The sequence below is a fragment of the Meles meles genome, chromosome 6 (assembly GCF_922984935.1).
Source record: "Meles meles chromosome 6, mMelMel3.1 paternal haplotype, whole genome shotgun sequence".
NCBI classification, from domain to species: Eukaryota; Metazoa; Chordata; class Mammalia; order Carnivora; family Mustelidae; genus Meles; species Meles meles.
The window spans coordinates 146,008,074-146,251,866 of NC_060071.1; the positions used below are offsets into that span (position 1 = coordinate 146,008,074).

Sequence of the window (243,793 nt, forward strand, 5' to 3'; positions counted from 1 at the left end):
TGTCAGAAGGAGCTGGTGAGTCCTGACCTTAGGCGGACCCCACATGTTGCCACTCTGTTCATTTCGTGTTTAGAGGAACCAATGGCAGAGCGAAGAGGGTCCCAGGCAGACAGAGGGCTCTCTCCTGCCTGGACCACACAGGATATAAAGTGAATCTTTGAGGAACAGGTCAGCAGGTCAGTGACTCCCCCATCTGCCACGACGTTCGACGCCATCTTGGCGCTGCCAATTTTGTCCCCAAATGACAAATTATTACCAAGTTCCCGCATGAGAATACCTTATAAGTTCTTCAGATCCTCCGCCACAGAAATAAGTCATTCAAGCCCTAAAGAACCTTCAAACTGAGAGCATGCTTGCAAGCTAGCAGGGATCCACACCCCGGAATCAACCTAATGGCTCCAGAAAACAAGACATCAATTTCGAAGGGACTCTCTGTCCAGTTTTTAGACGGGGACAGTTAGACGATGGAAAGATTCTCTGCTGAGACCACATAGACATGGCGCTGGTTGGGCAAGATCTGGAACCGATGCTGCCGGGGGAGCCCAACGAGCCCCTCCCTCAAGCCCCAGCATGCCACCGGACTCTCCCAGGTCTATGAGCCTGACAAAGGGATGGCCCGAAAGAGACAGACAAGATGAATTCCAGGAATTTGATCTTTCAACACCCAAGTTGCTGGAGCCTGGAGCAAGAAATTCCTTCCTGCCTCTTTAAATGGCTTCGGTGCGTCTAGGACTTGGCGTCCGCATGCCCTCTTCTGATCTGTGGTCATTCATTCACCTGTCCACAGAGGCAGTGAGTGCCTACTGTATCTCCTGCTGGCGGGGCACAGTCATGCCCCCCCCACTCCCGGGTTCGGGACCCTGTGCCCTCTCTTTCAGGGCACACATCACCCCATCGTCAACCGACCTTTGGTGTGTCTGATTTTCCCAGCAGACCACAATGCTCACAGACAGAGCTGAAACAGAATAGGGCTAAGATGAGGTCATGAGGGGAGACCCTAATCGAATATGACCTTGTCTTTATTAAAGAGGAAATTTGGACACAGGCACCCGCAGAGACAGTGCCTTGTGAATGTGAAGGCAGAAATTAGCAGGATGTGTCTGCCAGCCAAGAACACCGAAGACCACCGGCAACCAGCCAGCCACCTGGGGCCAGCCCAGGAACAGATTCTGCCTCCCAGACTCAGAAGGGACCAGCTCAGCGGACACCTTGACCCTGGACTTCCAGCCTCCAGAACTGTGGGAATATAACCATCTGTTGGGTGAGCCCCCCAGTGTGTGGTGCTTTGTTATGACATGCCTAGCAAATGGAAGCAGATTTTGGTGAGAATTTGGTGGGAATCAGAAGACAATGACGTGTGTGCCAGCATCCTGCCTCAGAGGGAGGAGGAGGGCTCCGGAGTCAGATACTGACCCTAAGAACAGCGGGACTTGCTGAGCACTGTTGTGCAGCAGACAATTCTCGAACACTCTCCGTGTTTCCTCACCTCCCCCGCCCCCCGCCCACTACAGCCTGCGAGGTGGGCGCTGGGCTCACAGAGATAAGGAAGCAGGGGTCAGCGGCTGGCTTGCTGGGGAAGTGGTGGGATTCAGACGCGGGCAGCTCAACCCAGAGCCCACAGTCTTCACAATACACTCTACACTCCCTGTCCTGTCAGGCAGGTGGGGGGTCCCCGCTCTGCCTCTCCCAGCTGTGCTGTTTGAGCACGTCGCACCCCCCCGAGTCTCAGGCTCCCCATCTGCAAAAGGGAACCACCCCGGCCTTCCGTAAGAGGTGGCGAGGAGAGCCCAGGACCCAGCCTGCGGAAGGGCTTCCCTGGGAAGGGCTACATTCAGGAGGCTTCCGTGCTTAGACCCCTGCCCTCTGACCTCAGCATGCTGGATGCTCCCCTTCCCCGGGACCCCCAGAGAGGACCCACAAGCCCACAGCCTCTCCCCCATTTCATGCAGGACTTGCCAGGGAGGGGTTAACCGTCTCTCTAGCCCCCCAGGCATGTCTGAAGAGAGCTTGGGCAGGAGAAGGGGGGTGTAGCGGAGGGGGGGCCCTCTGCATCCTCTCACAGCTGGCGTGAGGGGCCTTAAGCCCCTCCAGAAGGAGCCCACTGCCCCCGCAGCTGTACCCCTCCCTGCCTTCAGTAATCCACACCCCCATTGCTAGTGTGGATCTGGGGGACCCCCTCAAGGGAGAGCCAGTGTCCCCAACAGCACTCACAGCCCGAATGCCTGGCCTCCTGCTGGTGGGGACCCTCAGATCCCCGTGGGCCACCTGGCTTCCCCAGCACCTGGTACTGCCCCCACTGCCGTAACAACTGCGTTTCTTCTGCCCGGATCACCCCCCTGCCCTTTTCACCTGCTGAAGCTCTGCTTTCCCTCCATCCCCCCCTCAACAGGCCTGACCCCTGTAGAGCCTCCCAGAGAGCCAGGGGACCTCCCAGCTTCGGTCCCACCTAAAACTACTCAGCACCGAGGAGAGGTCAGGTGAAGTTCCCTGAAACATGCCAAAGAGCGCATGCCTCTCCCGCTCAAAAACCACCCATGGTTCCCACTGCTCATGGGACAGCCCCAGGTCCTTGCCTGGTCTGCCGCCTTCCCTGGGCCTGCTGCCGGCCACCCCCCACCGCTCCCGCTTACAGCCTCTGCTTGTTCCATGTCCCCTTTGGGGTGGGACACAGCTGGGTTTACTCATCTGCTCTGTATAACCTCAGACATGCCGCTGAATGTCTGTGCCCAGGTCTGAGTGGGAAAGATTCAAGACGTGAGACTCTGAAGTCCCTCACAACTCTGTGCCTCCAAAGCCAGAAGGACAACAGGCTGAGAAGTCCCTTCCCAGGGCCACCGTGCACCCCAGAAAAGTCTCCCTGGCCACCAGCAGCCAGCCGGAACATCTGCGAAGGGCTCCCATGTGTGACCCTGAGGTCTGCTCTGCAGAAACCACTAACCTTTGGAGTCTCACAGAAGACTAAAATAGGAAGCCGTCTCTGCCTCCCACACGGGGTAGACAGTTTTCACAGTTCACACGGCACTTTGGCTCAGAGAACCACGGCTGCCATTCCAGCATTTTCAGACGTGACAATCAATACTTGAGATCGGGGAAAAGCGGAAAGGTGAGTGGTGGTGCCGGCAGGCTGCCTGCTTCCCAAAGCCTCCACCTGCCTTCCAGAACACCCCCCCTGGCTTCCGAAGAGGTCCAAGGTGGGACCTGCACACACGTGCACACACACGTGCACACACACACGATGAGCACGCGTGCGAGTGTACTCACAGAGAAACACGTGTAACACACACGCACACACACACACGCAGACACACACACCCCGTCACCTGGGCACAGGCACGGCTGGTGGCCAGGCACGTGGCAGGTAGATCGTCCGCTTGTATGCATACCACTCTCCTGGGCGGCGTCCCGCCTGGCCCTCTGTCCGTTGCCCCAGCGCTCCCCTCTTGATTCTGGCCCCCCCTGACCAGATCTACAAGGTGACATGCAAAGACACAAACCAACACACGCCCACGCACCCTCTTCGCTCCCTGAGATGTACACACATGCGTAAGCACACGCCCGCGGGCCGGTGGCCGCACGCATACAAGCACCAGCTCTGAGGTGGCCGTTCTGTGCTGTGGACAAGCTCAAGCTTCCAGGAGCCCCAGAGGGAGCAGAGGGTGGGTGGGCACAGGGAAGCCATGAGTCGAGGCTGGGAAGTCGGGTCCTGGACAGGCAATTGTGCAACAACACCGAGACCGGTCTGCCTTTGGGCCCCGAGCTGGTGTCCCATCCTTCTACAAATGGAGAAACTGAGTCCCAGAGATGGGCTGCCAGGGGCAGTGTGGGAAGGGCTTCTGGGCTTGGCCTTCAGTCCACTCCAAAGGCGGGGCTCCGGGAAGTGTCCTCTGCTCCCTGGACACAAAGACTGGCTGAACCTCTCCTGTGTGCGGGTCCCCGGGTATGCGAAACAAGGGGAGGGGGGCAGGCGTGCAGAGAGAGCAGGGGCGGGGGCGGGCGGGGCATTCAGGAAGGGGATGCAGGAGGTGACTGGGACGGGAGCGCTTGCAGGAGCCACAAGTGGTTTGACGGCTAGAGCCTGCGGCGGGCGGAGCGGCCTGCTGGCACTTGCCGGCAGTTTGCCTGGGAGTCAGGGTGGGCTTACTGGCATCCAAACCGCTTCTTCTGGAGCTGCTGGCGCCAAGAACCCAGAGGAGGAACTTCCCTCGGTTCCCAGCTGACAGTTTGCTTTTTGGGCAACCTTTACCATCTCTGAGTTGCACGCTCGGCAAAGACTGCGGGGTGTCGCGCTGACATTTCAACTCCCCCAAGCTGCTTGTCACCTCTGTGTTTTATCTCTATGCAGCGAATACGAGGGTGGTGTCTGGCCAGCCCCGGAGCCCAATGAACAGGTCTGGCCTTTTCTTGGGGAACATTTGAGAAGCTTTTGGCAGGACCCCGAATACACATGGGAGGGGGCTGCCGGGCCCACTGGAAAGACTCCAGCGGGGGAGAGAAGAGACTTCCAGAAAGTGAGGGAACTTTCTGAGCCTGCAGTCTCAGGAAAGCACCTGCTGGCAGGCTCCCCCCCTCACGGGTTCGCCACGGGCAGGGCCGTAAACCCGAGAAAGTGACCCCGGTCCGTTGCCATGTGACATGGGACCCGTCCTCTTTGTAGCTGCAGGGGGGCTGGTCTGCTCGGCGACGGCTCAGAGCTTCGGGCTCGTTATTTACAAAACTGGGAGAATGATCAATCGCTCAGAGGGGTCTTGCGCTTTGTACAACATCCGTGCTTTGTAAAGTGGAAAACACCATCTGCACATAAGTGATTATTGTTTTCGTTAGTGACAGGATGATGGAGGAACCGAATGCCTGAGTCACTGCCAGGAGCGGAGCCGCCCACCAAACGAGACACCCCTGCGGGAACGCCGGACTCCCCTCCTGTCTTCATGGCGTCCCTGGATTGGGGGCTCTTTCATGAGCACGGCTTGCCCCTGGTCACGCGTGTGCCTCTGTACTCACCATCCCAGGCTGTGCGCCTTCCCCGAGAGCCGCGTGTCACGTGGGCCGGGCAGCGTGCTGGTCACCCAGGAAATCGGTTCAGGGGCTGAAAGGAGCAGAAACCAGCCGGGGGTGGGCCCAGGGTTGGAGCATCAGAAAAGAGGATGAACAGACAAAGATTTCAGGAAGTCTTCAATGGGGAGAGTCACAGGGGGTCAAGGAAAGATTTTTAAGATTTTATTTATTTATTTGAGAGAAGACAGTCAGAGAGCACAGGCAGGGCAAGGGGCAGAGGGAGAAGCAGGCGCCCTACTGAGCAGGGAGCCCGATGTGGGTCTCCATCCCATGACCTTGGGATCATGACCTGAGCCGAAGGCAGACACTTAACTGACTGAGCCACCCAGGTGCCTCCAGATAAAAAAATTTTAAAGATCTTTAGTTTGTTGAAAGAGCTAGATTGGGGGGGGGGGGGGCACAGAAAAGGTGCAAGTATAGGAAAGAGGGAGTTAACGGATTGCACGAGGTCCCCGAGATGGGAAGGAGTTAGGGTCTAATGAGAAGGTGGAGGGTCAGGCTGTGGGTAGAGCAGGCCCATGTCAAGGTCACTACGGATAGTTAATACGATGACCCCATTAGCACTTAGCTGGGTGGTCAGCAACCAGGAAAAACTATTCTTCTGTTAAATGGTGCTGCTCAAGAACGGGGATAAATGATCATTTTGGCCAAATGCTGTTTGGGCCTCGATTGAGATCATCACATGTTTGTTTATTTGTTTTCTCATATGACCTATCGGTGCGGTTTCTTCTCCGGCGGATTACCCGCACCATGAAACCATTCCCACACTCCTGGGACCAAGTCTGCCAGACTTCAATGAAAAATTAGCGTGCTACTGAATTTGACATGTGAGTGTTTTGTTAAGTATTTTCATAGCTGTGTTCGTGAGTGAGACAAGTCACTTGTTTAGAGGTTAGCTTTGATAGATTCTGGTGATGATGAGATTATTTCAGGTGTGCAGGATTATTTGGGGAGCGTTTGGTCTATTCTGTGCTTTGGAAAAGTTACACGTCGGATCCTAAATATTCTCAATAACTTTTATACGTAAAACTACCAGGCCTAGGCAAAATTAGCAAGACAGGAAGCAACGTGTGTTGGAGAGGTTGTGGGGAAAGGGGAACCCTCTTACGCTGTTGGTGGGAATGCAAGTTGGTGCAGCCACTCTGGAGAACAGTGTGGAGATTCCTCAAGAAATTAAAAATAGAGCTTCCCTAGGACTCTGCAATTGCACGACTGGGTATTTACCCCAAAGATACAGATGTAGTGAAAAGTAGAGCCATCTGTACCCCAATGTTTATAGCAGCAATGGCCACGGTCGCCAAACTGTGGAAAGAACCAAGATGCCCTTCAACAGACGAATGGATAAGGAAGATGGGGTCCATATACACGATGGAGTATTATGCCTCCATCAGAAAGGATGAGTACCCAACTTTTGTAGCAACATGGACGGGACTGGAAGAGATTATGCTGAGCGAAATAAGTCAAGCAGAGAGAGTCAAGGATCATATGGTCTCACTTATTTGTGGAGCATAACAAAGAACACGGTGGACATGGGGAGATGGAGAGGAGAAGGGAGTTGAGGGAAACTGGAAGGGGAGATGAACCATGGGAGACTATGGACTCTGAAAAACAACCTGAGGGTTTTGAAGGAGCGGAGGGTGGGAGGTTGGGGAACCAGGTGGTGGGTAATAGGGAGGGCACGTATTGCATGGAGCACTGGGTGTGGTGCAAAAACAATGAATACTGTTACGCTGAAAATAAATAAAATTAATTAAAAAAAAACAAACAAACTACCAGGCCTAGGAAAGTACCTTCTTTTGAAAGTATTTTTATTAAAATTTCAATGGGTGCTGTAATCATGGAAGATTTTGATATTCTCTCAAGATTTTTGGTAATTTATAGCATTCCAGATAATTGCTTATTTTCATCAAGATTTCCAAAGCGTTAGCATAGTTCTGTATATTATTCTCTTCGTAAGTTCCCTCTCTGCAATCGCATCTTAGCCATTTCGTATGTGTGTTGTGTCTTTTTATTTAATTAGAGTCACTGGATTATTAAAGTTTACTTTTATTTTTCAAATCCACTCACATTTCCCTGTCAACTGTGTTTTTTTTCCTGCATTAAGTTGGGCTTTACCTTTTTTATTTTATTGTGGTTGCAGTTCCTGCTTCTCTAGATTATTGAATTGAATGCTTCAATCATACCTCTTTTAACTTTCTTTTTTGATAAATAATGCATTTAATACTGTGAACCTGCAAAATTTATGGTTTTGGGGGGTGGTTTTTTGTTTTGTTTCATTTTGTTTTGTTTTTTTGGTTTTTGGTGGGGTTTTTTTTGGAATGCAAAAAAATTTTTTGGATTTTTAAGGTCTAACGTATCCCGGGCTCTGGTCATTGTCCCACGGACGCCTAAAAATAAGGTGAATTCTTTATTTCTGTGCGCAAAAGGAGACACTTCATTGTGACTATTATTCTGTGAGTCTTTAACTTTCATTAGAAGCTTTGCTCACTTTTATCTGTTCTGTGGGAGGGGAGGGGCCATGGAGGGAACGTTTGGGGCAACAGCTTCGAGCACCAGCGCCGATGGCTGCTCTGGTGTGCGGGCCAGAGTGTGCGAAACTGTGGGCTGAAGCATCGAGCTGTTGTTTGTACATTCTAGTATATGTCAGTAAAGATGGTTTTATTTTCGAATTAATTAATTAATTAATTAAAGTAACATGGGGCTCAAACTCACGACCCCAAGACCAGGCGTCCCATGCTCCACGATCAGAGCCAGCCAGGCTCCCAGGGAAGCTGATTCAAAATGCCTGCTACCTTGTTCTTAAAGATTCGCCAAGTCCCTGGAGATGAGCCCCTGGGACCCCAGCCCCCCTCGCCCCTGCCCGTGGCAGTCCCCCTTCCTGCAGACAGCGCCAGCGTGGGGCCCTTCCCTTCTCAGGCAGACGTGAGACGTCTGCTCGCGGCATTCATCTAGCGTACCTTGTCATGATTCGGGTTCTAGCAGCTATCTCTCCTTTAAGAGACGCGAGTGCACACCCCGGCTTCTATTTCTAGATGTGCCCACGTCGAGAACAGTGTGGCAGAGCCTGGCTGCGTGCTCTGTGCCTCCAGTCCTGCTCCAACGCCTCCCCTCCTTGCTGGCCCCCAAGTCTTGGTGGCTCCGGTGTGGGGTTTCAGATCTAGCCTCTTCTTCAGATAGTTTTTAATTTTATAAATCTATTTTTTTTCACGAATTCTGGGGGGCTTTTTCCATTCTATCATGCTGCTGTGCCTAGAACAGTGCTCATACCCCTGCCTGTGTTGGCCTCAGCGCTGGGGGCCGGCCCCGGACACCACCGTCTTCATTTTGACTCATCTCTCCCTTGGCTACACGTCTTTGGTTCCCGGGAAGGTGACAAGAGTCATCGTTCCCCAGTCTCTGCCTATCTAAGGATATGTCCCCGTGTCGTTCGTTCGCGAGAGACACGTGGTGGGCACATAGCTCCTGGCCCCAAACATTTCCCCCTCAAAGGTCTGAAGAGAGCTTGTATTTGCTTCTATCCAGCAGTAATCAGAGGAGAAATCTGGAGCAACCTGTGTTCTCACCCTGCTTTAGGGAGCCTGATTTTTAATCCCCCTCCACTCAGTGAAAGAAACTTAAGAAACACAAAGAAAAATAACTGATCACCTATAATCACCCCACCCATGGATAAGACTTAAATACTTCAACGCCTTTTCAATCTTTTTTTTTCCATAGGTAAGACACTGCTTCGCATTCAAAGCTGACCGGAGAAGAAGAACTACAAACAACAAAAGTGTAGGAAATGTTTGCTTAAAATTGTTGGAAGAGAATTAGCAAGTGAATCTGTTTCTGAATACAGTTTTTATTAATAGAAAATCACCTTCTCTTTGAGCTCACAAACTTAACTTGAAGCAAATATTTAAAGAAGATGCATGGGCCTAGAGAGCAGCATTAATGACGAATTTGTGTGTGCTGACCACAGGCCTCACTGTGGAGAAAAAAGGCCATCTGTCATTTTGTGCGGCGATACCAGGCCAACCATTTCCTGTTGGCCTCCTCAAGGCCTCTTCAACCTCTTGTCCTCCTGTCCTCTCTTTCTGCCCGCTCTGTGGCATCACCCCATCTCTCACTGGGACCGTCACCTGGTCTCATCCACTCTGCTCTCCTCTTGCCCTTTCCAGATTCCTCATAAGCATCACGGATGTTTCACCAGAAAGGTCTTTGCATATCATGTACTCTTCCTTCTTCCAGAATGTTCTTACCTTCCATGACCATCTCCTTGTCATTACCTCCTCTCTGGAGTTCCAGCCACCCCCCAAGACCTTTCTTCCATCCCAGTTCAGCATTATTTCTATACCTTGATCCGAGCCCACCTCCTCCAGGAAGTCTTCTCTGACTTCTTCTAAACTCCCCAGCATGTTCTGCTTCTCAGAAATGCATGCTACTTTCAAGGATGGTTTTAAAAGGTTAAGTTTTCCCAATGACCGGTATATTCGCCAAACCAGACCTCAGTGTGTGTGTTCTTTCCAGAACAAATATGCTTTGAGGGGTGGGAGAGAACACAGCATTTAATGAACTTGAATTTTTTCTGGGAAGTCTAGGATATGTGGTTCCTAGATTGTTCTGCCTCCGCTAAGAGAAAGTACAACAAAAAGGAGCCAGGCAGACCAGCTTCACCACTTACTACCCCACAGCCTCAAGTTTGTCCCTGTAAAATGGGCCCAGTATTGATGTCACCAGGAACACTTACTGAGAGAAGGAGAAGCAAGAGTTAATGTGTTTATAAAGAATGAAAATGGGCTTTGAAATTACAAACTCTGTGAGTGCAGATAAAAAGTCCCCTGTGATGGGTGCCATGAACATCTCTTCTTTGTGTCCTCTCCTTTTCCAGTGTCCCTGTTAGGGGACACTCAGAACATCCCCTCCACCCGGCCTTAGAATTTCTCTCATCACCATGTAACTAACCATTTCCCCCTCTTATGGAAAACAGATGGGATTAACAGATTGTAACTATTGTCTCTTGTTCTTAAGCAAGGTACACAAGGATCTGTGTGTCCCCTTGCAGAAGGCAGCCTCCAGAGCCACCCCAGGGAAGGGAACATGTGAGGTCCGCAAATACCCTCAGGGTTCCCCTTTGTTTAGAAATCAAGTTTGCTTGGCATATCTGTTGGACCTGCGTTCAACCACATGTGACTGAAAACCCCCAAAAACAGTAATTCAAATGCTAGAGAAATTTATTTCTCTTTCACATTAAAGAGATCCAGTAGTAGGAAACACAAAACTGGTAAGGGACACAGGGCCATCAAGAATCTGGGCTCTTTTAGCATACTGGTCCACCATCACTATGGTGTGACCCTTACGATCTGAAATGGCTGCCGGGTTCCAGCCATCATATCTACATTCCAAACAGCCAGACAGAGGAAGGATGAAAGAAGGGCACGCTTCTAACTTGTTAAGAGAAATTCCTGGTAGTCCCACGGGATATTTATGCTTATCCTTCACTGCCCATAAATTATTCACTTAGCTGCAAGGGAAACTGGGAAACAGTCTTTTGGATGAGTAGCCATATACAAACTAAAATTCAAGGTACTGAAATGGCTCAATCATGGGCCCACTGACAGAAAATTCCAGGGACTCCTGAAGGGGAAAGCATGGTGAGGGACAAGAGATCTTGTGAGGTGACCCTTGGTTTCTTGAGGGGGCAAGGGTTGTTGCTGGAACATGGTCTGGTTCAGCCACCCTGGCACAAAAAGGAACCTACTGGGGCCATCCCTCTCTAGTGGCTGTGATGAAGACCTCCGGCCTCAAGGGGGAGTGTCTGAGTCGGATTTCAATGTGGACTCAGGGACCAAGGTCTTCGCAGAGTCCACACGGGCAGTTCCTGGATGGTGATGGGAGACTTTAGGAAGGGAAGCAGCACAGGGCACTCCAGAAACCGCCGGGAGGGGCTCGGAGTCTGATTAATTTAAATACTACACGACTGTGTGTTCGTTTTTGTAGCCCAGTCTGCTGAAAGAGAAATGAGCAATTCCAGGTGGAAATGCAGGGTTGAGTCTAAATGTTGGTGGGAGCTGAGCCCCTTTTGGTGGGGCCTCCTCAGGTTGCAGGCAGGAGGGTGTGTTGGGGCCAACTGGGACACACTTGCATGTGCGAATACCATCAGCATCACACCTTCATCCCAGAAATACAGACAGCCAGGGCCAGGAAGCCTGGAGCTGAGAAGGGCCCTTGTGGACCACACGCGTGCACGCACAGGCACACGCATGCACACTCACACACGCAGCCTTCCTTTACAGGCAAGCAGCGTGGCCAGAGAGGGGAGGACCTGGATGGGGTGGCACAGGCCAGCACCTACTCTCAGGAGGTAAGTACGGAGAGAGTGCCTGGGAGCTACCAGTGTGGGGAAATGAGCTCCCACCTCCATTTGATCGGGAAGATGGTGGGAGAGGATTCTTCCTGAAGACAGATCAGCCAGTCCCCAAGGAAGTAGGGGGAGGGGGCATCCAGGGCCTTCCTGATGACGGTCACATGTCACACCTTCCTGATGACGGTCACCCATAGAGCCCAGCTTGGAATTCAGCAAATGAAATCTGTCGAGATGCAAACGTGGCTGGCCAGCTTCCAAGTAGAGGAGTGACCAAGTGTGACCACGTGTGGACTACAGGGCACATCGATGTGTCCTGAAAATGTGCCAAACCCAGTGTCCCACATTCCTCTGTGTCTGTCCCGCGGGGCATGCAGGTTGATGGAAAGACGGTTGCACCAGGACCCAAGGACCTGACCCCGGCCCCCAAGGAGTCTCAGGCAGGTCACATGGTGTTCCGGAGACTCTGTGCCCTCATCCGCCATGCGAGGCATCTGGACCGACTGTCCCCAAATGCCATCACATCTCTGAGAGTTCTGCTGTCTGCAGGGAGTTCAGTAGGAACGGCATAAGCCTAATGGGGGAAGCAAGGATGGGTCAGGGCATGGGGAGGATAGAAAAGGGAGAGAGGGAGGATGTATCCAGGATGTCTGTGCGTTGGGATCGAAATTTCAATCTCCAAGGAGCCGTTTCTTTGCCAATGTACCTGTTTCCTCATCAGCAAAATGAGATGAAAGTCTCCGCCCCGACTATCTCCCAGCATCCTTGTCAGGACGAAAGCAGAATGCTTTGCCACCTGCCAGCCACTAAGCACGGTGCACAGGTGGGCAGTTCTCAGATTTTATTTTTAGCAAATTTGATGGAGAATGGAGAAATGCAGGCTCCAGTCTGGTGACCTTGGGTGAGCCCTTCTCTCTGATTTCTGATTCTCATTGCTCCAGGGGGACTGAGCACTGGACTGACCCCAAGGCTCCTTGCGCTCATGTCTTCTGCAAACCAGGTTCCGGCTCACCAGAGCCTCAGAATCCTGGGAAGCAGCCGGAGGAGGCCGTGCAGAGACAGGGTCCCAGAGCCTGCCCGGAGCACGGCGTCTTGTTGATGTCACCGACCGTCCTTCTCCACCCTGCAGGGTGGGTGGGGAGGCAGGAAAGGGCTTGCAGCCCGATGCAGGGCTCGATCCCAGGACCCCGGGATCATGACCTAAGCCGAAGGCAGAGGCTTAACCCACTGAGCCACCCAGGTGCCCCCCCATCACCCCGTTTAAGCAATGCATTCTTTGTAAGCCTCTGAGGACTATCCTGCAGAGGTCTAAAGCAAAACCAGACTATAGAATGCTCTAGCACTCTGCCAGGGCTTCTTGACATGTGGTATTGTCACCTGCACTGGATGGGGTTCTATGCGGTGTCCTGGGTCCCATTCCTGGGGTGCTCAGAAACCCTGCCAGTGTTCTGGGGGAGCTGGTAGGCGATCTCCCACCACTCCCCAAGATAAGAGAGAGAATCCGCTTGGTCTCAGATGGGACCTGGGAGGAAACAGAAGCCCTGGTTTGGGCATGTAGTAGACTCCAAGGGCTCGAGATACCAGGGGTCAGGGGTCGGGGTCGGTCAAGCCAAGGCCAGTTATAGTATATCCTTTATTCTTAGTCTTTCAACTCCAACCCCCGCCATGACTCATGGACCGTCCCTCCCTTCCTCCCGCCCCCTCTCCCATCCGGGAGCTTGGCTCTGTGCACAGAGGCTTCGAGTCACCAAGACCAAGAGGCTGAGTGCAAGTCCAATTCTCACCTGTGTTCCAGCCTCTCGAGCCCACTAAAATAATAATGACCTTGCTTTTAGCGGACATTCCTCAATCTGGTTACAGCAGCGCCCGCAGACAGTTTTGTATATCTTTGTTTAAAATCCCAAGAACAAATGAAATATTAAATGGTCTTCTGTATGCGGAGCAGCCTTCTATTTCCAACACATGGGACACCTGGTGGGGGGACGAGGGTTGGACTAAGCCAAGAGAGAACCACTGTCCTCTGTCCATGGTGTAACCCCCACTGGACCCCAGGGTCAGGAGAACAGGGGCCCAGCTTCATCATGCTCCCAACACCCCCCTCCAACCTGCCCAGCTCGAGACTGTGCTCAAAGCCTGGTAAGACGTCCCGATATGTTCGCTTAGTGAACACAGGTGGGCCCACATCTCACTGTTTGCTGCTCCTACCAACTGACATGGGCCCCTAGCACTGCGCAGTCAGCCCACTCCACACACATACACACACACACACACACACACACACACACACACACACACACTCGAGTCTCTGGGGGACCCCTCCTGGAGGGGTCCTACAGAGGCTCATGCGCAAGAACACAGCGTCATACCCCATGTCCATGCGCCGGGACTCTGAGCGGCCAGGAGCGTGAAGCATCCTCCTGGCCTCTCAGACAGTTCTGGAAGGAGGTGAGAGACGCCTTCTCCCCAGGTTATGCTACCTTTCCCCACCTGGAGGGAGGCTGGCAGACCCAGGCCCCATCTGAACGGCCCCATATCTGAGTCGTAAAGCATGAAGGAAGGAAATGTCGGTTTTTCCTGGGTGACTCAGCCGTGGAGTGTCAGTGGAGACCCACGGCCGTCGAGCAGTATCCGTTCACCCATGGAACCGTTCTCTTTCGACCTACACTGGGCTAGGTGCTCTCCGGACATGACATAGACAGACTCACTGATTACGTTTTAGAGCTTCATCCAGTAGAAGAATCCAACACCGATTTGATTTGAATCAAATAATCAAATAATACAAAAGAGTACATTCGTTGAAAGCAGGAGTCAGTAAACTTTTTCCATAAACTGCCAGAGAGTTTCCAGCCTTGTGGGTCACGTGATCTCTGTCACAGCTACTTGACTCTGCCGTCACAGCTGGACAGCGCCCCGGACCACGTGTAAGTGAATGGGCATGTGTTCCAATAAATCTTTATTTATAAAAGTAAGTGGTGGGCAGATTCGGACCTTGGGCTGTGGTTTGCTTATCCTTGATGTAGGGTAATGTTAGCTGCTGCCATAAACCAACTCAAAAGCATCCTCATGGAAGTTTTTCTTTCTCCGATGAAAAGCCCAAAATAGGCATTTCTGGTCAGTGGGCAGCTCTCCTCTAAGCTCTGATTCAGATTCCCAGACTCATGCCCCTATGGAGTTCCAGCATCTTCCAGCAGGACTCTGAGCTCTGTGCACACTGGCCCGGGAAAGGGCAGAAGAGAGGTGAGAGACCTACAAGCTAGGAGCCAAGTCTGGAAGGGCACAGACCCCTTCCCCTCGGGTCCCTTGGCAAGAGCTAGTCCTGAGGCTCCACTGAGGTGCAGAGGGGCCTGGGAAAGTCCCCACCCCAGTGACTCCCCCGAGTCAACTCCTGGCCTCTCTGCTCTAAGCCGGTGGGAGGAAAATTACCAGAAGTATCGGTCTGTAAGACACAGAAGGAATACGGATTAAAACCAGAAAGGACTCAGATTTTGAAAGAGTCACTGGCATCTCAAGAGGGTGGAAAGGGTGTTCTTAACTGAGAGAAGCCCACCTAAAGACCAGGAGCGAGTGGGAGATGCCGGGAGCAGAAGGACAGTCCCGAGCAAGGTGCACGCAATGCTCATGACCCCAGGCTTCACCTTGGGGGGTGGGGTGGCAAATGTTTGAGATGTGTGTCTTGGGTTATTTGTGTAGTTGTTGGGAAGACAGCTTAGGAAGGAATGAGATCAGAGACAGGGAAATCACAGAGTTCCTCAACAGGATTTACAAACAGGAGAAAAGAGGGAGCGGCCTAGAACGTTTAGGATGGAACCCCATAAAATTTGTCAGTGACCTTGTAGGCATGCAGGTTTCTTGGTTGGTGACTGGGTGGGTGGTAGGGATCCATGCAGAAATCCCAAAGCCAAGAGGAGCAGACCTGGAGAGAGGGAGTGAGGTTTTGGACCTGCTGGATTGTCAGCATCAGGGAACATTGGATGAAGAGGGACTGCCACCAATACTGGGCCCAGCGAGCTTCCAACTGAGACCCCAGAAGTCATGTCGCCAGCTGGGCCAGCAGGGAGGGGACCCGCCAGCCAACGCTTTAGTGCGGAGCTGTCTGGAGTGAGACCGGACTGTGGCACAGTGCAGAGGCATACTGACCAGAGAATATTGATTTCAAACAGGTGGGAGACATGAGCCAGCAAGGGAGACGGGAAAAAGACTTCATCACTCATTCATCAAGGGCTGTGGGTCAACAAGACCAGATGTCGCTGCACCAAAAAAATGCAAAGAATTTCATAATTCATCCCACAGACCCAAAGAGCCCATTAAGGCCAGAGCAGGCAGCCTGGAGTTCCAGGCCAGGCAGGATGCCCGGGGGGGGGGGGGGGTGGCAAAGGTGACTGACCGTTACCAACCAATGCCAGGCGGTGTCAGACTTGCTCCTCCTGCGACACCAGCATTGAGAGCAAAGACACTGCCACAGAGAAGCAGCAACATCTGGATACAAACATCCCGAAGTTGGGCTCCTGGGGGGAGCCTTATGACCCGGACATTCTGAACACTTTTCCCGGGGACACCTGTGACCCGAAAACCCAGTGTTGCTACTGTCTTCCTCCAGGGGGCCAGGCCCCCTCCTGGGCAGGCCCATCCTACATTGTTGGGTCCCCCCACAACTCAGGCCATAGGGACTGCTCCTTCCGTTTGCCTCAAGAGGAGTCCAAGGGACGGAGAAAGAAGGAATTTTTTTGTTCCCACTGCTGGGACCCAGCAAAGCCATTTCCACATGCGCTTTGGAGGTCAAATAAGTTATTATTTCTAAAGTGCTTAAGGAACAAATGCCTGGTCAATTAAAACCCAGCTGGGACTCCCAGATCCAGGGTCACTCTATGAAGCTGGACTGGTGTCCATGGCACTTGTGATGGTGTGTAAGAGGCACCTGGCTGTTTTACACACGTGATATTATTTCCCTGTGCATGTGACAGAAACCAGAGTTTTGACATTTATCATGCATCATGGCAAAGCCTTGTGTCCTTTAAAATCTAAAGGATTTTAGATTCTTTAATCTAAATCTAAAAATCTAAAAAATCTAAATCTAAAAAAAAATCTAAAATGGAGAGAGATCTCCATTCATGGGGCCCAGATTCCAACTGGGTCTGTGACCCCCGGGGGAGGGACCAGGGGTACAAGCTGCAAATCTCCAGTGGCCCAAATTCTCAAGAGCACATTACAAGGATCATACACCATGACCAAGTGGGACTTATCCCAGGGAGGCAAGGATGGTTCAACCTCTGCAAATCAATCAGTGTAACCCAAATAGAATGAAAGGTAAAGATCATATGATCATCTCAAGAGATGCAGATTTGACAAAATACAACATCCTTTCACGATTAAAGCCCTCACCAAACTGGGACATACCTCAACATAGTAAAGGCCATATACGACAAGCCCTCAGCTAACATCATACGGAGCATTGAAAGGTTGGAAGCGTTTCTTCTACAATCAGGAAAGACAAGGATGCCTACTCTTTCTGCTCCTATCCAACCTGGTCCTAGAAGTCCGAGCTGGAGCAATTAAGCAAGACAAAGAAATAAAAGGTATTTAACCAGAAAGGAAAAGTAAAATTGTCTCTATTTGGAGATGATAAGCTCTTATTCATAGAAAATCCTAAAGTCCCCACCACAAAACCACTGGAACTAGCCAAAAAATTCAGTAAAGTTCCAGGATATAAAAATCAATGTAGGGAAATTGGTTGGGATTCTATACACAAGCGATGAAACATCAAAAAAAGAAGCAAAGAAAACTATCCCATTCAAATTCAAAATAATAGAATACTTGGGAATAAATTTAACCAAGGAAGTGAAAGATCCTTTCCATTCCATTGGAAATAATGATAACTATAAGACTTTGATGAAAGAAATTCAAGAAGACGCAAACGGAAAGATAGCCCATGTTCATGAAACAGAATTAATATTGTTAAAATGTCCATACTACCCATCCAAAGATTAAACGCAACTCCTACAAAAATTCTAGATGTTCCAAATTTGTCCTTGAAAGAGACCTTGTTAAAAGTCATCGGCCCATCACAGACCCTCTCCCACTCTCCAAATGGCCCTGCAGCCATGGCTACCGCTCTGCTCAGCCCACCAAGAGTTCTGTGGGACGGCATCCAACACATACTGCCCAGCGGGGAGACATCCGCAGCAGTGGGGTGTGCACACAAGTGCCCCAGAGCAACAGTGGTGGGAACCGGCGGGCCAGGGAGAAGGACATGCAAATGACTGTCTTGGGGTCAGAATGTCCGCGCAGGGAAGGGACTGTGCTTCTCTGAGCCCACCCCTGGGCCAGGCAGGTGGCAGGTGCCCAGTAGGGGCTAGAGGAAACGGTGGGTGGAGGAATGCAGGGGGGTGGAGGGATGGGGAGCAGGAGGCAGGGAATTTGGTAGAAAGGAGCAGATTCCAGGCAAGAAGACCTAGACTCCGGGGGGATCAGAGGGTCCAGGAGTGGCTGCCTCCATGGTCCTTACGGTAGAGAACCCCCTGTCCAAGTTCTGCATGGGTCCTGGTCCCAGTCCCCGCAGACTGGGTCAGGGATCTCTGCTGGCTCCCATGGTTGTTCTCCCTACAACCCTGGCATCAGGGCACCATGTTCTTGTCCCAATTTCCGTCTCCCCCACCTGCCTGGGGCTCCACGGGTGCAGGGGCACAGGGTGGGCACATGGGGGGGACACAGTACCATCTGTGAGAAGAAAGCAAGGGGGGGTGAGGGCTTGGAATGGGGCTGGGCAAAGAGGCGGGAGGAGTGGGCTTCTTTCTCTGCCCCCACAGGCCCCCTCAGTCCCAAGTGGCTGGGCCCCAGCGAGGAAGCCGGCAGACAGCGGCGTCTTGACTGCCGGGGGCGGTGACTCAGCCGCCATCTGTTATTGAATGAGAAGATGACAAGCCAATTGGCGTGTTTCCCCCCCCTTCTCTTTAATATGGCAAATCGAAAAATGTGACTCTCTTGATCTATATTTTAATGATTCTGACTTGCTCGCTCTTACTTCTCTTAATTCCGCAGTAAATAAAGCTGTGACCTGCCCAGGAATCCCTACGGGGACTTCTGATTCTGCCTAGGGGCTTGGGATCTTTATATGGGGGTGGGGGGGTTGCCAGGTCGCCCGTTTCGTGACTGCCCCTGGAAGATACGAGCTCAATACCAAAGTTGGGTCTTTGAATCACAAAGAAACGGGGCCTGGCAAAGCCCCCCAGGCCCAGCCCCCTCCAGAGAAGACAGGCTGCCAGGGCCTCGTGACGGGGTGACGGGCTGGCCTCACGGTGAGAACGGAGCGTGCTGCAGCTGACCCCACCCAGCCCTGGGCAGGTCCTTCTCAGGATCCCGAGTGGATCCCTGAGCTCTCGGGCTGTGAGGTCCTGAGATCAGCCCTGCAGTTGGGCTTCTTGTTCTTCCACTTTCTAGCGGTTTGGATGAGCACCACGTTCCAGTATTTAAGAGCAAACCCTGCGTCCATCACTCACTCCTCACATGCCCTGGGCAGGTTCCCCACGCGTGGACAGGCCTTTGTTGGGGTCTGTGACCGGGGAAGGACAGCGCCCACCTTCCTCACAAAGTCCCGAGGCGCCCTGCCCAGCCCCCAGTCGAGGGAAGCCCCCAGGGGGAGCAAGCTGTACCCCATTTTTGTCACATGCTTCCTGTCGGTGACCCAGACACCTCCTCCCGCCCTGTGCCCATCTCTGACCCCCGAACCCCAAGCAAAGTGGGCAGCAGTCCAGGCTCGGGAAGCTGCCAGGAACGCAACAAACCAGGGTTTGAATCTGTTTCTCGGCTGTGTGTCCTTGCGGGGAGACAGCCCTCCGAGACTCAGTTTCCCCACCTGTTCAGCAGGGCTGACCTGCCCGTTCACCACGGGCAGGAGTTGGTGAGAAAATGCAGGGTTCAAAAAACGAAAAGTCGGGGGGTGGGGGCTGCTGTGCCTGGAGAGGAGACTGCTGGGTTTTCCTCGTTGGCAACAAATTTGACCCGACTGTCCAGGTGCCGCCTCCCCCTGCTCCAGCCGAGCCCCTAGACCCCCACCTGGACAGAGGGCCGTGGGGGCGGGGGGGGGGGTTTGCTGCGATCTGGCCACGTGCTCTGCCTCAGTCCAAAAGCCACGCTCACGTGACCATCCGCAGTGGATTGATGAAATTAAGCACAGATGGCTACTTTGTTGTTGTTCTTTGAACTGACAGCTGCTGGTATAAAAATAAATTAAATTAAATTTCACATAAGTCAGACTTTTTTGTGTGTGTTTTTTTTCAAATGATCTAAGTTTTTTTGTGTTGTTGTCGTTAAATTGTTTTCTTTCTTTTTAACATACGGAAGCAGAGAAAACTTCAGGGCAGCAGAAACAGGAATCGCAAGGAGAGCGCTCCAGGCTGACCCCCCAGATTTGGAGAAAGGTCCCACCTTACCTTCCCAAAGCCCCACACCCTTCAAAGCTTTGAAAGCCACAGAGCTGTGAGGTTAAAAAAAAAATAAAAAAAAAAGTCTTGGCTCCTTTGTCTGAAGAGCCACGGGCCAGGGAGTCAAACAGTGCCGGGTTTGCATCCGGATTCAGCCACCTGCTAACCACACGCCCTGGGGCAAGTCATTCAGCCTCCCTGCACCCATTCTTCCCATCTGACAAGGAGGGGTAGGAGGGGTAGCGAAAATGCTTCCCGAGGAGACACCCAAGTGCTAACAGTTCATGGCTTATTATCAGACGCAGGCCCTTTAGTAAGCCGAGAGTCTACTCCGGGGAAGTAGCAGCGTGCGGATTAAATGCAGGAATATATGGAAAGAAGCCCCCTGGCCACCTGTGTCCGGCTGGAGCTCCGAGCCCACTCGCCTAAGCGCTCACTCTCATTTCCCACATCCTGTGCTCCGGGCGCAGGCGGCACAGCCGCGCGCCCACCCAGCATGTGGGGCCCAGGGCTGGAGCGGGCAGCCCTCCATCCCCTGCTCCGGGGTCTCCGTCCCCCACCCCGTGGCTTCGCTCCTCAGCTGATGGGTCCAGCGGTGAGCATCTGGCCCAGGCAGGCCAATCAGAGCTCTTCCCTGGGGTTTTTCTTCCATAGGGAGGGTGGGGAGAATTGTCTTGTGTCTCCTGCTAAGCTGTGAGTCTTTGGAGAAGGTTTGGAAGAGACAGAGGATACAGCCAGAACACGAAAGGGGCAGAGATGAGAGATGGGGCGCCAATGCCCTCGGAGGCCTTTCAGACCCCCGGCTGCTCTTTCCTGCATCCCTCCTGCGTCCTCACCCTTCCCACAACGCAGCCAGTGAACTGGGCCGGGCCTCGTTCTGCCCGAGCTGGCTCCAGGTGGGACCCGCATGCCCTGCTCACCTCGCCCTGCCGCGTGGAGGAGGGGAACTGCCATCGATGAGAACGGCAGGCAGAGCCCACGGAGGCCAGAGGAGGGCCGAGCTGCCCGTGAAGGAAGGAAGAGGCCCGTTGTGACAGAGACTATGAGAGCTTCCTGGAGGAGGCAGTGTTGGGACTGAGGCGGGAGAGCCAGGCCGGCTTCGGACGTGGGACACAGGGAGGGGGCTTCCGTGCAGGGGGAGAAGTGCGAGCACCAGCCTGGAGAGGGAAAGATAGGCCTGGTGTTGTGTGCATGGTGGGGTGAGAGGAACAGTGGGAGAGAGGGCTAGGGGGGCGGGCAGGGTCAGATCATAAAAGGCCTAAGTGCTACATGAGGGATAAATGTCTAAAATAAGGGATGGCAAGCACCTGCGCGCGTGCACACACACACACACACACACACACACACACACACACACTGCTCTTCCCTCCCAGGCCCTGGCAGGCACTTCTAATTGAGCCCCGTGCTCCTCCCCACCGAGGTGGGACTCGGTTTCGGATGTCTTCTTACTACGGCTACTGCTCCAGGCTGACTAGAGGTAGCAAACGAGGTCAAGTCCATTCGCCATCCTTGTCGCCCATGATGGGGGAGATACTGAGCTGCACGCCCCGCCCCCTGCCTCAGGGGTGTGACTTGGTCCGGTCCGGATGTGAGCACGACACCCCGGCTGCTGGGAGCAAGCCAGGGAAGAGACGGAAAACCAGGCAAGGCTGTAGCAATAAATCAAACGGCGGATGGTGGGACCAAGGAGGCAGAGACAGAGGAAAGGGGAGGCCCGACAGGTGCTCAAGGACTCGGCCCCCAGCGGCAGGCGAGCGAGAAGGGAAGGGGAAGCAGCAGAGGCGTCTAAGATCATGCTTGGGGCCTGGGGGCAGGACAGGGTTGGGGCAGATAACGGGTTTTCAGGGAACCCATGACCCCTCCAGATGCTTCATTCCCAAGCCATCTCCTGCCCCAAGACTAAGGCTCCGGCCCCATCCCTCCTGGGCAGGGTCCTCACAGACCCTCTGTCTAGAAGGGCCCCAGGGCAGCCCGCAGTGTTGGTGAAAGTAAAGATTATTTATTCATTTACTTGGCAGAGAGAGAGAGAGCAAGCATGAGCGGCAGGCACAGCAGAGGCAGAAGGAGGAGCAGCCTCCCCACTGAGCAGGGACGCGGGGCTCGATCCCAGGATCCCAGGATCACGACCGAGCCGAAGGCAGATGCAATGCCTGAGCCACCCGAGGGGTCCTAAGGTTGATGAAAATAAGCACGGGGGGGCCCAAGGTTGGGAAGGAAGGTGAGGTCACCCGCTCTTGAGAAATACCTTCCCGAGAATCTAAAAGGATGGCCCGGGCGCTGAAGCTGGCTCCTCCGTCGGTCTCCGTCGGTCTCCGCGGGCTTCGGGTAGGACCCTGCCCTTCCCCGGCCTCCGATGCCGCCTGTAAAACAAGGGAGATGAACAAGACCAGTGGCTTCTCAGTTTGTTATTTTATTTTATTTTTTACTTATTTTTTTAAGAGAGAGGACGCACACACACGCACTCGAGTGATGCCGGGGGGTTGGGGGAGATGGAGACGGAGAGACAAGGCAGGCTCCAGGCCCAGCACGGAACCCAACACCCGGCTCGACCCCTCAACCCCGAGATCACAGCCTGAGCCGAAGTCAGCAGTCAGATGCTTACGACTGAGCCGCCCAGGCACCCCCGGAGTTTGTCCTTTGAAGCAACACTTTACTCAAACTCCACAAACCCCTCCCCAGGTATGTAGAAAGGGGTCCCGCTCTTCTCTGCTCTAGGGACAGGTGTCAAAGACTCACCTTGGTTGTCACAGCTCCCTGTCCTGAGGACAGAGCTGGGTCCCCTGAGGGTGGACAGAAAGAAACCAATCAGGACCCCTGAGTCCCAAGGGTATGGAAGGGGAAAAGGAAGAAAGAAAAGAAAATGGTCCCACGAAGGCCAGGCCCAGACCAATTCTGATGGGTCCCCTGGACTGTGGCCACCCAAGGGGCTCACGTGCAGAGCCCCAAATCCTGCGGCCCAGCTTGGCCCGGGGAAGGGGGCACAGGGCTCCCCCCATGGGCAGCGGCAGGCCCACATCCTCCAGCAGCTGGATAGGAGGACTCTGGGCAACGCAGGACACACCACGAGGGAACACAACGCTCAGAGCCAGAGTCTGTCCAGTTGGGTGGAGAAGGAGGACAAACGGGTGTCCTTTGGGGAGGCCTGTGCGCCGGGCTTGCTCGGCTCTGGAGGAAGACGAGCAGCATCCAAAGCGGAGGCTCGGACCTCCTGTCGTTCGGGGAACATGTGCCGTCTCCTAGAAAATGATGGAGAAGCATGAGAGATTTCTCCTGAATCTCGTGCCTGCCCGCCTGCCCCAGCAAGGTGGCCCTCTGGATCCCAAGTGCCTGATGGGAAACCACAGGCCCAGAACATTTCTGGGCTCCCGCCCAGGAGCCACAGGTGCCGACCCCGCGTCGGAAGTGCGGCTAGAACAGCAGAGGGCGTGAGCATTTTCAGTTGTGTTGGATTCCAATAGCAATAGCCCCGCGGGGCTACCAGACTAGCCTCCCGTGCTGAGGAACACACAGCCACCTCCGATTCATTTCTTGCATCCTGACGAGTCCCGGCGAAGTACCAGGCGCTGGGCTGGACCCGGGGCCGCAGGGTCTGTAGGCCCCGTGCCCTCATGCTCGCTGTGAGTGTGAGAGATGCAAGGACAGTCCGGTCGGTCGGTGGCAATGACGTGAGTCTGTGTTCCTTGAAGAGCAGCTGCCTCCGACCTGTTCAGGGGGTCCCCGTTAGACATCTCGGGTGGGACCCTCCCTCGCCCCGTGACATTACCCTACCCCAAAGCTCCCCAATGCGGACCTCTGCTGACCGGGCACAGGGCTCCCCCAGCTGTGATGATAGCATCGTTCAGCAGGCGTTGTCCCCAATGGTCGTTTCCCTCAGACATCACACGATCCTGCCAGCTGTTTGCAAAGCCAGAGGGGAGGGGAGGCAGGAAAGTGAATCGGGTCCTGCTAAGTGTCTGTGGAGCCCAGGCGGAGCTGGCATTCCCCTTGGAATTGGGTTTCCCAATTTTAAATTGACTTGGTTTCCCAATTTTAAAATGACAGAGGCTGGACCAAGTGACCTTTTGGTATATGACAGCTGTGATTTTCTCCAATCATTGAAAAAAAAAAAAAAGTCTATCTAACAACAACGACGACGACGATGATGGTGGTTACTGCTGTTTTAGGAATATTTCCATGCTGCCGGACGCTGGGCTCCCTCCCTTCCATGCAGGGAGGAAAGGATTATTACCTTCCTCTTGTGGGCAACGAAGCCAAGGCTCAGAGAGGGGAGATGGTGGGCCCGAACTCACGGAGCCCCCTTCCCCGGGGCCAGAGCCCGCATGACAACTGCGGGCCACTCCCCACACCGCTCACGGTCTGATTCTACTTGGTGCACCATGTCCCTCCCTGCCTCGCAAGGGTCGGGAGATCCCGGAGACCACCATGCCCCGGGTCCCAAATACCAGACCTAGAGGCATCACGTGATCACATGCCCTCGGTCAGAAGGTGGGAACCATGACCTTGAGGTCGGAAGTAACTTACTTAGGTCCCATGGCCAGGGTGCCGTGGCCCATCCGACAGAAGGTCAGAGAAAGTTTTCTGTCACTTGTGATGGGCTCCTTGCTGATGAGTGGAAGAAGCCCCTGGAAGGGACAGACAGACTGACCTAGACATAGCCAAGGCTCCTGCGTTCTTGGAGTCTGTCTCCCATCTGAACACAGGGTAGCCACGGATCCCTCCCGCTACGGGGACGGTGGGTGCTCTGTTGGCACAAGGAAGCAGCTCCAGGCCCCTCTCTGGGTGCACCGTAGGTGTTCGGAGAGTCCTACCATCCGAGGACTCACAACCGCCATCCTCTCTGTCGAGCACAGGGCTCACGGAGACTCAGAAGTCCTGGCCAGGTGAGGGCTACCTGGCCGCCAAAAAGCCGGGTCCTTGGGAGAGGCATGGAGTGGGGAACCCAGCCTCGGCCCCTCCCTCCCCCAGGCTGGTCCTCAGGGCTGAGTCCCCAGTCGCATGGCCACCAGAGCCTGGCAGCTGCCCGTCCCAGTAGCGCTGAGAGAAGAGGATTTCAAGTAAATTAAAAACAAGCATGTGTGTTTCCCCTTTGCCCATCTGTGGCAGTTTCTCGAAGCACCAGCTCTTGGAGGGGGGAAGGAACAAGGCGGAAGTAGAATGGCTCTTGGAGAAGCTGGAAAAATTAGCAATTAGGAGGGAAAATTGTAATGAGAAAATGAGCCTTAATAAGGCAAACACAATACTGCGGCAGCTTTTTTCTTGCTCTCTCGCCGAAAACAAGCGGTGACTTCATGTCTGGGTTTCTCTGCTTTCCTGCGGCAGAGCCAACTGGGAAAGAGCTGAAGAAAAATGTCTCCATTGTCCCTAGACAGGGACCCCGACATCCAGGATGGAGAAGCCCCCTTCACTGTGACGGGCAGGACGGTCAGTCCAGCTGCCTTTTGGGGAACACCGACTCTGCCCTTGGCTCCGTGGGCTGGGTGCGTCCACTCCATGAAGCCCAACTGCAGGGCTACGTGCGGGTGCAGGAGGCACCCAAAGCCTCATGGCTTAATGCAACAAAACTGACTTATTCACTGGATATCAACACAGGCTGCCCACGAGCTCACCCAGCATCATCCTTCAGGACGGGGGTTAGCAGGAGGGGTCACCCAGGTGTTCTCCTGGTTGCCCTGGGGCAGGGGAGAAGGGAGGGGGATGGAGAGGGGAATGAATGTCTCACTGGTGCTTCTTACCGTTTTCACCCAGAAAGGACACTTACACTCGCTTACACACGTACACTCACATTTCATTCACCAACACCCGTCACTGGGCCACGCCTAACTTCAAGGAGACAGGGAACTACATTCCTAATCAACTCAAAGAAGGATCTAGAAAATCTGTGACCAATGACTTCCACACACGTGTTCTCTGACCCTCCCTGCAGGAGGCAGACAGTCGTTACGAAGGCTACTCTCCTGCCTTCTCGGGGAAGACAGCCTCAGAGTCGGGATGTGTTCGTCCGGTCACTCGCTCGTGAATGCAGCCAGCCTCGATCACGCACCCAGTCGTTCAACGACGGATGATCTTGACTTGTTAATTTCCTATCACCCATGCAACGCTCAGCCAGAGGTTCTCAAGGACTAGCCCAGTGCTGGGCACGGGGTCGGGGGTCCACAAAACACACAGACCCTCATGTCGGGGACCTCACGTTTTGCAGGAGACATGTGGATAAAGAAGAAAAGGACAGACAACGAAGCGTAAGAAGGGCATTGTAAGAACTGTGAGATAGCGTGCCGGAGGAACGAGTGGGAACGAGTGTGTGAGCGAGTGAATGCTCTCCAGCCTTCCCCGTCCAGACCCGACTCGGGGGGCTGACGGGCCACGAGAGCCGGGCTTCGGAATCAGAAATTAAGTTGCAGGTTCCTGCTCTGCCGTTTCCCAGAAATAGGGTCTTAGGTACCTAATCTTTGGGGGCCTCAGTTTCCCCGTCTTTATAAAGAGGGTGAGGAAGCTCGCCAAGGAGGGCTTCACGTATTTTGAGAGTTTACATAAATTGTCCGGCACAATCCAGGTACCAGGGCACACTCAGTAAGTGGGGCACTGCTCACTGCCGCCCACAGAATAGAGGTCAGGTGCGAGGAGAGGGCGCTGGGGTCGCTCAGACCCAAAGGAGACCATGAGCGGAGAGGACTGGGTGTGCGGGGGCCGGGCTCAGCTCTGGCCGGTGAAGGGGGAGTTCAGGTTTCCTGGCTCTCGGCGCTGACATCCCTGGGCCCGTGAGTGACTATCTTTAAGGGCCAGCAGACAGGCCCCCGCCTTGCGGAAACAGCTGTCTCTTTTATAAATATTGATGCGGGTCAATACCGCTGCGTCCTGCCGTATCTAACCTCCGGGCTGTCTGCGGACGCCCGAGTTGACTAGTGGCGACATCAGGCGAAGCCGTGCCTGGCTGGCTGCCCTGTTCTGAGCCTCCGATCACCTCCAGAGGGCCGGTCCGGGGACGCCCGGAGTTCTCAGCCCGGAGTGTCAGCACCATGGGGGACCTCGGCCCCAGAGCACTGGCAGGGCATCTGAGCCACTGGGAAGACAGGGCTCGGCCCCCACTCACGGTGGGGATTCCTACACAGTGGCCTTCCTGGAGGAGGTGAGCCGCAGCCCATGTGGGCATCCCGGAGTTTCTACAGCGTTCCAGAACAGGGCCAGCCCCTATGGGACAGAGCTCATGCCCACCAACACCCACCGGGGCTGGTCTCTGGCTCCGCCCCCTCCCCCACCGACCCTAGCAAGACCGGGCCCAGCTCTGCAGGCAGGGAATAGTCTTCGGGACAGCAGGAGATGCCCACTCCCAGCCCCTTATACAGACGGGGGACGGGCAGCACCTGCGCCTTGTCTGGCCTCTCCGTGCCCGCTTCCTCTCCCATCTGGCTTTGCACGCCTCAGCCCAGCTCGCGGGGCCCCAGCGCCGTACCTGCTGTGGATGGAAGGCTCCTCTCTGCCAACGATTGACAACAGGAGCGCGGGAAGGCCCCAGAGTGGCTGTGCGTTTCCGGCCCTCCCGCAGCCAAGCCCGTCCTTCCAGCCCAGAAAGGCCAGAGCGAGGGAAACAGCTGGGCTGCCTGTGCAGTGTGCGTTAATGGGAGTTATAACTCCTCCAGCTCTCCATCCAGAAATGGGAGAGATGTGCATAATTTATGGGGGTCTGGGTCTGCGCAGCCAGGCTGGGCGCCCGCGTGCTCACAAAGGAACGGATGTGGGAGAATGGAAAAGCACCCCAAGGGGGTCTACCAGGAGCGGCCGCTCTGACTGGCCTCCTCCACCCTGTTCTTTAGGAAACCAAGCATCAGGGGCTGAAGGAGAGGCCAAGCGCTAACGTGGCCCAGGGCCCCCTGGCTGGGGACAGCAGGGTGAAAAGGGGCCCTCGGGTTATATTATTGGTGGTGGCTTTTATAGCTCTGCGTCCTAGCCCAGCTGAAGGGGGAGCACTTGAGCAGTCATGGGGTCCTTCCTTCCATCCTGATGCTGAGCCGGGCGTTTCTCCCCGGCTCCCCCCGCTAGAATATCAGCGACAGGAGGGCAAGGGTCCCTGTCCGGTTTGTTGGCTGCTGTTGCTGCAGCATCTGGAACAGGGCTCGGCCCGCAGTACGTACCCCATAAAGATTTGTTGGAATCTTTATCCTACGCCAAGCTCAGGGTCGGAGCCGAAAAGAGGAGGGTGGTGTCTTGAGTTCCAAGAGACAGACGGGAGTCTGAATCCTGATTCCACCACTGACTTGCTGTGTGACTTTGAAAATTTAAACCCCTTTTAAAACTCTCCGGTCCTCTGTTTCCTTCTCTGCAGAGTGGGGCTACCAGGATTATTCTCCTGGGATGCTCGCGGGGCATCTTCAAGTCGGGAACAGGGGCTGGTGAGGCAGCAGGACGGTTGCCGGGGCAACCACGAGACCCACCTGGGGAATCCATCCCCTAGACCAGTGGAGCCAACCCAAGGAGGTTTTGGCCTCCCAGGGGACGTTTGGCAATGTCTGGAGACGTTATTGGTTGTCACCCTGGAGGACAGCCCCTGCCTTCTAAAGGACCGAGGCCAGGGTTGTGGCCAAAGACTCTAGAATGACAGCAGAAAGTTGGCTGGTCCAAAACGTCTGCAGCGCTGAGCTTGAGAAGACCTGGACTAGCCCAGGGCAGCTCAGACTCCCCCCCTGTGAACCGGGAAGAGGACAAGGGGATCACAACACGGTGGGATTCCCACCAAGTAGGGGCCTTCCAAGTCCCCCAAACCTGCCATTACCCAGAGGAGGGGGGAGGGAGAGGGACCCATGAACAACAGGTGCCCCCGGGGGGAGGTGTGCTCCCCCCAGCTGCGGAGGAAGCAGGCGAGTGAGCTGTGGCTCTCGGGTCTCCTGCCCCCTCCATAGGTCAGCACAGAAAGGCAGAGACACCCACAGCCCTGACTGACTGCAAGTAACTATGTCACAGTTGAAGAACTTTCCAGTATTTCTTCCTTAATCGTATCTTTAATGGCAAACCACGGGCCTTCCCTCCAGCCAGGGGCCCCATAAACCTGGCTTCCTTAGATGGGCTCTGCCCCAGGAGGCTCAGGAGGGAGCAGGTGAGCTCCGCACAGTGTGACTGGGAGCTCGGTTTTCCAGCCTGGGCGGCTCCCCCGGGTTCTAGAGCCGTCCACTCTGAGGTTCAGAAAATTGCCCCAGGGTCCTAGAACTGCCCATCAGGATTCTAGAGCCCATGGCTCTGGAATTCCAGAACTATACACGCCATGACGTTTGGGCTCTGCAGAGCCATACCCAAGGTCATTCTGGAAGCCATTCACACGAAGCTCAACTGTCACAGAGAACCAGGGTTTGCAGCCTGACGGTTCGAGCATGCCCACAGCCCGTGGCTGACACAGCGCTACAAGCAGGGTGTCTGCCCCGAGTGCCTGGTTTTCTTGCTAGGGGTGACTCCGTGCAGGAACCGAGCCAGGAGTCTCTGCCACCCTGGTCCCCACTGCTCTGGCACAGCGACCAGCTCCCCTGGGGGTGGGTTCTTTGAGGCTCCCACCAGGGGGACACAGCTGAGCCATTTGGTCCAAGAGTCTGGCTGGAAAGAGCCTTGTGCTCAATAATACATTCTCCCCAAATGAGAACATCCGTCAGGTGGCAGAGGCAGCGTGCGCCCCTGCCTGGGTCGGGCCAGGATGACGTCTCTGCCCCAGAGCCTTGCAGCTTCCCCAGCCCCCGGGGGCCTCTGGGAGGGAACAGCGCCACCAGCCCTGACAGATTTAGCCTCTGTCCAACAGCCTGAATATTCCATGGGCTTGAATAATGCAGGCCTCCCGCATCCCAGCAAACCAACCGGGGCTGGCGGGAAACTGCAGATAGGAAGCCGGCGGTGGGGGGCAGGGGGGACTCGTGATTGGTTTCCTTGACCATTCTGAAGTAGAGGAGGTTCCCATGATGCTGGGGACGAGGCCCACTCCGTGGGGCAGGTTGGGGGCCACGGGGGGAAGGGGCACCACTCCCCCCCCCAGACGCTGTGCTGTGGGAAGCAGCTGAGCTGCAGGGCAAAGATGGTTGAAGCCAGGCCGACTCGGGTTCTGATCCGGACTCCCCGGCGTACCGATGGTGGCCCCTACGCAAGTCACCTGACCTCGTGGGGCTTCGGTTTCCAAATCTGTCCAAAGCTATTGCCTTGGAGCACTGCACGAGGGTGGATGGAGAAGGGAGCAACCGGAAACCTCAGCCTGAGTCCATCCCCTTTTCTCCATCGCCGTCACCAGCGTCTTCGCCATCATCTTCACCATCGTCCTCATCCTCACCCCCACAGTGACGGTCCTCAGTCCCAGGCACCAAGAGCCATGCTCCTGCCTTGCTTTCACCATATCCCGTGTTTCACAGAACTTTCCTGACTGCTTCAGAGAATATGGCCAACCAACTTGGACGCTGGGAAGGAGGAACTTCACAGAGGACAGTTAAAGCGTCTAACCCTGGGGCGCCTGGGTGGCTCAGTCATTAAGCGATCGGCTCAGGTCATGATCCCAGGGTCCTGGGATCAAGCCCCGTGTGGGGCTCCCTTCTGGGCGGGAAGCCTGCTTCTCCCTTTCCCATTTCCCCTGCTTATATTCCCTCTCTCGCTGTCTCTCTGTCAAATTGATAAATTAAATCTTTGAAAAAAGAAAACGTCTGCCTTCGGCTCAGGTCATGATCCCAGGGTCCTGGGCTCCCTACTCGGAGGGGAGCCTGCTGCTTCCTCCATCCCGCCCCCCTGCTCATGCTCGCTCTCGCTCTCTCTCTCTCTCTCTCTCTCTCACGCTCTCTCTCTCAAGTAAATAAGTAAAATCTTAAAAAAATAAATAAATAAAATGTCTAATGCTGGAAAGTAAAAGAAAACATGGAGAGTCTTCAAACTTTGCAAGCAAACCTCTCTTTTTAAAAATCTTTATTTTACAAATGCAAAAAAGAAAGGGGGAGGGACAGGCTCATTACAACAATTCAGACACTAAATGTATATTTAACAACCTCGCTAACATCCTCTTTTCTCCGCAGTCCAATCCCATAAGATAGCCCATGTTAACAAAGTGAATTAATATAAATTAATTTCTGTTTCTGCTGTTACTCCGCATGGATCTGCGAGGGCTGCAGTACCCGAGTACCACAGACTGAATGGCTCAAACAGACACGTGTTTTCTCGGGGTCACCCAGCCTCCCTGGAAGTCGGGGGTCCGGTACGCGCAGGGCCCTGCTCCCTCTGAGAGGGTGGAGAAGGCTGTGCTCCAGACCCCTCCCCAACTCCTGGTGTCTCCTTGGCTCGTGACAGCCTAACTCTGATCCCCGCCTGCTGTGTCCCCCAGTGCGTGTCTGTGTCCGCACTCCCCCTTCTTATGAGGACTCCAATCACGTTGGATTAGGGCCCACACTACATCCGCACTCATTGCATCTACAACAACCTTATGTCCAAGTCAGTTTCATTCTGAGGGGTTAAGACTTAAATGTATAAATTGGGGCGGGGCGGGAGGGTGCGGAATACAATTCAACCTGTAACGGTTTGCAACGTTCTTTCTTCACTTAAGGGTTGATCATAAAAATCTCTCCAGGTCAGTAAAATTGCCACAACTCATCCTTTAAACACACAAAAAACCCCAAAAACCAAAAAAGCCACACACACATGCATAGACACGAACAGCTTTATTGAGATATAATGCACACACCGTACAACGGCCCATGTAAAGCATGTGATTCAGTAGTTTCTAGTGCGCCCACAGGCATGTGCAACCATCATCACAAAGCATTTCATTTTTTTTAAGAATTTATTTATTTATTTGACAGACAGAGATCACAAGGAGAAAGAGAGGCAGGCAGAGAAAGAGGAGGAAGCAGGTTCCCTGCTGAGCAGAGACCCCTATGCGTAACTCGATCCCAGGACCTTGAGATCATGATCTGAGCCGAAGGCAGAGGCTTAATCCACTGAGCCACCCAGGCGCCCATCACAAAGCATTCTAGAACATCTTCACCGTACTGTTCACCCCCCTGCTGTTTACCCTTGATCCCCCGTCCTCCCCAGCCCCACCAACCACTAACCTACCTTCTGTCTCTGTCAATTTTCCTGTTCTGGGCATTTCGTATAAAGGGAACCATGTAACTGTGGTCTTCAGGAGCTGGATGCTTTCACTGGGCAGCAGGTGTTCAAGGTGCCTCCGTGTGGCAGCAGGTGTCTGTCCTTCCTTCCTCTCTATGGAATACATTTCACCATACGGTGAGACCACATTTGGTTACCCAATCATTAGTTAATGGACTCTTGGTTTGTTTCCACTGGGCAATAAAAGTCCATGTGAATAAACATCTGTAGGAAGGCTTTGTGTGGACAAATCCTTTCATTCTTCTTGGCAACCATATATGTGTGAAATTGCTGGGTCGTACGGTAACTTTATGTGTAATCATTCAAGAAAACTGCCAGGCTCTTTTTTTTAAGATTTTCTTTTTAGGGGCACCTGGGTGGCTCAGTCAGTTAAGCATCTGACTTCGGCTCAGGTCATGATCCCGGGGTCCTGGGATCGAGTCCTGCATCGGGCTCCCTGCTCGATGGGGAGTCTGCTCCTTCTCCCGCTGCCCCTTCCCCTGCTCAGGCTCTCCCACTCTCCCAAGTAAATAAACTCTTTTAAAGAAAAGATTTTATTTTTAAGTCATCTCCACACCCAACATAGGGCTTGAACTCACAACCCCAAAATCAAGAGTCACCTGAGCCACTGATGGCGCCAGCCAGGCGCCCCCGCCAGGACTTTTGAGTACCACTGCCCCATTTCATATTCCCGACAGCCATATGCGATGGCCCTGATTTTCCCTGTCCTCATCACCACTTGTTACTGGCTGACATTTTAGTGTGTTCTTTATGGGTTGTGGATCAAAGTTCCCTTCTCAGATAGATAATTTGCTAATATTTTCTCCCATTTGAGGTGGGTTGCCTTTTCATTTGATTGATAATGTCCTTGAAAGCACAAAAATTTCTAATTTTGATGAAGACCAAATGATTTAGTCTTTCTTTTGTTGCTCATGCTTCTACTGTCATACCTAAGAATCCGTCGCCAAAACTGAGGTCCCGAAGGGTGACCCTTGTGTTTTCTTCTAGGAGTTTTACGGCTTTGGTTTGGTTTGGGTTAACTCACGGAGCCATTTTCAGTTAATTTTTGTATGCGGTGTGAGGTAAGGATCCAACTTCACTCTTTTGCATGTGACCATCCAGTTGTCCCAGTACCATTGGTTAAAAAGACCGTCCACTCCCCAATCGAATGGTCTTGGCACCTTTGTGAAAAAACAGTTCACCATAGACACATGGGTTTATTTCTAGGCTCTCAATTCTGTTCCACGTATCTACTTCTCTGTCCTCTTACCCATACCACACTGTCTTCATTACTGCTGCTCTCTAGTGACTTTAGAAAGCAGGAATGTGAGTCCTCAGCTTTGATTCTCTTTTCAAAAATTATTTTAGGCATTCTGGTGCCTTGTAATTCCACGTGAATTTTAGAATCATCTTGGCAATTTCTATTAAGAAGTCAGCTGGGATTCTGCTACGGATTATACTGAACCTATAGATAATTTGGGGAGAATTATCATCTTAACAATAATAAATCTTACTGTCTACAAATATGGGATGTTTTTCCATTTGTTTAGGCCTTTAATTTTTTCAACAATGTTTTGTAGTTTTCTGAGTGTAATTGTGTGCTTTTTAAAAAAAAGTTTATTCCTACACATTTTATTCTTTTTGATGTTATCATACAGGGACTACTTCAGATGGTTTTTTCAAACATTTTGGAAAAGTGGGTTTGTTCCCATTGTGAATGTGGTTTTTCTGTTTCCATTTCTGTCTATTGCTAATATAAAAAGAAAAGTTATTTTTTGTTGTTTATTTATCTAGTAACCACCCACCTTAGCTTTTTCTGTTCAATTGCTTGAATTTCTTAGACATATTATTATATAAACTGCAAATAAAGACAATATTATCACTTGTTTTCACATATCTAGATTGCTTTTGTTCATTTTCCTTCCCAATTGCCTTCGTTAGAACAGTGTTGAATAACTGTGGTGGTAACCGTCACCTTCTCTTGGTCCTAATTTGAATGTCAGTGGCTTTAGAATTTCTGTTTACTGTTCAGTTTTGAGTGAAAGGGCTTTACGTATGAAAGTACTTTTCTTATATTCCATTTTACTTCGAGAGTATAGTAGTTAGAAGTGAACATTCTGAAGTCAGATGGTGTAAGTCTGAGTCACAAGTACGTTCGCTACTAGATTTGTGACCTTACTCTGTCTTTCTGTTTCCTTATCTGTAGAGCAGGGCTAATAGCAGTACTGGCCTGTATTACAAGGTCGGTATGATGACCGCGTTCTTCTGTCTTCTGACTTCCAGGGTGTCAAAGGAGAAGTCTGATTTTCGTCTAAATTTCCTTACTAAGTTAACTTTATTCATCTCTCTGGAATTTTGAAGGCTTTATTTTTTTTTTTAAGATTTTATTTATTTATTTGACAGAGAGAGATCACAAGTAGGCAGAGAGGCAGGCAGAGAGAAAGGGAGAAGCAGGCTTTCTGCTGAGCAGAGAGCCTGATGCAGGGCCTGATCCCAGGACCCTGAGACCATGACCTGACCCGAAGGCAGAGGCTTTAACCCACTGAGCCACCCAGGTGCCCCATGGAATTTTGAAGGCTTTAAAAAAGTTTTCTCTGGAATTTAAGGATTTCACCAGGCTAATCCTCCCTGAAGCTTGGTATGTCCTTTAGATCTGAAAAATGGGAACTTCATACTGGCAGGAGTCTACATTGCCAAAGACACTTTCTTTTTTTTTAACATTACATAATAACGTTGAAGACCTGCATACACCATGACCCCTCCCACCCAAGGATGTGTACCTTCGAACGCTTTGGCCCATGAGCACCAGGAGACTGGTTCTGTGCCAGCAGCACTGTTCTGATGAAACAAGGCTTGTGATTGCTGGCAGTGCCGGGATGGGGAGGGTCCACAGACGGCCTCAACGTTGATGCATCTCCCCATGTCTTCAGCTAGGTGGTAGGTCATGAGGGTTCCTCTACTGTTACTCTTCTTACCGTATGTATTTTCAGAAATACCCTTTCGTTGGTCTCACTATTTGACAAAGCAGACATTCTATAAAGAATGTGATTTATGAGGGCACCGGGGTTTGCTGTGGAAGGGAGTTAGAAAAACGGGCAGGTGCTGGGGGGCCACACGGGACCAGCGTGGAAGCGGTCGGAGGGATCCCCCCAGCTGTGCTGTCTGTAGGGACTCCAAACCTAATTAAATAGACTGAAAGCCAGTCCCATGCTTAGTACGACCACGCGTCTGCAGTTCTATATGACGTCAGTGATAAGGAGCCCTCCCTGGGGGGAAAAACCTCAGTCGGCCCTAGTCCTAAACAGTTGCTGGAGTAACTTTGTAACCGGCATCCATGCAAGGTCAGGTCAGCACGTGCTATCCCTTACCCCTGCTTAACGTGGAAGTCTACGTGGAAATAAAATTCCATCAGCCGCAGAAGCACATAGACTCAGCAACTCCCCACGCAGAGCTGTGGGTCTCCTGTGTGTCCCCCGCCACAGGGACACAGCCCAGGCCTCTTGCATCCGAGGTCCTGGCATCCCACCTCACGTCCCGAGCATCCCCTCCATGGCACACAAGACTCCTGGACTGACCTTGGCATGACCCAGCTGCCCCTCCCCTGATGCAGGCCACCCCACTCCTCGCACTTCCCAACCACTTGGCTACGTCGTGCCCGAAGCATCCAACCTCTCGCTGCACAGCCCCATTCACAGTGCTGCCTGGGAAACTCAGCCGGCCTGTAAAGCTCGTCTTCGGGCTGTCCCTTACAGGAAGCAGTCAGTGGCTCTTTCCTCACGGGTCCCGCACCGTCCTCCACAAAGCAAGATTTTGTGGCCTGGCCCCTGCCTGGGTCATCTTTGCACCCGGCACCTGGACACCCTCCGGCAGACACTTAGCATGTGCTGAGAGCAAATGAGCGGTACTGGAATCGATCATTCCAGGGCAGGACTTCATAACCCGATGAGACCCCACGAGAGTTCTGGAGGCTCTGCATGACTCGGGCCACTCACTAGGTTCATTCCTGGACCCCAGGGCCCGAGCTAGGCTCAGAGGCCCAGTGAGTTCAGGCCGTCGACCTTCAACGGAGAGCCTGCTCCTGACTGCAGCCTTTTCCCGGACCCTATCATAATGCTAAGCATTAATATTTTTTCTCCATTTTAATCCCCCCAATAAATCTATAAATTCAACACAATTCTAATCAAAACCTGATCAAGATTTTAATAAGATTTGACAAGCTGATTCTAATATTCAGATGGAAGATAAATGTTCCAGAATCGCCAAGACAGCTTGAGAAAAGAAAAAACAAAGAGGGGAATTTTGCCCGACAAGATGTCAAAGCATATTATAAAGTAATTTTAATAAATATAATGTGATATTAGCACATGAATAGATAAATAGATCCTTGGAACAAAAATAGAAGATTAAAAAAAATAGACCACGTATATACCGGAATTTAGTATGTGAACAAAGGTAGCATTTCAAATCACTGGGGGAAAAATGTGGATTGTTCAATAAATATTGGAACAATTTACTACCTGGAAAAAAATAAAATAAAATTCTGTCTTCATGCCATTAACAAAAACTAATGGAATAAAGACATAAGTGTTTTTTTAAGAACCCTGCAGGAGTCATAGAAGAAAGCTTAAGAGGATATATTTATGAACTTGAGGAATCTTAAGCAAGATTTAAAGAAAAGCAAAGTTCATAAATTTAACTACAGATTTTAAACATCCGTATGAAGAAAGATAATGTAAAGTTAAAAGAGAAGTAGCAGATAAGGTGAAAATATCCGTACCCTATGTAACGGATTAGTATCCAAAATACATAAAGAATTCCTAATTTTAAAAATACACATATAGATATATAAAGAATTCCTTTAATAAGGAAATAGAAAAGGACCTGAATACACAAGGTGCGGAACAGAAATTATGAAGGGTTAAGACACGTATTAACAGGTGCTCAAATTATTAGTTAAAAAAGGGAAATGTAAATTAATTAGACATATCCCCCTGCCCCGATTGGCAAAAATTTAAATGCGTCACCACCGAGTTTTAGAGAGCATATAGGGAAAGAGTTCGCTCATGCACTGCTGGTGAGGTTGCAAATGGATAAAGTCACTTTGGAGACCGATTTGGCAACAGCTACTCCAATTTAATATGCAGCTTGCCTGCTGGGGGTTTTCCTTGCATGTTCAGACCAGAAGCCCTTCGAAGAGGCTGCACGGGGTAGATGTGCCCTCATCCCGGAAGGAGGAAGGGAGCGGGCGGCCCAGCATGGGTGTGGGAGACCAGATGGGCCCTTGCTGGGTGCGATTTTCCTTGCTGAAAGCCAATGACACGGGGTATCAAACGGCCCTAGTGGGCTGAGGGGGTGTCCGGACGACAGAGCAGGTGTTTATCTCTTGATTCCTTGAGGAATAAGTCAGCTTTGTGATCTGGGGCAAAATCCTATAAGTCGGCTTCAACTTTCTCGTTGGGAAAATGGAAACCACACCAGAATTGGACTGGATGGTCTTCGGCAGCTACGTGGAGAGAAGCGAAAGTCACAGTCTCCGTTGGGGGAGGGGGAGCTGTTCCCCACCTGGACCCCTGGACCACAGGGGCTCCTTCCTACTCCTCAGAGACCCAGTCCGTGCTGGCTCCTCTCTCCCCCAGGAAAGGCCCCAGGACGCAGGTGGACCAGGAGAAATCAGACAAGTCCCAGCTTCAGTCTGGTCAAGGCAGCAGACACAGAAGCAACCACAACACAGGTGGCACGTGACTTGGGGGCCCCCGGCAGAGGTGGGGGCAGGTGGGGGAAAGAGAAGACCACAGCTGCCCAGGGTCAGAGGAGCAGGACCACCAGACTCAGCTGGGAGGCAGGGCGTCCTGTCCAGCTCAGCAGGGGTGCACAAAGTGACCAATGGCTCTGGCAGCCGTCTGTGCGCTCCCAGTTCTGGGCTAAGCCGTCCCCATAACGCGTCCCGTGTCGTCCATCAAGCAGCCTCATGACACCGGGGCTGTGGAAGCCGAGGCCCGGAGAGGCTGACTCACCTGCCCAGGCAGCTCCGAGGCGACCACAGGCGATCCTGCTTCGTCCCACACATCGCTTCCCTGCAGCCCGCACGCGAGCCGGGCCGTCCTGGCGGGGCCGGCACCTGTCCGCCCCCGGGGAGGGTCTGATCAACACCTCCATTCGTCCAGGAAGATTCACACTTTTTTATTAGAAATGTCACGGGAAGTCCACTCGAACCCTTGAAGCCACTGCCAAGCATGGGCGCGTTTGATATTAATTAAAGCAAAAGATGACAGACTCCAGGAAAGGAATAATTTTCTTCTCTCGGAGAAGTGACCTTTCGGGAGAGCCTGTTCTTCGGCTCTGGCTGGTCATTACCAGAAATTACTGAGCGTTTCCCACGAGGCTGGGGTTGCCAGCTCTGTGTGCAGAGCTGGGCCCCTGGTCTGGGGAGGGGCCACGTGCCGGGGGACCCCTGGCCCAGGGTGGGCTTCTCCCGGCCCAGCCAGATGATGTCCTTGGCGAACAAAGAATGAAGTCGGCTAGGAAGGCTGCTCTCTGTCCCTGGAGGGTCCCCACAGCCATCTCAGGGACAAGTCCTCACCCGCCAGCTCGGCCTCCCTTCCAGCTCCTCTAAGACCCCCTGACCTGCCTCACTGTGCCCCCAAAAAGCAGCTCCAGCAAGCCCCTCCCACCCTCCAGCACCCGCCCCCCCCCCCCCCCCCCGCAGTCTGGAGCTTCGCACCCCACGCCACTCGCTCCCCATCCCCATGAGGCCAAGACGGCCTTTCTGTGCTTGAGCAACCCACCACCAGGTGCCCTCCCTCCCCAAGGGGCCTGTTCGCTCCGGCCACCCGCCAACCTGCTTCCCGTTCCTTTAGGAGCTCGTCGTCGTCTGGAAGCATCTTACCTGGTACTGCTTTGTTGCAGGATTCTCCCTCCAGATGGGAACCTCATGAGGACCTGGGACTGCTGCCCCCTGCCCTCCCTGGTGCAGGACCCACGTGGTCCAGGAGCTCCCCAGGCAGGGTGAGGCATTGGCCCTGCCCGGCCGGGTGGGTGCTGGGCTCCCGCAGTCCAGAACCCGCCCGCCTCTCTGGGCCTTGTCTCCTCATCCCCAGGCTGGCCGGCCCCTCCTGCCCCCCACTTGTCTCTGGGCAATGCTGACGTCTGATGGGACTGTGAGTCTCCGCGGGGTGTGCTTGTGAAGCTTCCGCGATGAACCAGCCTCATGCTGGCCTCTCTGGGCTGAGCTGCCCCCTGCAAGCCAAGAAAGGCCCCATGGGTCCCCCGTCTGTGCTCGGTAGGAGCGCTCCCACGCAGAACCCTCCCTCCGTCCTGTGGTCTGAGCCTGCTTCCCCGGCCCCCCGGCGATCTGGGCAGACCATCAACTTCAGTCTCGCGGACTCACTTAGATAATAAACACTGAACCTCTTTTCTCTAATGGAGAGTAAGCATCTCCAGGACTATGATTTCTTTTTCCAGGAGGAATGGCTAACGGAAAGCAACACCGCGTAAAAGAACACAGCCAAGGAGGGGAGCGTTTTAACAGAGCTGGATGCAGCACGTGGTGACTGAGAGTTTCGTTTGTTTCTGAAGAAGGGGATAGAGAGGTGAGAACTTCATCCTGCCGGTGGCACCTGGGAAGCCGAGGCCGGGCGCTCACAGCCCCAGGGGGAGCTCCGGAGGCCGGTCACGATGTGTTGGAAGGAGACTGGGAGCAGTGTCCCAGGGCCGTGGGGCAAGTCACGGCTTCATCTTCCCATCAAATGCGAGGAACGAATTTGACCTCCGAGGCCTCAGTTTCCACCTCCAGAAAATGGGGTAATAAAATCTACCTTCCTCTTGGCGTAGTGATTTAGCATCGTCCTTTCAGGGCGTGGGGGCAGAAGAGGGCTTGTAATGTAAAAGAGGCAGGAGAAGAGGCTTCCTCGCGAGGCGAGGCGAGGACTCGGGAGACGGCTAGAGCCACGCCGTGGTCGGCATCCGTGGGTGCGGAAACGAACGGCCTTCGGGGTGGGACCCCGGGGTGGGCAGGACGCGGGGTGCAGAAACGCGGCCGTGTGAACGCCGCATCGGTCGCGTCTCTGACCTTGAGGTGTCGCGGTTTGGCGGCAGGGGAGGATGGGAGCACAAACCATCAAAGGCCGGCTGAGAAGGCCCACAGACGGGGCAGCGGGAGGGACCTGCTGATTTTGAGGAAGTGCCATCTGGGCGACAGGGTCTCCGTTGCCAACGCAAGGTGCTCCTTGGTCATTTCATCGCAGTCGCAGGAGCCGCTAATCCCCCAGGGATGGCTTGGACCCAGGGCATGCCCCCTGGAGGGACACCCCGCTGGGCCTCTCCCTGTCTCTGCCCCTCGTGGGGTTTAGTTTTGTCTGGAGAAAGCAGGTGATCCCGGTTTGCCGTGCCTTGTGGGGCTCTGCTGCTAGCCCCTGGGTCCCAGGCGCACTCGGACGCACGCGTGCACGCACACACCCGCACTGACCTCGCCAGGCCCCAGCTTCCGTGGCTGTTGAACAAGACTGGAGCCTCTCAGGGGCGTGCCTGGCCCGCGTAAGTGCCTGCTACATGGGGGGCCGCTTGGTCCGAGAATTAATTCTTCTTCCGTCTCTGCTGCTCACGGAGGGAACCCAGGAGGCCGCAGAGGGAGACCCGAAACCAGCCCCCATGCACTGCCCAGGTCCTGGGGCGGGAGGGCTGGGGTACCAGACTGGCAAGCTATCGGCTGAATTTTTTGTTTGTTTGTTTTAATTTTGCCCTAAAGATTCTGTCCTTTTTCCTTTGTGTGGTCTACCAGCCTCCCCGCATTTCGTTTGAAAAACAAAAAAAGCACCACTTGGACCCTGATGACAGCCACGGGCCCAGGGTCCTGCTCTGAGAGCTTTCTGCCCTCTCACTGAGACCAGTCCCCAGGGCAGGACGGGGACCCTGAGGCACGGTGCTGAGTGGCAGGAAAGGATTCAGATCCTGCTGTCTCAGCCAGGACACAGGGTTTTGTCTTGGTCTCGAGAACTACCTTGAGGCTTACGGAAAAGCCCTAAAAAAGGTGCAGTTTCCATACATTCCTCACCTAGCAACCCCTCAAGCCCTCGGCTTCCACGTGTCCAGAGCGTGGTCGGCAAACACAGGTTTTCCACTCGTGTCCTTATCCACCCCAGGACACCACGGGGCCCCCACATTGCTTTTCCTGGGTCTCCCCCCACCACACACGAGGCTGTAACACTTTCTGGGTGGTTCTTTGTTGGCAACAACCCCACAGGGGCGATGTTGTGTCTCTCTCACTCCTGCTGTCAGGGTTCGTGGTGTCCATGTCCGGTCACCGTGATGATGACCTTGGTCGCGGGCCATGGTGGCGTCTGCCGGGCTTCCCCACCTTCAAGCTTCCATCTTTCCTTGGTGACTACGAATGTCTGGAGCGAGATACTGCGAGACTTCCCAAACTTTGGTCCGCGGATTTTAGCTCCTGTTGGCAGATTTTGTCCAAAACAGTTACCGCTTCTATACTGTCTGTGAAATGGTGACTGTTTTTAATTCTCTCCTTGTAGCTGTAGGAACTTGACCCTAAGGAAGAACTGTCCCTTCTCCCCATTTATGTACCAACCTGATGCCATCAGTGTGGACTCGTGGGTGTTTATCGTATTCTGTCTGTTCTAATCCAGTCCTGTTATTATTTCTTTTTTTTTTTTTTTAATTTATTTGACAGAGAGAAATCACAACTAGGCAGAGAGTCAGGCAGAGAGAGAGGAGAAAGCAGGATCCCTGCGGAGCAGAGAGCCCGATGCGGGGCTCGATCCCAGGACTCTGGGATCATGACCTGAGCTGAAGACAGCGGCTTAACCCACTGAGCCACCTAGGCGCCCTATTATTTCTTTTCTTGCACAAATTGTCCCCGTTTGGGCTTTGGGACCCACTTCCTTTTGCCTCCTGTGTTCTCTCCACAAGCCCCACCACCTTCCTGACACCGCAGTTTCCCTCAAGCTCATCTGGTATCTTTGTTGCCCCAGGACTGAGACCACCCCTCCAACGAGCTTTCACTGGGGTGCTCCTTCAAAACCGGGATGGGGTCCCGGGGGTGCCCGTTGTCCCTGCGGCTCACGGCTTCCAGGCCGCTAGGCCGACGGAGCCGAGCACACAGGTGCTTGCCCTGTGCTGAGCCCCAAGCACACGCTTCCATGGTTCCGTGTCCGCCCATCACAGCGCACCGTGCAAGCCATGAGTTCACAGGGACGCCCCAGCTTCCCGCACCACGTGGCCCGCTTTAGCCTGGCGCCCTTTTCCGCAGCCGTAGCTTGTTTCCCCAACAGACAGAAACCCCCCTCTTCTGAGCCAACATGGTGACTCATTGTCGTCTAGTGCCTGTGACTCTCGAGGGCGGTTTCAGAGCGGCCCACCTGCCCCACAGCCAGAAAGAGGCCAATGTCCCGGCAGCGGCTGCAGACCCTACGGTCCCCACCAACACATCACCGTCTAGAGGTGCCTCCCCATGCCTTCCGGGGTGGCCACCTAATTCACCTGGGTGGCTCATGGCTGGGGCTTTTACTCCATTCAGGGCGCCCCCCATCCTGGCATATTTGTGTTATTTGGGGGCTGTGCGAAGGGCTGGGAAACAGTGCCCAGCTGGCGAGTCAGCCCCGGACTGAAGGGCACTCAGAGCCCTGCCAGCCCTCCTGCTGCTGGACGCGTCTTTAGTGTGGATTTTATCCTTCCCGTATAGATCGTATGCAAATGAGCAGGTGTGTGTGGACTGTCCTAGATCTCCCTCTTTCTTACAAGGATCAGGTGCCACAGAACTCTCTCGTTCTCTGTTGTTTGCACTTAACGGTATGTCCTGGAAGTCAGGCCACATCAGTTCACAGAGCTCTGGCCCTGCCTCCTTACGGTTGGGTAATGCTCCGCAGTGTGTGGTACCAGACTTACTCAGCCCCTCTCCTGTCTGTGAACTTCTGGGTGCTTTCCCTTATTTTGCACGTACAATGTCGTCACGAGTCACCTTGTGTAACTGTATTTTTGCAGGTGTGTCTGCAGGACCGAGCCCCAGGAGTAGGACCACAGTATCGAGAGGTAAGTGGCCGCGCGCGCGCGCGCGTGTGTGTGTGTGTGTGTGTTTGTGGTTCTGTTTGGTGTCGCCAAGTTTGCCTTCAAAATCTCTGTGCACATTTGCATGAGAGCCACATGCGGCTTGCCTGGGCGGCCCCACAGCCTCGCCAAGAGTGTGTGGTCACGTTTTGATGCTTGTTAGTCCCATAGGACAGAAACGGTGCACAGGGCTGCTTTGATTGCGTTTCTGAACGATGAGTGGGTTGGGAGGCTTTTTCCAGGTTTGATGACTTTAGGTGTGTAAACTGTGTATTCATCTTTTCCCCACTTTCTTTCAAGTTTTCGGTCCTTGGTCTCTCAATTTGTAGGAGTTCTTTTTTTTTTTTTTTGTCATTTTATTTTTTTTTTCCAGTCTTCCAAGATTCATTGTTTATGCGCCACACCCAGTGCTCCATGCAAGTAAGAGTTCTTTATATAATAGAGATACTAGTCCTTCGCCCACAGCAAATGTTGTAAATGTTTTCTCCCAGTTTATTGACTTTTGACTTTATTGTTTTAAAGATTTATTTATTTACGTTTGGGGGTGGGGAGGGGGAGAGAGAGCATGAAGCGGGTGGGGAGGGGCCGAGGGAAAGAGAAAATCTCAAGCAGACTCCAAGCCCAGCTCAGAACCCTGAGATCAGAACCCGAGCCGAAACCAAGAGTCGGACACTTAACCGACTGAGCCACCCAGGCACCCCTTGACTTTTCTCATTATGGTGGAGTTTTCCTCCATGTGATTAAAGGGGAAAAGTCCCATTTATTCATCCTGAATCGTCCCTGGGCTTTGAGGGACCGTCCCAGCCCCTCCTCTCGTGCGCGCAGGCCTTCACCTCGGACCCAGCACTAGCAGGGCCAACAAGAGGAAGGTGGAGGCTTTGCTGGAAAAGGAAGACGGGGCAGCTTCACTGTGACCTTGAAAAGATGATGAAGGGGCTCACGGCAGTGGCTCCCCACACACTTTAGATTTGGGTAAATTTGCCAAAACTGAGCGAAACGCCCATTCCTCATGAAGAATGCAGTGTGTTTCCTGGTGAGACATGCCTGTGCCAGTCCCCACGTCCCTCCCAAGCATACATCTGGGGGTTTAGGTTCTTGCTGGTGCTTTCCACCCTCCTCACCTCGCTCCTAATCTACAGACCAAGAAACCCGAGTTCAGTTAAAGACCCTGCCTTGATCAAAGAGGCAGCAGCAGGAGAGGGGGTCTGAGGCAACCCCCAGGGCTGCCTTCCCTTCTCCGCCTGCCCATGTCCACCGCTCCAGATACCCAGACACCCCCTAGTACCAGCCTGGTCCCCCCAGTGCACCAGAGGGCCCCATGGGGACCTTGGAGAAGTTCAGAGAGCCCCTCCCTGGAGAAAAGCCAAGCTTGCCTGGCATGGACAGTCCCGTGACGGGCCTTAGGGTCCCTTTGGAGGGCCTTTCTTCTACTTCACTCAGCCCCTGGGTCAGCCCCAGCCCCAGAATGGCCAGGCATCACCTACCTCCCTGCCCCCTGGGAAAAATGCCTGGCTCTCTGCTGGGGTCAGGCACCCTCCATGTGGTCACTTGTCCTTCTGAAGTGCCCAGACCAGCCCTGGTCCCATCTTGGGGGTGGGGGGGGTGGCGGGGAGTCTGGGTCCCAGTAAACACTGAGCAAATTGTAGGTCAAATAGAATCCACGAGGATTTGTAGAAACTGGAGCCGCCGTCGGGGTAGCGAAGAGGGAGGATGGGCGGCGTGGAGCGGAAGGGCTGAGGAGGTTGCCAAGGGGCCCCGCAGGAGAGGCCGCAGGAGGGCAGAGGGCAGGTCCCGCATGGGTGCTGCAGGTCCGGAGGAAGAAACCTGCGAGACCAAAGTCACCTTGCCTGCAGTTTCCTGGCGAGGACACAACAGCTTATTTTAACACCCAGCCCCACAAAGGCCTCAGACATCAGGTGCGCTCAGATGGAACCCACGTTTGCAGCCCGCGGGGATATTTCGGGGATCGGCAGATGCTGCTCTGCTCCCTGGCTTTTCGTCCCTGCGCCGTCCGTGCTGGTGGCACTTGCTGTAAATGCCACCGGTTCCCGAGGACTTGCCGCTTCCGCCCCGGCGCACCGTCCGCCGGCCCGGGCTGGTGGGATCGCAGAGCAGGAAGGCAAAGTCACCCCTAACAACCTCTAGCGGGACTGGTTTGGGTTTTAGTCACACTCTCACGTCCTCTGGCTGGGCTCACTGACTTGGACTTCCTCTCGCTTCGCCCTTCTGCGGCACCTGCCACATGCAAGGAAAGCAGACAGAGCTGCTAGGAGGACCTCGGAGAGCCACTGCAAGGGGTCAGCGTGCAACGCACGGGGCAGCCCAGGCCTCCGCTCTAGACTTGAAGTACAGAGAAGCAGGTGGGGACGCGGGGGAGGGCCGGAGGGTGGGGGCAGAGGACGCAGGGCGCTGGCTCCGGGCACATCGTTGGTGGAGCGGGGTACACGGGCGCAAGGCGCGCGCGGTTTTGACGTGCTGGTTCTTTAGTGTTGAGCCCGTCGGCACCAAGAAGGCTTTATTTCGGCAGCACAACGGACGGCAGCAACAACAAAGCCTGCCTTCGGGTCAGGCTCTTGGCTACGTCCGGAAAGGGACCTGCTCCCCAGGGTACGGGATGCAGGCACTGGGCTCCCTTTCTCTGGGCAGCTTCGGGGGGACGGCTGGTCCCGGGGACGCTGCCACCAGGGGGCGCTGTCGGAGCAGGGGACAGGACGGGGGATGGGGTTGGGGGGCAGGTAGGAATCCGCAGGAAGGCTCGCGGGGAGTTGAGCCTCAGCGCTGGGAGGTTTTCATGACAGCGGGAAGGGAGGTTTGCTTTATCTTGTTTAGGTGGCAAAGGAGGGCTTTGCGGGCTCTCTCTGCTTTTGGGGGTGCCCACGGGGCGATGTGGAGGAGGGGCCGCAGGGCTCCCACGGCGCCGCCCTCTGGTCAGGGCTACTCAGCTGCCTTGTCTGCCGTTGGCCCATCTGTGGGTTCATCTGAAGGACGCAGCCTGCAGGTGACACTTGGTTCTTAACTCACATTGTACTTTGTGGAGTTTGCAGAATTCGCTTATTTTAAAATGTGCAGGTTCAACCGTTAAAGCCTGAAGTCTGCGTCGCTGAATGGCTAGGACCCGGAGATGATTTAACAAGCACACGCACTCATATTATCCTACTAACTGCACACAGTCTTGGGGCTTAATTTTCCTATTTCCTCGGCTTGTAATCTACCCCCCGGCCATCAGATACACAGCAGCTCCCTGCTTCCAGGCTCGGCCGTTTCACGACCGTCACCCTGACAGCGGGACTACAGCCTGCACTCATTTAATAACTACTTATCATCCTCCATCTGCCCATTTTCAAAAAGGAATAAGTTAAATGCTCCAGAAATTGGAAAAAAAATTGAAATTTGACCTTTATTAACTGGGTTAATTGTCAAAATCTCTGCTTGTAAAAAAATTAATGACCAAAAAGTGTAACTTTAAGAGTTTCAAAGATTAGGTTAATGTCCAAGGAAGTATAAACTTTGACCTTCTTGACACATGTCATAAGTAACATCTATCCTAATAAATTGCTACCTGTGGGCAATTATAAAAATTTCCCTGTATCCAATCACGCAGTTTAATTGCTGCTGGAAGTCCCGGCTTCCTTCGAGTTAGCCTGCAGAGTTATCTGATGCCTTCGCAAGTCGTCTTGTATTTGTTTCAGGGAAGCCTACTTGTTCACTTGGTTTCTAGACACTGCAAGACACTGTTCATGGACAGAGAGCCTGGCCACTTCGACCAAAGGTGGCTCAAGCCATAAACGACAGGACGAGCCCCAGGAATGAAGCGGAAACTGAGGACAGCTTCTACGCCTGACTCGGTCTATCACTGACCCTGGATCCTCTCCTTTCCTTGTTAGTTGTCCGTGGAGGATAGGGAGGCCCTATGATTTGTCCTGTTAACTGGCAGACAGTCAGGTCAACACCACACGGGATCAACAGATCGTTTCTCAAATGCTGTCATCCGGGGACGGGTGTCCACCGACAGGTCTGGGGAAAAGGGGACAAAATCCCCGCGGTGTACGCTCTCCCAGGCCAGCCTCAGAATACGTTTGTTTCCGCAAAGCACACAGGGACTTCACTGTCCCTTACGGAGTCCCTCTAAAGCAGTGACGTCAGGTCCCCTCTTGGAATTCCGCCGCTCACGCCGAACATCCCAGAATGTCAGAAAACCTGAAGACGACCCCCGTTCCCCAGAGGCACGTTCTCAGAGCACTTAAGTGGAGATGGGGAAAGAAATCAGACTCACATTCTCTGTTGTTTGGTGGCGGAAATGAAGGGGGAGGAAGGGGTCAAAGTTAGATGGCGAAGGAGCAAGCAGGTGGCCTGCGACGTTGTAGACGGTGGAAAGAAAGCCCTGCTGGGCTCCTTCTTGCTGCGAGTAGAAAAAGGGAAGCCGTGGCATCCTCGGGCTGGGCTGGTGGGGTCCTCCGTGAGCCCCCACCCCGGTCGTCTGCGAGCACCTGCGCCGTGCGCCGTGCCCTCCGGAGCGTGGTGTGGCGCCCAGCACACATCGGTATGGGGTCACCGTGGGTCACTGCCCCAGAGCGCTCAAGGAAGCAACCGGGGGGTGATTCCCTACGGCCCGAGACCCTGGGGTGACACAGCTGTGAGCTCCACACCACGACCGGACCCACACTCCGTCGTCTGACCGGCGGGGGCCGCACTCCGTCGTCTGACTGGCCAGGCCCGCACTCTGTTGTCTGTCCAACTGGGCCTTGGCCGTCTGCCCCTGCCACCTGGGTGGGGGTCCCTGGGCACCACCTGGGCAGCAGGTCAAGTCGGTCTGGGTCCTGGTGGGGAGGCCCCTGTCCCTCGAGGCTGTTCAGTTAAACCCCCACTGTCCCGAGCCCCTGCGAAGACGGCCTGGCCCACTGGACGTCCTTCTTCACTCCCTGCCCCTCCCCGGCCACGTCCGACCGAATGGCCCAGTGCGCCCCCGAAGGAGACAGCCTCTCGGTCACCGCAAAGTAAGAGCCGAAAGCCAAGTGTTCCCGGGCTCCGGCACACCTCGTGTTCACCCAGTTACTCAGCAAACAGGCCAGACCCACCGTGTCTGCAACCCGGTGCTGAGCTGGTGGCTTTTTGTCGACGTCCCTGCTGCAGGGGTCCCGGCTTCCACAGCTCCCCGCCTGCACGTGCAGCCAAAAGTCCGCGGCAGGCTGCCACGCACCCCACACCCCCCCCAGCACCCCAGTGTCGGGACAACAGCCCTAAGTCAGGGCTCTTCCGTCAAACGCCACCTCCGTCGGAGCGGCCGGTTCGGTGAGAGCAGCACCCGCTGCCGGGGAGGAGGCGGCTGGCGACAGGGGACAGAGGCAACGAACGTGCCCTTGATTGACTGGCCTGGTGCCTGGCACCGAGGGCAGAGCAGGGAAGGAAGTCCCAGCCCCCCTCTCCCCCGCTCCAACTTTCCCAAACACCCGTCCTGGTCCTTGGAAAACCCAAGGAGTGTTCCACCTGCGCTTCCAGACTGTCGTGACCTGTTGTCTCCGTGGCATGACACTTAATTCATTAGAGGACGTAACCACGAAGCTGCCCATTGTCACAACTGCCGGGGACCAAATAGACCCAAACTCGTCCTGTGCGTCTCTTGTGAAAGAGCGGGAAGTGTTTCTGCAGGCGCAGGTCGGGACTAACCGACACCAGGACGGGCGCCGGCTAGAGCACGGGGGTCTGCGGGGGCGGCCCTCACGTGTCACCGGCGCCTGCGCTCCGGGGAGGGTTTGCTCTGAGATGCCTGCGAGGTTTACTTGAGAACCGAAAGCCAAGAAAGTTAGACGTGCCTGTTCTAGGACGGGTCTCCCTGCCGTCGACAGGCACGCGGGAGAGAAGTAACTGTTGTCAGTTTGGGAGAGATCTGCCGCGTCGGGATGTCGCCAGGTGGCTGCGACCGTGGCACGCGGTACGGGTCCGCCTCCTGTGACCGCAGGCCTGACGGGAAGACGTGGTGTCCACTCCCTCAGGATGTGGAGCCTGGGGTCCCGCTGCCGGTGGGGCTCCCAGGTTCACGGCCACGACAGGTCCGTGACACCGGGACCGCTTTCCTGAGCACCTATTCTGTTCCTGGCACCGCGCCAGAATCGCCCGGAAATTCACGGCTCCTCGTCCCGGCAATCACTGCCGTCAGCCCATGCTGCAGAGAAGAAAATCAAGGCCTTGAACTCAAGAGGCCTGCCGTGGCGCCCGGACCGCGGAGGAGAAAGGAGCGCGCAGGGCTCCTCATTAGGTCTGCCCGGTGTCAGCGCCCGTCGGGTTTTCTGGACGAACGGCTTCTTTGGGTCTGAAATGTGGGTTGCAGGTTCCGATGCAAAGATTCTTGGACGGAGCCTCACCAGGCGTTCACACTGGAGCGGACGTTCACGTGAGGGTTTCCTTCCCGGACAGCACATGTCCCGTGCGTGAAAGGCAGACGGCGTGTGAGGACGGATGGGAGCTCTGGCAGGGATGGGGGAAGGGGGGTGCCTGGCACCCGCTGCAGAAGGGGAGGAAACAGGGCACCAGGCCCCGAGAGCAACCACCCGGTCGCGCACCCCGACTTCAGCAGCCCTGGTGAGCCTAGAAGTAGCTTCTCCAGAGCCACGCGCTGTTCAGACAGGAAAGACTGCTTTGAGGTTCAAGCCACAGCACGGTCCTCTTCGACTGGAACACTCTGGAAGGGTCGGGGTGCAGAAGGAAACAAGGGGTGAGACTCCACGCCAATCTGGTTGCGGGAGGAGGAGGCGTCCCCTTCATGGGGGAGCCGTGCAGGGCGCGCCCAAGGGGCCGGATCCTAAGCTAGACACCGGGGGCACGAGGCCGAGCCAGCACGGCCGCCGCGGAGCACCACCTGCACGGCCTGAGTGCGCGTGCCCGGGAGCTAGGGTGCGGCGGGCCCAGGCCGTGCCCAGGGGCTCTCTGTTGCCTGGACGTGAAGACGTGCGCCTTGACAGAGTGCTGTACACACGCATGTGCGCACACACGCAGCCATGTGCCCGTGTGCATACGTTCGTGTCTGTGTGCGTGTTTGCGTCAAAAATATGCACACACACGAGTACGTGTGAGTCGAAGCCGATATGAGTGTGACAATCTGCGTGAGCGCTCCCGACTCCGGAAAACATGCTCTGAGTCCACAGACACAGGCTTCTCTGCCTTCCTGCTTCTGAAGGAGACAGCAGCGGCGGCACGGGTGTTTCACGGGGCTGGCGATCGCCCCTCCTTCCACCTAAAGAAGCCTCTTCATTCCAAGTCGGTAAAACCCCTGCTGGTAGCTGGGCACAGTCTTCGGGATTCAGTCCCTGCAGGATCCCTCCTCCCTGGGAGGCGTGGACTTCCTGGCTCTCCCTGTCCCCGCCGCAGGGTGCACAGACCCCGAACAGCCCGTGGGAGGTCCTTCCTCTGGCATTTCTCCCCCACCACCCCCTGAATACCAGAGCACAGTCTACCCTCTGAGGACACGTGGCAGGGTCGGCCCCGATCCTTTGTTCAAGCGGCCGCCCCACCTCGAGAGCAGCCAAGGGTTTCCTGGGAATCTTGATTACTCACAGGAGCCACCATTGCATCGGGATCACAACTCCCGCTGAGTCCGGGTCGGAAGCTCCTCAAACCCGTGGACAGAGACAAGCTGCATGTCGGCAGAGCGGGGATCATTTTTGCTACCCGCTGTCCCCTGAACATTTCCTGCGTCCTGATGACGGCTCAGACTTAGAGCAGGGCAGTAACACACATTTCCTGAATGCTCAGCACATGCACACCAGGTCACCAGCCTGTGTATGAGCTCATTTGGTCGGCCCGGAGCTGGGAGGGACTGGAAGCACGGATAGCCTACAGAAGGGCACGAACACGTCCAAGGACTGTGCATAGTCCCGTGGCGAGAAGAACCCAGGTCTGTGTTTGGAATCCACACCCTGAGCCACCGCAGACGGCCTCCCCGCGCCTCTGCAAAGCCATTGGTAAAACCAGAGCACTGGGACGTTGAGAACACCGTCTTCATCAGAGTCACCCTGGGGGGTGTCCTGAGAAAGTGCTCCCTCCCTCCGGGGCCCTCTTCCTCCCCACCCAATGGCTCCCGCTGTGCCTCTGTGGAGACTGTGACTGGGCCCACCGCCCCCTGCTCCGGGGACATCACGACTTCCTCCCCCTCTGCCCAGCGCACCCAGGACCAGCACTGAAGCGCCCATCATGCGAATAACCCGTCCGCCAGTGCGTTGAAATACAATCCCAGTTACTCAGTTTCAGTTTACACCCAGGATTTTAGGGCCACATTACATAAGGGGCTGCAGATGAAAACAGTAGGCTGACCCCGATGGGGCGACTGGATTCTGCTCTGTGTTGCCTGAAACTGACATGCAAAGCTGACTGAGCCCAAATCCTGGCTTGGGGCATCCGCGATACCCGACTGAACGGGCCGGTTTGCCAGATCAATAATATGAACATGGCACAGTGTATCACATAGGAAGCTTCTTCCTATAGCCATGGTTACAGCACTTTAAGAGCTGGGCTTGTTGAAACTCACCCCCCAAACCAGACGCCACGATGAGTTCTCATTTTCTTTACGGACGGTCCTGTTTTAGTGCTAAGCTCAAGTCACGGGTACTTTCTTCGGTTTTGGGTTCTGGGGTTTTGTTTTGTTTTTTTCTCTCAATTCTTTCACTCCAACATGTACATATTAACCACCAAAGAAATACGGTAAGTCACGATTTACAGAAAAATCACTACGTTTAGTGGAGGCTTAATTTAGCATAAATTAAATTTAGCATCATACTGGGAACCTGAGAATATTTTTAATGTTTTACCCTATCTCTCTCTCTCTCAAAATACATACATACATACATACGTCGTTGTGAGCCTGCTCTAGGAACTATTGGGGGCAGTCACCTATCAATTGCCAGTTTGCGTGGAGAAACTGGGTGGTTTTTCCAGGCTGGTGAAATCTAATTGCTAAGTGTTTACACAAATAACACACAAAGCTGAGGAACGGAAGCAGAGGCTGGCATCCGTCCAGAGACTAGCCTGAACAGCCTCATATCCAAAAGCATTAAGAAAAAAGTAAACTTTGTTAAAATGATTTGAGAGAAAGGTCTATTTTCATGACAGATGGCAATGAGGGTTCTTCAACGCCAATTTAATCACTTTTCCTCGATTTTCCAATGCCTGAGCTGTGGTTCCAAGTGTCTGGCCACCAGCATTGGCTCTGCTGCTCCCAAACGGGGCAGGAGGGTGACTAACGTGTGCCGTGGACTCCCTGTTGGCCGAGGGCAAGTCCGGCCAACTCAGGGAAGTGAGGTTGCTCGACAGATACTCCGTCCTCCCACTGCGAATGTTCTGCCTTGGGGCACCTGGGTGGCTCAGCTGGTCATGACCTGGGGTGCTGGGATGGGGCTCCATGTCGGGCTTCCTGCTCAGCGGGGCGTCTGCTTCTCCCCTTCCTTCTGTGTGCTCATACTCTCTGTCTCAAATAAATAAATCTTAAAAAAAAAAAAAGAGTTCTGTTCTCATGAGCACCATTTCTAGGTCACAAAAGCAAAGACCGTCCTTGAATCAGAGCCTAATATATATAATCACTTTTTGGTCCAATTACCTGGACAAACAGACCTGCCACTGGGGGTTAGTGGACAGAGCAGTCTTCACATTCTTAAGCAGGGACTTCTGACAATCACCGTGCACGTAAGAGAAGAAACAGAGTCCCGGGGCAGTGGCGAGCCCCATCAGCGGGGTGGTGCGGGCCAGGACCTGAAGCCCGACTCCCACCCACGGCTCTGCCGGCTCCGTCTGGACTCGTGTCTTTTCCGGGGAATATTCTGACAACCACCCGATCTCGTGGCACTGTTTTACATCTCAGTTGTACATAATTTTTCCAACGATGTATTTAATCCAAGACTTAACTTGGAAACCAACAAGAAAATATATCTACAGACATATCGGTGATTAAAGTCCTGGTCTACGGGGGGCTTCCACGCCGGAGCAGAAGGCGCCTCAAACGCGCAGCGCTGCCGTTTGGAAGCTGACCTGTGGGTTTTCCAGGCTCTGCGCATCTTGGGGAAGCGCTCCGATGCGAGCTGACGGGCGAGTCCGCCGTCCGGGTCGGAGCTGCAGGCCCATGGACGACGAGTTACGGGTGTCAGCCCACACGGGAAGACGCTGCCAGCGGCGTGGAAGAGTGACACCTGCCCCTCGTGTCTAACCGCCCCCTGAGCTCTGGGAGGCAACGCGTCCTCATCTGCAGACCCCCATCTTCTCCGAGGAGAAACAGGGAGAACGTTCTTAAGACGACCGCTGTGCAGCACTGGTCAGCGAAACAGCGGGGCTAATAATTCACACGGGAGTGATGCCCTTCACGGTTAGGACCTCAGAGACCATGTGCGAACTCGCGGCTGAGAACACTGGCCGTCCGCGGCCTGAGAACTGGGGGCTTTCGGGGCTCACCATCCCGGGCCTTGGCCTCCCCGAAAACGTGAGAGAGCTCCTGCTGGTGTGTGGCTGCTGCCGCCAGGCCCGCTCCAGGCAGCCCCCTGAGGGCCGGGAGCTGCGACCTCAGGGCCATCCCGCACCTCTGCCTCCCCAGGGCAGGCACAGCTCCGAGAGCAAGCAGGACGGCTGCGCCAAGGCTCAGTTCAAAGGCCCTGTCCCCACTTAAAGAAGAAGAATAGACAGAAAATATTAATCATGTTTTCCTTTTAATAAGGCTTTTTACTCAAAAGTGTAGCTTTGAAAATCTCTAGCTTGTTGTGAAAACCAGAAAAGCCAGGGAGCCGCCTCACTTCGAACACGGCCACGGCGAGCTGGGGGTGGCCGCCGTCCGCAGCCGCTCCAGGATGACGCGGGAAATCAAACGCAACACCTTAAAATCTGAGTCAACACTGAAAATGAGAATGATGCATGTCCTACTGTGATTCAAGGAGGAAGAACGAGTTCTGAACACAGTAAAACAAAACACAAAAGGTAGCTGAATCTTTAGAAATCACTACATGTGTGTGTGTCTTTATATAATTAGGATTATCCTCGACATTTAAAACTATTAAAAATAAGCTTGCCACCTTCACTTTTCTTTCGGCACCAGGGTGTCATTTTTTAGGGGAGGGGGAGGTTTTGCCCCGACCCTCAAGTTGCCAAACCCCAAGGCCGTTCTGTGCTGTGCAACCCGCCCCCGCCGAGCCCCCCCAAGCGCCGCCACCCAGCCCTGCTGGCAGGAGGCAGAGCGGCTCCGCCCGGCTGTCAGGAAGACAAGCCCACAAAAGCACAGCGGACAGCAGAACCGCAGTCTTCCCCAGGAAGAAAACACGCTGGCCCACAATGGGTCTACAGAACCTTCCAAAGCACCTCGTGGGGGCTGGAGAACGTGTTTTGCCCAGAAGCAAGATGGCAGTCTTAATCAAAGAGGGAAGCTAGATTTTTTTAAAATAACTTAAAAAGAATCATTTTTATATAAAGCAGCAAAAACATCTTTTCCTCTCTGCAGAAAGAAGAAAGTGAACAAGAAAACACAGCGAGGGAAAGGGACGGTTCATGAACTTCCGCTCAACCGCACTCCCCGCCGAGGGCGCCCTCTCCGGGCTACTGCGCGCTCCCGCCCTCCGTGCTGTCCGAAGAACATTCTTTGGTGCCTTCCGTCGCTCTTTTACTTTCCTCCTGACTGAAACTTTCCTTTCCTGGCCTGGTCCCATTGGGGATAGAGTTTTCGCCATTCACGAGCCCGTTCTCCACGGCCTTGGCCCTGCCGACGGCCTCCGTGAGGGGCAGGGCCTCCTGCACGCCGGCCTCCTCCTCCAGGTTCCGCAAGGCCAGGGGCAGCCTGGCGCCCGCCGTGCCACTCTCCTCGCACCGGGGCAGCGCGGCCCCCGCCTGCATCTGCTTGCGGTAGTGCTCCCGGTTCGCAGCCGCGCTCTTCACCGCCTTTTCCAAAATCTCCTTTTCGCCTAAGCGCAGCTTGATGGCCATTGTTGCGCGAACAGAAAGGTCGTGGTCTTTCAGGAAGGATTTGTCTTCCTGGGAAATGAAAACGAACAAAATTAATTATAAGAAGCCTAAATCAGCAAAAGCACAGCGACAGAAGGGAGATCAGTTGTTGCCAGGGATGGGGGCACGAGGGAAATGCAAGAGGTGACAGAAGGTTCTAGAACTTGACTGTGGCGGTGGCTGCGGGACTATGCGCTTATATCAAATTGTACACTTTAGCAACACACGCCGTGTTGTACTTAAATTACACCCCAAGAAAGTGATCATAAAACCAAAACAGTGAGTCTAAATCAAATGGGGTCCCACCACATCTGACAAGGAACTTGGCTTATTTAAAAATGGTTCCATTGTCTGTCTCGTGCACTGCCAGCCCCCAGGCTCGGCGACGGGCTGAATGAGGGAAGGAAGGAAGGAAGGAGGGAAGGAGGGACATGTGAGGTCAGTGTGCAGTGGTAAACCTGGAAAGCACAAAAGAAAACTCAAAATTCCAGAGGAGTGTTGAATCATTTTTAAGATTCTCCTTCTAGCCAACAACGCCTCGATAGAATTCTTTTGGTCAATATAAATGTGTAAAGTAGGAAAATATTAATAAGTTGAATGAAAAATGTCAGACACACAACGATTTTGCTGACAAAAGCCAGTTACATTTAGGACGGAATCTCTTCTTAAAAATCCCCGAAAACATGCCAAAGCTCAAATCCTCATTGAAGCCATCGAATTACCTCAATAGTTGTTCTGTACGTTTTTAAAAGAAGCGAGGCTCGATCTTCAAGAAATGTCCAAAGTCTGACCTCATTGTCCCAGCTAACAGGATATTCAGAATTACCCAAAGTGAAGATTCTGTCAAGAGCATTATCTCCCAGCAAATGTTCCTTCAATTCTTCTGCAGAAATACAAACAGCCATCTGTGAGGGAGGGAGCAGCACAGCTTCTCATTTTAACGAGCAGCCCACCTTGGAAAAGACCTTCCCCAGCGACGTCACCCTCCTGTGGCGAGAAGCTCCCCCGGATCGACGGGCCTGGCCATCGCGGGCTCTCCAGAGAGAGTCAGGCCTAGTTCTGCCTGAGTCGGGGTCCCGACCAAGCCTTGGCGCGGCCATCCATCTCTCGTCGCCTTTACGAGGGACACTGAGAGCTTTTAGACGGTGTCACAAAATACGTTTTAAGGTCGATCTACAGGGACACATCCCCTATTCGGACCACAGCGCACGCTCAGTCACCCGGCGGGTCAGACACACGTCCCGGGGCACACCGTAAATGGCAGGAACAGGAGACAGCACCGCGATCCAGCGACCCCTCTAAATTTAAATCAGACGGGTGCTCACCGCAGCAGGGGACCCGACAACGCTCTTTATCTCCTCTGACAACACATAAACCACAAACTGAAAGAAATAAGAAAATGGACTAGAAAAACCTTAGTTAGTGAAAAATGCGCCTCTATCCCTCACTTATCAGGAATTTAGACGGAAATTAGAAATAAACACCAGTACACATCTCAATTACCTTGAAACACATTTAAGAGGAAAGGACGGAGCACGCGCTCGGAGCACCTCCGCTCCCGGCACATTATCTTCGAGACCCCACGTGCCGATCCTGTTCGCGCTCAGGAAATCCGCCCCGACTCCTTATGTGATTGCGCGACACTATCCCTTTCCCAGCACAGTGGCCCACAGCTGCCACCATTCACAATTCAAACTGACGCACGTGCTGCCAGCAAACCACGTTTATTAGTAGTAGAGGAATTCAAAGAACACATCAATTGTCTGGACATGACGAATTGTCTTTCTATGACTAAAGAGACACCAAAGACAATGAGCAGACCTACAAGGGTTCCAGCCGTTTGTTTTTTAAGGAAAAATAAGTTAATCTAATGTTCAAAAGGGAGATTTATTAACTGGCATTTGTTAGCAGAAGATCATGATAAAATTCAGCGGTTTTATATTTTGGAGCCTAGTTTATATAAAGCCCTAAAATGTTAAACATGCTTCCTCAGTGGTAGAGAGTTCTTTCAGAAGCCCCTCACCAAGGTCACCGGTTTTGTTTTCTTCCTAAGCCCACCCAGGTTCTGCCCTCCGTGCTGGAAAACTAAGGGGCAGGAGCAGAGCCTTCTCTCTCTGCTACTTTTAACAGTGAAACTGGGCTCATTCACTCTACTGGGGACATGAAACCCCCATGGGGGGACGTGAGGCCGCGTCACCATGTGAACAGAGGCTTCGTGAGCAGCCCCTTCCCCTGCTTGCCTGCAGCTAACAAAGCCCTGACAGATCCTCTCTGTCCCCACAGGGGCTCTGCACCTTCACGCAGCACCACACGAGTGCTCTTGGGGTCACCCAGAGAGTGCGCGGGGCCCTCGCTCCTCAGCCTGGCTCCGTGTCCAACGCTGGTTCGTGTAGACCCCCGGAGCACCAGGATCTCTTCCACGGATCCTGTTCTTTGCAAACCAGCAGGAGCCACATGGATGCCTGGGACGCAGGCTCTGGGTGAGCAGCGCCGGATCCCGGCGCGGGGCCTGCACCTGCTAGCTGAGGCCCACGTCACTCCTGCTCTGCGAACCGGAGTTCCCGCGTCAGCCACGGTGGGAATCCCTGCGCCCCCCGGCCCGATGGGAACGCACATGAAGTCTGCGCCACTCTGAGCCCCGTCACTAACGACAGGGACTAGTATCACCATCACCTCTCTTAGCTACAAACGCCTTCAGAATATGAACTGGGACCTTCGATTTTATACCTTGACTCGTATGCAAGAAGAGTCCACAGGAAACCCTTGACTCGGGTTCACTACACTGAATCGATGGGCCCCAAAGTACACACCCGCCGGAAGCTCTAACTTGAGGGGCAGTGAGTCTACAGCCACGTGGCCGCTCAGAAAGGTCAGGTGCCATCTCGCCGCTCTGTGGGCTCCACAGTCGGCGTCTACGCTGTCTGTGTCTGGGGACGGTCTCAACCACCCCCACCCTGATGTCGAAGCCCGGACTGGCCGGCATTTCCCCGGCATCCAGACGTGAGGACATGGTGGCCGAGGACAGCAGAGCCCAGTAGACTCCCCGCCATGGGCCACAGTATGCGTCTGCAGACCAATCCGTCCTTTCCCGGCTGCTAGGGCAGTTTCCTTCGGAGGAGTGATCGTCTGTTCGGTTAGACGGTAACTCGCTTTCTCACTTCTTCCTACCCAATCCGGTTTGCACAGGATTTAAGTCAGTTTACAAGAGCAAGCACACACGCGCACACACACACACAAAAATCACAAGTGAAACCTCAGGAAGGTAATAATAAAGATCAGAGCAGAAATAGATGATATAGAAACAAAACAAAAGCAGAAAACAAGAGAACAGATCAATGAAACCAGGAGCTGGTTGTTTGGAAAAAATTAATAAAACTGCTAAACCTCTAGCCAGACTTACCGAACAGAAAAAGGGCCCAAGTAAGTAAAAACACAAACAAGAGAGGAGATGTAACAACCACTACCACAGAAATATAAACATTCTTAAGAGAATATAGTGAAAAATCACAGGCCAACAAATTGGACAGTTTGAAAGAAATGGATAAGTTCCTAGACATATATAAACTACCAAAACTGAAACAGGAAGAAATAGAAAATTGAACAGACCAATTACCAGCAAAGAAATTGAATCAGTCATCAAAAGTCTCCCAAAAAACAGAAGTCCAGAACCAGATGGCCTCACAGACGAGTTCTACCAAATATATAAAGAAGAGTTAATACCTACTCTCAGACTATTAAAAAAATATAAAAGGAAGGAAAGCTTCCAAATTCATTCTATGAGGCCAGCATCACCCTAATAAAGACACCACAGAAAAAGAGAATGACAGGCCAGTATCCCTGATGAACATGGATGCAAAAATTCTCAATAAAATACCAGCGGATCGAATCCAACAGTACATTAAAAGAATCCTTCACCGCAATCAACTGGGATTTATTCCTGGGCTGCAAGGGTGGTTCAATATTCACAAATCAATCAACGTGATACACCACATGAATAAAAGAAAGGGTACGAACCATCTGATCCTCTCAACAGATGCGGAAGAAGCAAGTAACAAAGCACAGCATCCTTCCACGGTAACAATCCCTCAACAAGGTAGGTTTAGAGGGAGCAAACCTCGACGTCCCGAAGGCTGCACATGGAAGGCCCACACCTAACATCACCGTCAATGGGGAGACACTGAGGGTCTCCTGTGTGGTCAGAAGCAAGACAGAGATGTCCACTCTTCCCACTGTCACTTAACACAGTCCTGACGTCCTGCCACAGCAATCACACAACAGAAAGAAATAAAAGGCATCCAAACCAGCAAAGAAGATGTAAAACTTTTACTAGTAGCAGAAGACATGATACTATACACAGAAAACCCAAACACTCCACCAAAACATTGCTAGAACTGGTAAGCGATTTCAGTGAAGTTGCAGGATACAAAATCAACATACAAAAATCTGCTGCATTTCCACGCACCAATAATGAAGCAACAGAAAGAGAAATTAAGCAATCGATCCCATTTACAACTGCGCCGAAGACAGTAAGATACTTAGGAAGAAACCTGACCGAAGAGGCAGATGATCGGCACTCAGAAAACAGTGAACACGTACGAAAGAAACTGAGGAAGACACCAAGAAACGCGAAGACAATCCACGTTCGTGGACTGGGAAGACAAATATCGTTCGAGTGTGTACACTACCCAAAGCAATCCACACATTTAGTGCAATCCCTCTCAAAATGCCAGCAGTATCTTTCACAAGAGCTAGAACACACAATCCTGCAATGTGTATGGAACTACAAAAGACCCCGAATAGCCAAAGCAATCACGGAAAAGACAAACAAAGCTGGAGACATCACAACTGCGGACTCCAAGTTATACTACAAAGCAGTCGTGATCAAAACAGCATGGCACCAGCATAAAAGCAGACACAGAGATCAATGGAACGGAAAGAAAACCCAGAAATGAACTCAGAACTACATGGTCAATTAATCTTTGACCAAGCAAGAAAGAATATCCAATGTTAAGAGACAGTTTCTTCAACAAATGTTGCTGGGAAAACAGGACAGCAACATGCCGAAGAATGAAAGTGGACCACCTTCTTAACAGCATACACAAAAGTAAACTCAAAATGGATTAAAGACCCAAAGGTGAGACAGGAAACCATTAAAATCCTAGAGAAGAACACAGGCAGCAACCTCTTTGACATCAGCCAGAGCAACTTCTTCCTAGGTACGTCTCATGAGGCAAGGGACACAAAAGCAGAAATGAACTAGTGGGATAAAAATAGCTTCTGGAGAGCAAGGCAAACAGTCCACAAAAGTAAAAGGCAACCTAACGAATGGAGAAAGATATTTCCAAGGGACATATCTGGTAAAGGGTTACTATCCAAAATATATAAAGAACTTAACTCAACACCCAAAAAATAAATATTCCAGTTTAAAAATGGGTAGAAGACATGAATAGACATTTTTCCAAAGAAGACATGCAAATGGTCGACAAACACATGAAAAGATGTTCAACATCACTCAGCATCAGGGAAATGCAAATCAAAACCACAAGGAGATACCACCACACACCTGTCAGAATGGCTAAAATCAACAACACAAGAAACAACGTGTGTCGGTGAGGATGTGGAGAGAGGGGAACTCTTGTGCACTGTTGGTGAGAACACAAGTTGGTGCAGCCACTGTGGAAAACAGTATGGAGGTCCCTCAAAAAAGTTAAAACTAGAGCTACCCTATGACCCAGCAACTGCACTACTAGGTATCTACCCAAAGAATACAGAAATACTAATTCAAAGGGATTCAGGCACCCCAATGTATACAGCAGCACTATCTACAATAGCCAAAATATGGAAAGAGCCCAAATGTCCACGGACTGATGAAAGGATAAAGAAACTGTGGTAGATACACACAGGGGAATATTACTCAGCCGTCAAAAAGAGTGAAATCTTGCCATTTGCAACGATGTGGACGGAGCTAAAAAGTACAATGCTGAGTGAGATAAGTCAGTCAGAGAAAGACAAATATGATAGGATCTCACTCGCAGGTGGAACTTAAGAACAAGACAAACAGGCAAAAGGGAAACAAGAGAAACAGACAAACCAAGAAACAGACTCTTAACTCTACAGAACACACTGACGGTTACCAGAGGGGAAGTGGGGGGTGCGGGGGAGACGGGGGAAATAGGTGATGGGGATTAAGGAGCGCACCTGTGATCAGCACACGGTATATACATGGGAACCACTATGCTGTACGTTGTACACTGTATGTTAACTAAATGGAATTTAAATACAAACTTAAAGGAAGTAGAAGTGAAACCTCAGGACCATGGGATTTGTGGGAGGGGGAGCAAATTTTCAGACAAAAAAGAAAAACACAACCACGAGAGGTCAAATCTCAGTATAAGAAACCCCAAATGGCTTGTCTTAAACCAACATAAAAAAGTAGAGGCTCAATACATAGATTTAACACTTTCTGTACCCGAAATCAGAGGCTGCAGACAAGAACATTTTGTGATGTAAATAGACTCTGTTTGCAGCGTTAACGACTCTAACAGGATGCCTGACGGTAAAAAGCCCACCGGCAGTTTCAGGTGTGGAAAGCAGAGCCGGTTGCCCAGGGCAGTCCTGTGGCCCCGTACACCACGCCGAGCCCCACGACGTCCGGGCACTCACAGACGGCAGCGCACCGTGAGAGAGACTCCCGTCCACAGACACAGTTTTTCATGCAGTCAGGCGATCCCGGACGTTTTAAGTTTTCTTCCAACGCAACAGAGAATCCGTTGTTTATTACAAATGAATATTGCCAACACATCAAGGATCTAATAAAACGTTCCAGAGTCCAACAGATCCGCTCCGGCAAGGTGCCATCCTCCCCTCTCCCCCAAAAGTGCTCTAGTTTAACACCTGTCCTCCCCTCTCCCCCAAAAGTGCTCTAGTTTAACACCTGTATCTTTAATCTGAATCTGATTTACACTCCATGAATTTTTTTAAAAAGTCAGCATCTTTCTCCCTGCTGCCCGCCGGACATCATTTACCTTCGGTCATGCAGAACACGCGGAGGAAAGCCAGGAGCTGGGCAGAGACCGGCGGCTCGGTGGAGTGCAGCGCAAACACACTGGACCTGACGAAAGCAGGAGCCGCGTTAGTCCCCCGGCCTGGCCACCTGCTCCCGGCAAGCGAGAGCCCTTCACGCCACACTCACACCGTATGATCTCTCTCACACGTGGAACTTAAGAAACAAGACAAACGAACAAAAGGGAAACGAGAGAGACAGACAAACCAAGAAACAGGTGGGTCGCCCTCAAGGGGCACTATCCCGTGTGACTCAGCCTGGCCCCGCGCCGGAACCACACACAGTACCGACCGCCCTGGCTGCCGGGAAGCACACAGGGCGGGCTCCTGCGGGGGACGGCGCGGCCGCCTCCGCCAGCCTTCATCTCCGGTGCACACGACACATTCACAGACCTAAGTGTGCCTGTGGTTCTTAAAAAATGTTAGCAATAAGTTGAGTTCACATTTTAATCATTACTCAAATATTGACAAGTTCAATAAAAATAGGTCTGGATAATCCATTTTCATTAAGAATGGTTCCTCCAATCCCTGGAGAACTAATAAATCATAATTCTTGTCTTATCATTTTGCACCTCGAATGCAAGAAAATCCTCAAGAATTTAGCCAGAAATTCTTGAAATCACTGGGGATCATGACTTCATTACAGAAACTAATGGTGGCAAAGAATTAAATGAAACAAATTGATCTAGATCATTAACCTTTTCAAGGTGAAAGACACTAATGATCCACGGTATTTATTTAACCGAACAAGGAGTTCAGGCCGCGTCCCCTGGAACGGGCCGTGAGTGCTCCCAGCGACACCATGAGCTTTCCCTGAAAACGCTAAGTCTCCCGGCACCTCGGGCTAAAGGTGCTGTGTAGCAGGGACGAAGACATGGAGACAAACCACTCTGGAGAAGTCGTGTTAGCACACCAACGAAACACTGCGCAACCGGAAACACTTCAAGGAACACAGGGAAGAGGTGAGCATTTCCATACGTACGTGGGGATGCCGGCGCGGGCCAGGACCTCAGCCTTCATGGCATACAGCCGGTCGCTCTTACTCACTCCCAGCTTTATTTTCACTCTGTCGTGTGAATTATTGTCAAAGAAAAAACCACTGTGGATCACAAACTCTGCATTTGACCGAGTGCCATAAAAAATGTAAATCTGAGATGCGGTAAAGAAAAAATAAAGGGATGTAAGAGAAACTTGACATCATTCTCGATACAGAGCAGGGCAATGGATCAGTTCCCCTGCTTCAACTGGCCTTCCCACTAGGGACACACGACAGCCCTGCAGTGACTGCGCCTCTCCTGCGGTCCCGCAACCCGCCGCCCGGCCTGAGACGGACGACGGAGGGCGTCTACTCCCGCCACGGCGAGCGCCAGACTGCCTCCCAGAGGAGCCCGGGCCGCAGCGCTCCCTGCCTGCCGCCCTCCCTGGGACAGCGAGACTGGTTCCTGACGGCTGCACCTGACAATTCGCGACCGCTCCCCCCTCCTTCTAATACAGGGGTCTCTTCCGGAACGAGGTCTCAGATAACGTCCATCGGACGCTCGTGTCCAGGTCCTGTAGCACCTAGCAGGAGGGCCCCTAACTCCTCTGCAGGAAGAGCCCTTTAGCACTTTGTCAGAGGATAATCGTTCGTTTTGTCTCGGTTGGAACGTCAGTGGTCAACGTCAGTTCCGCTTTTTGGGATTAACTGCTTGGTCATAAGCGGAACAGGCAGAAAGCAGGCATTCAAAGATGCGCGTTTTCAACCGTACGGAAAGGCTTGGCCCTGCCCCCACCCAGGTTAGGGGAGAAAAATCCACAGATTAAAGTGGAGTACCCGACCCACGGCTCCGTCCCCTTGTTTTTGCCGTCGACATAAACAGCCTCTTCATAAATAAACAAGGTTCTAATCAACAGAGAGAACAATGCAGCTTATGTAATCGAAAACCGTGTTCTGCTGTCTAACACGAAGTCTGTTTTCAGCTGACAAGATCACAAACGTTAGGTCAACTGTGCAAATACGTGTGCTCCCATTTTTCCTTTGTGGACCCAAAGCACAGTACATTCTTACAACTGTAGGTCACAAGATGTATTCCCTAAGCAGTCCTAAATACAAACCCCCCATTTTCTGTCTGACTTAACACCCTCTCAAGCCGATCAGCACAGTATTAACCCTGTGCCCACTGGCCAGCCCGCCTTCCGCCGCCTACCTGCTCTCCCGCCCGGAAGTCCCGCAGGGCGACACACTCACAGCGGTCATCTTCCAGGTTGTAGCCGGTGGTGATCTAGGCAAGGGAGAGGGGGACAGCTGTGAGCGCCGTGGTCTGCAGTCCCCTCACTCACGAGGGTCTTTGTCAGCAGTTAGAAGATAAAAGATAACCAAACGTACTGCACCCCGCATGCCTTACTGAACTGCCAGGAAACTGCTTGGTTGTTTTCATTAATCCTGTTCATACCAGAGATTCTTACACAAGATTCCACTCCTTGAGTAAGGGCCTCACTCTAAGGAGAATGCGGTGTGCAGGTTATCCCTCAGTGGCCTCCAGCGAGCACAGTCACTTGTCACAAAGCGAGCCCCGCAGACAGAAGCGAGGTCTCCTGGAGAACGCTAGCAGACTCGCAAACGTTTCTCCCATGTGTGGCCACCAAGAAACGACAGTGTATCCTCCATTGAATAAAGAATCAGGGCAAAAGAAAAGCCTACTTCTAGATTACGTACGTATTTTACCCTGAAATTAGAGAAATTGAAACATTGAGATAAGCACTCCCAGCTGTGTGCTCTGTTCTTAGCATCTCTAAGCCTGCCGCCCCAAACCTGCTCCCTACACCAGAACCTGCCTCTCTCCCCCATCTCTCCTGTCCTGAGCAGCCGGGCGAGTCCACATCTTGACACACAACGCACATAGATATTCCTGGTGCCACTACTGGTCAGCACCTGAACTCCCCAATTATCCTTTGGGTTCTTTCCTTCCTTATCATTGCCCTGCATGGCCGAGGTCCTTACCATCTGCAAAAACCTCCCGACTGCCTTCAGTAAGGAGAAACTCCTTACCGTTGCTCCTGCACCTCTAGTGACACAACAGTGTTGACCTCCTATTAAAGCCTTTCGGGGGCCTCCACTCTACCCACAGGAAAAATCCAAACTCTTGAGCATGGCCAAGGAGGAGGCGGCCCACGTCTCCCTTCGGCCTCATGACCTACTATCACCCGCCACGCCCGCCTCTGCTCCAGCTCCCTCATGCGCGGAACTGCTTTTCGCACCTGTTTTGCCCAAGTCTTGGCTTCTTTAGGGGTCCCTGCCCTCACCCTACCCAACCACCCCGCACTCCCAGAGCCCCTGTGCCGTCACCCCTCTCACCCAACACCTGCCCCACCAGCCAGACCTGGAGCTCCCTGCCGCCTCTGTCCCCGGGGCTGAGGACTCCGTACCCCACACCTGAAACTCTCTGATAATATTTACTTGATGCGTAACCACCAGGGTTAGGAACAGGATCCCCAATTTACGTTAAAAGCTCCTTCTTAGATGTTCGCCCTTCCGAGCAGCCCCCCAAATCTCTTGGATTGTCTGAAACCGTTGTTCATGAATTACTTTGACCTCCTCATTCTGTCCTGGAGAATCAACATTCCAGACCATTACAAGTGCTACTTGCTAATAAAAGCATCAATAGCTTGGATCCAAAAAATTACTTCTGAGTCCAGGGCATGGCATTTTTAGGAAGGAGGGCCATGTGACGATCATCCTTAAAGCCAGTATCCCCAGAACCAATGGTCCATGAACCGCATCCCTAGAAATCCCTCACGCTTCTGCTCTGCAAACCAACAGAGACACAAAAGCCACGACAAATGAACGCAGCCAGGTATCCGGCACATCTTCACTCACAGCAGTTTTGACACTTGATAACATCGCTCTGTGAAGTTCCTGCCCAATGTCAAAATCACTTTCCTAACCCCAAAACATGATTCTGGTAATAAGGAAGGAATAGCAACCGCCCAGGAACCCCCAGCTCTGCAGGTCTGCAGCTGCGGTGTGTTTACACAGGACCTGGCAGGAGCAGCAGACGGCAGGAGCGCAGTCAGGGAAGCAGGAGGGACAGGTAAGGGCCAACAAGAAACAAAAAAACAACAACAACAACAAAAAAAAAAAATAGGAAGAAACACAGGAGACAGACAACAGGTCGGGAAGAGAGGCTCACGGAAGGGGAGGCATGGTGATGTTATACAGGGCACCCAGCGCAGCCTGTCTGGAGGAATTCTGTGAATGGTCTTGTGGATATCAGAGGAGCAAGTGTTTCAGGCAGCAGAAACAACTTGTGCAAAGGCCCTGAGGTGGGCATGTGCTGGCGTCTGAGGAAGCACAGGGTCTCAGACCTGTGTGTGTTGGGAGTATAACGGGGACAGGCTGAGAAGGGAGCCTTGTCTGCTACTTACAAAAACCTGGGCTTTCACTTTGAGACTGCAAGTCTTGTATAAATCTAAATGTTTTAGATGTTTTAATACTCAGCTAGAAAGACCTTGAAAAAGAGCCTCTCTCAATTCTGCCTGAATTTCCCAAGGCCCTTCCATCCCGACCAGGAGAGTTACACACTCAGTACAAGGGCTGGTTCCTCCAACACGCTTTAACTACTGGAATGGACACAGAGGCCTATAAACCACTTGGCCGTGTCCCTCTCCGCACAAACTGAACCAGCTCAAGAAAGGAAACCTGCAGCTTACCTTAATTCTAAACCAGCCACGCAGAACTGAAAGATACATCACATCTTACAATTTAATATGATGCCCATGAACTTGTCTGAATCTAATCTGTCTCTCCGAGTGGCTAGAAATGGGTTCACCTGTGCCGCCACCTCTGGCCCGGGTGCCAACCCTGCCCTTTTTGTTCTTCCCCGGTTCCCCGCCACTCCTGGTGTGGAATGAGTGCCACACACTCGGCTCTCCCATCTCCACTCCCAGAACCAGGTTTTTGTCAGAAGCACAGCGTTGCTGGGTTACAAATTTCTACCTACTCCCTCGGTGATAGAACAGACAGACAGCAACTGTCAAGATAGACACACACAAAACAGACAGTCGACTGTCTGAAAAGCCAAGCCTTAATTTCAAGGACCTTATTTTTAAAAAGAGATGAACTGTTAATAAATGTGATATACAACTTCACAGTGTTAAAATAGATTCTCAAATTCTATCAGACGCAATCTCCCTTGAAGTCTTAGAACTGCAACGGAAATCGGTTCAAGCGAGGTGTACAGAGTCCAGCATTCAGGGAAAACGACGCTGTAAGAAAAGGCACTACCATCCTGCAGACCCTGCTGAAGGCCAGCAGTGCTCCGCCGGCTCTGCGGCGGGACGCAGACTTCAGGATCAGCGCTGGAGAAGAACAGCATTCGTGCTTGTCAGTGATGCATTATTTTTATATTGAGATGAACTAACTTTTTGTTTTTCACTCTTAGAGGGAAAGAGTGAATACTTTAATCCCATTTACATGAAAGCAACACCAGCACCAGCGTGGGTGTGAGGGTGTGAGGGCGTGAGGGCGCAAATGCACACAAAGGGGAGAAAGGCTTGCACAAAACCGCTGACCATGTACCTGGAGGGTGCTGAGCAGAGGGACCCGGGCCACAAGGAGGCCGGGTGCTGGCGGGGAAGGGAGCCTCCGCATTCTATTCCCACAGGGGCATCTGTTAAACTCCTTTTGTTTGTTTACAACAGAGTACGGAGCTTTTTAAATTTTAGAAATAAAAAAATAAACTCTAATGATCAATCAAGTTGGAGAACCAATGATCTAATCCAGTGAAGCAAAATACTACACTCAACTATTAAAAGCTTTTTGAAAAATTTTAAAAGTTCGATCTTGTAACTAGTGTATGGTAGCCCTGAAGGGGTGGGGGGGTGGAGAATGGAAGCAAATAAACATGCTGCTCCTTACTATGGCTAACTAAATGAAGCACAGCTAAACTAAGGCATAAATACAAGTATGGGGGAGCGGGGTCTCTTCATTCTCTACAGGAGTACGCTTGCTGCTACACCTTTCCAAATCAGCACCAGCGGATTCTAGCTTCAGGTGTCTGGCACAGGTTAACATGTGTTCTGGCCGTTCTGTGGGTTTAGATGTGAAACACTCATTTACAGCATTTTTTAAGCCTGTTCCTAGGACTAATAATAATGAAGGGAGCTGACATTGAGAAAAAAATGAACAAAAAGGTAACCTAGCTCGTATTCCAGTATAATGCTAAAAAATTCAAAATATTCTGAAGTTGATCATATTTCTGTACACGGGTATCAGGAAATCTTGCTCAGACAACCACCTCAGCAGAGAGAGCGTGTCAACCTTTGCCGCTGCCAGGAATCCAAAGACTGCAGAGGAGCAGGGAGCCGGCTTCCTCCCCTCCTGCGTCGTAATTAACAATCATCCCCAAATTTCCTTATTTTCTTAGTGTCTCCTACCCGGTGCTTCCCACGCCTGAGATGCCAACGCTGCAGGCAAGGCCAGGAGCCAAACGCCCCGGTGCGCCTCCTCCTGCCCCAGCACCAGGGAAACCAGCAGCGGCTCCTGAACAAAAGCAGGTTACTAAGCGGGGCCGAGGATGTGGCAGCGTGTCAGGCGGAGGGAGAGGGAACAGGAAGCATCAGAGAATGCACACAGCCGGGAATGTAGTCAGCAAAGAAAGAAAACAAGGAACAGAAAAGGAAAAACAAGAAAGAAGAAAGTTGGGTGGTTTTTTTTTTTTCTTCAATCAATCAGTATTTTAAGGAGAGTAAGAAAAAAGAAACTTTGGTTTAGCCTGTGGTTCAATAACATAAGAAAATGAATGTTTGGGCTGGAATTATGGCTTAGCAAATAAATGCAGTTCACTGTGGTTTTTGAAAGTGGAATAAGATTCAAGTTCCTGGTTTTTAGGATTAAGCAAATGCAGAAAGAGAAAAACACCAGCTTCTCTTTGTGGGAGGCTGGAGGGGTGTCTCGCTTGGTTCTGCTTGTTCCCTATGGAGAGAGGCAGTACGGGGGCCTGATCTGCCGGTGGAATGTCCACTCTACAGCTTATTCACCCCCGCTCCCCAGATCAAACACAACGCAGAGGGGTCATTACCAGGCCGTTGGTGTGATTGCACATGTCCCATAACGGAATCAGCGCCAGGGTCACCCGGGAACCGTCCTCCGTGGGAATTTGGTTTTGTCGAGTCATAACAGAAGAGACTGCCCACCTGTAACGACCAGAAGAGAGGCGAACTACGGTCAGCACGTCACAGCCCAGTGCAGTAAGACCTCAGCCAGAAACCGCGGCTTGTCTGACATCTCACCAATGTTTAAAACCTTCTCCTACATGCCCCAGGGGATGGTTGCCTGCCTTCACCAGCATTTAAAATTACATCTAGGGCTGAGGGAAGGGATGGGCACCTGGAAGGGAAAAGGAGACAGAGAAAACAGGGGTGAGGATTAAGGGGGGATGTTCCAGGGAGACAGAGGGTCTGGAAGGAGGGCCGGGGACAGAGATCTCCAGGCCTCCAGTCTTCACCACGGACAGGAACCCCGCCCCGAGCCCACACCACCTTCTCCTACCCAAATGCCGACTCTGCACCTGTACAAAGCCTCAGTGAAAGGCAAACAACATAACTCCTTTTGACCAGAAACCCCCTAAGAAGTCAATCAGATGTGGCATGTATTTTTTTATTATGGTGCACAGTTAATTGTCTTTTTGTTTAAAAAAATTACCATATGATTTCACTCATATGTGGAATTAAAGAAACACAACAGAGGATCATAGGGGAAGGGAGGGAAAAATAAAATAAGATAAAATCAGAGAGGGAGACAGACCATAAGAGACACTTAACTCTAGGGAACAAACACGGCTGCCGGAGGGGAGGTGAGTGGGGGGACAGGGTAACTGAGGTGACGGGCATTAAGGGAGGGGACGTGGTGAAGTAGGCATTGGATGTTATACGCAACTGAAGAATCACTGAATTCTACCCCTGACACTAATAACATACTACATGTTAATTAACTGAATTTAAATTTTTATAAAATTCACTTTACACTGAAATAGTCTATTTATAAAGGGGGAAAAGTCCTCACGACCACCCCATATGAAAGTTCATCTCCACTATCACTTGCCCACCTCAGCTGACCCCACCACTACAGGGGGAGGGCAATCTGTGTGGTTATGAAAATGCCGATCCTTACCCCAGCTTCCATTAGAACTTCGGCAAGACTACCTGTCGGGGGGCTCTAACTGGTCACAGCAGGTCACCTCTTACTGAAGTACTTCCCACTTCCAAGATCCCCAGATCACTCAGAAACCACCCCCCAACACACACAATACACAACACACACCAAAGATGCAAACAACCACACCCCGCATCCATCCCTTGCCACACCCCAACACACACGCACGCATAAACACACACACACACACACACATCCTCCCCACACCAACCTGTAGTCCTCATAAGTGAAAGCATCTTTCAAGGGCAGTTTGTTGGCATGAGGATGGGTCTGGGAATTAGAAGTTTCAGAAAGGAGACGTGGAAAGAGAAAAGGGGAAAACAGAAATCAGTCAGCAGAATTTCATTATTTAGCTGCCTAACAGATCCTAACAAGAGCCAAATGAAGCAGGAGGCGTCCAGCCGCGCTACTGAGGGATCACCATGCTCTCCGGCTCTCATACATCACTGTCAACTTAATTTGTTGTGCCCAGCAGCCGCCATAAATCTGCTTCCTCATATTTCGATACCAGAACCCACAGACACCACAGAAAGAGGATTTAAGGTGGACTGACTTTACAAACGGTGGGCAACCCACATTCTGAGAATCTGATCCAAACAGAAACCGGGAGCCTCCAAAGTTGGGGCTGTCCTGGCCTTCCTCGAATCTTCTCCCCATAACAAGCCACACATCCCTCCAGAATACATTGCAAATCTCGTCTTATATTGATAAAAGGAACAATTAAAGGCACTCTAATAAATTGAAGGTTCTCTCATTTATCTCCAACTTAAATTGTTTGGATGGAAATCAACTTGTGTGCAAATGAATCATAGACGTAAGTGTGGCTCAAGTACAGAGAATCAAGAAAACTAGTTTTGTGAAATCATAAATTTTACAAACAAGACAAAGATAAAACAGAGATTGGCCCATTTAAATCGGGACTACATTTCTTTCCCTCTGGACAAAACAACATTTGGTAAAAATGTTCCAAACCTCACACTTACGAGAATGTTTTATCCATTCCTTTTCTCTCATCACAACAACCCTCCCACCTTGGACCTTTAGAGCGTGCAAAAACTTTGTCTCAGTTAAGAAATTAAAAGTTGTTCGGGCGCCTGGGTGGCTCAGTGGGTTAAAGCCTCTGCCTTCGGCTTGGGTCATGATCTCAGGGTCCTGGGATCGAGCCCCGCATCGGGCTCTCTGCTTGGCAGGGAGCCTGCTTCCCGATCTCTCTCTGCTGCTCCCCCGGTCCTGATCTCTATCAAATAAGTAAATAAAATCTTTAAAAGAAAAAAGCTGTAACAGCATAATTTTAATCTCTGGTTCCAGTTCCGGTCTGACAGACGGCAGCAAGTGACCAAGTGAGCACACGGCCATCTCTGCGCTGCAACAAGACCCCGCCGTCCCGTCTCTGCACCGCTGCTCGTGCTCGGAGCTCAGTGTGCACGCAGTCTGGACTCCTGACACATTAGCGTCACAAGTGCACGGCCATTTATCATCGCTCCCTGTAATGTACTCGCTGGCACCACGCGCAGGACAGTAGGGGATGAGGTAAAAGTGGCTCAAACCGTAAATCAATTAGAAAACAAAAGCTTGTGCTCAGTGCGCAATTTTAGGCAAATTATATATTACAAAAGGCTGCCAATTGGGTGTTAGCTCCCAGGTGCCTGCTCTCCCGTCTAATTCTTCACCCAGTTTTAACCCTTTGGAAGAGAAGTCAAAATATAAAATTTTATGTGTGTAATTTGGAAATGCTGCAGGAACATAGATGAAATTAAAGAAGGTATGTTTCAAGTCAATACGTAAAATGACATATTGCCCAGAGTAAATTTCTAGCCGCTGGTGGTAGATCGGGATTTTCTACCTCTATTTTAAAAAAAAAGAGAGAGGAAAAAAAAAACAAAAACCTGATGCTTTGGTCAACCCCAGCGAAGATGCAAGAAACCCGAAGCCTAAAGCTTCTTTCCCTTTTCTCTGTAATGAATGAAAATGCAAAGGCCATGTTCTAAGAGCCCTAAAGATGCTTTCCATTTACCTTTATAAAATTTAACCGTAACAGTATTCAGGTCTTTCCTTATAAAGTACAAATTCAGCAGGTAAGAACTGTCCCTCCACAAACCCAGAGCCACTGTGCGGGTAAGAAGCACCACAGCAAGGGCCTCGGCTGCCAAAACCCCCTCACTTACAACACGGTGACACCTCACAGCTGTGCCACCGCGGACGGGGGCAGGATGGCATGCACACACCATAGCTCTTCAAACTCTAGGAAGTGGAAAGCATTATTGTTTCTGCCATTTTAAAATGCTTTAATTCATTTAAACTATGGAATGCACTATGATATTTTGAGAGTTGGTAAATTCCCACACTAAATCCCATAGGTATTAAGAAATTGACCCACCCTCCCCCAAAAAGTCTGACTTACTGAATGAGAGAAAGGATGACAATTTTCAAAACTGGAATGCTCAAGTCAAAACGACTTGAGCAAGGGTCTCCCACCACTCAGGACTCTGAAACCTCTTTCGATCTGCAACCTTACTCAAATAAGGCGACCTCCTCAAGGGCCAAAAAGATGGAAAACTAACTCTCCAAAATGTTTCCCTTCCTCCTGCTTATATACCTTTCTTACCAAAAACAGAAGTTCATACTCATAGTCCTGACGAAGTCATAAAGACAATTTGGGGGGGGGGGAAATAAACAAATGCTTTCTTCAGATTAATTTTGACAATTATTTTGGTTGTAGGGTTACCGAATATTTGCAGAATCTATTAGAAATAGTTGTTCTTATGTGCTTAAAAATTAAGGTGTGCCTCTTGTACGTAATTCTGATATAAAAAGCCATTCTGCCACAGAACACAGGCACTTAACAGTTATGCTGAAGCCCAATTTAATTTGACACTATGGAGAAAGGCAAACGCCTTCCATTTCAACAGGGCTCTCACCACTGTGGCACTATCGCCACCTACTGGCCTCAGGTTAGAACAGGCAGAATTCCTCAATTCCTGAATTCCTTCCTGGGGTAAAGCCTACATAACAACTTACCGTATACCTAAACTAGGGTTTATCTAGAAGAGCTACTGTTCCAGCTTTACTCGAGCAAAATTTGTTTTCTAAAAAAAACAAAATAAAACAAAACAAACAAAAAACCTACCCTACCTCTTAAAAGTATTGTACAATAGTTTTACAAGGATCTTGAACCACTGAAATATTGAAAATGATTTGCGTGTGAAAAACATTTAACTCTGAAAACAACTATTTTCACATATTCTGAAAAAATGAACAAGAATAAGAAAAACACCTCTTTCAAACACTCTTGAAAGCTCTGGACAGAATGATTTTTTTTTTTTTTTTAAACACCAAGTCTTTTAGGTTAAGGTTTAAAACCACATCTTGCAAAAATGTTAATACTAACGCAAAGTTATTTGAAAGTTCCTAAAATGTTCTTAGATGACAAGTCTTTAAGGTCATTCTTTAAAGGCAAGACAACAAATGTTCCTCACTTTATAAAGCAAAATCGGATCAAGATTTTGTTTTTCATGACATATCTTCTCCAAGAGAACATATTCCTAACTTGTAGTTTAGAGATAAAAAAGTTTATTAAAACAGAAAGCTTACACTTTGTGCCCAATTAGCTTCCGCTGTGACTCGTTTCCGAGACACAGATCTACGTGGGGTGGTAGGAGGGCCACCACACAGTGTCAGGGGCAAGTCTGGGATCTGCCAAAGCGTTCATTCCCACCCCCATAAAGACAGGGTTAGAAACTAGCCACAGAGTTTTCTGCAGATTTTCAAATGACTGATATTTTTGCTTTCTTGAGCATTATAAATATTTGAAGTTGGAGAAATAAAGAGCTGGTGAAACTCATAACCAGTTCTGAAGCCCTAAAGAGCTTACTCTTAAAAGAGGACTCCTGTTTTCTTACGCCAACAGGCAACCCAGTGAAGTTCTCTTCCGCTCCCTTTTCTGCCAAAAGGAGGTATTCCTGATGAGACACAGTAATATTGTATCTAGTACAAAATAATCACTGTGTTTGGGAAAGATTAATATCTAAAATCGCTTGTTTGGCTTCAATGAAAAGAAGTAATATTGCTAAATATGTAAGTATGACATTTTGAAGAATTTACCATATTGCATGGGTCTGGTAGCTATGCTTAAGGAAATTAAAAACCACTACAGTCAGCATATTTGATCCTTATTAAAGTTCTGTCTTGAACTATCACTCACATAAAACAAAAATAAACCGAGAGGAAATTTAAATAAAACCTATGGATTACAAGAGTTTGAAGATGAAAAAATGAACAATATTCTGGCTTTAAAAAATTGATTTAGCATGCAGCTTCTCTTTATAGTCCCTTGATAAAAATGAAATCTCCCTAACAAACACTTAATAAAACCTGTCAATATCTCTGGAAAGAAAAATGACACAAATGCATTAAGTATTAAATACCCTTGGAAAAAGTCACATATTCCATGAATTTTTGATGCACTATCTTGACATTAATGTAAAACCTTGATATTTATAATTGACAGAGATTTAATAAAGTAGAAAAGAAGATGGCTGCTGCACGGCATGCCGATTGTTGGGCTGATCCGAAATGAGAGACACAGACGCGTGCTTAAACTAAACCAACAGTTAATATGTGTTACACAGATCAGCTGCAGCCTTATTTTAAGCTCATACAACAAACCTTTGTGGAGAACCAAAATAAGCAGACTTCGTTATTATGTGAATTCCTGATTCAGAAACGTCTAGTATGGGAAACAGCTTTGCAACAGCTCTGCACACGAACAAAATGCGTTTGACTTAAAGTTTGTTTTCTTTTTAACATCTAACAGAAAGCATTTTTAAAATAAATCAAACCGAAGTTAAATGCTCCCACATACAGAGAGAGCGGCATTTCCTAAAATAATTCTCCGAAGGAACGTATTCAACCTGAGGAAAGATGCAAAACCCTCTAAGAAAAAAAAAAAAAAAAAAAGGATTAAAACACGCAAACAGCCTCTGAGACACAAACACCAAACACTTTTCAAAATCAGATCTTCACTTTTCTAAAGAACACTCCCCCCGCCATGTAGACTTTTATGAGGAAATCAAGTTGAACACATTCAATAATCACCTCACAGAGGCATTTAAATATACTAAAAGGAGAGTGGCTCAGTTCATAAAAATGACTCCTAAATACTGTATTTTAAACAATTTATAGCCTGCTAGAATATGTAATTGTTAATTTCAAAAATATATGTGGTAGTTCAGTGACTTAGTAACGGCTCCACAGTATCGGGGAGGCCAAAACACGTAATTCAGAAGTTGTACCTGGTTTAGGCTGATTTAAAAAAAAAAAAAAAAAAGTAATAGCATGCAATTAAAATTTTCCAACTAAAATATGACGAAGATTATATTCAGCTTCACTTCTTAAGTGTGTATTAAAAGGGACAGCACAGTTAACTAGCTGTGGGCAGTCACACCTAATTCTAGTGATGGGTCCTTTTCTCTTATTCCTACAAGGATAAAACCCGTCCCGGCACCTCAGATCTGAGCTGTGGGTGGACACAATGACACGTCTGGGGGCCGTGACTCCTCCTCAAAGAAGCGAGAGCTCTTTGGTGCTTTCCACGCCCCGAGAGACTCCTCCGCAGAGCAGCCCCGTGCCATCCTCCCTAAGCCCAGCGTGGCTCAGGCTCGCAGAAATGTTAGGTCCGGGCAGACTAGGAGACAAGAGAGGCGAAAGGCAGCTTTACCCCCCAGTCCGGACGCGGGGGCAGACCCTGCTCTCCAACGCGATTCCACATCACAGAGGGAAAGAGGCCAGAGGGTGATCAGAAGGCAAGAAGGGTTTCCCCCGCAGGACGAAGAAGGAAGGAGACAGGGCGGGAGGGAAACAAAACGAAGAAAAGGGGAACGCGTGGACAGGGCAGGGGAGGACAGCAGGAGAGAAAGGGGAAAACGCAGAGTCGGGTGGGCGGTGCTGCAGAAGCGAGGTTGACACGGCGCACGGAGGCGTCTGGCCCAGGGAAGGCCGCACCGGCAGCACTTTCAAGCTCCACCCGCCCTGCGTTTCCTCAGCAGACACAACACAGCTGAGCGAACGACAACCTGCAGAGGAGCCGCGGGATGTAGAAGCCGGCTCGGATGGCCACGCGTCAGAATCAGAGCAGGGCTCGCGTATTGGCTCTTGAGGGGAAAAAATCAATTTTTAAGACTTTTATTTTTAAAAGGCAGATTACATTCAATTCTTCAGGGAATTTTCCACCATAAAGTTCTCTGAATTCAATCTCATCAAATAAATACGTCAATACACATACAATTAAAATTATTTGCTTTTCACTTGGATACACTTATTTAATTTTTCTATAAAAATGTGTATTACCTTGAAATAAAAATGTTTAGATTAAGAAAATAAGATTAGTGGAAAAAATATCAACATTCAATAAACTTTCAAAATTACTCTAAGATGGAAGAATTGGTGTTTTATTAGAAGACACTGAAACCTGTAACCTGTATTCAGTTTAAATTAAATTGAAATTTGCTGAAACACTGCAAAAGAGATGCCTCCTCAAAAACTTTACTAGTCACCAACTGTAAACCCTGAAGATAGACACCCAGGAACCAAATACAGTCATGATCGATCAGCATTTTCTGACTGCCAACCATTGATCCACTCACCGAACGTTTACTGACTCGGGGGGAAAAAGGTGAAGACAGGTTAGGACTAGAACTTCATTCATTCAGCGGATATTTACTGACCATGTGAAACGGAAGACGCTCTGGCAGGTGCCGTGTGACAGGGGGACGAAAAGACATGGCAATGCCTCAGGGGGGTTCGGCCCAGCGGCAGTCAGGTGAGTCCCTTAACACAAGCCGGAAGACCCCTCTCCGGGGCCACCCTCGCCAACCACCCTGGGCTCCCTGCTCTGCCTCCTCCGGGCCAACCCCAGCCTGCTGCCCCGTGAGTGTGCGTGTGCAAGCGCACGTGTGCACACGTATGTGCATGCGTGAGAGCATCTGAGGCGGGTTTCTAGTGAGGCGGGGGGCACGCCTGTTCTGACCACCAGAGACTCTCCAGGGACTCGCATGGTGCTTCATTCAAAGAACTCGGCCGCCTTCAAGTGCGAAGGAGACGCTCCACCCTTTGCTGGGCGGCGGAGACGGCGCGGACCCTGTGGAATCAGATTTCCTCTCTGGCTCCGTAACAGCCCAGACCAGAGGCAAGACACAGGACGTGACAACTTCCCAAAGCACCATGACTCCACAGCAGGCGAGCGGCAGGGCCGAGGGACCAGGTGAGCCGGCTGCAGTGCAGAGGTGTTCGCACAGGCTGCAGAAACACAGCTCTCCTTCTCCGTTCCTTCCGCCTCCCATCCCGATCGGGACAGTCTCCCAACATCCAGGGGTCAGAGAATACGCTTTCTGCCTCTCTCTCTTTTCCCCCAAATCTACCTTTAAACACGTTTGTCTGAGAGAGCTCTGCTCTAAGCATCCAAGAGGGAGCAAAGGGGCCCACGCATGGCAGTCCTCTGTGCCGGGCGGCCACAAATGTCCCTCCTCCACACTCCCCCTCACTCAGCAGCGTGCACCTGTAGGGTCGGCCCGTCCCCTGCCGTGTCATCTCTCACCGGCCAGCCCCCTGCACCTCCACTGCCCTGCTTGGAAAGGGGGCTGGACAAGTAACTGCTATCTTCTTTTAAGTTCTAAAATGCTTTGTTTCTTTGTCTTTTGACACTCCCCCACCTATCTCAATCTACTGATTAAGCTAAGGACTCTACTCCCTAATCAAGAGGACAATTCCAGCAGGTAATCTGTGCTTCTCGATAAGGTACTTCACACTTGCCGCTCCTCCAACTTATCGATAATGAAAGTGGAGATACACAGAACAGTAAAAAGCAGTTGTTTCCGAAGGACACATCTGCTTAAGAAAGCAGGCTCGAATTCCTCGTCATCAGCTTCTTAGTACCTTACGTTTCATTTCAGTTATTTCAGATTTCAGTGATTCGGGATAAAGACTCTGGACTCTGGTCAAACTAATCAATGCAGCACGATCAGAGTCCCCAGTCACTTGTAAGATGAGAACATTATGACCACCACTGTGAAACCAATCTCCTTGACGGGATGGCTGACACTCAGAGCATGCATATAAACTCTTGTCCTAGAAAACGAAGTACCATGCTTGGTGCATAGCACGGCTCTCTGCATCTCCAGGAGAGAGACAGAGAGGAGGCAGGGAGGGAGGGAGGTTGATATCAGCGATGGCTAAGTGCTCTGTGCAAGGAACTGTTTCGAGAACTTTACATGTATTTATATACAGTTGACCCTTGAACAACACGGTTTGAATTGTGCAGGTCTACTTCTCTACGAATTTTTTTACAGTCCAGTCCTGTAAATGTATTTTTCTCTTCCTTGGTATTCTCTTAACATTTTCTTTCTTCTAGCTTACTTTATCATAAGAATACACTACATAATACATATACAAACTATGTGCTAACCAACGGTCTACATTATCCATAACATTATCCATAACACTTCTGTCAAGTGTTATTGGTTACTGGTAGTTAAGTTTTTGGGGAGTAAAAAGGTGTAAGTGGATTTTCACTGGGGGTGGAAGGGGTCAGTGTTCCTAACCCCCGCATTGTCCCAGGGCCACCTATAATTTAATCATTGTGATGCCTAGGAAACAGGCACTGTTATTACCCATGCTACTGATGCCATAACTGATGGGCACAGAACAGTATGTCCAAGGTTGCCCAGTAATAACTGGTGGGACGGGGGAAAGACTCAGGCCTGGATGTTACTTTAAGGCAAAGGACAACCAGCTGTCCTACTTTCATAAATACAGCGAAAGTTCTGATTTGGTAAATACATTTTTTTCTTGATGGAATTCTAGAAAAATGTTTGGTAAATATTGCTATCACTTAAAATTCAGCATAAATTCCCGGGTGGTTCAGTCGGTTAAGTGTCTGCCTTTGGCTCGGTCGTGATCCCAGGGTCCTGTTCAGCCCGGGGTCTGCTTTTCCCACTCCCTCTGCCCCTCCCCGCCAACTTGTGCTCATTCTCAATAAATAAAATCTTTAAAAAAAAAAACAACTTTTTTTTTTAATTAAAAAAAATAAAGTAAAATTCAGCATATTGGGCCACCTGGCTGACTTAATCAGAAGAGCACATAGGACTCTTGATCTCAGGGTTGTGAGTTCAAGCCCCACACTGGGTATAGAGATTAGTTAAACAAACTGAAAATTCAGCATAAGCCCAAACCTGCCACCCCAGCAGGCCAAAACCGGAGGCCTTCCCAAGCATGCCTGCTCTGGGAAACTCCCTCCATGCACTAGAATGCCTACGACAGTCAGAGCCAGAACCGTGCTGGCAGCTGTGCCAGAGACCTGCCCTACACAGAGTGGGTGTGCGCCAACTGCAGCCCAGCCACAACAGAAGGGTGCAGGCAACCCACACAGGGCTCATCCCCAGAGCACCTGGCTTGGGCGACCAGGGCGGTTGCTCTAGTGGGTCCCATAGGACACCTTCTGCATAAAGAAACTCCTTCAAGGCCAGGAGACATAACTGATCAACCTGATACATAGAAATAAACAGAGTCAGGCAAAATGAGGGGACAGAGGAATATGTTCCAAATAAAATAAGACAAAACCTTCGAAAAAGAATAAATGAAAGAGTTAAGTGATCTACCAGAGAAAGAGTTCAGAGTAATGATCATGAAGACGCTCTCTGAATTCAAGAGAAGAATGGACGAACACAGTGAGAACCTCAACAAAGGTGAAAATAGAAAAAAGACTCAGAGCTGAAGAATACAGTAACTAAGATGGAAAACACCCTTCAGGGAATCAACAGCAGATCAGAAGATGCAGAACAGAGCAGCAGTCTGGAAGATGGGGTAGTGGAAATCACCCAACCGAAACAGCAAAAAGAAAGAAGAAATTTTAAAATGAGGATAGTTTAAGGGGCCTCTGAGACAACATAAAGTGCACTACCATTCACACTATAGGGCTCCCCGAGGGAGAAGCAAGAGAGAAAGGGATAGAAAACCTATTTGAAGAAATAATGGCTGAAAATCTCTCTAACCTGCTGAGGAAATAGACATCAGATCCAGGAGGCACAGAGAGTTCCAAATAAGATGAACCAAAGAAACCCATACCAAGACACATTATAATTAAAGTTTCAACAGTTAAAGAGAGAATCTTAAAAGCAGCAGGGGATAAACAACTAGTTTTGTACAAGGGAGCCCCCGCCTAAGACTCGGAGTTTTCAGCAGAAACTTTACAGGCCAGATGGGAGTAACACAATATACTCAAGGTCCTGAAGGGCCAAACTGACAATCGAGAAGACTCTACCCAGTAAAGCTGTGTTATCTCTAAGGAGCTTCCCAGACAAGAAAAGCTAAAGGAGTCCATCATTACCAAACCAGCTTCGCAGGAAATGTTAAAGGGATTTCTTTAAACAGAAAAGGCCATAACTAGAAATTAACACACACACACACACACACACAACTCACTGGTAAAGGTAAATGTAGAGTTCACAGCTGATATGAAGGTTAAAAAACAAAGTAGTAAAATCATCTAGACCTACAATAATTCATCAAAGGATATACAAAATAAGATATGCACAATATGAGGTCAAAACAAAACTCCACCAAAAATCTATCAGTAGTAATAAATGAACTCAGTATAGTTGTGGGATACAAATAATACACAAAAACTAATTGTACATAAATCTGTGGCATTTCTAAATTCTAATAATAAATTATCAGACAAAGAAATTAAGGAAACAATCCCATTTACAACTGCATCAAAAAGAATAATATAGGGGCGCCTAGGTGGCTCAGTGGGTTAAGCCTCTGCCTTTGGCTCAGGTCATGATCTCAGGGTCCTGGGATCGAGCTCCACATCGGGCTCTCTGCTCAGCAGAAGTCTGTTTCCCCCTCTCTCTCTGCCTGCCTCTCTGCCTATTTGTGATCTCTCTCTGTCAAATAAATAAATAAAACCTTAAAAAAAAAAAAAAGAAGGGGCGCCTGGGTGGCTCAGTGGGTTAAAGCTCTGCCTTTGGCTCAGTTCATGATCCCAGGGTCCTGGGATCGAGCCCCGCATCAGGCTCTCTGCTCAGCGGGAGCCTGCTTCCCCCTCTCTCTCTCTGCCTGCCTCTCTGCCTATTTGTGATCTCTCTCTGTCAAATAAATTTTAAAAAAAAGAAGAAGAATATGCCTAAGAATAAATTTAACTAAGGAGGTGAAAGACCTATACTCTGAAAACTATAAACACTGATGAAAAATATTAAAGATGATATTAGAAAAATATTAAAGATGATATTACTAAATGGGAAAGATATACTGTGTTCATGGATTGGAACAATTAATATTGTTAAAATGTCCATACTACCTACAGCAATCCACAATTTAATGGAATCCCTATCAAATACCAACAGCTTTTTCACAGAACTAGAACAAATAATTCTAAAATTTGTATGGAGCCACAGAAGACCCCAAATGGCCAATGCAATTTTAAGAAACAAGAACAGGGCATACCCATCCCAGGTTTTGAACTATACTACAAAGCAACAGTAATCAAAACAGTATGGTACTGGCAAAAAACAGATACACAAACCAACAGAATAGAATATAGAGTTCAGAAATAAATCCACAACTCTACGGTCAATCTTTAACAGAGACAGGAATACACAACGGAGAGAAAGACAGTCTCTTCAATAAACGGTGCTGGAAAAACTAGACTATTACATGCAAGAGAATGAATCTGGACCACTTTCCTACACCACATACAAAAATAAACTCAACCAGATTAAAGACTTATATGTAAGAGTAGAATCCATAAAACTGCTAGGAAAAAAATACACAGGAAGTAAGCTCTTGAACAAGTGGTCTGAGCAATATTTTTTGGGTATGTCTTCTCAAGCAAGGGCAACAAAAGTACAAATAAACAAAATGGGACTACATCAAACTAAAAGGCAATTTGTTACAGTGAAAGAAACCATCAACAAAATAAAAAAGCAACTTTCTGAATGGGAGAAGATACTTTCAAATCACAAAATCAATAAGGAGTTAATATCTAAAATACATAAAGCACTCACACACCTCAATATCAAAAAAAGCCAAACAAACCAATTAGAAAATGGGCAGAGGACCTAAATACACATTTCCTGAAATCATACAGATGGCCAACAGACACATGAAAAGATCCTCGACATCACTCATCATCAGGGAAATACAAATCAAAACCACAATGAGATACACTGTCAGAATGGCCCAGATCAACAGCACAGGAAACAACAGGTGTTGGCGAGGATGCAGAGAAGGGGAACCCTCTTGCATTATTGGCAGGAATGCAAACTGGTACAACCAGTCTGGAAAACAGTATGGTGATTCCTCAAAAAATTAAAAATAGAACTATCCTATGATCTAGCAATTCTACTTCTTGGTATTTATCTGAAGAAAATGAAAACACTAATCCAAAAAGATATATGTTCACTGCAGCATAATTTACAAGGGCCAAGATACGGAAGCAATCTAAGTGTCCATCGATAGATGAGTGGATAAAGATGTGGTGTGGAGGGGTGCCTGGATGGCTCAGTTCGCTAAGCATCTGCCTTCGGCTCAGGTCATGATCCCAGGGTCCTGGGATTGAGTCCCACATCAGGCTCTTTGCTCAGTGGAGAGCCTGCTTCTTCCTCTCCTCCCTGCTCATACTCTCTCTCACTCTGTCACTCTCTCTCTCTCAAATAAATAAAAATCTAAAAAAAAAAAAAAGATGTGGTATGTATGTATGTGTACAATATACATTATAACATATTAAGTATAATGATATGATCACATATTATTTATTATACCCTTCACCATAATACATAATATTTTATATATATACACATATACATAGAAAGAGAGAGAACACATGCGAGAGAGAGAATGGAATATTATGCAGCCACAAAAAAGAATGAAATCTTGCCATCTGAAACAGCATGGATGGACCCAGACAATACTATGCTAAGTGAAATGAGTCAAAGAGAGAAAGACACGTGCGGGGTCTAGATATGTGGAATCCAAAAATGAAACAAAACAGAAACAGACTCATACACACAGAGAACAATCTGGTGATTGCCAGAGGGGAGAGGGGTAGGGATGGATGAAATTGGGGAAGGGGATTAAAAGGTATAAACTTCCAGTTATAAAATAAATAAGACCCGGGGATGCAACGTACAGTTTAGGGAACATAGTTAATGATACTATAATAACTTTGTATGGTACTGGATGGTAGCTAGATTTATCATTGTGATCATCTTGTAATATACATAAATGAATCACTATGTTGTACACCTGAAACTAATGTAATATTGTATGTCAATTACGCATCAACAAAATAAAATAAAAATAAAATGCAACATAGAGATATTCTGAAGGACAATATAAAGCTTAGAGGTAAGTGATATTAGTGAGACTAGGACAGTGAATCCATGATTTTGCAACCATCAGGAAGGATACCATATTTACTTAAAAGTAACTTCCACTATCATAAAATCCCAGACGTAGACGGTAACTCAGAAATCACCTGGCCCAATTCCCTTCATGTCGGACAGAAGAATGCTGGCCCCAGAAATCACGTGTGTATCAAATACATGTAGACACGTATGCTCCCCTTCCCTGCATTATATTTGGAATTCGTATTGGTATTCAATACCAAATAATTGGTATTATTTGGATATTATTTGGTATTATTTGGATATTGGTATTATTTGGAATATCTTTCCAGTATTTTCTTCACTAGAATTACGCCACACTAGTGTTCCAACAACTTCCAATATTCCATTATCTGGAATTCCCATCATTCTTGTGATAAGTCTGAACAGCCTCTAAAACACCCACAGGTGTATCAATCATTAAACCTGTACTATCTCCAAGTTCTTACACGACAATAACTTTTTGGCTACTTTCAACTCTCCTAGTTATCATGTTGTTAGGGAAATGAACCTTGGCCCCTTAAATGTTCTGCCTTTAGGCCCAAAGGAAACTGAAGGAGTCTGTTAAGTAGCTAGTAAGGCTGAACTCCAAGAGTGCAGCCTGGAAGCTGAGAAGCCGCAGCTCTCAGACTTGGGGCTCTGATAAAGATGGGTCAACCAGGGGCGCCTGGGTGGCTCAGTGGGTTAAAGCCTCTGCCTTCAGCTCAGGTCATGATCCCAGGGTCCTGGGATCGAGCCCCACATCAGACTCTCTGCTCTGGGGGAGCCTGCTTCCTCCTCTCTCTCTCTGTCTGCCTCTCTGCCTAGTTGTGATTTCTCTCTGTCAAATAAATAAAATATTAAAAAAAAAAAAAAAAAAAAAAAAGATGGGTCAACCGCTGACGGGATCAATCGATCCTAACGTCATAAAAGGACCCCCACAGTGGGAGCCTGTGAAACGCCCACGTGCTCAGGCATACCACTGAAGTCCCCACACATGCTGTCACCAGCTGCCACAAGTTTACTTCGGTCAGTCCCAACACAACAAAATCTAGGGCAAAGGTGCCTGCTGGTCACGAGAGGTGGGTGGGGATGTGTGTCCGAGAACCCAGTTCCACGGTGAAGCTGGTGTCGCCACGGCCCCTGCAGCCGCTTCTATCCACAGAGAGTCCGTGGACGTGTCAGTTGTGAACGCACTGTCCCAGCGCAATTTCCCTGGGTCACTGGTCGGACAGCAAAGTACAAAAGTTCCAAGGGAAGAGAGGGGTAGAGGCCTCTGAACTTCTGTCAAACTAAGTTGCCGATAAAAAGTCTAGCTCAGAAAAGTCTTAATAACCTTTGTATCTCCTGAAAAGAGGACTTTCAAAAGTATGGCAGTGAGATATGACAAATATTCAACATTACTGGTAAAAAATGTCTCCGTTAAAACCGCAATGAACTGAATTATAAGGTTATATTTATTCGAATCAAAACAAAACACTCTCACACTCAGTCAAGACACTCATTGACTAACCAAACGTAATTTCAAATGTCCATGACTTTGGATGGAGTAGTTGAGAAGCAAAGAGATCTGATATTCATCTTTGGTTGATAAAATTTCCTCTCTCATCTCATTAGAATCCAAAATAGGTACCAAAACTCTTGAAACACGGTTGTACCAAGAAAAACAAAAACAAACAACGGGCACCAAGATGCCATCAGCACTTACTGGCTATTTCCCCATCAGTATTAACACTTCCTCGGGGAAAATAAAGATATCATAAAGAAAAATTCTTCCGTGAGAAATATAAGAGTTAGATTTACCCTGCAACTGTGTAGGGCATGAAGTGATGAAGAACCAGGCCAGGCCATGCAGGGACTGCCCTGAGCTTTACCTGCTCCCGTCTCAGGAGGACAAGCCTACTGAGAGCCGAGCAGAGCCGAGCAGTACCAGGCAGAAAAGTCCCATCTGCCTGATTCCTTCTCCAAAAAATTACAAGTTGCCTTATATTTTCTTAATTAAATGTCTTACTGATCAATAGTTATGTAATGGATTTCACTCGTTTTGGTTTTTTGGTTTTCAGAAGAAACGCAATCTCACATCCTAAGAATAATGCTATTTTGATGGAGCAGTTTCTGGACACAAATTTCCAATGGAACAGTTTAAAAATTGATTTGTTTGTGAGAAAGAGAGAGAGTGAGAGAGAGCATGAGCAAGGTGAGGGGCAGAAGGGGAAGCAGACTCTCCGCCAAGCACGGAGCCTGATACAGGGCTTGATCCCAGGACCCTGAGATCATGACCTGAGCCAAAGGCAGATGCTTAACCGACTGAGCCACCAAGGCACCCCTTCAATGGAACAGTTTAATCAGTGCCTCTTCACTTGGAACAGAGAGCTAAAAATCCAATATGCTGACTTAAGTCATCTTTTGATACAAGATGATTTTTTATTATAGCCACAGTGAGAAGAGATTTTAGAACTGGGTTTTGAAATGCAGATCTGACTCCTGACCCAGAGTCCTACAACTTGGAGAACTCGAGGACACTGGGCAGCGAGAACAGACACGGGAACGGCTGACTGCCAGTCCCAGCATCCATCAGAGGGCACGGCAGGGCAGTGGAAAGGACCTGGGCCGCAGGGGCTTGACGAACTCTCGAGTGTGGAATGTTCTTGATAAATGGGATTAAAGGCAGAAGGAAGACAGGACATTATGTCAAAGGACAGGGACTTTAGAACAAAGCTAGGATAGCACTACCAGAGAGCTCCCGGCATGGGCCCCAGCTCGCCTTGGCACTGGTTGGCGGGGTCGAGGGAGGCTGTTCTTTCTCAGCGGGACGAAAGCAGGTGCAAACACAGCTCCGACATGGAGACAAGAGTTGCCGGGAGAGGTCTCAGTTTTCTCTGAGACGCAGGACGGAGGGGAGCCTGCAGGGGGTCTGAAACAAACCCCAGGGATGTGAGACCCAGGTCGGCAGGCCGTGACACCACGTCTCTCTGCCGGGCTGAGAAGCTTCGACTCAGCTCACGACCCTCAGAGGCGGAAGCTGAGAAAGTCGGCTGTGAGCATGAGCGATATGCGGGGAAGTCAGGGCAGGAGAAACTGGGGACTGCTGTGGGCTGACCACCATGGAGGCTACGGTAAGTCACCCATGGGGAGGTGTGACTGGCCGTGTCCATGGCAAAGCCAGGTGTCCTCCAACTATGCCCCACGTCTTTGAAACCAACCCACGGCAAGGGGCACCTGGACGGCTCAGCCAGTGAAGCGTCTGCCTTCAGCGCAGGTCGTGATCCCAAGGTCCGGGGATCGAGTCCCACATCGGACACCTTGCTCAGTAGAGAGCCTGCTTCTCCCTCTGCCTGATGCTCCCCCTGCTTTGTGCTCTCTCTCTGTCTCTCTGTGTCTGACAAATAAAAAATAAAATCTTAAAACAAAAAACAAAAAAGCAAACAAAAAAAAACCCCGCAGCAGACAAAAAGCAACCAGGCTAGATGTGACTTTGGTGTGGATGGCAAACTCACACCAGCACCCAGAGTAGCGATCCAGCCGCCAGGTCGGCCTGCCAGGAGGCAAGCAGACGGCCTCTCTGAGGTGCGCAGTGGCCGGCAGGACTGAGTGAGGAGCACTCATGGCCCGGCTCACAGCACCCGCGCACAGCCCCAGCCCTGGCCCCCAGGCATGCGTTCAAAGCCAGGGCCAGACGCGCGGACGACCAGGGGCAAGCGCCGGGGCTTCTGTGCAAGCAGTAAGTGTCACTGGCTACTCGTTCTTCATTCCCCCGGCGTCGGCGCTACCCATGCCGGTGGCGGGGGGCCTCGGGCTCCCAGGCAGCGCCGGCAGATGCCCTGCCGCAGGCATGCAGACGGGCCCGGGCCTGTAAGTAAAGAGCAGCAGCCGCCTCTTCCCTGAGAGACAGGAGGCAAGCGGAGCTCAGATTTAGTCTCAAACTACGCAGGCTGGGGAAGGTGTGGAAGAGAGCCTCTTCCCAAACACTTAATGAATCTACTGCAAAAAGAAAAAAATCTGTTTTCCCATCTGCACTTCCAGACACATATAATAAATGACATTTTCCAACATAGGTTTTTCTAGATCATTAGCTTTGTCAGTTAAGACTCCACGCTTGGCAAAATGACCACTGCGGGTTTTTTTCCGATTCATCCTTCAATTTCTAAAAAAAAGTTGCAAAATCTGGAAGTAACCTTATTTATCCTTGATAAAATCTGATGTGGGAAATAACCACAGTTGCCCCTTGAACAACACAGGATTAGGGCACCAACCCACCCACACTGTCAAAAATTCACATCCAACTTTTGATTCCCCCAAACTTCACTAAGAGCCCCCTGCTGACCAGGAGCCTTACTGACGACACAGTCAATGAGCACATATTTTGTATGTTTTTATATATTCTGTTCTCACCCCAGGCAAAGCTAGGGAAAAGAGCAGGTTAATAAGAGAATCCTAAGAGAGAGAAAATACACTTACACCAGTGGGCCACATTGACTGACAAATATCCACATATAAGCGGACCCACACAGTTCAAACATGTCGCTCAAGGGTCAACTATTTTCACAACTAGTATTTGATATTACTTTACCAGTTAGGATAATTTACCCCTTGCACTGATTCACTAACCCTCGGACGGCTTAATATGACCTTCATATGAGCTCCTGACCTCTGAAATTCTAACACACGCACCTGGCAAAACACCACCTGGTACCCGCTTCCGCCCATCACTGCACTGCCCTTGTGCTGCTCCGGGCGTCGCTCCGCAGGACTCACGGAGCGCCCGTCTGTGGGGGAGATCCTGTGCCAGGAACGGAACACAGCGAGCAAGACAGCTCTGGCTTCTGCCCCCAGACAGGTAGAGGTGGTCTAATGGGCAGGGGTTAGGCGGCCGGAGGGGGCCAGCAGGAGGAGGACTGGGCTCTCCCACTGAACCTGGCAGACACAGGGAGCTGAATCATATGGGCTGCCATGCTCCAGCGGGCGGCACCCGCGTCCTCCCTGTGCGGCAGGTGGGCGCAGTCAGCGGGAGCCGGTGACACTCTGGCTGGGTCTGAAGTGTGGGCAATCCCAGGAGCTTAGTGCGTAGACGGGAGCATCCTGGGCACTGACCTGCCTCCCTCCAGTTGTTACTATGATTCCTACTACCGCCGCTACTGCTACTATATCAACTACTCCAAGTGTGGTCATTTTGCAGATTAATCTTTTACTTTGAAAAATAAAGCTAAGTACTTCAATTTACACCCCGTAACCTAACGGGCACATGGTGCTGACAAGGAAAATGTCCTCTGAAGAGAAGAGGACAACTTCACATGTGATTTAAAAACGCCCACTGACTCTGAGTGGACGTAAGGCACGCATTTTAAGAATAGCCAAATTAATCACATCTTTTAGTCTCCTCACTGTGCTTAAAATTTATGTCCATAAAAAAAACAGGACGTAATGCAATAAATGTAGTGTTGACCATGTGTCCTACAGGATGAAACAGATCTGCAAAAATATAGGAAGAGGAACAACTGTTATGGAACTTAAATTTTTAAAAAAAGCATTTTGATCAGTCTCAGGGAAGCTGTCAAAACGAAGCAGCTATTATTTCATATAAAATAATGATAAAAGAGTAAAGTCATAAAAGGGGCACACTTTCACCCCAGATCTGCGAAAGCATATTTCTGCACCTTCCATGCATTCTAGCAAAGCTTCGTCCGTCAATTCATCGAACATCACTGTCTGCTAAATGTAAGGCACTGTGGGGGGAACAATGAGTAAGATGGGCTCCCTACTCCCAAGAAGCTAATAGTGTCGTCGCAGACAGCCCAGATGGAAAAAATACGACGCATCGCACCAGAATAAACGACATGTGTCGGCATTACAGAGAAGGGGTTACAGACATTGCTGGAGAGAGAGACCTGGCCATGACCTGTCGGGGAGAGGTATGTGAGGTGGGTCTCTGAACAGGTGGGAAGCAGAAAAAGGGGAGGGGGGGGACGGGGTGAAGTTCGAGAATCTGATCAAGACTATGGGTCTGACAAGGCAGTGAACTCAAGGCAGCCTCCGGCCAACTGCCAGCAAGGAACTGAGGTCCGAAGAAGGGAAACCTGCCACCAGTCATGTGAGTGGGCTTGGAAGCAGATCTTCCAAAGCTGAGCCTTCAGATGGGACCACAGCCCGTGAGAAACCCTGAAACAGAGGGCCCAGCTAGACCATGCTGGATTCCCGTTCACAGAAAGTGAGCTAATTAATAATGAGTTCTTTTAAGCCTCTGACAAACAAACAAACGAACAAACAAACGTGGGCCAGGCCTAACTTCTGCAAATAATTCACAGGAGCATATACATATGGCATCAGTCAGGACAGGCTGGGATTTGCTGTGGTAACAAATGTCTCTGAAATGCCAGTGGCTTCAGACAACCAAGTTTTATTTCTCGCTCGGTGCAGGCCGACCATGGCTGGGCTGTGCCTCCGCGCTGCGGCATCTTCGCTCCAGGCCCGAGGCACTCAGCACACGCTAGTGCCCTTCTGCCTCTTAGGAAAAAGGAAATGAACATATCTGCAGGAGAAACAGAGGCCGATGCAGGGTGGGAAGGAAGCAACAGAACAAAGACATGGGGGCAGGATAACCACCGTGGGCACAGGGGGCAGGACGGAAGAGGGAACACAAGCAGGGTGAGTGCAGGTAAGGGAGAAACTGAAAGGGGCAGACAGAAGTCAAAGAAGCTAAAGTAAGAAAACACCTCAATTCTCTTCCAATCAGAGGCAGGACACTTTGCTCAGAATGAGCGGCATTTGGTCTGTTTTATGACCATCATTGTGACCCCTTTGGCCCCCACTTATGCTCAGCACTCAGTCACCAGAGAACTAAGACTATTTCCATCCCAAAGGCATCGCTTCCGGAGCTCTCCGCGTTCTCTGACTCCTGTGCTGACCGCTCTGAATAACAACACAGGAGCTAAACTGGGAGAGCCGGTCGCTTCGGCAGCCTCAGATCCAGAGAGGCCCTCGGAGTGTCTTTAATTTCCAAAGTTCTTAGGAAAACCAGCCAACCTGAAGGCCTCCATAAGGCCTGCCTTCTACACCTATGAATTTATTTTGGTCTCTTTAGTTCCATACACCTGTTTTTTCCTTTGAAACAGATGAACATCATGAAGCATAGAGGAAGCTGTAAGCTACTCCAGACAGGCTCCGACAGCAAGAGCCCTGCTACCCTTAGGTCGTACAGCCCAGGACACTGATCTCCGGTGCGCTGCAGCTGTGCCTGCGGTCTAGACCTACGGACCCCGAGAGTGGAGTCCTGCAGGCACTGTTTGTGACAAGTGTCTCAGTAACACATGCTCACTCAAGCTGGAGCCAGGACCTGGGTCTATTGCCAGCTGCCACCAAGGAAGAGAACAGGAACCATCTTTGGCATCTGATGAAACCTCTCCTGCTCTTCCCAAGTGCATTGGACACACATACGAAGGACGGCAAAACGCTGTCTGGGAGAAGCTGCATTTCCCACAAGGGCTTCTGGCCCCTTCTTTGTCCAGATCGGCCCACTCGAGGCTCTGAGTCACTGAAACCCTGCCAAACAGAGTAAGACTTACATTTTCCTCCTGAAGCTATTACACAATATTTTCTAAGATTTTTCTGTTATACCTATGTGCAGTTTAGAATATTTTAAAAGTTTCACATTAAAAAAAACTCAAAAAGGTCTCTGACGCCATATGACCGACGATTCTCGCCACACTGCTTTTCCTCAGGATCGCGAATACAGTTTTGGACCTGACCTGCAAAGAAAGAAAATGATCCAACAGACACTGACTCTGTGCCAAACATCAGGCTAGGAGGTGTGGGAACAGAACGGAAGCGAGTTGTTCTCAGCCCTCTCGGGGCTTGGAAGAGCCCTGTAAACTGGTGAGACCAAGCAGGTGGCATCAAGGACCCATCCAACTCCTGAGCCAGCTCCCCAGCAAGGAGGCAGGCCAAGTTGTGCGTCTGGCTCTCGTCTCTTTCTCTCCCACAGCAGATGCCCCATGACCCACGGCCCCTACTCAACTTCACAGTGCTGACGACCACAGCTTTGTATTTCGAGAGCTAATCCCACCTGTTTTCAGTGGACTAGTCTACTGAGGAAAGTGCTGATTGAGGCAGGACCTGAATTCCACTTTTCCAAATCAACTCGAATAGCAACAATAAAAATAAGAATTAATATTTATTGAGCACCTAGTATGCGCCAGGCACATAAACCGTCCTAGCCATTTTACAGAGATAACCTCTCAACCTCACAGTAACCCTGTGAAGACAGGCACGAAAAGCACCCTCACGCTACAGATAAATGATGTGCCAGGTCACCCAGCTGGGAAGTGGACAAGCCTCGGAACCCATTCCCCAAACCCCTCCATGTGCGATCTCTCCACAAATATAACACATTTTGGAGGGAGAAATGTTTTAAGAGTTGGGTGGGCCCACGAGGTGGGTACCTTCCGTTTATGTGAAGGTTTACACTTCAGGAAGGGATCTCCACTTCTCATTTACTCTTCCCAGCACCAACATGAGGCAGCAGCTGGTGCCACCATACCAGAGGAGGTAACGGGCTGAGTGACCTGCCAACCCTTAGATCACTCAGAGGCACAGCTGTGACTCACACCCAGGGGCTGATCTCAAACCTAGCACTTTCTAGTGCACGCCATTCACAACTGTCGTAAAAAGGGAACTAGCGATGCCCCCAAAACAGCAACATGTGTTGTTAGTGACTTTAAAGTAAGACCAAAGGCTGTAAGCCTCGATCAACGGACCCCCTTGTCCGCTGCAACAGAAGAGCAATTAGCAGCCGACAACACATCCGGACAAGGTGGTTTCCCGTCTGGCAACGGTACAGCATTAGACGTTACTGTGAGAATGCTGTGAGCAGAGTCCGCATGATCATTAAACAGAGGCCAAAGTTCTCCAGCAGCTCCTCCCTCCTTGCCATCCTCGTGAGGCACAGCTGTCCCCGTGTCCGAGGACACAACTCCTACACGCACTTCCTCCCGCTCCCAACGATCCTAAAACATCTGCGTATTTCGGCGCACACTGCACAGAAGATCTGACGAGCAGACACACACCGAACTACAGTAGGAAAAAAGTAACAAATTCCCACCCGTCTGGGAAATGTCTAGTTAATCACGACAGTTACACGCAAAGAACCAGGTAAGAGTCTGGTAAAAACGGCACACTGTCAGGTCACTGTGTGTCACGAATTGCACTTTTTGGTGGAGTCTGCCCCACGGGTGCAACCTGACAATTACGAAGCAACAACAACAAAGCTCTAAATCAAGTCCTTACTAATCACGCTGGAAGGGAAAACCTTCCACCTTCTGCACATGCCAGGCCACTCACTGACATGTATGCTCCCAACACTGCTCTTAGACCACCAACTACCAAAATTTCCACTCTGCACATTACTACATTCCATATAAAGCTCCTGACTGTGTACTGAATTTTGATTTAAATAACAGGTTAGGGACACAGATGTGCAAGAATCCAGATTTCTCTCAGGTTCTCCTCACATGCACAGGGGCTAAGGAGAGGTGGGTCCTGGACTACCTGTGCAAGGCGAAGCCGCGAAGCTTCCAGAAGCACACATTCACAGTCCCGTGCTGGACAAGTTTCGCAACTGCAGCACCACTGCCCTGCCGGGCGGCATCATGCTCTGCCGCGGGCTGTCCTGTGCGCCGCAGGTAAACGGCGTCCCCGGCCCGGCTGTGACAGCCAGACTGCCCCTGCCCCTGAGCGGCAAACCACTCTCAGCCGAGAAGTTATTTAAAGAGACACACAAAATGCCGTATTTGAAAAATAAAACCAATACACTGGGCTTTGTTAAAATGAAGAAACTCTGATCGTCTAAAGCTTTCATTAAGGGACTCGGCACGCCAGCAGGACGACACAGGCATAAATCATAAAGGACGCAGATCCAGAAGAAAATACCACTTAGAAATGAGAGACTCAGAAGGGGGCAGGGGGATGGGGAGTTCTTGCCCAGTGTTTCCAGAGCTTCTGTTTGGGGTGACGGAAAGTCTGGGGAGCAGACAGTGTGACAGACACACGGCATCAGGGCTGGAAGCAACACCACGGACTTGTGCTCGTAGAAACAGTCAGAATGGCAGACTTCATGTTACATATATTTTACCACAATTAAAAAACTTAATGTAACATACTCCCTGCAAAAAAAAAAAAAATGCACTGTCAAGATTTCTTATAAAAAACGTAGGATGTGTCAGTAAGTATTTTCTATATAGTGCGTCTGAAGAATGCTCTTCCATACACACTGAGTTAGGTCAAATACATTATTATAATCGTGTCTTAAAGGAGTGAGAGATTTGGTTGGGCCCCCCCAAAGGAGGATATCCAAGTGGCTAATAAGCAAACACAGACGCGCTGGACCCCACCAGTCACCACGGAAGCGAAGTCAGTGGGGGGAGTGCAACCAGAATGTTCCTGCGCTGCTGGTGGCGCGAGCCCTGGTTCGGCCAGTGTGGAAACCAGTTTACCAGTGTCTACTGAAGCTGCACATGCGACTGCCCGATTTCCCTCCCCAGAGAGGGCCCAGAGGAAAGGGACGCGTGTCTGCAAGCAGACGACACACGATCTCTGACAGCGGCTTCCCATATGGTAACCCCAGTCCAGAAACCATCCAAACACCAAGGCACAGCGTGGACACAGGACGGTGGAGTGCACCTGATGGAGAACCGAGCAGCGGGGATGGGAGCAGGAGTCCCGCGGACAGCCCAGGGAACGGAAGCAGCCAGAGGCGAGCAAGTGCACTCCGTGGGGTCTCCCTGGAGCACTCAGACTTGCAAACTCAGCTGTGCCGACAGCCACAGCCCGACAGCCGGAAGCATGTTCCCTCTCGAAAAGGGAGGGTGGGTACCAGCTGGGACAGGACGCCAGGGCTTCCTACGGGGCCAGACACGTGCCACGGCTTGATCTCCATTTTGGTTACTTAGGATAAAAACTAATCGACACTGAATCCACGTACTTGACATGTGGAAGTTAAACCTCAATTAAAGAAAATCAAAAATCAACAGAAAATGACCCAAACTATTCATCTTTACTACAGAGGGTTACTAAATGTCCCCATTTCCTAAATATTTTTTTCCAAATATATTTATTCTGTTACTAAATATATATTTCTAAATATACTTATTCTGTTACTATGGGCCATTTTCAAGAATAACTGATTTAGTCCAAAGCCTCCTCGTATCACAAGATATCATTCATCCGTAGGCACACATAACTCAACTTTTTCTGTTTCTTGCCATGTACAATGTCTGGAGAGACGGTACGTTAATCTTATCTTTAAAAGTTTATAATGTTCAATATGTGAAGCTGTTATTGACCTTTACTGCCTTTAAAGTGTAGTAATGTTTTTTATGTGGTAAACTCTTAAATCACTAGAATCTTCCTGGCATCTGAAGTTCTCTTAGCAACTTTCCCCTAGAATTTTGGTAACTGATCCTATACGAATGGGTGAACGCCTCCTACTGCCATCAACTGTCAGCCTGATGTACTGTCTGCTTCCCTTACCATAGTTCCCCCACTAGCTTGTGAGCTAGGGACTGCGAAGAGACAGGCCTAAGCGCGTGCCTTCTATGCACACAGGTGCCTTGAAGGGACAGTCCCCCGCAGTTCACTGCACTGAAGAACCACCAGGGACCAGCAGCGCCTTCCATACCTCACCCAAGACGCATGTGGGGACCCTGAAGGGCAGTGACAGGGAGCTTCTCTTTAAAAATAAATACGCATTTGTAGAATGCTCTCCATCTAAAACCCCTGCCCCTCTACTTCTCACCTGGCCTCTCATTTCTGTAGTGGGAACTGGGCACAAAGCTGAGTTCGTGACTTGCCTGTGGTCACAAGTGAGCCAGCAATGGAGAACAGGGTCCAGAGCTCTGATGTCCTGTCCCCAGTCTTCCCCACCATACCTCTTGCCTCCAAATGACTCCGGCTCAATCCCATCCTTCTTGTGGATCAGAGTTTTCTGAACCAAGACAGACCTGATCCACTTACAAAGCCTCCTTGGTTTTCTACCATCCAGAAACACGAGCGGCGTGCCTCCTAGGTCTTCACCTCTATCCCACCAAGTGTTAAACACGACAAGGCCAGGAAGTTGGCTTCAGGGGCCTTGTTGTGGCCTGACGCCCGCCATCAGCCCTCCCTAACTGCATCCACACAGCACTCGACTACAGAATCTGGATGAGCCCTGTCTGCTGGGATTAAGCACCTCTTTAAGTTAAAATGTCAATAAGGTCGGCTTAGAAAGCCTTTTTCTTTTTTTTTTTTTTTTTTTTTTTTAATATTTTATTTATTTGACAGAGAGAAATCACAACTAGACAGAGAGGCAGGCAGAGAGAGAGAAGGAGGCAGGTTCCCCGCGGAGCAGAGAGCCCGATGCGGGGCTCGATCCCAGGACCCTGAGACCATGACCTGAGCCGAAGGCAGAGGCTTTAACCCACTGAGCCACCCAGGCGCCCCAGAAAGCCTTTTTCTTGATGCACATTTGATGTGGTCCGTGGTCCTGTTTTTAGGGTACTTTAGCACGTAGAGCAGCCTCTCTGAGAAGGCAGTGCCTGCCCACACACTGGAGAGAAAAATGCAGAATTGTGTCGCCAAGTGCGGAGAATGCGACCTCAGTCACCACCTCCTCTTGGCCCCAGCCAGGAGCTGATGGCTGACTCCTCCGCTGTGACGGCACTCACTGTCCAGTGCCCGAACAACGCAGGCCGACCCCTGTCCCTGTGAGCTTCCATTTCAGCAGGACTCCAGAGAACAGCAGCCAGCGCCTGGAACATCGCAGCAGCCCCTGCTGAAATACCCATCAGGTTCACTGCGCCGCTGCTCAGTCAGCGTTCACAGGATAAGTGCGCGGCTCCCACGGTTATGAGAAGTCAGCACGGCACAGGGGAGGAGACACCGCGGAGTCGGACGCGAATCTCCGCTCTGGCATGCCGACAGTGAGGTCTGCATGTACAAGCAGACCTGCAAACGGGCCTCCATTTCGTCACCCCCAAAACGGGAGTAAGAGCCGGTGGACGCCTGTGAGGCTACTGGGAGGGTCGTGCACAGCTGGGCCTGACGCAGACGGCCCTGAGAGCCACGTGCCAGTCCTGCCCCTGCCCTCTGTCCCTCCACTTTCTCTTCCTCTCCCCGGGCGCACTGGGTGGCCAGGCTGCGCCCTCTGCCTGGCGAACTCCTGGACCTTCTTCGGGGTCAGGGACCATCCCCCTCCGCGAAGCCCCTCCTGACACCCACTCTTCCGGCTGTTGCCCCTGCCTCTGGGCTAGCCCAGCCCCCTCAGAACTGCCATTCCGCCCCTGTCCGGACTGGGCTTTCCACCAGGCTGGGGGCTCCGAGAAAGCAGAACCCACGTGGTGAGCTCTCTACGGCCTAGCAGCACCCCAAGTGCGCTCGTGTCTCAGCAGAGCTGCCGGAGGAAAGCCCCGAGGCAGTGAGACCTCTCGTGCGGGAGAAGTGCGAGGAGACTGGCTTCCCGACAAACCCTCCTCGGCTCTGGAACGCTGTCGACGAGCCCCCAGCGCACCCTGCTCGGCACCTCACTAACCCAGGGGAACTCCAGGCCACACGCAGTCCCTGGAATCTTTCCCTGTCACTGCACGGCCCACATTCAGGTGACAGCGTCGGTATTTACACACAGGAGCGGGATCTAGGTGGTCTGGCGGGTCCTGAGATCCTGGGTATGTTGAAATTGAAAGCTGCTCTTCTGACAGCTTTGGTCACAAGCGAGCCAGACGTGCCACTGTGTGCACGCCACTGCGGTTAAGGTGGGGCGAGCACTTCCATTAAAACCTTCACTTTCACCAGCTTTTACTTTCACAATAAACATTTGCTCCAGGCTCGACTTTTGCATACAAAACATTTCTGCACAAAATATGTATTCCAAAATACAAAATAAAGCTGTCTGGACGAAAAACTCAGATACAAGTTATCTCTGGTGGGTCTCGGGTTTAAACAAGCTAGAATAAGCTAGAGATTTAGGATCAAAAATGTCCTTTCTAAAGCAAAGAAGTTATAAACAGAGGCTGGTAGAGTCAGTCTGGGAGCGAGGGGAAGAAGGCGCACCTAAGCCAGCGCACCCTAGAAATCTCTCGGTCATCCTAGCTCCTCGGATCCACTGTGTCACAGATGCTTCCAGTTCTACCTCTGAGCACCTCTCACGTTGCTCAGACTAGCCGGTCTTCCAGTCTCCCCGCTTCTGAGGTCATCGACCAGCAAGCATGCAAACCCAGGCCACTGTGGCCCTACGGCTGCCATGGCTCCGCATCATGTGAGGACACAAACCCCTAGGCCTGCTAACAGCCCTCCAGCCAGGCTCCTACCGCATTTTCGGCCTCGTTCACTCTGTCCTTCTGTCTACCCCTCTGTGCCCTCTAACCGAACTCTTGTGAGCAGGCCATTCTGTTGCATCTTCCTGTTTTTTACATCCAGTGCAGGAAATTCCCTTCACGACATTGCTAAAGGGCACTCAAACCCAGCAGCTCGTTAATGACACCAAGAGCAAGGTTGGCATTTTATTTATTTTAATTTTTTAATTTATTTGAGAGAGAGAGAGAGAGGGAGAGCGCACAAGCAGGGGGAACAGCAGAGGCAGAGGGAGAAGCATTCCCGCGGAGCAGGGAGCCGGACGCGGGGCTCATCAGGACCTGAGCCAAAGGCAGACACTTAACCGACTGAGCTGCCCCAAGGCTGGCACTGTAAAAACACATTTATACCCACTGATATCAGCTGCACTTGCGAAGACAGCCTGAGACAGGCTAGACTGTAATTGTGGAAACTGAGGCTCGGGGAGCTTGGGCGATGTGAGCAGGTGTCACACACGGACCAGCTAAGCCACGGCCCTCTCGTCCCACGCACACTGGCCTGAGCCACAGAAGCTACAGACACCCTGCGGGGGTTCAGGCGTCAGACTTCTGCAAGCTGGTCCCCACAAATCTGCAGTGACTTCCCTCCACTCTAGGGGCTGGGGCCTCTACTGGGCTTGGGCTGTCCTCCCAGGCTCCTCTGGCTAATGCCCTGCTAGCCTCCACATGCAGATCTTCAGTATTTCCCTCAGTCAGACAGTCCTGCCTTTCAAGCCACAACCACCTGACTGCCCCAGGCATCCCGGAGCTCAGACAGCGGTCACTGCCTCCGTTTACCAATTTTGTTCTTCTTTGTTTCCTGCCAACTGAGTGTCTCCCATCTCTACCATAAACTTTGAAAAGGCAAGGATCTCATACTACTTTTCGATCTCTTTATAGCACCTTCCACTGAACTGGAGACCCAGGAATTCCGTAAAAGTCCATTACTATCAGCAAATATTTCAAATAGTTATTGGACTTACTTAAAAAAAAGAAAAACTCTTACAATTTTTTTCCTGATGAGATTCAGTGTAAATAAGGATAATGTGCACAGTTTCCATGCTGTTTCAGACTACTACTACTTAACTCACTTCTTTTAAGCTGAAAAAATACAGTTGACTTGTGGAAGGAAAAACTACCCAAATCAAATTATGTGACGAAGCCTGAGGATTGCAGAACAGAGGGGACCAAATGCAACAGCTCTCCACGTGCTGATGGTCGCAGGACACTCTGTGGCAGTCACACGTGAGGTGGACGCCCAGCAACCTCCAGGAGGAAACCCTCAGCAAGAAGGTCAGGAGGAACTTCCCCACCTCGGCTCTCTCCAGGTCACCAAGCAGAGCGGAGGAGGGGCAGTTCACTGGCGCGACACAGAGAGCACCCGTGAAGCTCAGCACACTCACAGAGCCCTGCTGGGGAGACTCACCACGGGACCCAGCGGCAGGAGGGTGTGCATCATCTAAAAGAAGATCCACGAAGAAGGGGAAGAAAAACGGCCCAGTGTCAACCCTCAGAGAACGGCTGGAATGCAAGCATAGAGGCCAGACAGTGAACGTGGTGTGAGGACGAGAAGAAAACAGGAGAGGGGCACCTGGGGGGCTCAATTGGTTGGGCAGCTGCCTTCGCCTCAGGTCCTGATCCTGGAGTCCTGGATCCAGCCCCATGTCTGGCTCCCAGTTTAGCTTCTCCAGGGCCTCTGCCCCTCCCCCTGCTCATGCTCTCTCTTGCTTGCTCTCTCTCAAAAATAAAATCTTCTAAAAAAAAAATTAAGTAAAAGCAGAGGATCTGATAAATTTTTCCTTCACTGCAAACTTCTCTGGGGAGACATAGGAAGAAAGGAAGGACAGGGATGTCCACGGCCACCGAAGACTCAAGCAGAGGGAGGAATGTTCTGTTAGACACGGGACGGTCCTCACATTGGCTCCTCTGCCGTCCCATCAGGTTTAGCATGTGTCCCAGCAGGGACAAGAGTGTCTGCCAGGGACCTCTGTACAAACCAGAAAAAACTGCCCATCTGCAAAGATGCAGCTCTGCAGGGACCAACTTGGGGAGTGAGGACAGCCCAGACTCCGGCCCTCACTGCCCCCAGAGGCCCTGGCCACACATGGATTCCGTGTGCAGATCTGGAAGGCATCTGGTCCCCCTGCTCAACAAGCTACGGCCAAACCTCCTGTGTGGTGGGCACTGTGCAGAGCGGTGGCACACAGTGCCCAGGACAGAAGGGCCCTGTCCATGGAGCTTGCGCTCCAGAGGAAGAAATGGATAAATCCGCGGGCAGGTGCCACGGGAGAAGTAAACAGCACGCTCGCTATGATGATTCACTTTACGGGGCAACTTGGCGGGACCACGGTGCCCAGATACTTGGTTGTTCCGGATATTGTTGTGAGGCTCTCCTGGGTGCAGCTAACATGTAAACTGGTGGACTAGGAGGAAAGCCAAATGCCCTACCTAATGCAGGGGAGGAGGGGGACGCATGCTTCATCCAATCAGCAACGGCCTCCGCAGAGCCAGCTGCAAGCCAGAGGGAACCCCCTGGGAGAGCGCCTCTGGACTCCAACCGCAGCACCCGCTCCCTCCAGGGTCTCCCCCTGCTGGCCGTCCTGTAGCCCTGTAAATCTAGAGCTACCAGCCTCCAGAACTACTTGAGTGAACTCCTGAAAATACATCTCCTTCTCTATGTACGTATATATTGTCGCCTTCCTTGAGACCAGATGATGGCTACAAGGCGGCTGCAGCCTAAACCATTCATGCCAGCAGACATCACACACAGCACAGTTCTGCAGGGAAGAAATGGAGCTTGGGCGGCAACATCGGCCAACAAGAGCGCTCACAAACGCATTTACTCACAAGGGTGCTTATCCCAGGTCTCAGAAACGCAAGCAAATCTCATCCTCCAGCATATAGAAAAAAAACAACCAAAATCCTGTCCCATAGATGAGGGAATTTACAAATCCAGACCTTAGGGGAGACTGATGGGAAAAAGCAGGTTTCAAGAAAGATTTTTCTTTGATGCTTGTTTTTGAACTTGCAGGGATTTCACAAAGTTCTATTGCTCCGAGTAGTGGGGAGAGCCAGGTCTGGTAAAGCAGGGCTGGCAGAGGGAAGGAACTATAAGAAGGACGGGTCTGCAGAGATGGGAAGTGGGACACACAGCCCCCAGGGTGGGTGCGTGGGGCATTCCGGGGCATCAGTCCTGACTCACCATCAGCAGCTCCGGCCAGCTTTCCTACCCTCAGCCTGTCTCGTCCCCAAAGCAGGGTGATGCCCAGCGATGAGATAACAAGAAGGACTAGAAGAGCCTCACCAAGCACCTTGGCCCACCGTGGCACACAAAGGCCTAGGCTCAGTAAACAGTGTCTTAGGAACGAGGCCCCGTCTCTGACCTCTGAGGCTTGAACTACTCCAGACACAAATTTAACCACCAGGGACCTGGTCCTGGCATTGGGGGTTTCTTTGAAATCTAGTTTGGCTTATTCTGTCTCAGATTCATATGGGAAGACACCAGTTCCCAACTCCTCCTCACCACGAGAATAACAGGAGAGAAAGTCCCCGTCACAGTGCCTGACACACGGCAGGCATAACCACAAATGCGGATTCCCCTTCCTTCCGGAGTCCTGCCACCAGGGACGCGTATGCATAATCTTGCCCCGTGGCTCTGTCCGCCGTACCTGTGGAGGCGTCTCTGTGAACACGCTTATGCCTGGTGACACATAAAGTAGGAGACGGGGACAATTTACGGGCCTGCTTGGTTGGACTTCTGTTCCTAACCCTGATTAGGCACAATGGAAGATTTCCGAAGGATCCCAGGATCCCAAGTCAGGTAAGCAGAGAAAGGGGAGGGAGGCTGTGGTTCGGGAGGAGGGCTGCAGGGACAGGCAGGGCTGGGAGACAGGACAGCACTAGCAAGCAGGGCAGACGGAAGATGCCGAATCTGTATGCGAGAACTTCTACAGGAGGACACGGAACATGGGGCTGCCCAGCCTCCCCCTGTACACACACCACTAAGTGCCCTCCGGCGACATCCTCCCTCAGTCGGCAACATAGGAATACCAACCACTGCCAGGATATCAGGCCCACTCTCCGCAATTAGAACCATGAACACAGAGAAAGAGCACTTCGTTTTTTGAGCTCCCCAAAGGCTGCTGAAACTTAAGATGGAAAAAAAAACAGAGGAAACAAGGACCACTCACTGGATTCCAGAAGGTGAAGTCCATACCCATCGGCCCTGCTCTAATGGTATGCAAAACAAGTGAACAGAGTTAAAGACACAAGTTAGATTTTTTTTTTTTAAAGATTTTATTTATTTATTTGACAGAGAGAGATCACAAGTAGGCAGAGAGGCAAGCAGAGAGAGTGAGAGGGAAGAAGGCTCCCCGCCGAGCAGAGAGCCCGATGCGGGACTCGATCCCAGGACCCTGAGATCATGACCCGAGCCGAAGGCAGTGGCCCAAACCACTGAGCCACCCAGGCGCCCCACAAGTTAGATTTTTTAATGACATACCACAGCCTTGATGAAAATGATGAAACTAACATACACATTTAGAGTGGATAATTCATGAAATCAGGAAGCTTAGGTAAGGGCACGATAAGGACAACACTCTTGCACATTTAACACAAATTAATAAGTCAAGGTCAGCTATCGGGAACAAGCAAGGACGCAGGTCAGGACGTTTCAGCCAGACAGCCAGAGGCTCTAACAAAGACTGGAAGGGCACTGGAAACTCTCCAGTTTTCCTAAGGTTGCAAGCTGCACTGATTTCCTAAAGCTCTAGTGTTTTCACGTTTTCCACGTCATTACAAGTGGAACCAGTGAAGATAACAGTAAAGAGAGGACTGCCGGCTTCCTCACAGCTCGCAGGGAAAGCCAGCGGCAGTGGCGTGGGTTCCTCTGAGAAGGAGCCTCTCCGACCTCTGCACAGCATGAGACAGGCTAGCCAGGAGGGGCATCTCTACGGCTGGAAAAAGCGGCCAAAAAGGTGAGCGCCATGCGGGCTCCTGCTCTGACCCCGACCAGCAGCGGCGTCATTCAGCAGGCCACCCCCAGCTTCTGTAAGAGAGCCCAAGAGAGATTTTAAATAAGAGTGCTCTGCCCTGGGGTGCCTGGGCAGCTCAGTGGGGTAAGCCTCTGCCTTCAGCTCAGGTCATGATTCCAGGGTCCTGGGATCGAGCCCCGCATCGGGCTCTCTGCACAGAAGGAAGCCTGCTTCCCCCTCTCTCTCTCTGCCTGCCTCTCTGCCTACTTGGGATCTCTCTGTCAAATAAATAAATAAAATCTTAAAAAAAAAAAAAAGGTGTTCTGCCCTTAAAACCAGAACACTTCTTTGTCCCAAAATTAAGACCAGAAACAACCTTAGAGATTCAAGGACACCGGCATGCGGCTAGCTGACCCCAGTCCAGGGTGTGGGCAACCTCGGGCTCTGGCCAGCTGCCCCACATCCTCACAGCTGTGAGTCCTCAGCTGCAAAGGGTGAACGACCAGCCCCTCAAAGGTAACTGGAAGGATTGCAGCCCTACAGAGAGAGTGAGATGGGCTGGGCTCTGGGTTTCCTGCCCTGTGTTCAGGAGCCCACCCACCTCAGCCCGGCCCAGCCTCCTCTAGCCAGTCCCAGGAGGCACACAGCACAGAAAGTCCTTACCTGATGGGCAGAGGCCCCAGTCAACTCAGACGAGCAACCTGCGAACAGAAATCTTCCTCTCTCTCTGCATCCCACAGCCTCTACCCAGCCCGTTACCATGGCAGCCAAGGAATAAATAGGGGCTCATGCTCTTGCTCCGACACCTCCAAACCTATCCATCAGCCTCCTCTGTCCTCCCCGTCACCGTCACCTGCGACTCTGCTCCCTCTCTCTTCACTTTCTCGCTATTCACAGATGTGGCGTTGCCATGAAGCTGGCTGAGAACAAAAATGTCCCATTTGGAACACGTTTGCCTCTGAGGAAAAACATGTAAGCGGGAACAAGGTCAGGAGGATAGAATCCTCATGGGTCCACGGTCTCATGGGTCCACTTTCAACTTTGTGCTATGTGCGCAGCTTTTGTCAGCCTCAAAGTCCATTCCAGAACAAAATACTGAAAAAGAAAATCTCTGGGAGCGCCCGGATGGCTCAGTCGTCTGAGTGTCCGACCCTTGATTTCAGCTCAGGTCCTGGGAGCGAGCCCCACATCAGGCTCCACGCTCAGCAAGGAGTCTGCTTATTCCTGTCCCTCTGCTCCTCCCCACCTTGTGCTATCTAAAATAAACAAAGGCTTTAAAAAGAGAGAGAAAAGAAAATCTCTGTGTCCCCAGAGATCCGGGTGTGCTGCCCGTCCGGCCACACACACTCAAGTACAGTTGGAAAATGCAATAACCCAGAGGGCACACGAGTTAAAAACAAAAGACAGGGCAGTAAATCCAAGGTCGGGAGGAGGCGGTGGGTTGGTGTACCCGCAAAGGAAGACTCTTAGGGCAGTTTCCAGGCAGAGGGGAAGGACCACCAGAAAAGGAGAAGCTGACCATGAGGACCGCACGCAGCCTGCCCACGGGCTATCTGCCGCCAGAGGAGACAGTGACAGGAGTACACACGCATGTTCTCCCTCGCGGTGCTGCTCTGGCACGTTACCTACACGCAGCTCTACAAGGAGGTGTTTCCCGAGAGGCTCTGGGTGCCGGGGTCTTCAGAGGAAGCTAGGGCCCAGAGCCTTCTGCTCTAATTGGACACTCGGCCCTGAAGGTGCTGTGCAGGAGCGATTCTATGTGCGGACTTGAGCTTCAGGAAAACAGGCTAAATCCATCTGGCAACGCCCATCTCGTGCTACTCTCGTGCGCCTCCATCAGAGACCAGTTAGAACGGCGAGAAACAGGACGAACAACTGTTGGTACCGAGCCACAGCCGTCACGGGGCGCCAAGAACCAAGCGTGACATCTTCCTCTGCCTCTTGGCGGGCTCTGTTTGCGGCCAAGTTGTGACTACGACCGCTCAAACCTTCTGCCACTACAGCCCGGGCTAGGTGGGAGCAGTGGCCTGTTCAAGGAGGAGAGCCGACTCAAGGCCGCCTAGCTCCATCCCAAAGCACATGGCAGGCAGAGTGGAAGCTCGCTCAACCGAAACTCACGGCAGTTAACACACAAGTGGGTTTCTCCATCTCCAGCCCTTCCGCCCAACCTCTCAAGTTGTCTGATCGACACAAAGGACAAAACCCAAGTAAGGTGGGACAAATCATGCAAATTAGGAGATCAATGGAAAAACAGTCATTCCACAGATATGTCTCTATTCTATTAAACCTCACACAGTTGCATTTCCTTCCACAAGCATCCCGTTCAGGCTCAGCAACACAGGAAAATGTGCATGTCCACAGAGAGCTCTTAACCTCAGGACGGGCGGGCACCCCACAGCGTGGGGCTAGAAATCAAACAGACTTTCCACTCATAGGACCTGTTCATTTGTTTTTCACTGGCATGGGTGAGCGATACATAGACTATGGTTCATCTGTGTTAAGTCAGGTCAAATCTGATAGAATTTCTTCACCTTCATACAATACACTGCGTCAGAGCTGGGTTTAAGCCAAATCCTGCTTTTCCACTGATGTCTGTCCCAAAACTGGTCCCTTGTTTCCAGGTAGGAGTTTCACCTTGGAGCTGAACTTTCGAACGTCCTGGTCTGCTAAGTGACTCTTTCGGGTTCAAAGCTCTGCCCTGGTGTTAAAGGCCAAGTTCTGCCTTCTGCCATTAATCCTCTCTCCTGCGCTGGTCCCCATTTCACAGACTGACAGAAATTTTACCACCACTTAGAGTTCTCAATCCACACGAGCCTTTTCCAGGATCTGGCTGAGCCACGGCTCCTAATTTAGCTTCCCGAGTCTGAGGGAGGACACTTCTCAACCGTTAGGCTGCAGTACAAGACTTCACCAGCAGACGCTCTGTCTGCGTACGCAGTCCGCTCCCCCGACTCCCTGAGTCCAAGGCTCCCGGTTACACGCTATGATCTGCTGAACACATAAAGGAAACCCTATATACTGAACATCTCAAGAACACCATGTCAGTACAGGATAAAAAACTGCAAAGACCCTAAAGCCCAAGCCCCTTCTCTACCCATGAGAACCAGCAGAGGCTCGCAAACACTTCTGAACACAAAGTACTCTGAACTAACACCCAGCCACTCTAAAACTCCCTCGACTATGAAAATAACTGGCAGAAAAGAGTGCAGGGAATTATTCTTCTAGTGTTTAGTCAACAACAACCAAAGAGAAAAGACAGACAAACATGAAAATAACAAAATGCAACGAAGAGAAGGTGACGTAAAGGAACTTACAATGACGAGAAGGAAGCACTACGGCTACTTTTCTTTCAGAACAAACATTCTAGCACCTGAAGCGAGACATAAGGCTGAAGCAACTACCACCCTTTTCTGCACCCTTTTCTGCACCCTTTTCCCAGGGTAACCGGTGCAGACACCCAGAACCAAGTCGTGCCTGCACTCACATGCTGGTGTGAGCAGAGATAGTGGCTAAGAGCTGTGGCGGGCAGACCTTCGAGCCAGCATTCAGCTCAGAAGAACAATAATGGGTTTCAGTTGCAATGCCCAGGCCCAGTTGCAATGCCATTAAATGGGACACCGCAAAGGAACTGGGACCCCCCTCAAATGGTACATAAACATTCATGCTAGAGGGCATGCGTCCATTTCTCTGGGAAGAGGGACGCCAGACCCTTAAAAGGTTAAGAGCCACGGTGCCCCACAAAACAACAGCAAGGGCAGGTCACTGCAAGGAAGACGTTAGTATGAACTGAGGCAACACGGCTCACTCTCTCTTCCCAAGTGGTGACGCACTGACGGCGCAACCCTCTACAACGGAGCAAAAGCCTGACAGCTGGTCCTAGGACAGCATGAGAAAGAGGCAGAGTCTGGTGTCAAGGCGAGAAAACCTGACCCACAAAACAATGCTAACATTTGTGTTTACACTGGCTCGTTATCGAAGATCCCACGAGCAATGAGAACATTCTACAATCAGAAGAGCAGTTGGTCTCAAGCTCTAATTTTTAAAAAGATAACTTTTGCTTGAGTCTGTTTTACTTGGTGAGGTACACTCATGGGAGGGGAACCCTCCCCCTCCCCAGCCTGGATCCTTCTTGAGCCACGGCTATTTGCCCCATCAGGCTGCCTGTGCTCCTACTTCGACTGGCACTTAAATCAAACCGCTGACTAGGAAATGTCCCACAAAATCTTGTTAGGATGTATTTCAGTTTGCAATGATTCCCTTCTACTAATGTGGAGGGGGTGTCCCATGCTCTTCTGAAAAAGGACCACACTTGGACGGACCACGATGTCAGGGTAAAAGTGTTTACTACAGGCAAAGCCAGAATGGGAGGCCCCAGGCACACACAGGGGCAGGTACAGTCCCGGGAGAAACCGGGCCATTCTCCTACAATCCCAACCTGACTTGATGGTATGTCACTGAAAAAGGTTTTTAAACCAGAGCAAACATAAACATTTGCATGAACTGTTGATATTTTAAAACGTGAAACTGAAGCCAACAACAATAATGACAAGAGCACAGGACTCTGAAGCAATTCTGAGTCTGTAATGGGCTGCTTGAGGAGGGGACCCTCGTCTTGCAGGAATATCCTTCATTGTTCTTGGTGGCGAGGGTGTTCGGTTGGGAAGGTTAACACACACTAATGTAAGTCCCTGCAGACACGGGGGAGAAGCCACAAAAAGACAGTAAAGAACTTGAACTGAGTGACACGGTCTGAAGGAACAAGACACAGAACAGTAACCCAAACTGAGAATGTCTACAGCAAACACTGCTGTCATCAAGGGCCGTACATACGTCAACTCATCTGGTCTGCTCTGCAACCCTGCAGTGTGGTGCTGTGTTATCCCATTTTACAGATAAGGAAACAGGAGCACAGAGACACAGGCGAATGGCGCAGCTCTCAAGGTGCTGTGGGGTTTGGACCCTGGCAGGCCAGCTCTGGAGCCCACCACCTCAGTGAACACATCACCCCCATGGAGGTGGCTTCAACTGAGATATCCTTCATGGTTCCCAGAGGAAACCGCACTCCTAATGGCCACAGGCGCCAAGGCCCGGCACCCTGCTAGGCACTATGATGAACAGCCCTAGTTGGGCTGATGATAGTTCCACTGAAAAATGGGGCATATATTTTAATCCTACAGATGAGGAAACCAATCAGAGGGGTAAAGCACAAGAGCTGACCCCCAAATTAATGCAAGGGATGCGGCGCTGACCCCCACCCAGTCAAAAATCTACGTACTGGGGCACCCAGGTGGCTCTGCCTTGGGCTCAGGTCATGATCCCAGGGTCCTGGGATCGAGCCCCACGTCGGGCTCCCAGCTCAGCAGGGAGTCTGCTTCTCCCTCTGCCTCTGCCTGCTTGCGCTCTCTCTCTCAGATTTCTGTCAAATAAATAAATAAAATCTTTTTTTTTAAATATACATATAACTTCTGACTCCCCAAAAACTTAACTACCAATAGCTTACTGTTGACCAGAAGTCCTCCCAATAACCTAAACAGTTGGTTTCTGTATGTTATACATACTATATTCTGTATTCTCATAGTAAAGAGAGAGAAAAGAAATGTTATCAAGAGAATCGTAACAGTAAATACATTGACAACATTGCACCATACTTATCGAAAATGACCGTGTATGAGTGGGCCTATACCGCCTAAACCCGTGTCGTTCAAAGGTCACTGTAATTCCAAATTCTATTTCAACAACAAGTGAGATATGGAATCTGGGTTTCAACTCGGGCTCATCTCACTACGAAGTCTGAGTTCTGTCTGTTCAGTCAGGTCCTAGGCATCCCATCAGTCAGAACTGATGGCGATCTTTGGCATCATGCTGGTACCGGAGACACTCTGTACTATATAGAACCACATAGCAAGATCACTCGACTTTAGCACTACTAACGTTTTGGGTTGGAAAATTCCCCATTTGGGGGCTGCCCTGTACACCCAAGGAAGTTTAGTGTCATCCCCACTGGCACGTATCAGACACAGCAGCCCCGGGGCTAGTTCTTGAGCAACTGAGAAAGGGGAGAGTCGGGGCAGAGACACTCCCCAGTCTCGGCTCTGGAGGGGACCGTGACACTGTCTCTGACTCGTCTCATGGCAGCGCAGCAGGAAGGGAACGGTAACACCCGCTGAACTGCCAAGACACAGAAAGGAGCAACCAGGTAAAATTCAAATGTGCACAACCATACGGAAGTTTTTATAGGACACTTTCACTTAGAACTAATTAAAATTAATATAATACACAGCACACTCAAAGGACAAAAGCACTCAGCATTCTAAGTTAGCAAATTAACTGTCACTATAATTTAGTAAAATACACGTCAACATTTACATGAAAAACCCGGAAAGGGCCTTTCATTTTCCTGGAAAATTTATACACGGAGCACCTTTTTGTTTTAGGCACATTTCATAGCTTCTCAAGTTCTGTTGTAACCTTTCCTTTTGAGAAAAGCTCAGAGACTTTCCTAACTTAGGAACGAGGGTTGCTTATATTAACATCGGAAATCAGATATGCTCAAACCACACTTCAGGGATATTTCTGTACAAAAACAGACAGTGGACTAGAATCAGAATGCCTTTTACCTTAAAGAAGCACGAAGTTTAAGCATGTGTAATAAAATGTGAGGCGGAACATTTAGGCCATCAAGTTCTCTTTCTTCTTCTCTCTGTTAAATGTACATATGAACAGTAAGCAGCCACTCACCTGAATGACCTTATAGAAGTAGGCGTACTGCCGAGCCGTGTTCTTATATTGGCTGAAGACGTCATGGATAGCTTGTGTGGACTGGAGGTCTCGGACTTCATCTTCCTCAAAGTAGAGAGGAGTGTCATACTCGCTGGGGAGGGTCTGAATGTAGGGCTGCCAGAAAGAGTTAGGGTCGGCTCGCTCACACAGCAGGTGAAAGGCCAGTGTGATATTTCCCATAGCTTGAAGAATCCGGTCTTGAGAATATAAGGGCCCTGAATTAACCCAGAAGTTAACAGCGTTAAGTTCCCAAAAGTGCCTTAAAAAGTATTCATTCAAAATATATATAAAAGTTACAGAAATAACTGGAAAGTTTTGTAATATTTAAAATAACATGCAACTTTCCCCTGACATTCTTCTACTATGTCAGATTACAAGCATGCAAAACAATGTGAACTTGGGGGAACATTTCACTAGTTTGAGAAAACACACAAATATGGGCCTTAGCACCACAAAATAAAATCTCATATTTTTAATCATTTGCACTTTGCCTTGAACAGTCAGAAATTATTCTCACCCAACACTGAATTTTTAGCAGATTCAACAGTCATTAGTAATTTTCGTGGAACCCATAAAAACAATTCTTCTGCCTAGGAGAAAAAAAAATAAGAAAATCATATACTCATCAAAACATGTCACCGTCTTCAGCCCCCTTCACCCGCAGTCAGAAAGCCAATCACACAACCACATGAAATACTGTTTAAGGTTGCACATTAGCACTTTGTTTCTAACTATCAAATGTACTTTTTTTTTTTTTTTCTTAAGATTTTATTTGAGACAGCAAGACAGAGAGAGAGCATGAGCACGGAGGAGGGGCACAGGGAGAGGAAGAAGCAGGCTCTCCACTGAGCAAGGAGCCTGATGTGGGGCTTGATCCCGGATCCTGGGATCTTGACCTGAGCTGAAGGCAGATGCTTAACTGACTGAGCCACCCAGGTGCCCCAAAATGTATTTTTAAATGTAAGTATCTGTGGTTTACTTAGATAAGTAGAAGCAGGGTTTTAAATCCTACTTCCAAGAGAAAAACTAACCATAGGGGCACCTGGGTGGCTCAGCTGGTTAAGCGTCTGCTTTAGGCTCAGGTCATGATCCCAGGTCCTGGGATCCAGCCCCACATCAGACTCCTTAGTCAGTAGGGTGCCTGCATCTCCCTCTCCCTCTGCCTGCTGCTCCCCCTGCTTGTGCTCTCTTTCTGTCAAATAAATAAGTAAAATTTTTTTTAAAAAAGAAAGAAAGAAAAACTAACCATATATATTGAGAAAACAGATGAAAAAAATGGGACGTTCAACTTTAATCTGAAGTAAACATAGCCATTTGGAGTGAAGCACAAAACTATTATTTGCCACATACGTTTTTTGAAGTTCAAAAAGCAAAACAAAACAAAACCTCTCTCTCCAACAAAAACCTGAACCTGTCGATGTAAACTGCTCCTGCTATTGATTTTTGAAGCCAGAGGAACATTCCTTCCCCAATATGCTTGTCTTTAAGGCACACCGGTCGCCAGCAAAAGTACAAGTCTCTAGGACACACTCCGGCTTACTGAGCTTTTTCTCCAAGATATGATTTTTTGCCAACATGAGAGGCTTCTTTTTGGTATGTGCTGTATATGTACCCACACAGCTTACACCACGCAAAGAGCAGTGCCTGGACTGTGGTGACGATGTCCCGAGCATGTGCGCACGCCCAACCCATCACATGTCAACACTGAACATGCAGTCTTTCCCCTTATACCTCAATAAAGCTTTAAAAATGCACATGGTGAAGACAGACCACCGCTCAGATAACTGGGGCGGCATCCACAGAAATGATGCTTCTCGGATATACGAGAAGAATGTGCGACATCCTGGTTACTCTCGCCTTCTGCCAAGGTCTACCATTTGGATTCTGTTTATGCGTGTCTCTTCTCCTACTACAGATTATAAACATCATGAAGGAAGAGACCTCGGTTTTTTTGGAAGGCTGGTAAAATAATGAGCAAGGTACTATTCACATACTAGACATTTAACAGGTATCTAGTAAACCGGTATATGCTTTATCAACGTTATCAATGAAAGGTTAACTACGACTTGACCAAAAGCATTGCCAAGGTTTGAGGGGGCCTGAATAAATAACACTCATTTCCTCCATCCAAGTTCTGAACCCACTGAGAGAGACACAAGACGACAACAGATGGTCACCCAAAATATCACCTACTGAATCCCAGAATTAGACCGACTCCCCCACCTAGTTACAGGCAGAACTGGAGCCCCACGGGCCTCCCCACGTGTGGCCTGCCCTGTAAAGCACACAGAGCGGGGAGAGCACAATGGATGCATGTGGGCAACCAGCTCCCACCAAGAAACAGGCCCAGACCAGTTCCTTCTTCCCAAATCATCAGACAGATTAGGTCACGCCTCCTCACTAAGAGAGGCCGGGCGGAGGGGCAGAGAGAGGCTGGAAAGGTCAGGGTGCTGCTGCTCCCTTCGTCCGTGAGGAGGGACCCAGAGCAGAGGAAAAGCATTTGTCCCTTAGCAGATGTACACCGCTCTTCTTTCCCCTCCGCTCTGGTGGGGCGGGGTCAGGAGGTGGCACGGCCAACCACTCAGCTGCCCCCTCCAGAAAACCAGTAAGACCCCGGACCCTGCCCGTCCTCCACCCCAATGCCCCCACCTCCACAGCCACTGTCACAGGTCCTGGGCACTCCTCCTCCCAACTGCCTGAGCCCACATCCTTCTCTTGAAGCCTCAGAATCCTTCGAGGCATGTTCTGTGGTCTCCCGACAGAGGCTCTGAAACATGAGCTGACCTGCCCCAGCTCACTGGTTAACAGCACAGCTCCCAGGGAGGCCCGACCGGAGGGGGCTGTCCAGAACACTGGCAAGGCTCTTCCAGGCCCCTAGTTAGCCCAGAGACCCCCGCAGCAGGAAGCAGAGTGTGAACGGCACGCTGCCTGTCGCCTATGAGGTCAGAATCAGCCCAGACACCTGTCTCCACATCCTGTGTCCGCCCGCAGCACAATCCAAGCATGCTGAGGGTCCCCGAACCAAACGATCAAAACTCACCTTGATATCTCTCGTCGCTCTCAAACCAAAGCCCTCTTCTTTGAAGTTCACCATTTCAAAACCCTCAACGGAGGCTCCATTTTCAGAGGCCCACTTCATTAGGTCAGGAAAGTAATCTTCTCTTTTTCCATCAAAAGTAACAGACAGACCTGTTTCAATCCATGTGTCAGAAAACAAGAGCTACGTTTAGGACCCATATCATTCTTTCTGCTCTCAGAAACTAAAAATCACACACTGAAAATAGTGCTAACGCTATGATCTTGAAATCAAAACTCATCATCAGGTAGACTTATGGGGGTGACCATTCTGTAATGCATGCAATATTGACTCCTTGTGATGTACACCTGAAACTAATACAATATTGTATGACAATTAAGCTTTAATTACAAAAAAAATCCTTAAAAGAAAAGCTTAAAAAATAAATTGTTTAAAAATTGCTTAAATAAATTGAAAAGGACTGAAGTCATACAACGTTCTCTGATTACACCATAATCAAATTAGAAATCAACAAAAAAAATCTCGAAAATTCCCAAATATTTGGAAATTCAACAGAACACTTCTAAACAGCCCCGAGGCAAAAGGAGAATCACACGGAATGAAAAAACAAAACAATAAAACAGTAAGTCACCAAGCACAGTACACATCCTAACTAGTGGCAGGAAAGGTGAATTACAATCCTAAACTCCCGTCTGCTGCGGAAAAGCATCTGCTGAGGCCAGGACACAGGACTACTGACTGCTGGGCTCGGCGAGGCGACAGTGGAAAGGGGAGGGCTTTACCACCTCTCACATGACAGCAGCCCCCAACCCATGAAGGCCGGCATGCCCAGCCTAATAGGCAGCTCTGCTTCAACAAACTTCCCAGGAAAACAGAAATAGTAGCTGACGTGCACAGGAGGCGTGTGTAAGGATGAGCATTATAGGCCTGATTCTGAGAGCACAAAACTGGTCAGCTCTGCAACCGAATATGGTTGAACAGTTTAAATGAGTTGGATCATACGTATCTACAAAGATAACAAAAATATAACATTGTGTTTTTATAAAAATTCAAGTGCTCCGGGGCTCCTGGGTGGCTCGGTCAGTTAAGTGCCTGACTCTTGGTTTCAGCTCAGGTCGTGATCTCGGGGTCGTGAGATGCAGTCCCGCTTCAAGCTCTGCAGTCAGCAGGGAATCTGCTGGAGAGTCTCTCCCTCTCCCTCTCCCCCTCTCCCACTTGCGAGCAAGCACTCTCCCCCTCTAAAATAATAAACAAATCTTCAAAAATTCAAGTGCTCTGGTACCATTTATGCAAATTTTTAAAATACCACTTGATACCCTATATTTTTGTGGGGTTATAGCCTCCGTTTAGACAAACTCCCAAGAGGAGCACAAAGGGACTGGGACAGAAGCACGGGGCTTGGGCTACATCTGCAACATTTATTTCCTAAAAACGAATAATGAGGGGCGCCTGGGTGGCTCGGTGGGTTAAAGCCTCTGCCTTCGGCTCAGGTCACAATCTCAGGGTCCTGGGATCGAGCCCTGCATCGGGCTCTCTGCTCAGCGGGGAGCCTGCTTCCCTCTCTCTCTCTGCCTGCCTCTCTGCCTAGTTGTGATCTCGGTCTGTCAAATAAATAAATAAAATCTTTTAGAAAAAACAAATAATGAAAACAGAACAAAGGGAGGAGGGAGGGATAGGGATCAGATCAGCAGGTAGGAAGGAGGGAGAACTTGACTGGTGGGACTAATACAGTTTGGGTAGAAGATTCTTAGGTGTTGTGTTATTTTTTGGACTTTTCAGCATGTTTGTGATATTCAAGGAGATGAAAAGCCATGCAGAAGAAAAACCAGATTTATCTGACAAATAAAAGGAGAGGAACAGGAACTACACAAGCGTGAGGGGCAGGGTGTGGAGCCCAGCCCAGGCGCCTGTGGCCAGGCCAACACAACACCATCGGTGGTCACCTGGGTCTGTGCAGCAGGACGGCCCGGCACAGGCGGCGCCACACGGCATATGCAGAAAAGCTGATTTTGTTCGGGACATTCTGGGACCGAAGTCACTCTTTGCTGAGAACTCAGGAACGCTCTAACCTCAGGGTGAGTTGTAGTTAGCAGTCTCTGCTAACAACAGACACTCAGGACACTCAAAAACTGCCCCACTATAGATCTGGAGAGCCAAGACTGGCAGTCTACAGTTTAGAGCAAAGAAACACATTTTAAAGGAACCTGTCACCATTTGTGGTTCAAGACCATCTAAGCTAAAGACTGCATGTTTACAGAAATACACAGGAGAGCAACGAAACCTCAGAGAGCAAATAAAAAAACAAACCCTCTTCTCACTCACTTTCGTGGCAGTAAATAAAAATTTAAAAACCCTAACCCTAAGAAGGTTCTTCTCACCCTTTTTAAACGCAGCCTTCTTATTATGTTTTCTCCTTCCACCTTCCATGTGGTCCTGCATACCAATCTTTATTTTTTGTGCTTTACAGAACAAAAACAATAGGTATATTGAATAGGCTTTTTCAAGCTGACACTTGGCCCCATTGCCGGCCTGGCTGAGAATCATTAAGACGCCTACTGAATACACCCTGTAAAAACACAGCTTCAGAAATAGAACTATATCTCTTATTTAACCAAGACAGGTTTGAGTTCTTCATAAATCCTGCTAAGACATTAATCTGTCAGTGTGTATCTGTGTGTCGACCACTCATGGCATTGTGTACTGACCTCAAACCCTCAAGGAAACACAATGTGGGAAAAACGGATCTAAATATATATTTCATAAAAAATAAATAAAAGTTGTGTCATTTTATTTATTTAAAGATTTTTTATTTATTTGAGAGAGAGACAGAATGAGCGATGGGAGAGGACCCAGGGAGAGAGACAAGCAGGCTCCCAATGTGCAGCTCGATCCCAGGACCCCGAGATCATGATCTGAGCCGAAGGCAGGCACTTAAACAACTAAGCCACCCAGGTGCCCCAAAAGTTGTCACTTTAGCCCCTAGATACAAACACTTTCCCCCTATGGCTCAACATTTTTACCCTTTCCAATGCAGAAAACAGCACCTCAGAAATGAGAGAGATCCTGGGACAGCTTCCTAGTACATCTCTCCCAAACTCCGAGCCCCTTCCGCTGTGACCTTCTACTGTGATCTTCCACAGGCAAGAATGACAGTGAGGCCTTCGCTAACCTCAAAACATTTCTGACTTGTGCCAAGTCTTTACATGATTCTATTAAAATAATTTTTCTAGAAAACATACCTTTTTGTTTTTTTCGTATTTTCTCGACCAGAGACCGGATCTGCACATACTCTTCCCATTCCTTCCCTGGGCCAGGTGCGGGACTACTGCATTCTGCAACACAAAAGCCACACGGCACTCAAACACCGCCTGCTTTCAACTTCACCAGCTCGTCTGCAGCACAAAGAGGGCTGGGGTTTTGTTACTGCTGCTGATTTCCTTTTAAAGGACAAAGATGTCACAGCCATGATGATAAACGTGGGAAGTATAAACCAGGTACACTTTTCAAAGCATATAAACCCTCCAAAGCCAGCCACGTGCCACTTACTGAGCTGGGACTCCCATACCTAAGTGTGAGCACTGAGCCCGCAGCTATCTTCCTCTTGCCACTCTGAAAAATTTTCCTCATAATATACTTGAACATGGGAAAATCTAAAAAGCGAGGCTAAAAATGCAAAACATTTCCCTAAAAACTCTTCTAGATGGATTAAAAAAAAAAAAAAGGTAAATTTTAAAAGGCAACATTTCTTTCTAGTTAAAGCCGAGAACAATGGCTCTCTGAAGCAGCCAGTTAAATTGGACAGAAGGACAGCGACTCAACAAACATTTCACATCCACGTGTAAGGTCTATATTAGGCACTCCGGGGGAGTCGCACAGAGAGACAGCACAGGCACTGTTTAAAAGGCAGCGGAGACTCTGCTGGAGGCCAGAAGCAAAGACCAGCCCTCGAGAATGGTGCCGGTGGTTCTGCAAGGCTGTGTCCTGCACATCTGGCCTATCAGCATGATCTTCCCTTTTTCAACGACTGTATGAGCTTACGGAGAGAGCCTTCTTCCCACGGCCATCTCTGTTCTCTGAGGAAAAGAGTAGATGTGGTATATAATTACCACTACCGAGTCATGAGGCTGGGCTGACTCCTAACTATGAAGGTTGACCAGTCATTCTCCCACCAACAAACACCGGCTGGCCCTGCACTACGAGAAGCCAGAGCCTGTCCGCAAGCGGCCTGCAGTCCAGTGCGGGACAGAGGCAGTTAGTACGTCAGTGCTCTACAGGGGCCCACACTGCTCTGAGGGCCACAGGGGTCCACAGGAGCATCTGGGGAAGGACCTAACCCCGACTCGGTTGCTGCCTGCTTCTGGCAGGGAGAGAAAGCTAAATTTTCATCTGGGGTTTGACCCGTCTCATAGTGTGAACAGAAGAGGCAAGGGAAACAAGACAGTGTGGTTAGCAGAGTGACCACAGCTAAGTCTGGAACCTATAAAGCACCAATTTAAATTCACAATTAAGAAGTTACCAATTTATACAAACTTACTAAAGCAAGTACAGGCACTTAATTGATACTTAGTTTCCTTGAACCAAGAAACTGGAAAACTAGTACTGAATCACTGAAACTAAAGGGGAGCCATTCGAACAAGGGGGCAGAGTTCCAAAGGTCTGCTCTGAGGCCTGCTGGGCTCACCTGGGGCCTGACAGCCACGGGGCACCTTGATGTGCCACAGCTCGCACGGCCCTCCCCACCCGAGATGGTTTTCTGCTGTAAACACCAAGACTCAGGGGGGTTGCGTGATCTGTCCGTGGTAGTCAAGTAGGTCCCTGGAGCCCCCAGAAGCCCATGCTCTGGGTGGTTCGCTGTTTCATCCAACCCTCGTTAATCGCTACCCACTACCAATATCCCTGGCTTTACAGAAGGAGGAGACCGCGGGTCAGAGAAGTGCTGAGGCTTGGACAGGTCGCGTGGCTAGCAAGCTGGCATAGGAACCCAAGGCTGTTTCACTTCCTCCCTCACCACGCCAGAGACCGGCCCTCGCAGCCCAAGGAAGTGAAGGCGTGGGAAGCCGCACTGCCCCTCAGGAAGGCAGGAAGCCCTGGGCAGAACTTACTCTGCAACAGCTCACTAGTCAGGTTCAAGGTCTCCTTCGGCGACACACTTGCCGTAGCACCAGTGCCTGATTTTTGCGTTTTCACTCGACTCTTCTTACCCATTTTCTGACTGTACAGAAGAGAGAGAAAAGACGAAAAGCATTACATCTGCAAAGAAGCAAATCAAATAACAAACTGCGGCACAGCAGTGGCTTGGCCTCGAGAGACTAACATCTTACCTCGTGTGTGCCATCGTCTGAAGTTTCCTTCCAGAAAAAGGAATGTGTACTAAATATCAGTATTTGGAGACTCTCAAATAAAAAAAAAAATCAATTTGTAGTCTCAGGAAGAAAAGTTCATTCCTTTCCACCTACACAAACTGCAGAACAGGCAAATTTTACTCTGGAATTTGGTCAGGTTACACAGATTTTACTGTGTATACTAAAATGCGTATCCCGTGACACGACACAATAAAGATTGTGTTTACACACGTGTGCCACAAACTGCCCTATGAACGCCAAAACCTCCACCTCCTTCCCCCAGGAGGAGACGGCATCTTCGGAAGACTAGATTCTTTGGAAGAATCGTCTCCCGTGAACAGCAGCTGTACCACAAGCAGCGGACCAGGCCTGGGGACAAACGCTGCAGATACGGGGAGCTCCGAGCCGCTCCCGAGAGCCACCGCACCTCTGCAGGGCGGCCTCGCTGGGAAACTCAGGGCGCCGGGCCCCGCGTCTCACGGGAAGGTGACGCAGATCCTACACTAGCGCAAGGTCTCCCAGCACCTACCGACGGGACGCCTGACCACCCATGAGCCCTGACCCTCGAACACGTGAGAAATGACCACAGAATCACACAGGCAGAGGAGGCAGCGAGCAGGACATAAATACCCCAAGAGCAGGCTGGGCACGGGCTGTGTGAGAGGACGCTCGCCTGGCAACTCTCCATCACCAGGGGCAAGTAAGGGACTGGGATGTGGGAAGAAAGGGCAGGGAGGTCCCCAGGTAAGGTCAGGAATGGGGGAGGCCCGAGGGAGCCTCAGGGGGAGCCCCAGGAGGAACCGTGCCTGCCTCAAGGGCAAGAGGCCACCGGGTAGCAGTCGGGGCTAAGCTCGCCCTGCGAGTCCACCCCCTAAAGGAGGGCTACGGGCGCTGCCTGAGGAGTCGGGCCCGAGGGGTCCTCCTCCAGAGAGAAGCGCCCAGGCCGAGAGGCCAGCAAGGCGGACGGTACTCAGCCAAGAAGCTACTGCAGCAGTCCACACGCTCATTAATAACCAACACCGCGAGGCCTCCCCGTGGAGCCCTACAAGTCACACGTGACCTCAAAGGGGAACCAGAAAGCACACTCTGACCCATTTATTTTTGCAAAAGGAAATGACTCTTAGAGTGTGGAGATGAAGGATGGGATAAAAGCTTCAAAAGACAGACTCTCCCACCGCATCGGAACCGTAGGCATGCAAACACGGCCCCTGGGCTGACCGTAGAGAAAGCCACCTACCTCAACCGGCTGGGGTAGGTTCCTTCCATCTCTAAGGTGTGGAACAGAACATGTGACTTTATGTATCTAACAAGCCTCCTAAAACAGCGAGTGATACACAGTGCATGTCATCCTGAAATCAAAGGGAACAGGGAAGAAGAGCTACATTTGCCACACAGAATTAGTTGCTTTGAGAGCAACAGAAAATAGCAGAAAATAAATAAATAATCGGAGGTGGGGGGGCAGGAGGAGGAAGAGCTTAAGCAGCTTTTTCTGAACTGAAGGACTAGCCTCTCAAAGGAGAATACGGCTCCCCAGAGCGCAGGCCAGGCCTGACCGGGGCACCGCTGCTCTCCACATCTCAGGCTCTCTGCGGAAACCCGCGGAACCTGACCCCAAAATAACTAAAACTACCCATAAGTCTAGAGAGAAAGACTTTTCTTAGGGTGGTGATTTTTTTTTTTTAATTCTTTCTTTCTTCGGAAGGGTAGCCGACATACAACATCAGATTACCTTCAGGTGTGACACAGTGACTCAACATCTGCATACACTGCAAAGTCATCACCACAAATCTACCTGCCGTCTGTCACCATGCCAAGGTGTTACAATATTAACTATGTTCCCTATGCTGTACATTACACCTCCGTGACTTATTTTATAATAACTGCAGCTTTGTGCCTTTTAATCCCCTTCCTCTATGTGACCTGCCCCCAGGTCCCCCCTCGGAACGGCCTTTAATCACACACCCAAATACAGCTCCGCAGAAGAAGCACAGAAACCAGCCACCACCAGTGATGGCTTTGGCCTCTCCCTTCAGCCCTGCCTGCAAGACTTTTGTGTATCAGGCTCCAAACAATGTGAAAACATCACTTTAATGAGGCCTCCGGGACCCTTGCCTTCCCCTAGCAGGCCTGGGGAAAGTGAGCCCGAGACAGCCATGGGCCTGCACTGGCCCCCACAGCGTGGGGACCCACTAGCAAACAGGCTTCTTCCCTCTGCCGGCAGTCCCCTACCTTCCCCCCCGTCTTCGTGCAGGGATTCCCGGGCTGCCGTCACTCCCAGCCCGTAGACACCTGTCCTGAGATAACGTCATTAATGAAAACAGCATTGATGACCCTGTAAGCATGCAGGGCTTACTGCCGTGTGCTGGGCTAAGATGTATCTCATTTGATCTTCTCAGGCCCTCTATCAATAGATCATAGCCTCATCTTTTTTAAGATTTATATGAGAGACAGACAGAGAGGGAGAGGCAGAGGGAGAGAATCCCCAAGCAGACTCCACCCCGAGTGCAGAGCCTGATGTGGCGATGGTCCCACCACCCTGAGATCGTGACTTGAGTCAAACCAAGAGTCGGATGCCGAAGTGACTGAACCACCCCGGTGCCCCGGATCACACCCTCATCTCTCAGACGGCAGTCTCAGAAAGGCGAGTCCTTCAGCTCTGTCCAATGTCACACCATGAAGCTAGAGCTGGAACTCAGATCTGCGCGACTAAAGTCTGGCCACCGCCCCACTGTCTCCGTGTAAATGCAGGGCAAAAGCACAGCACACCGCAGGGGGCGGGGGGGCTAAAAGGTTTTCAGACGTGACACTCAACGACACCCTGTCAAGGGCCCACACCCCTGGATGTAGCCAACTGCCCAGCACCTGCCCCTGCCTCCTGAATTCATCTCTCGCTTACACTGTAACACTAGCCTCTACAGGTCTCTGCGGCCAAGCCCGTCCCTCCCTCCCACATCGGCCCCGCACCGCCATCCCTGCCCCAGCCCTTCGGGCTCTACCACGAACAACGGCGCCTAGTCCCTCAAACAGGTGTACTCTCCTGCCTCCGCGCCCTGTCCCTCTGTCTCCCCCACCCCATCCCTTACCTGCAATACTGAGTCACTAGCTCAGTAACCAGCTTTCTCTAAAAGGCCCGCCTGGGTCTCACCTCTTCCTGGCCCTCCCAGCTGTACGATTACTCCCCCACTTCTGCCTCTGACCTCACCGCACTGCAAGACGGGCTCACACACTGGCCTTCCTCCTGGATAACAGGCTCCTTGAGGCACCCTGTCCTATTTCTATTTGTGTCCCCAACTGCCAGCCCAGAACCCAGCACACAGCAGGCTCTCAGCACCGGGTGCTCATGCGCTCCCAGGGAAAAGCATTCCCTCCTTTAGGCAGCTCTTGGGTCAGAATCTGCACTGCCGAAGCTCTTACCCAAGTTTCTAGCTCGTGTCTAAGACCCGCCGCAGGTGAGGGACCATTAAGATCTGCTCACAGTGGTCTGAACGCACAACCGATTCCTTTGGCGGTAGAGCAATGCTCCACTGTTGAATGCTTAAAACCCAACTGTTCTCAAGATTTCTTTTCCTTAAGCCAGAAAACTGCTGGCTTTTAGAAATGAGTAATAGGCACAGAGATACAACGCAGGCCAAATTTCCAAACACATCCGTCAATTAGCCCCAGGGAGAGCAAGTACGGGGAGCATAACCTTCAAAGGCGGGGGAGGGGTTTGGGGGGGTTGCTACGTTTATAGAAATGGTCCGTGAAGCCACACGCAGTTAAGACCGTCACCTCCAGCACCTTCCATCCTTCCCCTTCATTTTCCCGCCTCCACTCTCCTTCCCCACCACACGTGGACAGTCAGCCTTTATCAACGGAGGTATAACATGCATGGCCGGCCAAGTGCTTGGGCAGCACTTTCAGTAAGGTGCCAGCCCTCACGGAGCCTCTCAGGCTCCTTCCCAGTCACAGCCACCCCCAGCAAGGTTCCGTCGCGTTGACCCCAGTGCCGTCACTGAGTTTGGTCTGTTCCTCAACTTCCCATCATGAACATGGAGGCTTCTTTTGCTCAACACAAGGTCTCTGCACAGCTCACAGGGTGGTCCCACCTCCTCAGCACAGCCCTCAGGGTCCTTCACGCCCCACCCCATTTTACCCGCCTGCCTTCACTCAACCCATCACCCCTTTTTTTTTAATTTATTTATTTGACAGAGATCACAAGTAGGCAAAGAGGCAGCGGGGGGGGGGGGGGGGGGGGGAGGGGAAGCAGGCTCCCTGCTGAGCTAAGAGCCCGATGCCGGGCTTGATCCCAGGACCCTGAGATCATGACCTGAGACGAAGGCAGAGGCTTAACCCACTGAGTTACCCGGGTGCCCCTACCCATCACCCCTTTACATGGCATACTCCCGGGATCTGCTCACCGCCCCCCCCATTTACTGGAAAGAAGCTATCCTCCACCACCCCCTTTGTCTTCTCCTGACAAAATGTTTCACAAACTTAAAGACGCAGCCAAAACATCCCCAATGTCCTGGAGGAAATTCTAGGCTCCTCTATCCATTTCATAGACTGAACCCATCAAAGTCAGTAAGAACAAGCTAAGTTCAAGGTGATTACCAGATGCTAAATTCTTGGCTTACCTTGAGATTCAGTCTTTTGCAATTCTCTTTGGACTATTTCCCTCCCACAGGGATATAGACCCTACTGGAGAGCAAGCAGCTTGCTTGGGAAAGGCAGTAAGAAACTCCCTTCACCTTAATTAAGGTGAGGCAGTTGTCTGTCCTTGTCCCTAGTGAATGTACCTCCCGAGGGTACAGAATCTTAGGTCCAGGCCAGGTCTTAATCTGTCCTTCCAGAAACCGGGTTTGCACTGACCTCCTCCCAGAAAGCTCCCCAGCTGCCCCGGACTCACTCTGCCTGGGAGTCCCCACCATGCTCGGGCCCTGCGCACTCAATCACAAGGAGTCACGGGCTTATCACCCAGTCCTTAGCTGGAGTGAACTCAGGATTCCAAAGGGAAGGGCTCTCCGTGCCCAGTTCTACAGCCCAGCAGCCAATCTTCTGAACTTGCCCGGCCATCATCCACATCTGTGACATGCATTTACCTCTAGATTAGAGATGGTTTGGCACCAGTTCTTCTAGTTTCCGTAGGAGACCCCTAACTAAAGTATACCTGGAAATACACATATTTACTTCCTCTCACCCCACAGACCACCGCTACCACCATCTGCCCTACACCAACATCTGTCACAGTCCGCCAGCTCCCCTACACACCGCCCTCCCTCAGCCCCTGCCTGGCCTGGCGGTCATTCCCTGACCCTCACTCTTTCCTCCATCACTGAGGACTGCATGCCTTTACCGCAGGGTGAACACGTGTGTCCAAGACTCGGCTAAAACCCCACCACGCCTGTGGTCCCCCTCCCTGCACTGCAGGAGCCCAGCTCGGAGCCTTCAGGGGCTCGCCCACTGCCGTCGACATTACTGATGTGCCTATTTTGCCCACTGTCTCATGGCAGGAAAAAAACCAAAGCGTCCATCTCTAAATTACCTACAGCGTCTGGCATAGTGCCATGGATACAGATGAAGGTCAAATACTTGTTGAATGATATAAAATCTCGGGATATCGTATTTGGATATACCAGTGTTACTACTCGTGGGTGAAGTTCACCTCCCATCACAGCAGTAACATTTTGTGTCAGAGAACCACTTCCCTATGTTCTTCCATCCGTGAATAAAACAGTCAAAACGCAACATTTCCTAAGTATTTACCTACTTCTGCTAAAGAACTAAGATGACTCTTAAAAGTAACAATGTAAATTCTTATGTGTACATGAAATATACAGAATTTACCCTTAAAATTAAAAGATAGTTTCTTTTGGAAATCCCACAGTTTATCATTAGAAAAGTTTTCGGATATTTTCGTAACAGAAAATTTCTGATAAACACAAACCCACATTTTTTAAGTGTCTTCTAAGAGTAGAAAATTTCTGATAAACACAAACCCAAATTTTTTAAGTGTCTTCTAAGAGTAGAAAGCAACAAAGCAGGAACCAGTCCACTTCCAATAGGATAAAAAGAAAAAAAAAAAAAAAAAAAAAGAGTTATGGCCCAAACACAGCTTGAAACTCTGTGGGCCTTCATGACCAGGGTGCTCCATGTGGCCAGATACATCCCCGGCCACAGCCAGCAGAGGCCAGCACTGGTCGCAGCCACGCAGGGGGGCTTCAACAGGGCTGTGACTTGGCCAAGAGACCACAACCACCAAACCACTATCCACAGCTTCAAACCTGAAAGGCTGTATCATTCCCAGCACACATGCCCGCTCTAAATACAGACGCCTGCCCTCCCTCACCCAAGCCCTCCTGCGTCTGTGTGCCTAGGTCTACACCAGCCGCTGGAGAACACAAAATGAAGGCAGGCCAGGCCTGCAGGCTTCAAGGATGATGAGGTGGGGAACCGAGACTCACAGCACGGGTCATTCCTCAAAGACCTAAGACAAGGAGCTGAGCCAAGAGGGGCAAGGGGAAAAGTACAGTTAAAGAAGAATGACTAAACTTGAAGATGCAGTTTGAAAAGGTGTCAGAATCCAGTCTGAGTGGTGTCCTAAAGTCAACCCCCTTCTGCCTTTTTTAGCTACTGAACATTTCCTCCACATTATGGATTAGAAGGAACTACCTGCCCTTTTTGTTTATGATTCAAAAACGTGTTACACACAATGAATAATTTTCATTGTGATTTCAGCTGATCTGGGGCTAGATTCCAAGTTTCACAAATGAACAAACCAGTAGCCTGAGCATCCTTTATACCCCCACTAGAAAAAAAACTTATTAGAAGTTCATCAAGTTCCTATAGAGAGCAAATATTTACCTTGAATATTTATTTCAAATATTTACGTAAGCATAAAGTTGTCTAAATCAAGTATATGTACACACATGTATACACAGACACACACACACTCAAGTTAAATTCCAGATACTACCCAGAGGGTACAACACTAATTGAAAGGTTTTTTTCCCCAAAGTTAAGACTGAAATCAGATATCATTTATAAATCCTTAAGGAATTAACTGGAGACAAACCAAACTATACAGTAAAAAAAAGAACTTAATCAATGCATAAGACAAAAGAAACTAAACAAAAAGCAATACAGGACTGCTAGACAGACAGACTCTACAGCTGTAGTTCAAAGGAAGGGAATCTATGAAAATAAACAGGAAGCCAGGAGTTTCACACAGATCTACATTTCTTCATCATCAAGATATTTTAAAAATCTACAGAATCCTCAAAATGTGGCTCCTGAAGACACTATAAACTATGTAGGAAGCCCACCAACAATCTCTCCCTTTAGAAGATTAAATACATTAGAAACCATGAAATAAGTAAAACTGTAGAATATTCAATTATTTAAATTGCTGGCTGATACAAACTGGCATCTGTAATCAACAGTCACTTCTGACCAAGCAAGTGATTCTTTGTATAATCTGTATGGTGGAATAAAAAGTCAGAGGAATAAGATAAAGCGCATGCAGGAAACTCCGCTAATGGGTGGGGGGCAGTGAGAGAGGGAGCTACTTTACCCATCGTTACAAAGTCTAGCTCACACACACTGAACACAGGGAGACACGATTCAGCTGGGTAGGTTTTTTTTATTCTAAATGAGAAGTATATAAATTAGTATTTTTCTTAAGTTGCTTTCAACTAAATACAAATAGAATAAACATTTTTGATTACACTTATTTGGCAATTTAACCAAGAAATTTTAGCTCTAACCCAGCATCTGTTTTTCAATGTATCCTGAAACTACCCTACTTTACAGTTGGATTAACTAAAGCAGAGAATTGTCCTATGGCTTCCTCCTCCTACCTCGGGCACCCAGCTGTAAAAGTACTTCAAAGGAGTATGAGAGCCTGCCTAATTTTTGTGCAGGAAGAAAAGAATCTCACTAAACTATCTGGCAGGCCATTAGGATAAGATCACTACACTCTGAATTACATATACCAATTACAGGATGATGGCTTAGGAAAACGAAAGCACTCAAACTGAAAAGTATTTACGCAGTGTTTTCTGGCCTACAGAAACTGACAAGGCATCCACAGACCTGTGCTGCCTTCAGCCATGTTAACTGGAACTAGCATGAAGGGGAAACATGTACTCTCTACACCGTAGCAGAGCCTAACAATGGGCTCAAGCCATACTAACTTTACCACTTTAAGTAGCTACCTAGTATCCTTCATCCCAGTCCCTATCAAAGGAGGGCTGATGTGCCACAACTCAAAAGTACCAAGAAGTTAGGGCAACCAGGCAGGCAAGAAGGTGGAATTAATTTCAAGTCAGTAGCTACTTAAGTAGGGGGATGAATAAAGCTGTAAGTTGCCTGTAAGTAACATTGCCATCTCTATACAGAACAATTTGGGCTGTCATATAAATAGGTAGATAGACGAATAAGGATAGATAGAGACACACAAATTTGAGATTTAACAAAATACAGATGTTTCTTGCTTTCTATAGGGTTTTTTGCTAATTTTCCACTAATTTACATGGTAATTTTAGAAGAGTTTAAGCCATTTCTGATTGACTTTTCAATACATAATAGTTTCAGTTTAAACTGCTGTTCAATTAAATTGTAAATACACTTAAAATGAAGCTCCTGTTTAAAGGATGCTGAAAAAAGAAAACCTCTCATAAAGCAAAGAATCATTTGATATCATGAATAATCATTTCCTATTATCTCTTTGAAAAATAAAAAAGAAAAATGTTAAGGGAAGAAACAGCTGTAATCTGTCAAGAAATTACCTTCAAACCACCCACATTCCTCCCATAAGGATTCGAGATTCTAGAACTGTGGACTACCAGGTTCAGAAGAGACTTTGGGGTAATCTGTGTTAACCCTCCAGCTCGCACATGTTTAAAAGAACACCTAAGGCAGGAAGCAATGACAGGTATCAGAGCGCCTTGCTCTCCACTAGCCAACTCTGGTCTGAAAGCCTCTGGGAGAGGCAGAGTGGAGCAATGTCATGGGCAAGAAGTGCACCCCCTGAGGCCTGCTGCTGCTGAGCGGTTCAGGCAGCGGCCCCTGCTCCCCCACACGCGGGCCGCTGACTGCGAGCTGGAGCTGCGGCTGGTCCACCTCCACGTCGTGAGCTGCTCCGGCACACGGTCGGAAGGGTCATCCTCCTGACACCTCCAGATTCCGCCTTTCAAAAGAAACAACTTCAAACTTCTGAAAACAGCTCTCTGTCCCCCGAACAAAGTCTCCTCTTCTCCAGGCCTAGGGTATCCTTTCTCAAAAGTGGACAAAACCACTGTGGTGAACAGCTTTTCCCAAGGCAACAAAACCCTTCGGATGAACTCTGAGAGGGACACAGCTCCACGGGAATCGCCTCCCAGAGCTCAGATCAAGGGGATCTTACTCGGAGGGGTAAGGGATATTCAAAGGATATTATCAAGGGGATAATACTCAGAGACTGCCCTAGCTTTCCCACGAGTCAGGTAAACAAAGGAGTGCATTATTTCAGTGCACACTTCTCAAGCATCTGATCTGAAATGCACAGATGAGTGACACACGCAGAGTCCCACAGCCTTTAGGGTAAGATGGTAATCAACTAAGACCTTTGTCAATTAAGCTATCTTCAGCAAGACAGACGTGCTGTATCAAACCAGTGTCTGAACCCAAATGCAATTTTTCATGCTATTACATTGTTTGCTTCCAGGCTACTGAAGCCATCGTCCCTGCCACACAGAGTCCTACAGCAGGACCTAACTTGATCCTCTTCACCAAAACTGCATCAGTCTGGCACTTACTACATCAGGACCCAAGGTAAGCGTTCTACACAACAGAGAGACGTCATACCCACTTTGCAGATGAGCAAGCTGAAGTTCAGAGAGGTTAATAAATTCCATGCAAAATGAAGACTCAGTTGGCGGCAGAGCCTCGCCAACACACCTTGATGGCAAACTTTATTGATACTCAATAGTGTTTCATGGATTCAGCTCAAAATCAACCCACTTGTGAAGGCTCTGAAGTTCAACATAACAGTATTCCCTTTACAGTAGTAAAACGTGCTACAGAAAGGTTTAATCTCCTTGGCCTTTGAAAAGCATAGAGCCATCTTGCTGGCCTTGTCCAAATAAACAGGAGTGGCCTCAGCTTAAATGTGAAACTATGAGCAAAACTTCCAAATAAACTTCTGCCCAAGCCCACATAGCCCACGTTGAGATTTGCAATGCTCCACTTGTCATGGATCAAGAAACTGCCCTAAACACTTAGGTGACTATGACATATAGCAATGCTAAGTCATTACAATCCATAAATGGAAAACTTTGTTAATCATTAGTAAGTATGGCAGAAGCAACTTTAATGATTATTTTTCAACACTAATCCTTACTTTCTTTTAACTGTACTCACTGGAAAAGTATTGATATTGAAGAGTCATGCCTATTTTCTGAGACTGAAACCTTTAAACCACTTTGTCATACAACTTTTTAGACCTTGCTATGGTCTAACAAAATATATCCTTAAAAAAGTGAAAAGTGGGGGCGCCTGGGTGGCTCAGTGGGTTAAAGGCTCTGCCTTTGGCTCAGGTCATGATCCCAGGGTCTTGGGATCGAGCCCCGCATCGGGCTCTCTGCTCAGCGGGGAACCTGCTTCCTCCTCTCTCTCTGCCTGCCTCTCTGCCTACTTGTGATCTCTGTCTGTCAAATAAATAAATAAAATCTTTGGGGCACTTGGGTGGCTCAGTCATTAGGTGTCTGCCTTCGGCTCAAGTCATGATCCCATGGTCCTGGGATCAAGTCCCACGTCAGGCTCCCTGCTCGAAGTGAAGTCTGCTTCTCCCTCTCCTTCTCCCCCTCCCTCTGCTTGTGTTCCCTCTCTCACTGTATCTCTCTCTCTGTCAAACAAATAAAAATCTTAAAAAAAAATAAAAAGTAAAAAGTGAAAATCAGGATCATAGATAGGTAATAAGCCTAAAACACTGCATATTTATTAAGAGTTCTGTGTAGACAGACACCTGATTACATTCTCTGGACAATTCTTTAGTCCCTTCTGAAAAAGAATGAAAACACTTGTTCCACTCTGTCCCTTTTCCTGGCCCACCCTCCACATCCCCATCATTGAAGCTAGACAAGTAACAGGTTAGGGTCTTACCTGGCTTGGTAATCAGTTATCACTCAGATGCCTTTCAAAATCTTAACTTCAGGGTTGGACTTGTCTTCCACTTGGGCTTATCCTGATTATTAATTAACTTCTACTTAGAAAGTACTAAAATAAAAAATAATTGCAAGGTCTTAACTTTGGTATTTGAATGTATAATCATTTGGAATTATTTTTTTCCATTCAAATATATTTTAGTTGCAAATTGTCAATACTTATGTTTATACCTCTTGTTTTAAAGCTGTTTATTTTGAAAACTTAGAGGAAACCCCCAAATGGAAATAGAGCCGAGACAGCTAATCTCTGGCTTGAGTTACTGGATAAATTTAACAACAAAAGTAGGACTTCTAATCTTGCCAGTTCTGCTAACTAAGCTTTCTTTACATAATACTATTAAGTGATTTTAAAAAAAAAGCTCAACTCCATTAGAGTAGAAAGATTATATATGTATTAATACTTTGTGAAAAAATCATTTTTACTTTAATAAACATGATGCAAATTAATTCTATTTCCAGATCAAAATATTTAACATCCCCAATTTTAGGAATAGGAATACAAGATGTCAGGCAAGCCAATGTGCAGAAGACACTTTTGCCAAGTAAGGTACACCTGTGACCTCAACAAGAATGAAACCTAGAAGCATGTGAAAGCAAGGAACCCTTAGTTCATTACTCTTAACTGGTTAAACAGAATTCGGAATGAACTGATGTCCAAGATAAACACATCCATGACTGTAGCAAGAGAAAAAGGATGCACAGCAAATCAAAACACTCTTCAATGGTAAAATAATGAGCCCAAATACAGTGTTAGTTAACTGAGAAATAACTGGCCACAAGCAACTTCCAGAGTGACGTAAGAACAAAGGTATATATTCACTGTCTTGTTAAAAAATGTTTAATGCCATAGTAATAAATGACTTCTGCTCCTCTAATAGGGGAACAAAATCATGGCTCCATTCCCAGGACTTAGGTACAAGAAGAGGAGACACACTTGAAACTCTTCGTCCCTAAGGAAGCACCACGCACAGCGGCCAGGGACAAGCAAACTAGTTTCTAAAGAAAAACCCTCCCAGTGGAAGATAGTCCTCAAACTACACACACAAAAAAAGATACACTATGATTAGTTACATTTCTAAAAGCTACTTCAGATTAAAGATAAGAAAAAAAGGAGACCATGTAATTCAAACATTTTAAGAAACTGGGAAACCTCAACGTAAATGGACATCTAGTAAAAAGAATCCAGAATAACCCTCTGCTAGTAAGATTTTTACTATTTCTGCTAAAATTCCACATGGTACAAACTGCGTACCTGGTTTTACTGAATTCAGTCATTGTCTGCTAAATATTTCCAGTACCAGCAGGCCTCTGTTGTGCTGATGCTGACGCTTTCCTCTAGCTGTCATCTGTCACGCTCTTCTAGATAGGAAAAGCATCAAGTTTTAAGAAGGTTGTTGCAAGTGCTCATAACCAAAAGTTTTCCAGTGGTTGAACTTTAGAATGGGAAGATGTCTGAGTACAACCTTTACATTTCTCTCACTTTCCTGGAGCTTCAAAAGCAAAGATTTAACTACTTAAAACATGGCCTAATGTTCACCACATGGAAGAGAAGTTCAGTAAGTGTTACTTTCTTACTGACAATCTTACTGCACTCAGTGACAGAACTGAACAGAAACTTTCATTTCCATAGCATAAATGCTTCAGTCTTCAAAGCCAACACCATTCCCCTACCAGGAACAAAAGCCCCAAGAGCAAACTGAAGAGATGAGAAGTAGCAACCCTTTAACCCTCTCGGACTAGAGCTGCATTTCAGACATTAACTTCCAATTCCACGGAGAGAAAGGAGGGCAGACAGGGAAGGGTAACAGAAGGCTAAAAACTGAGGTTGTTTGGAATTCCAATGAAGAGGTTCTGTAGCTGTTTGAGAACTTGGCTTTGCAAACTACTTTCTCCCGCCAGCGAAAAACCTCCTCCTTAAATTGTTGGAACTTGACCAGAATATCAATCACAGCAGTCCCTGGGACTAATTTGGTAAGGCGGGACTGCATACACAGTAGCCCGTATAGACATAATACATCATGGCTCAACCAAAAGTCCTGCAAACTCTAACAGGGGGAAGCTGCTTTTATTTTGTTATATTCTTGAGTTAAATGCATTCACCTAAAATAGTAAGAAAACCTCCCCAAGATTATTACTGGTTACTCCAATTTTGAAATACCAGTGGAGCCACTGAGAAGAACAATAGGAGAGGAAAAGGTAAAACTCAATTTTCGGTGTCCACGTCTATACTTTGTAACAAACGCACACGGCTGTGTAATCATGCACCGCAATCAAACGACGAGCAGGTTCATGGCTCAACGTTTAACTCTTCGGAGGGTTTTACAAAGCATAAGTAATCTGTCAACATACTTCGCACGTACGTTTGCTTTTGGAACACCACCTCCTTCCTTTGGAAAAGCAAAGCAATACCCTGCAAGCGATCCCACACGTGTCGACGTGCGGCGGGGGCGAGGCCGCGCAGCGAGTGGCCCGGCTACCCTGCGGCTCGCGTTCCCCGAGGACAAGCGGGGCAAAAGCAGAGTAGCGGCGCCGGAGCCTCACGGAGGAAGAGTTTACGGCCAGAGTGACAAACTCCAAAGCCCCGAATTCTTCTCCCTAGTAGGGCGCCGAGCGTGTGGACCACGGCCAGGGCGCGTGGGAAGAAAGATGACCTATTTTCAACGCCTGTTTTTGTAACTGGAAAGTGAGGGAGAGCAGCAGGGACTGGTCCCCGGCGCCCCGGCGCGCACCTGAGGTCTGGGGAGCTGAGCACAGAAGCCACAGCCCTCACGCGGGCGGCCGCGGGGAGGGAAGGAAGGGAGGAAGGAAGGGAGCGCGAGGCGGGCCGGCCGCACGCACAGCCCAGCTGCCCCGCCGCCCGGCCGCCCAGCGCCAGCCAGAGCGGCCCGGGCCCCACCCGGCGGGCGTCCAGCGGCCGCCGCTCCCTGCACCTGCCGCCGCCTCCGGGCCGGGCGCCCCACGGGGCCACGGGCCCGGGGCCAGCGCGCCCCCCGCGCCGGCAGAGCCGGGGGCCAGAGGCCGAGCGGCGCCCCCAACCCGCCGGGCCCCCACACCCAGCCCTCCCGCCCGGCCCCCGGGGCGCACACCGCCCCCCGCATCTCGCACCTCGGGCCGGGGCGGCCGGCGGGGCGCGCGCAAGACCCTGGCCGAGGGGCGCGGGCCGGGGCGAGGGACGGCCTCACCGCGCGAGTCTGCCTGCGGGCCGCGCGCGCCGAGGGGCCGCCGCCGGCACTCACCTGCCCGGTTGCCCGCTTCGCGCAGCGGCGGCGGTGCCACACTCGGGCCCGGACCCACCGTCCGCCTCAACCAAGCCCCAGGCGGCGGTGGCGGCGGCGGCCGGACGGGAGGGGCGGGACCGCGGCCTGAGACGGCCCCGCCGCGGCGGCCCAACCCGGCTCCGCCCGCCCCCGGGCCCCGCCCCCAGGCCGCCGCCGCCGCCGCCCATTGGCCCGCGGCGCCGACGCATGGGGGCGCCCGTCAGCCAATCAGGAGAAAATAGAGCTCTCCAAAGAGGAAAGTGTCGCCAGTCTCTCTCCGGCCCCTCCCCGCGGGTCTGCGGTCGCCGCGGGCCGGAGGAGGAGCCAGTCGAGGGGGTCCAACCTGTCAGTCCCGCCCCCCGGGGCGAGAGGGAATTCGGGAACAACCGAACGTGCTAACGGAACTTAGACATGGGAGGCGGGGCCTGAGTCGCCCGTTCCCCAATCAGCGCCTGTCATGGGCGCAGCCCAGCCAATTGTGGCCCCGAAGCTGGCGGGGGGCCGAGACCGCTCTGGCCCGCAGGCCCAATGGCTAGGGAGGAAGCCTCGCAGAACCGTTGGGGGGGGCGGGGCGGAGCTGCGCCCGGTCGCTAGTTTTTCGACGCGGACGCAGCGCGATGACGTGTTTCCCCGACATTCCATGTCCAAGATGGCCACAGTCGGCGAGGAGAGACGTTGCTAAGGGGCTTGCCTGAGGCGAGGGGTGAGTGACCGACGGACCGCGGGCGGCGCCGCTCACCTCCGCTTACTTGGAGGTCGGAGTAGGGTATGACCTCTTTCCTCCATCCACTGGCAGAAGTCCCTTTTCTCGGATTCCGCCTCGCTCCGCTATCCCCCGTGCAAATCGAAGTTAGCGGGCGACGGCGGGGCTGTGGGACGGGCTTCGGGAGAGGGTCTGAGGCACGGGCGCGAGGCAGAGAGGCCGGCGCGGACCCTAAAAACAGGCAGCGACCCTCGGACTGAGGGGCGGTTAGGGTTCGGGGACTTTCTAGCAGATGGGGAGGAGGGGCGGGGGTCTTTCCGCACGCGCACGCACACTCGGAGCCGCACAAGCGCAGACCACCCACATCTTCCCACCGGTTCTTTCGCAGCGTGCGGGTCCCTGTGGTGGTTATTCCGCATCTGGGGTGCTCCGACTTTGGAAGCCGAAGAACCCTGTAGCAGGGTGGGACTGGGAGTACGGGAAAGGCACTTCCGCGATTAGACTCGTTCTTGCCGAGACGCCGTCCTTAACCGATCCTTTCCTGGGTTCGGTGTGTTACCGAAGGACCTGTCCGTTAGCAAATTGAGGCGTAAGGCCAGAGCTTGTCTAGAAGCTCTTAGACTACCACCAGCACAAAAGCCTGGTCGGCAAAGCGCCCTAAATTTGGACTGCCAGGTACACCGAGCCTTCGCGAAATCACCCGACTTCAGGCACGGTTTCTAAGAGCAGTTGCTGGGGAGTGGTGGTCTCCTGTGTTTTTAAGGTAAACTTGATCATGCTCATGTGTCTTGCCCTAAATCGCTCTTCAGAGATATCTAGTCTAGTGCCTTTCAGTCGTAGGCGCTCATTAAAGGTTTGTGGGCATGATGTGGCTGGAATGAAAACTCCAGGAGCACCTGGAACGCCGCGTGAGGTGTAGTAAGCTTTCTGGGCTGCTGAATGACGGTAGTAGGGCTGGTATCGGTAGACGTTTTGTCGAGATTGTTAGTGCCCTTGGGATCTTGCCTGTTAAATAATGTTGACTGTAAATGTAAGAGTTATCCTGGGTTATTTTATTTTCCTCAGAGTGAGAACTACTGATGCCTGATTTTAAGGGCGGGGGGTTGTCTCATTTTGATTATATTGCGATGCAGTCTTCAAACATGTTAGTTGATTTTTTTAGTTGATTCTTGCATAAAATATACTTGACATTTGTTTCATTTTGAAAATGTAGTTTGCGCCAACAAGCAATAAAGAAACATTCTAGTTGCTAATAAGGTCCTTAAATGTCACTTCTGAAATTGAATGTCCTGAAGAAAAAACTGGTCATAGTTCTGGCCTACTGAATGAACTACTTCACATCAGGAGATTGTGTTCAAAAGCATGCAGTTCGCTGAGGAAGAAGAACGTTTTGTTCGCTTTCTCTAAAAACTGGGTAAGGACAACCAACCAGAAGGAATTAAGTTCAAGGTAATTTAGGAGATTACAAAGAATATTAAGCCAGGTTAAATCCAGTTCATATTTTTAAGGTCAGATAAATTATATACCAGAGTACTCGCAGGTAAAATTGTAAAATTGTTGTTCATAGGTTTTGAGGAATCCAAAAAAACACAGTTAATGATAGAATACTGGAGTCTGGTAAATGCCTCAGTGTTTGTAGAGAACAGTTAGATGGATCGCTCTTGGATGCTAGAACTTGTTAATAATCTATTTTAGAATATTTGGGGGAGAGCAAAAAGAGTTTGTGAATACTTGAGAGAGGAGAGCTGATTCCCTCAAACTGGCAGAGTTTTAGCTAAAAAAGCCAGGTGACACACATCTAATTACTTTCCTTAGAAGTTTGCTGTGCCCTGGTGGTGAGTGAGGGATTGTTAGACCTGGATCCATTCAGATTTCTTTAGGATGCTGAACGTAATCTCTCTTTCTCTCCTAGTAGACACAGGAGGTAAATGTGCCCGGGGTAAGGCCTTTTGGGATGGATTTATATCCATTCCAATTACTGGACCCAAAATATTGATTAATGGTTTGATGTCAGCCTGAAGAGAGGTCTTCAGAGATGACCTACAGGGCTCCAGTCTTATGCTTTCTTATTACCAACTTTAAATATATGAGGCATGCTTCTCAAATTAATCAATGCACTCAAAACTTGTAGCTCTAAAGAATCCTTAAAGGTTGAAACAATAGACCAAAAGTAACAAGATGTACATTTGCCAAGCTGAATTTACAGAAACTCAATTTTGTGAATTTGAGATAAGGAAGACTTGACTTGAAAAAAATTCTAGGATGTAATGTTCCATATGTGGACGGGAAGTATAGAATTTTCCCCAGATTGAGGGAAAGCAGTATCTTCATCTAATGACAAATTGTGGCTCTGCCATTTAAGACCTTTGTGACTTAGGCAAGTTGTTTCTTGTCTCTTCAGTTCTATTTTCTCGGCGATAAATTATGAGGATAAGAAAATAGAGCTTGCAGGCGTGCTGTGTCTCAGTGGGCACACAGATGGACATGGTGCTGAATATTAGTAACTCCCTTCCCCCATTTGCTGTGAAGATCATATAAAAAGTGCTGTTTTCCATTTTGGTTGCTAATGTTTAGGGGTTATCTTGAAGCACTAAAAACCATGTTGAGAAAATGGTGGTGTTTGTTTACCCTGGAGAAGAGAAGGGAGTGGAAAAATTCTCTTCACATATCCAAAAGGCAATCAGATAAGGGAAAGGTTATTTTCAAGGCTTAGAGAGCAAGGTAGGAGCTTCAGAGCTTTGTTGAAAGATAGAAAAATCAATACAAGATTAATACAAGAATTAAGGTGCAATGCTAGAGGCTGCCTGGTAAACGGTTAACATCCCATTAATAAAATGGCCAGATGAAGGTTAGTGACCAAATATTACTGTTATTTTACAAGACCAATGCTCTAACCCCTGAGCTATAGAGCCTTCCCCTATTATTGTTATTTTAGAGAGAATTTCTGTACTGAGAAGATTGATTATACTGTTGTTTCCAACTTGTAAGTGTCCATAATTTTAAATTTGAAAATGCATTTATTCTTTCGTCATGTAAAATGATATATCCAAAGCACATTCCTGAAAGGTGTTGCCAAAATGCTTTGACATGCCACTTGTTTATTGAGAGATTTTTACTTTGTGGAGCTCATAAACTTCTCTGTCATTTTCATGGTAATCATGAACCGCTAATGAGAAAACCTGTAACTTTAGGGTCTTGTGAAAAAATAAAAAGTAATAGGGAACAGGGCTATAGAACTGATGTAAGAACTTTTTCAGGGGATGAATGATTCAGAGGACTGTTTTTATTCTGTTTGTGTACATTTATTTTCACTTCCTCTCAGGTATTACTGGTTTGGACCCAGAGTCTAAAGGCACCTACACTGAATCATTAGCATGGGGTTTGGACACTGACAGCAAGGCACAACAGGCTTGAAATCTGTTTGTGGTTTATCTGCTGGCAACTGGGATTATCTTCCATTCATGTTTCACCCACACTGGGTCCCAACCCTTATCCTCACTCTGCCTCTGTGGTCTCAGTGGGTGTCTTAGAACTCTACTTGCCAGTGGAGTTCTATGATTTATTTCCTCCCCCTTAAATGATTTTTTTCCAATATCTTCCTCAAACTTTTCCTTCCCTCTGTCTCAGAAAGAGCTTCCTTCCTAAGGTTAACTTTTTTTTAAAATTTTTTTTAAGATTTTATTTATTTATTTGACAGAGAGAAATCACAAGCAGGCAGAGAGGCAAGCAGAGAGAGAGGAAGGGAAGCAGGCTCCCAGCTGAGCAGAGAACCCGATGTGGGGCTCGATCCCAGGACCCTGAGATCATGACCTGAGCCGAAGGCAGAGGCTTAACCCACTGAGCCACCCAGGCGCCCTAAGGTTAACTTTTTTTAACTATGCTTTCCATGATCCCTTAGCCAGTGAACACCTCAGTGGCTGATTCAGCCTCTAGTGGCTCTTTTCCTTCTTGCTTCAGACATCTTCCTTCTACTTTATGCTGAATAAACACGAATAACCTGTGTCATAGCCTATTCATTCCTTGCCCCTGAGTCGTCTTTCTCCCCCATTGCACTTCTGCAAAGACTCTGCTGTTTATGCATGTGTACATTTCTGCTTCATTGAGATGGCTCACACACCATACAAATCACCTGTTTGAAATAGTGTGTAAGTCAGTGGTCTTATTACAGAGTTGCGCAACCATTACTTTCACTGTCTCTAAACTAATCACCGAAGTAACCTTTCCTTAATTCTTGGTTCTTTAACATTTTTTAAGCAATCGTCACTGTTGACTACCACATCTGGCTTATGGCCAGTATCCCTTGGTTTCTCTTGCAGTTGAACTAGTCACAAATTTCCACCTCTTTCACCATTCCTTCCCTTTCTTTCCTTTACTGATTCTTCTGCTTTCTCCAGTTCTGTTCCAGACCCCACCTGTGTTCACTCTCCAGCCCTCCACCTGTCGTCATGACTTTAGTTGTCAGTTCTGTATAGATGAATCCCAAATAGATGTGTTCTTTCAGATTTCAGTGGTCCCGTTTATCTGTCTGATGGGTGTTTCCACACAAATGTCTTATGGGTTCTTCAAACCTAATATTTTTGGAAACAGACTTCTCCCTGCCCCAGGTCCCCCCATCAAAACCATCAAAACTAACTCTTTCTCTCCCCTGCCCCTTTTCCGTCAGGCAAACAAACTTGAAATCATGTCTTGCCACTTTTTTTGCCCCACAGCCGGTTGTGGCGCTTCCTCTTTTATTCAACACCGTCTCATGAGGACAAAGCCTTCATCGTTTCTCGAACAGCTGCTAGAGTCTCCTAACTGGTTTTCTTCCTGCAAATCTCCAAACAGCCTCTGCTTCATCCATCTCTCCCCTTACCATACCTTATTATTTTTCATGGCACTTGCTACTCCCTGACAAGTAATAACATACTTGTTTTCGCTCTGTTTCTACCACTACGGCATAAACTTGTGGTAGGGCAGAGACCTTGCCTCTTATTTCCTGTTGTGTCTTTGAGGCCTGGCCTGTAGTAAACACGCAGTTGAATGAGTAACTACACGCAGAACTGCTGGGCTAATGTATCTTTTTTTTTTTTTTAAAGAAAAGGGTGGAATTTAATCTTTATTTACAGACACTGCAAGAGAGGAGATTCCACATAGAAATAAGAAACCCACTGGGAGGAGGAGCTTCATACAGTTTGTACAGTTTGGAACTGGTCAAGTAGAGTTTTGTTGTAAAAAGTGCTACAATAACAAAACACATTTAAAAAGAGTTCTTAGTAGAGAAACAGTAAGACAAACTTCTACCAAACAGAGCACACCACAAACAACGTTCTGCGTCGGCTGTACAAGCTAAAAGTTAAAGGTCCCAGCGGTGCCATCCTGAACCTGCAACGTATAGCCTTCAGAGGTAGTTTCTGGCACAACATTCTGATCTTCCTCTTCCTCTACAGAGAAATACTTCTCAATCAAGTTTAATGAAGCTTTGTACACAGACTCATTTTCATGGTTTTGTAGAGCCTCGATTTTGTCCAAACCTCCACATTCTTCGATCATTATACTAAGTTTCTCGGTTTCACCTAATTTCTCAGCAGCCTGAAAGATATTGGAAATGGCATCCAGAATGACCAAAATAATTTTGGTATCCTTCGCAGTTAAGAGGTTCATCAATGGTTCTATTATGCCACAATGGACGAGGTATACAATCTGTTCAACTGTCCCACCACTTGTATAGTTGGTTACAGCCCAGACAGCTTCCTTTTGTGTCTTAAAGTCTGTCTTAGAGAGAACACCAACGAGGAATGGGACTAATCCATGATTTACAACTTGCTGAATCTGGTCCTGGCGGCCAGCTCTGATGTTTGACATTGTCCACGTGGCTTCCTTCTGAATATTAGTTTTGGGGTTCGTTTAAGGCTGGGAAAGACAGCAAGCGCTCCGGCATCTATTACAACCTGAGTCTGTTCATCTGTCCCAGTAACAATATTTCCTATGGCTCTTAGCGCAGGAGTCACAATGGGCAATTCAGTAGCTCCTAGAAGCTCTACAAGCTGGGGCACAACTCCTGTTTTCACAACCATCTCAATCCGTTCATTTGGACCATCCGTCAGGTAGGAGATGGCCCAGCAGGTATCTGCCAAGACCTCTGGATCGTCGTGATGCAGGAGACGAACTAAGGTAGGAAGAATCTGCTCGACGGCATCTAGCAGGGGTGCGGGGTTCTTATTGCGACAAAGGTTTGAAAGTGTCCAAGTAAGGTTCCGTAAGTAGCCACATGCTAACGATGACATATCAGGAACCGCAAGGAGAGCCAGAAGTGGTTCAACTGCACCATACTTGATAACCAAGTCTCGAAAAACTGAACCGTCACCTGCAATGTTTCCTAGAGCCCACACAGCCTGTTCGCTGATGTGAGCGTGGGAAGATGCCAACAGGGAAATGAATGCTGGGATAGCGCCTCCATCCACCACAGCCTTGGTCTGTTCTGATGTCCCGGAAGCAATGTTAGTGAGAGCCCAAGCGGATTCAAACTGAATGGGACTACAATCGGTTCTGCCCAAGAAGGACACAAATTTTGGAATCAAACCAGCCCGGATTATGTTGTCTATGGGGGGCTGCTTTTCCCGAGAAAGCAGTTTCCTAGCAGCTTGAGTAGCCTGGAGCTGGCTTTCCAAATTGTTGCTATTTATGCCCTTGACAATGTCATCAACAGACCAATTTACAGTGCCCTGGTTGTTGCGGTTTTCCTGCAGTGGAGAGGTAGCATCATCGGGAAACGAGCTTACGTTTCTCCTTTTCAGCATCTGGTCATCCTTCTTAGCTTTCCTCAGCTCCACATTAACTTCTATTCGACGCCGCCTCATTTCTGTACTGTCTTTCCCCTTGTTCTTGAATCTATTAAGGCGGGCAGCTGGTGAATTAGCATTCTCGTTGGTGGACATGGTTATGAGACAAAGGGAGAAAGCTACACGGCCGGCTCAGGCTTCCACGGGAGGTGGTCCGGGACGCGCAGGCTGCAGGTCAGCTGCCCTCAAAACGTCCACCACGGATCACCCCAAAGACAGTGTCTGGGCTAATGTATCTTAAAGTAGTATTCCCAACTGGTGTACTATGAATAAGTTACAGATAGTGTAAGATGTTGATTACCTCAAGTCACTTGGCCATTTGCTTTCTGCTCCACAAGAATGTGCATGAATGTTTGTTGCTATTAATAATGAAAAACCAGAAGTACCTCAGATCTTCGTTCACAGTAGAATGGATAGATAAATTGTGTTTTATTCATAGAATGGAATACGGTACAACAGAGTTTCTCAACTTCAACACTTGATATTTTGGATCAGTTCATTCTTTTTGGAAGGTTGTTTCATGCCTTGGAGAATGTTTGGCAACGTTCCAGGTCTCTACCCACTAGATGCCTGCAGCAACTCCCTAGTTAGGACAACCAAAGCTCTCTCCAGATATTGACAAATGTCCCTGGGGAATAAATTGCCCTTGAAAATCAGAATGAATGAATAGTGTGCTTTATGCAACGACAAGGATAAACCCCACAAACATAGTGTTGAGCAAAAGAAAACAGTTGAGACAGAGTGATACCCTGCCATTCCACAGTCCTTCAGAAACCTGCAAGACTAGTTGCTGGGAATAGACTTCAAGATAGTGGTTATCTTTGGGGGACTCGGGATTAGAAAAGGAGTAAGGAGAGTGCCCGGGATGTTGGCAGTATTCTGCTTCTCAGCGGGATGGTGTTACACAAATGTGTTCACTTTGTGAACATTAATAAGCCATACACTTAAAATTTTCTTTCTGTATAATGTAATGCATTGTTTGAATTTATAATTCATCAGCAAGCGTTCTTTGGCTGCTGAGAGAGTCTGATCCAGAGGGGATAAGGAGGACCTGGTCTGATAAGCAGTCTGACCTGAGTCTCTCCCACTTTTTATGAAGTGAAAGAAGGGTACAAGGACTACTTGTTTACCTGGGGTCTAGACCAGAAACCTGGTCACGTTTTACTGCCTTTACTGTGCAAGCCTGCGTTGTAGCTGAACTGTTTGTGAGTAAATTGCAGACATGATACTTTACTCCTAAATACTTCATTCAGCCTGAGAACAGTCATTTTTGTATATAATCAGTATATCATTATTACACCTAAGAAAGTTAACAGTCCCTAATAGCCTCAAATATACAGTCCATATTAAAATTTCCCTACTTGTTCAAAATTCCCTTTATAGCTTTCTTTCTTCTTTCAAAAATAAGAATCCAATCAAGATTCACATTAGTTTGAACATTATGCTTCTGTAGTCTTTCCAGATCTAGGACAGTTCCTCCCATCTTCTTGCTTTTTCATGACTCTTTTGAAGCGACCAGGTCAGTCATCTGGTAGTGTCCCATTTCTGGATGTGACTAATAGTTTCCTTGTGCCATTTAACTTGTTCGTCTACTCCCAGCATTTACTGTAAACTAGAAGTTAGGTTTAACCAAGGTAGCTTGTTTGGATATAGCTTGAGCTTTCTGGAGGTAAGAATCCACAGGTGGTTGATATTTGCCAAGCTTGATTGTTTTGTTAAGGTAAAGGTACTTTTTTCCACAATAACTAATACCAGCGCTAGCAAAGTAGACTCATGGATCTTTTACAATCAGTCCTTGCAGTTTTTCTTTTTAATATTCACAGTCCCTGAGTTTGTCCAGTGAGAGCTGGTGCTGGCTCCTGTGTCTTTTTGTAAGCTTCCATTGTCTGAACACATCCCAGGCAGACCCCTACCCCGGACCAGAAAGGAGAGCAGAGACCCGGTTCCTTTTAGAGGGTAACAAGATGTGGGCCCTGATGTGTTTCTGACTATGGGAGTGTCATTGCTTCTAGATACTTACAGTGGACAGGGCTAAGATAGATAGATAGATCGATCGATCTAAGATAGATTGATTGATTGATTGATTTATATATATTTTAGTCATGATTTATTGTGATATTTTCAATTAAAATTTAACCTTACAGGTTATCCCTTAACCTTTGATCTTGTGCATATATGTTTCCTTTGAGCTGAAAATCTTGATTCCTAACAACATTAACATTTATATATCTTTGCTTTATCCTACGGTAGACACAGCCACACACACACACACACACACACACACACACACACACACACACACACACACATATACACTTAACAATATGAATGCCAGTACTAACAAAGCATTACTGGGAAAGTTTAGGATTTCTTTGCAGTTCTTCAGTCCTTAGAATATATCTCACTCGGGATGGAACAAGATCAGGATGATTTTCTGGTGGTTTTGTTTCCTATTTGTTATACCCTGGGTTTATTTTGAGTTTTAGGGTTTGCTTTTTTTCTTTTTAGTTATGTTCATGAATATGTTCAGTATTTACATGTTTTGAAAACAAAGTTGCAGGAGGACTCCTAACCCAGCCTGTAAGAGCTGCTTCCAGGGGCTGTAGCTGGAATGGTTTGGGCAGCAAAATAAATAATGATCATATTGGATTATAACTCAAAGAATGAAACAAACATTATTGAGTCCATACTAATATAAGTAAATGAATAAATAAATGAGGGAGAAGGAACGGATCTTTCTTTAAAAAGAAACCAAATGACGTTGAAGGAAGAAAGGAAATAGAAAGGCGTCATTAGAGCACCATGGTAATTGTTGCAGGCAAGATCCTCCAATGAATGCTAAAATTAATAGGCAAAACTTTAAGAAAAACAGGTAATTTGCTTAGTATTTTGCATTGCAAAATGTTTTCTCTAAAATGCTTACTAATTACCATGGTAATGATAACCTGTGTCCCCACATTCTTTGATACCCCTCCTTCCAGGAGATGTAGCCTAATTCCCTGCCCTCTAGGCCGGGCTAGACCTTGTGACTCATTTGTAAGGATCGAACATGGCAAGGAGAAAATAGTGGCTTACAGTGAGAAACTGGGCACAACCCCATCTTCACCAAGTGCTCCTGGTTCATATCAGCAGGAGGATGTGAGGTGAAGTGAAGGGCACTTCAGCTCTGTGCCAGTCTTCCTCAGAACTCCAGGCTGTTCCTGGGAAACATCAGACAGACCTAAACCAGAGACATTTCAGTCACCCTAGGTTCTCTTTAGAACTGGGGAGCTCATGAAAAACCAGGAAAGACTGAGAAACTCTTACTAGAAGATACTAATATGGCTCCTAAATGCTGTGTGGCATCCTGGATTAGATCCCAGAACAGAAAAGGGATTTTTGGGAAAACTCAAAGTTTGCATCAAGGCTGTAGTTGATAGTGTACCAAAATTAATGTCTTAGTTTTGGTGCACATACTCTGGCTGCGTCAGATGTTAACATTGGAGGGAACAGAGTGAAGGGTATACAAGAATTCTCTCCTGTCTCACAGCTCTTCTGTAAATCTATAATAAAAGATATCTTAAAAAGTCAAAGCTGTCTAAAAAGGTATACCCAGAGAAGTACTGCTCCCATCCCTGTCCTTTCCATTCCGTTCTTCCCTGTTCCCTAGAGTAACCTTTTCTTTGTAATGAGTTAAAAAAAAAAAAAATAGAGATGTCTGTTCTAATTTCTCCTCTTTTCTTACATGTATACTAACGGACTCTCTACACTATCTTGTATCTGGCTGATCCTGGAAATGTTTCCTGACCAGTACTTAAAGAAAGATATCTTTCAGTCTCTTAATACCTGCCTGGTACACCATTAGTGTCGATGTTAACTGTATTTTATTCAGCCAGTGCCGTATTGAGGGACATTTGGGTTGTTGACAGTTTTTGCTATTATAAACGACATTTTTGTGAAGAATCTTGTGCGTATGTTGTTTCATACTTGTAATGGTCTTTTCAGAGTGGATTCTTCGAAGTGGGATTACTAAGCAAAAGAGCAAACGCTTATGCAATTTTGTTAAGTATTGCCAAATTCCCCTCTGTGAGAGTTGTTCCATTTTGTGTTCTCACCAGCGCTATATGAGATCGCCTGCTTCTCCCTGGCCTTGCCAACAGAGTAGTCACGCTTTTAGATTTTCTGCCAGCTGCGATTTGGGAAGTGTATCCCAGTATGACAGCTGACTGTGAACTCTTCATACGTACTGATCATCTCATTATGCCCTTCACACGTTTACCGAGGCCAGCTGATCCCCCCCAATCCCCAGTCATTGCCCAGTTCTGTCACACAAGTACAAGTTAGTTGAAGAAGATTGCGCTTCTCCTTAAACTTAATTTCTTCCTTTTGGAGGAACGATCAGATTTTTAGCGTTCCCAGGTACAAGGAAGAAGAGGGATGTACTCAGCCTGCTGCATCATCTTTCCCGCCAGGAATGAGGCAGCACACAGAAGTTCGGCTTCCAGAGTAACTGATGCCTCTGGCCCAGACCCTAGGGAGGGAACAGGTATATTCTTGCTGAGCAGACCACCCTGGTTCGAACGGCCTCTAAAATCCTTCCACTGGCCTATTCGAAAATTGCTATTCTCTGATCACATTTACAGTTTACATATTCCAGTGGCCTGTTGATGAGAGTCCTTATTTTTTATTTTCTTTTCTCAGCGGGACCCTTTTTTTTTTTTTTTTTAAGATTTATCCATTTGCATGCACAAGAGAGAGCATGTGCACATGCGTGCACACAAGCGGGGTGAGGGGCAGAAAGAGAAAGAGAATCTCAAGCAGACTCTCTGCTGGGCACGGAGCCAGACACAGCTCGATCTCATGACCCGAGATCACTACCTGAGATGAAAGCAAGAGTTGGACACTTAATCCACTGAGCCACCCAGGCACCCCAGCTGACACTTTAAGAGAAAAAGAGGATGAGAAATCTAGAACATATTAAAGGAACTCATCCTTCCCTTGTGGTCCACCTCTTTCCATCCGCTCCCTCAAAATCACTGCACCCATACCTGATTTGTACTGCTCAGTTCAGTGACTCATGCAGATCTGAAATCATCCAATCTGGTGGCTTTCTTTTTCTCTTTCTTTTTTAAAGATTTTATCTATTTGCTAAAGAGAGACACAGCGAAAGAGAGGGAATGCAAGCAGGGGGAGTGGCAGAGGGAAAAGCAGGCTTCCCGCTGAGTAGGGAGCCTGATGTGGGGCTCGATCCCAGGACCCTGAGATCATGACCTGAGAAAGCAGATGCTTAATGACTGAGCACCCAGGCACCCCTCGGGTGGCTCTAAGTGAAAGGAAGTAAACCAAAAAAGAAAAATTTTTGATTGGGTGGTAAATGGAAGAGATGGATAATTTTAAAGCATAAGTCTTTTTAGTGGGGTAAGACAAGCCTAGGTTTTACTGAGGAACAGAACTAGACCAGCGTGAGGGGATTGGGTCTACTGAAGAAAGGCAGAAGGAACATGAGACAGAAATGCTTTTCCTTATAAGCTACCATGAAATTTGGAATTTATTATCCTGTGGGTCACTTAGGTGTTAAATTGGCTTTGGAGGTGAACCTGGGCTTGTATCATTCAGTAGTGTTGCCTCGCTGGGAAATTTTGTTCCAAACTTAAGTATAATCTGTGACTGTAGACTGTTCATAATAATCGGGATTGTTTAATATGGAAAGTTCCTTTCCTGCTTTGCTGTTGCTTCTCTTTTAGGGTTCTAACATTTTCAGAAAATCTTTTGGAAAGAACAAGTCTACTTCAATAAATGAAGGAGAATAAAGAAAATTCAAGCCCTTCAGTAACCTCAGCAAACCTGGACCACACAAAACCATGTTGGTACTGGGATAAGAAAGACTTGGCTCACACACCCTCACAGCTGGAAGGACTCGATCCAGCCACTGAGGCCCGGTACCGCCGAGAGGGGGCTCGGTTCATCTTCGATGTGGGCACACGCTTGGGACTGTATCCTGAGTTTCCCTGGAATCTGTTATAGACAGGCTCCCCACCACACCGCCACCAAGAATTAAATTAGATATTATAGACAAAGTATATAGTACTGTCTCTGTACTGAAACAGTTCTTAAATTTTTATTTATTTATTAAGATTTTATTTATTTGATAGAGACAGCCAGCCAGAGAGGGAACACAAGTAGGGGGGGAGTGGGAGAGGGTAAAGCAGGCCTCCTGCAGAGCTGGGAGCCCAATGGGGGGCTCTATCCCAGGACCCTGGGATCATGTCCTGAGCCGAAGGCAGACACTTAATGACTAAGCCACCCAGGTGCCCTTAAATATTTTTATTTAAATGTTACTTCTCATTTACTTGGCTCTTCCGGGATTTTCTGTTTCCCGTTTATCATTTAAATGTGTAGAGTTCGCTGTTGAGTGAGTGGCCACCAGGCCCAGTGACTGTAGTAGAAGTGTACCTAAAGGAAGGTGAAGCCCGGCCTTGTTGTAAGTGTAAACTTAAACTCGCCGGTTGCTGTGTCTCACACCCTAAGATCCCCTCGGCCCACTTGGCCACAGATAGTATGTACTTTAACACTGAGTTTGTTTTTATTATTTGTCTTTATTTTTCTACTTTTAACTAAAAACATAACCAATAAAAATTCTTGGTAAAGTACTTAACCAGAACAACAGTCACTATGATACCCTGGCAACTGGAATAATTTATTTTCATCGCTTCTATATGTTTCATTCCTTCAAGCAATTCCCAAGATATGTAAGTGTTTGAGTTTTATTATAATTTTCTATCACATGTTATTATTTTCATAGTTTAGTGGACTGGTTATAGTCTCTTTTTACTCTGTTTTTCCAGAAAGTATTTGTTTTTATATAATACATGCTATCTATAAGCAATCAAGTTGGGAGGGTTTTTTTCCAATTAGCTATATTTAAATCTTTTTTTATTTAGGCCACTGTGGACCATAATCATATTGTCTACTTCCTTCTTACCTTTCACAAGGTAAATTTGGGCTTATAATTGAGACCCCACTAAAAAAGGCTAAGATGGAAGAGAAGTTCTTTATGCCATATCACTCATTCTTTAGTTACTCCTTAAAAATGCCGTATGTCTTATACTCTTTGGAGTGTCAGGGAACCTCCTCAAGTAGCCAGGATACATAGTGTGACATGTACAGAACACATGGTCAATAGTGAAGCCATAGGAGAGGTAATTCAAAGGAGAGGTTAATTACCTTTTAGAGGGATTAGGGGAAAATGCCAGTGAGAAGTTGCCGGCAATTAGGTAAGCCTTGACTGCAAGTAGGGCGTAGACATGCCAAAATGGGGCAGAGCAGTTAGTCCAACAGAAGCTGGCATGAGCCTAGACACCAGGGAGCATGCTGTTCAGTGTCAGCCCAGCCAGGGGTCCATCTGGCAGGAGGGGAATGGTGGAGAGGTAAGATGGATCAGCCCACAGTGAGCCTTGAAAGCCCGACCAGGGAAATCTGGCTTCAGTAGGTAGACTGTGAAGGTACGGAAGAATTTCAGGAGGAAGACGACAGAAGTCTTACCAGGAAATTCACCTGTTGGAGATCCTTCCTCTTACAATTTTACTGAGTTTTGTACACGTCTTCCACACTAGTTTGTGAAGTTCTAGGGGAAGGAGCCTGTAGCAGAATCAGCTTGCTGCCCCACACAGCGTCTGACACCCACTGCGCTCAGGGTCCCATGGACAGGGGTGTGCCGAGGAGGCAGGCGCAGGCAGAGAACAGCCAGAAGCCGAGCAGCGAGAGGCCAGTGGTGTAGGGCCTGCATGGGGGTCCGGGCAGCTGCAGCAGGGAGAGAAAGTGTGGGCAGTGGTGTCAAGATGGATTCCACAGGACAAGCATTTATTGTGCTCTTTTTCTGCAGCAAAGCTCACTATTCAGGGAGCCATTATCTTTAAGACTGCGATATAAAATGACAGTTTGTTCCTGTGAGTCTTCTCCTTCCTGCCATCTACTTTGTTTACATGTTGTTTTCTTTAGAAAATTAGATTTAAAATAATTTATGAAGTCAAATTGGGAAGGCCAAAAATCCTTGCTTCTGTTTCTCTGTGAGTTTTGTTAACAGTATCTCAAGAGATTTTGTCTCCGTTTTAGGTGACGGGAGCCTGTTGTCTCTTTCTGGCTGGGAAAGTAGAAGAAACGCCAAAAAAATGTAAAGATATCATCAAAACAGCTCGTAGCTTATTAAATGATGTACAGTTTGGCCAGTTTGGAGATGACCCAAAGGTAAGAATCTTAACTTCTTGCCTTCAAATCTGGATTTCTCATAGTGGCGTTGCGGTAAAGTTCCTTGTGTGGCCCCTGGATGTGCCAGTCCCCTGAGCCCTGGGGCCCTATGCAGAGGGTGCCCATGCTTGCTTCTGTCAGAGGAAGGAAGATAATGGGGCCTACATTTAAAGCACTTGCTAATGCACCATGCTGGGTACTTTGGGGGGCCCAAGCACATTGGATATGCACAGAAGTCCCCTCCGGACCATTAGCACTCCTAGACCCAGAAGTGGTTTGGTTTCTTCAGTTCAGCAATGATGGCAGGGCCCCATCTCCAGCCAGCCTCTGGGCAGGCAGAAAGTACAGATGATAGAAGGACATGCACTTGGCTCTGCCTATGCTGTGTGTCTTTTTGCTTCCTAAGAATATTGGCAAGTGTTAACATTTGCTGCTATTTTCAGACACCGAGACACTGCTATTGAGACTGTCCCTTCCCCACAGCCCCTGACGGTTTCAGGAAATGGTACTAAGATAGGTGTACCTGTGCTGTCATTAGGTCTAAGAAGGCCACTGTCAGAGCCCAGGAGCAGTTTTCCTCCATCCTTGACTCTGGCCAGGGTCCCCCCATTGTAACCCTTACAGCTCCTGTGCGTCACCCTTCACGACAGGGATTGCAGCTGGTGGTGGGATAGATTTTCATCAGATAATCATGCAGAGAACTGCCCGCTTGTCAACTGTAAGATCTGTGAGAGCGAAGACCATGTCTGTTTTGCCTGGCGCCTGGCACAGAGGGTGGGCACTCAGCAGCTGCTTGTTGAACGGTGACAGACTCAAAGCGCAGGTAGGGCAGAGCTGACCAGGGCAGGGAAGTTCAGCCCCGTCCGCTCTTGCTTTTCCTCCCGCGCTGCTGTTGCCCGCCACGGTAGACACCGCTGTCTGCCAAGCAGTGCTGATAGGTGTGTGTATTAAAACGTGTTCGTTCTCCTTGCTTCAAGGAGGTAACAGAGGCTCAGAATGCTTTTGCATATATTGTGGCTGCAATGAGTACTCACAACTGTAAGTACTGTCAGTGTGGCTAACTCTGTTCCTTGTACTGATTTATAAATCTATTCACCTGTTTTTGAAAATGTCAGTCTGTTAGGAATTCTTGCTAACAACGATCAAAATGCAATTTAATAGAAGTAAAGTAACCGTCAGATCCCTGTGGGTGTCTGATTCTGATGCCGCAGCAGACGGCTGTGGGAACGTGTTATGGGCATGTGCAGCACACTGATTATCCTAGGTGCCTTTGGAGAAGTCCCCTTTGACTTCAGCCTTTACCCACTCACTCTGCTTTCAGACCCAGAAACCAGGACCTGGTCATACAGAGTGAGGTAGAGGGTCTGCAGCTCCGGGGCTCCAGATGTTGGGAAGAGGGGAATGGCCGTGCTATTCAGACTTTTACAGCAGGGCCCAGGCTGTCCCAAGTGGACAAAGGGGCTTTGAATCCTGCCCCTCTTTTCCTGTCATGCACAGTCTCCCCAGAAACGATTTGGAGTACAAGGCTACGGGAAAGTACCCTGGACCTGGGAGCAGTGAAGCCACCGTGGAGGACATTTCCTTCACTTGAGAGGAGAGTGAGCAGGCCCGTTATTTGGGGGAGGCAGTTAAGCAATTAGGAAAAAGAAGATTGTGGCTTGTGTGGGATGTTTTTGTCTTAATTAGCTTTGCTTCAATTGTGTGGTTCCCCTCCCCCCCCATCGTATTAATTTCTCATGTGTTCAGCAAATACTTATTCCAGGCACTGTGTGAGGCACTAGACCTAAAACAGGTGGCAAAATAGACGTGGCCTTTGCCATTCTTGAGCATTTTATAGTGGAGTTGAGATAGATTTTAATGAAATAATCCCATAACTGTCTGATTATGAGCTGTGGTGAATGCTATAAAAAGATTATTTAATAGTGCAGTGAGGGCATTCAACCTGGGAGCCTGGACAGGTCCCCCCAGACAGGTGTTGTGGGGCTGAGGGAAGATTCCCTGAGGAAGGATGCTGCACACAGACCTATCATTACCCCATTACTTGCATATTGGAGACATAAAGGGAGGCCGGGCCTCGGGCTATCCTGTAATACTGTATGGGCCACAGCCTCCAAACCTGTAGGTACACTTGGTGAAAGACTGTTTCTAATTGAGAAGTCATGGTGAGACTTCTGGGAAACAGGTAGTGACAAAACCAGGCAAAAACACACCAGGGTTAGCAGGATGTTTTATATTGTGGGGAAATTTCTGAGATGGTAGAAAGCTTTCTTGAGAGAGTGCTTGTGGCGCTAGGGTAGAGGAACTTTGGTCCTGCCATGCTGCTCGGAATAGCTAACCTGAGAGAACCGTCTGTGTTCTGTCAAGTGAGGCCAGACCTCAGTGTGAAAGCCGTTCCCGGCTCGTCTTCTCTTTCTGGGCTTAATGGACTTGTGCACCTGTTGGTGATGGGATTTCGGGCCTCTACCAAGCCCTGTCTTCCGAGGTGTAAACAAGTCATTGTCGGCGCAGACCACATTGACTGGGATGCACCTTGTCCTCAGTGCCGAGTGTGGCCAGGCTGCACAGAGGCTGGGCTCAGGAAGGACCTATTTGTGGGTGTTAACTAGTTCCTCAGCACAGTGAAAGGGGAGAGTCCATTTACAACAGCAACAGTAAAATAAAATGTCCAGAATGAAGCCTTGTAAGAAACTGTGGAAACCATGGGAGCTGAGGGAAGGAACTTAAAACCACTGAAGGAATGAAAAAATTCCAATAAATGTTTGATAAAGAAGATTCAAAGTTAAAAATCTCCATTTTCCCTAAATTGTCCTAGGACCTGATGAGTTCCCGGTCAGAACACTGATAGCTTCCTTTTCTTCTGGACTGATACTAAGTGAAACGATACTAAAATGAAGTGTGGGGGGCTGCCACGAGTCATTACTGCCAAGATGACCAACAAAAGAAGGAACAGTGTTGTGCCGAAAAGCACCGTGGCCACGTGCAGCCTGTTCACCACACGAGCTGCACCCATTGTGTGCCCAAGGACAATGCCATCAAGAAGTTCATTATTGGAAGGGCGCCTGGGTGGCTCAGTCAGCTAGGCATCAACTCTGATTTCAGCTCAGGTCGTGATCTGCGGGCTGTGGGATCGAGCCCTGCATCAGCTCCTCGCTGAGCACGGAGCCTGCTTAAGACTCCGTCTCTCCCCCTGCCCCTCCCTGCACTCATGCACGCACACTCTCTTTCCCTCTCTAAAAATAAAAAATGAAGTTCATTATTGGAACCAAAGTAGTGGCCGCCGCTGTCAGGGACGTTTCCAGAATGAGTGATTTCAGCCTTTGTCCCACCTGTGCTGTATAGGAAGCTCCTTTCCTATGTGAGACAGGCATCGTTCTCGCGACTCCTGGGAGGACCACGTGCCTCCACCCCGTGTAGACCCTCAGGTGCTGCCCCACAACCTCCACCAAAGCCCGTGTGAGAGCCAAGTCATTAATAAGACTGAAGAAGAACTGTCCTCTGGAAACAGGAAAATGAAAATTGCACTTAAAAAGTACGTAGGGGGTGACATGCGAAAACAAGGGTAAATGATTGCACCCTCCCTTCCAAACAGAACATTCCTTTGATCCTCTGACAGAAGGAGACAAGCAGACGAGTAGTCAGAAAAGGTTTTGTGTGTGTGGACAGGTCACGAATGTAGGTTGCTGGAGGAGGAAGTGACGACAGAGTCTGTAAGAACACACATGCTATGTACGTGCGCATCAGATACTGAGTCTGGGTTTGCGTGAATCTGCGGCATCGTCATTGCTTCTTTGCTTCAAGTTTTCAGTAGAAATCCCTGAAGGATTGTGGGTTTTGATGGAAGTCTGGAAAGAAACTAAAGTTAAATTGTCTATAAAGTGAAGGTCTGCTTTGTAAAGGGAGGCTTGTATATGGAGAATAATGACATTTCCGGGGTGCCTGGGAAGCTCAGTTGGGGGAGCCTACAACTCTTGGTTTGAGCCCCATGCTGGGTGTAGAGATGACTTTAAAAAATAAAATCTTTTGGGGCGCCTGGGTGGCTCAGTGGGTTAAAGCCTCTGCTTTTGGCTCAGGTTGTGATCCCAGGGTCCTGGGATCGAGCCCCACATGGGGCTCTCTGCTCAGCAGGGAGCCTGCTTCCCTTCCTCTCTCTCTGCCTCTCTGCCTCCTTGTGATCTCTGTCAAATAAATAAAATCTTTAAAAAAAAAATCGTTTAAAGATTAAATATAATATTCCTAAGAATGTTTTCAGTATTTTTAAAAAACCAACTTCGATTGTTTCATCTTCCTCCTTTTAGTTCTTTTCAGAATTTCTCTTTGTCTCTGAGCAAGGTGAAAGCCTGGGAGGGCAGAGGAGAGAGGAATGAAAAAGAGACACCAAGATCGAGCTAGAGGGGAAGAAGTGGGAAAGCTGAATGTGGCTTCAGACCTGTGATGGCAATCATATCCCAACAGTCGTTATTTTATTTTTAGGAAGAAGTGATGGTCCTGGAGAGAATCCTACTCCAGACCATAAAGTTTGATCTACAGGTGGAACACCCATACCAGTTCCTCCTCAAATATGCAAAACAACTCAAAGGTAAGGGGCAAAGGTGCTTGAAGAACTTGTCACTGTGAAACCGAGTCTTTATAATGACTTGGCGGCGTTCAGATCATGCTTCTCGAAAGAGGAAAGCAGAAGAGTTGGGTGTGTGAGCGGGCGTGCCCGGGACATCAGGCTCCCAGACAGCCCGGAACGGTAGCTGTTAGTACCTCTTCCTGTCAGCTGTAGACAGATTCTGCGATTCAGTTGCCAAGTGATAGGAGGCAGGAAAATGAGTCAGAACTTTTTAAATAGCCTAATAAAATCTGCCTGGGAGCAGGCTTCCCAGAAGCGGTGGTTCAGCGCAGGTCGTGTGGGAAGAGGGCAGATAGGACTCACACCCACTCGTGTGCCCTCGTTCCCAGGCAGCAGCCCTTTACTGTGTTGGGACGGTGCTGAGCGCAGAGTGGATTTGAACTAAGTGCTGCTTTTTCTGCTCTCTCACGCTTGTTATCACTACTAATTTGCCTTTTTCTCCCTGTTTCTAGGTGATAAAAACAAAATTCAGAAGTTGGTTCAGATGGCATGGACATTTGTAAATGACAGGTACATGTGTTCAAGTGTCGATCTAACTGTAGTTCTTAAAATAGGCAGGGACTTTATGGCTGATTGAATCCAAGCTCCCTAGTTTGTGCCGAGGACTCTGACTCACCCAGCCTGAAGGGCCGGCTAATGGCAGAGATGGGGCCAGCGTCCAGGAATCCGGCCTCCCAGCAGAGGGATGCACGGCCATGTCTGGATAGAAGAAGCAAAAATGTCATCCCCAATTTAAAACATAGTCCAGAACACCAGAGAATTGTGACAGCGAAATACTTAGAACCCGTTTGGTTCTGCACAAATAGAATTCCTTATAAAATGGTTTTAGAGCCTTGCCATTCAGTGAGGTCCAGTGAGGCGGTGTGTGGGGATGGCCGGCCTGTGTGTGGAGCTGCTGTCATTTGAAAGCACAGCTCAGTGACAAGGACTTCAAGTTTGACGAACCTAGGCTTGTTCATTTGTATTTCGTGGTACAGCAATTTTTTAACGTTCTAGCATTCTGATTCTTCAAAGAACGTATTAGTAACTGTGGCTAACGTGACTTACTTTGGTACCTTTAGAAGACTTAAAACTTGCTGCTTTTATTTCTGATTCTCTATGTGGTCGTTTAGAGAGGAGTAAGCAAACTGACCTTGCGTGTGGCATCTGCTCTCCATTCATTGGATAACATAGCTGTTTGCTCCAAGTCACGTCACCCCTTTTTCTTGTCCCACTAGTCTCTGCACGACCTTGTCACTGCAGTGGGAACCAGAGATCATAGCAGTGGCAGTGATGTATCTCGCAGGACGTTTGTGCAAATTCGAAATACAAGAATGGACCTCCAAACCCATGTATAGGAGATGGTGGGAGCAGTTTGTGCAGGATGTCCCTGTGGACGTTCTGGAAGGTACTGGCATGCTGGGCTTTCCTGAGGGGGTTCCGTGTTTGGGGGATCCTTCTCTGTCAGCCTCAAGTCCCAAGAAGGGAATTCCCCACATCGGTAAATGTAAGCCGTTGTTCAGAAGCACCGTGTTAGTTCAGTTCTCTCCTAACAGCCGCTCTGCCCACACGGCGCACAGCAGAGTTTGGGAGAATTGCAGAGGTGATCCCGTCTCATCGGTCCCTGTAGGGGAATCCTAGCTGAGGGGGAAATGGGGTGATTTTTCCCTAGGCAGATGAACTTGTGACAGATGTGGTTGTTGTCCACCGTTCAGACATCTGCCACCAAATCCTGGATCTGTACTCACAAGGAAAGCAACAGATGCCTCATCACACAGCCCACCAGCTGCAGCAGCCCCCACCTCTGCAGTCTGCGCCGCAGGTGCCACAAGTGCCCCCGCCGCAGCCGCCTCAAGGCCCCGACCCGCCCCAGCCACAGCAGAAGGACGCACAGCCGCCCGCCCCACAGCCCCCGCCGCAGCAGGCCCCGCAGCCCAAGAAGCCGTCCCCGCAGCCCAGTCCTCCCCGCCCAGCGAAGCGAGCCGTGGTGAGTGGGCCAGGCGGCCCCGGGAGCGGCCAGCTGTGGGGTGGGGGAATAGCCAACCCCACAACCGAGCAGTCCCTCTTGTGATCTTCTGAAGATCAGGACATGATCTGTGCGGTGCAGGACACTGAGCCAGGGGGACCCCTGACCTCTCCTTCTGGCTGCATATCCACAGGGAGCCTGACAACTGCGGTGGGGGGGGGGGCCACAGGCAGCCGGGGAGGGCTCCAGCCACCGCTGCCTGCGTGTGTGTGTGTGTATGCATGTGTGTGTGTGTCCCGCTGACCGGCAGGGTGTCACATCTGTGTGCTACCTGCTAACATCAGTGTCTCCAGTCTCTCTGGCTTTTCTGTTTGGTGCTCTGAGTGATGCGGAGAGTTTGTGGAAGTTTCTCCCCACAGCAACAGCCTGGCCAGTAGAAGAGACCATAAGGGACAGACACATGTCAGCAAACCACTCTTCGAATTTAGGCCAGCGCATCAGAGGCCCTGCAACTTCGTGCTGTTCGGAAGCCACTATTGGAAATCCTCGGGGGTCCCGTCTGACCCGGGAAAGGGAAGGAGGACGGAAGTAGAGGGTGGTTTCTCAGGTGTCTCTGCCCTGCAGCTCTAAGCCAGAGCTGGGTCTTGTCTGGAGCCGGAGCAGCTGTTGCTGCGAGTTCGTTAGGTCCTGGGTCATCTGTTCTTCTCCCTGCACCCCCACTTTTGGTTAACACATGTGTATCATCTCTTGTAACAGGTTGTTTCTCCCAAAGAAGAGAACAAAGCAGCAGGTAACTTCCTCTTCTAAGGGGCCTTTTTTAGTTTTTATGTCCGTTTATCAAAACTTCAAATTCTTAGTTAACGTTTCTGCAAGATTTAGATTGTCCTTAAAATTTATCGTTACGGTCCATCGAAAACTTCACCCTGCCTGCCAGGATAAGTGCCCTGTGTGTTCAGATTGTATTCAGACCAAAGTTATCCAAAAATAGGAGCAGCGATAAAAGTGTACTTAGTAGCCTGTATACACATGTGGTCACGAATGAGGGAGGAGGGTTGCAGCAGTGTTCCTTTCTGGAGGTTTGGTTCAGCCCACCGCGGTAGACAGTAACGGGCCTGGGGTCCCCATCTTGAACACCAAGTGGCAGAGTGGTGGGCGGACAGGATGGCAGTGACAGGCGGTGCTGTTGCCCAGAGAACCACCCTGTGGCCCAGCCCTGCTGCTTATGTGGGCCAGACCTCTTTTAAACACAGCTTAGGTTTAGGTTTGGGGTTTTTTTGTAGAGCCCAAAGTTGGTTAATTTGTTTCTACATTGGAAACAAATGGAAAGGGCAAGTAAAATCTAGAAGATCATAGAACAGAAACCTAGAAGCATTTGTCCATGTGTCATGGGCCTTGATGTGCTGAACTCATGGAAGGCACAACAGTGTTTACTCATTTCTATTTCTCTTTTGCTTAGTTCCAGGGTGGGAGCTCAGTGAATGATTTATTGAACTGTTGTGAGATCTCCAAGTTATAATAAAGCTACATTTCTCTCAGGGTCTTTGGGGAAGTGCTGAGTTCAGTACAGGTGAATTTTTCTTCTGCTCCATCTGGGCAGAAAGTAAGTGTGAGACCCAAGATGGGGCTGTGCTTCTTGCCATATAGATATACATTGAGCTGAGCTGGTGTGCTATATAAGGCAGAAACAAGCCAGTGGTGACCTTGGAGGAGGACTGGCCTTTGAGCACCTGGAGCTGAGCTGGGGGGTTGAGCCTGTAGGTGGAAGGATGCAGGTGGGCACAGGAGCTGGGAACAGGTGGAGAGGGAGGGTCTTACTAGAATATGAAGAGGTAAAAGGGAGGAGCTCTGCTGGGACTCAGAGCGTGATTGGAACCGGAGTCCATGTGGGGGAGTGTGGGTTTTTGCATGGGTAGTGGGAGCCACCGAAGATCTTTGAGCAGGAGAGCGGCAAAGTCTGAGTTCCTTCTAGAAAATTTGCTGGCGGCAGTTACAGGACAGATGGTTGGGAACGCGGAGGCGCTCACAGGTCTCTGAATGAGATATGGTGAGGGCAGTCAGGGTAACGGCCTAGGGCCCACAAACCAAGGGTGTAGACACAGCCTGCAGGTAGGACCTTGACCAAGCTGTCTGCCCCGTGCGACTAGCCGCAGGCGGGTTTCAAGCCCTGGAAGTGTGGCCATCCCAAATCATGGTGTGTCCTTAGTGCAGAATACACGCCAGATTTCTAAGCATTACCAAGAAAAAAAGTGTAAAAACTCTTACTGATGAATATTTATGTTGATTACACACTGAAGTGATCAAATTTTTATACATTAGGTTAAATATTAAATTAATTCACATCTTTTTGTGAAAAGTGACTCCCAGAAAATTTAAAATCACAAGTGTGGCTCTTCTCTTTGGGGGCAGCACTGATCTAGACAGCTTCAGCTTGGGGGGGCAGGGTCGCAGGTGGGCATCCGATGTGACAGTGACCGCGGTCACAGCAGAGGTGGGGAAGGCATCATGTGAGCTGCTGGGTGGAGCTCGGAAGTCAGGTCCACGGCTTCAGGAGAGAGAGCAGCTAGAGGCATAGATTTACAGTTCATCCACCTAGAGGAGAGGGGATTTGATCCCCCAGAAAGCGAATACAGACAGACATATCCCCGAACTTTGAATATTCGGCCTGTTTGGAACAGAGGAAGCAGGACAGGCTCAGCGACGCTAGAGCAGAATCCTATCAGAACAGTGTAGAAGCCAGAATAATGTGAGTTTCTGGAAGAAAGCGTCAAAACGTACAAGCTAGCACAAAGGCGGGAGTTCTTTTCCCATGAGGTGTACTCTCCCTACTCCCTACCCTCATAAACCCCAGATACCGGGCTTGGTGTAGCCTGGCTTAGTGTTGTCGCTGTGGTTGCTGGTGGCCTGCAGCCTCTGGGTCTCTCCTGACATCCTTAATGTCCTGCTTCTGACATGCTGCCGATGGGAGCATGTGTCTGTGAGGAAGAAAATAGACTTAAAATGTGCCCAATGAAAAATACACAGGTGGTGGTTTCTCCCGTGAGCCCTCGGGGCTGGATGACAGGACTGTCCTCTTGTCCTGTAGACCCGGTGGACAGACGCACCCCATAGCTGAGATGGTACTCTGCTTCTCTCATTGTTGGAAGGCCTTGTCCGGGACCGTCAGCAGGGAAGTTGGGTAGATGTGGAAACGGCGCTGAGAAGCCAACAAGCTGATTATTTGGGGTCGAGGATGTGTGTTAGACTTGTTTGGTTCTGGTGAAAGGATTAGCACCTAATGGTTTTGCTGAGGCCTCCCTCAAGTTCCCTAAAGCCTTGGTCATGTTGGTTCTTTTTCCCCAAAGAAATTTCTGAATGGCACATTTCCCTTTTTCTTCTTCCTTTTTGTCTTCTATGACATGTTTATTCACATGAGAAAATATAAGTTGTTTTTCAATATCCTTTTCCTTTTTTAGAACCACCACCACCTAAAATCCCCAAAATTGAGACCACTCACCCTCCGTTGCCTCCGGCCCACCCACCGCCAGGTAAGTGTCTGCTCAAAGCAGTGCGGGAGGGCCGGCCTTTCAGTTTGCTCTTTTTTTCTTTTAAAGATTTTATTTATTTATTTGACAAAGCGAGGGAGAAGCAGGCTCCCCGCCGAGCAGAGAGCCCGATGTGGGGCTCGATCCCAGGACCCTGAGATCATGACCTGAGCCGAAGGCAGCGGCTTTAACCCACTGAGCCACCCAGGTGCCCCCCGTCTGCTCTTTCAAAGGGCTGACTTGGGAAGGCCTGGGACAAGTCTGTAGAAGGGAGACTTGGTAAGCCAAAATTTTAAAAGAAGATAGTGACCAAGTATCTTTCAAAAAATGGTGCACAAACCAGATCTTTGGAGGATGTTATAAATTCCAGGTGTATCTGGATATTCTCTGGCCTGTCATGTGTAGAAAGGCCAAACTACGCAGGATAAATGCAGAATCAGCTTCAGGAAGACAAAGCCCTGACAGCTAAGGAACACTGACCCGGCAGGATTGCTGTAGGTCTTAGACCCCAGTCTCTCTCGCTCTGCCTCCTGGTGGCGGGATGCCGTCTGGGTACATTTGGAGGAATGAGCAATTGCTCAGAGTCGAGTGGAGAATGAAGCGTGAGGAGTTCCCGCCCGGCACTCAGGGAGGGAACCAGGAAGCTTCCTTGGTGCCGTGTAAACCTGGAGGAGAAGCCGTGTAAGGGATGTCGCATTCTCTTCCTGGGACAGCGCTCTGGAGGGTGGAGCAGGCAGTGGGGTTGGCAGGAGTTGTGTGTGTTCTGAGCGGTGCTGGGCCAGCCCACCTCACCCAGCGGCTCGCCCTTGGGCTCCCAGCGCCGTGTGCCTGTGGCAGAGGTTCCACACGTTCTGTTTCTTTCTGCTTATGGTCAGCCCGAGCACTTTGGAAGATTTGGGAAAGTAGGGGCATCATTTGCTACTTTGGCAAAGACCCTACAGTCCTCAGTCTGGGATGAAGCCTGCTTAAAAAGACACGTACAGTGGGTCATTTCTGTACTTCGTGGCGTCTCCTCCGCAAGCAGGCACGGATCCCCATCGCCTGTGCCAGGGGTGTGGCTGAGAGGAGGTGTGGGGTCCTGGGAAGCCCAAGGCAGGGAGAGCTGCGCACTGTGGGGCAGGGGTGGCCTGAGCATGGTGTCGGGAGCCCCGCAGCTCGCACAAAGCTCCCAGCACGGGCAGCAGGCAGGAGGGCTGAAGGCACCGGTGGCAGGTGGTGGGAGCCGACTTGGCTGCGGGAAGGGCCGCGGTGGGAGCTGCAGTGGAGTGTGGCAGCCGCAGGTGCTGAAGGCGGAGGTGGAAGCAGAGGGGTCGGTGGGCCAGGCCACGGGAGCTCGTTCCAGCGAGGTCCCATCCCTGCTTCATAGGGGCCTGTGGCCGAGGGGAGGCAGATGGAAAAGAATCGCAGAGGTTGTCTGCGGTTCGGGGAGCCGCAGGTCCTGATGAGGCGCGGGAAGCAGGAAGAGGCAGGTCACCAGGGATGTCTCAGAGGGCGGCCGGGGTGGCAGATGTCAGAGCGAGGATGAAGAGAGCAGCGCAGGTACCTGGAGAGAGCACTCATCCCGGGTTCGGTTACAGAGGACAGGCGAGTGAACAGGTGACTTGCAGAGGCAGCAGCACAGTGTGACAGGAAGGGACATCTCAAAGATGGGCGAGCGTGTTGTGGACCCAGGCGCCCTGGACTGACACACAGGAGGAATTCACGGTGGTGGGCCCTTTGTCCACAGGCCTCAAGTTCATACTCTGTGTTCCCTAGTCAGCTTCGGAACTAAGAGGCCACTGGCCCTGCCCTGGAGCCCAGACAGATTTCTCCATAGGCACATCTGACCTTCTGACTTGGCTAGGCATGCTGGTTCGTTCAGGCCAGGCCCCAGGGCCATGGCTGTCGGTGAGAGATGTCCTAGCCAGCCTGAACTGCTGCCCTCACTCACGTGGCAAGAGCAGCGAGGGCCCTGCAGATGCCGCAGCGCTGCTCTGGGCACGTGACACATCCGTGTCTGTACAATCGGGGCTGCTCCGAGCTCCAGGGAGCACACGAGGCCAAGTGCTAGGAGACCCAGAAGCCCCTTCATGGCCCTCACTTTCTTGTGTTCTCTGGACCCTGAGATCTTGGCTCCTATGATGTGTCTTTTACTCTGGGCTGCCATAGGAATTACCCAGAGAACACATTTCATCAGTGATTGGCCTCTCCTGGTGGCGTGTCCCCACTGTCCCTGTCCAGGTGTCTGGTCATGAATGCAGAGGGGAATGGCAGGTGAAAATGTGTGCAGTGAGGCTGTGGACGAAGAGAGCCGGGGGCCGCGTGGGAAGCCCCAGGGAGGGCAGCCGCCGAAAGCTCGGCAGTGCTCCCAGAGAGTACGCGCTGGGGGCTGATCTCCCTCCTCTTAGTAAACTCGAACCAGAATTTCTCCTTTGGTGGCTTCATCGGGAATGTCAGAGACTTGCTTATTGTGTTAGTTAAACGTTGCCTCATTCACTTGACCAGCTCGCAGGCTTTGCGCCCGCTGCCAGTGCTGCAGACAGTGGGGTGACCTGGCCCAGGCCTCATGGTCTCTAGAGGCAGAGACAGGAGGAAGAAGGGCCCCGCTCCCATCTATACTAGCCGGAGGGGCTCCGTGCCCTGCAGGCACTGCCTTGGCCGGTGTGGTGAGGACCACGGGAGGGAGACCCGGCCATGCTGCGTGGAGGGGGGTCCTTTGTGATGGCATCAGGCACTGGCCACAGAGGGGACGGCTGCTCGCTGCTCTCTGTGAAGTTGGCCCTGGGGGAAGAGCAGCAGCCCTGCCACCGCTAGAACGGGGGCGAGAAAGTGGGGGAGGGTGGGGGAGAGCATGAGAACTGCTGTGTGCAGCTCCTGGCTTCCACGGCGGCCTTCCCCACCCTGAGGTCTTCACTGGACATGTCCCTGCACAAGCAGACCCAGGAGCCAGCCCAGGGCCAGGCAGTAACTTGTCTCTCCTCTGCAGACCGGAAGCCTCCCCTCTCGGCTCCCTTAGGCGAGGCGGAGCCCCCGGGCCCTGTGGATGCCAGTGACCTTCCCAAAGTCCAGATTCCTCCTCCGGCCCACCCAGCCCCGGTGCACCAGCCGCCACCGCTGCCGCACCGGCCGCCGCCGCCGCCGCCCTCCAGCTACATGACCGGGATGTCCACCACCAGCTCCTACATGTCGGGAGAGGGTTACCAGAGCCTGCAGTCCATGATGAAGACCGAGGGCCCATCCTATGGAGCCCTGCCCCCAGCCTACGGCCCACCAGCTCACCTGCCCTACCACCCGCACGTCTACCCCCCCAACCCGCCGCCACCCCCAGTGCCCCCGCCCCCAGCCTCCTTCCCCCCACCTGCCATTCCTCCCCCAACCCCTGGCTATCCCCCACCTCCCCCCACCTACAACCCCAACTTCCCACCCCCACCCCCACGCCTGCCCCCCACCCACGCAGTCCCCCCTCACCCTCCTCCAGGCCTGGGCCTGCCACCTGCCAGCTACCCACCCCCAGCTGTGCCCCCAGGAGGACAGCCACCTGTGCCCCCACCCATCCCCCCACCCGGCATGCCTCCGGTTGGGGGGCTGGGGCGGGCAGCCTGGATGAGATAACGTGATGCCTTTTTTTCCCCCTTTGTTTTTTTAACAAATGTTTTTCTAATCAACTCGAAGAGTAGTTTAAGTGGGTAAGCAGCAGGGTACCTTATCTAATGCTAGAGAGCTGCAGTATGGGAAGAAACGGACCGGACCCGAGATGAAATTGGGGTGGTCCTCCACATCTGGAGAATGGGGCCGCGGCCTTCAGCATAGCCTGGGCAGTGCCAGTCTCGATCCCACCACACATTCGGTCTCAGCTGGTGGAGTCCTGCACTGGGTTCCTTGTACTCATGAAAACATTAACCAGCCATATTGGCTCAAGAAATAGCTTCAGTAAGGAGTGAATTTCCTTCTAGAAATCAGTGCCTATTTTTCCTGGAAAATCCATTTTAAATAGTCCAGTTCCATCTGAAGTCAAGCTGTTGTCATCGCTTTCATTCTGTGACGTTCTTTCCCAACACCCAATAGGTCAGACGAACCACTTGTTTGATTTAGAGATATTTACATCCTTTGTATTGATCTTATTTTGAAGGGGTTGCCTTGTTGGATGGCTTCGTTCTTTTTCTTCCAGAGAGAAAGGAAGAAATGTACTTGGAAAGTAATGTATGTTTACATCAATTTGCAAATTCCTGTACATAGAGATATATTTTTTAAGTGTGAATGTAACAGCATACTGTGAATTCCATCTTGGTTACAGACGCGGCTCCTTCGGTCAGTTATCCAAATAAACCCGTTGTGAAACGACCATTTTGTTCCTTCCGCACAGAAGGTGGGGCCCCAAGAGGCAGCTCTTCCCCCTGGCCCTGGGTGCTGAGGGGCGGGCAGCAGAGGGACACTGGCCTCACAAGTCCCAGACCTGACCCCATGTCACCCAAGGCAGCGCCCCCCAGGGGTCTGCCCTCACGGACCAGCTCTTACCCCGCCCCATGCCTGCATGGGCTCCCCTCGGAGGAACCCGGGTGGTTCCAAACTAGTGTGAAGCTCTCACGTGCACCCATGCAGATGGGCTTCTGGGTCCCACGAGGGCTCGGACTGGAAATTTCTTTCCACTTGCACCTTGAGTGGCCGTCTATGGTCTCTAAGACTGGGCAGAACCCCCATGCCCGAGGTGCTCCCGGGGCTATGGCCCTCTACCCGGCGCCCCCCCCCACCCGAGACAAGCACTGCGCACCCACCACAGAGGCTTACAAAGAGCCTTTATTTATCTAGCGCAAAGTATACACTATCACAATCTTCTGTTACTCCTTTTACTAAAATAGTTCAAATCAGTGTTTTTACCACACTATCAAAAGTTCTAGCGCTTTTTCTCTCCCCAAATCAAAGTGGTTCAGTGGAAGGTAGAAACGGGCACAGGGGTCCACAGCTCCCAGCTCCGCCCGGAGCCGGGCGAGGGGCTGGCCCCGGTTCTCAGGGTGGGCACCCACCATAGGAACCAGCATGGCTGATGGCCCGGGGCCGGGAACCACACGTTCCAGCCCGATTCCAGAAAGCAGCACAAATACCACCCCCCACCCACAGTATGAAAAATATACACCTCTACCGCTCCGCAGTCATGCATTTAGCTTGTTTCCTTAAAAAAAAAAAAAAAATCAGTAGTATGTATTTTGTTTCTTCTCAAGTTTCCAAGGAAAAAAAAAAAGGTCACTTTTTCTGTTTAAACACTGATGTGTAGCTAATAACTTTTGGATAAAAACGTGCCACCCTAAAAAAATGTGCTCAGCAGATTCTGATCCCAGGATGGGCTCGGCCACCTGGGGTGAGGCTGGAAGGGTGACATCACAGTGGGAACTGAAGCCCCAGTCCAGATGTCACACGGGGCTTCAAGATCTAGAATCAGAGTATGAAACGTAAAGGGACCTTTATGAAAGGGCACCGAGTTCAGCAACACCTGTCCCTGACCGTGAGCTTCCACAGCTAAGGCTCCAGAGGGGAGATCACCCCACGTCACCCGACGCACGTCCGAGCTGCTGGCAGGGCCGGGACTCATGCTCGCCTGGCCCCCCGCTGTCCCTGCGGTGAGGCTCCTCTGATCCTCCCCAGCCTGTGGGCTCCCACTGCACCCACCCAACCCCTGCCCTGTGGGGCCAGGCAGAGGCGCTGCTGGCTTTTTTTTTTTTTTTTTTTTTTTTTGAACAGCTTATTACGTTAGATGACTGTCACAGGTGCAGTTCTGTCCTTGAAAGCCATCGCCACACACTTGGCTCAGGAACACAAGCAGCGGTGGGAAGGAGAGGTCTGCGCCCGGCTCTGCTGCCTGCACGGCGCACAGGAAGACCAGGCAGAAACGCCCCACCTGACCCCCAGGTACCCCACAGCATGACGGACAGGGCCACCCCTTTCCCGAGGCAGGGACGGTCCCTTCAAAGCTGTTCTTCCCTGGGCCAGTGTGCAGGAGATCTGCGGATACCAGGGCCCTGACTTATTGCTAATGTTCAGTGGTGGCCAGGCCGGCCTGATCCAGACATGACAAAGGGGCTCCCAGATGTGGCTTCCACCCAAAATGGACCCACCCACCCCCACCCACCTCGGGCTGCTCTGTGGTTCTTTGGACTCCAAGATCCAGAGGGGAGCCTCTGTCCCCCAGCTCACTGCCCACTAGGGCAAGAACTACTTGGTACCATGACCAAGGACGTTCCCTAGCTTGCGATGCACACCCCGAGTGAGAGGAAGCTGAGCACCTGACCTGCTGGCAAGCTCCCTTCAGGGACGGCCCAGAGCTCCCTGTAACACCCAGGGCAAGAGGAACATGCCTGTTGCTGTCACCAGAACCCACCTAGCACTCCCTGGGCACAAGGAGGGCTATAAGCCTTTCCCCTGAGAGTGTACGACTCACCCACGGGCGCCGATGGCCAACGGGCGGTGGGAATGGCGCAGAGTCCCCCCTGGGGCTCTAGGAACAGGGTGGCCTCCCCCATCCCCTCACCTGGCCCCCGTCCCTCGTGCGGGCCTGGATGAGGCCTGCCCACTGCAAAAGCGGCCTCCTGGGCTCTTCGAGTGCTTGAGGCACGGAGCCAAGCCCCACCAGCCAGCGGAGGTGGCGGGAGGGAGCGAGCAGCCGTCACGGCCGGTGGCCCCCCCACTTCCCAGCATCCGTGAGCTCGTCTGTAATGGGCCCCGACCACCCACCCTCTGGGCCTCACCTTCCTCAGCAATTTCAACATTTCTCTGTCTCACTCTGTAGTTTGTACATGGTCATTTGCACGGAAGGTCTCGTTTGATCCCGAGCCCCACGAAGAGGGCCTGAGGCTGTCCCTTCTCAGTGGCGGACACGGAGGCTCAGAGAGGGGAGGTGGCAGCACCTGTGACGAGGCAGCAAGGCAGGGGGCCCCGCTCGGTCCCCGGCTCCAGCCGGCCCAGCCAGCAGCGGCTTCTGCAGCAGGGGGAGCGCCCGGGCGCGAGGGCTGGGACAGAGGCCCGAGCTGAACCCAGCTGGTGGCCTCGGGTGGTGAGCACGGCCCAAAGAACCTGAGACCTCGTCTTCCCGCCAGGGGCCTGGAGAAGCCGAGTGACTTGCTGAAGGTCACACAGCCACTTAAAGCCAGAGCCAGGTCAGGCTCCTTCCAGAGAGGGCAGAAGTCCCCCACCGGCCAGCCCGTGCAGCTCCGTCCACAGTGACCCCGGCTGGGGCCGGGCTCTGGGGGACACCAGAGGCCCAGCTCGGCCCGGTGCTGCCCATCTGGAGAGAGAGCGTGGGGCTCGGCCCAGAGGCTCTCCACACAGCCTCCTAGCTCCCTGGCCCATCGTGTGAAACCACAGAGATGGAGAGGCCTCGGGTCCTGGGCAGGAGGGACCCAAAAAGCCAGGGCACGACCTGCCCCGGGGTGGGAGGGGAGACTCTGCAGCGAGTGATGTGTTCGGGGCTGGGGGCAAGCACCCTGACACCAAGCAGCAGCTGCCAGCAGGGAGCTGGGCGTGGGGCGGGGGGGCAGTGCTGCCAGAGGAAGGGCCTCAGGGCCTCCAGCCAGTCACAGACACCGTGAGCTTCCCTGCCCGCGACTCGGGCCGCGGGGCTCAGTGAGCGGGGGGTTCGGGCCGCAGATGGTGAGAAGGGGCGCCCCTGTGTCACGCTCAGCTGCCGGTGGCCTCTGTCCAGTGTGGGCGGCAGCCAGGGGGTAGAAGGCTCGACGAGGTGCCCCTCGGCCAAGGCCGGGCCCAGCCTGGGATGCCAGGCCCTGAGTCCCCACACAGCCTTCCGCCTCCCGGCAGCGGGGTCCCAGAGCAGGGACGAGGCTGTCTGGGCCGCTCTGCCATGGGGCACGGCCGGCAGCCTCTCGTCTTCCGTGTGCTGGTGCGTGAGGAGGGAGACGGAGGCCCGGCTGTCAGCGTGCTGGACCCCCGGGAGCCGGGTCATGGCGGGCAGTGTCCTATGTACAATTCACCACAGGAAACGAACACGGGGGCCTGCGACTCGTCCCGGGCGCCCGGCAGGGCCAGTCCACGTCCACAGAGAAGCAGCCCTACAAAGGCCCCTTGAACTGGTTCCCAGACAGGTGCTGCCGGATGGAGGGCTTGGAGCTGGCCGCGTCCCCGAGTTTTCGCCAGACCACCTGTGGACAGGGCGAGCTGTGAGTGCAGAGCCCACCCGAGCCCACCTGCTGACCCGGGCACCCACACTGCCCCGGGCCCCTCAAAATCACCCAAAAAGTCCCCACAGTGTGGGGCCCGGAGGGGAAACTGAGGCCACGTGAGGCCCAGAGAGGCAGGAGGCGGCAGAGGAGGTGTGTACGGAACACCTGGCCCCAAGTGAGGCCCAGGTTCCGCCCCTGCTGCGTCCTAGAAGGGTCCAGAGATGACACACCTCAGCCAGGCAGGTCAGGGCTGAGCTCCCCGTTCTGGGCGGCCACAGAAGCAGCCCAGCTTCCAGAAGCAAATGCAGCCCAGCCTCGCAGGCCCTCAGAGCAGCCCACACCTCTGGTCCGAACACCACCTGTGTGGCCAGCAGCCACTGGGGGCCACCGGGGGCCACGGGATGGGATATGCGGGGTGAACGGAACCAGTCCCAGGGGGCCGGGGGCGGCGCTCCGGGAACGGACAGGCCCGGAGAGGTCAGGGCCCCCACTCTCAGGCGGAAGTGGGACAGGCAGTGGGGGGAGGACCGGCCAGGGCTGTCCAGGCTCTGGTGCCTTCCCCCAGGCCTCCAGGTCACGCCAGGACCTGCCCCGCTCACACCCCCCGCCCCCTGGGCCCCGGACCCCAGAGCCCCGCCGCCGGGCCCGGAAGCGCCTCACGTTGCACATCTCACGGACGACGGCCTTCTCCTTCTCACTCAGGTCCTCCTCACAGCTGTCCTGGAGCTGCCGGTCCAGGTTCTCGTGCACCTCCAGGACCTGCGGGGAACCGGCCCCAGGGTCAAGGGGAAGGCTGCCCACGGACGCCAAGGATCCCGAGCCACTGGGTCCCAGCCAGCATGAGGGGCATGGAGAGACCCGGGGGGGGGGTCCTCTTCCCTCACCCTAGCAGCCCCCCCCCCAGGTAAGCCGCACCCCCAACATCACGGCTGGGGGTGAAGCTGGAGCCGGGTCCCCGGGAAGCAGGGAGGCCAGGCTGCGGCGGCACAGGGGGAACCACCCTCAGACAGGCACGCTCATTCCAACCGAGGGCCCCCAGCAAGCACGCACTCGCACACACAGTATGAGTGTGTGCGCACACAGGTGAGCGTGTGGAGGTGTCCCAGTCACTGCCCGCACCAGCGTAAGTTGCTGTCTGTCATCTGCGCAGACAGGCCGGCACACCCGGGCCACAGAGCACGTATGTCCACGCGCGGGTGAGGGCGGGGGGCATGGCCGTGGTGGGTGTGGGCCCAGTGAACCAGCCCCCGGGGAGCTGTACCTGCGAGCGAGGACGGGCCTCGAGTCTGGAGCCTGATCCCAGCCCCGCCCTGCCCCCACCTCTCTGACTTAGAGGGGGCGCCCGCCCTCCCCTGCCTGGCCCAAGTATGTTTCCCGTCACTGGGATGGCGGATGGGTAACCACCTGCTGCCAACCCACACCTCCAACTCCCTCCCCCAAGGTATTCCGGGCTCAGGGCCCCTCCCCACCGCCCCGCTGCTCCGACACGCACGGACTCAGAGCACATGCAGGGTGGAAGGTCCGGGGTCCGCACTGCACCAGGGACCTGGGCGTCCCCCCACCTCCGTCCCTGGGGAGCAGCGTCTGGGTGTGGGTGGGTGGGACCGGCCCTTACCTTCATGGCATGCACGACAGCCTCCGGCTTCTGTCCCACAGAGCTGTAGCCGGCGGAGGGGGGCGAGGACAGCTCAGGAACCGTGCAAGCTGGGCCCTGTGGGAAGGAACCGCAGGGCTTAGCTGGTCCCCGGCGGCCCCTGGGTGGTAGCCAGAGGGGCGCCCAGCGGCAGGGAGAGGCCCCAGACTAACGCAGGAGGAGCTGGGGGCCGAGTGCTGCTGGTGAGGAGGCGGGGTGTGAGGCCCAGGCCGGGGCAGAGGTCGGAGGGCCGCTCCAAACCCCACCCCAACTCGCAGGCTCCCTCGCCCCCACTCCGCGTCCACAGGGACACTCTCCCAGCCCTGAGCTTCCGACCTGTCTGGCCACCCGAGGTGTGCCACCAAATTCAGCAAACGTTTTTTAAAAAATAAAATAAAATAATGACTGCGTTTATTTATTTGAGAGAGAGCGAGCAGAGAGCATAAGCAGTGGGAGGAGAGGGGCAGAGGGAGAAGCAGGCTTCCCGCTGAGCAGGGAGCCCGATGCGGGACTCGATCCTAGAACCCTGGGATCATGACCTGAGCCGAAGGCAGACACTTAACCGACTCAACCACCCAGGCGCCCCTCAGCAAGCACTTCAGACGGCAACCAGGCGCCCAGCTCCCCACAGCCCTGGGAGCAGGGGACAAGGCCAGGTGAAGAGGGGAGTCGGCCTTCTGGAGTCCGGCCCACCTGTGTCAGAGGCTGCGTGTCTGCCCAGGACCCCCAGCTGCTTTTCGATGGGATTACTGGACCAGGTGGTGTGCCTCAAGCTGTAGGGGGACCCCGGACTTCGGGCCCCAGAGAAGGAGGCCTGGAGGACGGAGCTCCCTGGGGCCAACACAAGCCGGGAGGTCAGAAGACACCGGGAGTGGGTCTAACGGGAGCCAGCAAGTGCTGGAGGCCAGACAGAAAGCTGCATGGGTGCAAGCAGCCGGGGAGAGGCCGGGGAGCCGGGGTGCCTGCATCCGTCCCTCCTCTGAGTCTCAGTTTCTTTCTCAGTCTCTGAACCCCAGTGGCCAGGTGGACTTGGTGAACTGGTTTCTGGGGCCATCACCCGGGGAACCTGCCCAGCCCAGCCATGCTGTGTGGGCTTGGGCAAGGCTCTGAAGTAGGGCCCAACCCACTCCGTGCCTCAGTTTCCTCGTCTGGACGATGGAAAGGGTTCCAGTGTCCCAGGTTGTGTGCAGAGCCTCGGCTCGCTGTCCGATGGGCACTTCCCTAGCTGCAGCGGGCCGCTTGGTCTCTGGTGCCCATGTCAGACTGGTCATGTGGGGAAACCAGACAGGATCCCAGGGTTCTGGGGAGGCAGGTGGAAGGCAGAAAACACACACGCACGCGCACACACACACACACACACACTCTCTTTCTCTCTCTCTCTCCTGCCAGAAAGCAGATGCACAGTCTGAGGCCGAAGGCTGAGCTCCCTCCACCGTTGGCCAGCAGGGGGCGACAGCCGCTCGCGTTCAGCCCCAGTAGGCACCAGATGCCTGGCCCCTGGCACCTCTGGCCTCCTGTCCCGTCTGCACCTGGGTTCCCTGAACAGCCTGCTCCGTAAAGGCACCAGGCGGCTGCTTCCCAGAGCATAGGCAGGAAGGAACCAGGAGTGGCCCGGACAGCCTTTCCCTGACCCGCCTCACCAGGCTGCCAATGAGCACGTGGTTGCAGGTCCTGTCCACGAAGCCCGCGCGGGACGTGTAACCCGGGTCAGAAGTAAACGCCGTGGGACTGGAGCTTGCGGGGGGCGCTCCCCACAGACAGCTTCTCCCAAAGGCCCCTCCGGCTGCAGCGGGAGGCCAGCCCGGTGACATCTCCCACTTTCTCAGCACCCACCCCCCTACCCGAGAAACCCCGATTTGCTATCTTCCTGCACCCCCATGTGACAGACGAGGGCAGGACCATGGGTGTGACAGAAGGCTCACAGCAGGGCTCAAACGGGGTCTGGGGTTCCAGAGCTAGTGCCCAAAGTGGGGAGCCGAGTGTGTCCCCAAGAGAACAGAAGCCACACGACCACATGACCACTCATCCAGAACATTCGCAGGGTTGCTCCCCACGCTGGACAAAGCGTGGACACTGCCCAGATGTCCAGCCGCTGAGCGGGGGTGAGGGAGGGGGTGCCTGCACCCATGGAATATCACTCGACCACACAAAGGCAGGAGGTTCGAGCCCACGGCAGCGCCTCCAAAACACAGCACCCCGCGGACGCGGCCAGTCACAGAGGGTCACCTGTTACAGGACTCTGTTGCTAAGAAATGTCCAGAATGGGCAAGTCTGCGGAGGCACACCAGTGGTCGCCCGGTCAAGGCAGGGGAGAGTGGGGAGGGGCTGCTAAAGGGGGCGGAGTTCCTCCGTGGGGTAAAGAGATGTTCTATTGCGATAACTACAGCAATCTGTAAATGTGCTAAAAACCAGTTAGGTGAGTCCTCAAAAATAAAGTCAACTGACAGGGGCGCCTGGGTGGCTCAGTCGGTTAAGCGTCTGCCTTCAGCTCAGGTCATGATCTCAGGGTCCTGGGATCGAGCCCTGCACTGGGCTCCTTGCTCAGCGGGGAGCCTGCTTCTCCCTCTCCCACTGCCTGCAGCTCGCCCAGCTTGTGTTCCCCTCTCTCGCTGTCTCTCTGTCAAAATACATAAATTTAAAAATGTTTTAAAAATAAATAAAGTCAACTGACCCGAAAAGAAAAAAGGCAGAAGACCAGTATCCCCCCCAGCGCCTGTCAACAGCCTTGACCCTGCTCGCGGCAGACTGGTACTCAGCCCCCCTCCGCGGCCAGCTCCTTCCATGGGGCCTGGAGTCCCAGGGCCTGCTGCACCCTGGCCAGTGACCCTCGGTCAGGGAGAAGCTCGGGGGCCCTGGGCAGACACGCAGCCTCTGACTCAAGTGGGCAGGGAGTGGGGAAAGTGGACAGGGACAGAGGTAGGGAGGGCGGGGACAGCCAGCCTGGTGAGGAAAGGGGGTCCGGGTCCCTGCCCCACAGGGTCACCTGTTTCACCTTGGGATCCTCTGACCTGTGGGCTACCTGTCCCCCAACTCCCGGGACCTGCAGGTAACCTCACAGAAGACACGCCAGGTGCGGGAGATCTGGGCCCCCAGCAGCGTCAGGCACGGAGGGTCCCTCCAGGGCCCAGCAAGGGCTTGCTGCCCTAGCAGCTCCCCAAGAGTGTTCCTATAGAACCTCTGGGCCTCCCCTCGCCCGGGCAGGTCACGAGACGGGCTGAGCCTCACCCCTGCCCTGCAATGTGCACCAAGGATCCTGGAGGCACGGCGTCCCCAAGTGAGCGGTGTGGCCCTAGGGAGGGGCTCTTACGTTCTGCAGGGAGTCCTGGTAGGGCGGGAGGCTTGCCAGCTGGGACTCCGAGTAGTACGGGGAGAAGCCTTTCCGCAGCGTCCGGAACTCTCCAGGGCCTGCCTGCTGCGAGGGAAGGAGGACAGGTTAGAGGTGAGAGGCCGTGCTGAGGGGGCCGAGGGCCGTGCTCTGTCAGGACATGATCAGCTGCTCCTGCCTGCCCCTTCCCCACACGGGCAGTGGGCTGCACCCTCCCTCCCCTCTCCCTGCCCCATCGGTCCTCACTGCCACATGTGTTGGTGCCACGAGGCCAAAGGGCTTCAAGCTGCCCCCCCCGGTGCACACTTTATCAACGTTTCTCGAACAGAGCAAACGAGTAAATGAGGATGGCCTCCCACGCCCACCCTCCTTCCTCGGCTCCAGCATCCTGCCCTGGGGGCCCTGGCGCCTGGCCTGGGGAACACTCCCTCCAGCCCCGGGGGGTGCTCCCGCCTCTCACGGGTGAACCTGTCCCTGTGAACCTCTGCCGTCAGACAGGAGCTCCCAAACGTGAGCCCTGTGTCCTCCCCTGTATGTCCACAGGAACCAGTGCCTGCTTGGGGCGGGGGGCGGGCCACAGGAGGGACAGAAGGACGAGTGAATGGACATACATTTGGCCACAGGTGGTTTCCCTCAGGGCAAAGCAAATGCCCCCGGAAGCTGGAGGCTGGGATCAGCAGAGGGAGGGGACCCAGGGGTCACGCTTAATCCAACACAGGCCCTCTGAGAAGGAGCCATGGCCTCTCGGGCCCTCCGCATCACTCAGAGCCCGGGGGGGGGGGGGGGGGGGGGCGTTTCTGGCCCAGACATCCTTTTCCACTTCAAAGGATCTGAGGGCATGCTGGAGGGCAGACAAAACACACAGAAGGTCCCATAAGTCCCTACACAAAGCCTGGAGGACTGGGGGGCTGGTGAGCAAGACAGCTCAACAACCACACCCGGGGGTCCTTCCTCCTACACACCAGCCTGGCACTCCCCGCCGGCCCGGGAGGGATGCACGCACAGCCTGCTCCCTTCCCGACTGCCAGCCCCAGACCCGCTTCTCACGAGTCTCCAGCCTCACCGACTCCCTGCCTCCTGCTCTCCTGTCCCCATCAGACCCAGGTCCGACCCCTCAGTGGGGCCAGGTCAGAGGGCACAGAGCAGCACCCTATAAGGGCCTGGGGGACCGGACAGGTCAGAGGGCACAGAGCAGCACCCTGTAAGGGCCTGGGGGACCGGAGTGAAAACGCAAGGCAGGCAGGTGCACGGAGGCTCCCAGAGCAAACACCGACAGCAGATCCAAGCCCTCACCGCCGGCTCTCCACCCCACCCAGGCACCCTGGCCAGAGCGGAACGATTCCCATGACCTCCAGGAGAACCTGCGTGTGAATAAAGGTCACCAAGAGGCACAGAACAGAAGTGGGCACGCCCCCTCCAAGGATGGCCCCTGAAGTGTGGCAGGGTATCCCCAGGAACCCGTGATATGTGGTTGCCCCCTGCCCCCGGATCACAGCCTCTAACCAGAGCCATGTTAGTCCTCCCTGGCCCAGCCAGAGGTCCGATCTAGCAGAGCGCCCCGTCACCAGGCACCAGAAGGACAGAGGCCACAGTGCTGACCCTCGCTGCCCACCCTGGAGGACCCCTCTGCCCATCAGAGCATCTGTGCCTCCCTGACTCGCCCACGGTGGGCGGGGGCGTCACCCCGCTTCAGGCGAAGGCAATTATCTCCCCGGCTGGGCGGCTGCGCCAGTTCCAAACTCTTCCCCGGCAGGGTGTGCTCACCGCGCGTCCGCGTCCAGGGCCGCCAGGTCCTTGTCCCTCTGACCCCATCCTGCGGGAACACGCCCCACTGGCCTCACCAGGCTGGCAAAAAGGGACCAGGTGCAAGGCTCAGCCCAGCTCACACACACTGACATTTGGCCACGTGGCCAAGGATTTGAGCCACCGCTCTCTCTGACCAGCCCCTGGCACCCGGACAGCTGGACGTTGCCCTGCCCTTCCCCCTCGCCATCTAGATCCTTCTGTGGGCTGAGTCTCACCTCCCACACAGCTCCTCTGGCCCAGGACCCAGTAGGCTCAGAAGCAACTCACATACTGTTACTGAAAACAAAACAGGTTTGTGTTCCCTCCTCCCTCCACAGCAGATAAATTCCTGGGGAGGATGTGCGTCCAGAGGGGTAGGGGGGAGGGTTTAAATCAGCGCGTGCAATGCCCACCCCTGCCTTCAGCGATCATCTATAAATACTCGCACGTCCACAGAACTTTATTAGCGACCCACAAAGCTGGCGGGAAAAACACACCATCTCTCATTAGAGGCAATGTGACTAATGATGCATCAAAATGAGGGACCATAATTGCACTTAAACCCAAATTAAAAATCCTGGGATGCGCCTGTTGGTGCCCTGGAAGAATGAAATCCCGAGGTTTTTAACGCGGAGGGGCAGCGGAGCTGAAAGGGCCTTCGGAGGCGGTTGGGCCTGCCCCTGCGGGGGGCTCGGGATGTTCAGGGCACGGGAGAGGATGTCCGCCCAGCGACAATCCCAAACATGGCTCCCTCGGGACACAGGGAGAAAGGATCTGTCACACGGAGTGGCGGGACTCCCACATCCTTAAAAGTAAAAAAAAAAGCGTCGCGGGCAGACAGAGACTTGCCCCCTCCGGCCGGGAGGGAGAGACCCAGGAGGCCGCAGGGCCCCCAACTCCACTTAAGGACACGGAGCCTCTGTCCAGGGCTGCACTGCACCGGGCTCCGGGCCGCCGTGCACTCGGGCTACCCCAGCCTCTATGAAGCCCCGCGGTCCTGCGGCAGGCTCCCCAGCCATCGCCTTCCGGGGGACTCCTGGGGAACACCGTCGGGGGGTGCTGGAACAGAAAAGTCAGGATACAGAGGAAGGACCCCGCCCACCTCCCCCTTCTGCCTACTTAGGGCTTCAGGTCTGGGCAGCAGTTGCAGGCGGGCTCACTCCAGGCAGCTGACCTCACCCCTCCTTCCTGCCCCCAAAGGACTTGGGTCCCCGTGGGACCGCGTGCCAAAGGAGAACCTCCAGCATGCACCCAAAAGGGAGGCAGCGTCTGACAGGTGACACGGGGACTGCTGTGGGGGCTCTGGCGTGAGCCTGATGTAGGGGCATCCGGAGACCACTCAGACCCCCGGACACGGGCTGGGAGAGCTGGGTGAGAAGGGCCGTGGGAGGCCGCGTGGCCCCGCTCTACCGCCATTATGTGCAAAGCTGCCCGTGAATGCCAGCTCGGAGAGGGCAGAACCAAGGCACCCTGGTGGTGGCCAGCTCCCAGGAAGGGACAGGAGGGGACCCGCAGAAGACAGAGCAGCACACAGCACTCAAAGCAGTCCCCACCCCAAACACCACTGCAAACACGTCCCGCCAGACAGCTCTACCTGAAGCCAGCTTCTCGGGCGGCCGTAGGGACGGGGCAGCTGGAAGGGAAGAGGAGCGCTGTCACCCAGCAGATGCCAGCCACGACCCCCCTCCCCGCCATTCCCCTCCCTGGACACCTGTTTGCCCAAAGCTGCCGGGACCTCAGTTGGGCCGGGGTGGGCACCTCCGGAGAGCCCCCATGTTTTTAGAAACCCCCGTGTCTCCAAGGGCTCACCGGGCACCCGGCCCCCTCACAACCCTCCCAGGGCTGACGCGGGGACCCCGCAGACCCGACAGGCCAGCCCACTACACTGGCCTGGAGGCGCCCCAAGATCCCGGCGCGGCAGCCGGCAGAGGCATGGAAGGGGCGCTGCGAGGCTGCTCACAAGGGCATCCGGCTACTACCGACCAGCCAGACTGAATCTCCCTTAATTTTCAGAGAACCGGTCTGCAGACCATCATGAAGGACGTGGCTGCTGCATGGCTGGGGGCCCACGTGTGGCTGATAGGACTCCACCGCAGGGGAGATGGCACCGCATCCCGACGCCCCATGTCATTTCTGGCCCTAAATCCCAGTTTTCAAACCAGGGGGGGTGTGTGCTGCCCAGGACCACGTGGCTGCAGCTGACGGGATGCATGTGGTCTCACCCGCCACGGTGACCATCAGCCCTTCCAGGTCCCCATGACAGCCCAGTACTTGCTCCAATAAGGTGAGCGAGGGACAGGCGAGGACCCCGGAAGAAGGGGTGAGGGACTGGGGGGGGGGCACAGACTCATGAAAACCAAATCCCACCCGGGCTAGGGGAGTCCGGGCAACTCCGCAGCTTCCTAGGACTCTGTTGTTTGCACGTACGTTAGGGTCAAGAAAGGCAGCCGGGGGCGCCTGGGTGGCTCAGTTGGTTGGGCAATTGCCTTCAGCTCAGGTCATGATCCTGGAGTCCCGGGATCAAGTCCCACATTGGGCTCCCAGCACAGGGAGTGTGCTTCTCCCTCGGACCTTCTCCTGGTTCATGCTCTATCTCACTGTCTCTCTCTCAAATAAATAAATAAAATGTTTAAAAAAAAAAAAAAAAGGAAGGGTAGCCGGCTGCCAAGGGGCCCACGGCTCTCACCGCTGGCCAGCCCTGGTCCTCAGGCGTTGCAGGATTGTCGTCCCTTTACACCTGGGGCAGGCACCCTTAGTGTCCCCATGTGACAGATGAGAAAACTGAGGCCCAGAGCGGTGAAGCCCCTGACCCCACGCCACCCAGCTGGAAAGGTGGCACTTTGGTGACCTGAACCTGGCCCTGTGGCTCTGTGCCACCCAGCATGGGGCTCACAGTGGACAATGATTAAGCGTCGGGGACAGAGGTAGAAGTCCCCGTCTCTTTCTGCCCACGTTGCTAGTAGACCATCTGCTCGGATGCCGGAAAGAAGAGCTTTCCTCCCTGGCTCAGGGAGAGGCTGGACCGGCTGGAAGGTTCTGCTAACAAAGTAATGAAAGCCCTTCAGGGGTGCAGAGACCACCCCACCCCAACAGAGGGAACAGGACGTAACCGTCAACCCTAGATGCCAAACAGGCAGAGCAGGGACGGCTCAGAGCCAGACAACCAGCTACCTGTGTGGGAACACAGCACCACGGAAACGCCGGAGGCCAGCTTCCCTGGAGGGCCTGGGCAAGGGAACCAGCCACTCGGGATCGCACATCCTCCTCGGGGACTCAGGTGACAGAACTGAGGTCCCAGCACGGGCTGAGATGGTGGTAGACTATTCCCCTGTCCCCCAGCCCAGATGGCTCAAAACGCCGACAAGGGCCACGGAGGAGCCGTTCATCTAGGGACACTGGGGTGAGGACGAAGGGGGCAGGCCTACACGGCCGCCTCCACTGCCCTCCATGGCAGCCCACGTTTTCTCAGCTCCTGGGCAAATGGGGAGGCTTCATTCATCAGCCCAGTCGTGAGGAGAACCAAGGGAACCAAGAGCCAAGCCCCAGCATCAATGCCAGCCGCCCCCACCCCAGCCCGGCCGGGCACAGAATCCCCCAGAAAAATAACAACGTGTGCAGGGGGCTCGAGATGAATCATCACAGAGGAAGCAGCTGTGTTGATGAAATTTTAAAGCCAACGCGAGAAGGAAAACACGAACTGCAATATAGTAATTTAGTTCTGTGAACACGCTGGCACATTTTTAATTAAAGCTATTTTAGAGTTAAATAGAGGCCATGAGGGGAGGGGCGGGGGCAATGGGAAGTGGGGGCCGCAGAGGATCTCCGCCCTCTGGCCCAAACCCTGAAGCCACGCCCCCTGAAGGTGGTTGGAAGACGAATCCCGCTCTCTCCCGCTTTTCGCCAAAAGGCAGGTGCTTTCGGCTCTTTGCAGAGCTGGAGGTTTCTGAGCAATTTGCTTTCGGTGAGGGGACTTATGTGCCAGCATCATCAAGTCAGACAAGCCAGGGCCCATGAGGTCCAGGCAGGAATCTCTCTCTCCAGGATTCCCAAATCCATCCCTTGATTACCTCCAAAGATGGCACACTCACTACCTTAGTGAAGCAGAACTTCCTTATTCTGGGCAACAGCCAGCCTCCCCTCCTGGCCTAGGACTCTGGGTGGGTGGTGGCCAGGGCCTCCCCAAGATGTATCCACCCAGTCCAGCTGTGCTAAGCACTGGAGAGGCCGATGTGACGACTGAGAGCCAGCATCCCAGTACTTGAGTGGCTGACGGTCCAGCAGACCTGGGGGCTGGGCTCCCCAAGGGAGGATCTCAACAACTAGCAGCTCAAAGGGCTGAGAGCTCAGACTAAGTGCTGAGCCCCCCGCGGGTGGTTGGGGAGGCTGTCGGTAGGAGGCCATGCCTGAGCTGCAGGCCAGGAGAAAGAAGAAAAGGCAAACCCCTTCTTCCCTGGACTCCCCTAGAGTGGGGCCAGGACTGTCACTGCAGGCCTGCAGCAGCCCCCCATGCACAGGAGTCCTGCTAGCTGGGGAAGGAGGTGGGCAGGCCCGGGCCTGGTCACCCCCATGCCCCTAGGACCATCTGTACACGTACGTGTGTGCACGCCCATTTTCCAGGTGAGGAAGCCGGGTGGTGCCATCTGAGCCGCCACCGGAATACAGAAGCAAGTGACACGTGAGTTGCCACCAGGAAGCCAGGAGCAGGCCAGGGGGCCCCCTCGCTGTCCACGTCTCTCTCTCTCTCATCTCTCCTGCGTGGCTCAGAACAGCGGCGCCTGACTCTGCAGCCAGCAGTACCGACCCACCCTCAAGGCCAAGCTCTGGTGACAGCAGGGGACAGGGACAGACATCCTGCCAACAGGCATGGCTCCTGGGAGCTTTTGCAGACTGTAGGTGGCGAGCCGACACTTCCACGGCAACAAGGGGACAGGTACACACGGCCCTGGGAGGGGAGTGGGGCACCGAGGCCCCAGCACCATGACACCGCCCCCTTCTTGGGCTGCTGGGTGTGGGCCCGACACCTGCTCACTGGGAGACCCTGAGCAGAGGCCCCACGGAGGAAGGGGCTGGAGAAGGGCCCTGGGTGCCCCGCCGCCCCAGGACCCACACAAGCCCACACAACTACATCACGGCAGCCTGCCTTCGCGAGGCTCCGTTCATTCGGGAGAAAGGAAAGTTCTATCGGGGAAATAAGACACCTGGGGCCCGTGTGGTGGAGGCCGAGCTCCCAGCACTTGCCTGCTCACGGCCATAAGCCAGGGAAAACCTCATTCTTGTGCCGACATCCCAGCCACCTGCAGCAGCAAGCCGGGATCCCGGCAAGGGTCTGCATCCCTCCATCTGACCGACACCTCTCCCCAGCAGGCCGGGCGTGGGCACAGGGGGCGGACAGAACCTTCTGCTGCTGCCTCGGGGCCACGGCCCCACGTCTGACCCCTGGGAGCAGGTCTGAGCAGGCACGGGGGAGGGGGAGGGGGGCGGGCAGGACGGCCACGGCCCAGGTAGCTGCCAGCCCCCAGATGCCCAGACACAGGCACCCTGACAACCTCCCCCTCTGTACATGTGGGCACGGGGCCAGTGGACACAGCTCTGGGGGGCCTCTCTTGTGACACAGGGGTGCTCCCAGGCAGGACGGAGTAGAAGGGCCACCCCTCTGTGGCCTGAGCATGGGCACATTTCCCCCAAGTCCATGGCCAGGTCCACCACTGGCATATTTTCCCAATGGGACAATGTGGCCCGGGACAGCAGGAGCCACGGAGTCAGGGACACTCCTGTCTTCGTGGAGAAGGGGCCACAAGCAAGGCCCAGTTGGACCACAGAACAACCTGGCAAACAGCACCCTGAACTCGGGGCTCGGGTGCTCACCCCACTTCTCCAAGGGAACCGTGACACAACAGGGGGACAGGGAAAGACTCACAAGGCCACTGACCCGAGGCTTCGGGTCCGGATCGTGGTCCTGGCCTCCGCTCTGCCGTCCAGTGGCTGCAGCGAGCAGGACGGGCACCTACTCCAAAGCAAAGGCCCCTGAGCCTTAACAACGGCCCCCACCACCCCACTCCTCCTGGCGCCACTTTGGCCTCCGCTCCCGCAGCCCAGCCCACACCCCGTCCCCAACCCACGCCAGGCCCCCGGGGAATGGAAGGTGCCCCAGACCCCAGCCGGGTAAGACCCCAGCCCCAAGGAGCCAAGGGAGCCAGCACGCCCGTGGCCGAGCCCTTCCGCCACACAGGACTGTACAGCATATAAAGTTCCGAGCCAGCCTCGCAATTCGATGCCTGGCTCTACCCCTGAGCGGGGCGCGGTGGCCGCGGGGGCGTGGGGGCCGGGGGTTGAACCATGCACTCTGCCCCGTCCTGCTAGGCTGTGGGAACTGCCCACACGGCCCACGCAGGGGCGAGGTGCGGGGCAGCAGTGGTGGGGGCTGTGCTCCGTGCCGGGGCCCCGAGCCTCCCAGCAGCCACCCAGCGGGCAGACGGGGTGCCGCAGGCTTCCGAGCAGGACAGCCAGGACAGCGGCGCCAAGTCTGCTGGTCGCCTAGCAACAGGGCCAGGCAGCTGAGCCTTCCCTGGGGTTGGTTCCCAGAGAAACACTCTGGGCATTCTGGCCGCCACATATGGGGGGGGTGGGGGGTATGGCAGGGGAGGGGGAGGGGAGATCAAGCCCAGGATGGGTACAAGGGAGAGAGAGGCTGGAGGAGCTGGCCAAGCCAGCTGGCCCCCCGGACCTCGAGCAGGGCTGACTGCAGCCTCCCATCCCCGCCCCACCCATACCACAGAAGGCCCTCGTCCTAACGGTCACAACCCCTCTGTGCCAGCCACACTCAGCAGGACCACAGCTGCCTGTCCCCCTGTGCAGGCTGTCACCCTGCCCGGCCTCCCCCCTGCACTGCCCTCGTCCTCCAGCCTCTAACCCGCCATCCCTGTGCTGGGGACATGCCGGGGATGAGACAGAGCCTCATCTGCCCGTGGGCACCGGCCCGGCCCAGGAGGGTACAAGGTGCACCCCAGACAGGACAGGATCAGCGTGGCAGGAGCGGGGAGGTCACCGTGTGGGTGACAGTGGGGGTGTGCCACCCGCTTCCTGGCCTCAATCTGCCTGCCTGAGGGCCAAAGCAGCCCCTTCTTCAGCAACTGTGCATTCCACACCATCTCTGGGACAGGCCCAGGGCTGGCCCCAAGAGCTCACAGACCACCGGGGGACACCCCAAGGCCATGGAGCAAGGATTAGGTCCATGATCCCAAAGTTCCAGGCGATGCCTCAGATGGCTGTAGGGCAGGTGGGCAGTTATGGGAGTGAGGGGGGAAGGAAGGCCCAGGTCAGCTGGGACATGGGTGGGCCCCAGAGTGGGGGCAGGGGGCAGGGGTCATGCTGGACCTCAGGGTGCAGTGGGCACTCTCCCCCGCAGTCTCCCCGCAGCCAGCCTACCTGTGCGAGGGGCTTGTCACCCTCCAGCAGCCTCATCTTGGTCTCCAGCTGCCTGATGTAGCTGGACGAGGGATCTGTAACGACACAAGTGGGGAGCACGTTAATCGCGGCAAACTCGGTCTCCAGTGGGAGACCCACACGCCTGCCTGAAGCCTCCAGGCCAGGGCTTCCAGGACCTGGAGGAAGGACAGGGGTTCCCTGCCTGCTCCCTTGGCCTCTGTAATGCTTCACATCCAGAAAGTACTCCCTAGCATCCCCTGATGGGACCCTACAGCCAGGGAGCAGTGCCCAGCAGGGCATGGGGTCCAGGGAGCCCCCTCCCCAGTACGGTGGGGAAAATGAGTCTGCTGAGAGTACTGGGTCAGTGTCCGGGGTTCCTCTGCTCCCCACCGCCTGACACACAGGAACGTCTCAACAATTCGCAGCCGGAGGGGGCTGTCCATAGCGCAGATGAGATGCCATCCTTCCTGACGGACTCTAAGGACGAGAGCGGCCAGGGGCCGGGGCCCGGGCCAAGCCAGTGACACACTCCCCAACCACGCACCCCCAGTTTCGGAATGCAGCAGGCTTCCTGAAATCCACCCTCCCTCACCACACTGACCAGTTTTACAGTCCCGTCAGACAGGCAGGCCAATCTCCACCACCTAACTCCCAGATCAGCTCGGCCGGCACAGGAGAAAAGCAAGCACTGAGTCACTCCAAGCCAGGCTGGGATGGGGTGGACTACCCGGGTGGGACCCGAGGGCAACCGGGAGCAGAGGAGCCCGAGGACGGATGCGGACCATGGGGCAGGGAAGGCGAGGGGACCAGACCATCTCGGCAGGTGCAGTCGTGCCGCTGGGACGTCAGGTCCTCAAGCCAGACGCACGGGGCGCCTCCCTGCCCGGTCTGCAGCCACCCAGTATGGGACGGGCTCGGCACCTCTCATCCACACCAGCACCTCACTGGAGCTCACACGGCCCAGACACCAGCCTACACCCTGGTCCACGGCTCCCCTCCTGCACCCACCTCCACCCGACAGGATAGAGTCTGCCGGTTACACCAGCCTTTTCGCTCGGAAGTCACCAGAACTTCGACCAAAGCCACCTCCCTACCCCGCAGCCTGGGGAGACGGACCCCATAGGACTTTGAATACACCGAGGTGGGCAAAGGGGATGGGTGCTGGGCAAGGACACGCTGGGGTACCATGCAATGGTGGGAAAATGAAGACTCTGCCCGTCCCCGGCACACGGCTGGCACAGCCAATGAGCCCGGGCCCTTGGGGACACGGATGTCATGCCCATCCCACTGGTGCTCACCTGGCGGCCCCCTGCCCAGAATGCCATGACCTCACTCCACAGGGGCTCGGCCTGGGCCTCAGAGCTCCTGCCCAGCGGGAAGGCCATTCTCTGAGGGCATCCCCGCTTTTGCACAGAGGTGCCCCTCCGCCCAGTGAGCGACCTGCTGTGGGGCACCCTGTTACCCAAGGACCCTCAGGAGCTCCGCCCACACAGTGCTGGACCAGGCCCGGGAGTGGCAGCCCAGCCCGGGGCAGGAATTGGGGGCGGCCGGGCCCACCCACCGGCTGCTGGGGAGTTACACAACCGGCTCCTCCCGCCCCAGGTCAGCACCCGTCAGCACTCAGGAATGCCGCGCCTTCTGGAGAGGGAGCAGGGCCACTCCCCACCAGGCCCCCCGCCTTTGGCCTCGGGGATGGCACTGGTAAGGACCTGGCAGCTGGGCCAGGGACGGGGCGTTCCCGGGAACCCCCACAGCAGGGGGCTGCTGCGGGCAGCTGCTCCCCAAACCACCTCGCTCAGCCCCCAGCTCTACAGAGCTCCCTCTGACGGCCAGGAAACCACGGTTCTGAGAGCTGAAGGGGCTTGTTGACGGCACCACTCAGGGCAGCAGAAGGGTGACCCCAGGGGCCTCCCCGCTTGGACCCTGCGTGCATGCCCGGCAATCAGCAGATCCCACCTGACCAGGCGGGGGACCCTGGCCAGCCCGGTGGCCGCAGCTATACAAAGGCCTTCCTCGCACCCTTCTCCAGCCAGCGGTCACCCTAGTCCATGCCCCATACCCGCCTCCCCTGCCTATCCCAGGGCCTCCGTTCACTCTCCGCCAGCCGGGACGGACAAACACTTCCCACATTGCTCCCATGAGAACGAGCCTGATGGGAAAGGCCTCGGCGCTCAGGGTGTGCCAGGCCCCCCCGGGCACTGGGAGGGAGATGGGGGTGCAGCCTGGGTTCCCCACCTTTCTGACTCCACTGCATGCTGTCAGCAAGAAGGGTTCCCTGGAACACCCACTGGGAAACAAAGGGCAAAAACGACCAAGATCCGCCCAGCTCTCTCACCTTCACACGTTAAGACAAGGAGACCCAAACACCTAGCAGAGCCCTGCGTGGTCTCCCTCCGGGTGAGCCCCGTGGGGGAGGGGAGACCCACCACCCACCTGGCGAGGGTCCAGCAGACCTCCCCACGCTCCAGAGGAGGAGGCTAAGAGGGATAGTGTCTCCCACCTGCTGCCAGGTGAGCCAGGGAGTCCCGGGCCCAGCTGCCAGACCTTCTCCCCACCATCCAGCTCCGCCCCCCGCCCCCCCGTGGGTCAGTGCTCAGGACCCCAAGGGTCTGGCCGCTCTGAGCAGAGCGGACAGCACTGAGCCTTTGAGAGACACTAGTCCCAGAAAGAAGACAGGTTCCTGTGCGAGCCTCTCTCCGGGACGCTGCACGACTGCCCAGTCCTCGGGCGCCGCGACAAGCCGCACCCCTTCCCCACCCCGCTCTCCGCAGCCCCCACCATGGGCCCACACTGCCAGGCATGGGAGACGACCCAGGACAAGACAGGACCCGTCCCCTGTGCGCACCCAGGCCACTCACTCACTGCCCTGTGCGGCCACTGAGCCACGGGAAGGGGGGCCCGCTGCCCCCACCCCCAGTTCCCTGGTACAGGGACAGTTCTAGCTCCCTCTGCCAATTTCTCTGGGGTCAACAGGGACCTGCCAGCACTTCCTTCCTTGGTCGGACTGCAGCCAGAGTCGTGGGCCAGGCCGGAGTCGGCAGATGCACCAGCCGGCCCCGGCACCCTCGCTGGGCAGCAGGCGGGTCTGAGGCACCGTGGGTCCCATCAGAGCAAGGGGATCCCCCGGCCCCAGCACGGTCCGCCACGCTCCCCAGGAAGGCAGTGAGGACAGAAGGGGGGGGCCAAGGGCCAGAGCAAGGAGAAGGGGCAGAGGCAACGCCGTGGGGGACAAATGACCCAACAACATCCCACCTGCCCACCCATGGCCACCAGGGCTCACAGGCTGACTGTCCTCCCTCATAGCCACATGCGGACACCGGCAGAGAGGCTGTCCCCGCGCAACCTGATGGCTTCCGTCAGCCCCGAACCCCAAGCGGCTTCAGAGAACCAAGTCCACTTGAGACCGCCAGGCTCCAGTGGACTTTGCAAACCATGGGGGCAGTCTGGAAATATCTTAAATCACCCGGTGCTTCCAATGGCAACCATCCTAAAGAATGAATTCTAATAATAAAGATGGTATAACGGCCACGGCCAGAAATGGAATTAACTGTTTGTCCGGGAGCAGCGGAGGGTCCAGCTGTCACTCAAAGATGTTCAGGAAGGTTCTCTTCTCGACAACAGGGAAAAGCCTTCACACCCCGGTGGAAAGCTCCGGACCCAAAGCAAGAGTAGAACTGCTCTCAGCGTTTACAGATATCTCTGCGTTGAAGTGAATTCCGGAAGGAGGCGCGTGGACATGTGGACGGTGGTGCTCACAGGAGGGGATAAGGGGGTTTTTATTTATTCACACCCCTTCTCGTTAATTTTCAAATAATCTACTTCCAAAATAGGGGGGAAAGTCTTTCTTTTATAGAAGAGGAGAAAAGATTAAATTACGGCATTGGCGCAGTGCAGGGCCCCCCGGTGACACCACGGAAACAGAAGGGTGGCAGAGGACAGCCCATCGGAACTCTCCCAGCTCCGCTCTGGGGGCCCCTCCCGAGGCCCAGGGACAGCCCAGTCTGCCCATTCCCGGGGAGGTGAAGAAGATTCGGGGCTGCCTTCCAATGTCCTGGAGGGGCCTCCTCTCCTGCCACATGCGGCTCCCCAGACCAGGCTCTGACCCCTGCCCGGAGCCCAGGAGCCAGACCCCGGGCCGCCCGTGGGTCAGAGCAGCTGTCCTGCGGCAGGGCAGGGTGGCTGCAAGACGGGCCTTCTGGGGCAGGGGTGGGAGGCCCCCGGGGGCTTGGCTCCCTGGGAGGATGATCCTTCCCAGCAGCCTTGGGCAACTCGTGATCCTGCGGGGCGCCTCGGAGCCCCAGCCTCTCAGAGATGAGCGTGTAATTAAATTAATCCCAGGGTTTGCAGTGGCGAGGAACGGGGCCCCAAGGGAGGCATGCGTCATTTCCCGGCTTGGCTGCTTGAGGGGAAAATGAAGGCGGTGACTACAGAAGGGACCCCAGGATGGGCTGGCCAATGTGTCCCCTCAGACCTTCCCCAGGCCCCCCCTGGACCAATTCTGGAGGAGTCACAATCCAGCTTCCATCTGGGCGGGGGAGGAGGGTGGCAGCAAGGAACCGGGGCAGGCAATGTTCTTGCTTAAAGCGCCGGAACGTCAGCCCTCGCTTCGGCCTCCTGGAGGATCCTGTGTTCCCCGGGGAGGGAGGAGGGCCGTGCAGCCCGAGGATGGGAGGGACTCATGGAGCCCACAGGTCTGCGAGCTCCCCAGTCCCCCTGCCTTCTCAGAGGCTGAGTCTGGGGCCAGGTCCCATCGCCCCCCCACTCTGATATCCTAATGGCCTCCCCAGGTAGGCAGCGTGGTCGCATCAGGACATCAGAGTGGGACCGTTAGTCCTTATGGTAAGAACTTGGCAGCCAGAGCAGGTCACACCATCCCATTAGCCCTGGAAACCCGCCTTGCCAACTCCGCTCTAGGCACGAAGTAGCCTCTTGTGTGGGAAAAGCCTAAAGACCTAACAGGAAGGCATCCTGCCAGGGGTCAGTCTCCTAGTCTACAGGTTCCCGCCAGCAGCAGGCGCTCAGCCTGAAACGCAGCACCCATGGCCCGCACAGAGCACCCCGACACGGGACTGCCAGAGACACAGAAGGCACGGCGAAGCACCCCATACTGGGTGCGAAGGGCAAGCGTCGCTCAGAATGTCCCTCAGCAGCAACAGTGGCCACACCAGGAGCCCACATCTCCGTCAGGGTGAGGCAGGGGGTTCGAGTTCACACAGGGTATGGGGAAGGTGACCGCGGGAAGCCCAGGAGCAGGAGTGGGAAGCAAGGCAAGGACCAGAAGGAGCGGATGAAAGCAATTCCATTCTGCCAGGGAGTTTGCAGGGCTCAGTGTTACCCCCCTGCACCAGGGCTCACTGGTGGGGGGGGCTGCTCACGGGGGACAGAGGGGCTAATTCCCAGCACTGCCCCGCGGGGCAGCGGACAGGATGAGCTCCCAGAGTGGCAGGTGCCAGCGAGTGCCAGCAGGTGCCGCGGGCGGTGGACACAGGAGCAGGAAGTGCCACGGGGATCTGGGCAGAGTGCCAATCATGTCTGTCGCTCCTTAGGAGAAAGTATGACCGCCCCCAACCCCACCAGAGGAAGAAGCGGGGGTTGGGGGGGGTTGCACAATGACGCACGGTGACACAGAGGGCCTGACCCTCCAGCTGCTTCCCCTTCTAAGCCCCCTCCCGCTGAGCGACGCTGCCCACAGGGTCTTGGGGACAGCAGGCTCTGTGGCAGGTCATTAGCAGGACAGCCAGCCGCACCCCGCCTCGGGCCTCCTCCATGGGGGTGGCTGACATTTCCCCGTCGCCTCTCGGGTGATTCAATTCCCTTCTTCCACTTCATTAAGAGGGGTCGGCGTCAGGCCGGGGGCTCCATTGGGCAGACGGGCCTCGTCGGACAAGGCCCCTCATCATTCCAGGCTTCCGTCTCTGCCCCAGAGGACGGATATGACTCCTGAAAACATCTTCGTGACTCCTGAAAGCTGGCTTCTCGCTTCCCTCCCTTCTCCCCACGAGGCCCCCGCCAGGACTCAGCCCCAGGGGGAAGGCAAGGGTCCACCAGTACCCGCAGGTTAGGTCACGGAAGGCCCGGGAGATGGGGCAACTGACAGACGAAGTAAACGAGGCCCGGGGAGATGAAGGTCATAGACCACGCAGGGGCCTCGCCTTCCCTCTGGCTCAGTGGCTCAGGGCAGCCCCAGGCTCTAGACAGCAGCAAAGGCCACACTTCCTGCGGCACCTGCTCCTGCTGGCCCATGCTCGGTCCCCAAGCGGCTTCTGTCCCCACCCCCAACCCCCACCGACCCAGCCCACAGGCCAGACTCATCTGGGAGTGCCGCCCACTCCAGCTGCCCTGCCTCTGACCTGGGGCACTTCTAGGTGTCCCTCAGCAAGGCCCCGGACACCGATCCTGCAGAAGCTGGAAACGGTCCGTCTCCTTAAAGGACTCAGAGATGTTCTAACCCCAGCGACTCCCTGAACCCTGGGCCTGTGCTGGACAGAAGCCCCTAGAAGGCTGAAGGCTCCTGACAGAGCTGAGGAGGCAGGAGAAGCCACTTCCGAGCCCAGGGCAGTCGCTCGCTCTGCCCCTCCCCGGAACCCTGCCAGGAGGGGGGCAGAAAGCCTGGCCTCCAGAGGAGGAGACGGGGGCTCACAGAGGGAATGGGTCTGCCCAAGCTCATAGAGCCGGTCCCCGGCAGGACCAGCGGTCACACCTGCTTGTCCAGGGGCATGGTCCCCCTCTGTGAGGATGCCTCCACCCAATGAAGGAGCCACAGGAATAACCAATTTGCTCCAGGGCAGAGAGAGCAGAGGTACAGCCAGGGGAGGTGGGCAGAGGGCAAGGAGGAGCTGGCAAGGAGAAATCAGGGGCTCTGTTCTGTAGGAGGAGGCATCTGAGCTGAGCCTTGAGAGCACACAGGACTCTGACAGGCAGACCGGGACAGTGGGGATGGAAGGCAAGTCTGAGCAGGGCACAGCACGAGCAAAGGCACGGGGGTGGGACCGTGGCAGGCAGGCTCAGGAGCCTCAGAGCCGATCCCCATTAGCATCTGCTTCCTGGCATGCGCTGCGGCCCTGGAGATGTGGGCTGAATGTGAGACACGTATTATTTATGGATGAAGACAAGGAGGCTGAGGGAGGCATATCAGGGGAACATCAGATTCCCAGGAGGATGCCTCCAGGGGTGGCCGCACCGAGCCGGGCACTTGGCCCCCACTGCCCCCTCCTCTGCTCGGCCGCCCACCCGAGCTGCCCACAGACCCGTGCAGAGGCGCCTGGGCCAAGAGAGCCAGTCACAAGCTCAGCACGGACTTGCAGGGCCCTAGATGCAGTTAAGAGTTCTCCCATCCACGCGGGGCATTGAGAAGGGAAACCCTTCCCTTCCCCTTGGCACATACAAATTCTACGGAGCATCTACTGGATGTCAGCAGGCACCCAGCAAAACCCCGACAGTCATCCCACATGATCCTCACAGCAAGCTGATGCTGGGCCCTGTTATCACTATCCCTGAGCCTCAGAGAGGTTAAGGACCAAGCCCCAAGTCACACAGTAAAACACTGCCCTGCAGCCTCTGGGCCAACAGGCTGGCACCAGCCCATCCAAGCCAAGACAGGCAGTATCACGGAAGCCTTAGATCCCGCCCCAACTCAAGAGATGAAACAGAATGACCACAACAGGAGCCCCACCCTCTCCATCCACGAAGGAAAGAAAATGAACGGGGGGCACTACGAAAAACAATTGCATTAATGAAAACAGGGAGCTCTCAGCCTCTCCTGAGATCCACGGCCGTCCCCTGGCTACCTACCTGCCCTTTTGCTGGCTCAATGCGAAGCCCCAGGGACCCCGGTGGATCAGCACCTGCTTCTTAGGACCTCGGGGGTGCCTGGCGTTTATTTCCAGGGAAAACTACAAGCCCCGCCCCCCCCCCCACCATACTGCAATCTCAAGGGAATTTTGCCCAACTTAGCTGATGGAAAATGTGCCCACTTTGGTGTGCTTGGTAGCCTCTGGTGTTCTCGGCCCAAACACTCAACCTACTTTCTCTGTCTAATGCTTGGGAAACCTGGCCGTTCCCAATGAAGCCGTGCCATTGTTTCCAGCCAGAGGAGAAGAGGGAAAAAGAACCCCCTTCCTGTTAATTCCATGCCCAGAAATTAACCTGTGTGTGCCCATGGCAGGCACTGTTGGTCTCCTCCCCCAGCAACCCCAATTCCACTCTGAAGGATTGGAAATTACAGAGAGAGGCCAAGAATGGGAGTCTACCAGCCTGCCCAGGAGGGTCACCTAGCCACACAGGTCGAGTCACACGCGGCCCAGTGGCTCCCGGCATGGCTGCACGTACCCTCCCTGGGGACTTCCTAACATCTGATCTCTTCCCCCATGAGACCAACTGTATTAGACTCCAGGGGAGGCGCCTGGATATCTATATGCATTTTAGATGCCTTCCAGGTAATTCTAACACACACGTGAGGCCGGGAGCCCCTGATCCATGATCGATGCTGAGCGGTGACTGCTGAAACCGTCCGCCTCTCAGCTCCACCTCTGAGGGACCCCGTCTGGCCATGATTATTAATGGGGGGGGGGGGGTAAAAACCCCTGCAAACACCGCCGAAATGCAGGGATTCTGATGGGGCTAAGGTACGCAGGACTCACGTCTGAAGTGGGGCGGGGGGAGATAAATATTTACTGAGCCCGACGTCTACATGCTAAGCCCCTTGGTAGCAGGAAAGGGAGACCTCAACTAGTTTGGGGAGAAAGGAGGGGTTTTGTTTTTATCATTAGTTGTCAAGCAGGTGTCTCCTGAGTGCCAGGCCCTGCATGGTGGGGCCAATTGTCCTTCAGAGGAGGCAGGAACAGTGGGGGAGGCACGGGCCGGGGCAGGACACCAGGGGACTCCAGCCATGTGCAGAGGAGGCAATGTGTGCCCCACGGGGCCAGCCCAGGAAACTGGGAAAATCTGGGTGTGGCAGGTCATCAGAGCCAGGGGACCCCTGTTCCCAGACACAGGGGAGCCGGAGGTAAGGCTGAGAGCTGTGACCCTGTGCCTGAGAAGCAACACTGGGGCTCTGAGGCTAGGGAGCAAGAGAAGGTAGGGGGCTCCTGGCGGTTACCTCGGGCAGCAGCATCCCCTCTGGACAGTGCTTCCCTGATTCAGCAAAACAAGAATAAATTATCACGAGCCAGGTGGTGGGACAGCAGGAGCGGTGACAGTCCAGAGAGCTCTGTGTGGAATGGACTCTGTGGAAAGACGCCAAAGCCACGTGGTGGGGGGCAGGGAGGGAGGAGAGGGGCAGACAGAGAAGCTCGTACACCTGCCATGCGGCCCATGCGGCATCCGCGCCCGTGGGGGAAAGACGGAGTGTCTCGTGAGCAGAGCTACAGCAACCGCCGGGCCACCGTCACCAACAAAATTTGATCCCAACCTCACACCACGCACGGAAAGCAGCTCCAGCTGGGTCAGAGAGGTCCACGTGAAAGAACAGATGGAAAATTGGGGCTTTTCTGACACGTGGAATGAACCTTAACGACCCGATGCTCTAGGAAAGAAGTCGGCCACAAAAGACCCCATGTGGTACGAGTCCATGTGTATGAAATGTCCAGAATAGGCAAGTTCACAGAGACAGAGTCGGTCGGTGGTTGCCAGGGGCCGAGGGGAACCAGGACTGGGGAGTGACAACGATCGGGTACAGCCTCTTTCTGGGGTGATGAAAACGCTCTGGAATTAGTTTTGATGGTTGCACATCTCTGTGCTTATACTCAACACGCTCAACGGTCATATATATACAAACCGTGTGAATTCTGTGTCAGTGAAGCAGTTATTAAAAAGGACAACTTCTGCTTCCAGGTAAAAAGGCTTTCTCCGTCAAGAAACAAAAAGAACAGGGGCACCTGGGTGGCTCAGTGGGTTAAGCCTCTGCCTTCGGCTCAGGTCATGATCTCAGGGTCCTGGGATCGAGCCCCGCATTGGGCTCTCTGCTCAGCAGGGAGCCTGCATCCCCCTCTCTCTCTGCCTGCCTCTCTGCCTACTTGTGATCTCTGTCTGTCAAATAAATAAATAAAATCTTTAAAAAAAGAAACAAAGAAACAAAGAAACAAAAAGAACAAACCATCAAAGCAAGCGCCATCAGCGCCCGTTGATGGAGCATCACAGCCGCACCGACAGCGAACAGATCCGTGAGCACCGTCACGAGGGCAGCGGCCGTCCGGGAAGGGCTGTGCACAAGTCGGGCGCAGAGCGGACAGAGGGCCGCACGGACGACACACACAGCTCCTACGGATCAGTACGGGAGTACGCCGGTACTGGGAGCAAAGTCTCCACAGAAGGTGAGTCACAGGAGGAAACGAGCGCAGGATGCCTGACGCGCGTGTCATCGGGGAAATGCAAATGAAGACAGGAAGACACCACTGCAGCCACGGGAGCAGCAGAGAGTTAACGTGGGAACTCGGCGACCGCGAGCGCCGAAGAACCAGGGGACGCAGGGTGCCCCCCCCCACCCCGGCGCAGCAGATCCCCCTGGCGTGGCTTCCCGCTCTAGAAGCCGCACAGGCCCCCAGGGAAGCCCGGCACAGGTGCAGGAGGACGCAGGTCCAAGCGCGTCTCCCCAGCACCCACGACGACAGCCAAAAATTGGAAACCACCTAAATGTCTTCCCGGAAAACAGGAAAAACTGGTTTCAACCAACAACAAAACAGCAGAGGTAGAAACAAAGAGCCCAGAGTGCGAATGGGGACAGGTCTCAGAAGCACAGTCCGGGCAGGTAGCCAAGCGCCACGTGCAAAAAGGACGTCGTTCTACAAAGTCTCATCGTCACACGTGGGTCATGGACCTGTGACGGACGAGAAGTAAAAAGCTCTGCGGGAGAATCATGGGCACTGAATTCCAGACTCAGGGTGTCTCGGGGGGACGGGCAGGGACACGGGCCCCTCATCCACACCGGCGACACTGTTTCCTGCAGGGAAAGGCTCTGGAGCTGACGTGTATTCTTTAACAATCTGATGAAGGTAGGCCGTGGAATGAATAGTTCTCATTATTGTCCAAGCTTCTTGCTTTTTGTAGGATTCCTAACAAATAAATAAATAATGCTTTTTAAGTAAAACGGAAAAAGGGCAGCACACAAACTCCCAGGGTCAGAACGTCCCCCTCCCTGGCTCCTGGTGACCAGGCTGTCTCAGAAGACCACCAAACGCCCCCGGCCGTGGGCTCCTTGGGGGCCATCCCCACCCCCCAGGAGCGGTCCAACCTCAGCAGGTCAGGAGCCCGTCGGGAGGGGAGGGGTTCCCCGGATGGAGAGGCCGACAGGTGGAAGTCGCCCTCCTGCGCCTCGTTAGGGGACAAAAGCAGACCCCTTGGTCCCACCTGCTCTGCGGGCTCAGATAAGCCCCTTCTTACTAGGCCCCTGAGAAGTGGGGCGGGAGTCCCAGATGTCCCAGGGGGCTCCCTGGCAGGACAGGGGTGAAGTGACTCAGAACCCCTCCAAGATGGCATCCCCACAATTAGGTGGGGCAGCGAGGACCCGTCCAGTTAAATGACGGGCAGAGCTGTCATAGGGACAGCGAACCGTATTTCCCATTTCACATACAACCCCCAGCAGGACGACGACTGACTGGAGGGTCACAGGCTCAAGGCCATCACCGCTCCCCCAAGTCCTGGGGAGGGTCCAACCCCTTCCAAGCCCGGGGCTTGTCCCAGAGGAAAGAACCAGGCGGGCGATGCCAACAACAGCCGCCGTGTCCCATGGCCGCGGCCACCAAGGGTCCTGCAGGGATGCGGCACAGTGATGTGTGGGAGGACCAGGGAGGGGTCCCGTCCCCAGGAGCTCCTTCCACGTGGCCTTGACTTCCCCGTGTGACGTCAAGGGGACTTGTATGGGATGAAGATCGCAGCCTGGACTAGTGACATGTACCCAGCAGACGGGCGTCCCCCCAGAGGTGCCCACACCTGAACCCCGAAGCCTAGGAACCTGGGAGTGACCTCCCCCAGCAGCAGGGACTTGGCTGTGGAACTCAAGGTGGGAGGGCTGCGTGGCCCACCCTGGGGGTGAAATGTTTAAGCGGAGACAGAGCGTTCCCCGCGGCGGTCACAGGGTGGTGTGACCACGCACGGAGGGTGTGGAGAAGGACAGCTGTGGGCGCGGAAGATGGGGAAGGGGCCCCGAGCGAGGACTGCAGGCGGCCTCCCCCCTGGAAAGGCAGGAACGCAGAGCCTCTGCTCGGGCCTCCAGGAAGAGCGCGGCCCCCGCCGACACCCAGACCTGGTGGCGACCTCTGGAACTGAAGACAAGGCATCTGTGCAAAGACAGCAGCGTGGGGTATCTGAGACAACAGCCCCAGGAGCCAAGGGTCGTGACTGTGACTAGCTGTGGCCCACGGTCTCCACGTGTCACTTAAAAATAGGATAAAAGACCAAGCTTGGGAGGCTGCTATGAGGTCTGAGAGAGGAACGGGTCCGACAGCTCCCGGGACGGGGCGGGTGCCCAGCAGACACTCAGTAAACCAGGCCGTCTGCTCCACGCCCCACACGCAGACAGCGTGACCTTGATGGGAAGGAGGGGCGGGCGGAAGCTTCCAGCCTCCGGGATGAGTCCAGGGACAGTGGCGCCACCCGGGGCCACGCCCACCTCCACGGGCTCACCCAGGCCTGTAGCTCCGGCCTTGTCCCCAGATCTCACCCAGGCTGGGGCGTCACCACAAACCTTAGAAAGCGGGGTGTGAATCCGACTTAGCCCTGGGACCCTGCTAGGATATTTGAAGCAAACACGGAGTCTCCTTTGGTTATAAAGCCAACCGTCCTGCCGGCCAGGCACCTGGTCACTGCAGGCTGCTGAGTACGGGCCAGGGGGTGACCTCCCCCAGCAGAGGCAGAGACAAAGGTCAGGAGAGGAGGGGGGCCAGCTGGGTCTCTCTGTAATCACAGCTGTGTGACCTCGCACTACAGCATCAATGTCTCTGAGCCTCTGCACCGTCCTCTGTTAAGGAAGGACTGCTGCCCCCCCACGGGCTGCCAGGAGGACTCTGGAATATGCGGGCCACGCCACGGCAGCTCGGGGACTTGGAGGGCAGTTGACAATCTCCTCACAGGTCCTTCCACAGCCTTTCCAAGCACAAGCTTGGCATTCGAGGCCCCTCGGGGCACTTAAGCAAGGGACATCCCCTGAGGCCTGGGGGGTCACCATCTCAGAGGGACGCCCCGTTCTCAGAGCTATCCTTTGGAGGAAGCCCACACTGGGGGTCCCACCAGGGTGGCACCTGGTGATTCTGGGACTGTGTGCTGAGCACCTGTAGGCAGACCCCAGCCCCCTACCGACCTGGAACCACGGGGGCAGTCTCGTTCCTGTTGCCCCATGAAGCTGTCCCTACTGCTGTCCACCCAGGGGTGCCCTCCCCAGCGCTGCCCCTCCTCTACCCCTCCCTGGAGGGCTGCTCTGCCCCACATGACAGCCCTCCCACGCACCTCTGGAGAGGTGCCAGTCTCGCCAGCCTCGGCGGGCCGGGCCCCACCTAAACATGCAGAGCCCAGGCAGAGTCCAAGCAGGGCTGCGTCACACACCAAGCCTCCTGACGTCTGGGGATGGTCAGCAACCCTCACCCCCTTGCACCTTGCTCTTGATCCTCGAAGCCCCGCCCTGAGACGCAGTGGAAATCTTCACCTTTTCCACAGGTCCCACACCCACCCGGGGCAGGAGACGCACCCGGGGAAGCCCGTCACTGTGAGAAGGGCACACGGACACCCAGGCACCTGCCATCAGGGAGGACCTCAGAGCACTGGGGGCCTAAGCTCCAGTTCCAGCTGCGTTATCACTTGCTGTGTGGCCCTGGGCGGGCCCCTGCCCTCCCTGGGACCTGGAACACCCCTCTGGACAATGAGGAAGTTGAAAGCCTCTAAGGGCCCTTCGAACGCAGGTAGGCACAGGTGGGCGTGGAGGGCAAGGTGTACGCGGGCCACTGCGGCACGCCACCTGCCCACGCAGCTGTGTTTCTTGAAGGACGATAGGGAAAAGAACAGACCCGAAGGTGAGGACACCAGGTGCCAGGGTGAGGTCAGTGTTTGGTTACTAACTAGAATAAACACGCCTCCGTCTTGCAGAGGAGGCTCCACCCCCCTCCATGGCCAGCCCCCGCCCCTCAGGCCAGGAGGAAGGCAGGGAGCAGGCACGAAGGAATAGGTCATCACTCCCACGGGTGACAGGTGACAGCTGGCCACCAGGAACTGCCCCACAACCAACTCCAGGTCTCAGCAGAAGAACAGCATAAGGCCTAGCAGGGGACCCCGAGGGGAGCTTGGCTGGGGGTGGGGGTCAGGACAAGGAGGCCTTCAAGGCCAGCCTGTCCCAACCTCCCCTTCTGACGTCAGGGTGAACCAGGGACCCTAAACTATTCACCCCACTTGTCTGAGGTCACAAGCCATCCGTGGCACGGCCAGGACAAGAGCGGGCACCCCAGGCCCCACAGTGACCCTATGAGGACACGTCAAATTCCAACTCCCTCTCCTCTCTGGCCGGCAGCCAGCAGTCTGTCCCAGGCAAGGACAGATGACACGACAATCCTAATGAGAGCTGGGGACTACGACCACGTTGGATAAAATAGAATCCCTGTGTCCACACTGATAAAAACGACAGGCACACACGCCCGCGTGGAGAGGGGGGAGGCCCTCCTGGCAGAGCGCCGACCGCTAAGTATAGAAGGGAAGAGGGAGCCAGGAGTCGCCGCTCACAGGCCAGAGCGCACCCAACGCAGGCCAGCCTGGCATGCGAGGGTCCGTGAGGACCGGGCAGCGCCGTCTCAACGCGCCCCCATGGGTATGGCTGAGTCTCAAAGCTCTACTGTGCTCGCCTTGCAGTGCAGAGACCGTCTGCAAACCTCAGAACCCGCAGACCAAGTCCACTGGGACCGGTGACGGCACACGCCAGGAGCTTCGGACCGGACGTGCGATCCCTCGGCATCCACACCTGTGGTTTCTGCCCCAAACCCACACATACTGTCTCCAACCGCAAAGCAACATGAGACACACCAAACACCTGGTCCCCGCTCCTCAAAACCTCAGAAGAAACATCACAGGACGGCTCCGGGAAGAGGCTGAAGAGAGTGCGTGGTGTGTGGCTTGGGACAGGGCCAGATCCGCAGAGCTCCTCCGCCGGCACGCAGCGCCGGCGCTCCTCCTGCTCGCGCGGACCCCCGGGAGGTCGCCCCATGAGGGAACGCAAAAGTTCGGTTCAGGAAAAGCAGTGCACTCACTCAGCAACGACGATCCTGAGCACCGCATGGCCATATCCCCCAGACGTACCTGGGAGCCCCGGCTAGAGCCCAGACACCAGCTGCACCCGCGCCCAGCCCGAGGCAGACGGCCCAGCATGGAAACCGGCCCGGGGACACGAGGGAGCAGCCCAAACATCAGAGACTGTCCGTGTTTGTCCCACAACAGGTGAGGGTCCGTAAGTTCTGGCTGGCCCACCCGAAGGGATGTTTTGTCAACACTAACAAGGTTTATGAAGACCAGGGGAGGAAAGGGTCTGATGCCGCACTGAGCACAAAAACGCAGGCTCCACATTAAACCTGTGGCGAGATGCCCCGCAGCCCGAACACTCACACCACCCGGAGAAAACAACAGCTCAACCGGAGAGGGAAACTTCAGAGCTGGAGCTGGAAATGCCTCGTTCCTCCTGGGCACGCGGCATGAAGCTGTTCTTCTCCCCCTGCAGGAGCCGCTAGCGCCCGCTGCCGCCGCCATCCTGGGGACGGGGTCCCGGGGGGCTCTGGGAGAAGAGCTGCCTCTCTGCAGACGCGGCTGGACACTGCCCTCCTGTCCCGGCAGCAGACGGGCGCACGGGGGCGGCCGGCACACGCGGTCCGCACACCTGCTCACGCGTGCAGCGTGGGAGGGATCTCAGCTCAGACAGGCAGCCAAGGTCAGGCCTGGGGAAGGATGGCCCGTGAACCCACCGAGTCTCAATTTTCCCATCTGCGAAACAGTGATGATCACACCACACGCACGCACGCGCACACACACACACACACACACCACACACAGTGGGATCGCCGTAAGGAACGACAGCTTCCTGCTGCAATTCCAGAGTCTTCCATCGCACCAGCTGCTGGACTGGCCCCCAGCACTAATTCTGCTTCTCAGGACACCCAGGGGTCCTGCCCAAGCCCCTTCCATTTGGCCATTTAAGCCCATCACATGAGAGTACAGAGGAGAAGCACTCTTGGAGGGGCCCCGGAGGGAGCTCAGGGACTGAAGCACGTCCCATCCCGCCACCAGCCCCACCACCCAGAGAGAGAAAGGGCCACGCCGGTCACATAACCCACAAGGGCACAGTTTGGTTAATCAGTAGCAGTGACCCAGCTCTGCCCCAATGCCGGAGCCCATGGGAACCTGAGAAATCCCTTCTACAGAAAGAAACTAAAGTCAGGAGAGGAGCTGAGCCTCCCTGGGAGTCACAGAGCCAGGAAGAGAAATCAAGGCCCCACCCAGGGGGGATTCTAGCTGCACGGAGCAGGCCAAAGAGCTACCCCCAGCCCCACGGCCAAAGAGCCTACCAGGGAGAGAGCCATGTTCTGGAGAGCTACCCCCAGCTTGGCCAGAACCACACCCCACTGCGGCCACAGGCCAGAGCCCTCCGTCCGGCTCCCTGGCACGGCCCCCGGAGAGCATCCGCAGCCTCTCGGCACTAGGCCAGCGGAGCCCTGGCCTGCCGCCCCTCACCGTGTGGCCCCAGCCTGCACATGGGCTGGGCCAGGTGACCTCTGCTGTGGTTCTCCAGTCCTGGCTGGGATCCTCCTACTACAAGGCCTGGCCCCCAACGGCCCCCCGGGAGGGCCGCCCACACCTGGACAGGGCACTGGGACACAGCACAGAGCGTTCCCCAAGGGCGGGATGCACCGTGGAAGGGGGCTCTGTGGCTCGTTTCCACGCAGCCCAGGAGCCACTGTCACCAAGTGTCCCCTTGGTGCTCAGAAGCTGCTCCGTCAGGTAACAAACGACAAGGTTGACCTTAACCATGAGACCAAGGTGGGGGCCAGAAATGGGCAGTTACCTCCCAACCGGCCGACACTCTGGTCCCTTGGGACCCAAGGCCAGAAGAGCCTCTGAAAGGACAGATATGAAAAGACCCACGCCAGACCCAACGCAGAGGCAGGGAGATCCGTGTTCCCTGACCCGGAGGCCTTAGGGAGACCAGCAGGTCCCTCACCCCACCAGTGGCCTTGGTGGAGCTCGGCACATGGCCAGTGGCTCAGGGGGTGGCAGGGGCCTCCCACTGGAGAAACCAGGGCAGCATGAATCTTCATACCTACCCTGGACGCCGGGGCCGGGACACCTCGGTTGCTACCCGATGAGACTTCACTATGAGCCGGCAGACCCCAAAGTCCTCACTCAGTTCGTAGACGAGGAAAGAGCCCCCACAAGCGTGCAGGGGCCCCGTCTGCCTGCCCAGACACACCCGGTCAAGAGGGCGTTGGGGGATCCCGACCCTCGGGCCTCCCGACCTCAGCTTCGGGGGCTCCAGAGGCCCCTCCCCTATGGCATCCCCAGTCGGTCACTTGGAGATGTGGCCCGCACCCGCTGTGACACGTGTGATGTGTGTGACTCCCGGGGCCACCTCTCCGGTGCCCGGAAGCACAGGGCCTGCACTCGAGCACAGGGAGCTCCCGGGAGGGAGCCAGTGAGAGGCCCGCGTGAGGTGGGGTCCTCCGTGGTCACAGACCCACAGCCCTGAGAGTGTCCCAGCCTCTGCCCTAACCCCCTCTCACCCAGCGAAGACCACCCGGGGGCTCCTGGGGGTCCACCCCCCGCCAACCACTTACCCCTAAACTCTGCCTGGGCCCGAGCCCACCCAACCACGGGAGAGAAGCCTTGAGTAGCACGGCTGCTTGTCGTGGGCTCAGAGGGGAGAGAAGAGAAGGCTCAGTATACACTTCCTGGCAGTGGACACTGTCCTAGATCCTCCGGACAATCCATGGGGGCCCACCACCACCTCCAGCCTCTCCACTTCAGGGATCACACAGATGGGGCGGAGGGGAACAGGCAGCAAGTCCACAGGGAGCCACAGTGCGAGACGGGCCTGGCCGGGTCAGCCCTGTGCCCCAGCCTCCCTCCCGGGCCGGCAGGTGCCTCCCTACCTCCCAGGGGAAGAGGACCCAAGCCTGCAGCTCTGTGGGGAGGGGCGCTTACCGGGGGCTGTGGCCCCCCCCCAGAACCCCAGGGGCCCTTGGACAACCGGAGCGCCCGAGGGTAACTGTCTCCTGGCGCCGCTAACGTCACAGGCAAAATTAAGCCTCCACGTGTCGGGATCTGAGCACGGGGACAGCGTGAGCTTGGGGAAGTTACTCCGGCAACCGATCCGCACTGGCATGACTCCACGTCCCCAGCCTGGAAAGAGACTCGCTCGGGCAAACTGTGCTGGGGGCCAGACGGGGCCCCCGGGAGAGGCAGGGTCACAGGGAGGAGCCCGGCGACCCACAGCCATCTCGCGGGCGCAGATCCAGGCCCAGATGCTCGTGGCTGCCTCCTCCGTGCCGGGCCCTGGCATCACAGACTCAGAAGACAAGGGTCTGTCCCAGGAGCTCACGGCAGCCAAGGCGGGGGCTGGGAGGGGGGCACCAGGCTGAGGCACCCACAGGCAGAGGTGGCCCCCACAGACAGAAGCAGCTTCCAAAGGCCCAGCGGGGCCCGTCACGTGCCACAGTCCTCCACAAGCACAGCGTGGCTGCTGCTGGGCCCGACAAAGGCGAGAAGCTGCCTCAGACACTCCCGGGGGCCTTCAGAAAGCACAGCCCAGGCCGGGGACGTGGAGGGACCTGTCTGGTCACACAGGCACAGCTCGGGAGAATGGCAGCCGGGATGGCAAGCTCACTGTCGGGGCGCCCGGCCGGGTTGGGGGGAGGGAGGACAGGATGTGAGGGGAGGATGCAGGGTCAGCCCAGCCTGGGGAACCCACAAGCTCCCGGCACTGGGTCCGGCCCAGGCTGGGGCCTAGGAAACATCACTGGGAAGGAGGACGGGGGCAGCACGGACGGGGTCCTGAAGGGAGGGTGGGGGAGAGCACATTATGCCCGGCCCCGCCTCATGACTCGAGCACCTGAAGGTCACTGGGCTGCCACTTGCTCCGCCATCAGAGGAAGACCTCTCCGCAGCAGGGCTGGTGAGATGCCGTTCCACATGGGGGCCTGGCACCGGGCCTGAGCCCCAGAAGTCCATGCGTCCCCTCCGTCCTCGCCCCGCTTCCCGGGGCCACCCGCGTGTGCACCATGGTGCAGACCCACCGGCTGGGGCTCCAGCTGCCTTCAAGAGCACCCTTGCCTGGAAATGGCCAGCCGGCCCAGAGGCAGCCCCACAGGGTGACAACACGCTGTCCCACGATCGCCCAGTCTGAGGAAGGCCACCCTTCCTCCAAACAGAAGGACAGTCTGGGCCAGAAGACAAGGACCTTCTCCGGCAGGCGGAGATGCCCTGGCTGGATGGGGGCAAGATTGCCCCCCACAGGCCTCCGGTCCTGCTCCCCATTTTATCTCTGCTGCCCATGACCGTGTCCCCCCACGGCACCCCTCCTGGTCACTCAGGCCTCAAGGACAGTGGGGGGCCAGGGTTATCCACAAACTTGGAGTCCACACGCCTCTCAATCAGCCAAGGACAGCTGACGTGCCCCGGGTGCCCAGCCCCCAGCGGGACAGGCGCGGTCACCTCTTCATCCGGGTGCTGAGACCGAGCCCGGCCACTGCCACACGGCCCCAAGAGCTGAGGTCGGAATCAGGGCCACCACCACCCCCCACCCCCCCACAGAGGAGACCACATCCAAAACCCAGTCAGTGACAGCCAGCCTCGCAGGCGAAAGGAAGGTTTCTTCAGGACGGGGCACTGCCCGCCCGGGATTATGTGTGTGCCACGGAGCGGTCCTGGAAAGCAGAGATCCTAGAGGAGCCCCCTCCGGCAACCCCCTGCATACCTCACACTCACACAGGCACACGCACACACCCACTCACACAGGCACGCCCATGAACACTACACCGCACGCATACATATACACACTCATACCACCTGTGCATACACACTCAGGCATACAAGCATGTGCTCACAGTCACGTGTGCATGCACGCAGCTACGCACAATCACACCCCTGCACACCCACATATGCACACACGGGTACGTACAACCACACTCACGCACACCCACGTATGGAACATACACAGAAATGCACACACATGTACGCACACGTGCGGTCACACCCACGTATGCACCTCCACACGGGTGCCCACACTCACACACTCATGCCGCCTCTCTCTCTGGGGTCTCGACACTGAGGGAAAACACCATCGAGCCGGGAGCAGTCAAGGGGTCATTTATTTTAATTATTAAAACGGCAGCCACTTACTCTCGAGCCGTCTATAATGCCACTTAATTACCTAGTACATAAAACTGCCTTTGCATCTTAGCAGAGCGATAAATCAGCTCAGAACCAGAGCTGTTTAAAGCATTCTCGCTGAGATTCAGGGGGACAGGGAGTCATCCGTCACCCCCTAGGAAGCGATAACCCAGACCTCAGCTCTGCAGCGGTGGCCTCGCCTGGCTCCTGCAGCCGTTGCGCGCTGGGAGGCTGGCGTTCTCCCCCCCTACGGCTCGACCACTCCTGGCCCAGCCCCCGGCCCACCGTGTTCCCTCCTTTATGCGCTCCACAGTGGCCCCACCAGATGGCGCGGCGTGGCGAGCAGCCTCTTCAAGCCAATCGCTCATCCTGTCGGGACCCAGCAGGGCTGCGGGCAGGACACCTGGGCACCGGCCCAAGCCACGGCCTGCACCCGCTCCCCCTGCCCTGACTGCCTCCCCGGCCCCCACCCACAGGCACTGGTGGCTTAGGGCACAGCTGGGCCATCGCTGACCTGCACGCAGGTGCACCCCACCGGGGGAGCAGCAGAAAGACCGAGGGACTCAGTGGTGGCTCCGCTTCTGTTCGATATCAGGATGAAGCAGGAGGGCGGGAGAGCAGGCAGGGACGTGCCAGGCAGCGCTCTCCCCCAGCGCTGGCAGAAGACATGGTGCGGTGCTTGCCAACAGGCAGACGTGAATAAATCACTCCCTCCCGTGGGCCGCCCAGCCTCCAGGGGCCAGCACCGCCCTCACACTTCTCTGCGGGGAAGGGGTCCTGTGAATGCCCCAGGAGAGAGCAGGTGGGCTGTGCTGGTCCTGGGCATGAGCCAGACCGGACTGGCAGAGTCCCCCCTTCCCTCTGAGGATGCCCCCCAGAGCGCATGCCGAGCGGTGGGCCCTGGCTCTCGGCAGGGACCCCAGGGCGGTCTCCGGACTTGCTGGCAGTGAGTGGCCGGGGCCTGTACCGTGTGCACACGCGCCAGTTCACCTGCAGGACAAATCCCCAGCAGCAGAGCGCTCGGCCAAACGGGACATGGCTTTGCAATTTTCTAAAAATTACCCAGTTCACACTCCCATTAGCGTGCATGAGAGCGTCCGTCTCCCATTAGCATGTAATGAGAAAAGTTTTCTGTGTTGGTCTTTGTTCTTTGTGGAAAAGGAGGGAGCCAGTTGGAGGTCTCTGAGCTCTACATGCTGCCTCTCATCATCGCTTTCTGGTCTTTTAACCCAGGAAGGGCCTCCTCCCTCTGTCCCTTGTTCCCCCAGCACCCACAGTGTGGCTGGAGTGGCTGGACAGGGGAGCAAGACCCAGTTGACCCCAGGACATACCGACCTCCCCAGGCCTGCCTTGCAGCTGAGCGGGTGCATCCCAGGGTCAGGCTCAGCAGGACAGAGTCAGTGCTCCTCTGAGGCCCCTCCTCCACAGAGCCTTCCAGGATTGCCCCCCCGGGGGGGGGGCATTTGTTCTACCTGTCCTCTGCAATGCTAAGCTTTTTTTTTTTTAATATTTTATTTATTTGACAGAGAGAGATCACAAGTAGGCAGAGAGGCAGGCAGAGAGAGAGAGAGGGAAGCAGGCTCCCTGCTGAGCAGAGAGCCCAATGTGGGGCTCGATCCCAGGACCCTGAGATCACGACCTGAGCTGAAGGCAGAGGCTTTAACCCACTAAGCCACCCAGGCGCCCCAATGCTAAGCTTTTTTTTTTTTATAAATTTATTTATTTTTTTTTTCAGCGTAACAGTATTCATTGTTTTTGCACAACACCCAGTGCTCCATGCAATACGTGCCCTCCCCATTACCCACCACCTGGTTCCCCCAACCTCCCACCCCCACCCCTTCAAAACCCTCAGGTTGTTTTTCAGAGTCCATAGTCTCTTATGGTTCGCCTCCCAATGCTAAGCTTTTTTTGATTCTTACCTCCTCCTGTAAAGCTTTCCCACCCCAAATCAGCCTCCTCCCCCTGACTTGAGCTCCCTGAGGGCAGGAACTCTTCTTCTGAGGTGTGTTGCATTCCCCAGGTCTGGCGTGGGGCCTGGCACGGGTTCCCAGGGTGGGAGGTGCCTGGTTAAGACCGTTAGAAAGCTAAAGCGGGGGGCTGGCGGTTGATTCATTCAGGCCGATCTCACGATACAGGAACAATGTCCAGCCTGTTAAGTCCCTTCAGTGACTGTCCAAATTAAATCATCCTTACAGAAAGATGGGCATCCAGCCAATCTGAGACCTTCTGGACAGATCGGGGCAGCTTAGGGGGAGCCAGAGGGGGAGGGGGCAGACGCAGGAGAAAACAGTCGGCGACGAATGTGCGCTTGTCCACAGAATGCTCTGGAAGTGCCAGGAATCTGCACGGCAGCAGCGGTCACCTGGGACAAGCAGTCCCTTTAAAAAAGGGGAACCAGACCCTCCCCCGGCAGCCTCCGGCCTCTGAGCACGCAGCCAAGCGGCTGTGCCTGGGCTTAGTCACAGGCCACTGATCACACTGTCCCCCAGCTGGCTTTGCCAACGAGAGCCAGCCCAAACTAAAGCACAGCCACTTGGGGACCTATTCCCAGGTCCCTGGTCACCTCAAGCTACACGAACCATCGCCACCCGGCCCCCCTCCTACAGTCCAGCCTAAGAGGCCGCATCTGGTGGGAAGGAACTAGCTTCCCAGGGTCACCCTGCAGGAAGGTGGCAGGTGCCGGGCCAGACCTGGTCCCCGATAGGCAAAGCAGGTACATCACCGAGGGGGAGCTCAGTTGTGACTCAGCTGGCAGGGGCGCCCCCACAGCACAGGAGAGCCGAGGTGCAGGGCAGGTCTGGGCCGGCAGTGACAAGGGGTGTCATGGAGGGCACTGGGGGTCCTGAGACGAGCATGCACCCCCACCTTTCGGGTCTCACTTGGGGACGGGGCACCATGGCTCTGGCCCTCAGCACCTCACCGTCACAGGGGCAGAAGTGTGCACCCACTGACAAAATGAAGCCCAGCCGGCAATTCCACGGCTCTTTAAGGTCGGAAGATTTACAGACAGGGCTCATTTAGCCCTCGTGATGCTTGAGCCTCACAACGACCCCACTGACCGGCTGCTATTATGTTCCCCCATCTTCCCGATGAAGAAACTGACGTTCAGAGAGAGGCCATGACTCACTGAGTTTCCTCCATGAACAGGAGCACCAGGATTTGTACCCAGATTATCCGCCTGCAGGCCCAGCGAGCTCCATGCCCCGTCGAGAGGATCACCCCCGGCCTCGTACAGACACCTGCCTGCCAACTGGGGTGAACACCACTGTAAAACAGGGGACCAGGGGCACCTGAGCACCACAGCCCACACAGCACAGCAGAGTACGGCTCTGTCCTCACTCAACACCCGGGAGTTAAAAACAGGGGTGGTCACAAGCAAGCCCCGGACGCCAGCTCCCGCATCTGGTGGGGAGCTGCCGGGGTCCCTGGCACATGGGGACAGAGCAGCCCAGCGGGTTAGGGGACTGTAGGCAGCCCAGGGTCTCCTCTTGGAAACTGAGGGGGAAAAGGCAGCTGAGTCCAGCTCTCGGGCTGAGCAGGGGCTCCCTCTGTATTCCCCAGACCTTCCGGCGAGTGGGCAGTGACTGATTTGAAATCTCAGCCAAGAAGGGCCACACCAGGCACCAAGGGCCTCCAGGAGCCTTGGGAAGCAGCCTAAGCAACCCTCACTTCCCTCACCAGCCACCCAGTGAGATGGCCTCTATGCTCATTCATGTGTCTTGACATGCTGGCCCCTCCTTGTGGCCAGAAGGCGAGCTCTAAGACAACCTCCCGGGTCATGGAGCTCTCGCGTGCCGGGAAGCTCTGACCCCGGGTACTGTGGGCACCCTCCCTGGCACACGATGCCCAGCACTGGGCTGAGAGCGGAAACGTGCAGAAGGGACTTCAATCACTCCACACAAGTCGGACAACCAAGGACGCCTGCAAGGGCAGATCCAAAACCCGAGTAAGACTAACCAGGGACAAAAGCGATTCTAGCAGAACGGAAGGCCTCCGATTCAGTCCGGTGGCACACTCCACACTCACAGACCCAGGGGCACCGCGGGTCCCATGACTCACGGGGCCACGGGAGAGGGCTGTGCGTGCACCGGCCCAGGCTGTGGCGGGCAGCTGCCTCCGCCTCCTCCTCCCGCCATGCGATGGACGTGGGAGCCCCGTGCGACGCCAGCACCCGCCAGCCCCTGCTGATTAATAACCCATTGTCTGGCTCTTCCATTAACAGAAGGGTCTGCTCTGGGCATCCCGACTCAGGTAGAAAAGCCACCAGAGCAGACACAAACAGAAACAGGCACCCGACAGGCCAGGGCAGACCCCAAAGTAAAGGCAGAAGGATGCTCGAGGGGCACGCTTGGCGGTCCCAGCCCCGGACCGGGGAAGGCAGCCACATTCGGCCGAGGAGACGGCTCCAACAGCAGACAGCTGTGCCCAGAACCACAGAAGAGCCAGACAGGAAGCTGCGAAAGGGAGTCCGCACTCTCCCAGCCGGGCGCCCGGGCAGCATGTTCTTTAAGAGGAAACTGGTCTCGGGGCGCCCGCGTGGTTCCGTCATCAGGCAGCTGCCTTTGGCTCAGGTCATGGTCCCAGAGTCCTGGGATCAAGGCCCCCTTCCGGCTCTCAGCTCAGCGGGAAGCCTGCTTCTCCCTCTCCCACATTCCCTGCTTGTGTTCCCTCTCTCCCTGTCTCTCTGTCTGTCAAATAAATAAAACCTTTTAAAAAATAAAAATAAAAGGAAAATGGTCTTTCCTAAGCACCAAACTTGCCCACACCCATCTCGACCACCAAAGTCCACACCTAACGACTCCACGCCAGGCCCTCAGCCCAACAACTGCCTCGGACCTCCGAGGTAGCATCTTGGTGCCCCGCTTCACAGATGAGGACGCTGAGGCTCTGGACAGTGGCATAACCTGCCCACATCACCCACAAGGGCAGCTGGTAGACCTAAGATTCTGAATCCAGGACTGCCCCACCCAGAGCCAGGTTCTCCAGCATGAACACACGGGGTCCCGTCTCACCTCTCTCTCCCAATCCGGGCGGGGTGGGGGGGGGTAGACTTTACATACTCTTGAAGAGTAAGCAAGGGGCCAAGGCCCCTCAGCCCCCCAAGACACAAACGCCCTTTCCCCTGCCTGGCCGACGAACTCCGTACCCACGCATAGCAAGAAAGCTTCATGGTATCTGCACCGGCACCCACCTCTAGCTGGGCAGCTCCCGCCTGGAAAGGCCTCAGAGCAAACCTTGGCCCGTGCCCAGGGGCCGCCTTGGCACCTGGACAGGAGTCCCTTCCAGGCAGGGTGCTTGCCTCCTGCAGGTGGCGGGGGGCTCCTGGGGGCCGAGTCCTCAGTCACGTCCCCACTGAAGGGAAGGGCCCGGAGGCAGCAACGGCAGAAGACGTCCACCCCACCCCCGGCCTCCCAAGGTCAGGGGCTGCAGAACCATCCAACGCAGATAGAACCATGAGGCAGGCCAAGGCCACGCAGACGGCTGCCCCAAGAACCCGAGCTGCTGGAGCCTGCCTACCTGGCCAGTTCAGCCTATCCCTGGGCCTCTACGTGGCTCTCTCGCCCGAGAAGCAGGAACGGTAGCTGTGCCCCAGATCCTGGTCCGGCTGACACACAGAGGAAGGGACAGGAGCTGGCATGGGGCTCTCTGGAAGAGGACATCTGCTCCCCACAAATTCAGTCCTGTCGTGGGCTGCTCTCTGGGCGCACTGGACCACGGCACAGTGACAGCTAAAGGAGAGCTGCCCATGGGACCTATGGGAGCATGGCCGAGGGGACCCCGGTTCATCCTGGGGAACCCCAGCAATGACAGACGTTCTCCAGGTGGGGGGCAGTGGCCAGAAGAGAAACCACCCCTGCTAAGGCCCGGTTAAGGCTCATGGCCTTTCCAGGAGAGTTCTGCAAGAACCTTCCTCCTTACAGCAGAAGGGACCCCTGGCCGGGAACACAGCGATCCAGGCTCATTTAGGACGGGGCGAGAAACCTTAAGGGCATGAGTCTGTGACCTTCCCCTGCTGCCCACAAGCCTGGGACTAAGTCTGTGCAGGGCCACTGGACCAGACCTGCCCACATCAGAGCACTGAGCTGCCTCCGTCCCCTCCTGCCTCTGCCAGAGGAGGGCCTGCCTAGGACCAGGGGGCCAAAGTCCAGCACCTAGCTCTGCTTCCGCCACTGGGGAGCTTTTAGCCACCTTCTGCTTCTGCTGGGAGTGGGGGCCAGTCTTCTGCACCTGGAAGGTCCACGGCTGTACAGCTGTGCAGCTGCAGGGCGGGCCTGTGGCCTCGCTGAGTGATCTGGGTCTCTGGCCCTAAAATGGGGGCTGCTGGCCAGGTGTACGCCTGGCCAAGTGGCTGAGCCCAGGCCAGCTTCTCCGACCTCCTCTGCACCTGCTCATACCGGAACCTCTGCCTGAGGCGTCTCAAGGCATGTCCCGCATCCCCAGCTCCCCTGTGGGGTGGTGGGCAAGTCCCAGGGGCCTCCTCCACGAACCCCCGGACACATGCAAACATTCGGAAGACAGCACCCGGCTGACGGGCTGGCAGGCGCGCCCTAAAAGGACATGAGGACGCTGCTCAGGAGAGAAGTGGCTGTGGGACCCTGTGTCAACACCAAGAGGAGACAACAGGGCAGCTGAAGAGGACACGGGGCGGGGCCCTCTGGGAGGATGAACCTGGGCCTTCCTGGGGCCAGGGACAGGGCAGGCCACACATCCCACAAATGGAAGGATTACTGTGTGGTGCGTTATTAGTGGTTTGGCCAAAATCCAGACACAGGCTCCAAGGAAAGGGCAGATAAATCATGACTTCAGTCAGGCTGTCAACAAAGGGGAGGATTACCCCGTCATCCACAGAACTGGAGACGATGTAGGTGTGGGGGAGGGCGCCGGTCCGGCTTCCGCAGAGTTCCCGCCCTCGCTCCACCCCAACGCGGTCCTGGAAGGCAGGCAGGATCCTCTCTCTGGGGAGGCTGGTGCCTGGCACAGAAGTGGGAACGTGGGCCTCAGAAACACAGGTGGGCTGACCGAGGGGACGGGGCTGAGGTGGGGGGGTCCCAGGGATTCCAGGAGGGGGGCGGCTGCAGAGAGGCTGTCACAGGATGGCAGGGGGCACACACAGAAGGTCAGATCCCAACACTCAGCCTGACCATCCGGCCCCTGTCCCCAAACGCAGCCACGCAACCAAGAGCCATGCCTCAGGCATCATGCAGTAAGATCTAAATGCTAAGTGCCAGGGGTCGCCCTCTGGCAAGGAGGCGAAAACCGGGAACCTGGGGATCGCACGGCACAGGCTTGTGGATTCTGGAGTGCTCCTGTCCCTGAGTACACAGGCCGCCCGGCCAGCAGGTCAGCACTGAGCAGAACCAGGAAGTCTTCCAAAATGTCATCTGTGTCCCAGGGCACCACGCCACTCACTCCGGCCTGGTGCCTATAAGCAGGGACAGGCTGGCCCCCGGGGCTGGGACAAACCTGCAGCCGTGAGGACCAACACTGCCTATCCAGAGGGGCTCCAAGAAGATAAGTGACAGGGACCCGACCCTCCGAGGCCGGAAAGCCAGGACACTCCAGAGCCCACGTCCGAACGCAGACACATCCAGCCACACGCTGGGAGCACCCGGCATCCCAGGCAGCCTCATTAGAGGCTGAGACAGGCTCCCGGTCAGGTCTCCCCTCCTCCAAGTGCCAAGTGTGGCGTACCCACACAGAAGATGAGATGACATCACCACTAAGGTCAGAGTCCCAGGGCGGGGCTCAGAACCCACAAGCAGACTCGGGTCCTATGCTGAACGCCGGAGCCAGCAAGAGCGATCCTGAGCCAACGGCCGGCCTCCACAAGGAGAAGATCTGGGCCCAGAGACGGCTCCCAGGAGGGAATTACTGACTTAAAGCTGGCAGTGTGCCTTCCTGAGCCCCAGCCAGCCCTGCAGTGACGTCCACGCACAGCCACCGTGACCTTGCTCCTTACACACCTGAGCCTCGATCACACTCATTCTATGCTGCCTAACCACAACCCCCTGCTGTAAGGAAGGTTCTAGCATTCACCCACTTAACCCATGAGGAAAGAGGCACATAGAGGCTAACCAGCAAGCCCAGTGCCACACAGCAGCCAGTACGGGAGCCTGCTGAGAGCCTGGTTGGGCCCGGACAGAGCTTCCTCCCCTCAGGATCAGAACAGTGAGAGAAGGAGGGGCTTCCGCGTGCCTGGCCCCTGCCTGCACACAGACCCCATAGCACTGGTCTCCTACCGATTCAGCTTCAGAAACAAGGAGCCACAGCAGGAAGTAGAGTGGCTCGCGCAGAGCCCCGGGCAGCGGGGGTGGGGCTGGGGATGGTTATACAGACCGAGGCTTCGAAGGGGACAACTCACCAGGAGGGGAGGGTCAGAGGGAAGGCACCGAGGTATAAACTACCAAGCCCGTCAGGAGACACACAGTGCATTCCAGGACCCCGAGAGACAGCCTGCAGGCGCCCGGGATAGGGCTGCTCCCAGAGCCAGAGGCACCTTATCTAGCCCTTAACGTTAACCTTCCCAGACACCCATCGCAGGAAACACAGACCTTCTGGGGTATGGAGCTCTGGAGGAGCAGGAAGACCCAGGCTGAATACAAACAGAGGGACAAAAGCCAAAAAGGAGAGGAGGGCAGGGCCCGGAGGTCCAGCTGGGTGGGCACACACGCCTCTAGGCCAGGCTGGCAAGCTGTCCGGGTGGTCCCAGAAGGACAAACGGGGCCTCCTCCTCTCCCACCTCCCAGACTCCAAGCAGCAAGACCCTCCTGGAAGGTTCCCGCCAGCACCCTGCCCACCTGTGCCCAGGCAGCCCCCACGCCAGCGGCATGCCCCCTCCGGCAAACCACTCCACCAGGACGGCATTGGCACAGAAAGGAGGGATGAAGACAGAGGAAGCCCAGGCACCGAGGCCACCAGAGTTATGGCCCCAGGGAGGGCGCTGGGACACCAAAGACCAGCCTTTCCAGAACTACTAGGCCAGAACCCAGCCCCCCCCACCCCGTGGACCTCTCGCTGAGGTCTGCGGCCGGGGGCCACTAGGACAACGTTTCACAACAGCAGCCACAACACCCCGTAATAATCACGGCTGCTGATTTATAACACACACCCCAGCTCCACCTGCTGGAATGACCAAGTGCCTTCTGCATACACGTGGCGCCAAATGTGCACAAGACAGCGGCACCGTGGCCCATCTGAGACGCGGAGGCTCAGAGCTACAGGGACCGAGGCAGGGGTCGGGGGTGTCCCTGGGCAGAGAAGCTCGGGAGGGGAGCAGGCTGAGGCCTTGACCTCCGGGAGGGCCGGACCCCGCCGTGCCCGTTCGAACAGCCCGCAGCCCCTCGGATTCTTGTCCTCCCCCACCACTGGCAGCAGGATTTATGATGCCAGGAGCTCCTTAGAGAGAAAAAGGTGAGCGGGAAATTGAATCCCAGCACAAGGTAATTTCTGGCCTGTCTGGGGCCTGACAGATTAAGTATTTTGGGCTGGCGGAGGTTCCAAGCCCCATGACTGCGTTGGTGAGCAGCTCCACCGGGCTGATTAGAACAACGGATCTCGCCACGCCCTCTGTCCTGCCTCTTGGCACTGGGGACATCACACCTGCCCGGCCTCCTGTCCCTTTAACTTTGCCTGGAGCCACAAGAGGGGCTGACGGGGGCAGGCGGAAGGGGCACAGGCAACAAGACTAGAAACCGCTGGGCATGAGCGTCCGACCCTCACAAGGGTGACTCCAGAAGCCAGAGCCCGGAGCCTCCCCACACAGTGCCTTAGAGCCCTAAACTTAAGCCAGCCCCTGGAAGTCTCTGGAAGTCAGCAGCCTGGGTCAGATTCCCCACATCCCCTCCTCAGCCCGCTGGCTCATGACCGCAGGGCAGTGGGCCCCGCAGGAACTGGAGGACAGTTCCTGTGACCCCGGCGCCACCCCGGCCAGCCTGGAGGTGCCTCGGGGACAGCTTGTGAATGGCCACCCTGCAGCCCGCCCTGGGAACGAATGCCTCTGCTCCTGGGAGACAGCGGTACCGCCTTCAAAAATAAACTGGTGTTTTGTTTGGTTTTGTTTTAAGATTTTTTTTATTTATTAGACACGAGAGAGAGAGAGAGACAGCGAGAGAGAGAACACAAGCAGGGGGAGTGGGAGAGGGAGGAAGCAGGCTTTCCGCTGAGCAAGGAGCCTCATGTGGGGCTCGATCCCAGGACCCTGAGATCATGACCTGAGCCAAAGGCAGCCGCTTAACAACTGAGCCCCCCAAGCACCCCAAAAATGAACTGTTTTTTGCAAGAAATAACACTAAAGTCCAAAGGCCGGAACACTGGGCGTGTTCATTCCACCACGGCCACCTCCTCCCCGCAGCTTGTCCAAGGGGCTGACCAAGCTGTGCCCTCGTCACCAGGACGCCACAGGCCTCCAATCAGGCACTGCACATCCCATCCCATCCCCATGCTTCCCTGGGAAATCACAGAGCCCTGAGAAGGGTCAGTGGGGGGTGTCTCTGCGGCCCGCATCTAGATGGGATCCTAACTCCAACAGCTCCACCCACTCCGTCCCCGAGGTCACCAGAGTCCGGCCATGACAGCCTTCACCCCGCTCATCCCTCCTCCCCTTCCAGACACCTCCACGGACACACTCCTGACAGCTCTCACCAGGGTACAAAGCCGTCCCTCCGCTGACTCAGTGATAGTTCGTCTGTCTCCCCAACACGGCCACTGTCTGTCTTGCTTCTGGAAGGATCCCAGGAGCATAGAAATGGACCCCACACGAAAGACGTGCTCGACAAAGAACGCACGCCCCAAACACCATGGAGGGGGGAGCACAGAGCCCCAGGTTACCATTCTTTTTCTCTCCTGGTATCCAGACCACCCCGACCAGGCTACTGGACCTCTGAACCCCCCATCCCGGTGTGAGAGGGGACGATGGCGACCTCAGACCCAGGGCATCAGGGTGACCATGGGAGACACGACATGGAAAGGCCCAAGGATGCAGCCTGCTGCCGAAGGGGACAAGTAAAGCCGTGGCCATTTCTAGGAGCGCCCAGAACCCAGGCAGAGCTGGTCACCGCATCCCCATTGCGGCCCTGCTGCCGCCGTGCAACATGTCCCCAGCGCCATCCATCGGCCACACCTGAGGTGCAGAGACAAGGGCAGAGGACGGGACTCTCTGGGGGCTCCCTGCAGGGTAAGGAGGCACGGGAAACCAAGACGCCACAAAGAAAGGGAGCGCCCGGGATGGGGTTCTGCCGGGCTCCTGGGCTGGTGTCCCAATGGTCTGTGTGTTCCCACGAAATCCGCAGGTGATGGGCCTCTGGGAGGTGCTCAGGCCAGGAGGACGGAGCCCCACGGGTGGGCTTGTTCTCTCATAACGAGATGCAGACAGCTCCCAGCCCCGGCCACCGCGTGGACACCGCAGGAAGGGGCCGGCTATGTGGGGGGAGCGGGCCCTTGCCAGAAGTCAACTGAGCTGGCACCTTGACCTTGGACTCCCAGCCCCCAGAGCCGTGAGCAGTACATTTCTGTCCCCCGTGAGCCCGCCGGTCTCTGCTGCCCTGTCACCACAGCACAGACTAAGAAGGGTGCTGCCTCTGAGGCCGCACCTTAGGGGTCAAATAAATAAATAAATAAATGTGTCAAATAATAAGTATTTACATAAATAAATAAATGTGTCAAATAAATAAAATCTTTTTTTTTTAAAGGGTGCTGGCCTTTTTTTTTTTTTAAGATTTTATTTATTTATTTGACAGACAGAGATCACAAGTAGGCAGAGAGAGGGAGGAAGCAGACTCCCCGCCAAGCAGAGAGCCAGATGTGGGGCTCAACCCCAGGACCCTGGGATCATGACCTGAGCCGAAGGAAGAGGCTTTAACCCACTGAGCCACCCAGGCGCCCCTAAATAAAATCTTTTTAAAAAATTTTTTTTAAAAAAGCAGCTGGGAGGCATGGGGGTGCTGCCCCAGGGCTTCTCCCAGATCCTGCGTCCCTAGAATTAGGCTCTCATCCTGGTGTCTGAAGGGTAGACGGGATGGCCGCCGGCAGGAGCTGTCCCGTGGAACCCCAGATCCTGACCAGACACCCTCACTGAGAAAGGACACCCCTGGCTGCCTGCTTTGTGCAGGGGTTAAATTCTCAGACAAATCCTCGGTGAAATCCTGCTCTTTAATCCTGGCCCGGGCTGCACTCCCACTTCTCCCCACCCCTCGGCCGAGGACTACAGGCCCTGCCCCCAGGAGGCTGGATGAAGTGAAACCACTCTGGGGACTTCTCTGCGGGGCTCTTGGCGGGAAGCCCACCTGGACCAGGGAGGCAGAGATACGGCTGGGCAGCATCTCACCCGCGGCGCGTTTTCTCCCCACCAGGACCTGACCCACGCCTGGCAAGGTCTCCCAGTCCCTCCCTGGCTGAGGCCCAGAGAACCGTGCAAAGCTCGATCCAGACCCAGGGCAGTGAGAAGCTGAAGGAGGCCTGGGAGGCTCACCGGGCATATACACAGACTGTGAGGAACGTGAGCGGGACTGCGGGGGGGACGAGGAGAGGAGAGCCCAGAACGGGGGCAGTCGGGGTGACAAGCACAGCGTGGGGGCCTCGTCTGCATGGAGGGATCCGGTCAGTCCTCATGCCCGTCCCAAGGGCTGTACTGGTTGGCAGGCCGGGTCAGCTGGCCTACTGGCCCTGCCACTCCCAGCTCCGCACCTGGGCCCGTTCCTAAGCCCACTCCCACGTCCACGTCTGCAAAGCAGGACCGACAGAGGGTCTGCAGCGGGGGAATCTAGAGGGTAAAGGGCTCACAGGTCAGGTCCTCCCCCAGGGACGGGCCATGGGAGCCACTCAGTGGGGCGCTGGCCATCCCGTGGGTCATCCCACTTTGAACACCCAGAGCCCCCCCACCAAGAAGTGGGCGCCCGTCAAGGACACTTAGCAAATGGCTTCAACTAGATCCGGGGAGGAAAGGGTGGCCCGGCGGAGCTCACCCGGAATCGGGCCAGGTCCCAGCCTCTGCAGGGATGGTCGGTGCCTCCTCCTTCCTGTCTAACTGGCACCGCCCCAGGATCCGTCCTGTTCTGCCCAAGCTCCCTGACTCAGGAGCTGCCGGGTGGGGCCTGCTTCCTGCCCCTTGGCCAACACTCAGGGATTAGGATGTTCCGTGGGCATAAGCCCAGCCTGCAAGACCTCAGGACACACAGAGGCCCCGTGACCCAGGAGCACGGATCCTAGGGGCCCCTCTCTGCTATCAGGGCCCCACTGTTCACACAGGGCCCTGGCCGCTCCTTTCTGTCACGAGGGTACCCCCCGGTGCGGCACCTAGTGATCACTGAGGAGAGCTCAAAGCGTTACAAAAATGCCTGCTGGCAACATCAGAGGAAATCATTCACAAACGTTTGTGCGGCAGACTTTCTTCCCCTCAAATTGGACAACAAAGTGGCAGATGGGCCTGCTGCAGGCCCTGGGAGCCGGGCTCGGCACACAGCAAACATCTAAGTTCCAGGCCCTACAGCGGGCCGCCACGACCATGCAGAAGAGATCGCCCCAGTCCAGGCTTCCCTGGCCCTGCCTGGATTGGCCCGGATGCTCACAGGCCTTCGGGGATAACACAGAACCAAAGGGAAGGCAGCTTCTAGAACAAGCGCACCCTGGGACACCCAGGACCGATGGTCCGATGCCGCCCCACAGGTTGACCCTCACAGACAGTGTATGGGTCTCGGCTGATGGCTGAGGGGCCAGGGACCATACAGACATTAGGAATGCGAGCCACCCTCTGGGCCAATTCAGACACCTGTGAGCAGAGATGATCCCCCACCCCATCAGAACGCAAGGAGCCGTGGAAAACCAGCATCATCCCCACTCACCCTACAGCCCTCCCCCAGCCCTGCGCCTCTCACGGGCATGGCTAGACTGATGGTCCCATCTCCCTCCACCTCCCCCCCCCCCCCGACACCACGATACCACAGAGGGGGCCGAGGGCACATCAAAGGGGCTTGAAGGATCACTAAGTCAAGCTGTGAGGTTCCATCTCCCTCCACACCCCCCCAGACACCACGATCCCACTGAGGGGGCCGAGGGCACATCAAAGGGGCTTGAAGGATCACTAAGTCAAGCTGTGAGGTTCGGTGGGGAGGCCTAGTCGCCTTAGTCAACTCAGAGTGTGGCTATTAGCCTGCCCCACTGAGCACATCTGAAACCCAGGGCCACAAGCCCTGAGACAGCAAACATGGTCCCAGGGTCACGGCAAGTCAGGTGAGCCGGCGAGACAGCACACAGCATCCCCTTCTACTCTGAACAGGACGAAGCTGGCCCAGGAGGAGACCCTGGGGGGCTCACCCTCACCTCGGCCTGGTAACGCACAGTCCCTGGGAGGTCCACACACATGCCATGGACCCCGACCCCCCCCCCCCCCCCCGTGGGCCCTGCCTCTCTGTCCACGACAGACTCACCTCCACGAACCCGTGAGATCCAGGACTATCAAAAACCAGCCCGGGGTGCCTGGGTGGCTCAGTGGGTAAAGCCTCTGCCTTCGGCTCAGGTCATGATCCCAGGGTCTTGGGATCAAGCCCCATATTGGGCTCTCTGCTCAGCGGGGGGCCTGCTTCCTCCTCTCTCTCTCTCTCTCTCTGCCTGCCTCTCTGCCTACCTGTGATCTCTCTCTGTCAAATAAATAAAATCTTTAAAAAAAAAAACAAACCAGCCCAGTCCACATCTACAGGGGATCCCAGGACAGGTGGGATCGCAGACCAAGTCTGCCTGCAGCTCCCCCCGAGCCTCCCATTCACCCGCACCCAGTCCCACCCAACCTCAGCAGGCTCCCACGGGGGCTGCCTGGAAAGCACCACATTTATCTGCGTGGCCTCTTCTGGGATTACCACACCCTGGGGACTCAGGGGCCGGGGCCGTGTCAGTCACTCCGCAGGAAATCGGGGCTCAGAGACGCAGGCCACATGCCCAAGGTCACACAGCAAGTCAGCAACTCTTCCCCACTCCACCACCCCAGAGGCCTTCGTCAGAGCCCAACCCACACCCACGGACGCGCTCTCCCACCGTGCCCAGGCCGCCCGGGGGTACAGGGGGCACCAAGGACCAGATGCCCCAGGGAGTCCGCTCCCCAGTCGGGGAGCCTGCGGAGACTGGCCTCACGTGCCCAAGAAGACATCAGCCAGGGAAGTGACTGCACCTGCCCCAGCCAGGCCGGATCCAGCCTCCCCAGAAACAACACTCCCAGCCCGCCAGTGCGTGGTTCCCAGCCTGCATCCTGCCGTCACTCCTGGGCGAGGCCCTCCGTACACAGGACGAACACGCAACAGCAGCAGCACCACCTGAGAACCTACTGCGCGCAGGGGAGCGACCCCGATCTGCGCTGCACCCCCGGCCTCCCCCGCACGCCTCCGGGGCACCTCCTCCTCCACTGGCCGAGGGACACGGCGGCAAGGATGGTGCCCACCACGATGGGTGCCCCCACCCCCCATGTCTCCAACTCGTTGGTCCAGGATCCCCCTGGGCTCCATCTCACGGGGGAAACACACACGCTAGAACTGCTGGAACCCAGGGGCACCTCAGGGCTCCTTGGGCTTGACCTGGGTGGCTTCCGCCATGCTCCGTGCCTCAGTTTCCTCACCTGCTATGAGGCTTTGTAAGCACAAGAGAGGAAGGGGCTGCATGCTCTCAGAGCTGCTCCCAGCACCCGCCCGGGCGCTGGGCAGCAGGTCACCCTCCACATGGATGGAGGGGGGGCACCATGAGCACCACATGTCACTGAGACCCTTCCATGGGTGCAGTCACACCACCCAGCGGGGAAAGAGCTCAGGGAAGCCGGCTCTGCTCTTGGGAGGAGCTGACGGAAACAGCGTTGGTATGAGAAGAAATGGAATTGTGCTCTCTCCCAGTTTCCCGTGCTGAAGGCCACGCCGCACCAGCGGCCCAGCGGTGGCGAGCCGTCCGGGGGAAGCAAAACCAGAAGCCGTCGTGTGTCCATACACGTCCACTCGCGCAGACACGCCGTGTAGACACACTAACACAGACACGTCCACTCGCGCAGACACGCCGTGTAGACACACTAACACACACTCACACACTCACAGAGACACGCTCTCGGTCATGCACTCACACATACTCACACACGCAGACACACAACCACAGGCACGCACTTATTCATGAGATGTGCTTTCACACACTCGTGCGTCCACTTGCACACTCACACTCTCACACATGCACTTACACACTCAGGCACTGCACACTCCTGTAGACACCCGCACCTACGCTTACACACAGACATGCTCTCACACTAGTACATCCACTTACACAGACACTCCCACACATACACGTACTCACGTAGACATCCTCTTGCACACACGTACACACATACACATGATCTCACACACACACACACTCACAGGCAGGCTCTCTCAGGCATGTAGACACACTCACACTCATACATACATATTTATGCACACACACTCCCACATTCTCATGTAGACACACTCATACATACACTTACACACTCACACAGACACTCACACTCACGTAAACACACACTCACACATAGTCTCTCTCTCACACACACACACACCTCGTCCCACCCCTCGTCCGCCCCAAGCCCACCTCCTCAGCTCCCCTACAACCCAGGGACCCGTTCCTGGTTCCTGCCCCAGGCCGGGCGCTGGGCACGGGGCAGGCGGGAGACAAGCTGGGGCCCTGCTCTCGGGGAGCCTGGTCGAGAACACTGAGCGGCCACGCAGCCCTCGCCTCGGCTTCCTCGGTCATTGTCGGCAGCTCAGGTCATCGTTCGTGAGAAGCTGGTGGCTGACACACAGGTGAGGAGAACCAGGGCTTGGGACAGGCAGGGGAGCCCCCAACCCCAGGCTGCTACCAGCTCATCCCACAGGACCCACAGGCACCCAGGAAGGGCCCAGAGTGTTCCAGACGTCCAGGGGCAGCAAGCCAGCCCCTGTAGCCTCTGAGCCTTCCCAGAACCGAGCCCCAAACAGCCCAGGCAAGAAACACAGGACAGTGTAGGCCCAAAAGGCAAGGACGCGGGTTTGGGTACACTGAGGGCAGACCAGGGTGGGACAGAGGTTGACTGCGGGGGGGGGGGGGGGGGGCCCTCAAGCCCTGCCCACCCACCCCCCACCCTCAAGCCCCGCCCACCACCCCCCCCCCACTGAGGGGCCCTGAATAGAGGGAGGGCAGCCGGGGTGAGGCTCACACCCCAGCCTCCCCCTGCCCTCACCTCTCCTGACATCACCACCGTCACCTTACTAAGGCGGGCACAGAGGGCTACCAGGCTGTCTGCCCCGAAGTGGCCTGACGCCAGACCCCCCTGCGCAGCTGGGGCGAGTCACGGGGCCCGCCCCAGCCACCCCCACCCCTCATCTCTCAGCCTCACATTCCCAGGGCCACCACAGGAGAGCCACACTTCCAGGAACCCGGCCGTCCAGGTGGCCAGAACCACTGGGTCAGGAAATGACAAGCCCAGGCCCCTGGGTCCCCAGGACCGGCACAGACCTGGGAATCCATGGCAGAGGCCCGTGTTCAAACAGTCACAACCCAGACAGAGTGAAACACATCTCAGAGATCCACACTGAGCACGGGCTGAAGGCAAGAGGGACCCTGCGCACAGTGGGGGAGGGGAACCGTGAAAGGAGGGTGGCATTTCAGCCTCAGCTGGAAAACAAGCAGGATCTTCCAGCGGAAGGGAGAACAGCAAGGAAGGGGGAGGGAACTGGAGGTCAGGGAGAAGACAGCCAAGGCCAGACCAAGCCCAGGGTGTGGAAATGCCTGCATGGTATTCAGGGACCCGCCTGGGGTCCCAGAAGCTTCAGGAAGAGACGGGAGAGGGTGTGGAAGAGGAATCTGGGTCAGAGTCCAGAGCACCTCCCAGGAGCTGGAACTCGATGCTGAGGAGAGGGTCCCTGCAGGGGTGGGGGCAGGGCAGGGACTGTGTTTCAAGAATATTCCAGAAGGGCAGAATGAGGGCTGGAGGGGACAATCCTGGAGCAGAGGATGGGAGCAGGAGGGTGAAACCCCAGCACCAAGACGGACAGAGAGAGGCAACAACTAAGATCCCCCCGGTCACGCGGCACAGGTCCACATACACCACGGTGCTCGGCAGAGTGGGGACCGGGGCAAGGCGGGGTGCGCCGGGCCCTGTGAGCAGGCCGCCTGTTATGCCACGCCAAGTGGGTCTGGACCCCACGGGCGAAGGACACAGCCCCGGAAGTCACACATCAAGCCCCACATCACAGGACGGCGCTGCCAGGCAAGGATGGGGCACGGCACCTCGGGCCCAGGGTCTGGCCTCCATCTGGCCTTCTCCTTCGGAGCACATTCGTGGCCTCGCCACTGGTGGGCAGAAATCCAATGAGCTGCCCACTGGCTCCGCCTGCCCTGGCCCGGGGCACCCACTGACCCTGCCCAGACGGCCCCGACAACTGGGCCTTTTGTCTTGCGGTCCCCATTGTGTTCAATTCTCTCGCCTGCCTGCCCCAGAGCCAAAGGAGGATTTCCAGAGGGATCTCTCAATGGGCTTGCGTTCAAACATCCTGTCGGCAGGAACTGCTGTTCGTGGCCTGGCCCTGAAAGGCCACAAAGGGGTAGGGTCAATGACCCCTTGGAAATGGCCCCGACCGGAGTAGCTATTCTAAACCCAGCAATCTCCGGGCTGTGCAGCGGTACTCGGGAGCTGGTCACAGACGAGAGTGCTCCGTCTCCGACTCTTAAAATCTGTGGTCCTAACCGTTACCCCATCTCGGCAAGTCCCCGCCCCCAGCCAGCAAACCAGCCTGTGCTTCTCTCTCCACAGGCTGTGAAGGACACCTGAGCATGCCTGGATTCCCCGGGGGAAACTGAGGCTCACAGAGGCGATGGGACACACTGCAGATCGCGGGGCCAGTGTGGGCTGAGTCATGTACTGATGATCTCTTCATCCACCCTACCCCACCCGACCGCCACGCTCTGCACCCAAGTGACCGGATTCGGTCTGTCACAGACGCACGTCCTCATGTTCACAAACGTTCAGCTGTCCCAGGCGATGCCTCTCCAGGAGGGGGCCCGGGGGCTACTACGGGGGGCTTATGTGCCTCCAAAGCTGTCCCCTCCTCACCGGGAAGGCTGTGCCAGACCTGGCCCCTAGGACCACCCTGTCAGGACAGGTTATCATGACCAAAGAAGCCAAGATGCAGCTCAGCCCCCCTTGGGAAGCTCCCCTAGCGGAGGAAGGGGAGCAGGGTCTGTGCACGCGACGGAAGGAGCAAGCAAAGACGTGTTCAGAGAACAGCCAGTGACGCGGTGAGATATTCTCAACATCTCATGGAAAAAAGGCGAGATTACCAACCGCAGGGGTATTATGTGGCAGACTGTTTTGTTTTTTCTTAAGTGTGTCTTGGGGGCGCCTGGGTGGCTCCGTCATTAAGCGTCTGCCTTCGGCTCAGGTCATGATCCCAGGATCTTGGGATCGAGTCCCGCATCGGGCTCCCTGCTCAGCGAGGAGTCTGCTTCTCCCTCTCCCTCTGCCCTCCTCTCTCTTTCTCTGTCTCTGTCTCTGTGTCAAATAAATAAAATCTTAAAAAAATTAAAAATAAGACGTGTGTCTCAGATAGGATGTAAAACAGAAAAAGGACATTAGGTAAAAGCTATGGAAACCTGAACGAAAGGCAGATTCTCTTCCTACTAACGTATCAGTATCAGTTCATTCATCGCAACCAAGGTGCAACAGGCCTGCGGAAAGGTCCCGGTGGGGACGCTGGGTGCAGGCTTCAGGGAACCCCACCTATCTTCTCAAGGATTCTGTGAATCTTAAAAACAGTTGCAAACAGTAAAGTTTCTTTTTAAAAGGGCAAGACAACTCCATACACGTGACAAGGTCTCATGAAACTCTACACACTACACGCAGGGAGACAGCTCCGTGCCATCCGAGTTAAGATCGGCGTCTAGTCATTGTGTCGTGCCAATGTCATGGTCCGGGTTGGATCCCACGCCAAGAGGTCGCCCCTGGGGGGATGCGGGCCAAAGGGTACACGGGAGCCCTGTCTACCACTTCTGCGACCTCTTGAGAGGCTGTAGTGATTTCAGAATAAAGAGCTCTAAAGGAAGATGTGTGTGGCTCCCTTCGGACCCAGCGTTCCCTGACCTAGGAACTGAGCAAAATGCTAACATCACTTCTCTCCAGAGGGGAGGATTACAGATGATTTTTAAATTTCAATTTTCAGACTCCCGGTGTCTTCCAAGCTCTCCACAGTGAGCAATGGATTGTTTAGGGGAGACGGCTGCTCTGCCTCTCCAGCAGTGATAAGTCACGGGGTTGGGGGGGTGCAGCTGGAGCCTGCAACCTGGAAGGACCAGGTGAGCCAGCAGCTACAGGAGAGCTCTCACCCCCGGCGGGGCAGATGTCTGTTGGAGAGACACCTGGAGCCTGGAGCCTTCGAGCACCCTCGCCCCCCTCCCACCCCCAGCGGGGTTCCCGGATCAGCAGACATCTGGCCTCGCAGAACCCCAGTCAGGGGATCCCTGGATCAATCAGCAGCGCTAGGCATCTTACATCAAACCGAAGACAGAGATGACACCCGGGCGTGACACGCGGGAAGGAATCTGTCATGTGGCAAAAGTAAACCCAGCGTGTCTCCAGAGCCAAGAAATCCCCAGAGCCTGAGCTCACCCGAACTCAACGTCCACGTCCATGCACCTGCCCCGCAGCCCATGGAGAGGAGAGAAGTCGCACCAGATACGAGAATGTCCCCGATCGTCTCCTGGACACGCCCATTCCAACCGCCCGTCCTCCAGGGGAAGCGAGGAAACACACCAGTTAGGGACACTATCCCGCTGGCCGCAGCTCAGTGGCTCGCAGAGGCCGCCTGGGGGCTGGGGCCCAAGGTGACTGTTTCTCTAAGTTCTCTAGAACAAATGGGTCGTCGTTTGGGAAGAAGGAAAGTTATGGCCGGGAAAACGCACTTCGACACCCGGGGGTTTGCCTTGTCTAGGATCACAGCAGCAGAGCCACGACCAGAGCTCAGGCGGGAGGACCCTTCCTCATGACCCGCTCAGGGGCTGGCCAGGAAGCCGAATCATCGCGGGACCAGGATACAATCTAGGGACAGGAGGAAAGGGCGCTGGGGCATGTGATTGCCCTACTATGGTCGGTCACTCCCTTCCAAGACCTTCTTCCCGCTCATCCTCTACAAATCATGACCAGAAACAGCTTCAGCGAGTGATGTTAATGGTCAGAACTAAGTCGCATTCAAGGCCTCTGATGGAGACTGTTAATTTCCTTAGGTATTAGAAAAATAAATGGATTTAGTCTGATGCTGTGAGGTGCCCCTTAGAGGTCCCCCACCCAAGGGTCTGCTTCACAGGTGACAAAGTAGAGTCAGGAGTGGGGCGGTGGGGGTGGGGGGAGGAAAGGAGGGCCCAACCCCCTCCGAGTGCCTCCACAAACCAGACTGCCACTCACCACTCCCTCTGAGGGAGTCCCCAGCCAACCTGGACCAGTTGTGGGCCTGGTGTGGTGGGGAGCCACTGGCTAGAAGGCACCTTGCTTGGCGGGAGGTGGTCTTGGCCGAGCAGGTGCCCTGCATCAGAACTACCCCTCCATGTGCCCTAAGAGTCCTGCCCATGCCCATGGCCCTGCTGTTGCGATGGGCTGATTCCACCTCCCCCAAAAGCTCATTCCGAGGTGCAGGACACGGCAGCGAGTGGTCACGCCAGCCTGCAGCCCCACGCCCTAGGCTGACTCAGAAACGTGTGCTACACAAATGAGCAAAGCCACAGCACACGCGTGCCAAGCCTCAGCTTCCTCGTCCGCAGGGAGGATCCAGCAAGCCCCCTCCAGCACCCCTTCCGTCCCCCCACCGGCCTTCCCCATTCTCCTGGCTGGCCTTCACTGAGCCCTCCCTGTCCACCTGGAGGCCGTGCAGGCTTCCCAGCTGCATTCGCCCACGGGGACCCTCCTTCCTGCTTCTTCCAGCAGACAGCAAACCACCAAGGGGCAAATGGGGATGAGGCTGGGGAGACAGGCATCTCAGACAGATACAGGGCTCCTTCCTCCCCACAGAGCCCGCCTGCCCACGCCGCCGGTACCCAGGATGCAGAAAACACCAGCCAGCATGGGAGTAAATGAGCACCTTTCAAAGTCAAACGTCCTTGGCTGGGTCAGTCCGGCGCCCAGATCGCCTCCTCCGCACTCCTGGGCCTCCCTTGGATGCTCCCAAGCCTGCCATTTTCATGAAGGCAAACAAGATGCCCATGCAGGTGTATTTAGCCAGAGAAAAGGGAGCCTGCGGGACTACTCAAAAGTCACCGGAGACCTCATCTGTAGGAGGAGGAAGGAGGGATCGAGGTTGCATTGAAAAGAAGAAAATGAGAAGACTTTTCCATTTTTATTCTGCTCCTGCTGGCAATGGCTGCTGTGGCCGGCAGCCTCGGGGACGCGGCATGGGAGACCTACGGGAGGACAGGCTGGGAGAGAGAAGCCTTGGTGGGGGGAGGGTGGCAAACGATCCCTGCTGGCTGCTGCGTCCTGATTCTGGGTCAGATCATTCCCCCACCGGGCGAGCACTTGCATGGAGAGGGCCTGAGGTTAGAAACTGGGCCACGATGGGTTCCGAACGCTCCAGAGCAACAGGTGTATGGGGGGGGGGGTAGAAAAAAAAAAACAAAAACCCACAACCCAACCCAAGACATACTGGTTTGGCCTCACGGGAAGGGGCCAGGCTGGGAACAGCCTCATGGACGAGGCTGATGCCGAGGGAAGGCCCGGGCATCTAGAACTTCACCGACAAGTCCTTCCAGCGCCTCTGAGTCTCCAAGGACCCAGTCCAACGGCCTCATTTCACAGATGGGCAAACTGAGACTCCGGGAAAACAGGCAGAAATCAAGGCCGAAAGGAAACAAGCGAGAAGTCCAGGAAGCAAAGGTTTACACGAAAACATCAGCACAGCCCTCAAACCCTCACAGAAACACAGGGTACTTTGGGGAGGGGGCGCAAAAGTGGTTTGTCCTTTAAAGACGGGGCGCGGCCGGGGGTGGCACAGACCTGGTCATCCAAACCTGCCAGATGACAGGCAACCGGCCAACACCATCCGTGTCCAAGAGGCCCAGAGAACTGAAGGGAAGAGACCTGTACACCTCCCCCTGCATGTGGGACCCGAGGGGACTTTCCTGATGGTAGGCAGGCGGGGAGGAAAGGCTGCAGGGAGGGAGCTCACGAACCCTCCTACGGCGGTTGCTGGCCTTTCCTGGGCCTCGGAGCACCAGAACTGCAGTCGGAGCTGGGCGGTGACGTCCCGGGAAAAACTGCACAGTCGGTGACTGCACCCGCGGACAGGTGCACACGGAGGGGAGGGCAAGGCTGCCCTGAAGGCAGCCGGGGTCTGCTGAGGGGCCAGAAGAGGGTCTGAGCTGGCCCAGGCATCTCCCTCCTAAAACAAAGCCCCAGGCCAGGGGGTTCCAGGGCCCCCGCTTGTGCCAAAGAGCTGCAGGACAGGAGGGCAGAGCCAGGGGGCTGGTTGCTCGGCCTCTGCTCTCCCCGGGGCTCAGACTTCGGGCTGCACCAAAAACAAGGGGTCTTTTCACAGGCGTTTCCCAGGGCGCCTCGGCACCGCAAAGTGAGCAGCAGATCACGTTGCCCACGGCCAGGCCCTCCTGCACAGGAGCAAAGGGCTTAACTCCCAAGACCAGGATTAAGGACTCTGCAGGGGGAAAGGCGAGACAAAAGCAGCGCCAGGCGCAGGCCACCCTTGAGGTGGGGACCTGGGTGGTGGGAGGGCCAGGAGCATCCGCAGGGTGTCCTGATCACACTCTCTGCCCCTGGTGGGCAGGAGGGATTCTGAGTCTGGGCAGGACGTGCCCTCAGGGTGAGGAAGGGAGCAGCAGCAGGAGAATGCTCCCCCCCCACCCCGCACCCCGGGGGAACCTCCAAGGCAGGATGTCAAGGATCCTCCACCCATAACTCCTCCCACCATGGACACTGTCCGAATTACCGCAGTAAGACAAGGGCTCTCCCCTGACCTTCCCGGCCCCCAAGGTCAGCAAAGCCAGAACATCAGCCCCTTTGCCCAGGACCTGGCAGGGGAGAGGGCAGAGAGCTCCATCCCGCTGTGATCTCACAGATACCCCCTGACCACACACCCCCTACACACACACAGCGGGCTCAGTGGCTAGGACACAAGGAGGCACAGCGAGCCACAGGGCCACGCCCAGAGCCCCAAGTGTGGCCCACACGGTCACTCTGCCAGAGACCGGCAGGAAGGGCGCACAGCTGGACGCAGGAAGCTCTCGAAAACCCAAGAGTGGAGGCGGCGAGGCTGCCCACTGCCTGGCACAGTCACAGCCCGGGAATCTGGAAAGGCAGGAGGGGAGGGGAGCCTGGGTGGCTCCGCTGGGTGAGCGTGAGCGTCTGAGTCTGACTCTTGATTTCCGCTCAGGTCAAGCGAGATCTCTGGGCTCCGCACGGAGCCTACTTGAGAGCCTCTCTCTCCCTCTGCCCCTCCCTCTGCTCATGCTTGAAATAACTAAATAAAAAAATAAATAAAAATCTTAAATTAAACAAAAGGAGGGGAGCCATGCTCAAATCTGGTAATGCCTGGGCCAGGGTGGGTTGCAGCCCCTCCAGAATGCTTCCACTTGGGGGGTGCGGGGGAGCACGGACTGGCCTGGGTACATTCCCCGGCCCGGCCCAGCCCACCCCACTCTACTGCCTTCAAAAGCCATTTTCTTTCTCTTTTTCTTTGTTTTCTGATTCTGCAGGCCTCTTGGCCTGGTTTGGAGGATCAGGAGCTGGTGGCTGGGCTCAGAGCCTCCTGGAGGGCGAGTAGCCTCTCTGGACCCAGGTTGCCCGCACACACGTGGACCCCACACAAGGCCACCAGCAGAGGTGGTATCTGTGGCTCCAGGGGCTCGAGGCTTCCGCGTGGACAAGAAAACCCCATGACTGTCTGCCTCCAGAGGCTGACCCAAGCCTCAAAGGAAGCTTGGGATTTGGGGGGTGGTGGGAGGGTGGGGAGATCAGCCCTAAGAGTCTGCTGTGTGCCTAAAGCCCGCAGGAGGGGACCGGAGGAACGCCTGACCCCACGCTCAGGCATCAGAGCTTCCTTCTGTGGACAAGCAGGCGTGGCACGACCCAGCAAGGAGTTATCCGGATCAGCACTGCCCAACAGAACTCTCTGGAATGATGGGAATATTCGTTTGTGCTTTGTCAGCAGGTGCAATGCACGTGCAAGGGGCCAGTGTGACTCAGACAGTGAAACTTTCCGTGTTACTTGATCTTAATTAAATGGTACTGAAGCAGCCACTTGTGACTCGTGCTTAGGACAAGTCACTTAGGACGGCCTAAGCCGGGAAACCTTGAAGCAGGGCGGCCACCAGTGAGGGAGAGGGTATGGGCACACAGGTGAGAGAGGAAGGGACACAAATTCAAAGAGCAGAGTCGACAGGATGGCGACCAGTGGGCCATGGAAGCCTGGGCTCAAGGTCGGCAGCAACAAGTGAGAGAGAATGAGGGCTCAGGGCAAGAGCGGTCAGAGAAAGAGCCAGAAGCTCATCAGAGAAGACAGAAGTAACCAGCACACTGCCTGGTTCTAGAAGACAAGCCCAGAGTGGGCATCAAAACATCACCTGAGGCCAGGACAAGAGGCCACAGGACCTTTCCCAGGCCGGGCCTAACCAGCAGCAAGCAGCAGCAGGTGGGAAGGAGGCAGGCTGGCCTGGGGATGGGGGCGGGGGGCAGGAGGACAGAAGGGACAGGATTTTGTTTACTGCTTTGGACGAGGAAACATGAGCCTGTTTGCAGGGGAAGAAGCACAAGAGGAAGGAGACAATGGTGTTGGGAGGTCCCACAGGAGGGGCTGGGGAAGGAGGGAGAGGGGAGGGCGCCCTCCTGGCCAGCCAGGACAGAAGGCGCTGAGCAAGGAGAAACTCGCTGCTTCATTTTCGGTCCAGGTATAAAAGTGATGTGTGTGTATTCCAGAAAACACAGAAAAAGGGAAAAGGGCAGGCCGGGAGCTTCCCATTGTCCCACCAGCTCCGAGGGACGCTGGGCAGCGGGGAAATGGAGCCTTCTGGAGCCCTGGCTCAGGCAGCGTGGCCGGAACCCATCACAAAGGGCCACTCCCAGAGCGGGCTCATTAGGCAGAGGACGGGACAGGCGGGCACATTCAGGGCCCGCACACAATCGGGCCCTTGTGGGGGGTGGGGGGCGGGTGCTCGGGGGAGCTTCTGATTCCAAGACAAGAGTGTGCCTCCTTACCGCCTTACACCCTGGGAGATGGGCGACGGAAAGACTGATTTGGGGAGACAAAGAGACGCTTCCCCTGACAGTAGATGGGCTATTTTTGGAAATGGGTCGACTCTTCTCAGTAGCTGCTGTCTCGGTGCCTCGGCCTTGCCTGCATCTGTCCCCTCGCATGCAGCCTGAAAAGGCCCCCACCCTGTCTGGGGCAGGCCAGCACCCCGCAGTGGGGGTGGGGAAGGCGGCGCCTGGCAGTGTGACAGTGGCCAGGGGCGGAGGTGGGGAGCAAGGCGGGGGGGGGGGGGTGGGGGGGGGCGCGCCAGGGACCCGGGCTAGGTACTCAGGACACGCTCATCCCCATTCAATCCCTGCTTTCCACTCCCGGCAGACGGCACAGCCAAGGTTAGCGAGGGGAAACACAAACAGGCCCCTTTCTCCCCTACTGCTGATAGCTGACACCAGCCGCAGCCCCACCGGCTGGGCAGCGGCTGGGCTTTACGATGCCCAGCGTGGGGCGGCGTCCACCTCCTGCCCACCTGCTGACAGGCCATCTCAAGCCTGGGGGGCCCCAGCAGACCCAGTGGCTTTTCTCCCAAGCTTCCCACCATGGCCCCCACCATGGCTCCCGCCGTGGCTCTGGGGCTCCAGCTGCCCAGCAGAACCCCCAGGAAGCTTCTGCAGCCCCTGAAGCCTCCAGAACCAGCGGGGCCCATCCCTGGGGGTGCCCATCCAGGCACTGGCATTGTCTAAAGTTCCCGGAGTGATACCGAATATGCAGCCACGGTTAGGAACCACTGGTAAAAGCAAGTGTATAGTTGGTAAGTTATTGTTTGGAGAAACAGGCAACCCCCGCCCTCGGGGAGGTGAGGGGAGAGGACTGAGTTGCTTTTTTTTTTTTTTTCCCCTAAATGAACTGCAGGCCATTTGGCACCAAATGGAGCAAATGGGAAAAAGGGGGTGGGGGGGGCAGGTGGCCCCAGTGGGTGGACCACTGTCGGTATAAAGCCACATGAGAGGGGGCGCCTGGGTGGCTCCGCTGGCTAGGCATCCACCTTCGGCTCAGGTCATGGTCCCAGGGTCCTGAGATCGAGCCCCACATCGGGCTCTCTGCTCAGCGGGGGGTCTGCTTCTGCCTCTGCCCTTCACCCTGCTCCTGCTCTCTGTCTCAAATAAATAAATAAAATCTTTAAAAAAAAATGAAATAAAGCAACAAGAGGGAGCAGCACACGCAGTGCCTTCCAGCTCCCCGGCCCCCCACCCAGTGTACACCGCGTGCCTACTGCATGCCGGGAAGACGTCCCTGAGAGACTGACGAACCAGGCAGAGACAGGACTGCACGTAGGGGACCCTCAAGTCCAAGACAGGCGGCTCTGTCCCGGGGAGACCCCACTCCAGGCACCGGAACCCCACATACTCTCCAAGCGCCAGACCTGTTACTTAGTCCCGTAAGAGCAGATCAGATGGCAGAGGCAGGTAATTCCCTCAGCCCTTCGTGAGGACGGGCTGGCCAGGCAGGAGCCCGAGCCGGCGCTGGAAGGGTCACCTCTATCACCCCAGAAGCAAAACTGGGAGGCCTGCTCCAAGCCGAGGACCAACCACTGGGTAAGACACAAAGCCACAGATATGACCGATGACCATGGAGAGGCAGGAGGGCAGGGCGGGAGGCTCCTTCCTCGTGGCTCTGTGCATTGTAGAAACTCGGAGTCAAGGGGCCAGAGAGGCTGGGGTCTCTGGCCGCCTCGGCACAGCCCACCCAAGCTCCCCAGCTTAGGGACGAGAACGTGAGGGCCTGGAGGGAGGAAGGCACGTGCACACGGTGGGGTCGGGAGCGCGCCCAAGCCACTGGCTCTACCTGTGTTCTCCGACACACAGAACAGCGCCGGGCGGCACACTGTGTCCTCAAACCCCTAGATGCGGGGAGTGTGTCAGCTGACCGGGCCAGTGTCAGGCCCAGCAGGTAGCCCAGGGGCCCTGGGGAGTAAACAAGGGTCTGTTTCCCTTCCTTCTGGCTGCCCCATCAACCGGGGGCCTTTGCCCTTGGCCATTTGCCATTTGTTATTTCCTGGATTCAAAAACAAGCATCTTCCCTCCAGTTACAATGTGGGGCGCCTCTCTCCATGCAGCCAGCTGCTTACTGTGGGGTCTTCCCCTCCCAGTAGGAGCTGCTGTGAAGCGTGCAGGGCATCTGTGACTGATGATATCGCAGGGCGGAGGAAATGCCGTGCCTGGGAAAGCCGGAAACTCCTGAGCCAACTGACCGGAGTCGTAAGGCACCGGGGGGAGCTGGAAGGGAAGAGGACCCGCCCCGGGCTTGGCCCCACGGGAGCTGGAGCCCTCCCTGGCCACCCGCCGGGGGCCCTCCATCCATCATCTACCTCTGAGCTTCTGGGCCCGCAGCACCGGGCCTCTTGACTCACAGCCTCGGCACAGAGGGGCAGGTTCCAAAAAACGTCTTTTGATGGGCACCAGACGTGCCCCGAGTGGTACTGGGAGCTTCCTGGCTCCCACGGCGGGGACAAGTCCTCCTGGGCCCCACTGAGATCGCAGCTTTACCCAAGAAAAGGCTCAGAGCGCTGAGGCAAGTCCCACTAGGTCACGTGGGGTATGGGGTTGGGGTGGGGCGAGGACGTCCAGTCCGCAAGACTCTGGAACCTTCTCAGCCACGCGCGCCCAGGTGGCCCTCTTGGCCAGTGTGATTATTCGCCATGCCCCTTCCACTCTGTCTTCGGGGTGCTCGGAGCTCAGCTCAGACAGGGTGGCTAAAATCAGGAGCTGAGATGAACCTCAAAGGCACAGCAGATTTGTGCAGGCAGAACAGACCCGGGGAGAGGCCGGGCCCAGCAGAAGAAACAGCTGGGGGCCCCCAGGCACGAGGCAGGCCTTTGGCTGGCACATCTGGCTCAGTGCAGATGCAGGACTGCGGGCTGGGTGGTGGATGGGCCCGGCCAGGTGGGATCTGTGAAGCCCCTCCCACTGCACCTGCCTCTCCCCCCCCCCCCACCCCAAGTGCCCGGTAGGGCTTCTCCTCAGGCTCTACGCAGTTCCAGCTGTGACCTCTTCTGATGGGCTTGCCCTAGGGGATCCAGAGTTCTCTGCTAGCGGTCCGCTTACAAACCTTCACATGGCAACATTCCCTCCCTTCCCCCGTGCCCCCCCACTTCCCACTTAACGAATATACCTCTATTTAAACATCACACACCAGGTGAGCCCAAGAACACTTAGAGGAGAGACAGTAACGGTCCTGAGCTTTCTGCCTGGCCCCCTGGAGAGCTGGAGACCATCGCTTGAACAAGTGACTGGTTCCAAAACAGGCATCCCCCCACTGGGTAGCCCAGCTCCAAATCTTCCCCAGAATCCTGCGGGGGCAGGGTGGCAGGTGACAAGCTCTAAGTGCTTGCTAGGAATGGGACCATTCCTGACTTTTCAGGATCAAAGGAGCAGCGCGTCCCTTCAGCAGGCAAGCTTGTTTCTGTCATCAAACCTCGGGGGACGCCACCTAGGTTGCCTTGTCATCCTGCTCCAGGAAGGTGGAACTGCCTAGTTCTCAGCTGGGAAACCCCAGAGTCATTCCCTGCCCGGATCCCAGGCACGCAGGTCGTAGGCGGGGACAGAGAGTGGCAGCAGGTGTGAGCCGATGTGGAAAGAGGCTGCAGCCAGACAGCTCAAGCCCCTAGCAGTGCAGGACAACCTGAGCCCAGAGCTCAGAAGTCACGAGGAGGCCAACAGGGGCTGGGGACACAGCTTCGCCACCCCACTGGATCTGAGAACCTGCAGAGAAGGTTCTGTCCCGTGGCTAGGACCACCATGGCCACCTGGGAGCTCCAAGCTTCCTGCCCTGCTGCCCCCAGCTGGGCCTCACCCTGACAGCCAGGGACGAAAGCTCCTGACCGGGCCACTCCCCAAGCCAGGCCACATGAATCACTGTGTGCATAGCGCCCACGGCTCAGACGGGGTAACCTCAATAAACGCGCGCTGATGCGGCCCTTCCGGCTTCAAGGGCAAACTCCAAAAACCCGGCCCGCCCGCCAGCCGCCTCCCGCCTCTCCCCGCCCTCCGCTTGCACCACCGCCCTGCCAGAGCTGTCTGTGCGGTCCCAAGGCCGTGGGCGCGAAAAAGCCCTCCCTTCCCCAGCTGCCCTGGCTGCTTGCTGCTCGCCTCCAGAGCCAACGTGGTCCTCCTGGACCCCTCTTCTCGATGGCCCCTGAAGGACGGTCTCTGCCACTCCAGGGCTCCCCAACCTCGCCAGGGGCTGGACACAACCCCCCAGCTGACAGCCTGCTCCCTGGCCCCAAGGCTTTCCTTCCTGGAGCTCCACAGTTCTTTCCAGTTCTTTCTGTTCACAGGTCCAGGCCCGGGGGCACCCCAGCTCCCCGCATGTCATGAGAACACCTCCCAAGCCTGGAGCTCTCAGCAGCGGTGGTCAGACCCTCTTGCAGACCTTCCTCTGCCTTATTCCTGCTGAACCGCTGTCTCCCTTCTGGTCAACTAGACACGGGCTCACCTGGCTCTGACACAGGGCAGGCACAGGCTGCCCTCGCAAGCCTGTGACGGGAGGCCAGTCTGCAGGGCGTCCAGGGACAGTGGTGACATCCTTAGGACAGGCGCAGAAACTGAGGCTTACAGGTTCAGTATGCTGCCACACCCACCCAGCAGGTGAATGGTCAGGTTCACCCCACCCCCCACAACCCCACGCCCAGTGCTCCAGCTGGGGGAAGGAGGAATGGCGTGTGGGAGACAGTTCCCACTTCCCTCCCTCAACCCAAAGGCCGGTAATAGTCTCCCACTTTGTGCAGAGGAGAAAACAGAGGCCCACAAAGGTTCTGGAACTCCCCCGGAGGTCTCGGGCTTCCAATTCTCTGTGCTGAGGACATCGACAAGCATGGAGTAGAAAATCCCCATGGATGGAAAACACAGATTGTAAGCTGCAGAGGATTTCCTTGTAATCATGCTGGTCTGGGGACAAGGTTATAAACCAAGTTGTGCCCCAGGAGCCCAGAGGCCAGGCCGTGGTGAGGGGTTGGGTGGGGGCGCCATGGAGGAGGGAAGCCAGCCTGGGCAGAAGTGAGGGAATGGAAATACCAGAAGGAAGGACTCCCTGTGAACAGACGCCTGCCCAGAGCCCACGTTCCCTGTTTTACAGATGAGCCACACTGGCTCGAGCCAGAACGCGAGAACGGAAGAGAGAAGCCATACCCTTGCTACACAGTCCAGCCTCTGGAGCCCCCAAAACCCCCAACCATCCCCATGCCCATGGGCAGGTCACTAGGGCCCTGCCAAGGACCAAGCTCTGGGAGGCCTTCCGTGGCTGGTGGGGCTTCCCCGGAAGTCTCCCCGAACCCAACAGACCCAGACTATCCCCGCCCAAAGGGACAGCAGGCCCAGGGTGGCAGGCCCAGACTCCGACACAGGAGACCCAACACCAAGCCCAGGTCCCCATGCAGTCCCATGGGACCCAGAGCAAGTCACTGCTCTCTCCAAGCCTCGGTTTCCCCACCTACAATATGGGACCATTTAGGAGCTCTGACCATAACGGAGCGGGGACTGGAAGGCTCCGTCTGATAAACTGTGAAGTGCTGGGGACGTCCTGGCCCTCCCCAGGCTGATGAGTCAGTGAGTCCCTCCAGGGCTGTCTTTGTGATGGCCCTGGGGGTCCAACACCCCAAGGCCCCCGGATAGAAGGTCAGGGTCAGGTTGGGGAGAGAGGGGGAAAGGCTTATCTAAACCACCCCATTGTCTTTGCTGACCTTTGCTCCCAGGCCTGACTGGGTTTAGGAAAAGCCGTCTTTATTAGTGATCCTGCCCGTGGGGCGCTGAGCTGGGAGGCCCCTAATAAAAGATCTATTCAGGGACTCATGCTGTCTTTTTTTAAAGGTCCAGACCACCCTCGCTCCATCCTCCCTTTAAACCAACAAAAACACAAGCAGGAGGACAAAACCATCTTATTTTGAGAAGCTCAAATTTTTAATCCAAACTTTTAAAAGTAAACAGGGCCGGTACAAAGGCTTGCTGGAGGTCCTAGTTTCTCTGGGGCCAAGGCGATGGGAGGAGGACAGGATGCAGACACAGGGACTTGGGTGGAGGGGGAGGGGAGGGTGGGGGAGGGGCAGGAGAGACCTTGTCGAAAATGCTTTTGTTTGAGAATTGGCAGTTCAAGGGGGCAAACCTGACTTTCGAGAGTTTGGGGTTGGCCAGCCTCAGTTTGCCCCACGGGGACCGCGGCAAAGAGCCCTCTAGCCCAGACTTGGGTCAGCACAGCCCAGAGCTTGGTCAAAAACATGGGAGGGGGAGGTCCTTTGCATATGCATTCTCGCTGGCCAGGCCCAGCCCAGCCCAGGACTGCCCGGAATACAGATGGGCCCCCTCCCACCGCAGCCTGAGGGACCTTCCCTACCCCCCTCCCCAACCCGTGGTCGCAGGCACACCCCACCGCTTCCAAGAGGACTAGCAGGCCACAGGCCCCCAGCTCATCAGCCGGTGCTGTGGTCGCAAACACTCCAGCGAACTGTCTGAACAGCAGAGTTCTGAGGACAACACCAAAGTCTTCCTGGCAAGCCCCCAAAGTGGTCCCTCTCGCTTTTTCACGAGGAGCCTGGGAAGAAACAAGCATGACGAAGATTCTGACGACTATGGAGACTTCCTGCGTGCAGACCCTGACTGCCCTTGGCCGCGGCGGCTGAAGCGGGCAACGCCGGGTTTGGCCCCACTTTGCAGATGAGCAGGCGGAGGCCCGGAGAAGAAACCTGTCCCCAGAGAAAAGCAGGAGGTGGATTCTCACGCAAGACGGGCTGACCTCTCCGGGGGACAGGGTTATCAGGCATCTGCTCAGTGGTCACCGATAAGGAAGTGACATTTCCCAGAATGGGCGAACCAGAGCAAACCTGGGTCAGGATCCGAGAAGAGGGAGTCACCAGGGCTGTCTGCTGACTAAGAGTGTTAGACAGTGACAGAGGCCAGAGACGCAAGGCAGCTGTCAGCCTGAGCCAGGGAGGAACGCCCCCCAACTCCCAGCAGCCCTACCCCGGGGGACCCCCCCCAGACCCCCAGCCTCACGCTGGCAACCCCACCCAGGCAATGGGGAGCGGAGACACTGCCAGTTTCCATGGTTTCCCCAGGCAAGACTCAGAACCTTCCTTAGCCTCCGCTTGCTTGGTCTGAAAATGGCAATACCACTACCTCCCAGGCTCCTGGGACAACGACCTGAGACCAGCTTTGGGGGGGGGGGGGGCAGAGGCCCAGCATCTGACCCCACTTTCTGCACCACCCAGACGGAGGTGCATTATCTGTCCCACCTCCAACTCCCTCCTCCCTCCACTCCAAATTACCTAAAAGGCATTTTTAAGAGAAGGGCCTCTCCTTGTTTCTGGCCACCCTGTTCCCATTGCTGGGAGACAGCTCAAAGCCATGCACCATTGGAAGAGACCACACTAAACACCGCGCCGCCTGTAACTGACATTGGTGATAACAGGGCTCTCGCCCGACACCAAGCTTGACCACCACTAGACCAGTGACAGGCCTATTCCGAGTGAGCACGGGACCCAGGGAGCTATAGGGTGGCCATGGCCTCTGCAGGAAAACTGGACACCTCAAGTCCCAGCCACCCCCTGGTCCCCTGCCCCCGCACCATCCCCTGCTGTGGCCCAACACTGAGCCACACAGGGGCCACGTCTCTGTGTCCAAAGCAAGACAGAAGTTCCCTGCAAAGACACTGCAACGCTGGGCACTCCAGAACTGTGCCAACAGCCACTCGCGGCAAGTGTCACTGATGATGCAGCCAAAAACTAGCAACATCTCCTAGCCAAGGACTGCAGCGATCCCTCCTGGCACTTGGGAGAAACTGAGGCCCAGAACCTGGCCCCTCACGAGGCCCGCAAGAAGGCTAGGCCAGAGGGGCTGGGACCGACACTCCTGACTCCCCAGCCCCAGAAACCCCCCACAAATGAAACCACCGAACTCTGAGCTGCTTCCTCTGGCCTCCAGCCGCCTGTGGTGGGAGGTGGGGTCGGATACAGAGTTACAACGGGAAACCCGAGTGCTAGCGGTAGATTGCTAATCGGTAACAAAATATCCCTCTCAACCCAGTCCTGCTCTGAACTCAGAGGCTGCGCAGGTAAATAAAGGAAAAATTGCCCCGGGTGGCGCACCCCACCTGCACCGGTCCGGTTCCCACCCCAACACCCCACATAGGCCACTCAGCCACCAAACCAGAGAGAGAGAGTCCCTCCTCTGCTCAGGCGTCACTCTGGGGAAGAACAGTCATTTAAAGCCTAGACACATTTTTCTCTGAGCCAGGAAAGCCTTTAAGAGAACCAGAAAGGGCTGTTTAATCTCCACCTTCAGGCAAATAGCTCAGGGAGTAGCAACTGCCACTAGAAGTGGGAGCCAAGCCACCAAAAATGTGGAAGAACAGGGAGGTAGGGAGAGGCACGAGTGGCAGGACGGCCACGCATCGGGGGCCGGGAACGGCAGGCGAGGTTCTGCTTCACAGACCCAAGCTGGGCCCCATAGGTCACATGGGCGTGGAAGACACTAGCCAAGCTTTCCTGAGGCCAAAGGTCCTCCACCCACACCCAGGCTACCTACCACCACCACACTTCCTCTAAGGCCACCAACAGTTTACAGGTCCCTTGGGAGAATTTTTATCTCCCCCTCAAATCCACAAGGCAGAGATCAACTCCACTCTACAGATCAAGGAAACTGAGGCAGGCAGAGGAGAAAAGCCAGGACCCATTCCAAGCACATATCCCTCTGGAAAGAGCCTCGGCTGAGAAAGGTCCACCCACCCTGAGAAGTTCGGGACTGAAAGCAAACTAGAGGCTCCTGGCTGGGTTCCTCTGGCCCGGCTTCCTGGGAGTCTCAGCCCGCAGGCGGCACAGAGAACCGCAGGTGGAATTTCACACACCCCCCCCCCACACACACACGGATGCTGCCCAGGTTTAGGGTTGTCTGTTGCTCCAAATAAGAGGGGAAATTCACCTGTACCCAAAGGGCCTTTCTTCCCCCGCCCCCACGCACCTCTCCCCGCAAGAACTGTCCACTCCTGGACCAGGATTTCCAGGTTGGGATGAGGCTCCCCAACCGGCCTTGCAGTGCCGACACGAATGCTGATAAATGCACAGGAGAGAAACTTTTCTGAGGTCCAGTGGGTCCGCGGCCCGGCTGCGGACTTGGAGCTGGGCCGGGTCACGCCTCCATCACTTGATCAGAAAAACGTCACCCAAAACCCCACTGCGGGTGGGCGCGGGATCTCCCAGCCCTTGGGTCTGGATGCCAGCTGGAGGAGGGGTCTGGAGTCCCGACCGCCCCGGGGGAAGGGGCCGTGGGCCTGACACCCGCGCTCCCGGACCCGAGCCGTCCTTACCGTGCAGGCCGTTGGGGATGCTTCGGTGGTGCGGTGGCGCCGACAGGTCGTCCAGGGATCTGCGCGTGGCTACTGCCTTGCCGTCGGAGGCCTTGTGCGGCCCCGGGGGCAGCAGCGGGGGCGGGATGTGGTGGTGGTGGTCCGGGCTGCCTCCGCTACCCGCGCTCGACGTGCTGCTGCCGTCGCCCACGTCGCGGGCCCCCGCGCCCGCCGCGCCGCCGGCCAGCGGCCCGCTCAGGCTGGCCTGGCTGTCGATGGAGCTGCGGGAGCCCGCGCCGCCGCCGCCGCCCGCGCCGCCCCCACCCCCCGCCAGCGCCGCGCGCTCCTCGTCCAGCATCAGCACCAGCTCCTTGAGCTCCAGGTTTTCGCGCAGCAGGGCCTCCTGGCGCGCCTCGAGCTCGCGCAGTTTCTGCTGCGAGCGGGCCACCTCGTGCCACACGGCGCCGGCCGCGTGGCGCCCGAAGCGCTGCCACTCGCGCGCCAGCTTGCGCCCCTTCTGCCGGTCGTCGTCGAGGAAGCAGCAGAGCTCGCGTAGCTCCTGGTTGTCGTCCTGCAGCCGCTGGTTCACGTCCTTGAGGCCGCGGATCTCCAGCAGGTGCTGCTGCAGCCGCCGGTTCACGTCGCGCATCAGGCCGCCGTGCTCCAGCATGAGGCCCACCTTCTCGCCCTCCGCGCGCCGCAGCCGCCGCGCCAGCTCCTCCTTGCTCCAGCGCAGCAGCTCCTCGTCCGGCACCTGGCTCAGCTCCTCCGACGCCGCCGCCGCCGCCGCCGGGGGCTTCGCCATGGCGGGGCCGTCACCGCGGCATCGCCCGCGCCCTCGCCCGGCCGGCGCTCCCCGCGCCGGGGCGGCGCTGGGCCGGTGCGCTCACGGGCAGGGGGCGGCCGGGGGCGCGTGCGGGCCGCCCCGCGCCTCCTCGCGCGCCCTCACGCAGCGTTCGCCCGGGGCCGCCCGGGAACAGCGGGGCTCGGGGCTCGGCGAGCTGGGACCGCTGCTGCGTCGGCGGCCGCCGTGCCGGGCGCTCTCCGGGTTCGGGCGAAGCAGGCGGAGGCCCGCCCCCGGCCCAGCTCCCGGAGCCCCGGCCGCCCCGCCCACTCCGGGCGGGGAGGGGGCGGGGCGCCTCGGCCGGCTCCGCCTCCGGGGGGAGCGAGGGGACGGGCAGAGGCGCGGCCGGCCCCCGACGTCCCCCAGCGCCGTGCGCCCGCCCGCCCGGCGCCCTGCCAGAGGCGCATTCGAGCCGCGGTCCCGCCCCCCCGACCATCCGATTGGGCCTCTTCGGGGGTGTGTGGGAGGGGCGGGGCGCAAGCGGGGGACGCCGAGGAGATGGTACAGTCCAGCCACCCGGCTTCCAACCCCCCTCCGGGCGGTTCAAGTTTCTGCGCCGGGAGGACGCGGCCTTGGCCAATCCCTGGGCTACAGGGCGCTTTTAAAATGCAGGTACGGCTGCGGGGAGGGGGACGGTGGGAAAGGTAGGGCAGGGCTTTCCTTAAAGGAGACGCGCGGGAATGGACGCTGAGCCCCCTCCCAGGCCTGCGTCCCCCGCGCACCCTCCCCCGCCCCAAATAAACAAATTCCCGGGAGCCGAAGGACAGCGCCGCTTCTCCCTCCCGGGGGCACCAGAGCCCGGCGTAGTGAGAGATCCGACGAACAATGGGACTCTGACTCGGGGGTCGCTGTCCCCGGAGGCAGGGCGGCTCTTTGTCCCCTTCCTTGTCCCCGACTCCTCCGCCCCCATCTCCACTCCCGTCCCCAGCCTGAGCACGCGGAAGGGCTGCGTTTCCACTCCAGCCCAGCGCTGTGGCTCCTGCGTCTGCGCCCCGGAGGGCCAGGGCCTCGCCAGACGTGTCTCCGAGCACGGTGTGTACCCGCTCCCCTGTCCCAGGGGGCGAGGGCACAGGGAACTTGCCCCCCCCCCCGGCCGGAGCTGCGTTCAGAGCACTGCTCCCCCGCCCACCCGACCGCTAGTCCCCGGGCTTCGAGGGAGAGTCGGGGATTTGAAGGAGGAGACCATTGGAGGGGATGGAGGAAGGTCTCCCACCCGGGCTTTAACGGCAGGGTCGGGGGTCGCCGACCCACCAGCAGAAACCCCGTCCCACCGGCAGCCTCTCTGGGCACCCGGGGTGTTCCCCCAGCGTGGGAGTCTGTCTCATTATCCTTGAGTCCCCCGAAGCGTGTTTACAGCGCGCCTGCTGCCGGCTGGTCCGAGGGGGGCGTCCCTCCCCCGAGACCCGCAATAACATAAAACCCGCGCGCGCTCGACTGGGAGCCACCACGGCCTGGAGCGCGCGCCCGCGCGGTAGCTGATGGCCCCATTTCCAGTTGCTCAACCATTCGTTGGCCGCCTGCACACCCAGCACCTTCTCTACACCGGCCCTGTTCCAAACCCACGGGGGATTCCGCAGGGCAGGACAGCAGAGGTCACTACCCTCTGGGGGGACGTTGCAGTCTCCGGGGAGGAGGAGAGGGAGATGATAAACACTAGATAAGCGGGAGGCGGCTCCTAAGTGCTGCGCAGGGGATTAAGACAAGCTGCTGTCACAGAAAGTGATAATCAGTTACTTTAGATCCCGTGGTCAAGGAGGACCACTCAGGAGGTGCATCTAAGCTGAGACCTGAGCAGAAAGGACAAAGATGAGGCGGGAAGGGCCCTCCAGGTGAAGGGAGGGGAGTGCAGAGGCCCTAGGGTTGGCCTGTTAGTCGCCTATACAAAGAAGGCAGGTGGGGCTGGGAATGGGCCAGGGAAGGGCTGAGAGATGAGGTCAGTGGGGGCCGGATCCTGAATGATTCTAAGGCAGCTGGGAAAGCAGTAGGGGGTTAGCACCAAGCAACCTGACCTGATTTGCCTTTTAAGAGGCTCACTCTGGCCCGCTCTTGAAGGGATGGGGAGGTGCACAGAGAGGTCACTATTCAGTACCTCATTCCCCACCCATGCGCCCCTCTTTCCAGGTAGTTGTTCAGGAGAGGGTGGTAGGGAGAGGATGAGTGGGAGGAGCAGAGCTCTGAGGGTGAAGCCCCAGAAGAGTTCAGGGTTCCCATGACTTGGCCCAGGTGAGCCCCTGTTCTCCATAGGCCCAGCCCAGCCCGGATGAATTTGGGTGGGGAGAGGGTTTCAGCTCACACCTGGGAGGCTGCAAGCCTGTCTTAGCCCAGGAAGCTAGATGGAACAGCTAGCTCCCTGCAGGCTGTGCACAGAGCTGCTTCTGGGAGAGGTGAGAAGAGGACTTGTGGACTCACTAGGGAAGTGGTGGGGATGGGTAACCCTGAGCTCATGGGAACGCCCTTCTCACCGGTCCGTGGCCCCAGGTGGTTCCTGCGGCCTTCATCTCAGTCCCATGCCTCTCCAGGCCCAGCAGCTTCAAAAAAAAAAAGAAAAACAAAGCCTGCATCTAAATAGGGTTTGTTTGCAGCACCACAGACTATCGGACCCAACCAGGAGTCCCCCAGCTAGGACCCACAAAAGTGTCCCTAATGTCCCCCCTGGTGCAGCAAAGACTCCCACTAGAGAAGAGGCTACCCAGTGGCCTGAGGGAGACTCTCTGTTCCCCACACCTGTGGCTGCACAGGCTTGCACAGAATGAGATCAGACATCAGGAGGTTGGGAGGGCCAAGCTAAGACAGGGTCCTAAAGCAAGAGGAAATGGTCAAGCCAGGTCCCCTCCCTAAGGCCAATGTCCCTCAGGGTCCAGCAAAAGGTGCCAAGTTCCCTAAAATATTCTCAGTCCAACAGACCTTGTACCCCAAGTCATGAGCTCAGAAATGTCATGTGTCTTGGTGTCTAGCTTTCTGGTCATGACAAGCTCAGCTTTGTCCTGAAAACAGTAAAACCGAATCATGGCTCTCTAGCACAGTAATTCTCTCGATGCCCCGTATAAATAGTTGGGGGTCTCTTAAATAATAAAGATACTGACTCTCCCTGACTCTCCTATTTTATTTTCCTTCAAAATCTCCCAGTGCGTGTCCATTTAAAAGCACATAATTATTGTGGAGAGCCAGTATACGGACACATAATAGACAAACTATTTCAAAACACAGGGTCTGTGGCCCTGGGAACTGCTAGTAAGACCACACAGTGGCGGTAAGCAGCCTGTCTCCCCACTGGGAAGGGAGCACAGAGCCCAGAGCAGATGCCATTTGATGTTTGCAGGGTGAATGCATGACCCTTCAGCATGTGACCAATTCAATCTGAGCCCCTCGTTTTGAAGTTGAGGCAACTGGGCCCCAGAAGGGAAATCACTTGCTCAAGGTCACATCCCTTCATTGGCTTACTGACCACGCAAACGGAGCATAATTCTGTAAGTATGTCTACATGAAAGTACATACACGCATCAACATATGCTCGGGCATATATGGAAAATGCTCTTGGCCGTGTTGCGCTGAGTACCCCAGAGAGACTGTAGAACATACCATCAAGGCAACATCCTGAAGCACCCGGCTGGGCTTCCTGGAGGAGGTGACATCTGAGTTGAAACTTTTTTGTTTTTCAGTAATCTCTACTCCCAACATGGGGCTCAAACTCAATGACCCTGAGACCAAGAGTCAAATGCTCTCCTGACTGAGGCAGCCGGGTGCCCCCTGAGTTGAATCTTGAACACTGAGTAGGAGTTTGTCAGATTTTGGAGGGGGGTGGAGAGCATTGGGATAGTCCAAATGGAGGGAAATACACAAGCCAAGACCCCAAAGGTAGGTGATAGTGATCTGGGTGGGGGGCATCAGAGTGAGGTAAGGCAGTAGAGCAGGGGTGCAGAGGGCTCTGGGAGCTGCAGGGGGACGCGTGTATGGCCTCTCCCAGGGGCCAATAGTCAATAGCAATAATAATGAACCACCTACCACTTAACCCAGCGCCCAGAATGAGCCAGGGACGCTATGCCAGCCCACATGTGCTGATCAGAGCAACCCGCTAAGATGCTCATGAGTCCTTCTAGGATTCTATGTCCTTTGTCTTGGCTTGCTTGTCTCCACGAGGCTCAGATGACCGTGTGAACTTATGGGCAATATTCAGAGGCGTGTGCACGTGCAAGGACTCTGGTACAGACAGCCGGGGGAAGGTTGCCCGATGGCTGAATGTTTCTGTCTTCTCTGCCCACCCTGGGGGACCCTGTAAGCAGGGGGTCACCATGTAGGGCTGAAAGGCCTCTGTGCCTAAGAAATCAGGGCCCATGGAAAAGTGGCCATAATTGCTTTTTATTAAAAGACTCTTTATGTATTTATTTGAGAGAGAACATGGGGAGGGGAGGGACAGCGGGAGAGGGAGAAGCAGACCTATGGCTGAGCTGGGAGCCTGATGAGAAGCAGGACTCCATCCCAGGACCCTGAGATCATGACCTTAGCTGAAGGCAGATGCTTCTCCAAGGCACCCAGGCACCCAGTGACCATAATTATTATTAATAAAGTGACTGAGCACTTTCCATGTACCAGCATTGCTAGGGTTTTATACAGCTTTGCACGGATTATCTGACTGAGTCCTAACTGCAACCCCATTACGTGGGAGCCCTCGATCCCCCTTTTACAAGAGGGGAAACTGAGGCTCACCTAGGTTAAGTCCCTTGTCCAAGGTCACACAGCTTGCAAGCCAGTGAGCTGGGGTTTGAACCCAGGACCACCGGAGCCTAAGAGTGCCCCTGACCCCACACACTACTGCCTCTTTTCAGAGAGGCGAGTGGACCAGATGCTTTGGGCATCCCCAGCACTGTGGCTATGGTCCTACCATGTTGGGGGCCTGCACTGTGCCAGGCCCACAGCCCCCCACACCGCTTCCTCATGCTGCAGGCCTTCCACGTTGTAACCAAGCCACAGAGACTCCCCAAGCCTCTGGATGGCAGCCAGAGTCCGAGCGTCCCAGCTATTCCTGCTGACAAATCACTGCAGGTTTGGAGCGCCAAGTCCTGGCTCCTCCGTTGCTGACTTGCTGGGTGACCTCAGGCCACTCTTTTACATAACCTCTCTGAGCCACGGCTTCCTCCTCTCAGCCCTTCCCAGCAGGGCCAGTGTCAAGCAGAGCTCTTGCAAAGCCCTGGAAAGGTGAACTATGCCTCTGCCCCCTGCATGTTCTTCCCATCCTCTGGACCAGCACAGTCTTCTGATAAGGACGTTTGCACCCATTTTCCAGAGGCCAACACTGAGGTACAATAAAACAAGGACATCCAGGAACCTAGTGCTTGCCCCCTGGCAAACTGGGCTACAAAGGATGTCGGGTAGGGCCCTGGGCTGCCGCCAGCTTCCTTTGAGGATGGGAGCAGCCCAGAAAAGGGGAAACCTCAAGAACATAAGAGTTTGTGATCAAGGGTCTCAGCTCCCACGTTTCTAGGGGAGGAAACTGCGCAGAAAGTGGGGCCACCACTCAGAGAGTGCTTGGATATTGGTCCCTGGAGAGCAGCCGTGGGAGGTCTGGGGGAGGTGGGCTCCTTCACTCACACCGCTGACCAGTGTGCCCACAGCGGGCAGGAGGCCCGCAGGGCACAGGACCGCTGCCTAGAAGCGCTGACGTCTCAGAGAGACAGGAGGAGCTGGAGCCACGGGACCTCACGGGCAGGCAAAACCCTGCAGCTTAACCCAGGGGATGGCCCTGGGAGGCACAGGGCCCTAGAGCAGAAACCTGGCCAGACTTTTGTTTGGTGGAGAGCGCGTGACAGGTGTGTAGGGAGGCACAGATCAGAGAGGGTCAGCTCAGGCTGCTAGGCTGCAGAGCCAGGCCAGCCAGAGACAGGACGGATGGATCCCCTTGGGTTCCTGGGGTGGAAGGCCCTAATAGGGACCAACTGGGAGGTGTCCACATCGGCACCCCTCCCTTCCCAGCTAGAGCCCCCGAAATTCCCTCCTCCCCCTTCAGCTGCCGACATCCCCTCATACCATTGCCCTGAGGAGCAAGGCAGGAAGGAGACTCCGCCACAAGGGAAACTGAGTCAGGGAGCTCTTTGCAGGACTACCTCTACATCTTACCTTAACACACTTAAAAACGTTATTCTTGGGGCACCTGGGTGGCTCAGTGGGTTAAGCATCTGCCTTCAGCTCAGGTCATGATCGCAGGGTCCTGGGATTCAGCCCCGCCTCGGCTCCCTGCTCAGCTTGCTTCTCCTCTGCCTCTGCTCATGTTCTCTCTCACTCTCTCTCTCTGTCTCAAATAAACAAAATCTTTTTTAAAAATCCACATTATTCTTACTAGGAGCTATCTCAGGAGCTCCTTGCTGGCCCAGTCAGTGCTACTCTTGATCTCAGGATCGTGAGTTCGAGCCCCATGTTGGGTGTAGAGATTACTGA

The 243,793-nt window shown here is 53.7% G+C and overlaps 3 protein-coding genes and 1 pseudogene across 13 annotated transcripts; 1 reads left to right on the forward strand and 3 right to left on the reverse strand.

Moving 5' to 3' along the window:
* Positions 1-53,614: 53,614 nt before the first annotated feature.
* Positions 53,615-132,641, reverse strand: SETD3 (SET domain containing 3, actin histidine methyltransferase). 4 transcript variants are annotated; one of them, XM_046008775.1, is made up of 15 exons: positions 132,486-132,571; positions 130,502-130,608; positions 129,188-129,301; positions 117,827-117,936; positions 115,964-116,056; positions 112,728-112,876; positions 110,205-110,277; positions 109,646-109,902; positions 70,377-70,435; positions 69,033-69,147; positions 64,161-64,235; positions 62,957-63,123; positions 61,938-62,023; positions 55,635-55,795; positions 53,615-54,942 (listed from the first exon to the last, which is right to left on the reverse strand). In XM_046008775.1, exons 4-15 carry the CDS (start codon positions 117,927-117,929, stop codon positions 54,511-54,513), a joined length of 1,770 nt encoding a protein of 589 aa, XP_045864731.1. In that variant the 5' UTR covers positions 117,930-117,936; positions 129,188-129,301; positions 130,502-130,608; positions 132,486-132,571; the 3' UTR covers positions 53,615-54,510. The 4 variants fall into 4 exon arrangements, with proteins under 4 accessions (XP_045864731.1, XP_045864732.1, XP_045864734.1 ...); XM_046008776.1 differs by lacking the exon at positions 130,502-130,608 and having other exon boundaries at positions 132,486-132,563; XM_046008778.1 differs by lacking the exons at positions 129,188-129,301; positions 130,502-130,608 and having other exon boundaries at positions 132,486-132,641.
* Positions 132,642-133,125: 484 nt separating this feature from the next.
* CCNK (cyclin K) lies at positions 133,126-162,659 on the forward strand. 2 transcript variants are annotated; one of them, XM_046010050.1, is made up of 11 exons: positions 133,126-133,209; positions 145,754-146,002; positions 146,677-146,758; positions 148,122-148,253; positions 152,724-152,829; positions 153,321-153,378; positions 154,086-154,255; positions 154,563-154,834; positions 155,570-155,603; positions 158,266-158,337; positions 161,300-162,658. In XM_046010050.1, exons 2-11 carry the CDS (start codon positions 145,806-145,808, stop codon positions 161,923-161,925), a joined length of 1,749 nt encoding a protein of 582 aa, XP_045866006.1. In that variant the 5' UTR covers positions 133,126-133,209; positions 145,754-145,805; the 3' UTR covers positions 161,926-162,658. The 2 variants fall into 2 exon arrangements, with proteins under 2 accessions (XP_045866006.1, XP_045866005.1); XM_046010049.1 differs by having other exon boundaries at positions 133,157-133,272; positions 161,300-162,659.
* On the reverse strand, positions 138,295-140,239 carry LOC123944724 (annotated as a pseudogene).
* A 430-nt stretch (positions 162,660-163,089) lies between the features above and the next one.
* Positions 163,090-237,445, reverse strand: CCDC85C (coiled-coil domain containing 85C). Of its 7 annotated transcripts, none has more exons than XM_046010052.1 (7): positions 236,542-237,445; positions 180,647-180,720; positions 179,151-179,225; positions 171,419-171,520; positions 168,094-168,189; positions 167,080-167,237; positions 163,090-166,457 (listed from the first exon to the last, which is right to left on the reverse strand). In XM_046010052.1, exons 1-7 carry the CDS (start codon positions 237,323-237,325, stop codon positions 166,286-166,288), a joined length of 1,461 nt encoding a protein of 486 aa, XP_045866008.1. In that variant the 5' UTR covers positions 237,326-237,445; the 3' UTR covers positions 163,090-166,285. The 7 variants fall into 7 exon arrangements, with proteins under 7 accessions (XP_045866008.1, XP_045866007.1, XP_045866011.1 ...); XM_046010051.1 differs by having other exon boundaries at positions 179,139-179,225; XM_046010055.1 differs by having other exon boundaries at positions 167,139-167,237; positions 179,139-179,225; positions 236,542-237,442.
* Between the last annotated feature and the right edge of the window lie 6,348 nt (positions 237,446-243,793).

Excerpts from the sequence above, each read along its gene's own strand:
- CCDC85C (XM_046010051.1), bottom strand. The coding sequence starts at position 237,325 with ATGGCGAAGCCCCCGGCGGCGGCGGCGGCGGCGTCGGAGGAGCTGAGC. Across the intron at positions 168,190-171,418 it reads ACCAGGACTCCCTGCAGAAC|GGCCCAGCTTGCACGGTTCC; the intron begins GTAAGAGCCCCT and ends TCCTTCCCACAG. Across the intron at positions 166,458-167,079 it reads CGGGGCCCAGGGGGCGGGGG|GTGGTCTGGCGAAAACTCGG; the intron begins GTGTGAGCGGGG and ends CCCTGTCCACAG.
- SETD3 (XM_046008774.1), bottom strand. Across the intron at positions 116,057-117,826 it reads GACTAGTGAGCTGTTGCAGA|AATGCAGTAGTCCCGCACCT; the intron begins GTAAGTTCTGCC and ends TTTGTGTTGCAG. Across the intron at positions 70,436-109,645 it reads ACTTCTATAAGGTCATTCAG|ACCCATCCTCATGCCAACAA; the intron begins GTGAGTGGCTGC and ends TCTAATTCCCAG.
- CCNK (XM_046010050.1), top strand. The coding sequence starts at position 145,806 with ATGAAGGAGAATAAAGAAAATTCAAGCCCTTCAGTAACCTCAGCAAAC. Across the intron at positions 153,379-154,085 it reads TGGACATTTGTAAATGACAG|TCTCTGCACGACCTTGTCAC; the intron begins GTACATGTGTTC and ends TTGTCCCACTAG. Across the intron at positions 154,835-155,569 it reads GCCCAGCGAAGCGAGCCGTG|GTTGTTTCTCCCAAAGAAGA; the intron begins GTGAGTGGGCCA and ends CTCTTGTAACAG.